This window comes from Pinus tabuliformis, chromosome 3_2 (genome assembly GCF_031772625.1).
Source record: "Pinus tabuliformis cultivar Carrire ecotype Pingquan chromosome 3_2, CPIR1, whole genome shotgun sequence".
Taxonomy (NCBI): domain Eukaryota; kingdom Viridiplantae; phylum Streptophyta; class Pinopsida; order Pinales; family Pinaceae; genus Pinus; species Pinus tabuliformis.
The window spans coordinates 219,895,453-220,183,810 of record NC_142302.1 but is presented as its reverse complement, the minus strand read 5'-3'; the positions used below and the strand labels follow the sequence as shown (position 1 = coordinate 220,183,810).

At 38.7% G+C, this 288,358-nt stretch overlaps 1 protein-coding gene and 1 pseudogene across 1 annotated transcript; one reads left to right on the top strand and one right to left on the bottom strand.

The window, feature by feature from the left end:
- Nucleotides 1-129,869: 129,869 nt before the first annotated feature.
- On the bottom strand, nt 129,870-258,101 carry LOC149180517 (Ribosomal protein L36). Its single transcript, XM_089418186.1, has 3 exons — nt 257,738-258,101; nt 176,315-176,468; nt 129,870-130,202 (listed from the first exon to the last, which is right to left on the bottom strand). Exons 2-3 carry the CDS (start codon nt 176,464-176,466, stop codon nt 130,118-130,120), a joined length of 237 nt encoding a protein of 78 aa, XP_089274312.1. The 5' UTR covers nt 176,467-176,468; nt 257,738-258,101; the 3' UTR covers nt 129,870-130,117.
- LOC149180518 (24-methylenesterol C-methyltransferase 2 pseudogene) lies at nt 145,663-159,750 on the top strand (annotated as a pseudogene).
- Nucleotides 258,102-288,358: the final 30,257 nt, after the last annotated feature.

Below are 288,358 nucleotides of genomic sequence, written 5' to 3'. Positions count from 1 at the left end.
GCCGCGTAGAATTGGTTAGGCACGTAATCGGCGTTGTAGGCTCATGCAAAAGACATGGAATCTTTGAAGAATACATGACATGCGCGTTGTTTGTCTACACGCTTCGAGGGCACCCAATGCACTGGTATGCCATGATGCCCGAAAAATACATTCATTCTCTTGCTCATCTGGTCACAGAGATAGACCGTGCTTTCAATCAATTTAACCGTAAAGTACTTGATCAAGAAATTATGAAATTACGAAAAGCACTCGATGAATCTATTGAATAGTTTTACACACGCTTTTGTAAGCTTGCATATTGATTCTCTGAAGATGAAATTGATTGGGAATTTCTTGATGGGATATTTTAGTATCTTATTCACATATCTGAGCCCCGCTCAGCACACTTTGGTGATGGAGCTGCGCAATCACAGGCAGGCATGGTTGCTGTCAAAAGTGACTGTCCGCCTTCACCTCATTAAACAACTCCACCATCATAGAGTGATGTGGGAGATCATGCACACACATATGTTGAACTGTCACATCCTCCCACCCAACCTTCTCTTGATATCTACGTAGATTTGGCTTGCAAACCTGGTCGTTTTCACGTGGATTCGTTCCCTCAACCTTCATCCCCGTGCTCTGTCGATCCTCCAGATTGTATTGTCTTGTGTTCTTCCATTCCGGACTCGACACCTACTGTGAACGAGGATCAATTTGTCAACAGAGTTGGTGTTATGCAGCCAACCTGCGCCATCATTCATGATGAGTGTGTGTGAGAATCTAAAGAAGAACCCGCGGTGAAGGATGACTCCCTTCCAGCTACACCTCATCCACTTTATCCTCACATCCCTTGTGATTCTACCACTGTTGATTTCTCCTGTGAAAAGCCATTTTCAGATGTTTCTACTTTTGATCATTCACAGGACATGTCGGATTTCAGTCTGTCATTATAGTGCGGAGAGGACACATCTTCCTCCTAAAATCCATCCAATCTGCCATCTGTCTTTTCTGAAAACACAGATGGTGAACATCTTTGCTTCTCATATACCATTCTACCCAATTCATAAAATCATGAGGATGCCAACAAACATCCTAAATTTTTTGATCTTGGTTGTCATGATCTCTCTACTTCTTCATCTAATCATGATGTTGATTCAATCATTGTTAATCTGTCTAAGACATTGGTCTATAATGATCTATCTGTCAATGAAGTAGAAACCCCGCAAACTGTCGAGGCACTTCAGCCCGAGCTAATGGTTATTTCAAGCCCTCGTTGTCCTGAGGTTGGTTTCACTTTTGATTAGGAAATTGTTAAAACACTCAAGGCTCCTCATCACTCTCTTCTTTACATTGAAGATCAACCAAACACCCAGATTTTTCTTCCTCCACTCGAACTACACGATCCCATCGCTCATGCATTGGAGGAATGTTACACAGCAAGCACACATGCACAACATAAGTGGTCTACCTTTCTCATGTTTTCTTTCATGTCACAGTCAAGAGAATGCATACACTCAACATATGCATGCAGTGTAGCACAGCACCATGGAAAGTCCACAGAGTGCATGTCATGTGCTTTCACTCATCTTTGTTCTATGGTCGCTTGTAAGCTGGGAGTGCATATGCCTTCATCGTTATATCTTTCATGCTTGCTGGTTTGCGCAACTGCGATGTTCACAAATCGTTCCTTCACCAACATGGGTCGACCAATGAGCCGATGGCTACATTGGAAATATCACTTCACGTGATCAGGCCCATGCACTGTTAGCTTAGGAGTAGGAATAGTGTTTTCTTTTGAGTTGTTTTCTTGCATGCATGTTTGCTTCATTATTTTTGTGTTTTCTTGCTTGCTTGTTTGTTTGCTTACTGTCTTTGCATACACATTTTCTTCTACTTCTTGCTTTGCTTTTTGGTATGTTTTCTTTTTTATGTTCGTAGGCTAGTTTCGCATGGACCGTGTGCGACTCTTGAAACAAGTTGGGTGAAGTACAAGAGGACTTGTACAACTATTAACATTTGGTTATTTGTTGTCCACTCTCTCATGAAGAACTTGTTACTTTCATTCCATGACATATCAATGGAAAATGTTCGAAATGAACCTTGGTGAAAACACAACGCTTGCACGCGAAATAGTATCACCTACTCTAGTCGGTTGTTTTTGGTGTAATCCTTGTCAGCTCAGTCAAGTAGAGTAAGGTGGGGGGGAAACCTTAGCAAGCACATCAAAGGTATATATAAACTACTTCTCTGAAGCAACAACCTCTTCTGCTCTCAATAAGTTGGGATCCCTCTTCTGCCTCTAAAATGAATAAGTGCTATGCACAGTTATGAAAAAGTGAAAATTTTCCAAAAAATGAAAAATGAATAAGGCGAAGGAAGAGAAATGCTTCATGCATAGAGAGGTGATGCAAGTAACTCTGTCGGGGCACTGACCAGGCTCACTAATTGTAGAGCAATGCTTGTGTTCCTGTGTGACTCCGTCGGGGTACTGTACAAGGTTGTTGGCAGCAGAGCAACACCAGAGATGAAACTAAGACTCTGACGACTATATTTCTTATGCACCAATATACCCCTCAACCCCAATCGAAAGAATTGTTTTGGCTTGGCATGGAATGTGTGTCAATCAACCAAGAGCTTGGCAAATGCTACATCTTACAATCAAGCAAGTGTGGAAACCAAGACGAACTGAGAATTGAACAATACTTCTGAAGGTGTTAGACTTGCTTTTAACGAATAAGGTCCATTCTGAGAGCTGGATTTCTACCAATGTGTTGCCAAGTGTTGTAGCGGCTACAACCACCCTCCAAAATTTTTCCTTAGCTTCATTTTGGAGCCTCCCTACCAACCATCCTCAGTAGCATGTCTTGCATTGTCTAGTACACAAGTTTTAGTGGTTTTCTAGCAGATTGCCAACCTGTGTATGATACCTCATTGCATCCCCCTCACAGGTTGTTTCTCCAGACTTGGTCCAACTGCAAGATGAGAAGCTCCCTCAAGAAATTGTGCAATTCTAGATGGGAACCAGCCTTCCCTCCAGAAACTATGCAATCCTGACTGGTAGCCTGTTGGGCTCCAGAATTGCACAATTCTGCCTGTCAATATTCACTAGAAAAACTGTATAATTTGTCCCAGTAGGACTGCTCATCAAAGAAATTGCACAATTCTAAGCAGCAGTCAGCTGCTCAGCACAGAAATTGCGCAATCCCTCTGGGACTGCTAGCCCAGCAACTAGCAGAAATTGCGCAAATCCAGTCAAGCAGCCTGTTCCTCTCAAAAATTGTGCAATGCAGTGAGACAGGCTTCCCTGAGAAAATTGTGAGGTCTGACCTAGGATAGATCCTCAGCCCATAAATTGCACAATCCTAGGAGACAGACACATGTTCCTCTCAGAAATTGGGCAATCCCTCCGTGACATCCATCTCTGCTCATCCCAGAAACTGCGCAGATTTTCATCCCAGGCTCGCAGACCAATGCATGAGCCTTTAGGTTAACCGGTTCCCTGCACGACCGATCAAAACTAGTTTGCATGCATGGACTACTCCTCCCAAGGTAGCATGCAAAGGCATCCCTTGATTCAAGGATCTATTTTTAGAAGCTAGAGGTTACATGCAAGGATCATTTCAGAAACCTCCCACCAAGTGTCGCCTTTCCTATATTTATGGCATGCACGTCCCAACCTCGATTTTTTCAAGACTCATCAACCGGATGTTGTAGAGCTCATTCCTCGCATCGACCTTGCAGCTTTGGCATCTCACATTACATCTATGATTGGTTGGCACATTCAACTCAACTGTTTCAGGGTAAGCTCACTTTTCATGTCTCACGCTGCATTTTTGTCGCTTTTTGTGTTTCGCTTTGTGTGAGTGTTGTCTGCTTGATTTCAGTGAATGTTTGTTGTCATTTTGATGTATGTTATCTTGTAGAAGCATCATTTTAGTTTTCATTCGCATCTCACTATTGTCACACGCATGACACTATTTTGCATGAACGGTCGTTATTGTGCATGATTTCCTATTTTCTAAATCCTGCACTTGTTGTTTTCATGAATGATCATTCACTCTTGTTTGCACTCATCTCACCATGCATCCAGACTTCTCATGTTTTCAGTTGCACCGTGCCCTGCCTAGCTAGCACTATGCATTTCCAGAAGGGAAGGTTCTACATTCCCTCAAAAAATTGTACAAGTCTAGCCCAGCATTGACCTCTAGACTTTCATTGCGCAATTCTTGGAGGCAGTGCCCTGGTGGCCCCAGAAAATGCGCAATGCAGTTTGCTAGTTGCATGTCACTACTGACTGAAATTGTGTATTGATCAGTTTCAATCCTCAGCAGGCCAGACTGGACTGTGCATTGCACAGTTCCAGCATCAGTCAGCCTCCTGACAGCCCAGACTATGCCTTGTGCAGTTTTGGCAGTCAGTCTCCTGACCTCTTGGTGAAAATTGTGCAACCTTCATGATCAATCACACAAGAATGTTGCAAGTCAGTCCTAAAATTTGTTTTGGCTTTTGACTAACAAATTTCTTGCCATGATTGTTGCTATGTCTCCAGGCATCATAGGAGTAGCACAAGTAAAATGTACTTCAAGGGAGAAGAGTCAAAGAACACCGTTGAGAGCCCAACAGGGTTTGCAGCCAATAAAGTTTCTATGAGCTCGCATACCTATGAAGACATCAATTTGTTCGTAGACAAGGACATCGAGATAATACAGCAGCAGCATTACAACAAGTAGCACCATCAGCAGTAGCAGAAGGAAGCACACCTACATGCAATGAATGCAAGAGGAAGTTTGCTAACAACACAGAGGTGGAACACAGTTGCAAGCTGAAGCAGATCCACTTTTGATGAAAGCAACTTTGGAGACTGATGCTATGAGGTGATGGCATGACATGAAGATTGCGTGAAGGCAGAGAATGGAATAGATAAGGAGTTTCATGTTATGAAGCAGCAACTCAAGGAAGAACAGGAGTTGCATAGACGAGAGAATAAGTTGTAGTAGGAACAGGTAGATGAGGGGGCGCAACATGCACAAACGGATGAAACTTCACCCATACAAGTTATAAATCCATCCCAGTAGTTGGCACAGAGCAGACAAGTTGAACAGTGCTATTGATTGCATGCAAGTGAATTCAGCAGCATGCATGTCATTGTGTGCACGCATGTGATCCCACCCATTTGGCACACTCACCGAGGCGAAGACAAGAAGCAAGTTCAACTGGAACTGAACATTTATTTTGATAATTTAATGTGCATGGACACTAGCACATGCTTGGAGAGAAGCGTAGACACTATCCACCAACATGTTGTTGGTCCAGCCACACCTAGGATGACCATGCACATGGTATCAGACGAGTTGGACAGAGGATCCATATCAGTACACCCGGATGCAACAAAGGCAAGAGTTTGCTTCATCAAGATGTCATCATTGAGCACACGGACACCATCATAGATGATCAAGCTTGGCATCAACTCACCACCTTCGACCATCATAATGATGTCAAAGAGTTGGTCTCACCACAACAGTCCAAGTGTTAGCTAAGTCTTGCATGGCTTGCTCAAGCCATTTTGTCTCACATGGGCACATGTGCATTGTAATGTAACGTCTTGTCAAGTGGAAGTTCAAGTGTTGATAATTGAATGTAACAGTCATAGAGTAGTTGAGGAGTCATGAGGATAGATGAACGGTCTCAAAGGGGAATGTCAAGGGTCACTCCACCCTTTACTATAAATAGTCCCTCATAACCAATTGTATATGGTTTTGGTCAGCCAAGCTTTCGATAAGACTATCTTAGAGAAATCTTGGAAAGTATTGTAATGAGCCTTGGCTTCTCCACTACGTAGAGCTAGTATATCTCTTTAGAGGAGCAGGGGGTTGTTGCTGTAACGTTCTATTGTCGGAACTAGTGGTTGGACATGGATGTATTGTATGAATGGAACTTATGCTTCTTAATATAACAGAGCCAGCACATTTCATGCATATGTTGTCTTGTATTTCCGTTGTCTTGAGTACTCTAAATGATATATGTATCTATTTTCTTATGCATGCATGTGTAGCTATTTTTGCATATGTATGTATGAATCTTTCTGAAATGTTTTGTTGGTTTAACCATCACTTTGGATTTCTAGCTAACTTTCCTTCCATGTTGTGATTCATCTTTGCTCATGTGTTCCCTTCTTAACTCAGTGCTATCATAGGTTTCCAAGGGGCACACTCACCTCACCTTCCATGTGTTAGAACCACTCATGAACCTTCCTTGAATTACCATATATGTCACACCCTTGATACCAACAGGGACATCTTACTTGCCTCTGTTCAAAACCGTGGTCAAGGAATTACCGTACGACCCACTGTTGGGACTCCTACACCAAACGGTTTGAGGTCTAATTGGGACTTCTTACCGGGGAGATCCCTTGACATGTTAGCAAGTGCAGCACCGTCAATAGGTTTAAAATGGCCCTCCTAGGAAAAATTTACAACCAAAATAAACTTTATATGAACCAATAGAATTCAAGATGATGATGTCAACCACAGGATATGATTCACCAGTTTTAGGGAAAAAGGTAAAAAGATTAAAAACTAATAAAATAATAAAACTATTTTTTCAACTCGTATTTTTAACTTATATCCCTAAGGTTTTACTCAAATTTTGAGTGGGATTACTCTTTGGATGCAAAATTTAATTCCTCATCCAAGGAGTGCCCTTGCTACATACTTTTGATGGACCTTGCTACATGAAAACTAAGAAATACATGAAAATACGTGATTGCAATAATGGTTTTTCATGTATTTCTCAATTTTCATATAGTAGGGTCCATCAACCATATAAAAAATGGGTACTCCTTGGATGAGGAATCAAATTATGCATCCAACGAGTGTTTTCGCTCGAAATTGGAGTAAACCCATAGGGAGATAAGTTGGAAATACAAGTTGAAAAATTAGTTTTTTCCTTTCTTCCCTCTAAAATTTATTGATGTAATCTAATCTTATTTTATTATTTCCACTATTATTTTATAATTTCCTTAGGAGGCCCATTTTAGACCTCAAAACTCCCCTAATGGAAAGTATCTCACTGTGATATGCCATCGGATGCCCCTGTTGAGTAAGAATTGCACTAATAGCATAGTCAAATGCATATGTCTCGATCTCAAATGGTTGTTACAGGTTTGGTAATGTGAGCACTGGTACAAAACAGAGGAAATGCTTCAACTCAACATATGCCTTTTGCTAGTATTCATACCAAAATAAATTTTCTTTCTCTCCTCCCTTGGTGGCTTGACTGAAGGGCCAAGTGATATGAGAGAACCCCAACACGAACCTGCGATAGAAGTTGGCAATACCCAGAAAGTTGCAGAGCTCTGTTAAAGTGGTTAGGGTTGCCTAATTCTAATGACTTGTATCTTGGCTGGGTCCACATGCACTCCCCACTCATCAATGATGTACCCCAGATACTGAACCTGGGTCATACCAAAAGTGCATTTCTCCAAATTGGCACACAGTTTGTGTTGCCGCAAGGTTTGGAGGACCTGTTGAATATGCTGGAGATTCCCTTCCCAACTCTGGCTTAGGATCAAAATGTCTGTTGGCATTATGATACAAGTGTTGTCCTTGATGGCAATATGACAGATTATAGTGCAGTAGGTCAGTAGCAAAGAATTGATGATTAGACTACAAAGAATGAAGAAATATGAGTATATCACAGGTTCACCATATACCAAGTCGTGTACATAGGCAGGTTATACACAAATTCACTATGTACCAAGTCGCGTATATACGCAGGTTTTCTATATACCAAGTAGGGTATACACACAAGTTATACACGCAGGTTCTCTATATACAAAGACGCGTATACACGCAGGATTGCTGATCAAAAGTCGCGCATGCGTATGCACACACTTTCATGCACGGAAAAGTGCGTACATGTGGGAAATTTTATTTCTGGATCCATGGTATTTAGACCTATGGTTTTGGTCCTTGGTATTGCATCCGAAGTGTTGAACCCAGGTATTGGGTCCCTAGTATTGGTTCTCAATGGTTTTGGACCATGGTATTGAGTAAGGCCTAAGATTATAAAAGGAGAAGAAGATCATTAGGCAAATGTATTGAGAAAGTCTTGAATATCTGATGAAGTATGAGATCCAATATGCAGGTTATGGGTTTATGATGCATTTCTTGATCTGAGCTAAGGAGGAATCTCACCGGTTGATGGAGAACAAGATCTAAGGATAGATCGGGATCGAATGGTTTGAAATGAACTATCTCTATATGGTTGATTATGCTTATTCTAGATCTGCATATTGACGCACGTAATGTTCTGAACTGGGTATAACTTAAGTTTGAAATAGTTTCAAGTCATGATAGAATATTTATATATCTGTACGCGGGTTGGCTTTCGTGAAATGCGTATATACGCGGGTTTGATTCATCGTAGTAGCGTATACATTATGAAGTATGATGTTGAAGTTGCAGTTGGGTTTGATTGTTATTGCAGAGTTCTATTGTCTGCTCTATGTTCTGGTGACTATGTTGTTGACAGGGTTTTAGTGTTTCAATGATTCAGAAATTGACGATGCTAGTATTGATTGTTTTGTGCTTCAATGATATTTATGGGTCCAGTATGAAAATTGGATGAAACGTGGCCTTCAGATTATTATGTTGTGCTTCAGGAGTATCCAGTGTGAAAATTTATGAAACGTGTACCTGGAGGAAGAAAGAGAAAGTCTTGAATATCTGATGAAGTATGAGATCCAGTATGCAGGTTATGGGTTTATGATGCATTGCTTGATCTGAGCTAAGGAGGAATCTCACCGGTTGATGGAGAACAAGATCTAAGGATAGATCGGGATCAAATGGTTTGAAATGAACTATCTCTATATGGTTGATTATGCTTATTCTAGATCTGCATACTGACACACATAATGTTCTGAACTGGGTATAACTTAAGTTTGAAATAGCTGCAAGTCATGACTCAGTATTTATAGATCTGTACGCGGGTTGGCTTTCATGAAAGTGCGTATATACACGGGTTTGATTCATCATAGTAGCATATACGTTATGAAGTATGATGTTGAAGTTACAGTTGGGTCTGATTGTTATTGCAGAATTCTATTGTCTGCTCTGTGTTCTGGTGACTGTGTTGTTGACAGGGTTTCAGTGTTTCAATGATTCACAAATTGATGATGCTAGTATTGATTGTTTTGTGCTTCAATGATATTTATGGGTCCAGTATGAAAATTGGATGAAACGTGGCCTTCAGATTATTGTGTTGTGCTTCAGGAGTATCCAGTGTGAAAATTTATGAAACGTGGTACCTGTAGGAAGAAAGAGAAGGTTGTAGCCTTCTGTAGGTCAGCACCTACGTACTAGTACATCAGCTAGTACAAGAGCTAAGGGGGTGGTAACTCCCTTCCAGTAGCAGCTGGAACACGGGTAAATATTGGAGCATTTCAGTAGGCAGACACCTACGTACTAGTAAATGGATCGGCTAGTACAAGAGCTAAGGGGGTTGCAACTCCCTTCCAGGAAAGTCTAGAGAACGAGAGAAGGTTGTAGCCTTTTGCAGGTTGTAGCCTGCGTACTGGTAAAGGACTGCACCAGTACAGAATCATTTTAAAAAGAAGTTTCTAATTGAAATAAGATGGAGACATATTGTTGCAGGTGGTTTCCACCCACATTAGGTTTCCACCTTATATCATGGTGTTCATGTGTGCTTCTTGTGTGTGATGATCTGTTCTGTTTTACTGCACTTGCTTACTGTTCATATGGATAATGAAGTTCTGATGCACTAACTAAAGATCAACATTTAATGGATTAACTCAATCATAAGTATTCTGGATATACGCTAGTTGCATTAGACACAGTTGCATATACACGCGGGTTCCATTAACTGAAGTAGCGTATATGAATCTTAATATGGAAATGGAAAAGTTTTATTGATTTGATAATACTGATTCACCCCCCCCCCTCTCAGTATTATTTCCAACAATTGGTATCAAAGCAGGTCCTTTGGTAGAAGCTTGATCGCTTGAAGGAGATCCGTGGAACAATGGGAAAGAAGCTTAAGAAGAAAGCACCTAAGAAAAAGAAGACATCTCAGAAGAGCTATGACAATGGGAGTATCGATTGAGTAATATGTGGAAGAAGCACTTCAGATTCAGAATGATGATGAACTATCAAGTATGAATTTGTTATCCTCTGGTGATACAGTTGTCTATCCATTTCAAGATAATGAAAGTGATAACGAAACAACTAAAATTTCTCTTATGAGTGAGCAAGAAAGATATCAAACAGAGGTAGAATTTAAAAGGCTTACAAACAAAATTAGAGATCAACATGATCTATTGAACAAAATGGAATGTGCTTTCAAAGAAGAAGCTACCAAAATAAAAGTTCAACGAAGGAAACAAGGTAAGGAAGGTATTCAACGACAAGGTAGTTCAATCTCAAAAGTTGCAGGATGAAGTGACATCATTAAGAAATGAAGTCAATGAAAGGAGCACAATAATCAAGAAACTCAGAGATAGATCCAGTTACTATAAAAGGCTTGAAGCTATGATCCTCTCGCTAAAGGAATATCTTGAAGAATCAAAGAAGCAGAATAAAGAACTTCTCCAAGCTCATGAAAAACAAGGAAATGAAGTTCTTGATCTAAGACATCAGTTGGAAGAAGGAAGAAATGTTGAAGAAAACATGAAGAAGAAGTATCTTGAAAAGGAAGAGCATCTCCAGGTTGAGGTAAATATTCTAAAAGAAAAATTAGAAGAAAAAGATAAGCTCTTACGATTTCAAGATATTACTAAGATCTTGGATGATATTCTTAGTAGTCAAAGGTCTCCTACTATCAAAACTGGTCTTGGTTTTTATGAATCTGTTAAAGATGAATCTAGATCACAAGGAGAGGCAAGGAACTCTAATGTAAAATCTAACATAATCAACAAGGAGATGAGAGGTCAACCCCATCAACAGCCAAGGAAAGAAATTCTTCAAAGAAAATCTTTTACTCCTCTAATGAGTAATGTTGAATGTTATGTATGTCATAATCTTGGACATGTTGCAGCCAGATGCAGAAGTAGAATGGTTCAAGACCATCACACAGAAAGAACATCACGTTCCAGGTACTTTAAGGGATATTGTTTCTCTTGCAATATGTTTGCACACAAAGCTGTTGATTGCTACAGAAGGAATATGAAACATATGAGATGTTATGCATGTAACAAGCTTGGACATATATAAAAGGAATGCAGGAACAAGGTACGGGAACCACACCAAAAGGAGAAAACATCATCACACTTGAAGATATGGAAGAAGAAGGAAGTACAGTCAGAAAGATGTGACACAGCATATAGACATAACAAACTCAGGGGGAGCTCAAATTGTAAAACTTCAGTGTCCTAAATCTCATACGCGAGTTTCAAAAAGGGAAGTCGCGTATATACGTGAGTTAGACACTGCACAGTCGTGTATATGTCACTCTCAGGGAAAGTAGAAGGGACAGGCTCAGAAAAGGGTCTGATATGTTTCAATCTATTATTTGCTCTGTTTGATAATGGTTACAATCTGCTAATGATGTGTGGAAATGTCTTGATACTCATAAGATGTTTAGAAGTGTTTTTGATCCTAACTTGATGATGATGATGTCGTGATACTAAACAGATGGCACAGGTTCAGGGGGAGATTATGTTTTGAATAATGCATTGTTGGCATTATGTTGATGTTCAGATCAGATTTGTGTGATTCTCTGATGATGCATATATGGTGTTTACATGGTGATCTTCATAAGGATAAGGAGAAGTACAAAGCTTGAATACACATCTTCTTTACTTGATGACAAGTCACTCATATGTTGCTGTTGTCATATGCATAAAGATCATATAATATAGTTATGATGCAGGATTCCTATAGTTCTCGGTGCTCACATGGATGAGGATTGTGGCTGTTGATGATATCATAAAGTCTTGAGCTCTAGAGTGCTAGATACATGGATTTGCATTGTTGGAGATATGATGATGATGAGTTCTTACCTATATGATGATAGGTTGATACTCACATATGTTGATTGATGATTATCAGATAAGGGATATTCTCGTGTAATGTTACATGGATGGTATATAAGATCATGCAGATCTTGATGATGATGAGATGACTATGGTGTTTTTCACATACGATATAATGTGAATGATTTTATGATGATGTTCAAAAGGATGGGTTGATATCTATATGCAAACATACCTTGTTACAGGACATTTACAGGTTGCTGATAGGGAGTGGTTGTACGCGAGTTTTATGTAGAACATCCGCATATATACGCTTATTTCTGTGGATACATTCGTGTATATGTTGGTTTGATTTCAGGTGGAACAGGTGCAGAAGGAGATCATGGTTGTTGATCTGAATGATGATTGACAGATGTTGCTGATGACTTTCATAGAAGTGTTTTAAATATTTCGTCTCTATGTCATGTATATCTTTTCTTATCAATGTCATGTAACGGCCTATGTTGGTTTCCCCACTATTCCTGGGATGAATAATGTAATGTACTTATTTTTCATATGTAAACTTCTGGTGTATCCCCACTTGGTTGGGTAGATGAGTCAATTCTGGTATATCCCCACTTGGTTGGGAGATGGATGTATGTATGAGCCTTTGGTGCTAGGAAGGTCACTTATGATGTATAGTGTCATGTTCTTTCTTGTAGAACATCCTTTTGTAGACCTTGCTTACAGTCAGGGGGAGCATGAACAGCGCACTTCAGCAAGAGCAGAGCTTTCATCATGTACTCAGAGGGAGCATGGATAGATTTATACACCTTGGCATATACAAAGGGGGAGCACATTCAGAGATTTCAGCAGGTACTCAGGGGGAGTTTGGACAACAGAATTTTTATCAAGGAAAGAGAATATCTTGGTCCGCCCTTTGCCCTTGATGTCAAAGGGGGAGAGTGATTTGGTGTTGTTGCCATCAAGTCCAAAGGGGGAGATTGTTGGCATTATGATGCATGTGTTGTACTTGATGGAAACCCGCTCATAGAAGAACAACTCACTTATATATAACTAGATGAATCTACAGAAGAAATATCAGATGTGACAGAATACATGGGATGCAGGACAGCTCAAAGGAATCAAATGACAGTTGTCAGTATGACAAGTTAGCTTTTCCATCAAGTCCAAAGGGGGAGATTGTTGGCATTATGATACAAGTGTTTTCCTTGATGGCAATATGACAGATTATAGTGCAGCAGGTCAGTAGCAATGAATTGATGATCAGACTACAAAGAATGAAGAAATATGAGTATATACGCAGGTTCACTATATACCAAGTCACGTACATAGGCAGGTTATACGCAACTTCACTATGTACCAAGTCGCGTATATACACAGGTTCACTATATACCAACTAAGGTATACACGCAGGCTATACACGTAGGTTCTCTATATACAAAGACGTGTATACACACGGGATTTCTGATCAAAAGTCGCGTATGCGTATGCACGCACTTTCATGCACGGAAAAGCGCGTACATGTGGGAAAGCTTATTGTTGGATTCGTGGTATTTAGGCCTATGGTTTTGGTCCTTGGTATTGCGTCTGAAGTGTTGAACCCAGGTATCGGATCCCTAGTATTGGTTCTCAATGGTTTTGGACCATGGTATTGAGTAAGGCATAAGACTATAAAAGGAGAAGAAGATCATTAGGAAAATGTATTGAGAAAGTCTTCAATATCTGATGAAGTATGAGATCCAGTGTGCAGGTTATGGGTTTATGATTCATTGCTTGATCTGAGCTAAGGAGGAATCTCACTGGTTGATGGAGAACAAGATCTAAGGTGGGAATTGGGATCAAATGGTTTGAAATGAACTATCTCTATATGGTTGATTATGTTTATTCTAGATCTGCATACTGATGCACGTAATGTTCTGAACTGGGTATAACTTAATTTTGAAATAGCTACAAGTCATGATTCAATATTTATAGATCTATACGCGGGTTGGCTTTCGTGAAAGCGCGTATATATGCGGGTTTGATTCATCGTAGTAGTGTATACATTATGACGTATGATGTTGAAGTTGCAGTTGGGTCTGATTGTTATTGCAAAGTTCTATTGCCTGCTCTGTGTTCTAGTGACTGTATTGTTGACAGGGTTTCAATGTTTCAATGATTCAGAAATTGATGATGCTAGTATTGATTGTTTTGTGCTTCAATGATATTTATGGGTCCAGTATGAAAATTGGATGAAACGTGGCCTTCAGATTATTGTGTTGTGCTTCAAGAGTATCCAGTGTGAAAATTTATGAAACGTGGTACCTGGAGGAAGAAAGAGAAGGTTGTAGCCTTCTCTAGGTCGGCACCTACGTACTAGTACATCAGCTAGTACAAGAGCTAAGGGGGTGGTAACTCCCTTCCAGTAGCAGCTGGAACACGAGTAAAGATTGGATCATTTCAGTAGGTCGGCACCTACATACTAGTAAATGGACCGGATAGTACAAGAGCTAAGGGGGTTGTAGCTCCCTTCCAGGAGTGTCTAGAGAACAAGAGAAGGTTGTAGTATTCTGCAGGTTGTAGCCTGCGTTTTGGTAAAGGACTGCACCAGTACAGAATCATTGTAAAAAGAAGTTTCTAATTGAAAGAAGATAGAGACATATTGTTGCAGGTGGCTTTCACCCACATTGGGTTTCCACCTTATATCATGGTGTTCATGTGTGCTTCTTGTGTGTGATGATCTGTTTTGTTTTACTGCACTTGCTTACTATTCATATGGATAATGAAGTTCTGATGCACTAACTGAAGATCAACATTTAATGGATTAACTGAATCATAAGTATTCTGGATATACGCTAGTTGCATTAGACATAGTTGCGTATACACGCGGGTTCCATTAACTGAAGTAGTGTATATGAATCTTAATATGGAAATGGAAAAGTTTTATTGATTTGATAATACTGATTCACCCCCCCCCCCCCCCCCTCTCAGTATTATTTCCAACAATTGGTATCAGAACAGGTCCTTTGGTAGAAGCTTGATCGCTTGAAGGAGATCCAAGGAACAATGAGAAAGAAGCTTAAGAAGAAAGAACCTAAGAAAAAGAAGACATCTCAGAAGAGCTATGATAGTGGGAGTATCGATTGGGGAATATGTGGAAGAAGCACTTCAGATTCAGAATCACTTCAGAATGATGATGAACTATCAGGTATGAATTTGTTATCCTCTGGTGATACAGTTATCTATCCATTTGAAGATGATGAAAGTGATAACGAAACAACTGAAATTGCTCTTATGGGTGAGCAAGAAAGATATCGAATGGAGGCAGAATTTAAAAGGCTTACAGACAAAAATAGATATCAACAAGATCTATTGAACAAAAGGGAATGTGCTTTCAAAGAAGAAGCTACCAAACTAAAAGTTCAACTAGAGGAAGGAAACAAGGTAAGGAAGGTATTCAAGGACAAGGTAGTTCAATGTCAAAAGTTGCAGGATGAAGTGACATCATTAAGAAATGAAGTCAATGAAAGGAGCACAATAATCCAAAAACTCAAAGATAGATCCAGTTACTATGAAAGGCTTGAAGCTACGATCTTCTCTCTAAAGGAAGATCTTGAAGAATCAAAGAAGCAGAATAAAGAACTTCTCCAAGCTCATCAAAAACAAGGAAATGAAGTTCTTGATCTAGGACATCAGTTGGAAGAAGGAAGAAATGTTGAAGAAAACATGAAGAAGAAGTATCTTGAAAAGGAAAAGCATCTCCAGGTTGAGGTAAATATTCTAAAAGAAAAATTAGAAGAAAAGGATAAGCTCTTACGATTTCAAGATAGTACTAAGATCTTGGATGATATTCTTAGTAGTCAAAGGTCTCCTGCTATCAAAACTGGTCTTGGTTTTTATGAATCTGTTAAAGATGAATCTAGCTCACAAGGAGAGGCAAGGAACTCTGATGTAAAATCTAACATAATCAACAAGGAGATGAGAGGTCAACCCCATCAACAGCCAAGGAAAGAAATTCTTCAAAGAAAATCTTTTACTCCTCTAATGAGTAATGTTGAATGTTATGTATGTCATAATCTTGGAAATGTTGCAGCCAGATGTAGAAGTAGATTGGTTCAAGACTATCACACAGAAAGAACATCATGTTCCAGGTACTTTAAGGGATATTGTTTTTCTTGCAATATGTTTGGGCACAAAGCTGGTTATTGCTACAGAAGTAATATGAAACATATGAGATGTTATGCATGTAACAAGCTTGGACATATAGCAAAGGAATGCAGGAACAAGGTACGGGCACCACACCAAAACGAGAAAACATCATCACACTTGAAGATATGGAAGAAGAAGGAAGTACAGTTAGAAAGATGTGGCACGGCACCATATATAGACATAACAGACTCAGGAGGAGCTGAAAGTGTAAAACTTCAGTGTCCTAAATCTCATACGCAAGTTAACAATGTAAACTTTGAAACAGAAACTGATACTATTACCCGTTTCGTAGAGATAGCAAAAAAGTGACTTGATTTTGAAAAGGGGTGATGCAGAACACACATGTTTTTTTTAGAGCATAGTTTTTGGCACTTTAATTTTTTTTATGTACATTATGTTTTTGAATGGTAGTGATTTTCATGCTGATTCAAAAAAGTGAGTATTCTGCATCACCCCCCTTTTTTTAAAAGCCCTGTTTTTTGGCTTTAAATTTTCTAATGTATAAAATGTAAATAATTATTTTGAAATTTGATCATTTTTGAAGTGGTCGTTTTCTTCACATTTTCTTGTTTTTTATTTTAATTTTAACTTTTTTTTTAGTGAGGTTTTTATTGTTTTGCATTTTTAAATTAGGAGGTCGATATTTAGAATTTTCGATATTTTACATATTTATACATCCTTAATTAATTTTTCATTCCACATGAAATAATTGTTTCTAAAAAACAATATTGTTTAACAATGGACATAAAAATAACCATTTTTAACATAAATATAACTAAAAAACTACACGTTTTGATCATTTTTTGCTAGAATTGACATGTCAAAATCACAATTTTTATACAATAATTTTAACTTAAAATGGTTAAATAATAGCTTTTTTTATGAATTTCATGTCAAAAAAATAATAATAATTACTTTTTTTTCAAAAAATAATGATTAACTTAAAAATCAATGCGAAAATCACATATTACAAATATTGAATGTATAACAACCCTAATTGAGTGTTTATTCTTCTCATAAAATGTCAAAGTCAAAACATTGCAAAGCTTGATTTCCAAGCATAACTTAAATTTAATCAACAATGTCACGTAATCCAAACTCTTCGTCCTCTAGAGTTTCATCATTGTCTTCTTCCACAATATTTTCGGTTTCCTTTTGCTCATTTTCTTCTTCTAATGGGTCTTTGATGTCTGTGAATCTCCCATTGTATATCTTTCCAAACATTCCATGTAATGGTGGTTGGGGTTCCTTTGCCTTTTTTGCCACACGTGATTCACCAAAGTCCCCTTTCTTCAACTCAATTTCTTGCATTGCATCTGGAAGAAATTGAAGAGCATTAATTCTTTGCTGAATGAAAGGCTAAAATGTTTAGAAATTTTCTTGAATAACTATTTCAAATACCATTTAAGAAAATATGGTAATGCAAGCACATACTCAACGCCCATGTCATCTCCTCAACGCCCACGTCACTTTTATAAAATAGAATGTATTTATCATTCTACTCAACATTCATTTTTATCAAAATTCAATATTTTCACAAACATGAAATCACTTTAAAACATTTTATATCAATTTTATACCAATTTTCAAAATTAATAAAACAAACTCAACTAATTTAATAAAGGTGAATTGTAATATATAAAAAGAACTCACTACATATCATCCACTATCAATGTTAAAAGTGAAGAAAAAAACACTATAATTCATCCAAACACCATTAAATTTATATTTATTAAAAAAAAATCAAAATACAAAGTGATACTATAATATAATGCATTTCTATGAGTGAATTAATTAATTCACAATTGTGGCAGGTCGATATCAGTATGAAAGGTCGTATTCTCACATCTTTATTGTTGCTAGTTTCATTAGATTATGCTCACTGATTCGAAGAAAATGATTACTCATGCTATCAAATGCATTGAATACATGTCTTTGACTGCGCTTTTTACTATAAAATAGTCATTGCACATATTCACTATCTTAACACCTTGGATAGTTGGTCAAAGCTTTTTACTATAAAATAGTCATTGCACATATTCACTATCTTAACACCTGGGATAGTTGGTCAAAGGATAATGATATGGTTCTCACACATTTCTTGGGGGATTTATGCCTTTACTCAGCAGTTACAACGGTCCATATACCTTTGGAACAATAAAGTACTTCGTAGGTAATGGTATTTGATAGAGAGCATGCCGTGAAATTCATTCACGTGAACAAAAATGTTTTATCATTCAATGTTCTGGCTTTAAAAAAGGTCGTTTCAAACCTCATGCATGTGAAAACCTCATTTTAGAGTGCCATGAATAGAAGTATATGACCAGGGTTGCAATATTTGATTCAAATTTGTTCATGGGAAACTCATAGAGACCATTTGAATGTTCCACTTATTGAATGATCATGTTGAATCAATGAGCATAAGAGATCTCCTAAAGGAATAGGAATGTGTGACACTGGTTGGTCTGTTTGAGACTATCAGAGTGTAACCATTTGACTCTTCTCGCGTGTTAAGTAACCTAATTTCATCGGAGAGGAGTGCGAGGCGAGATAACATATTTGTTTTCACTATATATGAAAATTTGTTTCGGTAGGTAATCTAGAACAAATATTCGCCAGAACCGGCTATGCATGGATTTTATTGTATATGTGACTTCTATAGTACAAATTAACAATGATTGGTTGGGCATAACACTTGACTGTTATCAACGTTGTTATGACACCTCAATGCTTGGCCTCAACACTGTTATCAACATTACTACCACCTTCATATGACAACCAAGAATACATCAATTTATTGTTGCATACCAAATTATTCTCCTATTCAATTTTGATGTACCGTTTCCATTTAGAATGTATCACAAACATTTTTGATATTGAATGGATGCCTAAAATAATGTGATAAAAATCCATTGCGACAGCGATAGAAATGTGATCACAATCCGTTGGGGCCTAATTTTTTTTCTTACGCCATTGTTATTGATGTTAATTATGTTTACAATAATGGGGCATGCATTATCTTATTATTCACATACATTAATAACCAATATCAATACATTATTGGTTTTGGAAAATGTGGAGAATGCCTTAGGTATTTGTGCTATTAAGATTTAAAGTTTATAATTCTAAACATGGGATACTCTTCTCAACTGCCAGTAGCGAGTAGAGTATTGCATATAACTCCCCACTGAAAATTGTCATTGGTCGAAACAAACACGTCCCTTAGTATTCAAGGTCTAAGAAAAACCTAACTACACATGCCATATGTCACATTTAATTATTATTTGCAATGTGTGCTATGGGAAGACTCGGCAAAGGCGATTCTAAGAATCGCCAGGTGGTGGGGGCGATTCTGAGAATCGCCCCGCCACCAAAAATAGCCCCGCCACCGCCCCAACACCAAAAATAGATTTAAACCCCAAGTCAAAATCAAAATCATTGAGCAGTGATCTTTGACGAGTTCTTTGGAGAAATTGATGAAGAGGAAATAGAGTTAGATGGGGCGATTCTCAGAATCGCCCCGCCACCGCCCCGCCGCTAGTGGTGGTGGGGCGGTGCGGGGCGATTCTCAGAATCGCCCCATCTGACACACCCAGGAATATTCATCTTTATAACACTCATATTTGCCACTCATAACCCAAGCCATAAATCAAACTCTTAACACGTTCTCATTATATCTCCAGAATTTCTTTCAATGAAGTGCCTCAGCGAGCTATTGCAACTGTGGATTATGTAATGCACACTCTTACGCAAATTTGCTCAGATGAAAAATTGTTTTGTCACATACAACAGTCTATATTGAATCCGTCGAAGACGAAAGTAGTAGGTCGGTGAGCCTCTTCGTCGGCCTGTGTAGAAAAAAGTGGTATGACGATGTAGCTGAAGGCTACGAAGAGGAGTCTGCGCCATGGAAGCATCGTGAACCGATCTGAGCTAAAATCTTCCCCAGAAAAAATACATGGATTTTCTTATCTGATCTTATATTCGTCGATTCTTTTACTGAGCTAAAATTGTCCGGGGCAAAAAATAAACGGATTTTTTGTTCTGGTCTTATCTTATCTAAGCCATGGGCGCTCGTTTCTGCCCCAGAAGGTCAACATCCAATTCATAATGCGACAACGTACAATTTACGGCATTATGGAGCACATGAAATGCATTTATTGACTGACTGACCATGTGACTCACCTAGCTACTCGCGTTTGTAACGCATGAAGTACACTTGACAAGTTTCCATCAGGCATGGAAAATTTGTTCTAGTCAAATACAGACAAAAAAATTCTCGGCCCGTCAAAATTCTGTGATAAAATTGAAACGACCATTAAAATTGCAAGAACAGTCAAATTTGAAAAATGCTTAGTATTTAAAATTCCTACCCTAATTGCCACGAGCTAATATTAGATACCGTCAAATTTGACAAATGCCTCTTCAGTAAGCATGCAATATTCAGGCTCATCTGATGCAGGGTTCGGCATTTCCTGGTCAACATTATTCTCAGGATCAACCTGATATTCTTCATTGTTGCTTTGATTTGATTCCTTTAAATAATCTCCTTCAATATCATATGCATTCACCACAATACGCATAACGATAGTATTTTCGACATCATCAGCAAAAGAAGGCGCCGTACAATATTGTGCATGGTCTAATTTATTCCCTTCATTCTGGAATTCAAACAGTTCGTTTTCGGGATACTCCTTTTTATACTGGCCATTTAATGTTGAGTTCCATCCATACACTGGCTCTGTACCTCTATCATTATCTCGAAAGGCATCGCTCCGACCAGGTCGAGAATTAAGGAAAAATAAGAGCCCCCATGCAACAAAAACCAGCGTAAATGAGACCTCATACAGTCGCTTCATGCCTGAAGAGGTTTCCTCTAGAGCCTGCTTTCTTTTCAATTGAGCTCTGCGTGACTTCTACATTGCTTATCGAACCATGCCCTGATTGATTTTCCACTAATTTCAAAAAATCAGCCTCCTCGACAAAGCATCGAACCGATTTTCTTCTCCAGTCCTCGAAAATAAATAAATCCTTACTCCAACTTATTTTAGACCTTCAAAAAAATGGATCGAACCATCAAAATGTAGCAAATCCAAGGCTCCAAATCAGGCAGACGACGAAAATCCAAATGGACGAAGCCCTGCGCCAAGCTTTGGCGATCCAGAGGGCGGGTTGCTGAGATCCTGGCGCGGATCCAAGCCCATCGCCGTTAAATTTGACAAATGCCTCATATTTGAAATTCCTACCTAATGACAGTAATGACAGATTCCTACTATGAGCTAAGCTAATATTCTGTTTTGATAGATTATATCAAGAATTAGATGGTAATTGAATTATAATTGTGAGATTTGTCAATTTTATCATTTTATTTTTGTGGCCCTCCAATGTTGATATAATTGTATCATCATCAAACCATTGTAATCGCATGTTATCAACGTTGTTATGACACCTCAATGTTTGGCCTCAACACTGTTATCAACATTACTACCAGCTTCATATGACAACCAGAATACATCAATTTATTGTTGCATACCAAATTATTTCTCCTATTCAATTTCGATGTACCGTTTCCATTTAGAATGTATCGCAAACATTTTTTATATTGAATGGATGCCTAAAATAATGTGAAGAAGAGGAAATAGAGTTAGATGGGGCGATTCTGAGAATCGCCCCATCTGACACACCTAGGAATATTCATCTTTATAACACTCAGATTTGCCACTCATAACCCAAGCCATAAATCAAAATCTTAACACGTTCTCATTATATCTCCAGAATTCCTTTCAATGAAGTGCCTCAGCGAGCTATTGTAACTATGGATTATGTAACGCACACTCTTACGCAAATTTGCTCAGATGAAAAATTGTTTTGTCACATGCAACATTTTATATTGAATCCGTCGAAGACGAAAGTAGTAGGTCGGTGAGCCTCTTCGTCGGCCTGTGCAGCAAAAAATGTTATGACGATGTAGCTGAAGGCTACGAAGAGGAGACTGCGCCATGGAAGCATCGTGAACCGATCTGAGCTAAAATCTTCCCGAGAAAAAATACATGGATTTTCTTATCTGATCTTATATTCGTCGATTCTTTCACTGAGCTAAAATTGTCCGGGGAAAAAAATAAACTGATTTTCTATTCTGATATTATCTTATCTAAGCCATGGGCGCTCGTTTCAGCCCCCGAATGTCAAGATCCAATTCATAATGCGACAACGTACAATTTACGACATTATGGAGCACATGAAATGCATTTATTGACTGACTGACCATCTGACTCACCTAGCTACTCGGGTTTGTAACGCATGAAGTGCACTTGACAAGTTGCCATCAGGCATGGAAAATTTGCCCGCAACAAATATGATTTTCTAGTCAAATACAGACAAAAAAATTATCGGACCGTCAAAATTCCGTGATAAAATTGAAACGACCATTAAAATTGCAAGAACAGTCAAATTTGAAAAATGCTTAGTACTTAAAATTCCTACCCTAATTGCCACGAGCTAATATTAGATACCGTCAAATTTGACAAATGCCTCTTCAGTAAGCATGCAATTACTAACTATTTCAGGCTCATATGATACAGGGTTCGGCATTTCCTGGTCAACATTATTCTCAGGATCAACCTGAGATTCTTCATTGTTGCTTTGATTTGATTCCTTTAAATAATCTCCTTCAATATCATATGCATTCACCACAATAGGCATAACGATAGTATTCTCGACATCATCAGCAGAAGAAGGCGCCGTACAATACTATGCATGGTCTAATTTATTCCCTTCATTATGGAATTCAAACAGTTCGTTTTCGGGATACTCCTTTTTATACTGACCATTTAATGTTGAGTTCCAGCCATACACTGGCTCTGTACCTCTATCATTATCTCGAAAGCCTCCTCGACAAAGCGTTGAACCGATTTTCTTCTCCAATCCGCGAAAATAAATAAATCCTTACTCCAACTTATTTTAGACCTTCAAAAAAATGGATCGAACCATCAAAATGTAGCAAATCCAAGGCTCCAAAGCAGGCAGCGGACGAAAATCTGAATGGACGAAGCCATGCGCCAAGCTTTGGCGATCCAGAGGGCGAGTTGCTGAGATCCTGACGCGGATCCGAGCCCATCGCCATTAAATTTGACAAATGCCTCATATTTGAAATTCCTACCTAATGACAGTAATGACAGATTCCTACGATGAGCTAAGCTAATATTCCGTATTGACAGATTATATCGAAAATCAGATCATAATTGAATTATAATTGTGAGATTTGTCAATTTTATCATTTTATTTTTGTGGCCCTCCAATGTTGATATAATTGTATCATCATCAAACCATTGTAATCGCATGTTATCAACGTTGTTATGACACCTCAATGCTTGGCCTCAACGCTGTTATCAACATTACTACCAGCTTCATATGACAACCAGAATACATCAATTTATTGTTGCATACCAAATTATTTCTCCTATTCAATTTCGATGTACCGTTTCCATTTAGAATGTATCGCAAATATTTTTGATATTGAATGGATGCCTAAAATAATGTGAAGAAGAGGAAATAGAGTTAGATGGGGCAGAATCGCCCGGCCACCGCCCCGCCGCCAGTGGTGGTGGGCGGTGGTGGGGCGATTCTGAGAATCGCCCCATCTGACACACCTAGGAATATTCATCTTTATAACACTCAGATTTGCCACTCATAACGCAAGCCATAAATCAAACTCTTAACACGTTCTCATTATATCTCCAAAATTTCTTTCAATGAAGTGCCTCAGCGAGCTATTGTAACTATGAATTATGTACGCAAATTTGCTCAGATGAAAAATTGTTTTGTCACATGCAACATTCTAAATTTTCTCAGATGCAAATTGTTTTGTCACATGCAAAATTGTTTTGTCACATGCAAGGTTCTATATTTGTTCCACTCTGTCTTATGATCCATTTCTCTAAGTCTTATGCCAAAGATTCGCGCATTTGCATTAGTTGAATGATATTCACTAGCTACAAGTATTCATCAACGTCCACATACCCACATATAATGCATTGAATTCTTTGTCCATATTAGTAGTAATTGAGATTGTTCCCGAATCCTTTCTCTTTTAGGTGGCTCTCCACCTGAAATAGGAGATTATCAAATAAAAGTCAGGAGAGAATATTTTGGCCGCTGGAGTTGATGAAGAGGAAATAGAGTAAGATGGGGTGATTCTCAGAATCGCCCCATCTAACTCTATTTCCTGTTCATCAACTCCAGCGGCCAAAATTTCTCCAAAGAACTCATCAAAGATCACTGCTCAATGATTTTGATTTTGACTTGGGGTTTAATTCTATTTTTAAGCTGCATGTTGTTTCTGTTGTTTTTGTTTTTACAGTGTATGCTACTTCATGTACATAATAAGGAGTTGGATTCTGATACATGCAATGGTGAGCAATACAACAAATTTGGTTGGTTTTTGGAAAATATACGAGTAACCTTTTTTTCATGCTTAAAAGAGGCGCAACGTCAACGTTATCCTCGTGGCAGAATTCCCAATTGTAATCTCAATTTCCTCATGTAGATTATGAAGGTTGGCAATACAGTTGCAATATTTTTTTCATGTAGTTTATGCAAATTGGATAGAGGTCGCAAAACATTTGGCCATCAAGTGAAATTATAGTAATGGCTTTTGGAATAAATTGATAAAAATCTTGCGCAATCTTTGAGGATGGGTAAGCTAAGGATTTTGAAATTTGCTTAAAATTTGCATATATATGGTGAAGATCTGATTAATTTTATATAAGATATTCTTAATATGGATTTTTTAGTTGCTACTTTCAAGTTGTTTTGATACTAGTTGACCGTCTCTATAAACTATAGATGTTATGTGATATCTTCCTAAAGTTGAGTTCTTCATTTTACATCTAGGTTTTAGTTAAAATTATTGGTAGTCTATCAAGTAAAGGCGTGAGTTAAATTCACTCTGGAATCTAAAATGGGCATTGTACAAAGGTCCTTTGTAGCTTATTTGGTTTCTTCAATAGTCCAACTCGCATGTGATTACATTGACTGCAACCGTCTATTTGGTTTATTCAAGAGTTCAACTCGCATGCGATTACTTTACCTTTAACGTCGGTTTCTTCAATAGTCCAACATGCAAGTGATTACATTGACTGCAACCCTATATTTGAATTAGTTTATTCAAGAGTTCAACTTGCATGCGATTACATTACCTATAACTTCATCCATTTTGTAGAAACAAGAGAAATACCTAATGTTCATACCAAAATTCACATTATAAAATGAGTTTTTTTAAGGGACTTCTTATGATTATTAATATTGAAATTCACTTTCCAAGGATCGTGATAACTTAACTTGGGTCTATAAACGTATTGTTTAAAGACAAGGAATCCAATATAAGTTGTTTTTGAACTTTAAGGGAATATAAAATGTGAATGTGATTACATTGATTGCAACCCTCTATTTGAATTGGTTTATTCAAGAGTTTAACTTGCATGCGATTACATTACCTTTAACGTCATCCATTTTGTAGAAACAAGATAAATACCTAATGTTCATACCAAAATTCACATTATAAAATGGGTTTTTTTTAAGGGACTTATTATGATTATTAATATTGAAGTTCACTTTTGAAGGATCGTGATAACTTAACTTGGGTCTGTAAACGTATTGTTTAAAGACAAGGAATCCAATATAAGTTGTTTTTGAACGTTAAGGGAATATAAAATGTGAATTTTTATTCAACTTCGCTTCGTCACATGCCCCTTCAAGATCATGCATTTAGTAGAAGCAAGAAAAACTCCCTATGTACTATTGTTGATCTTCACACCTTATAACATATTAAATAATTTTTATAAAAAAAATGCATAATCACTTTTCGTTTTGAAGGTGTTTTCGGCACAATTTTTGCACATAAAAATTTGGTGTTACTGACATTTTTTAAAAATGTTGAAAATTGACCCTCAAAAAAGGCCATCATTCCAGTATCAACACTTTTCATTTTCAGGGTGCTTTTTGCACAATTTTTGCACAAAGAATTCGTTTTCACTGCCATTTTTAAAACATGTTCAAAATTGACCCTAAAAAAAAAACCATCGTTCCAGTATACACACTTTTCATTTTTAGCACTGTTTTTCATGTTTTTTTGGGGTTTTTTGGCCAGAGTTCCCGTTTTGAGTTTATAGTTCCCATTTCAAAGTTTACATTGTTAGTTTCATAAAGGGAAGTCGCGTATATGCGTGAGTTAGACACTGCACGGTCGCGTATATGTTAGTCTAAGGAAAAGCATAAGGGACAGGCTCAGAAAAAGGGTCTAATATGATTCGGTCTATTATTTGCTCTGTTTGATAATGGTTACAATCTGCTAATGATGTGTGGAAATGTCTTGATACTCATAAGATGTTTAGAAGTGTTTTTTATCCTAACTTGATGATGATGATGTCGTGATACTAAACAGATGGCACAGGTTCAGGGAGAGCTTATGTTTTGAATAATGCATTGTTGGCATTATGTTGATGTTCAGATCAGATTTGTGGTTGATTCTCTGATAATGCATATATGGTGTTTACATGGTGATCTTCATAAGGATAAGGAGAAGTACAAAGCTTGAATACACATCTTCTTTACTTGATGATAAGTCACTCATATGCTGTTGTTGTCATATGCATAAAGATCATATAATACAGTTATGATGCAGGATTCCTATAGTTCTTGGTGCTCACATGGATGAGGATTGTGGTTGTTGATGATATCAAGAAGACTTGAGCTCTAGATACATAGTGTTGGATACATGGAGTTGCATTGTTGGAGATATGATGATGATGAGTTCTTACCTATCTGATGATAGGTTGATACTCACATATGTTGATTGATGATTATTAGATAAGGGATATTCCCGTGTAATGTTACATGGATGGTATATAAGATCATGCAGATCTTGATGATGATGAGATGACTATGGTGTTTTTCACATATGATATAATGTGAATGATTTTATGATGATGTTCAAAAGGATGGGTTGATATCTATATGCAGACATAGCTTGTTACAAGACATTTACAGGTGGATGATCTACGAGTGGTTGTACGCGAGTTTTATGAAGAACATCCACGTATATATGCATGTTTCTGTGGATACAGCCGTGTATATGTTGGTTTGATTTCAGGTGGAACAAGTGCAGAAGGAGATCATGGTTTCTGATCTGAATGATGATTGACAGATGCTGCTGATGACTTTCATAGAAGTGTTTTAAATATTTCGTCTCTATGTCATGTATATCTTTTCTTATCAAGGTCATGTAACGGCCTATATTGGTTTCCCCACTATGCCTGGGATGAATAACGTAATGTACTTATTTGTCATATGTAAACTTCTAGTGTATCCCCACTTGGTTGGGTAGATGATTCATTTCTGGTATATCCCCACTTGGTTGGGAGATGGATGTATGTATGAGTCTTTGGTGCTAGGAAGGTCACTTATGATGTATAGAGTCATGTTCTTTCTTATAGAACATCCTTTTGCAGACCTTGCTTACAATCATGGGGAGCATGAACAACACACTTCAGCAAGAGCAAAGATTTTAGCATGTACTCAGAGGGAGCATGGACAGATTGGTACACCTTGGCATATACAAAGGGGGAGCACATTCAGAGATTTCAGCAGGTACTCAGGGGGAGTATGGACAGCAGAATGTTTATCAAGGAAAGAGAATATCTTGGTCCGCCCTTTGCCCTTGATGTCAAAGGGGGAGAGTGATTTGGTGTTGTTGCCATCAAGTCCAAAGGGGGAGATTGTTGGCATTATGATGCATGTGTTGTACTTGATGGAAACCCACTCGTAGAAGAACAACTCACTTATATATAACTAGATGAATCTACAGAAGAGATATCAGATGTGATAAAATACATGGGATGCAGGATAGCTCAAAGGAATCAGATGAAAGTTATCACTATTACAAGTTAGCTTTGCCATCAAGTCCAAAGGGGGAGATTGTTTGCATTATGATACAAGTGTTGTCCTTGATGGAAATATGACAGATTATAGTGCAGCAGGTCAGTAGCAAAGAATTTATGATCAGACTACAAAGAATGAAGAAAGATGAGTATATACGCAGGTTCACTATATACAAGGTCGCGTACATAGGCAGGTTATACGCAGGTTCACTATGTACCAAGTCGCGTATATAGCAGGTTCGCTATATACCAAGTAGGGTATACACGCAGGTTCTCTATATACAAAGACACGTATACACGCAGGATTGCTAATCAAAAGTCGTGTATGCTTATGCATGCACTTTCATGCACGGAAAAGCACGTACATGTGGGAAAGATTATTTCTTGATCCGTGGTATTTAGACCTATGGTTTTGGTCCTTGGTATTGCGTCCGAAGTGTTGAACCTAGGTATTGGGTCCCTAGTATTGGTTCTCAATCGTTTTGGACCATGGTATTGAGTAAGGCCTAAGACTATAAAAGGAGAAGAAGATCATTAGGCAAATGTATTGAGAATGTCTTGAATATCTGATGAGGTATGAGATCCAGTATGTAGGTTATGGGTTTATGATGCATTGCTTTATCTGAGCTAAGGAGGAATCTCACCAGTTGATGGAGAACAGGATCTAAGGATAGATCGGGATCAAATGATTTGAAATGAACTATCTCTATATGGTTGAATATGCTTATTCTAGATCTGTATACTGACGCACGTAATGTTCTGAACTGGGTATAACTTAAGTTTGAAATAGCTGCAAGTCATGATTCAATATTTATAGATCTGTACGCGGGTTGGCTTTCGTGAAAGCGCGTATATACGTGGGTTTTATTCATTGTAGTAGCGTATACATTATGAAGTATGATGTTGAAGTTGCAGTTGGGTCTGATTGTTGTTGCAGAGTTCTATTGTCTGCTCTGTGTTCTGGTGACTGTGTTGTTGACAGGGTTTTAGTGTTTCAATGATTCAAAAATTGATGATGCTAGTATTGATTGTTTTGTGCTTCAATGATATTTATGGGTCCAGTATGAAAATTGGTTGAAACGTGGCCTTCAGATTATTGTGTTGTGCTTCAGGAGTATCCAGTGTGACAATTTATGAAACGTGGTACCTGGAGGAAGAAAGAGAAGGTTGTAGCCTTCTGTAGGTCGGCACCTACCTACTAGTACATCAGCTAGTACAAGAGCTAAGGGGTTGGTAACTCCCTTCCAGCAGCAGCTAGAACACGAGTAAAGATTGGAGCATTTCAGTAGGTCGGCACTTACATACTAGTAAATGGATCGGCTAGTACAAGAGCTAAGGGGGTTGTAGCTCCCTTCCAGGAGAGTCTAGAGAACGAGAGAAGGTTGTAGCCTTCTACAGGTTGTAGCCTACGTACTGGTAAAGGACTGCACCAGTATAGAATCATTGTAAAAAGAATTTTCAAATTGAAAGAAGATAGAGACATATTGTTGCAGGTGGTTTTCACCCACATTGGGTTTCCACCTTATATCATGGTGTTCATGTGTGCTTCTTGTGTGTGATGATCTGTTCTGTTTTACTGCACTTGCTTACTATTCATATGGATAATGAAGTTCCGATGCACTAACTAAAGATCAACATTTAATGGATTAACTGAATCATAAGTATTCTGGATATATGCTAGTTGCATTAGACACAGTTGCATATACACGCGGGTTCCATTAACTGAAGTAGCGTATATGAATCTTAATATGGAAATGGAAACGTTTTATTGATTTGATAATACTGATTCACCCCCCCCCCCCCTCTCAGTATTATTTCCAACAATTCGTATCAGAACAGGTCCTTTGGTAGAAGCTTGATCGCTTGAAGGAGATCCGTGTAACAATGGGAAGGAAGCTTAAGAAGAAAGCACCTAAGAAAAAGAAGACATCTCAGAAGAGCTATGACAGTGGGAGTATCGATTGGGGAATATGTGGAAGAAGCATTTCAGATTCAGAATCACTTCAGATTGATGATGAACTATCAGGTATGAATTTGTTATCCTCTGGTGATACAGTTATCTATCCATTTGAAGATGATGAAAGTGATAATGAAACAACTAAAATTGCTCTTATGGGTGAGCAAGAAAGATAACAAATAGAGGCAGAATTTAAAAGGCTTACAGACAAAATTAGAGATCAACATTGTTGGCATTATGATGCATGTGTTGTACTTGATGGCAGCCCACCCGTAGAAGAACAACTCACTTATATATAACTAGATGAATCTACAAAAGAGATATCAGATGTGACAAGATACATGGGATGGAGGATAGCACAAAGGAATCAGATGATAGTTCTCAGTATGACAAGTTAGCTTTGCCATCAAGTCCAAAGGGGGAGATTGTTGGCATTATGATACAAGTGTTGTCCTTGATGGCAATATGACAGATTATAGTGCAGCAAGTCGGTAGCAAAGAATTGATGATCAGACTACAAAGAATGCAGAAAGATGAGTATATACGGAGGTTCACTATATACCAAGTCACGTACATAGGCAGGTTATACGCAGGTTCACTATGTACAAAGTCGCGTATATATTCAGGTTCACTATATACCAAGTATGGTATACACGCAGGTTATACACGCAGGTTATCTATATACAAAGACACGTATACACGCGGGATTTCTGATCAAAATTCATGTATGCTTATGCACGCACTTTCATGAACGGAAAAGCGCGTACATGTGGGAAAGCTTATTTCTGGATCCGTGGTATTTAAACCTATGGTTTTGGTCCTTGGTATTGCATCCGAAGTGTTGAACCTAGGTATTGGGTCCCTAGTATTGGTTCTCAATGGTTTTGGACCATGGTATTGAGTAAGGCCTAAGACTATAAAAGGAGAAGAAGATCATTAAGCAAATGTATTGAGAAAGTCTTGAATATCTGATGAAGTATGAGATCCAGTATGCAGGTTATGGATTTATGATGCATTGCTTGATATGAGCTAAGCAGGAATCTCACCAGCTGATGGAGAACAAGATCTAACGATAGATCAGGATCAAATGGTTTGAAATGAACTATCTCTATATGGTTGATTATGCTTATTCTAGATCTGCATACTGACGCACGTAATGTTCTGAACTGGTATAACTTATGTCTGAAATAACTGCAAGTCATGATTGAATATTTATAGATCTGTACGCGGGTTGTCTTTCGTGAAAGCGCGTATATACTTGGGTTTGATTCATCGTAGTAGCATATACATTATGAAGTATGATGTTGAAGTTGCAGTTGGGTCTGATTGTTATTGCAGAGTTCTATTGTCTGCTCTGTGTTCTGGTGACTATATTGTTGACAGGGTTTCAGTGTTTCAATGACTCAGAAATTGATGATGCTAGTATTGATTGTTTTGTGCTTCAATGATATTTATGGGTCCAGTATGAAAATTGGATGAAACGTGGCCTTCAGATTATTATGTTGTGCTTCAGGAGTATCCAGTGTGAAAATTTATGAAACGTGGTACCTGGAGGAAGAAAGAGAAGGTTGTAGCCTTCTCTAGGTCAGCACCTAGGTACTAGTACCTAAGCTAGTACAAGAGCTAAGCAGGTGGTAACTCCCTTCCAGTAGCAGCTGGAACACGAGTAAATATTGGAGCATTTCAGTAGGCCGACACCTACGTACTAGTAAATGGATCGGCTAGTACAAGAGCTAAGGGGGTTGTAGCTCCCTTCCAGGAAAGTCTAGAGAACGAGAGAAGGTTGTAGCCTTTTGCAGGTTGTAGCCTGCGTACTGGTAAAGGACTGCACCAGTACAGAATCATTGTAAAAAGAAGTTTCTAATTGAAAGAAGATAGAGACATATTGTTGCAGGTGGTTTCCACCCACATTAGGTTTCCACCTTATATCATTGTGTTCATGAGTGCTTCTTGTGTGTGATGATGTGTTATGTTTTACTGCACTTGCTTACTGTTCATATGGATAATGAAGTTCTGATGCACTAACTAAAGATCAACATTTAATGGATTAACTGAATCATAAGTATTCTGGATATACGCTAGTTGCATTAGACACAGTTGCGTATACACGCGGGTTCCATTAACTGAAGTAGCGTATATGAATCTTAATATGGAAATGGAAAAGTTTTATTGATTTGATAATACTGATTCACCCCCCCCCCCCCCTCTCAGTATTATTTCCAACAATTGGTATCAGAGCAGGTCCTTTGGTAGAAGCTTGATCGCTTGAAGGAGATCTGTGGAACAAGGGGAAAGAAGCTTAAGAAGAAAGCACCTAAGAAAAAGAATACATCTCAGAAGAGCTATGACAGTGGGAGTATCGATTAAGGAATATGTGGAAGAAGCACTTCAGATTCAGAATCACTTCAGAATGATGATGAACTATCAAGTATGAATTTGTTATCCTCTGGTGATACAGTTATTTATCCATTTGAAGATGATGAAAGTGATAACGAAACAACTAAAATTTCTCTTATGGGTGAGCAAGAAAGATATCAAATAGAGGCAGAATTTAAAAGGCTTACAGACAAAATTAGAGATCAACATGATCTATTGAGCAAAAGGGAATGTGCTTTCAAAGAAGAAGCTACCGAACTAAAATTTCAACTAGAGGAAGGAAACAAGGTAAGGAAGGTATTCAAGGACAAGGTATTTCAATGTCAAAAGTTGCAGGATGAAGTGACATCATTAAGAAATGAAGTCAATGAAAGGAGCACAATAATCAAGAAATTCAGAGATAGATCCAGTTACTATGAAAGGCTTGAAGCTATGATCCTCTCGCTAAAGGAAGATCTTGAAGAATCAAAGATGCAGAATAAAGAACTTCTCCAAGCTCATGAAAAACAAGGAAATGAAGTTCTTGATCTAAGACATCAGTTGGAAGAAGGAAGAAATGTTGAAGAAAACATGAAGAAGAAGTATCTTGAAAAGGAAGAGCATCTCCAGGTTGAGGTAAATATTCTATAAGAAAAATTAGAATAAAAGGATAAGCTCTTACGATTTCAAGATATTACTAAGTTCTTGGATGATATTCTTAGTAGTTAAAGGTCTCCTGCTATCAAAACTGGTCTTGGTTTTTATGAATCTGTTAAAGATGAATCTAGCTCACAAGGAGAGGCAAGGAACTCTAATGTAAAATATAACATAATCAACAAGGAGATGAGAGGTCAACCCCATCAACAGCCAAGGAAAGAAATTCTTCAAAGAAAATCTTTTACTCCTCTAATGAGTAATGTTGAATGTTATGTATGTCATAATCTTGGACATGTTGCAGCCAGATGCAGAAGTAGAATGGTTCAAGACCATCACACAGAAAGAACATCACGTTCGAGGTACTTTAAGGGATATTGTTTTTCTTGCAATATGTTTGGGCACAAAGCTGTTGATTGCTACTGAAGGAATATGAAACATATGAGATGTTATGCATGTAACAAGCTTGGACATATATCAAAGGAATGCAGGAACAAGGTACGGGCACCACACCATAAGGAGAAAACATCATCACACTTGAAGATATGGAAGAAGAAGGAAGTACAGTCAAAAAGATGTGGCACAATGCCATATATAGACATAACAGACTCAGGGGGTGCTGAAAGTGTAAAACTTCAGTGTCCTAAATATCATATGCAAGTTTCATAAAGGGAAGTCGTGTATATACATGAGTTAGACACTGCACAGTCGTGTATATGTCAGTTTGAGGAAAAGCAGAAGGGACAAGCTCAGAAAAAGGGTCTGATATGATTCAGTCTATTATTTGCTCTGTTTGATAATGGTTACAAGCTACTAATGATGTGTGGAAATGTCTTGATACTCATAAGATGTTTAGAAGTGTTTTTTATCCTAACTTGATTATGATGATGTCGTGATACTAAACATATGGCACAGGTTCAGGGGGAGCTTATGTTTTGAATAATGCATTGTTGGCATTATGTTGATGTTCAGATCAGATTTGTGGTTGATTCTCTGATGATGCATATATGGTGTTTACATGGTGATCTTCATAAGGATAAGGAGAAGTACAAAGCTTGAATACACATCTTCTTTACTTGATGATGAGTCACTCATATGTTGTTGTTTTCATATGCATAAATATCATATAATACAGTTATGATGCAGGATTCCTATAGTTCTTGGTGCTCATGGATGAGGATTGTGGCTGTTGATGATATCAAGAAGTCTTGAGCTCTAGATACATAGTGTTGGATACATGGAGTTGCATTGTTGGAGATATGATGATGATGAGTTCTTACCTATATGATGATAGGTTGATACTCACATATGTTGATTGGTTATTATAGGATAAGGGATATTCCCGTGTAAGTTACATGGATGGCATATATGATCATGCAGATCTTGATGATGATGAGATGACTATGGTGTTTTTCACATATGATATAATGTGAATGATTTTATGATGATGTTCAAAAGGATGGGTTGATATCTATATGCAGACATACCTTGTTACAGGACATTTACAGGTTGTTGATCTGGGAGTGGTTGTACGTGAGTTTTATGAAGAACATCCACGTATATACGCCTGTTTCTGTGGATACAGTCACGTATATGTTGGTTTGATTTCAGGTGGAACAGGTGCAGAAGGAGATCATGGTTGCTGATCTGAATGATGGTTGACAGATGTTATTGATGACTTTCATAGAAGTGTTTTAAATATTTCGTCTCTATGTCATTTATATCTTTTCTTATCAAGGTCATGTAGTGTCCTATATTGGTTTCCCCACTATGCCTGGGATGAATAATGTAATGTACTTATTTGTCATATGTAAACTTCTGGTGTATCCCCACTTGGTTGGGTAGATGATTCAATTCTGGTATATCCCCACTTGTTTGGGAGATGGATGTATGTATGAGTCTTTGGTGCTAGGAAGGTCACTTATGATGTATAGAGTCATGTTCTTTCTTGTAGAACATCCTTTTGCAGACCTTGCTTACAGTCAGCGGGAGCATGAATAGCACACTTCAGCAAGAGCAGAGCTTTCAGCATGTACTCAGAGGGAGCATGGACAGATCGGTACACCTTGGCATATACAAAGGGGGAGCACATTCAGAGATTTCAGTAGGTACTCAGGGGGAGTATGGACAGCAAAATGTTTATCAAGGAAAGAGAATATCTTGGTCCGCCCTTTGCCCTTGATGTCAAAGGGGGAGAGTGATTTTGTGTTGTTGCCATCAAGTCCAAAGGGGGAGATTGTTGGAATTATGATGCATGTGTTGTACTTGATGGCAACCCACTCGTAGAAGAACAACTCACTTATATATAACTAGATGAATCTACAGAAGAGATATCAGATGTGACAGAATACATGGGATGCAGGATAGCTCAAAGGAATCAAATGAAAGTTCTCAGTATTACAAGTTAGCTTTGCCATCAAGTCCAAAGGGGGAGATTGTTGGCATGATACAAGTGTTGTCCTTGATGGCAATATGACAGATTATAGTGCAGCAGGTCAGTAGCAAAGAATTGATTATTAGACTACAAAGAATGAAGAATGATGAGTATATACGCAGGTTCACTATATACCAAGTCGCGTACATAGGCAGGTTATACGCATGTTCACTATGTACCAAGTCGCGTATATAAGCAGGTTCGCTACATACCAAGTAGGGTATACACGCAGGTTATACACGCAGGTTCTCTATATACAAAGACGTGTATACACGTGGGATTGCTGATCAAAAGTCACGTATGCGTATGCACGCACTTTCATGCACGAAAAAGCGCATACATGTGGGAAAGCTTATTTCTGGATCTGTGGTATTTAGACCTATGGTTTTGGTCCTTGGTATTGTGTCTGAAGTGTTGAACCCAGGTATTGGGTCCCTAGTATTGGTTCTCAATGGTTTTGGACCATGGTATTGAGTAAGGCCTAAGACTATAAAAGGAGAAGAAGATCACTAGGCAAATGTATTGAGAAAGTCTTGAATATCTGATAAGTATGAGATCTAGTATGCAGGTTATGGGTTTATGATGCATTGCTTGATCTGAGCTAAGGAGGAATCTCACCGGTTGATGGAGAACAAGATCTAAGGATAGATCGGGATCAAATGGTTTGAAATGAACTATCTTTATATGGTTGATTATGCTTATTCTAGATCTGCATACTGACACATGTAATGTTCTGAACTGGGTATAACTTAATTTTGAAATAGCTACAAGTCATGATTGAATATTTATAGATCTGTACGCGGGTTGGCTTTTGTGAAAGCGCGTATATACGCGGGTTTGATTCATCGTAGTAGTGTATACATTATGAAGTATGATTTTGAAGTTGCAGTTGGGTCTGATTGTTATTGAAAAGTTCTATTGTCTGCTCTGTGTTCTGGTGACTGTATTGTTGACAGGGTTTCAATGTTTCAATGATTCAGAAATTGATGATGCTAGTATTGATTGTTTTGTGCTTCAATGATATTTATGGTTCCAGTATGAAAATTGGATGAAACGTGGCCTTCAGATTATTGTGTTGTGATTTAGGAGTATCCAGTGTGAAAATTTATGAAACGTGGTACCTGGAGGAAGAAAGAGAAGGTTGTAGCCTTCTCTAGGTCGGCACCTACGTACTAGTACATCAACTAGTACAAGAGCTAAGGGGGTGGTAACTCCCTTCCAGTAGCAGCTGGAACACGAGTAAAGATTGGATCATTTCAGTAGGCCAGCACCTACGTACTAGTAAATGGATCGGCTAGTACAAGAGCTAAGGGGGTTGTGGCTCCCTTCCAGGAGAGTCTAGAGAATGAGAGAAGGTTGTAGCCTTCTGCAGGTTGTAGCGTGCGTTTTGGTAAAGGACTGCACCAGTACAGAATCATTGTAAAAATAAGTTTCTAATTGAAAGAAGATAGAGACATATTGCTACAGGTGGCTTTCACCCACATTAGGTTTCCACCTTATATCATGGTGTTCATGTGTGCTTCTTGTGTGTGATGATCTGTTTTGTTTTACTGCACTTGCTTACTATTCATATGGATAATGAAGTTCTGATGCACTAACTAAAGATCAACATTTAATGGATTAACTGAATCATAATTATTCTGGATATACGCTAGTTGCATTAGACACAGTTGCGTATACACGCGGGTTCCATTAACTGAAGTAGTGTATATGAATCTTAATATGGAAATGGAAAAGTTTTATTGATTTGATAATACTGATTCACCCCCCCTCTCAGTATTATTTCCAACAATTGGTATCAGAACCGGTCCTTTGGTAGAAGCTTGATCGCTTGAAGGAGATCCAAGGAACAATGAGAAAGAAGCTTAAGAAGAAAGAACCTAAGAAAAAGAAGACATCTCAGAAGAGCTATGACAGTGGGAGTATCGATTGGGGAATATGTGGAAGAAGCACTTTAGATTCAGAATCACTTCAGAATGATGATGAACTATCGGGTAGGAATTTGTTATCCTCTGGTGATATAGTTATCTATCCATTTGAAGATTATGAAAGTGATAACGAAACAACTGAAATTGCTCTTATGGGTGAGCAAGAAAGATATCAAATAGAGGCAAAATTTAAAAGGCTTACAGACAAAATTAGAGATCAACATTGTTGGCATTATGATGCATGTGTTGTACTTGATGGCAAACCACTCGTAGAAGAACAACTCACTTATATATAACTAGATGAATCTACAGAAGAGATATCAGATGTGACAGAATACATGGGATGCAGGACATCTCAAAGGAATCAGATGACAGTTCTCAGTATGAAAAGTTAGCTTTGCCATCAAGTCCAAAGGGGGAGATTGTTGGCATCATGATACAAGTGTTGTCCTTGATGGCAATATGACAGATTATAGTGCAGCAGGTCAGTAGCAAAGAATTGATGATCAGACTACAAAGAATGAAGAAAGATGAGTATATACGCAGGTTCACTATATACCAAGTCGCGTACATAGGCAAGTTATACACAGGTTCACTATGTACCAAGTCGCGTATATATGCAGGTTCACTACATACCAAGTAGGGTATACACGCAGGTTCTCTATATACAAAGACGCGTATACACGCGGGATTTTTGATCAAAATTCACGTATGTGTATGCATGCACTTTCATGCACAAAAAAGCGTGTACATGTGGGAAAGCTTATTTCTGGATCTGTGGTATTTATACATATGGTTTTGGTCCTTGGTATTGCGTCCGAAGTGTTGAACCTAGGTATTGGGTCCCTAATATTGGTTCTCAATGGTTTTGGACCATGGTATTGAGTAAGGCCTAAGACTATAAAAGGAGAAGAAGATCATTAGGCAAATCAAGGATAATTTTAGGGGCGAATGTTCGCCCTTTGGCGAATATTTTGTATCATAGTACATTTTTACAAATCACCTCAAATAGCCCACCTTATTTTAAGGGAGAGGGTAAAAAAGGTAAATTTAGCCATTGAAATTAGGACTTACAACCTTCTATTCGCCCATTTTCAAGAATAGGTTTTATTTAAGTGAATCCATTCGCCCATTTTCAAGAATAGGTTTTATTTAAGTGAATCCTACGGGCCAAATACCATATTTATAAAATAGGTATGGTAAATTAATAAAAATATAAATTAATGAGAGGTATGGTAAATAAATAAAACATTTTTTATATTTACTCCATAAGTCACCTTATATACATGTAAGGGTGTAAACAAATAAAAATATAAGTAAAGTGGAGGTATGGTAAATAAATAAAACGTTTTTTATATTTACTCCATAAGTCACCTTATATACATGTAAGGGTGTAAACAAATAAAAATATAAGTAAAGTGGAGGTATGGTAAATAAATAAAATGTCTTTTTGGTATGGTAAATAAATAAAAATATAAATAAACTAGACGTATCGTAAATAAATAAAACCTCTTTTTATATTTAGTCCATAACCCTTGTTCTATTTATGAAGGCTCAAGAAAGAGGTTTTATTTAAGTGAATCCTATGGGCCAAATACCATATTTGTAAAAGAGGTATCATAAATTAATAAAAATATAAATAAACGAGAGGTATGGTAAAAAAATAAAACATTTTTTTATATTTACTCCATAAGTCACCTTATATTTACGAACACTCAAAAAATGGGTTATATTTAGGTGAAACCTATGGCCAAAATACTATGGGACAAATACCATGGACTAGATTGTTATTAATACCATGCAAAAACCATTATTAACCCTAATATTAGAATTAATAAAAACAAAAATGGCACATGGTATTGACCCATGGTATTCACCAAAATGGCACATGGTATTGACCCATGGTATTCACCTGGAATGTAGCCTATTTAAATGGGGGAATTAAACCAGCATGTAGCCTATGCTAAGATTCACTAGGACTTTACAAAGTTTTATTATTTAGTGAAAGACTCGCCAAGATCTTACAAGATTTTATAATTGAGTAAAATATTCGCCATGCTTGGTGAGAGATTCGCCAAAAAATTATATATACATATTATATTATTAATAAAATCGCCTTCCATATTTCCTATATACCATGGAGATTCGCCCATTTATTATATTTATAAATTTAGGGGGGGTTCTTAAAATTTTCCCTGAGGCAAATGTATTGAGAAAGTCTTGAATATCTGATGAAGTATGAGATCCACTATGCAGGTTATGGTTTTATGACACATTGCTTGATCTGAGCTAAGGAGGAATCTCACCGGTTGATGGAGAACAAGATCTAAGGATAGATCGGGATCAAATGGTTTGAAATGAACTATCTCTATATGGTTGATTATGCTTATTCTAGATCTGCATACTGATGCACGTAATGTTCTGAACTGGCATAACTTAAGTTTGAAATAGCTGCAAGTCATGATTGAATATTTATAGATCTGTACACGGATTGGCTTTCGTGAAAGCGCTTATATATGCAGGTTTGATTCATCGTAGTAGCGTATACATTATGAAGTATGATGTTGAAGTTGCAGTTGGGTCTGATTGTTATTGCAGAGTTCTATTGTCTGCTCTATGTTCTGGTGACTGTGTTGTTGACAGGGTTTCAGTGTTTCAATGATTCAGAAATTGATGATGCTAGTATTGATTGTTTTGTGCTTCAATGATATTTATGGGTCTAGTATGAAAATTGGATGAAACGTGGCCTTCAAATTATTGTGTTGTGCTTCAGGAGTATCCAGTGTGAAAATTTATGAAACGTGGTACCTGGAGGAAGAAAGAGAAGGTTGTAGCCTTCTATAGGTCGACACCTACATACTAGTACATCAGATAGTACAAGAGCTAAGGGGGTGGTAACTCCCTTCCAGTAGCAGCTGGAACACGAGTAAAGATTGGAGCATTTTAGTAGGCTGGCACCTACGTACTAGTAAATGGATCGGCTAGTACAAGAGCTAAGGGGGTTGTAGCTCCCTTCCAGGGGAGCCTAGAGAACGAGAGAAGGTTGTAGCCTGCGTACTGGGAAAGGACTGCACCAATACAAAATCATTGTAAAAAGAAGTTTCTAATTGAAAGAAGATAGAGACATATTGCTGCAGGTGGTTTTCACCCACATTGGTTTTCCACCTTATATCATGGTGTTCATGTGTGCTTCTTGTGTGTGATGATCTGTTCTGTTTTACTGCACTTGCTTACTGTTTATATGGATAATGAAGTTTTGATGCACTAACTAAAGATCAACATTTAATGGATTAACTGAATCATAAGTATTCTGGATATGCGCTAGTTGTATTAGACATAGTTGCATATACACGCGGGTTCCATTAACTGAAGTAGCCTATATGAATCTTAATATGGGAATGGAAAAGTTGTATTGATTTTGATAATACTGATTCAACCCCCCCCCCCCCCCCCCTCTCAATATTATTTCCAACAATGTCATCCAAATAAACCACCACGAATGAGTTGGTGAAGGGTTACAAGATGTAATCCATCAACTTCATGAAGGTTGCGGAGGCATTCGTGAATTCGAAGGCATGACTAGCCATTCAAAAATGCCCTGATTGGATTTGTAGGTAGTCTTCCACACATCGGAGGGTTTGATCGATACCTAATGATAACCATACTTCAATTCAATCTTGCTGAAATATTTGGCACCCTTAAGCCAGTCTAGAAGGTCATCAATCAGTGGGATTGTATACCTGTTTTGGACAGTGATCTTGTTCAGCACCTGATAGTCAATAAAAAGTCTCCAGGTCCCGTCCTTCTTCTGTACCAACACAATCAAGCTCCCACAGGGTGATGAACTTGGCCTGATGTGTCCTTTCTACAATATCTTCTAAATCTTCCTCTTAATTTGATCATTCTACAGAATAGAGTATCAATAGATTGGTCCATTGGGTAGCAGGTTGCCTAGGGTCAGATCGATGGAGTGCTTGACCTGACAGTGTAGAGGTACCCCTGTGGGTGAGATGAGGATATCCCTGTACTCCTCCACAACTTTTACAATTTCTTTTTCCCATGTGGAGGAGACATGTCTAGAGGTCATGGCCATAATATTCTTCTTTCCCTAAGGGAGAATAATAAGGAAAACAAATTTCCCAGTTTGGGAAATGATCATACTGCATTTCTTCATATTGATCAAAGAAATGGTAGTAGGCGGTGCTACCTTTGGTATCTTATACAAATTATCAGCCAAAGTAATAATTACAGTGTGAGGCCTAGACTCATACATAGAAGGTTTCTTCCACAAGTATGGTTGGCCTAATAATACATCACAAACTTCAATAGGAGAAACATCACATAGTACCTTATCCGTGAAGGGCTTGATGTTGTAGGGAATGCGACATCGTTGGCTGACCCGGAGAGATCACCCTTAGTAAATCCACCCGATGATGTATATTTGTGGGTGTGGTGTGGTCGGTAGGCCCAACTACTTCATTACCTTTACTGAAATGAGGTTATTTTGGCTCCTGCTGTTGAGAATGAACTTCAGCGGAGAACCCTTAACCCACATCTATGAGTGGAAGATTTTATCCCCCTCCTCTAGATATTCGAGCTCATACTTCTAGATCTTGGTGGTGGAAATGGTGGCACTAGGATCCACATCAACAATTTTCTTCCATTTGTCATTCCCCTTGTCGGTTTCTGAATCAGAGTCAGAACATGCTTCTAATTTAGAAACCTTTAGCTCAGCCACCAGTGACTGCTTGGCTCAACATGCACTTGTGTTATGAGTGGGGATCTTATGGAACTCACACCATTTCCCTATGTCCTTCTTTGCCTTCATGGTTTTTTTATTCACTTACGACTTAAATGGGTTGTCCTAGGTCACCCTGCCTTGGATTTTCCCTTTGTTTTGCGGTTTGGGGGTGCATTTCCCTTACTTTGGATTCATAGATCCAAAGTCTCACTTATTTTATTTAAATTTTTGCTCAATATTGACAACATATCAATAGGTGGCGCTAAGTAAGGAGATGTCCAGAAATTCCATCTCATCTTGGATGTACTTATGTAGACAATTACAGCACTTGAGTACCATCTGTGAACTCTAGCACATATTGGTCCCTTCTCTTCCGTAGCGTGGTACACTTTATGTATTTATATTTATAGCTCCCAACATGGTAATATTATTCCTTGATGACATCTTGGAAATAATTCCAAATGGGTGCGGCTGAAAATAGTGAAGATTCCCTCTTATCCTTTTGTTCACAGTAGGTTTCCCACCAGTCCTTGATGTGTTGGGTGGCTTTGGGAAATGAAAAAATAATATTTTTCTGATTGGAAAAGTCATGAACTAAAAAATATCCTTCCAACATTTTTAACCATCTCTCTACGGCATATGCAGCTATCTAGCCCTCAAATATGGGAATATCAAAGTTAACTTGTACCTTAAAAGGAGTGGCGCCTCCAGAGTAGTTGTTGGATGAAGATGTGTCACCTATGGGTAGTCGTCGAAGGATCTGGTAAAATTTATACATCATTGCGCTCCGTTGTTGCTCAAGGGCTTCCTCAAGAAATATTTTGAAAGGATATCCTGCCCTCTCATCTTTTTTTTCTTCTTCCATGGGAGGTTGTCGGGGTTTGCGAGGCTAGTATCACAAACGTTCAACCAGTTCGAGCCCTAGCTCCTTATACCTTGACCTTGTTAGGGACATGCAAATAAAAATAGAGAAAGAGCAGGGTGCTATGATACCATTAATCCTGACTTATGCAGGAACACAACAAAATACAGAAATACACATGTACACAGAGATGTAGCAAAAATAAAACTTCATTTCATTAATATCAAAGAACTGAAATATGCTTACATACGGAAATAGAAATAAACTAGCTCGAGTGATGGTAACTTATCTTCGAGAAGAGATGTGGAAGCTACATGCCTCTAAATTGTGTTAAAATAAGGATCCAAGGCCTATTTATTATTGATAAACAATGGAAATCCCTAAACATCCAAAAACCTAACCCTGGGAGATGAATCGCTAAACCTATGGGCCCCATTTGGGTAAATTGGTACATCAACTTCCTGGTCGTAACTTTGGCATACGATATTTGTTTGACGTGCACAATACCTCGATAGAAAAAATTATCTGAGGACTAAAACTTTCGACTCCAAACATGAGTCAAAGATTCATGTTTTCCCTTTTTCCAAAAAAACATTATTTGGGGCCTCAAAACGGCTCTGGAAGTTCAAGACCTGAAAAATTTCCAAAAATAGTAAATTGTGCTACAATTAAGGAAACTGAAAAATTGAAATAAACAATGGTGAGGTTCTAAGTGGAATAGGCGGGTGGCCACCAATATCCACCTGGATCAACCCAAAATCTACAGTGCGCAAGAGGAAAGCATTTTGGGTGGAGTAGCCTGGAGTGTACCCAGGATTTACGCGTCGTTGGACAACTACAAAGCATACCACCAGGCATCTATCATTGAGATGGAAGGTAAGATATGAGAACAAGACGTTTTATTCTAGATTGATCTAAGTTTTAACTATATTTATATCAGCCCAGAGATTGTCAGGAAGTGCAAATTGAATGTTGAAGTGCACGGAGAACCGTGGTTGGTTTAGTTGGCAACAGGGATAAAGAGTAAATCAGCCACTGGTTGAGGTCATGTGTTCTAGAACTTAATGGAATGACAACTACAGCTCAACTAAAGGTGCTGCCATGAGGTGGGTATGGCATGTTGCTAGGAAAGGATTGGTTTTGTGTGCATCAAACCAAGGTAGATTGCTACAAAAAGGCAATAGAATGTCTGGATGAGCAAAGGATTAAGATAATATTGTCAGGAAAGAAGAATCATGCATCAGTAAGGTTGATCACTACCACACATGCCAAGTGTAGTGGTAAGAAGGGATGTATTTCGTTTGTAATACAGGTTTCCAAATATAGAGGAGTCGATAGAGTGACACAAGGAGAGGAGGCAGAGCTACTCCAAAGGCTCCCAGTGTTGTGATAGTATGTAGATTTCTTTCTAGTATAGGTTGCAAGATTACACAATCATAGAGAGATAGACTTCTATATCGAATTGATACCTGGGGCAGCACCAACATTGAAGGCCCCTTACAGAATGAGCACTCCAGAGTTGGTTGAGATTAAGTTGCAGCTGAAAGAAATGTTGAACAAGGGATACATAAAGCCAATTGTGTCTCCTTGGGAGCATCGATATTATTCATGAAAAATAAGGATGGAACCATGAGTTACGCAATGACTATAGAAAAATATGCAAGGTAAACATCAATAATAAGTACCCATTGCCAAGCATTGATGATCTCTTTGATCATTTAAGAGAAGCATCAATATTCTCCAAAATTGACTTGAGGTCGGGCTACCATCAAGTAAGAATCAAGGAGGAGGACATTCATAAGACTACCTTCCATACGAGATATGGGCACTACGAATTTGTGGTAGTACCCTTTGGACTTACCAATGCTCATGCCGCGTTCATGTGTTTATTGAACAGAGTGTTTTGACCATACTTGGATAAGTTTTTCATTGTATTTGTGGACGACATATTGGTCTAGTCAAGAACAGAAGGATAACATGAGCAACATCTTGTTTTTGTGTTACAATTATTGAGAGAGCACCATCTCTATGTAAAGTTAGATAAGTGTGAATTATTTTAGACATGAATACACTACTTAGGGCACATTGTATCCAAGGAATGTGTGTCGATTGATCCAGATAAGGTTAAAGCCATCAAGGAGTGGCCAACTCCAAGGAATGTAGATGAGATTACATTCTTCATGGGACTGGCATGATATTACAAGATATTTATCTGGAACTTCTCCAAAATATGCCACCCTATCTCAACCCTATAGATAAAAGGGAAGAGATTTTAACGGACTACACAATATGCAGATAACTTTGACCAGTTAAATTAATTTCTCACCAGTGTTAAGGATTGTGGATCCTAATAGAGACTTCGTAGCAAGTACCAATGCCTGCAAGAAGGGACTTGAGGGAGTCTTAATGCAGGAGGGGCAATTTGTGTGCTATGAGTCCAAAAATTTTAGTAAACATGAGGAAAATTATGTGATGCATGACCTGGAATTGGCTGTTATTATTCATGCTTTGAAAATGGGGAGGAACTACCTCCTTGGTCAAGAGTTCATGCCCATGAAAGATCCTAGTGGACTCAAATATTTTTTTGAGCAGCCCAAGCTAAACGTTAGGCAAGCCACATGGTTGACCACACTCAACGAATTTGACTTCGATATCAAGTACATCAAAGTAAAAGAAACAAAGGTTGTTGATGCTTTGAACTGAAGGATACAAGCAAATCATTTGGAAATTGTAAGTTCATGTGTGACGGATCTAAATGAAAATATTAGAAATTCTAGATTGTCAAATGAAGAATACCAACGTTGAAGTAGAAACTACAATGAGGTAGTAAGGATGGAGAATACCACCTCACTGAGGACAGTCTAATCAAATTTAAAGGAAAAATTTATGTGCCTAAAAATGACGAAATAAATGGACTGATAATGGGATAATTCCATGCTAAGCCCTACTTAGGACACCCAAGGTATCAAAATACGCTCACATCCATTAAAAGAAGCTACTACTGGAGAAATGTAAAGAAAGAAGTGACAAACTTCATGTCGCAATGCTTGGAAAGCCAACACGTGAAGGTCAAATCCAGACATACAGTGGGATTATTACCTCCTATCCCTATCCCGGAACGTAAGTGGGAAGTGATATCTATGGATTTCATCATAGGATTACCTAAAATAGAAAACCAGCATGACGTAATTATTGTAGTGGTGGACAAGCTTAGTAAGGTATCTCATTTTGTGTCGGTCAAATCCACCCATTCTTCTAGCAAAATAGCACAAATATTTATAAGAGAGATCGTGAATCTGCAAGGCATCCCCAAAAGGTTCATGTCTAATATAGATGCTAATTTCATGTCCAACTCTTAGAAATAACTATTCGCATGCTTGGGAACGAAATTAGCATTCAGTACTGCATACCATAATCAGATCAATGGGAAAACCGAAAGGACAAATCAGACTTTGAAGGATATGTTAAGAATGTATGTGATTCATTAGCCCAAAAAGTGGGAAGGGTATCTCCCATAGGTGGAATTTTCATATAATAATGGACACTAAGAATCCATAAGGTTGAGGCCCTTTGAAGCATTATATGTCTGGAAGTTTAACAACCCTATTAGCTAGAATGAACCAGTTAACATAGTCTATATAAGACTTGATATGCTCAAGGATATGCAACAGCAAGTCCAAGTCATAAGGAAAAATATGAAGGCATCACAGAATAGATAGAAGAGATGTGTAGATAATCACAGGATCCATAAGGAATTCCAAGTTGGAGAACATGTTTATCTGAGGATTAAATCCAAAATGAGTTCCCTCGGGGTGGGGACATATACTAAGTTGGAACCGCGATATTGTGTTCCATTTTAAATCTCAAGAAGATATGACTAGTAGCATATGGATTGGCCTTACCTCCATCAGTTATAGTTAATGATTTTTTTCATGTTTCCTTACTTAAAAATTATGTGCAAGGTTGTAATCATGTGATTGATTGTTCTGTGTTGTAGGTGGAACCAGACAGATAATTCCAACCATAACCAATGTGCCTACCATACTAGAGGAGTCTCATGCTCCATAACCAAGCCATAGAGAAATTCAAGGTATAGTGGAAGCCTTATGGGCTAGAGCAGGCCAAATGGGAATTGGTTGATTCCATGAAAGTCAAATATCCTTTCTCATTTGATTGTTGATCCAAATTGGATCCATAAAAATTATCAAAGTTCTATAATTGTATCAAATCAGGACAGACTTTAAAAACTTGTGAACAAAGAGCTATCAAAAAGACCTCTGGACAGTGGCAATTTATATCTAGCAAGGAACGATGAGGACCTCGGTCAAAGCGTGCTGACTGAGGCCCTTGGAGACCGCGCAGGGCGCAAACTAGCAGTTAGGAAGTCCGAATCAGAAAACGGAGGCCGTTTCTTAGCACTAATCGCGCATCACTGGGCAAAACCCCTAGAGAAGGAAAAGCCCCGAGCGCTCGGTCGCATGGGAAGCCGAGAAACCGTAGGGAAAAAACGCTAAAGCGAAAGGCGGGTCCTACGCCCCAAAACCGGCGGAATATCAGAGGCGTTTTGGGCGGTAAGTGGATTTGGCAAGAGAACGAGTGATTCCATACATTGCAGGCGGATGAGAGAGAAAACCACCTCTCATTGCAGGCTAATGGTCGAGTAAGTCAACTGCGCGATAAGAGCGAACACCGTAGGATCTGGGGGCTCCAGATCTAACGGCAGAGATTGCGCCCGATGAATGACTAGATCTGGAGGGAGAATTAAGTTGCGGCATATAAAATTCTGAAGTCCAACATGACCGCTGACTTGGTGGATGAATCATTACACAGCATAACCGAAATACCGAACCGTTTGAGGAAGATCTGGCGCAGTTCATGAGAGGACAAGTGGCCACTTCCCTGTGAGACGTTACACAGTGGCGATGACGCAGAGGTAGGGAGATCCAAGCGAAAAGCAGCAGGCGATCCGAAGGGGCAGAAGGGGAAGTGAACAGTTATGAGACAGATTGGCTTTAAGCCATGAATATACAGAGAACAGAACAAGGAGACAGAGAGAGAGAGTGAAGTGAAGAAAGTGAAAAAGAAGAAGGAGACAGTGAAGCAAGAAGCAGAAAACAGAGAGCCAAATTGACCTACAAAGTAAGGCAGCATCGAGCAGACAGAACCAGGCTTGAGAGGATCAGGCGATCCCTGTGAGGATATCTGTCGGGAATTGAGTACCAAGTTGGACTCATCCCATTAAGACCAGTGAGTTTGAGACTTGGTAAGGAAGAGCCTGTGCACTCTAGTGGCTTGGGGAATCCAAGAACCACCCTACTAAGCATTGTCTGTTTTAGGAGACTCAAATTGAGCTCCTCACTGTAAAAACTCTGCTTTAAAGACACAATAAAAGAAGGCCACCACTGAAAGTTGGACCAAAGACGTAGCCCAAGAGGATTGGGTGAACTCCTTATTAATCTGTTGTGTTCTTATATTTGCTTACTGTGATTCTCTTACTGTTTTCCATTTTCTAGTGTCGGTGTATTTTGCAATCTGATTGATCTGTTGCCTAAGATAACATAGACACACACCAGCACATGAGTCTGTAATACCTTCGTTCATTAATTAATAACTAAGATCACTCATGAGTGATTTTCAGATCAAGTGGTATCAGAGCTAAAGGTTGTTAAGGTTAGACAAGCTTGTGTTGGATTTAGTTGTTGAATGCTCACTAGATCAAAGCTCAAATTAGGAGAAGGAGAGTTGGTTGAAACTAATCCTGAAATTGGGAGAGTCTATCCTCGGAAGACAATGTCAGAGGAAGGTTCTATGGGGCCAAAACCTCAATTCATAGATAGTTTCCTAGCCATAAAGTCCATGGTAGAGGAAATGAATAGGGACTTTAGAAAACACAAGGATGAAGATTCATCAGGCTCCAAAAAAGACAAAGGAGAAGATGAGTCTCACTTCCATGACCAATCAAAAGGCAAAGGGAATGAAGAAAGCTTTCTCACACCTCCTAATAGCCCTAAACATAAAAATAAGGCATCTTTGATTAAACTAGATGTTAAATTTGATTTACCTATATATGATGGAGAGTTGAATGCAGAAAAGTTGGACAATTGGATTAGACAAATTGATGTTTATTGCACAGTGTATAATATTGATTCAGACAAGAGCAAGATTCAGCTGGCAAGCCTACGCCTTGGAGGCACTGCCATGATTTGGTGGGAAGGCAGGACCCAAGCTAACCTAAAGAGACATGGTAAGACTATCCTTGTCTGGAGTGAATTTGTTTCTGCAATCAAAAAGCAGTTCTATCCATTAGCCTACATGCAGCAAGCCATGATGAGCTAGAAAACTCTTCGACAGTTGAAAGGGCAAAGTGTACAAGGATACACTCAAGAATTTAGAAAGAGAGCATTGATTCTAGGAATCTCATTAAACTCACATGAGACTCTGTTGAAGTACATTGGTGGTCTACACAGCTACATGAGGCACACTATCCTCATGTTTAATCCTACTAGTATAGATGAGGTATCTGTACAAGCTACTCATCTAGAAGCTAGAGGAAATAATGGAAGTCCAGAAGTTGGGGGATCATCCCAACCCACTGCAAGAAAGAATAAGGAGAAAAGAAAGTAGAAATGGAAAGAAAGGAAGGCTAACACTGCACAGAAAAGAAAGGCTTCATGCACTCACTATAAAAAGGATGGGCATGATAATGGGCACTGTTGGATTCTGCATCCAGACCTGAGACCTAAGAAGTTCGAGGGCAAGAAGAAGAAGACTACTGCAGCTATTCAGAAAGATTTGGGGTCAGCCTCAGGAGATGAAACAACTATTGTAGCCACATGTATAAAAGGTAAGGATTCTGAAGCATCTGCTAGTAATTCTGCACAATCTACTATTGATGAAGAAAATGAGAGAAAAATACATGAGCTTTTCCATATTCGAGTTGTTTCCAAACATCAAAAGATTAATACTTTGTTTGATAGTGGTTCACAAGTAAATTTAATTTTTGAAGCAATTGTAAAGAAGTTGGGATTAGTAACTACACCTCACAAGAAACCATACCCATTAGGATGGTTGAATGATAAAGCACAACTATAAGTGACTAGACAATGAAAACTCAAGTTTTCTTTTGGGTCATCATTTGTAGATGAGGTTGAGTTAGACATTATTCCTTTGGATATATGTGGAATTGTTTTAGGAAGTCCTTACTTGTATGACAAAAAAGCTATTTTCTATAGAGCTGAGAACAAGTATCTACTTGTTAAAGATGGAATCGAATACTTTGTAAGAGCTCATAAGCTCAAGAATAATTACAGTCTCATAAACTCAGGGCAAATGGAAAGAATGATAAATTCATGCCAAAAATTCTTAGTGATGGTTGTAAAGGAAAAGAAACCTGATAAAACCAATGTATTTGAAGGCTATAATGCCAAACAGCACGCTAATTTAGAAAAGGTTGTTTAAAAGTATGATATCTTGTTTCAAGAACCTAAAGGTTTGCCACCCAAAAAGGAAATAGTGCATGATATTATTTTGCAGCAAGATGCTCCATTGCCTAATATTGGAATGTACAGGTTGTCCGCTTTAGAGAATGCATAAATCAAGAAGCAGGTGCAGGAGTTGCTTGAGAAGGGGTTGATCAAACCTAGCACATCACCATGTGGGTCACCAATCGTTTTGGTGAGAAAAAAGATGGCTCATGGAGAATGTTCATTGATTACCGAGAACTGAATAAGATAACAATAAAAAATCGTTATCCCCTTCCTCTCATAGATGATGTTTTAGATCAATTGAAAGAAGCTGTTTATTTTTCCAAGCTAGACCTGCATAGTGGATATCATCAGGTCAGGGTTGCAGAACAGGATGCATGGAAGACTGCTTTCAAAACAAAGCAGGGATTGTATGAGTGGATGGTTATTCCTTTTGGCTTAACTAACACTCTACTACTTTCATGAGATTAATGAATGATGTACTCAAACCTCTTCTTGATGATTTTTTCATTGTGTATCTGGATGACATTCTGATATTTAGCAAAACATGGGAAGAACACTTAAAGCATGTTAAGCAGACACTAGATGTTTTGAAAAGAGAAAAAATTTATGTTAAACTCTCAAAATGTGAATTTGGCAAAACATCTCTGAATTATTTGGGACATATAGTAGGGAATGGTGAATTGAAGATAGATCCCTCTAAGGTGGCAGTGATTGTAAACTGGCCTAAACCCAAATCTGCTACAAAAGTTAGAAGCTTCTTAGGAGTAGCACAATATTGGAGAAAGGTAATTTCTAACTTTTCCTTAATTGCAGCTCCCTTACATGCTTTAATAGGATTGAACAAGGTGTTTTAGTGGGGAGGCAAACAGCAGAAAGCCTTCGACACCTTGAAAGAAAAGATTAGTACAGCACCTGTACTAGCACTGCCTGATCTTCAAAGACCATTTGAGATCCAAACGGATGCCAATGACTATGCCATGGGAGCAGTGTTGACACAACATGGTAAACCCATATGTTATCATTCTGAGACATTTAATTTTGCAGTAGTTAACTATCCCACATATGATAAAGAATTGTATGTGTTAATATAGAGTGTAAAAAAGTGGAAACATTACTTAATGGGCAAAGAGACAGTAATACATACTAATCATCAACCACTTCAATATCTACACTCCCAAACTAAGTTGCAGCAATCAAGACACTATAGATGGATGGGTTTTCTACAACAGTTTCATTTAGTCATCAGATATAAAAAGGGCATACATAATAAAGTTGCAAACATGTTATCTAGACCCATTATAAATGCATCTGCTATACTTAAGCATAATTCTATGTTACATGAGAGCTACATTGAACAATATGCTCAAGATACAGATTTCAAAGATGTATAATAAACTTTAAATCAAGGCAAACGAGTAGAAGAATTGGATTATCATGTAAAGGACCGACTCCTATATCATTGTGGGAAGTTATGCATTCCACAAATTGAAAGGGTAAAGATAATTCGAGAAGCACACACTTCTCTAATATCCGGTCACGTTGGGGTAAGTAAAATAGTTGCACAGTTGCAAAGATTTTGTTATTGGCCAAAAATGAATGAGACAGTTTCTAGATATGTAAGAGGGTGTACTATGTGTGCAAAAAGCAAGCCCAGCAATAGAAAACTAGGCTTGTACACTCCATTACCAGTTCCTTCTCACCCTTGGGAAAGTGTTTCCATGGATTTTGTTGGAGGACTGCCTAAATCTAGGAAATGTCATGATTATATGTATGTTGTTGTGGATAGGTTCAGCAAAATGTGTATTTTGATACCTTGTAATACGCAGATTATAGCTGAAAAAACTACAAAACTATTTTTTCAACATGTATGGGTTCATTTTGGATTACCCACTTCCATTGTATCTGATCGAGACACCCGATTTGTGGGGAATTTTTGGTCAAATCTGTGGAACTGATGGACACCAAACTAAAAATAAGCACAGCTTTTCATCCACAAACTGATGGTCAGACAAAAGTAGTTAACAGGAAAGTGATCCAGTTACTCAGGGGATATTGCAGCAAGCATCCTAAGCTTTGGGATGAACATTTATGTTATGTGCAGCATGGTTACAACAAAGCAAAACATTCTTCGACACAGAGATATCCTTTTGAGACCTGTTTTGGTTTCACACCAAGGTCTCCTTTGGATTTTGTCTTTGGTAAAGACACCACAGTTGAGGGATGCAGTGATGTGGACAGGGCAACTAGGTTCATTGAACAAATCCAAGAGATCCACCGGCAGTACAGGAACAGTTGGAAAAGAGCCAAGCCAAATACAAGGCAAGGCATGACAAGCATCAGATGGAGCATAGTTTCCAAGTTGGTGACCAAGTCTGGGTGTATATCAGCAAGGACAGGATGCAAGGTGAAGGTAAAAAGCTAAAGCCTATCAGGTATGGACCCTTCAAGATACTTGAGGAGATTGGTGAGAATGCTTTTCGCCTTGACCTACCAGATTACAGGCACATCTACTCAGTCGTAAATGCAAATTGCTTGAGATTGTTTGAACCTTCTCTAATTGAGGATCCTAAAGAGCAGAGTCAATTGCCTTCTATTGATGACCTACTGCCTGAATATCTTAATGAATTGCAGGAAGACACAATTCTAGACAGGAAGGTGAGGACGACACGCAAGGGAGATGTTGAGTACCTCAAAGTTGGGCTCAAGGGTTCAAAGTCGAGCAGTGCAAAGTGGATAGAGATTGGACAAGTGAGACAATTATAACCTTATTTAGTCGATGTTTGAAAACCAAATTTTGGTGGTCCAAAAGCTTTTTTAGTGGGAAGGCCATGATCTGAATTGGATCCATAAAAATTATCAAAGTTCTATAACTGTATCAAATCAGGATAGACATAAAAACCTTGTGAACAAGGAGCTATCAGGAAGACCTCTGAACAGTGGTAGTTTCTAGCCAACAAGGAACGACGAGGACCTTGGTCAAAGCACGTTGACTGAGGCCCATGGAGACCGCGCAGGGTGCAAACTAGCAGTTAGGAAGTCCGGATCGGAAAACGGAGGTTGTTTCTGATGCGCGATTAGTGCTTAGCGCTATTCATGCATCGCTGGGAAAAACCCCTCTAGAAGGAAAAGCCCCGAGTGCTCGGTCGCATGGGAAGCCAAGAAACCGTAGGGAAAAAGTGCTAAAGTGAAAGGCGGGTCACGCACCCCAAAATCGACGGAATATCGGAGGCATTTTGGGCAGTAAGTGGATTTGGCAGGAGAACAAGCGATTCCATACATTGCACGATGCGTGTCCAGCGGATGAGAGAGAAAACCACCTCTCATCGCGGGCTAACAGTCGAGCAAGTCAACCGTGCGATAAGAGCGAACACCGTAGGGTCAAGGGGCTCCAGATCTAATGGTGGAGATTGTGCCCAATGAATGACCGGATCTAGAGGGAGAATTAAGTTGCGGCATATAAAATTCTGAAGTCTGATCTGACTGCTGAGTTGGCGGATTAATCATTACACAGCGTAACCAAAATACCGAACCGTTTGAGGAAGAGCTGGCGCAATTCATGAGAGGATAAGTTGCCACTTCCCTATGAGACGTTACATAGTGGCGATGACGCAGAGGCAGGAAGCTCCAAGTGAATAGTAGCAGGTGATCCGAAGGGGTGGAAGGGGAAGCGAACAGTCATGAAACGGATTGGCTTTAAGCCATGAACAGACAAAAAACAGAACAAGGAGACAGAGAGAGCAAGAGAAGCGAAGATAGTGAAAAAGAAGGAGGAGACAGTGAAGCAAGAAGCAAAAAACAGAGAGCCGAGTTGACCTGCAGAGTAAGGTGGCATTGAGCAGACAGAACCAATCTTGAGAGGTTCAAGTGATCCCTGTGAGGATATCTGTCAGGAACTAAGTACCAAGTTGGACTCATCCCATTAAGACCAGTGAGGTCGAGACTTGGTAAGGAAGAGTCTATGCACTCTAATGGCTTGGGGAATCCAAGAACCACCCTACTAAGCATTATTTGTTTTAGGAGACTCAAGTTGAGCTCCTCACTGTAAAAACTCTGCTTTAAAGACAAAATAAAAGAAGGCCATCACTGAAAGCTGGACCGGAGACATAGCCCAGGAGGATTGGGTGAACTCCTTATTAATATGTTGTGTTCTTGTATTTTCTTACTGTGATTCTCTTATTGTTTTCCATTTTCCAGTGTCTGTGTATTTTGCAATCTAATCGATCCGTTGCCTATGATAACATAGACACACATCCGCACATGAGTCTGTAATACCTTCGTTCATTAATTAATAACTGAGATCACTCACGAGTGATATTCAGATCAATTGTCAAAATAAGCATGTACAATTGTAAATATTATATAGAGTAGTGTGTATAAAGCTCCACAAACAGTATATGTTGCATTTTGATTTTGTGACTGTATATTGAAAATTGAACACCGAGGATGGTGTTCCCTCAAGGGGGTAGGGACTGTGATAGCCCCACCCAAGGTCCCCATAAAAAGGGCATGTATATGCACCAGAAATGTTGTACAACGAATTGAAATAAAGAATGGGGGTTGACTAAGGGACATAGATTCCATAACCGGGAAGCAATTTGGTTCTTAGGACGTTATGGGTTTCTTGTGTAAGGGTGAAACCTAGAAGCACAAGACAACCATTAAATATTGGTAAGTTCCAAAAGTAAATAAGAGAGCTCTTGAAATTAAATGATCATGGAAAGAGGTATGCAAGCCCATTATTATTGGGAAGCTACCCCAAGAAAGAAGAGATGGGAATTTATGGAAGATAAAGTGAATTGTAGATGAAATAGAGTACACAACAGTAATATAAGTTGAGGAAGAAAACTGAGAAAATAAAGGAGAATGTGGAAAGGGGGGAGACAGGCAGAGTAGGATGTGTGTGAGTAGAGAAGGAGTTCACTACAGGAGATGTCGGGAAAAGAGAAGAGAAGTGAAGGGTATTGGCTCTCTCAAACCCTGGAGGTTGTGGGTTGATACACTAGTCTCTACAGCCCTATAATAGCTTAGGGTCCTGGAAGTTTGTGGGTTGAGATGGAATCGCTAGAGCCCTATAATAGCTTTAGTCCTTCGAGGTTGTGGGTTGAGATCGAGGTCTCTAGAGCCCTGTAATAGCTTAGGTCCCTAGAGGTTGTGGGTTGGGATAGAGTCACTGGCACCCTGTAATAGCTTGGGTCCCTTGAAGTCTGTGGGTTGAGATAGAAAACATTGGAACCCTATAACAACTTGGTTAGAGACCATCTTAAAGAAAAAGTCATTTAAGACCATAATGATGACTAGTGGTTAATGCTCGGATGGCATAGTGGATTCTGGACTCCCAAGAAGGGGATGAATCATTGTGAGAACACCTGGAGTGAGGTTGGACAACTTTGGACTCCTGGTGTCAGCTAAGAAAGAAGTTGTTAGCTCGTGGGAATTGAGTAAGGAAGTCATTAGGAGTCCTGGAATTCATTAACCAATTGGTGTGTTAGTCCTTGAAACTTGCACTCTTCCCCAAATCTAGAATTTGTCTCAGTTGTGATGTGTAGAAATTCGTTGTATATTCAAAATGTCGATTGTAATATGCTAAAACAATTGACTTGAATCTACTCTACTCATCAACGGAAACAATAAACGATCGATGAAATCATGACACATAAAAGAGAATGAATTGAATCACACATAACACAATAATTTTCTGGGGAAAGACACGCCTAAAAACCCCTACTATCTATATATTGCATTAATCAGAAAATATTAGAAGATTACAATGCTTTTCTCAAGCCCGAGCAACCTCTACACTATCTCTATTTATCTCACTGCTTCCCAAACAAACTCAAGCCAATACTTACCCAATTTTGTTACCTGTCAAGCTCCTATTTCCTTACGTTTTTCCCTTGGGAATCAGCCCATATTTAATTAGGAAATCCCACAATTATGAATTTTGAAATCCTCATAGGCCTTCCTCTTATTGTGTGCACCACTTGTACAATTCGGATGATTATACAACTAATAATACAATGTCCCTGAACTCCAATCTCAATTGGGTTTTTCTCTGATCTGACATGCATGAGTTAACTATGAGTGAATATTCAATTTATAGATCAGTGTTGGTTACACCCCACTACTGCAGTTTACACCCCATTACAGTAAGTTACACCCCACTACAGTAAGTCATAACACACAACAGTAAATCACACCCCACTGCAATAAGTCACACCCCATTACAGTAAGTTACACCCCACTATAGTAAGTTACACCCCACTACAGTAAGTTACACCCCACTGATGTTGATTACACCCCACTGTTGTTGGTTACACCCCATTGATGTTGTTTACACCCCACTGTTGCTAGTTACACCCCATTGTTTCTGATCTCCCCACTAATTCCTCCATCAATTGGAACTATTTTAACTAAATTTAACTCAATTAAACTGAATTAAATAATTACAACTCAAGTAAACTCAACTAGTGCTCCTAATTGTAGGAGACACTCTACATGACTCTGGTTAGACCCCCAACTTGAATTAATTGAGCTAACTGATTCAAATTAACTTAGTTAACTATTACGTCCACATGGGGTAGCTCAAACGGCAAGGGCCATGGAAATGAAGTCTCACCGAACCGGAAGTCTTGGGTTCAAATCTTGGGCTACCCCTCCCCCGTAGAGGGGTACATAAATGGACATGTAAATTGGAGAGTCCCGCCCCAGCTTACAAAAAAAAAAACTTAGTTAACTATTACAAGTTGTCACGAGATGTGGACTTACAATTTAATTCCCAATTTAATTCAAGGAAAATTTAAATTAGGATTTTTCTTGTTGTTATTTTTAACATGTCTTCTTTTTATTTTCAACACTCCCTCTCCACAATAAAGTAATTCAACTCTATCACCATCTGGTACCTTTGGAATGTTTTGCATGCAAAAATTTTCATTGCTTTTGTTTCTACTACAACATCTGCAACCCAAAAATCATCCAAACAAAATAAATTGAATCAATTTTGTTTGCAACTCTCTACTAAGAAAATTGTGTTGTTGTTGACTTTGCTACTGAGCCTCCTGCTCAGCCGCCAACACTGATTTTCACTCCTCAGTATCTAACTGACACTAATCCTCCTGCTACTCAATATTGTGAGCCCCTTTAGCAAGGTAATGATCCATGAGACAAACACACCTCAAGGGACTTTGCCTAATTTCTAAAACTCTTAGACTAAAGTTTCATATCTCCCCACCTCACACCTGGAGGTATGGATGTATGTGCTCCTTCTACCCACTTGGCTCGGAATTTCCCCCTACTAGAGGTCTCTACTTGAGTATATGTCTCTACTCATCCTCCTCTCTACTTCTCCAATTGTGGTTTCTCCACAACTTGCTGAGGTTGCTTCTGAGTTTGTTTCTGACATTGCATCTGAGGCTGCATGTTGAGAGGTAATTCATGCTCCCTCTCAACTACCAAGTCTCTAAATTTTTCCTTTCTCCTCAAGTATTTGTATGCATCTTGTACCTCAAGTGAATATAGGTTCTTGACTCGCACACCGATCTGTTTCACCTTTCCCATGGTGATGTGTCTAAGTAAAACATTTCCTTTGCTAAAAATCACATCGTAGCCATGGGCGTCCAATACCGCGATGGAAACAAGATTATTCTTTAGTCCTGAAACATTCATCACATCTATGAGTTTGAGAGGGAAACCAGACTCCCTCTGAAAAGTAACATTATCGATGCCAGTCAAGTTATACCTCCCATCATCTCCAAAATCTATGTTCTTCTTGAGGTATTTCTCCTCCAAGACATTGAAGAGATCTCTATTCCCTATCATATGGAATGAGGTGTCGTTGTTGAGATACCACATGTTTCCCATTATAGTGATTTCCATCCATGCAATGAGAGTGAAATTAAGTTTGAATTATGAATCTAGAGCTTCACCTTTTGCTGCTACTGCAGGCTCCTTCTTGATTGCTTTCTTCTATGGGAATTTCATGGCATAGCGCCCCATTTCGTGACAGTGAAAACACTTGATGTTTGAAAATTCCTTGTTATTTTTACCCTCCTCACCTTGGAACTTCTCTCCCTTGGATTTATTTTCTTTGCTAACTAATTCAAATTCCTCTTCCACTTCCTTGGATGAGGTCCCATCTCTGGTGTTCCGCCAAATCTCTTCTTGTACCAAATTAGACCACAACCACTCCCACTCTAGTAGCTTCTCACTCCCATTAACTGAGTCTTGGTAGTTGTTCCAGCTCTTGGGAAGGCCTATAAGTGCTAGGATCACCATATCATCTTCATCAATTGTAACTCTGACACTTCCAAGATCATCTCGACATTGGGTGAACTTAGTCAAGTACTTCGGTATTGAGTCAACCTTCCCCATATTCATCTTTATGAGCTTGTCCTTCAGTGTCATCTTCATGTGGTCACTGATGTTTTGAAATAGGTCTGTCAAGGAATTCCACATTGCAAATGGAGTTTCCTTACCGTGTAGGTTCAAGACAATATGATCTCGAACTCCTAGGGTAATCCTTCTCAACTTTGCCACACACTTTCTCCACTCTACCAGATCCTAAGGATCAACGGACTTATGAATATATTTTTCATTGAATTCATTAAGCCCATTTTCTTCCAACACTGCCTCCATCTTGTCCATCCAAGCAATATAATTTGAACTACCCTCATGGGCATATTTGAGTCCCAATTTGTAGAATGACATTATGCTAGCTCTGAAGTATGATACTGAAAATTTGATTTCTCCTGCAAAAGAAAAACTCGTATTCTCCTCTTCTATAGTGATTTCAGCTCTGATACCATGTAGAAATTTATACAAATCTAGCTTTGATACCATCTAGATATTTCTACAAATCTAGCTCTGATACCATGTAAAAATTCCTTGTAGATTCAAACTACTTATGTAATTTTCTAGAACAAAATACTTGAATCTACTCTACTCATCAGTGGAAAAAATAAATGATCAATGAAATCAAGAATCATAAAAGAGAAAGAATTCAATCACACATAACACAAAAAAAAATATGGGGAAAGCCACAGCTAAAAACCCCTACTATTTGTATAGCATTAATCATAAAATATGAGAAGATTACAATGATTTTCTCAAGCCTGAGCAACCTCTGCACTATCTCTATCTATATCATTGCTTCACAGACAAGCTCAAGCCAATACTTAGCCAATTTTGTTTCTTGCCAAGCTCTTATTTCCTTGTGTTTTTCCCTTGGGAATTAGCCCATATTTAATTGGGAAATCCCACAATTATGAATTGTGCAATCCTCATAGGCCTTTCTTTCATTGCATGCACCACCTGTATAATTCGAATGATTATACAATTGATAGTACATTGTCCCTGAACTCCAATCTCAACTAGGTATGTCTTTGATCTGACATGCATGAGTTAATTATGAGTGAATATTCAGTTTATTGATCAGTTTTTGTTAAACCCCACTATTGTATGTTACACCCCACTACCACAGGTTACACCCCACTACTGCAGGTTACACCCCACTACAATAAGTTACACCCCACTACAGTAAGTCACACTCCACTACAGTAAGTCACGCACACCACTATAGTAAGTTACACCGCAATACAGTAAGTTACACCCCACTACTGCTGGTACACCCCCCTAATGCTTGTTACACCCCACTACTGCTGGTACACCCCCCTAATGCTTGTTACACCCCACTATTTCTAATCTCCCACTAATTCCTTCATTAGTTGGAACTAGTTTAACTGAATTTAACTTAGTTAGACTAAATTAAATAATTACAACTCAAAATAAACTCAACAAGTGCTCCTAATTGTAGGATACATTCTACATGACTCTAATTAGACCCGCAAATTGAATTAACTAAGCTAACTAAGTCAAATTAACTTAGTTACCTATTACAAGTTGTCATGAGATCTGGAATTACAATTTAACTCCCAATTTAATTCAAGGAAAAATTAAATTAGGATTTTTATTGATGTTATTTTTAACATTTCTTGTTGTTATTTTCAACATGATGGTTGCAAGTAATTGTGGTTATAGCTGTCTACAATTGGGCGAAGATTCCTCATTCCAAGATCAATTTCCCTATCCACTTCAAGATAATTAATTGTGCATTTTGTATAATGTATGATGAATGTTGTTACCGTCTTATAGACAATGATTTGAATGTGGGAACTACTTGGTAATGATAGAAGCATGCTTATAATTTATATTCCATCAATGATGTGTTAAATGACTGCATTTGTGAGTGTGTCTATATATAATATGTGCATGCATGCTTGATAAAGCGGGAAACAAGAATGTGTTATGAACTGCTAACCAATAGGCGTGAACCATGTGATGCATAAGTGTATGTAATCCTTATGCTAGCTAAGGTTATTTATTATTATAAGATTACAAGGAGAGAGACTTCATGCTTGGTAGGGTCCTCGTTCACTTGTGAGCCACCCATGGTCATGTTGTAAATCATTGTGTTATTTGATGAGTACATTTTTAACATCCAAGGGAGATTTCCCTGGAGTTTGTTAATCCACCCACTTTACCTAAATGGCCTTCAACCTTGCATTTTCAGCAAGACTGTATTCGTATTGTTGGTGTCGTAAAGCGACAGCCGAAGGGCCTGAAAGCCTGAAGCTTCATTGTAGAGTTGTGCGCAAGCCGGCACAAGGTCTAGAAATGTCGGCATATAGCAGGAAATGCTTGATCCCTCTCTGGAGTCTATGTCGATCATGTGGTAGTTAATCCACACAAGAGCACCTATGCCTCCCTTAGTGGCTTTCCTTCCTTGTGGAATGAGAAGACATGCAAGCCAAGGACCAATTGGAGGCTCAATCACTCAAGCTCGAGAGGGATAACATCGAAAATTGCCCTAGGTGACCAAGCACATCTCCATGGATCCGTAAATCTTGTATGGAGGTCTACTGGAGTCATGAGGGAGAGTCGCATCTAGTAAGATTCGTTTAGAAGATCCTATGGGGTAGCAGGGCCAGCAACCGGAGGGTTGCCTATTTCTCCTTCAAAGGCACTACGCAGTGTGAGGCCAAAAACCTTCGAATGAGTCATGGTGGGAAGGAACCGTAAATCTTGTTGCATCTTCACAGTAGGATGTTGTGAACTTATAGGAAATATTGGGCCAATCTTATCCACAAAACGGTTAAGACCTCAGTCAAGGAAGGCTCCTAAATGGTGTAAGGAGATTCCCTTCATGATATTGGTAAGAATGACAGTCTACTTTACGGGATTGGTGAGAATGATAGTCTCCTTCATAGGATTGGTCAAGATGACAAAGCGAAGATTGTAGAGTGGAGATCCAGAAGAGGATTTGAAGTGGCAAGTCGGGGACTTAACAGTAGTGGAGTGTCAAGGTTCTATCAAAAGGCAATGACAAAGGTTCTTCAATTAACCAGATTGCATGATGAGGGATGGTTTCCAGGAGGAGGAACCACCCCAGAAACCTAGAAGGTTAGAACCCTGTAATGCTACAAAAACATTTCTTTAATACCCCTAGGATTTTGTGTCTAACCACTTGTGGGTACCTAGTACAGAAACATTCATGAATGGGCCTTTGTTCCCTTCGCATGGAAGTAATATTGGCATGAAATCCTAGGGAAAACATGGTCAGGGGGGAAGTGCATTAGGTTTCGATGGGCCATATTATGAAGACATGTGGTATGTTGTCAGGTAAGGCCCAAGTCATGGTGGGTTCCACATGAGCAAAGTTAGATCCTAGAGGTCAGTACCCTGCAAGAGAGAGAGGAAGTGTCTGGGGAATCCTTTGGTTGCAATTAGTGCAAGGAGATGACATGGAAGCCGCTATAGGGGTATTATATCATCAACTGACAGGTCATTCCAAGGAGGACTTGAAGATCCATAGTAGAATGTGTCCTAAGGTTCCAAAGATGAGACACTTTATCTGGGCAGATCAATTCTGGGTGGGAACCTTACGTTGGGACTTGGATGTCGAAGAGTCCTGAAGCTGCCACAACCTATATTCCTATGCATAAGTATATTTATATAAATATTATGAACATGAGGAAAGGTGCATATATATATATATATATATATATATATATATATATACATACATACATACATATATACATATATATATATAGATATATGTATGCGCATACGGGGAAAAAAATCTATATATAAATATAAATATAAATATAAAATCAAATCAAATCAAATAAAAAAATCAAATAAAATCAAATAAAATAAAATAAATAAATAATAATATATGTATATATAGTGCATCATAATTCATTCTCTGGGAAGGAAGTTCACCTAGGAAGCTTACTTTATTCCCTCAAGGTAATTCGAGATTCGGATCATGTTACAATTAGGTAGAGGTGCACCAAGGGTCAAATCAATTGAATGCTTGACCTAACAGTGCAAAGGTATCCCTATGGGTGAAGAGAAGATGTCTATGTACTCTTCCACAACTTTATGCACTTGTTGTTGTTGTGCAAAGAACCCCTATGTGGAGGCCATGGATGTGATCTCGATCTTCCCTTTACTTTGAGAGTGAATTAGGAGGAAGACAAATTTCTCAGCCTGGGAGATGATATTGCTATATTTCTTAGCATAGATCAAATAAATGGTAGTAGGTGGGACTACCTTTGGTATCTTGTATATTTTTCTACATAAAGTGATAATAACAGTACGAGGTCTGGACTCATACACAACATGATGCTACCACAACTATGGTTGGTGTAACAAAACATCACAAACTTCCAGGGGAGAAATATCACATAATACCTCATTTTTGAAGGGCTTGATGCTATAGGGTAGGCAGCATTGTTGGCTAACACGGAGACCTCACCCTTGGTGGAGCCATCTGATGGTTTATGGAAACGAGTGTGGTGTTGTTGGTGGCCCAAATTCGTAACAACCTTTATTGATATGAGGTTCTTGTGACTCTCGTTGTCTATAATGAAATGAAGTGAAACAACCTTCACCCACATTTGTGAGTGGAAGAGATGCTCACCTTCCTCCCAAGATATTTGAGCTCACTTCGTTGGACCTTGGTGATAACAATGGTGGCACTAGGTTTTGCCTCAAATATATGCTTTCTCTTTTCAAGGTCGGATTTAGAGTCAAAGTCTGCATCATCCTCTATATATTTTAGCTCGGCCACTAGTGACTTATTTCACAACATTCATTTTTGTTATGAGTGGGGCTCTTGCAGAACTCACACCACTTTCCCATGTCTTTCTTTGTCTTCCCATTATTATTATTTTCTTGCAGCTTTGATAGATTGTCCTGGGGGGTTCCACCTTGACTCTGTCCTTTGTTTTGCAATTTGGAGGTGTTATTTCCTTACTTTGGATTCACATATCCAAAGTCTCGCATCTTCTATTTAAATTTTTGCTCCATTCTAGTAGCATATTAGTGTTTTGTGCCAAGCAAGATGTCCAAGAACTACATTTCTATCTAGATTTATTTGTGCACACAACCATGATACTTGAGCACTAGATGTTGCTTGTATTCCTTGATACCCAACTCCATGCACAAGGTATGAAATATATTCATAAACTATGGAACCTCTTGGTCCCTTTCCTATAGTAGTGTTGTCTATTTTATATACTTGTAGTCGTAGCTTCCCACGTGGTAGTATTATTCCTTAACAACATCCCTAAAAGATTTTCAAGAGGGTGTGATTGAAAATAGTGTGAATTATTTCATGGCTCTTTTCTCAGAGTAAGTTTCCCACTAGTCCTTGACATGGGGAGTGGCTTTAGCAGTGCAAAAGTAATCTCCTCTCTATCAGAAAAATTATGGACCAAAAAATATCCTTCCAACAAATATAAAAATTTATCTACAATAGTTGCATCTATCTACCCTTCAAACATAGGGATATCAAAATTAACTTGTACCTTAAAGAGTAGCAACACTCATGAAGTGGTTGTTAGATGAAGATGCATCACCTATTGGCATCCACCGAAGGATCTAGGAAAAGCTAACCATCATTTTATTCTTTTATCGCTCAAGGGATTCTTTGAAAAACAATTTGATAAGATATTATGCTCCCTTGTCTTTATTTTCTTCTACCATGGGAGGTCGTCAAGGTCAGAAAGGACGTTCTTACAAGGGCTCAAGCAATTCGAGTCCCAACTCTATATACCTCAACCTCGTTGGTGGCATGCATAGAAAAGCAGAGAAAGAGCATATTTCTATGATACCACTGATCTAAATTAAAGAAGGTAACGAAAATAAATGTAGATATAAAACAAAAACACAAAGTTATAATGAAACTAAACTTCAATTAATAAATAGAAAATTCCAAAAACTATTTACATGAAAAATGAATATAGAATAGCTCGAGCAGTGGTAGCTTATCTTTGAGAAGAGATGTGATGGCTATGTGCCTTCCTGAACTATCTTAAATGAGTTTCAAAGGAATTTTTATCATGAATAAATAATGAGAAACCCTAAACATCCAAAACCCTAACCCTAGGAGATGACGCACTAAAGGCTTATGTGCCCCGATGGGGTAAGTTAGAATGTCAACTTCCTGGGGTCATAGCTTTGGCATATGATCTTTTTTTGGTCTACATTATAGCCCATCATAAAATTATATCCGAGGAGAACAACTTTCAACTGCAAACATTTTCAAATACTCGCATTTTCTCATTTCCCAAAAAAAACATTGTTTAGGGCGTCAAAACGGCTCTAGAAGTTCAAGACCTAAAAATTGCGAAAAATAAAAAATTGTCAAAATAGGAAAATCATTGTTTGAGGAAATGGAACAAGTGATGACCACCAATATCCACTTGGATCACCAAGTATATTTAAGAGGTTTTTTTTTATTTCTATAACAAATTTCTTGATTCTTACCTCGTTACACTTCTCGTATCTAATTTGGTGACTTTCGAAAGAGTTTCCCTTTGTCTCTTGCTAGCTTTAACTCTTTCCTCGGAATATTTCTTGTATAGTAAAAAACAAAATATTAAAAGGTAAATAAGAAATATCACCTACTCCTATAATATTAATCACCTATGAATTCATCCCCAACACATTTTAAGAAAATTGTACTAATGGTATTTAGAGTTAATACATTTACTGGATTTTTTTAAATTATAAAAAAGACTTTCTAAATAGTCCTTTAGGATTTCATTCTCTCGTTGGGACATTCTAAATATATCTTATTTGAAGTCTCTGGGCTTATAATATGGTTGGTATTTCTTAAGAAACATTTTACACATATCATTCAAATACCTATATTATGTTCCTCCTAAACCTATAATATATTTTAGAGTAGCCCCTTTAAACTTCTAGAAACAAACAAAGTTTTATGGGTATTATTTGTATATCCTAAGTGAAACACAAAATATCAAATTCAAAAATAAAAGCATCAGGGTCCTTAATTGACATACCATAAAAATTTGAAAGGATGGATTGTGGAATATTCTTCATTTTTACCTCAATACCAAATGTTTCAAATGTATCTAAAATGGGGAATTCAAAAGTGACTTCATCTTATACTTCATGTGTTCCAACTTCTTCTCCTCTTTCTTTTCTTATTCCTTTACTTGTTATTCCTATATTATATCATCTTTCATGAGTCCTCTTTCTACATGTTCTACCATCTACTCTTCCTAGAGTACCCAAAAATATTTAGCCAAATTCTCAAGATTATCTTCTGATATTTCACTAGATGAACTTATGTGTAATTGTGAATCTCTTGATTTGTCTACAACCAATACTTGTTCTTATACTTTTTACATATCTCCTTCTCTTTATTCGTCCAAATTTTATGATTGTTTTTGTACCACTTGACTTCTTGGAGTTAAATTACTAAGGGAAGAGTTTTTTCAATCGATGTAATTCCTCATCTAACAAATTGACCTTTATTATTTCTAAGTATAACTAATTTATGCACATATAAACATAACGATGATTTATAAGGACTCACTAAAGTGAACATGTAGGGTCTCACCTCTTGTCTTATCACCTTCACTTCTCATTTCTCTAAATGTTTATACTAAAAAAGAATGCAAAAAATAAATTACCACTTTCTAAAGTTAATTCTAGTTGCACTACCTTGACAATGGCATCAAAATTATTTAATTAAGTTGAGACACTAATTTATCAACCAGGGTTAGTAAGCTTATGAAGTGAAATCATTGCATGTGAAAAATTAGTTTAGTGTTTTTACTCGGGTGTCAATTATTGGTACAAATCCTCAAAGATGTTAAAAATGAAAACAAAATTTAATCAAACACTACAATTAAAAGAAATGCAAAATATCTTCTTAAAAACTATATTATTGTAATGTAAATCTCAATCCTATACAAAAAAATTATTTTTTATTTGACAACGTAAAAGTTCAAATGAAATAAATCCTAATCCTTTAATCTAATTCTATCACAGCTTCACTGATATAAAATAAGGTTGTGATATTTCATTGCCTCTATGGGTGAATGGCTGATGCAATGGTAATTTTTTCACTATGTTAGTTATGATTGAAAGGATATTTAATAAGAATTCATCAAGTAAAGGGCTATTTAACTAAGAAAATGATAAAAATGAGGTCAAGCTTCAATATTTTAACAAGCATCCATTGTGGTCCCTACTAGTAAAATTGCAGGTTACAGTGCTTCTTCTCAGTCGTGTGGTTCAAGGGAGCTTATAACAATACTCTGAAGACCACTTCAAACCCTAGCTAAGAGATAGATTTAAGCTTTATTTAAAGAAAAACTACAATTAATACAAATCATATGAAATTTCAAATTAAAGAACAAAAAATATATGACAAACAATGATGCAAATAAAGAGTATTTACCAAGTAAAAGTTTGTACAATGGAAACATATAAATCTATGTATGACAACTCACATAAAGACAATGCACATGACCAAAGCATATGGGTCCTCAAGACTTGACACATGCACATTCAAAGTACTATTTTCTAGAACTCAAACTGATATATTAAAGAATAAAAGAAATGATATAAAGCTTGTCAAAAAAAGTGTGTATTATGATTAGGTTTATTATATTCCCTATCAGTTATTTATACAAATTAAAATCTAACAAAATATGTTATGATTCTCTCCTAGAGAGATAACATTTTGGTCTAGTCTCTATTCTTATTCGATTTGATCCCCTAAAGAGTGTGATCTGAGCCACAATCCCATGTTCTAGAGAAAACTCAAATTTGAATCATTGTTGGACGATGTAAGATAGATTCTTAAACTACTAGAAGATATTACATTGTTGAGTTAAATGGTTCTAAAAATGAATATGAATTGTTGGAGATCAAAGTTACAAACTTAATGAGAACTATAGCACAAACAATCCCTACTTTGTGCAAAAAATATGAAAATACACCCTAAAATCGAAAAGTGGGATCTTCCATTATCATTTTTTAGGGTTAAAATTCTAACAATTTTCAGCCATGGCATTAAAAAACAAAATCATGATCATGAAAAACCTTAAAATTCCAACAATTTACCACCTTGGCATTAAATATCAAATAGCATCACTCCTAAAAACCTTAAAATTATGAAATTTTTAAAGCATGGAATTAAAACCAAATATCATGAGTACAACAAAACCTTGAAATTTCAATATTTTCCAACCATAGCATTATAAAACCAATATCACAAATCACATATCAATACACCGGTATTTTGACGTGGTTAAAACCCTAAAAGAGGGAAACAGTCCACGGCCTGAGCCAACGCGGCCACTTCAGGCAATTTATTAATAAAAGAATGAAATTTTACATAAGCTTCTCTCATGAACGGTTAATCTACAAATGACCCTCCATGCTCTTTAAATAGAGATCATGGACCAATCGAGTGTTAAGCCACGGATCAAGTGTCGGTAATACCGAGGAGAGAATGAATCGTCGGATCACTACATATCGTGACCATCGGATTGTAAGTTACAAAATGTACATAGTAAAGAAACACACTTTACGTAACTCTATACTAGACCAAGTTATACTTAACTATTTCCTATGTGTCGGAATATCCTAACATCCCACCTTAAGAACAACTTGGGATAGGATTGAAGGATTTACAAATATGACACAATAGGAGAAGGAAGGAGGCACTAGAGCCTATCCCCCCTTAGTGACAACTTCTTGAACTCCAACCATAAATCGAAGTTTAGTGAACTTCGCCTCTGTGAGAGCCTTTGTAAAGATGTCTGCAACTTGATCATCTGTTGAACAATATTGTACTTCAAGAACATGGTCGTGGATGAGATTTCTGATGAAGTGCATGTGCAGTTCAATGTGTTTGTTGCGCTGATGTTGGACTGGATCTTTGCATAGTTGAATGGCACTTTGATTATCACACCAAAGTGTAATTAGATGTTGCTGCTGAAAGCCAAACTCTGACAGGATCTGACGAAGCCACAAGGCTATCTTACTAGCTTCTACGGCACCACGATACTCTGCTTCTGCTGAAGAAAGAGAAATGGCACCTTGTTTCTTGCAAGCCCATGTAATAGGTCCTGAACCAAGAGTGAACACATAACCTGCAGTAGACTTCCGATCATCAGGGTCACCAGCCCAATCAGAATCAGTGAAACCAACCAATAGAAGATCTGCTTCGGCACTGTAATGAATCCCAGACTGAACTGTACCTCGAACATAACGAAGTATTCTTTTAGCTACTTTCCAATGACTTTCATGTGGGTTTTGCATAAACCGAGCAACAAGGCCAACAGGAAAGGAAAGATCAGGACGAGTATGGGTTAGATACAAAAGTTTTGCTACAAGTTGACGGTATAAGGCAGCATCAACTTCAGGAGAAGTACAAGTGACTGAAAATTTGACTCCAGACTTAAAGGGAGAAGGGGCTGGCTTACAGTCTTCCATGTGAAAATGGCGTAGAATATCACAGGCATACTTGGACTGGGAAAGGGAAATAACTTCCTTGGATTGCAAGACTTGAAGACCAAGAAAATAATGTAAGTGTCCTAAGTCTGTCATTTCAAACTTCCTTTTAAGGCTAGACTTCACATGGTTTATAAGGTTGGGATGACTACCAGTCAGGATAAGATCATCAACATAAAGAACAAGAATGATAAGAGACTTGCCCACTTTCTTGGCGTAGACAGTATTGTCAGAATGACACCTAGAAAAGCCATTTTCTAAAAGAAAGTTCTCCATTTTGGCACACCAAGCTCGAGGAGCTTGCTTGAGACCATAAAGGGATTTCTTAAGCCGACATACAAGGCTGGAGTCTCTTTTTATAAAGCCAATAGGTTGTTCCATATAGATTTCTTCATGCAAGTCCCCATGCAAGAAGGCAGATTTAACATCCATCTGATGGACTTCCCATTTGAAAGAGGCAGCAAGGGAAAGAACAAGGCGGATAGAGTTCATTTTGACAACAAGGGAGAAGGTTTCAGTGTAGTCAATGCCTTCAACTTGTGAAAAACCCTTAGCAACAAGACGAGCTTTATGTTTATCAACTTTCCCATCTGGTCCATACTTGGTTCTGTAAACCCATTTGCATCTAACAAGTTTTCGTCCCTTTGGTAGAGGAACAAGATCCCATGTATCATTTGCCAATAATGAATGATATTCTTCATTCATAGTTGCTTCCCAATCTGGATGGCCTAAAGCTTCTGCAAAGGTGTCAAGATCATAATTCACTGAAGCTTGAGCCAGTAAAGAAGAGGCTCTATCAAACTGAGAACGTGTATGTCGTTGATCTGTAGGATCATCGGCAAGATCACCTGCTGCATCCCGAGTAGCACGGACCCATTTTGGAAGTTGAGGCACTGAAGGAGGATCCTGAGAAGGTGGGGGAGAATTTTCATCCTCGCTTTCATCATCTCAAGAAGAAATATTTTCAAAAGTAGAAGAGATAGGGAGAGGTGGCACATCCGCCAAACTAGGCTCGTAGGCCAATATATTTTCAGCAAACTTTACATCTCTTCTAATGATAAGATTTTTGGACTTAAGTGGAATAATTCCATATCCTTTGACATCTTCAAAATATCCAACAAAAATACATGGTTCTAAAGCTTTATGCTTCTCATATGGAATATGGGCCCATGCTTCACTTCCAAAAACACGAAAGTGACTTACATCTGGTTTAATTGAGCTCCATGCTTCTTCTGGAGTGATATTCTTTAAAACCTTAGTAGGAGTACGATTTGTTATGTAATTTTCACAATTAATTGCTTCTGCCCAATAATTAAGACTAAGTCCTTTAGATTGAAGCATACAATTAGCCATTTCCTTTAAGGTGCGATTCTTCCTTTCAGCTACACCATTTTGTTGTGGAGTATATGCAACAGTATGTTGCATTTGAATTCCATTCTCAGTGCAAAAGTTGATGAATTTGTTGTTAACATATTCTTCACCATTACCAGATCTTAGCTTAAGAATTTTATGTCTAGATTGTTTTTCAACAAAGGCCTTAAAGGCCAAGAACATGTTAAATACTTCACTCTTGAGTTTTAAGAAGTATACCCAAGTGCGTCTGGAGAAATCATCAATGAAAGTTAAGAAATACTTGTAGCCAGAGAATGAAACAACTGGAAGTGGACCACATAAATCACTATGCACGAGCTGTAAAGGGGCTGAGGCGTGCCAAGAGGCACATTTTTCAAAACTATCCCAATGATGTTTTCCGAGTACACATCCGGAACAAACACCATCTCTGCAAGATACCATTGGAAGACTTGTCACCATATTTTCTTTACATAGATTCTGAAGGGAGCGATAGTTTAAGTGACCAAATCACTCATGCCAAAGTTTGCTCACTTCATCATTATGAGCAACAAATACTGAGGGAAGATTTGATGACCCAAATTTTTGAAACTTATACAACCTTGTAGAATCATCCACAATGCCATTAGCTAAAATCTGTCTAGGATCTCTTAGGTCCTTAATTACAACATCGTGGGGTGAAAATTCAATGATTTTACCTTCACCTGAATGAGTTATCTGATATACAGATAGAAGGTTGCAGGATAAGGTTGGAACACATAATACATCATTAAATTGACCATTTTCTATATGAACAGTTCCAGTCCCTACAACACTAAGAGATCTATCATCACCAACATATATATTTTTGGTGTTACAATCATTTAAAGAAGAAAACATGGCTTTGTTTTTGGCCATGTGATAAGAAGCTCCAGAATCAATGAGCCACTCATGAGAATGAGAAGAAGAAGATACATTTAGTGCATAGCCAGACCGAGATGCTTAACAACCACATGCAGAAAGTGCCATTCCTGAAGATGAAGTTGAAGTTGAAGAGTGCTCCAAATGGATATTATGCTTCTTCATTGTTGCTTCCAAGGCTTCCATCTTCTTAAAGCATTTGGATTCTAAGTGGCCATCTCGATTACAAAAGTTGCAATGTCTATCAGTCTTCTTCCCTTTTTTTATTTGTCTTATCATTTTGTTGAAATGATTTTTCATTTTGAGGCTGAAATTGCTTAGGACCCTTGTTTGGTTTAGGACCATTCCTTTTAGGATACAACTTCTTAGGATTCTTTGAATTTGGTTGTTGTTGGGCGGCTAACGCTTTCTTAGAAGAGTTTCCAAGATGAAGAAGACCAAGGTGTAAGAGTTTTTCTTGTTCTCTTATTAAAGAATCACAAAAGGAATCAAAGGAAGGGGACTTGTAGGCTTGTCCTTGAGAAATGAAGGCTTCTCTTGTAGAATGGAAGGTGGAAACAAACACAGAATAGGCTGGTCCCAACTTAGTAAGAATGGAGTAGATAAGGCTACTATGTTCTTTCTTAACCTTAACACCTTCTAAGAGAAGTCTAAGGGTCTTGAACTTGGACAAAAAATCTTCAATGCAAAAAAAATTATTGAGGTCCAATGTAAGCAACTCATTTTCAAGTTGATGGGCTTTAAGTTCATTTTTAATTCCAAAAACTTTAGTGATCTATTTCATTGCTTCTTCAGGAGTATCAAGTTCTACAATATGGAACCTAAGATCTAGAGAAATAGACATCCCTATCAACCCACGTGCTTGATCTTGCCTATTTTCCCATTTAGCTGCCTTATCTTGATCTTTCGGTTTGGTTTCTTGGCCTGAGGCATTCTGTAGAGACCTTTACTTCTAAGTAAATCCACAATGTAGGACCACCATTGGAAGTAGTTGGTGCTGTCAAGAATAACTTGGCATGGACTTTCCATTTTAATAGAAACTAAAGCTATATGTGCTGAAACTAAGTGTTCCAATGGAAAGATATCGAAAAATTAGGCTGGTTCAAAAAAAAACGGCTCTGAAAACAGCTTCCGGATGAAGAATTTATGGCTTTTTGAAGAAAATTTGATGAAAATGCCGACGAAGTGCGAGAATGTGCGGAAATGAAAAATCTGCCCCCAGAAAAAGGAGACTTGAACTCAAGACCTCTACTCTCATAAATTAGCTTTGGACCAAGTGAGCTAAACAAAAAGTTTGAGAGAGAGAGGGGGGGGTTGAAGCTTTGGGTTGCGTGTTTGCTTTGAGAAAGCTCTTTTTCCCTACAAAACAAAAAACACAAAACCCAACACGGACATATAAAAAAATGAACCTTGCGGCTCAAAGTTAGCTTTAGCCGGAAACTAAATATTTTCCTCAATGTTTCTGATTTTCCGAGATCACACTAAGGCGCAGCGGAAAAGGGCATACGCATGAGAAAAATCCTTCCTTTCTATTTCTGATTTGCCCAGATCACACAGAGTCATGGGGCAAAGAGCATATGCAAAAATGAAAGGTATAGATCCAGTAATTAAAAAGGCTAAATAAACCGAAACCGAAATAGACAGAGAGAAAATAACTGTAAACTGCAAATAAACACTGTATACCTCCAGATCTTAAAAATGACGTAGCTAGGGCTACCGGAAACCTTTTCGCATGAAACGAAAGGGGTTCCTCACTGGAACAGATGCTCCCAACACAATAGAGCAGTCCTCTTGGCCCGAAAGTAGTTAGAAACAGTAGATCTAGGAAACGACAGTCGAATGCAGTTCTACTGGCTTCAGATTTGGATCACCAACAGACGCGGCCCTTAAATAGCTCTGATACCATGTAGGAATTTACAGGGTAAGTTCCTCAGAAAGAACACCAAAGGACACCGCTCCCACATAGATCACAGATCAATACACCAGTATTTTGACGTGGTTAAAATCCTCAAAGAGGGAAACAGTCCACGGCCTGAGCCAACGCGGCCACTTCAGGCAATTTATTAATAAAATAATGAAATTTTACATAAGCTTCTCTCATGAACGGTTAACCTACAAATGACCCTCCAGCTCTTTAAATAGAGATCATGGACCAATCAGGTGTTAAGCCATGGATCAAGTGTCGGTAATACCGAGGAGAGAATGAACCGTCGGATCACTAGATATCGTGACCGTCGGATATAAAGTTACAAATTGTACATAGTAAAGAAACACACTTTACCTAACTCTATACTAGACCAAGTTATACTTAAACTATTTCCTATGTGTCGGAATATCCTAACATATCATGAGTAAAAAAGGAAAAAAAAAAAATCAACACCTAAATCATATAATTATTTTACCAAGACTATTTTTAATGCTAAAAGTATAGCTCTTTTGAAATCTTAACCTAAGACAATTTGACCCCTATTTAGTGGGGCACTAAAACTACAATATTTTTTAACTATGGTCTATAAAATCAACTTTAATGTATGCAAAATCATGAAACCTGCCCTTAAAAATGACACAACACAAATAGACAAAGAAACAAAAATATTAAAAAAACAAATTAAATAATTTTTAAAAATGATTTTTTTTGTTGGACACCTAATCCTCTAAGGGTTGGTGTGAAAGCTGAATAGTATAAGAAGAGACCTTGGAATACTAAACCAAGGGTCATATGAATGTAATATAAATGTATATCTATGTCAATAGAAATTTGATTCATTGCTTGTCATTCACACTTTGTGTCTACCATGTATGTGTTTAACATGGTATCAGAGCGGGCCATATCCTGCCCTGCTCAAATTTGAGCCACTAGTTGTGGCCTCTCTCTACATGTTAGTTCTACATTCCTCCTAGTAGAATGTCATTATTGTGTGCATGCCTATTTCTTGTTGCACACTGTCCAGCTAACCTCCCTCAACTAGATTAGTGTTTGGTTCTCTATCCACTGTCTCAAATAGCCAAAAACGCACATGCACTCCTGCCTCTGTTCTCTGCCATATTCTGTCAATTCAAATCAACTATTATATAACTGTCACCTCTTTCCTGCAATAGCTCCCATGCTCCCATGATGTCCCAAGAAATAAATTGAAGGGCATGTCTGCTCCATGTTTCTCGTTCCAATGATTCTGAAGGCATGTCTACTTCATGCCACCCGTTCCAATGATTCTGGTTGCAATGCTCTTTAATATTTTTTCCACATCTCACTCATGTGCATGGTCATCTTCTTCCCTCCACTCCACCAGCGTGATCTGCAACTTCATCCTAGCCCATATACCGCCAGTGCCTTGCATTCTTCCTGATCCAGACAATGTCAATTAGATAAGCTTGTGCGACATAAATCTATGAATTCTCATAATACCCAAAGGCAAAATCGTGGGTTTTTTAGTCTCTGGTTTTCCAGATATGAGAAGCCCCTTCTACGACATGGTATCAATAGAAACAGGAAGTTGTTGAACTGGAACTCTTTCAGAATCTAGATCATGTTCGTAAGATTGAGTTTCTGCATGGTTTGAACAAAATGACGGATGAACTATAGCCTTTCCTAGGATACGTCGATGAATTCTTTCAGAATCTCAGAAAGAAGAGACCACGTCTAGTTTGAATCTGTTAAAATTCATAAATGTTCGGCACAAAACATAATTGGCTGTAGTAATATCTATATTGGTATCGGTCATCATTGAAGGTGGTAAAAGTTGCTCTTCATGTGGTATAATTGATGTGGGCCTGTGGGTTCACTATATATATTTGTATCTTCCACATTTTCAACATAGTTTGTTTCCTGAATTGTCTGGCTCTGCAAATGAAGGATATTTTGGCTAGGTGTAGGGCTTATCATGATAGATGATAGTAGCATCTAGGATGTTTAGTTGTATTGAAAACAATAAGAAAAAGTATAGACTCATACATCTGGTCTCATCGAGAATGGTCAAATCTGTATAAAAATGGTCAAATTCTCCTCCTTTACATGCAGGAACCTTTAAATATTCTTCCTAGAGGTCTGTGTTAAGTGGAAGAGTGATATGCAATGATTGTGCCATGAGTGAAGTAGGTATGTTGTTCAATATATATTGCAGCCAAACATATTATGTGTTGAATGTTTTAAAGGGTCCATATGGTATTGGTATGGTGAATGCATATGTATGTTGAACACGTTGAATGCATAAATGGTGGATCCATATGTTATGAGATATATATGAAAGATTTTCGCCTTGGTTATGTAAATCTTGGATATGCTTCACATATTTTATGAGTTCAAAATCCTTTTATATGTTGAAGTTGTGGTGTAATATGAGAGTGGGTGGAATTTTCATGATATGAGTGGTGGATAGGATATATGATATACTGTAAAGTGAAGGTTTTGAAAAAGAAAAGAAAAAGAGGTTTTGGTATATTATTTATATGGTATGAATTATGTGTATTGAATTCATTTCTTGAAGATGGCGCTGGTGTATATGTGAATATGGGCATAATATTGAAACCTTATATATATTGAAGCCATGATGCGTGCTTTGTGTTGGGAATATGTGCATTGAGTTTTCCTTATGAGAACCATCAAATATTTCACAAGAGAATTTGAATAGTTGGACGAAGGACTCAACATTATTTCTTGAACAAAATTAAGTGCCTCCACAAAAGTTCAATTCACTGGGAGGTTTGTGCAGCATTGTGAAGTCAGCCAAGGAGACCCATCTAGTGATTTAGTGCACCCCGACATTGTTGTTGTATTGTTGTAGCACAGTGAACATGTTTTGTTTAACCTCATTCTAGTTGGCTTATTTAAACATGACTTCTATCTAAAAATGGCAGACATTGAAAAATTATTAGAGTTACTGAAGACATTGATACATTCTACTATTCATAATACAGTGAAAATCAACAAAAGAACTCTTGTTGATATTCAAATAGGCCTACAAGATGCACATGAAAAGATTGAATTTTTGCAGCGAGAATCTCAGTTCCAACGAGATGAATTAAAACAGAATAGTTGTCATTCTGAACTGTTTTTTGTTCAGACAAACTCCCATCAGCAACAACAATATGAAGTTGATTCAGACCTAGTGCCCAATGAAGGAGAAGATTTTCATGTAGATGTAAATATTCAGGTTCCACTTCCTAAGCCCATCATCAGACCTTAAGAAGAGCTTGTCCATAACAAGCACATAACAGGTCTTGGATATGATAAGGATGTTTCCTTTCATATTCCAGATTACTCAAAGCCCATCCAGTTTCAAAGTGTTAGGTTTCTTCATGAAAATTCACCTTTAATTGTTCTAGATTATGCTCCTCTACCATAACAACAACAACAATATATTGTGAAATGCCAACATTGTGACTGAGTTGGCCATATGAAATGTCATTGTTTTGATCTTCATATATGTAAGAACTGTCATAAAACCAGTCATTCTTCAAACAAATGCTTCAAAAACAAGCCTCCTGCAAGAACAAAGATTCATCTTGGATGGATCACTTCTTGGCAATGGGCATCAACAACCAAGAAGATATTTCAGTCATATGTCAGAATTTTTCTAGAATATTGAACAGTCTTGCAGTTGAGTTTTCTCCATCATCTCACCTTATATCTAACAGGGGGAAATGATGGTCATCTACGAGATTCAAAGCCACATCAAGCGATCATGAGCCACAACCTGCCATACCATATTCAAAGTTGTATCTAGAGACAAAGATGCCCTTGAGCATGCCTTCAGTTGATGATGCCTCATCAAAGAATAAGTGAAACTTCCTCTAGTAGAAGACTTCAGCTTCTTGCTAGTTTTGGAAGAGTTCCAGGAATTGCATTAAGCATTCCAGAGTTGTTGGTCATCCTTAAACCATCATAGGTTGAGACCTCCCTTTTCAGGTTGAGGTTCTCCATTTTTATGTGGGGTGAGACCTCCCTTTCAAGGTTGAAGGTTTCCCTCTTCAAAAGATCAAGAGCACTTCCTCTAGCAGAATACCTCAGCTTCTTGCCAGCCCTAGAAGAGTTCCGGGAACTACACTAAGTGTTCCAGTGTTGGTGGTCATCCTTAAACCACCTCCCTTATACCAACATTTCAGAGACCACATTCATCCTAGTGCTGCCGTGCATTTTTGCACATTTTATATTACGTCTCTCTTCTTGGACTCATACATACCCCTTCGGATTAGGGGGGGAATGTTGGACACCTAATCCTCTAAGGGTTGGTGTGAAAGTTGAATATTCTAAGGAAGTCCAAGAGACCTTGGAATACGAAACCAAGCGTCATATGAATGTAATATAAATGTATATCTATGTCAATAGAAATGTGATTCATTGCTTATCATTCACACTTTGTGTCTGCCATGTATGTGTTTAACATTTTTTTCAATCAATAAAAAATTATTAAAAACCTAAAATTTAAGCAAATTTAAAAAACAAAAAAAAAATAATGAATTTGAAACAAATATTTAAATAATAATAATAGTTAAAAAATCTACATTAAAAAAGTAATAAAACAAATAAAGTATATAGATATATTCCATTATATAAAATTATATTATAATGATGATTCTTAAAGTTCACTATATAAAATTATATAATGATGATGATGATCATAAAAGTCTATTAAGACCAATATGGTCTATCAAACCTTAAGAAGGTAAGAAATTAATCGAAATTCTTTAACATATTATTTCTATGCTTGAAGAGAAGTGAGAGAAGTGTTCTCATATCACCATAGTTTTGTTGCCTTAATAGGTCAAGAAGGTTGGTAGTGTGATAAGATATTTTGAAAATTAGAATGGATTTGACTATAAGTTGGGCAATCTAAGAGAAAGTGTTTTTCATCTTCAACCCTCTTAGTATCGCATAGGTGACCAACTCTTTCTTCACATGGCGTTTTAGGAGTATATAAACACCCGATTTCACTATGAATCTCATGGGAATTAGCATTTATCTTAGCAATATTCGTTTTCCTCTTAACATTAGTCAAGCAATATAAATAATTATGGTTGTCAAGATTGGGATTGATCACCTCCTTATAATATAATTAGTTTCATTTTTTTCTATAACTCTTTATTTATCTATAACTTCTCCCTAATTTGGAAGTAATAATATTTTTAAAATTATCTTAATTCTGCAAGATAATGTCCTCCTTTATCCCCCATTGGTCTAGCCAATTTTTGGCATCCTTGTTCCATCTTCGCTTCAACAAAAGGTGGGAGTTTTGACTAGAATTAAAAGTAATTTTAGGAAACCTCTTGGCTTCCATGTTGTATAATTTCTTTTTATACATGATATACCTATTCATAAGCATGCTTTTAATAGGGGAAAGTCTAGCTTCAATTAGGAGGATAGGGTAGGGAGTGCATCCTTTAATCTTGAGGTAGTAGGTTATAAAAAAATTGGATCTGCTCAATCTTCCTCCGTGATTTTCTAGATATACTACAACCTTGAACCTCACAGCCATATAAAATAACCAGGATGACCATAGTCTCAAAGAGGAACCTTTTTTTATCCCAAATAGAAAGATTTTCTAACTTACAATTGTTATCAAGCTATAAATCAAATTGTGTTGATGATTAATGTTGATTCCCAAATATTTGTATGAAGGAATTTCCTCCATGTAATTATTATCATAATGAAACTGTCGTAAGCAATATTTTTGAATTTAATTATCATGATTTGATCTTGTCAATGTTTATAGTCATATCCATCTTACAGCGAAAATCTTGGAGAAATCTTAATTTATTTTCGAGATTGTCATGTCTCCTTGTCAAAAGAACAATATCGTCAACATAAAGAAAAAGAGTTATGCCACCAATGAGTGTGAGCCTAACACATGGGTCTTCTAAATACTTTTGAAGCTTATCAATATAAATGTCAAAATAACAAATATTAAAAAAACATCAAAACAATCTTTTAGGAAAAATACTAAAAATATGTATTTTAAAAAACAGCAACCAACCAATTTTGGGGAAAAAACAAGTTTAAAATAGTAATTATAGTTTATCTTTTAAAAATAGACATGTTTGTATTTTTTATTTATTTTTTTATCTTATAATTTTTCAAAATTTATTAATAATTTTTTAAAATTATGTTCAATTTTTTATTATTTATTTTATTTTTTGAGTTTTATTTTATTTTTTATCATTGAGAATTTTTTTGGTTATTTTTGAATTTTTAGAAGTAAAATTTATTTTATTTTTTATTTTATTTTTTTTAATTTTGTATTATAATGTTTTTTTTTCTATTTTTAAAAAAGAATATTATTTTTTCCTTGAATTAAATTAAAAAACAAATAATATATATATATATATATGTTTTTTATTTTTTTAGAATGTGTGTGTGTTTATACTTTATGCTTTTATTTTTTATGATACCAATGGTTAAGGACGTAGCATTGGTAATTTAACCCTAAAGATAAAATAAAATAAAAATATGAAAAACGTTAAAAAAACAACATTAAAAAAAGAATAGTAAGACAAACTTTAGGCCTTGACTTTTAGGGTTTTTCATAATTGGTCTTTAATGCCATCATAGAAAAATGTTTGAATTTTAACCGTAATAAAATGAGGTGATGTTACATCACCACTTTTGCATTTCAACTTATTTTTCATGTCTTTCATAATCATGATATTTGGTCTTTAATGTCATGATTGAAAAATGTTTGAATTTTAACTAGGAAAAAAAAATGGTTGGTGTTACATCACTACTTTTACTACCATTTCAATGTGATTTTTCATTTCTTTCGTAATATTGATATTTGGTTTTGAATCCAAAGGTTGAAAATGGAATTTTAACACTGAAATGAAAAAAGGGTGATGTTGCATCACTTTTCAAAATCAGCATGAAAATCACGATTTGATGTGACCTCCAAAACAATGAGAACTCGGTAAAGTTCTCATTAAGTTGGTAACTTTGTTGGGATGAGAATGAGAATAAAAAAATGCATTATGAGTGTACATGGTTAGCAAATCAAAACAAAAAATAACAATTGTAGTTCTTCCAAAAATGGAGTATTAAAAAAACACATGAAAATAAGAACTATATTTATGCTTTATGCAATAAAATAGACTTCAAATGAGACCATTTAAAATTAAAGTGATATAATTACATCATTATGTCTTGGAGATGATGAAAAATAAATTTAATGTTGGGGCACTATTGACCAAAGAAAAGGTGTAGTGAATGAAGCGTCTATTGTTATTATGGGTTGCAAATTTGGAAAGGTCAAGTTGGGTTTGGTTAAAATTGTTCCAAGAGAGAAAGAAATGATGCGTTGAAGATCAAATTGAAAAGACAACTCAAAAACAAGAGTATATAATTGTTGCCATAGTTAAATGGAACATGAGGGAAATGTAAAACAACAAAGGAAGCTACCCACAACAATGTTGAGGAATTTTTTGTAGCAACTATTACTGAACATGGCTAGCAAGGCCGGCATATTAATAGGAGGATTTACTCACCTTAAACTTTCTTTTGTTGATAACAAGTAGATTTGTATGTATATATTCGTAGAAAATATAATTGTTTGTTTGTGTTGTAAAATTGTTATTTAATAATAAAATCATGGCCAATGATCCACTTTGTGAATGAAAATTGTGAATTAGATTAGTTATGTTGTGTGGTATACATGCCATATAGATGAATTGAAAGGGATAAATGTTTGAATTTTCTCTGGCTAATTATATATATTTCTTTGAGTTTATATAAGAACAAAATTAAGGCATGAAAATTCTAAAATGCAAGAGAATAAAATAGTTGGAATGTATAGGCACTAGTGGCCATGTCAATAAATGATGCATATTGCATATATACATTGGTTAATAATATTATATTGTTATGTCGTGAATATGGCATAATGATTAAATACAAATTGTGTAATTGTGTAATCAAAAATGGTGATAGCATGGTGGAAGATGTTGATGATATCAGTGCATATGATACTTAACCTTATGAAAGAGGACAAGGATTAAAAAAAATGTTGATCAAAAGGTCGATGAAAGGAGTATGTGAACCTCCATAAGACACCAATTGATCATGGAACATCAAATATGATGATGGTAGTCATACAAGTATGGATTTATATGCTTATGTTGCATACATAATGAAAGGAATTTAGGTAAGAATTCCTTCAATAAGCACTCAATATCATAAATTAATATGTTTGTGTGATTTGAATGCATTTATGTCAATGACATTTCACCAAGTGTGGTAAAGTAGAACCCTTAAGAATATAAAATTCTTTTGACCTTTTAAATGCATTTATATTAGATAATATGATATGTCATGTATGCTAGTGATGAACTAACAACCAAAGAAATTAAAGGCTTATGATCATGCTCAAAGATTAAAATATCATGGGACATAGTCTATAGTGATGTTGGATATGGAAAAGTTATAATGTTGCAAAAGTATCCAATGGTCTCCTTGTATCAGTATCATGCAATATAACCTTATTTTCGACACTAAGACCACCATTAAAAGGTAAAGATTTTTGGGGATTGTGAAGCAAAGAAACAAAATGCCATCTAGTATGCATAGGGGATTGTTTTAGCATAAAGGGTATATACCTGTTGTTTTGTCGAGTTGAAGAGGAAGGTGTCTAGGCGGTCAAGAAAGTATTGGAGAGGTGGTTGCATAACATGTCGAAGACTTGGATAGACCCTCCAACTCAATATCGTGGAATACACTAACATAGTAATATCTTATTCTTGAATTAATGTGAGGATGCATTGAGTAGATTTGCAAAAATAAATTATGTAAATGTACAAAATGTGGTTATAATCACTTACATGTTGGAATATATACTTCAATGCATTGACTGAATACATGCTTGTGTTGTATTTCATTGCAATTAATAGAATTATAACAAAAATGATGGAATTATTGCTAAATTCATATAGTTTTGAGATCATTTCAAGAGATATTGTGGTGTTATAATGAAATAATGGTATGCCAAAGGTATCATATTTGGATACATGAAATTTTGGTTAGGAGAACATGGGTTATGGAAAATATTGGTTGGTGAAATATGGTGTAATGTCCTCGACCCCTAGTCGAGAAACACTACACTACCACACTACCGAGTGTTGAAGAATCTAGGGCAAAGTAGTGTAGTGTGATTCTTCGTTACTTGAAATCAATTTGTGGAGTCTTTTTACTTTTATTATTAGCTTAATATTTCTTCTTCTACTTATTATTGCATGTGTGTGTGCTTCATCAAACTGCTACCAAAACATAATAATAATAACACAAGATATTGGCTCTCTGCCAGGGCCAAAACCTCTCTTCTCCTCAGATGAAATCCCTTTAGTGAATTTCTCTTATTGAAGCTTCTATTGATCAATGCCAAACCCAAGACCCCTGATGAAGAGATCCTCCAAGCACAAGTCAAGTATTCACTCCTTTCTGCGCCATATACCTCGGCACTTCTTCCAGCACTTTGTTTCCCGACACTTCATCCTCCTACTTCCGGCACATCGTTCTTCTTTTCAACTTGTTAGTAAACTTGTACTTTCTCTAGAGAATATGCCTTTGATAAGAACCTTTTCATATGAAGATTCCTTTCTTGTCTTCACTAATCAATGAACTTTTAAGACTGTCATGGGAGGGTTGTTATGACAGTAGGGATAACTTCTTTACCTTAACACATGTGACTATTCTCTCTATGGTGTAGACCTCTTTCTTCTTTGCTTGTGAGAACTCCTTCTACGCTTAAGTAAGGGGCCTTATAGGCCTGCTTAGATTCCCCAACCAATGATACTATGTGACTATAATGATGGTGTTGTTGTGACTGTAGGAAGAGGTTTGTTTCTCGTGCGTGTGGTTGTTTTCTACCCTAGAAAACGGTCGCTTCAACTTCGGTCTAGATTATTCCTTGTACGTTGCACTAGAGGCTTCCTGTTCTTGTCTTTTGATCACCCTTCTTCTTCCTCATTTTTTGTGTTGATTTCAGAGTTATCCATGCATTGTATTAGAGTGGAGTATGACCCTTATATATAGGTGTTTTCTCCTTCTTTTAGACCTACTTGAGGCTAACTAGATAACTTGTTTGTAGGCCCACTTGAGGACTGCTCTTATGCTTCATATTTCTTCTTTCAAGGATGTCGTTTCTTGGAGAATTCTTGTGACTTTTCTTGGAGGTATTCTCTTGACCATAATACATATACATACAAGGTATAGCATACCCTTAAGTTCTTCAACTTATTCTTTTGACTATTTGACTCACCTATAGAACTTTAAATAGTGCTAGACCTACTTCCATGAGCAAGAAACTCATTGACATATATTATAAATATAATCTTTCTTTTATTGAATAAATACAAATATAAAATGTCCATTTATGAAGAACAAACCTAGTTACATTTCCTTCAACACTCCCTCTTAACAAGGGAGGTATTCATATACCATTCCAAGGTGTTTGGCTATTATCAATCTTGAAGAATTCACATAAGCAAAATTGGATTAGCAATCCACTGTTATAGCATCATATCCATTAGCATTGTCATAGTTCAAGGCATTGACTGACAACTCCATCTCTTCACAAGACCATGAGCTACAATGTTGGTGAGACCAATGATTTATAGATACCTTCATCATTGTCTCTAGAGGTACATACCCACATGGGTGTTCTTCGAGTATGACCTTCTAGGACTATTCTTATCTTGGGTTCCCAACCCTCAAAGAATATTGGTCCTCTTGCCTACTCTTATCTTGGATGCCCTACACACCCTCAAAGAGTATCGGATGCCAGATGATTACCTAATCCTCACATTATTTCTTCCTAAGTGAAGACAATAATGTAGTTTCTATCGTGTGTCTACATTTCCATTCATGGCCTTCATCTAGACTTATGGTTGGTACTCTTGGTCTACTGCATGACCCATGAAATGGAAAACACAATTGTCACTCCTTTGTAATCAGGGGTGATCCAAAACTCCCTCTTGGTCAGGGACTTGTCAGATCTCCCTCTTAACTAGGGACTCCTCCATTCATCATAAACTTCTTCTTTGGGGGTCCTTCAGTTGCTTGATCTCCTTTCTTTCTTTGATGTCGTGAAATCTTTGTTCGGACTTCTTCTAGGTAGAGCACCATGTATCTATCACTTTCCTTCCCGGTTTGTCATGTCATTTCCTCCTTCGAGGAAAATGGCTTTAATGTCATACATCAGGTTTTTCTTGTCATATTGGCTACTCCTTTGTCATCTTGTCCATGCTTCTGAATATTCTTCTCATGGATACTTCATTGTACTTGCTTGTTTACATGCTTTGACCTAGTAGCCCATTAAGACTTCATCCTGATATTGCTTCAACATTTCTTTTTATTTTGTTGGGTGGCTTCTTCATCACGACATATATGTAGAGTAGAATCAGTTATTTGCACCTTTTATATCATTAAGGCATTCATAGGTGTCAATGGTCCTTTCTTTCTTTATCAGATTTGTCTTGCATTCTTTCGGGAGATATCTTCAAAGTATCTTGTCAGATGGTGATTCTTGGTGATCATGGTGTTCTTCCACATGCTTGATCTCTTTCTTCATTAGCTTATTATTAGATAGGTCAACCATCTAATGCTTCTGGAGAGAGCATTCCTTCATTAGCTGCTTTCTGGACTTGTAAGCATTTCTTCTTGCTTCTTAGTCAGCAACCTTATGCTCCTTATGTGAGCATATTCTTTTGCTGGCCTTCATTGCATTGTGGTACATTCCTTCGAGCATTGTATTGGTGAAATAGATTCTTTCATGCTTGATCATGTTATAGAACTATACCCATGACTCAATAATATACAAATGATAACATGACTTAAAATTTGATGCATGCATACCTCATCTTGATTCTTATTTGATCATCCTGGGTTCATTTGATTGACCTTGTTGTGGCCCTTCTTGCTTCATCTTAGCTTGCCTATATATCATCCTTTTCTTGAATCCCATGAATGGGATTCCCAATGAGACATCTGCTTTGGTCCATGAACCTTCTTTTGAAGATTCCATCAAAGGATCTTAAAGAACCTTGTCTTGCAAATGTTTCTTTTCTTTTGATGATGGAGGTCTTCTAAGATTATTAATCATGATCAATTTTCCTTTCATCGTGTATGAGGTCCTATTCTAGGTATGCTTCTTCTACATGAATATCTTGAGCTATATCTGCCATGCTCATATATTCTAGAAGATATTTATACTTATGCTTTTTTTTTCTTATCATAAATGCTAGATCTTCGTGAGTATCTAGAATTCTATGTACATCATGCTTCTAGATTCTATATGATGTCTCTATCCATCCAATTTTAATTTATTCCTACATCCTCCTAGCTTACTCAAAACTTTGAAAGAATTCTAGAAGTAAAGAGTTTGACCTAGTCATAGTAGAGATCCGGAGGATCTTCCTTCTTTTGCTTCTTTTCTTCTTCTTTCACCTCTTGAGTTATGTGAACTTACTCCATCTTTATTTTGTTGTTATTGTCCTTCTTAAGCTTAGGACATGTCTCTATTGTTTGTTCTTTGTGGACCAAACTTGCCAAATTTACCCTTTCCCTTGGCCATGGTAGCAAATGCTTTCTCCTTTGATCCCGCATCTTCCTTTGCCTTAAGTCTGGTTTCCTTTGTTCTGCATAGAGACCACATTTCACTGAGAGTGGTTTCTTCCTTCTTGGCATATATGCTTGATGTGAAGTTTCCCCACTCCTTAGGTAGAGCATTGAGTACTACAATTGCCATCCCTCTGTCAGACATGACTTCCCCAAGCTCTTGAATTTGATCTCTCATTTCAGAGATTTTCATGAAGTAGGGAGCTATTCCTTCCTTTGTTATCTTCATCTTGTACAATTCATTCCTCATAGATATTACTTCTCTAGTTGTGGATACCGATAATAGCTCTACTAGCTTATCATAAATTTCTTTCGATGTCTCAAATTTGGAGACAAGGAATGAGAGAGTCTTTGATTGATTCTATCAGAATCCTTTGAGCTCTTGTCTCATCCTCATTGTACTTAGCTAAGGCTTGAGTTTGTTCCTTATCAAGGATATTGATATTCCCTTTGACATGTTCTAGGAGTTCATTTTCTTTGAGAAGTAGACCATTCCTCTTCTTCCATGCAAGAAATTTATTGGTACCTACCAATTTATTTCTTTCCTTGCAAAAAGACATTGATGTATGTTCAGAAGGGGACATGTACTTACTTGATAGATTTTGAGATGTAATGGATTTGCTTCCTCCTTGAAGGCGTGATGGCTTGTCTTCCCTAGATCTTGATGTTCTTCAAGTTGCCTTCTCCAATTGAACTTGCTTGGTGATGATATTTGCTTGAAGACTTGTAGCTTGATGTAGGTCCTGCTTCAATCTACTCTTCTTTGTAGGTGCCTTTATGTAAGGCTCTTCTTCTTGCTTTGTAGACCTCCTTTATGATTGATGGATTGTAGACCCTTATTATTATTGAAGTGATTGAGACTTCTAGGTTTGATGCTTCAAAATTGTAGATGCTTCCCATTGATAAGTGTTCTTGAGTTTCCCTTTCCTTGATGTGTTACCTACGCTCTGATACCGTGTTGAAGCATCTAGGGCAAAGTAGTGTAGTGTGATTCTTAATTACTTGATAACAATTTGTGGAGTATTTTTACTTTTCTTGTTAGCCTAATCTTTCTTCTTCTACTTATTAATACATGTGTGTGTGCTTCATCAAACTGCTACCAAAGCATAAGAATAAGAACACAAGATCAATCTCTCTGCTAGGGCCAAAACCTCTCTTCTCTTGAGAGGAAAACCCTTTAGTGAATTTCTCTTATTGAAGCTTCTATTGATAAATTCCAAACCCTAGACCCTTGAAAAGAGATCCTCCAAGCACAAGTCAATTCTTCACTCCTTTCTGCACCATATACCTCAGCACTTCTTCCAGTACTTTGTTTCCTAGCACTTCTTCCTCCTACTTCCGAAACTTCGTTCTTCTTTTCAACTTGTTAGTAACCTTGTTGTACTTGCTCTAGAGAAGATGCCTTTGATGAGACCCTTTTCATATGATGATTCCTTTCTTGTCTTCACCAATCAATGAACTTGTAAGACTATAATGGGAGGGTTGTTATGACAGCAGGGACAGCCTCTTTACCTTTACATGTGTGATTGTTTTCTCTATGGTGTAGACCTATTTCTTCTTTGCTTGTGAGAGATCCTTCTAAGCTTGAGTGAGGGGCCTTATAGGCCTGCTTAGATTGCCCAACCAATGATACTATGTGATTGTAATGATGGTGTTTTTGTGACTACAAGAAGAGGTATGTTTCTTGCACGTGTGACTGTTTTCTACCCTAGAAAATAGTCCCTTCAACTTATGTCTAGACTCTTCCTTATACGCTGCACTAGAGGCTCATTTTCTTATCTTTTGATCACCCTTCTTCCTCCTTATTTTTTGCGTTGATTTCAGAGCTATCCATGCGTTGTATTGGAGTGGAGTATGACCCTTATATATAGTTGTTTTCTCCTTATTTTAGGTCGACTTGAGTCCAACTAGATAACTTGTTTGTAGGCCGACTTGAGGACTGCTCTTATGCTTCAGATTTCTTCTTTCAGGGATGTCGTTGCTTGGAGGATGCTTGTGACTTTGCTTGGAGGTATTCTCTTGACCATAATACATATACATACAAGGTATAACATGCCCTTAAAGTCTTAAGCTTATTCTTTTGACTATTTGACTCACCTATAGCACTTTAAATAGTGCTAGACCTATTTCAATGAGAAAGAAACTCATTGACATATATTATAATAATAATATTTCTTTTCTTGAATAAATACAAATATCAAAATTAAAATCATGAATACCGAACCTAGTTACATTTCCTTCAATGCCGAGTACTACCATTTTTCATAGGAAGCCTAATAACCCTGGTACAATCTTCAAAACCATACCTCATTTCTAGAGCCCCTGTGACCACACCATCCCAATGTTAGTGCTTTGTAGCGATTTAATAGTATGTATAATATGTTAATTTAACTATACCATTGTTTCCAAGGTATGTACTTGTACCCGACATCAAATTATAAACTACATATATACATGCATAATACATAAATACTCAACCATTACATGTCATGCCACACATAATTATTATCCATACATTTAATCACCATTATATTCATTTCAGATAAGCATGGACAATGATATATATATATATATATATATATATATATATATATATATATATATATATACACACACACACCAAACCCCAACTAGGTTTTACAACCAAATAGCTCATATAAACAATGCATGGCACATAAATACAATAGATACCCATTTTGGGATTTTATCATCATAAAACATAATTAAATAAAAATATATACATAAAATGTATCATTGCCTAGGGAATATTTATTTTCATAAAATGTCCAGCTAGTTGTGAGCTTTGCACGTTCCACCCAACCATAGACCATGTGGTTCATAATCTAAACCGAAGTTCACCCCCAAGTTAGGACTGAAACTCTAGGAACAATTCTAACAGAACAACCAAACCTCAGCAAAGACACTAATCCCCAACATCCTTAGTCTCCAGCCACTGGCTCACGTTCCCTTTACTGACACCCAAGTGGCGCAGCCCAAGTCCCTCAGTCATGCCCACCTTCCAAGGTGATTTATGATGGGCCAAAATAATATCAACTTGAAATTCCAGGAGCTCTTTTACTCATTAGTGTCCAAGTGCCCAAAGCCAAAACTGAATAATCCCACAGTCAGTTCCTAAGTCCAATCCAGGGCTTACCTACTAACATTGAATAGAGTTCACACCAAAAATCCACAGCCACTAATCCATAATCAAAGCCACCAAGCTCTCAGGGCCACCAAACTCCCAGAGCCACTAGATCTCACAAATCCCAAGATGCATCCAATTTTATGTGATTAACTATATAACTGCATCTTAGCTAGTTCTCGAGTCCAACCTCGAGAATCACTAGCTCATTAATCACCCAGACTAAATGAATCAACGAGTGAATAATTCTCACAAGCACTTGCTCTTCTTTTATAATTGCATGGATTTACTTTGCCATGTGGCATCCTTCAAATCCATGTGGGCCCCAGGGTGCACTTTTCACCAAAAACACCCAACCATTACCTTGTTCCTATATTTTCATCCCCCATGCTCTTTTTACTTGGAATGGGATCCGTAGCCAACCTGTTTTATTAGTATGTGTTTAATTACATCTTAATTACAAATCCAATCTCTCTCACCTCATGTAATAGATCTGACCTACAAATATAAAAAAATATACATATACCCAGATATAACAAGATAGGAATATATAAATGCTTCTCTTTATTAATCAAAACCCTTGAGGTAGGGTAACACCATACAATCACTCCTTAAGGAAGGAGAACACTCCACAAGCCATATGATTGCCAATACAATAATCCTTGGCATCCCTCAATGGGGAGTCTCTAGCCTCTTTATATAATCTTAATACATACAATACCATGGGTATCTCAATACCATATATCTAATACAATGGGCTTATCACATTATTCCTAACTACTTATGGTCCCTGACATGATGCGGGTTAACCACTTTATTTATTAACTATGACCATCACATTATTACATTATTCCCTTTGGTACCTCCCTCTGCACCCCATAATATCCCCCTAGGTATACTACATTCCACCCCCCTTAACATGTTTCGTCCCCGAAACATAAGAAGAACACAAATAATAAGATCTACTCAAAAGAGTATGTTATAGACATTTTTCTGCCTTACAGCATTGAGCATGAAATGTCCATAATCCAAGGGATCCAAAGTCCCTAAAAGTGTTGTTCCTGCCCCTAAAGGAACAAGGTCAACCAATGACAGCTTCTCCCAGAAGTTCTCCACCAAAAACCACTCAGAAACAGTCAATTCAGGATCAATTCAGAAGCTCTTCTAGTTGCCTGCGTTGCAGTGCACCCCAGTACACTAGCTAGGTGCGTTGCAACGCACCTAAATGCACTACCAGGGTGCGCTGAGCGGGAAATGACAAATGGCAAGCTCATTCAACGAGGTGGAAAGACCCTGGAAGCTTCCAGAATCTTCTCCAATGACACTTGCCTCAATGAATTCGACTAGTGATGAGTAAGAGGCTCTCAACCTCCAAGTGGAAGCAAGAACTGACAGAGAGAAGCCACAAGTCAAAACATAAGCTGACTCATCCTCTCTGCTTACATCTATATATGGATCTCTCACCCAGAGGTTCAGGAGGCTGGAATTTTGTACTTTGCAGAGAATTGTTGTTGGTTTGAGATTGAGATTAGCACATTGGGTGATTTATGCTTTGTTGGAGGAGAGGAAGGGATTCCTTTGCTGGGAGGTAGATGCTGGATCGAGACTCGCTTGGTTGTATCTCCTCTTGGACTTTGTTATCATATCAATAAAGCTATTTGAGTTTCTCCTATATGCTTGTATATCAATGATGTTTTGTTATATTTGCATATTTAGTTTATATCTGATCCGAAACTAGTTATGAATGTAAATCTATGTCTTTTGTGTAGTTTTCCTCTCTTGTGATCTTGCAGGAACTTGGTGAAGCTGGACCAGTGAAGGAGCAGGCAGCGGGAAACAAGCAAAAGAGGAGAGTGATTGGATCGACAAGCTAGCGAAAGACACAGGTTAGTTACATCCTTCTTCTCCATTTACATTTCGTAAAGAAGAATACTCAGATAGTTTTCCTTGTTTTTTGCTAAGGCATTATCACACCTTAGAGTGGGATAGGGGCATTCTGAATTGGATACTTTTCCCAACAACAGAGTAGTCCACTGGTACCATGCACATGCATCTAGCCATCCAAGAGAAAGGTGAACCCTCGATCTAGCTCGTGCCTTGCTCACTTGAGATGGAAATTGATCTTGGTGGTTCCTCTGTGTTGATGTATTGTGGTTGTATCTATGCACCTCTCTATCTATCGTGCAGGGGTTGTTGTCCTTGTTGCTAATTCGTTTCCACCTTGTTGGTTGTTGTCTCGTTGGGTGATGTGGGTGGTGATATGCTGAAGCTTTAACTGATGGAATATCCTTCGTGAATTCCTCTACTATTGGTGCTTGAGTAATGTCTAGTGATTTTTTCTGGTACTTGGTTTGATATTTGTGTTTGGTTGTCGACCATCAAAGGTTCATCATCTGATGTGTCAGTGTCAATAGATCTTTGTGCTTCTGCCTCTATAGTCTCTGCTTGGGTCTTAATGGAAATATCTTGCAATGTAATTTTCTTCTTTTTATACCAGAGCTTCATGAATTTCTTCTGCACATTAATATTGACAGTACCCACAGATTCCATCCAAGGATATCCCAAAACAACATCCATATTATCCATATTTGAAGTATAAAAATCACAATGCAACACATACTTATCCATAGAAAGCTTCAAATCTTTATAAATTTGAACATCCTCATTATCAACCTGTGACTTTGCAATATGTTTTGTTGAAACTTGTAATTTTTTTGCCACATTAACATTGATTAAATTATACTTGCAACTAGGATTGATAGACACAATGATTTTCTCCTTCTGAATACATCCATCAACCTCTAATAAGGAGATACCAGCAGAAAATAACCCTTTAGGTTTCTTGGTTTCCTTCTTTCCAGTATGAGACCATTTGTCCAAAAATAGTTTTTCAATTTCGTGAGCACGACATAACTTCAAAATCTCACTGTCAAGTGATTTCCACCATATAGCAGCCTCATCTTTCAAATAATACCCTATTTTGTCCTTCCAACACCATGGGAAGTCACACTTCTAAGATTCTATAAAAATTTCAATAGTCGACCCGTCATCTTTTCCTGTAAAAAACATCTTGCTAGAAGCCATGAAGAGGGTTTTGAAAAAATCACTTACTTTGGTGAAAGTTTAAAATGGATACAACTCGCTCAATATGGCTCAGAATCCTTATTGTAACCTATTTTTGGAAATGGAACGACCATTCTGCATCTTCCCACGTGATAGAAATCTTGATCTGGGCACTCTAGAATTTCAGATTCATGATGCAACTATCCGGCCGTCACAAAAAATTCTGAAAAAAAAATAAATAAATAAATAAAATAAAATAAATAATAAATAAATAATAATAAATAAAATTAATTAATTAATTAATTAATTAAAAATTAAAAAAATTTTCTTTTAAAACAGCGATATCTCCCTCATCCAGAGTCTGATTCGACCGATTTTTTTTTCATATTGGATAATTTTTCCATAGGATCTCAGATCTGCAATTAGTTTTTCAAAATTCCCCATAAAAACTACAAAAATAGACTGGAGATCCTTCGTCCACGAATTTTCGTCAGAAACATTTCTCCAACACAACCAATTTTAAATCAACAATATCTCCCTCATCCGGACTCCGATTCGGTTGATTTTTTTTTTAATTTGGATATTTTTTCACAAAGAATCAAGGTATGCAATTTTTTCTGCAAATTTTTCCCTAGAAGTTTCATATCTGACCTACAAACTCGTCGCCCCAGAAAATTCCTGTAAAAATAAAAATAAAAATCTTTCCACTTTGCCCAAGAAAGTGCTCTGATACCACTTGTAATAGATATGACCTGAAAATATATGAAAATAGAAATATGCTTAGAAATAACAAGAGAGAAATAAAAAGTTTAGATCTTTTATTAATATCAAACCCTTTAGGTAGGTTAACACTATATAATCATTCCTTAAGGAAGGAGAAAACTCCACAAGTCATATGCTTACCAATACAATAATCCTTGACATCCATCAATGGGGAGTATCTAGCCTCTTTATATAGGCTTAATACATACAATACCATGGGTCATTACCATGGGTATCTCAATACCATATATCTAATACAATGGGTTTATCACATTGTTCCTAACTACTTGTGGTCCCTTACATGATGCAGGTTCACCACTTTATTTATTAACTATGACCCATCACATTATTACATTATTCCCTTGGATACCTCCCTCTATACCCCATAATATCCCCCCTAGGTATACTACACCTCACATCCCTTAAGGGCATATATTATAGGCATGTTAGCCCAAAAATACATTTCGCATCTTTACATGGGCACGCAAGCCACATCATATAACTCGGCTCACCAGCCTATAATCACATTCATCTCACTCACCAACATACATCTAAAAGTACACATATTTACAACATCGTAAATAAGCAAGCTTGTTACATTCTTCCCCCCACCCCCCCCCCCCCCCTTATTCTATGCATTGTACTTAGTGCATCATATGTCTATAGTTTGAATTTTCTACTGCAAAAGTAACTTGATCTCACCAACTATAGTTGCAATTCCATGTCCCTATAAATGGCTTCTTCCTGGGGCACCCTGCATGCTTTTGGCGCCATCTGCGCATCAATAGTCTTTGGAGGTCCTTGCCGCATACTAATAAGTGTACAAGCTCTACACCATCATCCTCACCCCTAGAGGACATCAAACATATGACATTAATATCTGTAACAGTTAATTCTCACATATAAGAGCATATATAAATACACATACATATCAATTTAATTGCTTTCAACAAAAGAAATCAGCAGCTAAGTGCGTACAACCATTAATAAAACAAATCATAAAGAATGAAATTTTCATGTATTGCAATAAGCCATAACCATAGTTGTCTTTCAAGTGCCTCGATCACAACATGGTCCTTGCATACAAACATATATCCATAATTGTTATTCTTGTATTTTGTATTTCCTTCATTCTTGTTGTTTTGTTTGAACTTATATGATAGTGGAGCTTGTCAAAGTTGTATCTATTTGTTACATGTGGCTATATCCTATCACAATACATGTTATTCTCATCATTCACACTTGTTATATCTTGTCATGAAACATGTCATTAGTCCTGCCATAACACCTAGTATGGCTCTATAACAATTGTGTTGTATACCTATCAAGACCTATAAGAAGACCTATCACATCCTATATACAAGATCTGTCAAAATATCTATTACAACATGTAGATAAGGCATGCCAGAAGACCTATTAGAACATATTACATCTGTATTATCATCTTGTGATAATCTAGTCACAAAACCTGTTATAAAATCTATTAGAAAACCTACCACCACCTATGTCCAATCCACCTATTGTAACCTATAATGATATTGTCTCAGACTTGTCAAGCATATTGGTCTCGGGCAGGTGACAAGTTTGTTATAACCTATAAAGAACATGTCACCTACCCGAGACCAATATTCTTGTAGTAACATGTTGTACCTATTATAATATTGTGACATGCCTATGGAATACCCTTAATACACTTGTGACTACCTATGACTAATCTAGTATAACCTATTATCAACTTGTTATTCCCTTTAGAAAATATGTTATACCACCTATATCAATACAACAAAGCTTATATACAAATTTTGCATAAAGCTCCTACATTCAATCTATTGTAGCCTCACTAGTTATTATTCCTGTATACAATTTCTATTATTAAATTGTCACATACTGTCACAATCATGTGTCATATTCTACATAAACGTTTTTTGCATCCAAATGTGCTAATTTTCCAATGTCTACCCTGTGGTATTATGTAGCTACATTAATTTTCCTTAGCCCTTACCTTCCACCTTGGAGCACCAAACATCATTCTCCAAGCATGCCCATAAAACCAATAGTGTATTTGCAAGTATTATGCTCTTAAGAACTTCAATTTATAATTCATATATTCAAAACACAAAAGCATAACATATGCTAACTAAATTGATACTTATTTATAGGAGTAAATATGATGTTTCCTTCCTAGGGCAGCTACTTGTCCATTACCAAGTACATACTCAATACCCTACACTGACCAGGGTACCAAACCTCAACAACCTCCAACTTGTTGCTTTACCAGGGCCTCTAGGGCCTCCAGGTACCCCTCAGACCCTTGAGTAATCCACTTTGCATTCAAACACATTAAATTCATATTTTCTAGTTGCACATACCCTTCCAAGCTCAAGCATCCCCTTCACTTTGTTGGAAATGAGTTGTCATTGATAGAAAAGATGATTGAAAGTATGTTGTAGATCTAACCCGGAAATATTATAGATCTGATAAGAAAATATAAGATAATGCAAAGAAACCCAGAAATAATATGAAATTATTCTTTATTGATCAAACCCTTAAGGTAGGGCAACACCATACATTCACTCCTTAAGGAAGGAGAACACTCCATAAGCCATATGCCTGTTCATACAATAATTCTTCACTCTCTCCCAAGTGGAGTCTCTAGCCTTTATATAGGCCTCATACATACAATACCATGGGTCATTACCATGGTTCCCTCATACCATCAACTAATACCATGGGCCCATTACATTATTATTAACTACTTGTGGTCCCTTACATGACATGGGTTAACCACCTTATTTATTACTATGGCCCATCCCATTATTACATTATTACCTTGGGTACCTCACTTGGTACCTCATATTATCCCCCCTAGGTATATAACATTCCATCCCCCTAAGCATGTTTCATCCCCGAAACATGGGAAGAACACAAATAATAAGATCTACTCAAAAGAGTAGTCCACTGATACCATGCACGTGCATCTAGCCATCCAAGAGAAAGGTGAACCCTCGATCTCGTTGTTGCCTCGCTCACATGAGATGGAAGTTGACCGTGGCAGCTCTTCTGTGTTGATGTGTAGTGGGTGGATCTTCTCTCCTCGCTATCCGTCATGGGACTACTTGGTTTCCATCTTGATGGTTGTCTTGCGAGGTGATGTGGGTGATGATATGTTGAAGTTTTAACCCACGATGGCTTTTTCTTTACTTCACCCTGCTGTGGTGCCTGTTGTCATGTCTTCTTGTCCAATATGACTTCAACCACTGAGCCGTCCTCTGATGTATCAGTACCTGTAGCCTTTTCTGCTTCAGCCTTTGTTTGTGTTTGATTATCTATCATTACTAGCTCATCATCAGACTCTGGAACATCTTCTGCTTCAGCCTCCTTGGACTCTACCTGCTTATTAATGGAAATATCCTGTAATGTAATTTTCTTCTTTTTATACCAAAGCTTCAGGAATTTCTTCTGCACATTAATATTTATGGTACCCACTGATTCCATCCAAGGGTATCCCAAAACAACATCCATGTTATACATATCTGAAGCATAAAAATCACCATGCAACACATATTTATCAGGGAAAATTTTAAGGACCCCCCTAAATTTACAAATATAATAAATGGGCGAATCTCCATGGTATATAGGAAAATGGAAGGCGATTTTATCAATAATATAATATGTATATATAATTTTTTGGCGAATCTCTCACCAGGCATGGCGAATATTTTACTCAATTATAAAATATTGTAAGATCTTGGCGAGTCTTTCAATAAACAATAAAACTTTGTAAAGTCTTAGTGAATCTTAGCATAGGCTACATGCTGGTTTAATTCCCCCATTTAAATAGGCTACATTCCAGGTGAATACCATGGGTCAATACCATGTGCCATTTTTATTTTTATTAATTCTAATATTAGGGTTAATAATGGTTTTTTTCATGGTATTAATAACAATCTAGTCCATGGTATTTGTCCCATAGTATTTTGGCCATAGGTTTCACCTAAATATAACCCATTTTTTGAGTGTTCATAAATATAAGGTGACTTATGGAGTAAATATAAAAAAATGTTTTATTTGTTTACCATACCTCTCATTTATTTATATTTTTATTAATTTACCATACCTCCTTTACAAATATGGTATTTGGCCCATAGGATTCACTTAAATAAAACCTATTTCTTGAGCCTTCATAAATAGAATGAGGGTTATGGACTAAATATAAAAATAGGTTTTATTTATTTACGATACGTCTAGTTTATTTATATTTTTATTTATTTACCATACCTTTTGAGTAAGTATAAAAAGACGTTTTATTTATTTACCATACCTCCACTTTACTTATATTTTTATTTGTTTACACCCTTACATGTATATAAGGTGAATTATGGAGTAAATATAAAAAATGTTTCATTTATTTACCATACCTCTCATTTATTTATATTTTTATTAATTTACCATACCTCTTTTATAAATATGGTATTTGGCCCATAGGATTCACTTAAATAAAACCTATTCTTGAAAATAGGCGAATGGATTCACTTAAATAAAACCTATTCTTGAAAATGGGCGAATGGAAGGTTGTAAGGCCTGATTTCAAGGGCTAAATTTACCTTTTTTACCCTCTCCCTTAAAATAAGGTGGGCTATTTGAGGTGATTTGTAAAAATGTACTATGATACAAAATATTCGCCCACTAAAAATTTAAAACCCATTAATTTCGCCAAAAGGCGAACATTCGCCCCTAAAATTATCCTTGATATTTATCCATAGAAATCTTCAAATCCTTGTACACTTGAACATCCTCATTATCAGCTTGTGCAGTTTCAATGAGTTTTTCTGGAACTTGCAATCTTTTTGCCAAATTAACACTTATAAGATTTTGCTTGCAACTAGGATTTATAGTCACAACGATTTTCTCCTTCTGAATCAATCCATGAACCTGCAATAAGGAGACACCCGTAGCAATTAACCTCTTATGTGTCTCATTCTCCTTTTTTCTAGCACGAGACCATTTGTCTAAAAGGACTTTTTCAAATTCTGCATCTGAGAGTTTGGTCAACTGTTTGTCATCAAGTGAGAGATACCATTTGTAAGCCTCATCTTTGAAACCCAACCACCATGAATCCCTCCAATGGTTTTTCCATACCCACTTCTGTTGTTTTATGTATTCTTCAATAGTAGGACCATCATCTTTTCCTGTAAAGTATAGAAGCTTGCTAGAAGCCATGAATAGTTTGGAAATAAAAAAATTCACTTACTTGGCGAAAATTTGAAAATGTCACAGTTTCGTCAATATTGCTCAGAATCTCTATTATAACCTGTTTTTGGAAATGGAACAACCATTCTGCATCTGCCTATGTGATAGAAATCCTAATTCAGACACTGGAATTTCAGATCTGCGCTGCAACTCTCTCGCCGTCACCCCAAAATTTCTGAAAAAAGAGCTGATTTTAAATCAGCGATATCTCCCTCATTCGGACTCCGATTCGACTGATTTTTTTTTTGAAGTTGGGTATTTTTTCCCAAAGAATTCAGATCTGCAATTAGATTTTGTAGATCTTGTACCAGGATGTCTAGATCTGCGCCGCAAAATCGTTGCCCTGAAAATTGTCTGCAACCCCACTGATTTTTAGATCAGTGATATCTCCTTCATCCGGACTCCGATTCAACTGATTTTTTTTTTTGAATTCGACTATTTTTGCACAAAGAATCCAGATATGTAATTATATTTTATAGATATTGCACCAAAATGTACAGATCTGACCTGCAAAGTCGCCACCCCCGAAACCCTGCAAAAAATAAAAAAAAAAAATCTCCACTTTTGTGCCCAGAAAAGTGCTTTGATAACAATTGTTGTAGATCTAACCCGGAAATATTATAGATCTGACAAGAAAATATAAGATAATGCAAAGAAACCCAGAAATAATATGAAATGATTCTTTATTGATCAAACCCTTAAGGTAGGGCAACACCATACATTCACTCCTTAAGGAAGGAGAACACTCCACAAGCCATATGCCTGTTCATACAATAATTCTTCACTCTCTCCCAAATGGAGTCTCTAGCCTTTATATTGACCTCATACATACAATACCATGGGTCATTACCATGGTTCCCTCATACCATCAACTAATACCATGGGACCATTACATTATTATTAACTACTTGTGGTCCCTTACATGACATGGGTTAACCACCTTATTTATTACTATGGCCCATCCCATTATTACATTATTACCTTGGGTACCTCCCTTGGTACCCCATATTATCCCCCCTAGGTATATAACAAAGTAAAGGAAATGGAAAAGATTGGAAAATGTAACTACATTGGTAATTATGTTGCCATTGGTGGCCAAGGAAAATATTTATGGCAAAGGCAATAAAATAGGTGGCACAAGGAAAAGAAAAGGAAAAGGCAATGACAAAGAGTGCAAGGTAAAGTCAATTATAATGTGCAAAGTATTTGGAGCCAATTCTGGAGTAGCAGATCAACTCAAGTGTAGGTGTAACCCACACATGGAAATAGCTCTAAGAAATATTTCCAACAGTATGTTGAAGGTTGAAAATGGCCTCCTATTTCAAAAGTTAGAGCCAGCCAAAGTTTGGTGACCCCAAGGCCTTCATAGCAAAGTTAAAGGTGAATGGAGTAGCCTTTGGTGCATAGCCAAAGTTTACTTAAATTCCAAACTCAATGGAAAGGATGGTAGAGCCTCCACGTGAAGCTCCAGGTAGACATAGTAGCAGTGGAAATGCATTTGATTGTCCACAGTTGGAGCCCACCTGGTAGTGGTAGCACGGTGGGTTCACCTCGATGCAACCCTTTTGGAAAACAAATGGAAGGTTTAGAAGATGGGCATCGTGACACGACAGCTACATGTTGTCCAATGGGGACCGAGCAGTTTGAGCCCACCCAACAGTAATACCTCGGCTGGAGCACCCCTAAGGATTCATATATGGTGCAACATCAGATGGATCAGGAGGTAAGTGTTGGGCCATGACAACAATAAATTGACTAATGAAAAGGGAGCAGGAGGAGGCCCACTTTGACATCTCAGCTCGTAGAGGGTGAGCCCGGAGGTTTATCCAAATAGTTTAGCAAAGTGACATTGCAACAAGGCACTGTCCCGGATGCTTTTGAATAAATACAAAGGAAAAGTCGGCGAGCCAAAAACGAAATAACAAAGGATTTGGCCGCAAAACAAGGACTTGGAGGACCTTTTCTCTCTCCTTTAGGAAGACAGGTGGAATCTCATAATTGATTGAGACAACGTCAGAGGATGATGTCAGCATGGACATGTGGCAAGCATATTAAAGGTTTTTGGGCACCCAAAGGGCACATTTCCGAGTGACATTTGTCACCACTCAGAGGTTGACACATGGCAGGAGTGACGTCATCCCGCTAACAAGAGACCGACAGTTTGTTAGTGGTGCGTCAGTGATATTGTTGGGAGGCAAGCACCGGGACACATCGATAGATAGCACAAAGCGAAAGCCAATCAAAGAAGAGTGGGAGGACCCCATGAGACAGCTTAGCCCGTAGGACATGAGCCCGGAAGGTTCAATGTTGTGCATTTTGCGGCGGCATTTGGCATAAGGCACCAGGCCATGGAGGCAGAGTAACAACCAACGAAATGGGCCTCGAGTGATCCCCATGGGACACATCAACCTAGAGGTTTGACCCAAGTGGGTGAGTAAAGGGGCACATAAGTGAATACGTCAGGAGATAAAGAGCTACAGGCTAAGTGCCTGCACCAAGCCCTATGCCTCAAGTAATGATCATGGGGGCGACAGTTGAAAATATTCGTTGAGGCTCTTGGAAACAGCTAAGGGTTGTTTTTTGTTTATTTCATGTAGAAACAAAGGAGCATCCAAGCACCAGCTCCTTGGCTTGTTTCGCATATAAGTGAGACAATGGATGCAGCACAAATAAAAGAGTCGAGATATAGAGAGCTTCAGCCTTTGGGTTTGTGGTTGGTTGTTTCGCGTAGAAGCAAGACCAACAACATGAAACCGTTAACACGGGGAATTGACCCGTGTAGGGCTGAAAAGGCTTAGTGCCCAAGGGCCTTAGCCAGTGGTCACGGAGACCTATTTATATAGCCCAAAATAGGTAAGGGAGACAAAGCGAAAGGTGCTAACAGCCAATTCGACATATGTGTTTTGAATTGAAATTAAAAAAGTTCGTGAAGGCCTTTTAGGCTATAGAAAAGTGTTATGCATGGGTGAATGAGTTGGCAGCACGACCAATTTGGTGGCAGCAACATAAAAGGCCTTATGGATTTGGCATGAACAGTCGACAGCTAGTTTACCAGTGGTTTTGGTAGAGATTGAAGCCTGATAGCGGCGTGAATGAGTCGGCAGCCTTGGTAAGTGATAGTTCAATGGTGTTGTTAGGCAATTAAATCCAAAAATAGTAGACAAAGGAAGAGTAGGCAGAACAGTTAGTTGTAGCAACAGATTTGGCAGTTAATCCAAATTAAACTATAGCTAAAAATAGCAAGTGCATTGTTAAATCTTGTAATAAAGACACAATTGAAGAAAACAATAGTTAAACTCATAATGTTTTGAAGTAACAAGTGAGGAGGAGAATAAGACTTGAAGAGTAGAATTCAAGGAATAACCTAAACTGGACAAAGGAAAAAAATATTAATTCATCCAGCAGATTTGAAAGCGAGATAACTAAAGTTAAATTCAAAAATATCGATGCATAATTCTATAAAATAGAGCTCGAGCATCATAGAGATGGATGAGAGTGTGGAGAGCAACAGATTGTGAGAAATTTTTTGAATGATGCATAAGCGAGAATAGTAGAGAGTTGTTGGAGTTGGGGAGTTTCATGAGAGTGTGCAGCAGATTGTGAGAGATCAACAGGGCTAGCAAGTGGTAGCTTTAATGGTGAGTAGAACATGATGTTTTATATCAGCAATCATAAATTTTTGAATGTGATGGTGATTTGTTCAGCAAGAATATATTGTTGAAGGTGTTTAAGGTGGTTTTGGTGAGCAGTTGTAATAAGAAAAAAAGTATTGGTTTATGAGGTAAGAGGCCTATTGATATGAGTTTGAAAAAGGATGAAATATGGATCAGCAAGGCTGGCAAGTGGTAGCTTTCAGATCATGGGTAGTAGCTCCTTCTAGTAGGTGCTAGTAAATCTTTGGGGGCAAGAGTCCCTTTAAGAAAAGACTAATAAACGAGCAGGGGCAAGTCTCCCTTCTAGTGGGTACTGGTAAATGAGCAGGGGAAGCAACCCCTTGTAGTGGTAGCTAATAAATGAGCAGAGATTGAAGATCCTTTTAGTAGTAACTGATAAACCTACAAGTGGTATCTTGTGAGGCCATGATGTAATCAAGTTGAAGCTTTTAATAAAATAATATTGGTGTCTTGTGTATATGTTTCTCATGTGTTTGATGTTTATGATGTTATACGTGATTGAGTTGTGTTGTTGATCCATGAATAATTGTTAAAGAGATGAAAAATGTGAAAGTTGTCAATAATTGTATAACTTGAACACACTTCTGATTCACCCCCTCCACCCTTTCGTAGTGTCGTAGTTTCCATTGTTTTTAACAATTGGTGTCAGATCTAATTTCCTTCACAATCAGTTTAACAGCTGGAAGGAAGATCAAGGATCATGGAGAACCGGGACTGGATTACCTTAGATGGAGTTCCATTTTTGGATAGCTCAAATTATACAACTTGGAAGGTATGGATGAGAATCTACTTGCAAGATATTGATTTGGATGTATGGTTATCTGTGGAGAATGGAGTAATAAATGATAAGTTTGATAAACAAGCTAGGTAGTAAATCATGAGAGGGTTGTCTAAGTCAAATATTGAAAAAGTAATATGTTTTAAAACTACCAAGGAGATATGGGACAAATTGCAATCCATCTATGAAGTAAACATGCAAATTGCATGTGGTGTCAAGAGGCTTTCCATGGAGGATGAATTAGGGAAATATTCAAAGAACATTGAAATTCATGAATCAAATGATGATTATGTATCAATAGGCCAATTCAATGATCAACACCCAGAGAAGATGCAATCTACAAGTAAGTTGTTGTTTTATTGTTTTTGTAGAACAGTAGACTATTTACCTTCATGACTGCTCAGCTACAAGTAGTGGTGAAAGTGAGAGATGTTCATCAATTTGTAGTGAGGATAGAGCTACCTAATAGAAATAGCATATTTGTAAATTGTTCAAGAAGACAATGGGTCCACCTCTGGTGAAGAAGAAGAAAGGACATCTCACGTATCAGCAAAATAATCCCTAGATCCATCAAGGGAACAAACTTTTGAGAGTGAAATAAACACTAGTGGTGAATCTAGTTAAACCTCTATTGATTTGGAAGATCTTGAAGAAAATATATATTTGAAGAGGAGATTAAGAAATTCAAAGTTATATATATGAATTTGGAAGAAGAGAATAAGACATTAAATGAGGAGGAGTTGAATCTTCAGAGGGATGCAGAGAATTAAAGTGTTTAAAGACAATCAAACCAGTGATTGTTCCTCTCAGGCCAAGATAACAAATGAAGATGATGGTGACTCAGCAACAACGTTAAAGGGACCCATGATTTTGGCTAAAAGAAGGTCCAACAACGCTACACTGGCAAAGAAATGCAGCAAAATAAATGGACTTCCAAGAGTCAAAATAAAGGTATGCAGCCCCTCAAATGCTTTTATTGTAATAACGCAGGTCACATTGTCTCCAAGTGTCCAGAAAGGAAAATGAAGGTGCAACAGCATAGGTGGAATGCGCAATTTCAGCCACAACCATGAATTCCTCAAAAGAAAAATTCAACTAGCCAAGCACAGAGAGCCTTTTCTCCTCAAAGGAAATATTTTCAATGGCCCAAGAGAAGCAAGAGAGAAAATTACAATCCAGGAAATTGGACAAGCACAAGATTTGGTAAGAAGTATAATTCTTTTTTCCCCTTCTTGAATAAAGTTGAATGCTACAAGTGTAATAATTTTGGGCATAAAGCAGCTGCATGCAAATCTAGCAAGAAATTATTTTTCTAGAATGTTGCAAATAGAGTTGAGATCCAACAAAAAGAACTGCACATGGGCTATTTCAGCACCTAGAAGAAAGGCAGATTTAATGGTGCTTGGTGGCAGCACAAAACAATGTTTGGGTTTGAAGATATTCATGAGAATATTGGCACATCATGCTCTAAAATTATTGTGGTTTATCTCTCCTATATAAACTACAATAGGAAGAGATCCCAGTTAGACAAAAGAAGCAGCATCAATCTTGATAGATCTCAAAAGGAAGACATTGAGAAAGAAGAGAAAAAGTGGTATGTATGCTCAAACAACAGAAAGAAATCACCCAGTCAGGCAAACTAGCGCAAGCAAATTCACCATGTGCAGGTGTGGAAGAAAAAGGAATATAATTTACTCAGGGGGAGTAGATTTTTTGTTCCTCTTCATTGAAAAAGGGGATGGCTTCGGGGAAGCCAAAAAATTCAGATGCAAGGAGCAGAAAGGAACATGCCAAGGAATGCATTTGAAGGATAAAGGGAAGTATGCCTTTTTCATGTTGATTTTTGAGCCGTATGGTTTATTGATTGTTGTTGTTAAATCAATTGGTAGTCTGAGCATGTGTAGTTGGTTATGATTTATTTATAAGTTTCTTTAGCAAGTTTTGTTTACATATTCCTAAAGCAAAGATGGAGCATGGCCACAGGGGGAGTATACTCAAGTCAATATTTGAGTATCAAATTATGCATTGACAATTGGTATCAGTTTTGTGTTGCATGACAGAGGCTAATGGTGTTTGCAACATGTTATCACCAAAATAGGACCCTGATAGGCTACTCATTAAGTCAATCTCAGTGTAACTATTTCAAACCAATCTTTTGGCTAAGGCTTAGCCTCCTCAGCCTAAGAGGGCTCTCTCAAAGGTTAATGATATTGATTAAAAATATAGATAGATGGCTAACTCTATGGTTTGTGATTTTATATGTTTATAGGTTGAAAGATGGAGACTTTCTACCATTGGGATACGGAATCAGTGGCAGATATAAAGATAACAAATAGCTCTTCTTATAAAACTGAGGCTTGTATATACTTAAATGAAAGAGTAACACATTTAGGAAAGTCTCAATAACCTGAAGTTCATAGGAGTCAGAGCATGTGGGCATGAATTCTGAGTAATGATACATCAAGGTATTCAAAAGGAAAGTATTTAAAGTGATTCATCAGAGTTTAATACTTAAAGGAAGTCAGAGCATGAGTAACCATGAATTCTGAGTAATAATTATTAAAACATTGAAGAAAAACATCCAAAGATAGGACCCAAGAACTCAATTCACCATAGTTTAACACTTAAAGGAAGTCAGAGCATGTTCCTCCATGAATTCTGAGTAATAAGCATTAATACTATGGAAGCAAAACATATGAAAGATAAAAGATAAAGCTCACTGAAGTACACCAAGAATCTCAGATTCAGAAAAGTTAAACTGCTTCTGTATATATCAATCCCTCCACTACATTTACAAAAGTAGTCTTTTTCTATAACATTTCCCAACCCCTAAGGAATTACATCTCTTGTCTTTTATAGAGTTATCATTATAATCACGGATTCCCTGATCCAACTTGAGGGGAATTCGAATTTCCTAGCTTGACCCCTATTCTAACCATAAAACAGACTATTAATTACGAGTAACAGTTAACTGACTGTCTTAGAGTTCTAATACAATTACAAGAAAAACTCCTTATTATGACTAAAACAACCTTATCTAGGAATTAAGCATTCTCTTTGACACCTATAACTCCATGAATTTGAATTTGATGAAACCTTTAACCTTGTTGTTAGATTCTGTTGACTCATCCCTTATCTGTCTTGAAAACCAGGAACCTGTTTCGTGCATTTAAGATTTAACCTTCATTGATGCTTTTTGAATCCATTTGCTGACCAAATTGACCTTTTGAGACAAGTGATATGTGTTATCACTTCCATATAAATTTTCTCTTCCACATCTATGAAAATAAAGCCCTTGAAGGAGTATAATGAGAGCTGATCTGGCTACTCAAAAACTGCACCTACAGCAGTTTCGTAGCGCGCTACGAAACTGTTGTGTATGTCTTTTACACAACTCTTTTCAAAAATTTCAGTCTTCAAAACTTCTTTCACTTTTTCCATGATATCTACAGGCTTTAATAATCAACATAGGTCATCTTTGAAATACTTTCAAGAAATAAAATCCTTCTCCTCAACCAAACTGCATCAAGAAATTGTAACTTATTGTTTCGTTATGGCTAAAAAATAGGTGTCGTGACAGAGCTTTTGTCTCCTCATAAAAAAAGTATTTTTAAAAATGGAAGGAGGCTTTTCGATACCACTCTGTGCTGAAAAAAACTCTCTCTTGGTTTTTTTCAATACCTCTCCTACTGCCCAAAAACTGTCTTTGAATATCAGGTGTAAACTGGAAAATTATTATTTCTGAAAATATGGCTTCAAATAAAGCCTTGTATATCCCAACTGGTAACATTTATGAAAAAAGTGAGATAGGTTATTGTAGCTAGAGATTTTATGAAAATAAACCTCCTTCATAATTCAAAAATAATTTTTCATGTAGCCAGAAACGGATTTTGAAAAAGACTACTAAAACTAGAAAGCATAATGTTTTTCTCAATGACTTTCAGCCATTTTGTAGCGCAAATGGAGTCATCAACTTCTCCCAGCTCATAATGAATTTGAAGAAGCTGAAAGAGGTTTTTGTAGATAGGTATGTTAGGAAGATGAACCTCTTTCAGTTTTCCAAAATATGCTTTCTGTTTCTCAAAACAACCCCTTGGAAGTTGACTACTTAAAACAGAAAACAGAGTTTTTTCTGCTAAAAAAGGCTACTTCAATGATTTCGTAGTGCAAAACAGGATTTTTACACTATCTACGCTACGAAAATGTGGATTCGTAGCTAAGTTAAAAAAAAATCAAAAATGACACTATTGAGACTCTATTGAAACTCTAATCCTATCACTTATCCCTTTAAGCATGCGATGACTCAAAACATATTATAAGACCATAACTAGAAACATGGCAAACCTTCCAAAGTTTAAAAAAAAAAAATTAGGGTGATAATAGTGGCTCCACTAGGGATAGTATGCCCCCTATGGTATGCTAAGAACTAGTAACTCCGGTGCTGCAATTCATTCCTTTAAAAATAAAAACTCTAAAATTTTGCCCAATCTGCTTCAAACTATACCTAGTAAAACTTGCTCAATCAACCTTGAACTTATTTGCATTTTCCTACCTACCTACCCTATCAGCTGCAATCTCCATTTGTAGCTCAAGGAACATAAAACTTCCAATGAAGCCAGTCATTGATCTGATCTGACACTTGAATCTCTTGGTTGTGCTTGAAGCAAAAATAAATATGATACTGAATAATTGAGGCAGCATGAGATATATTTGATCTTCATAATGGAAATATAGTTGGAAATTTGGACTATAGAACCTTTCCATGTAGCCAGCTATAGGATCAAAAAGCACATGGTCAGTTTGATGTTTCTTGTGATATTCCGTAGCTTTGGACAACTCACCAATACTTTGATCATCTACATAAGGCTTCAGTTGCGTGCTCTCAAACTGCTCCTCAAATTGATTTTAAAAAATAATGTATTCTTCCTCAATCTCAAAAGAGAAAGGAAGCAACACCCTCTCTTTGTATTCTACCATAGAAATCTTTTGAAAAGTATGATCATGAAGACTATATGATTGAATTTGACCTCGTAAACCTTCAATGTATTTCTCAATGTTCTTAGCAACTTCATCCAAAAATTTCATCTTATCTTCTGTCTTGCACTCAAATGATTTTAGATAAGAAGACAAGCACAAAGAAAAAATTTCATCTATTTCTTCATTAATATGATCATCATTCCATTGTTTGAAACCTTGAATTGAAGGAGAGTTTTCCACCAACTCTGTTTTGTCTATCCATTCATCCAAAAACATAAGCCAAAATTCTACAAATGACTTAATAGATTTGACAGGAAAGCTTTCAATCCACTGTTTACATTTCCCTTGAAATGAATCATAGAACAACATAATGCAAACATCCTCATGTTTGACTCTAAGAAGCTCGGTAAAATCACAGAAATCTGATATATGCTTCAAAGTTAAACTCAAATCTTCTCCATTGAATTTTGGACCATTCCTTAAAAAATATGTATCCTTGGGAAAATGATTTGGGAAACCATGAATTTCTGAAAAATTTATACATGCATACCTTGAAACAAGAATGGCAGCATCTGAGTTCTTCATAAGTTCAGTAGAATCACCATAAATCTATGAAATTTGAATTCTTCAACAATGGAGTTGCCAAGGTAGTTTTGCAGCCTCGAAAAGATTCCTGAGCTCCTGCTACCTTCAGAAGTTCAGCTTCTTGATTTCGGGAATGAGTAATCTTCAAACTCCCGGCAGACGCACCAAAATGTTATCACCAAAATAGGACCCTGATAGGCTGCTCATCAAGTCAAGGTTAGCGTAACTATTTCAAACCAATATTTTGGCTGAGGCTTAGCCTCCTCGGCCTGAGAGGGATCTCTCAAAGGTTAATGATATTGATTAAAAATATATATAGACAGTTAACTCTATGGTTTGTGATTTTATATGTTTATAGGTTGAAAGATGGAGACTTGCTACCATTGGGCTATGGAGTCAATGACAGAGATAAAGATAACAAATAGCTCTTCTTATAAAACTGAGGCTTGTATATACTTCAATGAAAGAGTAACACATTCAGGAAAGTCTCAATAACTTGAAGTTCATAGGAGTCAGAGCATGTGGGCATGAATTCTGAGTAATGATACATCAAGGTATTCAAAAGGAAAGTATTTAAAGTGATTCATCAGAGTTTAATACTTAAAGGAAGTTAGAGCATGAGTAACCATGAATTCTAAGTAATAAGTATTAAAACATTGAAGAAAAACATCCAAAGATAGGACCCAAGAACTCAATTCACCATAGTTTAACACTTAAAGGAAGTCAGAGCATGTTCCTCCATGAATTCTAAGTAATAAGCATTAAGACTATGGAAGCAAAACATATGAAAGATAAAAGATAAAGCTCACTGAAGTACACTAAGAATCTCAGATTCAGAAAAGTTAAACTGCTTCTGTATATATCAGTCCCTCCATTGCATTTACAAAAGTAGTCTTTTTCTATAACATTTTCCAACCCCTAAGGAATTCCATCTCTTGTCTTTTATAGAGTTATCATTACAATCTTGGATTCCCTGATCCAAATTGAGGGTAATTTGAATTTCCTAGCTTGACACCTATTCTAACCATAAAACAGACTATTAATTACAAGTAATAGTGAACTGATTGTCTTAGAGTCCTAATACAATTAGGAGAAAAACTATTATGACTAAAACAACCTTATCTAGGAATTAAACATTCTCTTTGACACCTATAACTCCATGAATTTGAATTTGATGAAGCCTTTAACCTTGTTTTTAGATTGTGTTGACTCGTCCCTTATTTGTCCTGAAAACCAGGAACCTGTTTCGTGCATTTAAGATTTAACCTTCATTGATGCTTTTTGAATCCATTTGCTGGCCAAATTGACCTTTTGAGACAAGTGATATGTGTTATCACTTCCATAGAACTTTTCTCTTCCACTTGTATGAAAATCAAACCCTTGAAGGAGTATAATGAGAGCTGATCTGGCTGCTCAAAAACTACACCTACAGCAGTTTCGTAGCGCGCTACAAAAATGTTGTGTATGTCTTTTACACAGCTCTTTTCAAAAATTTCAGTCTTCAAAACTTCTTTCACTTTTTCCATGATATCTACGAGCTTTAATAATCAACATATATCATCTTTGAAATACTTTCAAGAAATAAAATCCTTCTCCTCAACAAAACTGCATCAAGAAATTGTAACTTATTGTTCTGTTCTGGCTGGAAAATAGGTGTTGGGATAGAGATTTTGTCTCCTCACCAAAAATGTATTTTGCACAACTGAAGGAGGCTTTTGGAGACCACTCTGTGCTGAAACAAATATATCTCTTGGTTTTTTGCAATACCTCTCCTACTACCCAGAAACTATCTTTGAATATCAAGTGTAAACTAGAAAATTCTAATTTCTAAAAATATGTCTTCAAAGAAATCCTTTTATCTCCCAATTGGTAACACTTATGAAACAAGTGAGATAGGTTATTGTATCTGGATATTTTATGAAGAGAAACCTATTTCAGAATTCCAAAATACTTTTGCATGTAGCCAGAAACGGATCTTGAAAAAGACTACTAAAACCAAAAAGCGGAATGTTTTTGTCAATGACTTTCAGCCATTTTGTAGCGCAAATTGAGTCATCAACTTCTCCCAGCTCATAATTAATTTGAAGAAACTGAAAGAGGTTTTTGTAGATAGGTATGTAATGAAGATGAACCTCTTTCAGTTTTCCAAAATATTCTTTCAGTTGCTCAAAAAACCCCTTGGAAGTTGACTACTTAAAACAAAAAACAGAGTTTTTTCTGCTGAAAAAGGCTGCTTCAGTGATTTCGTAGCGCAAAACAGGTTTTTTACACTGTCTGCACTATGAAAACATGGATTCGTAGCTAATTTCAAAAAAAATTCAAAATGACTTGAGATATGACTTCTAAACACAAGGTGAGACTTCTAAGACATGGAATAAGGTTGTCAAACTTTGTTTGGAAATGAAATATGACCTTAAAGACTTCTAACCATATGATGTAACCCTTTAAGCATGAAATGACCTAGAGACCCTTTAACACCATGACTAGAAAAAGGGTTTGGAAATGAGAATGACATCGTTGAGACTCTAATCCTATCACTTATCCCTTTAAGCATGCGATGACTCAAAACTTATTATAACACCATAACTAAAAACAAGGCAAACTTTCCAAAGTTTAAAAAAAAAAATTAGGGTGATAACACAACATATGTGAGTAATCAAACAGATTGGTTGCCATGATTTTGTTCTAATTGGTATCACATGGTATCAAAGGTATTTTAACTGGTATTTATAGTTAGAGTATGCTACTCATGTTGTCTAATGTTGATAGGAAAATATTAGTTTATATGATTTTCATTCATGGTGAGTTTGTTTTCATTAGAAGTTTTCCAGGTAAAGCATAAGTTGAGTTGTTGGTCTCAGCATGCATTGGTGAGAGTTCCTCTATGTCTGTCAAAGTGGTGTACTTTATTGACAAGTGATGGTGTCATGCATAGAAACGGTTGTTCTTGTTTCTAAACGATAGGTTTATGTTTCTAGGTAGGCATTGCTATCCTAGTTGAGACTCAAACTAACAGGAGTTATTTTTCATTTCTCAGTTGCACGAGCATGTGTTGTTTCAGCAAGAGATCCCTCTTGTTTGCTTGAGGCAAATATTGGGGGTAAATACTCCTTTCCCTTCAACTAAATCTTCTTCATAGGAAATAAAGGAAGTTTCTTAGATCAGATTAGAGGCACTTGATTTTTTCATCTTAAGAAGAAGAAATTGACAGGTCCACAAGATCAGAAGACAAAGGGATATTGTTGACAATGGGAGCATTTTTGTATCTTTGACATTGATGTCAAAGGGGGAGAAGTATTACTGATCAAACACAAGATGGTCAGTGGAAAAGAAAAGGAAGAAGTGTCAAGTGGTAGTGATCATTGAGAATGATGTGTTGTTTGATCTAGGTGTTTTCATCAATGCCAAAGGGGGAGATTGTTGTAAATGTGTTGTCATTGATGGAAAATATGATTGATAGTAAAGGAAATGGAAAATATTGGCAAAGGAAATTTCATTGGTAAATATGTTGTCATCAGTGGCCAAGGCAAAGATTGATGGAAAAGGGAATAGCAGAGGTGGCATAGGCAAAAGCAAAGGCAAAGGTAATGGAAAAGAGTGCAAGGTAAAGGAAAATATAATGTGCAGAGGATTTGGAGAAAATTATGGACCAGAAAATCAACTCAGGTGCAGGTGTAACCCCCACAGATGGAAAGAGCTTTGAAAAAGCTTTCTAGTAGTATGTGGAAGGTCCAAATTGGCCTCTCGGTTCAAAAGTCAGAGCCAGTCAAAGTTTGGTGACCCCAAGGCCTTCATAGCAGAGTTAAAGGTGAATGGAGGAGCCTTTGGTGCATAGCCAAAGTTGCCTTAAATTCCAAACTCAACGGAAAGGATGTCAGAGCCTCTACACGAAGTTCTGGGCAGATATGGCAGCAGCAAGAACGCATTTGATTGGACACAGGTGGAGCCCACCTTGTAGTGGTAACCTCGTGGGTTCACCGCAATACAACCCTTTTGGCACACAAAGGTAAGGTCCGGGAGATGGGCGTCGGAACACGACAGCTACATGTGTTCCAATCGGGACCAAGTGAGCGAAGCCCACCCCGCAGGAGCACCCCGGAGGATTCATATATGGCACAATATCAGATGGACCTGGAGGTAAGTGTCAGGCCATGGAAACAGTAAACCGACTAATGAAAAGGGAGCAAGTGGAGGACCACTCTGACAACTCATCCCACGAAAGAAAAGCCAAGAGGTTTATCCAATCAATTTAACAAAGTGTCAGTGCAACAAGGTGCTAACCTGGAGGTTTTTGAAGAAATACAAAGGAAAAGTTCGGCGAGCCAAAAATGAAATAAAAAAGGATTTGGTCCCAAAAAAAGGCCTTGGTGGACCTTTTCTCTCTCCTCTAGGAAGATCGGTGCTAGATCGTAATTTTCCGACATAGCGTTAGAGGATGATGTCAACATGTACACGTGGCAGGGAGATTTGAGGTTTTTAGGCACCCAAAGGGCCCATTCTCGAGTGACATGTGTCACCACTCAGAGGTCGACACATGGAAACAGTAATGTCATTGTGACATCAACCCACTAGCAAGAGCCCAACAGTTTGTTAGTGGTGCATAAGAGGTATTGCAGGGAGACAAGTGTCGGGACATGTTGAAACAACATAGAGTGGAAACTAGTCAAAGAAGAGCAGGAGGATCCCACGAGACAACTCACCTCGCGAGACATGAGCTTGGAAGATTTAATGTTGTGCATTTAATGGCATCATTGGGCAGAAAGCACCCAGCCAGGCGGAGCAATAGCCAATGAAATGGGTGTCAAGCGGTCCCCATAGGACACGTCAACTTGAAGGTTAGACCCCAACGTATGAGTAAAGGGGTACATAGGTGAATATGCTGAGAGATAAGGAGTTATGGGCTAAGTGTTTGCGTCAGGCCCTATGCCTCACGTAGTGATCATCGACGCAGTAGTTGAGAATATCTGTGGAGGATCTTGGAAACCGTTAAGCATTGTCTGTTGTTTGTTTCACGTAGAAAAAAAAGGAGTGGCTAAGCACCAGCTCCTTGGCTTGTCTTGCGTAGAAACGAGACCAGGGGCGTGACACAAATAAAAGAGTTGGGATATAGAGAGCTCTAGCCTTTGGGCTTTTGGTTGGTCGCTCCGCGTAGAAGCAGGACCAACGTCGTGAAACCATTAACACAGGGAATTGCCCCGTGTAGGGTTGAAAAGTCTTAGCGCCCAGGGGCCTTAGCTAGTGGTCGCGGAGACCTGGTTATATGGCATAAAACATGTAAGGGAGCCAAAGTGAAAGGTGTTAAAATCCAATTCGACATATGTGTTTTATATTGAAATAAAAAAGGGTCATGAAGGCCTTTTGGGCTATAGCAAAGTGTTGTGCATGAGTGAATAAGTTGGCAGCATAACCAGTTTGTTAGCAACAACATAAAAGGCCTTGTGGCTTTGGTATGAACAGTCAGTAGCCATTTTAACAATAGTATTGGTGGAGATTGAAGCCCGATAGCGGCATGAATAAGTCGGCAGATTTGCTAAGTGAAAGTTCAGTGGTGTTGTTTGGCAGTGAAAACCAAACATAACAGATAGAGGCATATTTGGCAAAACAATCAGTTATAACAGTAGATTTGGCAGTTAAGCCAAATTAAACTGAAGCTAAAAATAGTAGGTGCACTGCTAAACCCACAAGTGGTAGCTTGTGGGGCCATGATGTAATCAAGTTGAAGCTTGTAATAAAATAAGATTGGTGTCTTGTGTATATGTTGCTCATGTGCTTGATGTTTATGATGTTATGTGTTATTGAGTTGTGTTGTTGATCCATGAATAATTGTTAAAGAGATGAAAAAAGTGAAAGTTGTGAAGAATTGTATAATTTGGCCACACCACTGATTCACCCCCCCCCCTCCACACCCCCCTTTAAGTAGTGTCATGGTTTCTATTGTTTTTAACACACTTATTAAAAACCCCTCAAGCAATCCATCTTTCCAAGGCTTTCATGTGAATCGAGAGCGTAGACACACAACGCCTGTGCTTTGTATGGTTGTTGTCCTGAAAAATGGGGAACTTAGTCATTATAGTTGCCATGTTTCAATTAACCACTGGACTCAAATCAAGCCCATGCTTGAATGATTATAATCATTTTAAAAGTTATCATATCCTTGTTGCAATCTTATTACAACCTATTTCAACACCTGTTATGGCTTTCCGTAAGAATTGTTCAGTCTGCCATGATCCTGTCAAAACATTCACCATGGCCAGGCTATAATCCTAGAGCTTTCCAAGAAATTTTCGTCAAAATTCCCACCCATATTTGAATTATGGGTTTACAACATGTTTTATGGTCAATAGCTTTCTATTGGATGTTAATTTATCAAATTTTGATAACTAGGCTAAAATTTATTCCCTTCAGAAGTTTTAACTGAACTCAAATAATTATTTTCCAAACACCTCTAGCTTTCTTGTAATTCTTCACAAACCTTGTCTAATTTCAAATAATGGGTTTGCCAAAATGTTCTCCTTGTCAATACCTTTATGTTAACTATTTATTTGCATCATTCTGATATTTGGGTCTAAAGTTATGCCCTTCATAATTCTATAGCCTCTTGGGCCATTTTTACATCTTGAAAAATCCTATATGTTTCTTCTGAAATTTCTCGAAAATTTTAGCCCCAATTCAAATTTCCAGGTAGATGGTTCTACTCTACTAAAAAATAGTTTTATTTTGATTGGTTATTATTGAATCCCAACTTCTAGGTTGAATGTTATAGGCCTATGAAGTTTAGTTTGATTTTCTTAATTCCTTCAGTTGAGTTCTGAGCCCCTCTCAAATTTGGCACTCTACCTCCTTAAATTTATCACGTGAACCTGCCCATGTCACTTATAACAACATAGGATGCTCGTTTGATGTGGCCCTCCACCTCATCAACCACCTTATCACTTGTCCATGTTACCTGGTGCTCTCGTGGGTGGTTACTTTAGCCCTACATGGCATACTTACATATGCCTCTTGTTCGTGCTACCATAGTACCTTGGCATCCACCGCGCCCTTTATACACTCCTGGAACATTTAATTAAAATATAAAATATGTTATATGTGTGTGTGTGTGATAGTCTAAAAGGAGGTACTTGAGGGAATTCGTGATGGAATTGAGAGCTAGGGTTGTTGAAAAACTAGGGTTTCTAAGGAGCATTGTTAGGCCTCGCCTAAGAGCCAATGGGGTTGCATTGGCAGTTGGAGGCGTTGTGATGCTCACATGAAAATCCGTTGTCGCTCTACACTCCATGCTACAGGTAGACGTAGTTGTCAGCAGACAAATCCATACCTCAAAGGGTGAAAATCCCGCAAAGTCTACGTGGGGGCAGAAAATATTACCTGGAATGCCCAACTTCCAAAAAGAAAATTAGTGAGGAGAAAGGACAGATCCTCCAATCGAAGGACCAAAAATTTCATCAAGTTCAAAATCTTTGAAAAAAACATGGCCACCTGTGGATTTTTTCATGAGATCACGTTCATCGATGCCCAAAAGAGATTGCATGGTTGTCTCCTCGACCCCATCAAGACTTTGGAGTCATTGGCCATTATCTTGTATAGCTCAAATCTGCAAGGAGAATCCCCTTGTTTTCTCTTATTTGGGTGGGACAGAAGAACGGAAGAGTGTGAAAAATAAAACTTCCAAATCTTCATCAAAAAACTAAATGGGAAGCCCTCCCTTATTCTAGGTCACAAATTTGAACTAAATAATAAATCTAAAGCATTATATTGAAAATAGACTGGGCATTCTTGCAAATTCCTAGTGCCTTATTTTTTAAGGAAAGTTGCTTCAAGATTCTTCTTAGATGAAGTATTACTACATCTCTAGAAACTCCACTATATTCTTGAAGTTGAGGTTGCATGGAGGTGCTTCAAGGTCTAGGAACCCTAGAGGTCATGTCTCCTATAAGGATGCAATGCAAGGGAAAGGCTCCAATCCAGTGAATCTAGCTCAATACAACTCAGGACCCTGCATTATTGAATGAATGAAACAAGTGTCTTCCACGGAAGTTAATCTATCAGAGGTAAATCATCTTTTCTATGTTCTCCAATCTAGGGTTGTGATTTGTAGATTCAATGGTTTTTGGCCTTGATTTGATGTGTTGCACTAGTGGGTCTTTTCAACTTGGACCCCCAACTATGATATTTATATATGTTCCAATGGTTTCTTTATTGTTCAATTTGATACTCAGGAAGATCTAAAGGGAGTAATCAAAGATGGGCCTTGGTTATGGGGAAGAGTTGAGCTCTTCATTACCCCTTGGTTCCCATATTTTGATGCCACAAAAATGGTGGTCTCAAGAATGCCAAACTGGGTGAGACTTCCAAACCTTCCCCTTCCTTTTTGGCACCACAAGGTCCTAGAGGAAATGGGGAACACCCTAGGAACATTCAGAAAGATGGACCTCGAAAGAATGGAGAAAGGTCTATTCACCTTCGCCACAATATGTGTTGAAGTACACCTTACTAAAGGTCTATCGGATCGCATTCAGCTAAAACGCAAAAATGTACAGTGGACTTAATTTTTAGATTATGGAAATAAAGCATTCATATGTCATATATGTTACCAAATAAGAAATCTATAGAACGAAAAGAGATATCAAAAAATAAAAAGGGGCAAAGTTAGAGGATGACAACCTTTTGATCCCTACCTCTTTGAGGAGGAATAAGAAGAAACCACAAAGAACCATACAAACCAAGAAAAAGGGGGTGCAACAGTTCAGAATGTCAACACAAACCATATGTAGAAGGGCTCCAAATCAGAAGAGATCATAGCACAGAACAATAGAAAAAGGAGGCACGCAACGAAAATGAGATAGGGGGTGTTAAGAGAGATCATGTTTCTTAGAGCTTATATTCAAACAAAGATACCCCACTACAAATATCAAGAAATGAATTTGCAATGGTCACTGTTGACCCCAACTTAAATGGTTGGCAAAAGGTCCAGAAAAAAAAAGGAAAAAAAGAAGTTAAATAATTACTCACACTTACTTCAGAATTTTTAATGCAAATTCTACAGTTTTCCCTTCTTATTGCTCATAAGCTGAAAAACTTATCTTATGGAATACTTTTAACATCTACAAAAAGATACTGACAAGGCCTGCTACCCTGCAAGTGTTCCACCAACAACGCCCGCTACGCCTTCCTCGAGCGCCAGGTATTCCACGATACCATATTACAAAGGTTTACTTTAATGATAAACTGACCCCGACTGAAACTAGCAAATTGAGTTACCATATTACAAAGGTTTACTTTAATGATAAACTGACAGCGACTGAAACTAGCAAATTGAGTCGTCATGAGCCCATCGAATCCCAAACTTATGCAGAGCTATACTCCGATGAGATCCAAAGATATGGATCACCTCAAAGCAATAGTCGAACTCACCATCAGATCTCAATGTGTTTGTGCTTTAACGAGCCTCCCACAATGTGATGAGATCCTAGTTCCATTTCTTCGTCAAGGTTTTGATTCCATCTTGGCCCTCTCATAGCTCAGCAAGCAGCTCGAGCTCAAACTCTTTGTGGCTTTCCCCTCTGTGGCTCACGCTCATGGAAGCCAAAGTTCATGGTTGGTGGCTGCACATTAACCATCACACAACACTCCCAATGACTCGTTGCACTGATAACTTTATACATTTGACGAGGTTGGCAGGGGTTCCACCCTGGAGCTCAAATCGCATGCACTTTTATATGTATACCAACTGATAAGCCTTACATTGGCTCCTGATTCAACATTTGAATAAGCATATGCACCACCATATTGCGGACACCACCTTGTGACACATTCAACTGTGGAAAAGAAAAGAGGAGGTTATGCTCCCAAACCTTGCCCTTCAATGCATGTAAAACACTTCATAATTTCAATAATTCTTGTATTGACCCACTTTTAACCTTTCACTTGGTTATGTATAAATGTGCATTCCATCGGAAAACATTTCAGTCCTTTCTTTGTCAACAAGTATAGCAAGTAATCTTTCAACGTCCCAACCATGATGAATTAAGAGTATCTGAGCATGTTGGTCCTTTAAACCAAGTATTTCCTTCCATCAGTTTATGCAAGTCCTCTCTCCGTGTGACCAATATTGATGCTTTTGTGATGACCTTGACAGTTAGCAGAGAAGGGGAGACCAAACGGCTTCAATAACATCTTGCCCAATTCCTTCAAGCCTATTACACTCGTCGTTGTTGCTCATCAAACCCGCCATGGCAGCGTGCTATTTTTAGTATAGCCCTAACATTAAACATGTAATAATTAAATGTTTAATAATTAAAAATTATAATGCTCATTCGGGTGCATATTTATATGTCATATAAGGGTTGAATTGAGAAGACATCCCCAGCCCCCACATTTTTTGTTCTTTTATTTCCACGTTTTGAGAACATCAATTTCATTACATGATGCAACATGAAGTATTGAAAGATATTTTGTTGGAAATAGATATTCCTAACAACCATATACAACCACTCATTTTCAAAGCCCAATGTCCAACATGTGCATGAGCACCAAAATATTGTAGTACGATAGAAATATTTACATAGAATAATATGTGTTTCTAAAATAACTTTAGCATGTTAATGTGCCGAATAAAAAATTTTGAATCATTTTGTAGTTTTGGTGTATAATATTGTTTGGAACCCCCGAACACAGTGACATGACCCATCGAGACATCGTACTGGAACTCATATGTTGAATAATGAAACACCACAAATTATGCAATTGTGTATATATGACCTAAAGTCCCTTTGGCCTTCCAAGACCATTGCAAGGTTATCAAAAGAGAAACCCACATATTTCCATAACAAATAGAATTGCATTCACATTTCTCACCTGAAAAAATATCAAGACATATGCTAATGAGCTAAAATAAATTGGGGTGATGTTCAGGTTTTTAGTTTTATGAATTAAAGTGTAATTAACCCAATACTTTGTGTTCCTTTTTTGATATGTTCAGGTTTTTAGTTTTATGAATTAAAGTGTAATTAACCCAATACTTTGTGTTCCTTTTTTGACATATTATCAAAGAGTTGACAACTATATTTCAAACGTGTCCTTATGCATAATTTTGGTTTTTTGAGGCCAAAATTAACCAATTTTCTTCAACTTTCACCTTGTAATTGACCCAATTTAATTCCTTATGAGCCTTTCCTGGCACCTACAACTTGTTCTAGGATGAATTTTAATCATTCTGACCACTGTGACCTTCGTCAAACAGTTGGTGAGAAACTTGCAACCTGTAATTTCCGCATCCTACTCCAAATCTAGCCAAATTCAAACCCAATGTTGCAATTTGAGCTCTAATACCATTTTGTAATGTCCTCGGACCCTAGTCAGACAATGCTACACTACCACATTGTCAAGTACTACCACTTTATAACATAAGCCTCACAACCCTTGTAAAGTATTCAAAACCCTGTATCATTTCCAGAGCCCTTGTGACCACACCAACCCATGGTTAGTGCTCTGTAGCAATTTAATATTCTATATAATTTGTCAATTTAACTATACCAACAATTGCAATGTATGTACACGTACTTGGCATTAAGTTATAAACTGCATATCTACATGCATAATACGACAATACTCCATGATTTCGTGTTGTGCCACACTTAACCATTATCCATACATCTAATCACAATTATTTCCATTTGAGATAAGCATGCACAGTGGAATTGATACATATATATACCAAACCCCAGCAAAGGTTTATAGCCAAATAGCTAATATAAACAAAGCATGGCACATAAATACAACATATACACATTTTAGGGTTTTATCAGTGAAAACCATAATTACAGAAAAATATACACAAAATATATCATTGCCCAAGAAATATTTATTTGCATAAAATGTTCGACTAGTTATGGGCTCTCCACATTCCACCTAGTGATAGAACATGTGGTTTATAATCTCAACCACAGGTCACCCCCGAGTTGGCACTACAACTCTAAATAACAATTGTAACAAAACAACCAAACCTTTGCCAAGACACTAACCCCCAGTAGCCTCAGTCTCGAGCCATAGGCTCACGTTTTCTTGACAGGCACCTAAGTGGCATAGCCTAAGTCCCTTGGTGGTGCCCACCTTCCAGGGAAACTTACGAACAACCAAAATAGTCTCAGTCTGTAGCTCCATGAACTTTGTCGCTCGTCGGTGTCCAAGTGTCAATAGCCAAAACTGAATAATCCCGCAGTCGATCCCTGAGTGAAAACTAGGACTCACCGACTAACATCGAACCAAGTTCACACCAGAACTCCACGGCCACCAGAGCTTACAAAACCCAGGATGCATCCAATTTGGTGTGATTAACTAAATAAATGCATAAGAGCCAGTTCCAAAGTCCAATGATTCATGGAGTTGGGGTCACCCAGACTAAATGAATCATCGAATGATTAATTCTCACAAGTACATACACTTATTTTATAACTGTATGGCTTTACTTCGCAATGTGGAACCTCCAAAGCCACGTGGACTCCAGGGTGTACTTTTCACCAAAAACACCCAATTATTGCCTTCTTCCTGGAGTTGCGCCCCACATACTCTTTTCTGTGGAGTGGGCTCCACAACGAACCTATTTTATTAATATATGTTTAATTGCAACTTAGTTACAAATCTAGGGTTTTCGACCTCATAGCCCTTAGAGGCATATATATATGGGTGTACTCGCCCCAAAATACATTTAGCATCTTTACATGGGAATGCAGACCACATCATATAACTCGTCTCACCAGCCTATAATCACATTCATCTAACTCACCATCCTACATATCAATTTACATATATTTACAGCATTGTAAACGAGCAAGGGTATTACATATGGAAAGCTTTGAAAGAAGGTCACTATGATGACACCGGAACCTTGTGTTTGTCTCAAGTCATTCACTGATTAGGGATTGTTAGTGGATGTCTAATAATAAGTTGATACTCTTCTTACACATAAAAATGTTGGCAAAACGAATCATGTGGGAGATTGTTAGTAGACAAGTGGATGTTTGAACCTATAAGAGTAAGTGTAGAAAGGAAGAAACAACTTAAATGAATCTACGATGAGAGATTCATGTGACATGATGACCAGAATTAAGGAGGGTGTGTCAAAAATGATGGTGAGCTAAAGTTTTTCCCATGGCCTTGTGAAGCAAAAAATATCCCCATAAAGTAATATTGGGTTAAAATTTCATACTTATTTCGTGTTATGAACATACCTGCTTACAATGTGGGTTGAAATTCCAATGGAGGGAATGAGTGTTGCATAGAAATGGCTATAATAATGTTTATCTTCATAATTAACATGTGTACATACCAATATGTTAAGTACTAGGAGGTTACCCAAGGTAATGAAAAGCCAATACAAATGCATTATGTACAAGATAGCGAACAACTATGCAACTTTGTAAAAAAGAGGATGCCATTGCAAATGCAAATAAAGAATGAAGAAAAGACATGGGAGCCAAAAGATGCAAAGCTTATAGGCATATGCATAGTTGTTTTGAGATTTTTATATAAAAATATTATTTATATAATGAGGATGTGCATTGAAGATAGTGCAAAATTTAGGAGGGAAATGTAATAATTAGTTTTAATATTTACTTCAATATTGTATTTGTATACAATGAATGGTTAAAATTCAATGATGTAATATATAAAATTGCACATAGAAAATAATAATAAATATAATTAAAATGTCACTCGATACAAAATAAAAGGATAAAAGAATGGGGGACTATGACTCCACAAGAGGGGAAAGGCAAGGGATTATAAGCAGGTTAAGTTGAACGAACTTTAGCTAGTTATTAACTCAAAGTCTTTACAACCTTAATTGTGTTCCTTGATTTTTATTTAATCTATATTTTATTAAGGACTAGAGTTTGGTACCCATGAGAACAATTGGTGACAAGGTGTTCCTTTAAGGCACTCTTTGTGTTAAGGTCACTAATTTGAAAGCTTGTGGGTAGAAAAAATCCAATCATTTTACATGCTAGTGTGGCCCAGGCTGGGTGCAGTTCTTAAATGAGTTTGATGGCTTAGATGCCCTTGGGTGACAAATTCCTAGCCAAGGCTAGTTCTGTAAATCACATGCAAAGTAGCAAACAAATTAAAAAATGTTTGGATTTTGTATATGACCATTTTAAGCCATGCAAATTTATGCTAGACATTTTTTCCATGCAAGCCAACTACCATTTGGTTGAATATTTGAGAGAAGTTCGAATGTTGTTTTCAACACTGCTTAAATTAACAAAGTTCAAACTATTTGGAGTTCGAATTACCCTATGAACTATCATTCAATTGGGGGACATTAGGAAGCTTATCCTTGAGAAAATTTCCATCAATAGACTATAAATGAATACCTACAACCATGATTTATGAAAGAAACATGGATGTATGGATGAGCATCTTTGCTATCGAGTAAATTTGAGTACAATTGGTAATTACCTTAAATCCCAATAGTGAAATTTTTTTTCAAACTACGTTGGAGCTCTAGAGGTAAGTGTGAGATTTTGAGGGGTTGTTAAGTAAAGGTGGTCTCATTCCTTGGGTTGTGTAAACTAATTGGGAAAACAAAGTTACCAACTCAACAAGAAATCTTTAGAGTTCTCATTTTTTTTACAGATAACATTTAATGGCTTTTTTATCCCAATTTAAAAAGTGGTGTTATTGGTAGCACCTTTTTAAGAAATTGTGGCCTTGAAAATCAATACCATTATAATAAAAAGTGATGCTACCAATGACACCCTTTATATTTTTGAAGCTAAAATTATGACTTAATTGAAAATGTGGCATTGATTGTCAATGTCATTTCAAATTAAAATTTTCAATTTGGTAAAATTACAACTTAATTGAAATTGTGATCTTATCAACAATATCATCACTAATAAAAATTTCAAACTGATCCATAAATTGGAAAAAATGTTTATTTAATAAATATTTTTTTTAACTTTACATTAAAAAAATTAATTTGGAAAATTCTTCATAAGAAAAAAAAAACACATTTTATTTTATATTTCTTTGGAAAAAACACCTTCATGTATATATATATATATATATATATATATGAGGTCTTGGATAGACAGTGATCAGGTGCTCTGTTAAGGCACTCCTTAAGACACTCCTTGATGTGAAGTCACCGATTCAATTCCCCGCCCCAATCGAGGTGATATATTAGACATGTTGAAAATGTACTCCTGCCAAGTATATATATATATATATGCATATGCATATACATACGTAAATTTAAAAAATAAATAAACAAAATAAAATAAACAACAAAGCAAATTTTAAAAATAAAAATAAATAAATGAAACAAACATAAATTTTAAAAATAAAAATAAATAAATAAAACAAACATTGTAAAACAAATGTTGATTAAAAAAAATAAAATAAATATATAGATATAAAACAAACCCAAAAATTTTAAATAGTAACAATAAGAAATAAATAAATTAAATGGAAATTTTAAAAAATATGAAATAAAGGTGTTAAATAATTCCAAGAATCACCCTCTTCTCTTTCCCAACCACCACATCTACACAAACCCTATGCTCATCCTCCCTATCCCTACCACCCCAATCCTCCCCTCTTCCCTTCGTACACAACCCATGGACCCCCTAAATTCGTAGACCCTCTCCCCTACCATCTCATCGCTCGCTCCCACACTACATCCCTCCTATCCTTTCTCCCCTCCACACACAACCCATAGACCACCGTAATTAGTGGGTTCCAAACTTGCCAATGTTGTTGGTTTGCACCTACCATCTCATCGCTCGCTCCCACACTACATCCCTCCTATCCTTTCTCCCCTCCACACACAACCCATAGACCACCGTAATTAGTGGGTTCCAAACTTGCCAATGTTGCTGGTTTGCACGCCATGTGTGGAGAAGAGGTAGGGAAGGGGGAGGGTAGAGGAAGGGGAGGGGGTAGTGGGAAAGGGGGAGTGCAGTAAAAGGCATTGCTTGGGTGTAGGGTGTGGAAAGGAAGGGCAATTCCAATAACCACCTCCCACCCACTTTGACTCATTTCTTTCTTCTTTTTCTATTTTAAGTCATTTATCTTTTAAAAAAATTGCATTTCTTTTAATGGTTCTTAGAGATTTTTTTTTTTTTTTTTTTAATGTTTTAGTTTCTTCCTCCTCTCCTTTTCTTTTTTTTGGGGAGGATGGAGGGAGGAGGGGTTAAGGGAGGTAAATAATTCATTTTCTTTTTTTTTCCAATTTTGCATTATGTCATGTTTTTTTAGGTGGCTTTTTTCCTTTTTTAAAAAAACTCAAGGAAAAAATCCCCAAATAAAACCAAGTTTACAAAGTTTTTATTAATTTATTTTTTAATATATATATATATATATATAATCACACTTTTCAATTTTCGAGTTAATTTGAAGATTTTTATTTACGAGTGATCAAGGCCATAGTTTCAATTAAGTGATAATTTTACCAATTTGATGTTTTTTAATTTACAAAAATACGGATGTGATTGGTTACCTAAGAAAAAAACACTACTAACATGCAACTATATACCTTATGTCTATAACATCCCATTTTCCTTAACAATACAGCTATTTGACTTTGCATAGTCCATCACCCAATAGGCTATATCACTAATGGCTCACATAACACTTTCAAGCATTAATCCATCATTATACAGTAATGTTTAATCTAGCAGTATATCCATCATCCTACATCACACATTGCATCTATGTGAGTACATAACATAAATCTAAACTAAAACCCACTGATGGGAAATCTAATCACATGATCCAAATGGAATTATAAACTATCATTTTCAAAAATAATGTAATAACAAAAATCATAGGTTGTCAACACAAAGATAAGTCAAGAGGTACACATATTAAATGTCTTCCAAACATTTACTAAAGAAATGAAATACTTACAAAAGTTAAAATAGAGTTTCAGTGCCATAATGTTATGCATTGCAATCCCCATTTTATAACCAATCGACCTGAGATTTATAAAATGAAGGGGAAGAAGTTCATGCATTTCCTAAATGGGATAATGTTATGCATTGCAATCCCCATTTTATAACCAATCGACCTGAGATTTATAAAATGAAGGGGAAGAAGTTCATGCATTTCCTGAATGGGATTTTTGAACAAGTACAAGACAAATATCCTTTAAATGTTAATCCTTTGTTGGAAACATTAGGAATTGTGCCATCGATGGCTAATTTGCAAAAGCTAAGTTTGGTTGTCAATGTGAGCAATCTCTTAATGAAATTTCAGAATTGTGAACTCAAGGGATTTGCCCTAGATAATTTTAACTAAAAGTTAATATATCATCTCCATTTCAAAAAGTAACCCATTCTTTGAAGGAGAGAGTTGGTAATTTTACGAGTATTAAGAGGTTGGTTCCATCCATGAAAGTTTCACACCATTATTGCTTCCATTACATTGCAAGGATGAACTTTAGAATTGGCATAATTTTGTGTTTGGAGCCATTAGAAAATAAGTAGAATGCTCCATAACAATTTCAAAAATACCCAACCCAAAAGGTTAGCTCAACTAATGGTCACCAATGTTGTTGGGCATTTCACTAATTCCATGCCAATAAATGTGCAATTAAAATCCCCCTATGTTTGGTACAGTAGCCTATGTTTATCAATTCACTAGAGATATCATTCACAAATGGAAGAAACAATCTTTTGGTTTACTAGAGATCTCATTCACAAATGGAAGAAAAAAGTTTACTCCGTTGGTCAAAATCTACATGGATCATATTACGGTAATTCTAAAACTTCAAGTCATACATTAAAATAAGTAATCGATAATGATAACATCCCCTTGAAAACTATAGGATGTGCTTCAAGCTTGACCTTTTGGCAAGATTCTACCTAAAGGTAGAAGAGGGGGCATTGGAAAACAAATGGATTTCAAAAAAGAGAAAGAGACAAGTTGTCCACAAAAAATCTGAAACTTCAAGTCATATATGAAAATAAGTACTCGATAATGATAACATCCCCTTCAAAACTATAGGATGAGCTTCAAGCTTGACCTTTTGGCAAGATCCTACCCAAAGGTAGAAGAAGGGGCATTGGAAAACAGAGGGATTTCAATATGAAAAAGAGAAAGAGACAAGTTGTCCACAAAAAATCTAAAACTTCAAGTTATACATGAAAATAAGTAATCAATAATGACAACATCCCCTTCAAAACTATAAGATGAGCTTCAAGCTTGAACTTTTGGCAAGATCCTACCTAAAGGTAGAAGAGGGGGCATTGGAAAACAGATGTTTTTCAATATGAAAAAGAGGAAGAGACAAGTTGTCCACAAAAAATCTAAATAAATCCGACAAGAACTAAAGCATAACAATTCCTCCGCAATTTTTCAAGGATACCCACGGTCAAGTAAAGCGACGAAGGATCTATGTGATTTTATAGATGATCCACCTGAAATTTCAAAACCAAGAAAGCAACTCAAAACGACATCGGTGGAACTTCCAATGAAATGCATTCAAGCTTGCCTTAGAGAGATGGTTAATATGATTCTAGAAGAGGCATTCAAGCTAGCCATGGAAAATTCTCCAATATTATAAAAAGTTTAGAAAGTAGGGAAAAAGGAAAAAGGCAAAAGGCAAAGCTCTTTGTAATATATATGAAATAAAAATGTGGCATTATAGCATAAAACAAAAATGTTTCTCAAGAGAATAGCAACTGGTGTGGTGATTCTAAAACTTCACGTCATACATGAAACAAGACTGCATAGCTAGCGTTCCTTGCCGCTTAGTTTAATATAATATTTTAATGTTATGATGTGTTGTATGTACTCCAAACAATAATAAAATTGTAAAATTTCTATGAATATTTGTTTAACCTTTTTTTTAATATAATTAAACATGTTTTTGGTAGATAAAAGTTATATATATATATATATATATATATATATATATATATATATATTGAATGATTACAAATTTTTTTATATAATGTTCATATTATAGTACACATGTCATGTCATTAGAATACAGATTGATATAATGAGAGTTGTATAAATTGTACACGTTATTTTTACATATTTTTTTCAAAATTATATTTTTTAATTATTTTTTGTAAATTAAAAAGTAAAACCCATAAAAATTATCTATTCAATACTCTACACCAAATAAAAAATTGAATTTTTGAATTTAATTACAAACCATTTGTGTTTATGGTACATAGTAATTAATATATAATGTTATTTTTCAAATTATTTATATTTATTATACATAGTAATTAGTGATATAGCACATAGTAATTAATAATAAAGTATAAAAAATTGATTCTTGCCATTATTACACAATAAGAGTACATAATAAGAGGGGAGACATTTCGACCAATCATATTTGAAATAAATAATTTTATTTCATAATGTTAAACTTTAGATAGATTTTAAAAAAATTTAATAAAAAAAAGTTTATAGCAAGTCAATAAAAAAAAAACTGACTACTCATGTTGATTATAATCACATCCCATTAAAACTGCAGGGTGCATTTCACGCGTGACCATTTGGCAAGATCCTGCCTAAAACTAAAAAAAGTTGGACCATTGGAAGAGAGATGGATCACAATGGGGAAAAGAGAGGGACTAACGTTAGCCACAAAAAAATCTAAATAAGTCGAGCAACAAGAATTAAGGCGTGACAATTCCTTCAGAGTGTTTGTGGATATCCACGGTCAAGTAAAGCAACAGAGGACCTGTAGGACTCTGCAGATGATCCAACCGAATTTTTAAATCCAGAGAGAACTGAAAACCACAGCAGAGGATCTAAGAAAACCTTTGTATGAAGACAATTTCCTTAGAAGTGTGTAGGAAGTTCAGAAAATGTCTAAGGGCCGATGGTGAAGAAGAGGAAGTTAATATACTTGTAGAAGAAGAGGTATTCAAAGTAGGCATGGAAATTTTTGTAATACCCTAAAAGAGGCCTGAAAAAAGGGGGAAAGACAAAAAACAGAGTTCTTTGTAATACATGAGAAATAAAACAGCTTCATAGTATAGTCTAAAGCGAAAAAGTTTCTCCAAGAACAATTGGCAGCGGTGACAGTTAGTAATTTGTTAATGAAGATGTAAAGCAACTTCCTGTCAAGTGACAAAGCTCTAGAAGCCGTGTTATGAAAGGGTCTAGTGGACATTCTGTTTTGTTAAAGAAGTTCCTCTCAAAACTGAAAATTTATATTAGAAGCGCCCCAAGTAGCAGTCATTCGACAGAGTCAGACTAGCAAATCCAGAATGCTGATGAGATTTTAAGAACCAACATATTGAAAAGCTAAACCATTGAGAGGAAGACGAGTTTTTAAGAACCAACATAGTGAAAAGCCGAATTATTGTAGATGATCTAGCCACCTGCAATAGCAACATATAATGATACTACTTGTTAAAATCACCCCGAAAATATTCTTATCATTAATTTAATCTTAGAAGAGTAGACGTATCAAATAAGCATCCACTGCAGGGAATTCTTTCAAGGAAAGGCAAGAAAGCACTTCCTGAATTGCCTGTCAAACAAGTTAACTATTCATTCACAAATATTCTGTTAATGTTTTCTATCAACCCCTCTGATCCACAACGTATGGCCATTATTCTGAAAGAATATATATATATGACCAGATTTCAATTAAGAACAATGGCTTAGCACTTTACTATAAAATTAAAATATACCAGTACAGAACCTCCAACCAACACTAGCAAATCATCTATATATATATATATATATCCTAAAAACTGCTATCCTCTTTTACCTTTTGTTCACTAGATACGCCAATGTTTCCTCACCCAAGCAAATCAAATAATTCTCATGTAAAAACAACATTAAAAGGACCAAGAGGGTCAAAGAAAAAATTGAATGTTCACATATTTGCCCAGACATTTCTCATCTTATTGAAAAATCTCTGTAAACCACACCAAATTCCGCTGATGAAGCAAGCTTGAATAAACGTATGAATGTTCACTCTAACAGGACTGAATCTGCGTGCCATCTAAATGCAATATTGGATTGCTTAATCCAGTTATTAGGATCCAAATGCACCATAGGTGGAGAGTCATATCAAGCAACAATAATAAAATAAATCAATTAGCAACGCTGTGAAACCCAACCACTAATCATGTCACTAGATCAGCTCATTGTGTGCAAGTCACCAAAGATGTCAGATATCAGCAAGATCCTGACATTGTCATATTTCACTGACTTTTCATTGTTGCATGGATAAATCTGGGTGTGATATGGGTCCAATAAGGACGAGAAATTTCTAAACTACGGCCTACAGGTATGGGGGTATGCCAATTCTTCATTGTATAGGAGGTCAATAGGGACGCAGTTATGATAGGCATGGGTTAAGGCCGGAGGGTATATAAGTACCCAAGCAACCATGCTTGCTTCTATTGTCCAAGATCATCGTATCACAAATGTAAGTACAGGGCAGTTTAGAATATGTAATAACCCCCAAATCATCATTTTGAAGAAAGTGCACCTGTATATGAGTTATAGATAAAAATGAAACATTCACTTACATGACAACCATGTAAAAAGAGATCATATATAGTTCAATCAACAGTAGGAAGTTGTCTTACGAGAACATGCCGGCACAAACAATTATTTGGTTCCTATTAAAAGCCTTTTTCTAAATGGGACCATAATTATAACAATTTCGTTAAAGAATAAGTGAATTCTTGAAAACTTTCATGAATTTGAAAGAATTGAAGCTAGACCTATGCCACCACTTTCAGCACCAGAAATTTCTTTCTTACAGCTACTCTCCAAAGACCTGCAGAAACCAAAGCCAATTTTAAGCAAGCAACAAAATTGAGGTTCATTTTCAATATGAGAAATCACTAAAGAATCAAGCAGAGCAATAAAAATGGAAGAATGGACATTGCCACATGATGAATTATATGTTAGTGTAATTAATGTTTATGGTCATTCTTTAGTATATGGGAATCTATATTTTGTAAATAAAAGTACATTAAAGTACTTTAGTATAATAAATAAAATAATGGAAAGACGTTATGTAACTTCTTTCTCTTTTCACTTGTATAAACGTAGGAAGACCTATTTTGATTTTAACAAGAAAGAACTTGACGGTTTTCTCTTCTAACTGTAAAGTTCCCTCTCTTCTATTCTAGTTTATTTTTCTGATATGGTATCACAACCAGGTTGGAAGCACAGTTATTGAGAAAAAAGATAAGAAAACTAATTCTTGCAATTAGGCTTTACTTGCTAACAATCAACTTTCTTTTGAATTTTAGAATTATGATGAAGCCAAAGGATGCCATCAATGGGAGAAAGCTATGTAAGTTGAATATGATGCCCTCATTAAAAATCAGAGTTGGATGTTGGAAGATGTCTCTGCTAACAAAAAAGCCTCTTGGTTTGAAGTGGATTTACAAGGTCTAGTACAAGGCAGATGGTACACTTACAAGCACAAGCAAGGCTAATCGCCAAGGGTTTTGCTCAATAGGAAGGGATCAATAATAAGGAGACATTTGTTCCCCTTGTCAATAAGATTACATTCCAGCTAGTTTTTGTTAGAATATTCCGACACATAGGAAATAGTTAAGTACAACTTGCTCTAGTATAGAGTTAGGCATAGAGTTAGGTAAAGTGTGTTTCTTTACTATGTACATTTTGTAACTTACAATCCGACGGTCACGATATGTAGTGATCTGACGGTTCATTCTCTCCTCGGTATTACCGACACTTGATCCGTGGCTTAACACCCGATTGGTCCATGATCTCTATTTAAAGAGCATGGAGGGTCATTTGTAGGTTAACCGTTCATGAGAGAAGCTTATGTAAATTTTCATTCTTTTATTAATAAATTGCCTGAAGTGGCTGCGTTGGCTCAGGCCGTGCACTGTTTCCCTCTTTGAGGGTTTTAACCACATCAAAAGTACTGGTGTATTGATCTGCGATCAGTTTGTGAGCGGTGTCCTTTGGTGTTCTGTCTGAGGAACTTACCCTGTAAATTCCTACATGGTATCAGAGCTATTTGAGGGCCGCGTCCGTTGGTGATCCAAATCTAAAGCCGGTAGAACTGCATCCAACTACCGTTTCCTAGATCTACTGTTTATGACTGCTTTCGGGCCGACAGGACTGCTCTGTTGTGTTGGGAGCATCTGTTCCAGTGAGGAACCCCTTTCGTTTCACACGAAAAGGTTTCCGGTAGCCCTAGCTGCGTCATTTTTAAGATCTGGAGGTATACAGTGTTTATTTGCAGTTTACAGTTATTTTCTCTCTGTTTATTTTGGTTTTTGGTTTATTTAGCTTTTTTTATTACCGGATCTATACCTTTCATTTCTGCGTATGCTCTTTGCCCTGCGACTCTGTGCGATCTGGGCAAATCAGAAACAGAAAGGAAGGATTTTTCTCATGCGTATGCTGTTTTCCGCTGCGCCTTAGTGTGATCTCGGAAAATCAGAAACATTGAGGAAAATATTTAGTTTCCGGCTAAAGCTAACTTCGAGCCGCAAAGTTCGTTTTTGAAAATATTTAGTTTCCAGCTAAAGCTAACTTCTAGCCGCAAGGTTCGTTCTTTTTTGTATGTCCGTGTTGGGTTTTGTGTTTTTTTGTTTTGTAGGGAAAAAGAGCTTTCTCAAAGCAAGCACGCAACCCAACGCATCAACCTCTCTCTCTCTCTCTCTCTCTCTCTCAAACTTTTTGTATAGTTCACTTGGTGCAAAACTAATTTATGAGAGTAGAGGTCTTGGGTTCAAGTCTCCATTTTGTAGGGGCGGATTTTTCATTTCCGCACATTCTCGCACTTCGTCGGCGACTTCATCAAATTTTCTTCAAAAAGCCATAACTTCTTCATCCGAAAGCCGTTTTCAGAACCGTTTTTTTTTAAACAGCCTAATTTTTCGAGATCTTTCCATTGAAACACTTAGTTTCAGCATCTATAGCTTCAGTTTTTTTTTAAATGGAAAGTCCATGCCAAGTTATTCTTGACAGCACCAACTACTTCCAATGGTGGTCCTACATTGTGGATTTACTTAGAAGTAAAAGTCTTTACAGAATAGCCACAGGCCAAGAGACCAAACCGAAAGATGAAGACAAGGCAGCTAAATGGGAAAATAGGCAAGACCAAGCACGTGGGTTGATAGGGATGTCTATTTCTCCAGATCTTAGATTCCATATTGCAGAACTTGATATTCCTGATGAAGCAATGAAACAGAGTACTAAAGTCTTTGGAATTAAAAATGAACTTAAAGCCCATCAACTTGAAAATGAATTGCTTACATTTGACCCCAATAATTTTTCTTGCATTGAAGATTTTTTGTCCAAGTTCAAGACCCTTAGACTTCTCTTGGAAGGTGTTAAGGTTAAGAAAGAAGATAGTAGCCTTATCTACTCCATTCTTACTAAGTTGGGACCAGCCTATTCTGTGTTTGTTTCCACCTTCCATTCTACAAGAGAAGCCTTCATTTCTCAAGGACAAGCCTACAAGTCTCCTTCCTTTGATTCCTTTTGTGATTCTTTAATAAGAGAACAAGAAAAACTCTTACACCTTAGTCTTCTTCATCTTGGAAACTCTTCTAAGAAAGCGTTAACCGCCCAGCAGCAACCAAATTCAAAGAATCCTAAGAAGTCGTATCCTAAAAGGAATGGTCCTAAACCAAACAAGGGTCCTAAGCAACTTCCGCCTCAAAATGATAAATCATTTCAACAAAATGATAAGACAAATAAAAACAAATGGAAGAAGACTGATAGACATTGCAACTTTTGTAATCGAGATGGCCACTTAGAATCCAAATGCTTTAAGAAGATGGAAGCCTTGGAAGCAGCAATGAAGAAGCATAACATCCATTTGGAGCAATCTTCAACTTCAACTTCATCTTCAGGAATGGCACTTTCTGCATGTGGTTGTCAAGCATCTCGGTCTGGCTATGCACTAAATGTATCTTCTTCTTCTCATTCTCATGAGTGGCTCATTGACTCTGGAGCTTCTTATCACATGGCCAAAAACAAAGCCATGTTTTCTTCTTTAAATGATTGTAACACCAAAAATATATATGTTGGGGATAATAGATCTCTTAGTGTTGTAGGGATTGGAACTGTTCATTTAGACAATGGTCAGTTTAATGATGTATTATGTGTTCCAACCTTATCCTGCAACCTTCTATCTGTATATCAGATAACCCATTCAGGTGAAGGTAAAATCGTTGAATTTTCACCTCACGATGTTGTAATTAAGGACCTAAGAGATCCTAGACAGATTTTAGCTACTGGCATTGCTGATGATTCTACAAAGTTGTATAAGTTTCACAACTTTGGGTCATCAAATCTTCCCTCAGTATTTGTTGCTCATAATGATGAAGTGAGCAAACTTTGGCATGAGCGATTTGGTCACTTAAACTATCGCTCTCTTCAAAATCTATGTAAAGAAAATATGGTGACAGGTCTTCCAATGGTATCTTGCAGAGATGGTGTTTGTTTCGGATGTCTACTCGGAAAACATCATCGGGACAGTTTTGAAAAACGTGCCTCTTGGCACACCTCAGCCCCTTTACAGCTCGTGCATAGTGATTTATGTGGTCCACTTCCAGTTGCTTCATTCTCTGGCTACAAGTATTTCTTAACTTTCATTGATGATTTCTCCAGACGCACTTGGGTATACTTCTTAAAACTCAAGAGTGAAGTATTTAACATGTTCTTGGCCTTTAAGGCCTTTGTTGAAAAACAATTTGAACATCAAATTCTTAAGCTAAGATTTGATAATGGCGGAGAATATGTTAAAAACACATTCATCAACTTTTGCACTGAGAATGGAATTCAAATGCAACATACTGTTCCATATACTCCACAACAAAATGGTGTAGCTGAAAGGAAGAATCGCACCTTAAAGGAAATGGCTAATTGTATGCTTCAATCTAAAGGACTTAGTCTTAATTATTGGGCAGAAGCAATTAACTGTGCAAATTACATAATAAATCGCACTCCTACTAAGGTTTTAAAGAATATCACTCCAGAAGAAGCATGGAGCTCAATCAAACAAGATGTAAGTCACTTTCATGTTTTTGGAAGTGAAGCATGGGCCCATATTCCAGATGAGAAACATAAAGCTTTAGAACCTAAGAGTGAAAAATGTATTTTTGTTGGATATTCTGAAGATGTCAAAGGATATAGATTTATTCCACTTAAGTCCAAAAATGTTATCATTAGAAGAGACGTAAAGTTTGCTGAAAATATATCGGCATGCGAGCCTAGTTCGGCGGATGTGCCACCTCTCCCTATCTCTTCTACTTTTGAAAATATTTCCTCAGATGATGAAAGCGAGGATGAAAATCCTCCCCCACCTTCTCAGGATCCTCCTTCAACTCCTCAGCTTCCAAAATGGGTCCGTGCTACTCGGGATGCAGCAGGTGATCTTGCCGGTGACCCTAAAGATCAGCGACGTACACGTTCTCAGTTCAAGAGAGCCTCTTCTTTACTGGCTCAAGCTTCAGTGAATTATGATCCTGACACCTTTGCAGAAGCTTCAGGCCATCCAGATTGGGAAGCAGCTATGAATGAAGAATATCATTCATTATTGGCAAACGATACATGGGATCTTGTTCCTCTACCAAAGGGACGAAAACTTGTTAGATGCAAATGGGTTTACAGAACCAAGTATAGACCAGATGGGAAAGTTGATAAACATAAAGCTTGTCTTGTTGCTAAGGGTTTTTCACAAGTTGAAGGCATTGACTATACTGAAACCTTCTCCCCTGTTGCCAAAATGAACTCTATCTGTCTTGTTCTTTCCCTTGCTGCTTCTTTCAAATGGGAAGTCCATCAGATGGATGTTAAATCCGCCTTCTTGCATGGGGACTTGCATGAAGAAATCTATATGGAACAACCTATTGGCTTTATACAAACAAACTCCAGCCTTGTATGTCGGCTTAAGAAATCCCTTTATGGTCTCAAGCAAGCTCCTCGAGCTTGGTATGCCAAAATGGATAACTTTCTTTTAGAAAATGGCTTTTCTAGGTGTCATTCTGACAATACTGTCTACACCAAGAAAGTGGGCAAGTCTCTTATCATTTTTGTTCTTTATGTTGATGATCTTATCCTGACTGGTAGTGATCCCAACCTTATAAACCATGTGAAGTCTAGCCTTAAAAGGAAGTTTGAAATGACAGACTTAGGACACTTACATTATTTTCTTGGTCTTCAAGTCTTGCAATCCAAGGAAGGTATTTCCCTTTCCCAATCCAAGTATGCATGTGATATTCTACGCCATTTTCACATGGAAGACTGTAAGCCAACCCCTTCTCCCTTTCAGTCTGGAGTCAAACTTTCAGTCACTTGTACTTCTCCTGAAGTTGATGCTACCTTATACCGTCAACTTGTAGGAAAACTTTTGTATCTAACCCATACTCGTCCTGACCTTTCCTTTGTTGTTGGCCTTGTTGCTCGGTTTATGCAAAACCCACGTGAAAGTCATTGGAAAGCAGCTAAAAGAATACTTCGTTATGTTCGAGGTACAGTTCAGTTTGGGATTCATTACAGTGTCGAAGCATCTCCTTTATTGGTTGGTTTCACTGATTCCGATTGGGCTGGTGACCCTGATGATCGGAAGTCTACTGCAGGTTATGTGTTCACTCTTGATTCAGGACCTATTACATGGGCTTGCAAGAAACAAGGTGCCATTTCTCTTTCTTCAGCAGAAGCAGAGTATCATGGTGCCGTAGAAGCTAGTAAGGAAGCCTTGTGGCTTTGTCAGATCCTGTCAGAGTTTGGCTTTCAGCAGCAGCATTCGACTACACTTTGGTGTGATAATCAAAGTGCCATTCAACTATGCAAAGATCCAGTCCAACATCAGCGCAGCAAACACATTGAACTGCAAATGCACTTCATCAGAAAGTTCATTCATGACCATGTTCTTGAAGTGCAATATTGTTCAACAGATGATCAAGTTGCAGACATCTTTAAAAAAGCTCTCACAGAGGCGAAGTTCACTAAACTTCGATTTATGGTTGGAGTTCAGGAAGTTGTCACTAAGGGGGGATAGACTCTAGTGCCTCCTTCCTTCTCCTATTGTGTCATATTTGTAAATCCTTCAATCCTATCCCAAGTTGTTCTTAAGGGGGGATGTTAGGATATTCCGACACATAGGAAATAGTTAAGTACAACTTGGTCTAGTATAGAGTTAGGTAAAGTGTGTTTCTTTACTATGTACATTTTGTAACTTACAATCCGACGGTCACGATATGTAGTGATCCGACGGTTCATTCTCTCCTCGGTATTACCGACACTTGATCTGTGGCTTAACACCCAATTGGTCCATGATCTCTATTTAAAGAGCATGGAGGGTCATTTGTAGGTTAACCGTTCATGAGAGAAGCTTATGTAAATTTTCATTCTTTTATTAATAAATTGCCTGAAGTGGCCGCGTTGGCTCAGGTCGTGGACTGTTTCCTTCTTTGAGGGTTTTAACCACGTCAAAAGTACTGGTGTATTGATCTGCGATCTATTTGTGAGCGGTGTCCTTTGGTGTTCTGTCTGAGGAACTTACCTTGTAAATTCCTACAGTTTTGGCTCTTGCTGCCCATTTTGGTTGGACTATTTTTTCAATGGATGTTGAAACTTGAAAGTGTCTTCCTCAATTAATCATTTGGAGGAAGAAGTATATATGCATCAACCTCAAGGTTTTGAGGTTTCTAAGAAGGAAGATATGAACATATGGTATGCAAATCAGTTATGGTCTTAGACAGGCACCAAGAGATTGGTACGTCAAAATTGACAAACAATTCAAACAAAGTTTTTCTGATTCCAATATATACAACAAAAGCAAGGATGGTGATGCGGTAATATTGATGATATATGTGGATGGCATCATCATCACAGAAAGTGAGGTCAAAGCAATTACTAAGGTAAAATATGAATTATATTCTGCTTTTGATATGATAGATTTAGGCCTTGAAGATTATTGTTCAGGTGTACAAGTAACAGATGTATCTTTGCTTCAGAAGTTAAGTATGTGTAATGTTCCCTATGGATTAATTGCCCAAGGGAGGAAGTAGCCTATCCAACCCCGTAGGCTATAGTAATAAATAAAGGGGGAAACCCATTATCCAATGTCTGTTATGAAGAATGTTGTATGCGATGTTGTTCCGAGACCTAACGGAAAATATGTTGTGACTTTGAAATGGCTATACAATATCAAGCATGGAGTTGATGGAAACATTGAGAAATATAAAGTGAGGTTCGTGGCTAGAGGTTTCTCCCAGAAAGAGGGTGAAGACTATGATAACATATTTGCACCAATTGCTCGATACACTACTATCCATTTTTTTGTTTCCTTTGTTGCTAGTCAAGGATGGACCCTTCACCAGATGGATGTGAAGACTGCATTTCTTCATGGCATACTACAGGAAGAAGTATATGTTGAGAAACCTCAAGGATTTGAAGTGAAGGACAGCAAGACTCATGTTTGCAGGTTGAAGAAAGCTCTATATAGCTTGAAGCAATCCCCCAAAGCCTGGTATGCTTGCAATGATAGTTATATGGTGAATCTTGGATTCATAAGAAGCGGTGTTGACCCGAACCTCTACTTTAAAGTTGTCCAAGGTAGGCCTTTGATTTTGGTTTTATATGTGACATAGAAGCTGACTTCAATCCAGCGAAGAGATCTCCTTAAAATATCAGTATTTGAAAGGCGTATTAGGCCTATTTACAAGGTCTCTTTCAGTGGATGTCAAAAGCTCTAATCAAAGAGACATAGCCACAGACCTATATCAGTCATTATCAAGGCTTACAATAGTCCTATCATTCATCTAGTGGTGGCACGTTGAAGACGAACCAAATCCACAATTTTTTAGAAGCAGTTCAAGATCATTTGTGACTATTGAAAATCTTGTCTTAAGGATTGAAGTAAACAGTGAAAGGCTACAAGTATCTCAGAAATCAAGTGACCAGAAATACATATCAATGCTTCTAAGGGCAGTTAAAAGTCATTCAAGGACCTGCGGTATCTCCTACAGTATTCTCTAAGAAGAGTAGAAAAAAGCAACTTGGAAGAACACTCCTATTTGACATCGCTTGAAGGCAGCTCTTTAGAAGAGTATCTAGCACCTTGAAATCAAGGAAAGTTGCAGCTACAATTAATTACTTTGTGTAGAGCATTGTTCTGGAGAAGATCTTGACATCAATGAAATTTACAGTGCCTTAAAGGCAGTCCTTAACCTCGGCATCTTTGGAAAGTCCATTCTTGAAAGCGACAAGAAGATCATGGCATCTTGAAGAAACCTTGGCAGCAGACTTCTTGTGATCTTGGAGAACTAAGGTATGTAGTTCTTGAGGTACGTATAATTGTTTTATCCATATAAGATCCAACCTAAATTGGATTAGGATTTTGGGATTTCTTTTAGGGTTTGTAGTCTTCATATTGTTGAAGGGTATTGGCATTTAAGTTTTTTTTGTAAATCCTAGAGGGCATTTTGGAAACCCTGGTTGGTGTTGGCATTTAAGTTTTTTTGTAAACCCTAGTTGGTATTTTTGTTGAAGAAGATTGTCATGGTGAGAGGGAGCTCTTCAAGGTTTGTAGTAAAAGCAACTCTGGGTATGTTTAAAATTATAAAATTTGTAGCATGGCTCCATCATATAAGAAGGTATGATCATTTTGTCCTTAAATTTTGCTTTATATTAATAACTCTCTCATATCTAGGGTTTTGCTAAAGAATCATAAAGATTCTTATATTAGCGTGTTTTGATTGAATTTTGATATTTGTTCACTTTGGTAAAACCCTAGCTTTTTAGGGTTTGATAATAATATCTAGGGTTTATGACAAAACCCTGGTAAAGATTGATATAAGAGCTTAGGGCATGAAAGTAAAACCCTAGGTGTAAATGCTTCCGCTATGGTTGAAACCCTAACATGGTTTAGTTGTTGGATATCTAAGGTTTAATATTAAAGTTTTGAAAACCCTAGATGCTCTCATTATAACCCTGGGTTGGTAAAGTTAACTCCATACTCTTGTACATATATATTTCTGCTTGGTTGTAGTTGTTGATTGTAATGTCCCAAATATAAATTTTGCTAAAAATTGCTTTTGAAAATTATGTCGTCAATTTAAATAACAAATTGCACAAATTCAACCATCAATTTAACGGAAAAACTGGAAAATATAATCTACAACTTAGCTTTGATACCACTGTAAAATTCCAAATATAAATTTAGCAGCAAATTGCTTCAAAAAAATTAGTCATTTGTTTCATAAACAATTTGCACAAATTGAACCACAAATTTAAAAATGGAAATAGAATCTGCAACTGAATACAAGAAATGCTTAGATACCACTATAATATCCCAAATAAAGATTTGGCAGATAATTGCTTCAGAAAATTTGTCGTTAATTTAAATAAATAATGTGCACCACCATGAACTAGAAAATCAATAGCGAAGTGGAAATATATTTTGCAACTGAATAATAGACAAGACAAATATGCAAAAGAACTCGACCTTATTTAATTAAATAAAGAATACATATAATGCTAGAAAATGGCTAAGAGAATGGCCACCAAAAGAAATTTGCTCCAATACTGCGCTGGGGCTCCAAAACTAAAACCACCAGTCAATATGCTGCAACCTGTGAATTTTGAGTGGATTAACCAACGGAGAGAACTAGGTTCTCACCTACTCTCACTGAATCACCCAAGTGTTTTTGTCCCAGGGCTACTATAGAAGAGAACTAAATTCTCCAATCTATACCAAATACAAAGCTCCAAATCAAGATGTCTCCAAATGATCTCCTCCTCTTTTATAGATCTAATGGATAGATCTCCAAGCCTCTAGAAGCAACTTATTTTATTATTTTATTATTATTGATTATTCTAGAAGCTCCTACATTGACTTTATCTTAAGTGACTTTTTAATTTTATTTTATTTCACTTAAGTCATTTTTGGGCCTTTTCCCCCTGTTACCCACCATTTTGTGGGTGATATCCCTAGGAGAAAAAATTTCTCCAAGATGGTCCTCGGCTAGCAGCCCCTTGGAGCCACCAACTAGCTCGCTATGCCACTTCTCCGCCACTTGAGCTAGCCATGTGGTCCCTCACCCATCTGCCATGATATTATGTTTGAAGGTGGGCCTCCCAAACCTAAAAGTATGCCTTGTCATCTGGTAATTGAGTATTGTAGTTTGTTTATCATGGACACTTTTGGGCATGGATTAATGGGGGGATTTGGCAGAAAGAATGGGCTAGCTCTGTGCTCTTGTCCCCTAGACCCCTTTTGGATGTTGACCTTGGACCCTAGTCCCGTGAGATCTCTTTTACTGACCCTTGGGCTTTAGGGATGGTATTACATGGAAAACCTTGATTTTGGTTGTGTGGTCCCACTCCCTCATCCATATATATTACTCCCCTTCCATTCATTATAACTCCATTCATCATTTCTCCCATTTGGGTCCACATAGGGTTAGTTTTCCCCTTTCTCTTGCCCATACCTTGGGTCAGGCCTGGAATGATGCCCTAGAGGTTGATGCAGCCGAAAAGAAAAGTAAAAACATAATTGGCCACATTCAACAAGAAAATGTACCACAAAATGCAAAAGATGGTTGGGACAAGCACATTTAGCACATGGGAAAAATCCAATACATGAGCTCTACCCCATTCATCATGGCCATCACCATGGTTCCTACAGGCCCTAGATGAGCCTCTTTTATCATTTAGGAAACCATGATTGTCCCAACCCCTGGTGGGCAATGAACCGCCCTACCTTCAAGGGGGTATCCACTACTATATCTCACACATCATGCTCTTACCCCTTGAGCCCCAAGCTGTTAATTAAAGAAAAATCATAAAAGAAAAATGGCATATAAAGAAGGGTGATAAAATCAAGGTTGGGGCACCTTATGTACCACGATTGCTCCTTCCTATACAATATATACCCAAGTGTGGGTTTCCCTTTTTCTAGCTACCATTGTACCCCAGAATGTGGCCAAGGGTTGCCCCTTTTCATTCCCAACTCCATTTATCTCTTTATCACATGCCACCACCTTTTAAAGGATGTACCTTGGACATACTATCCCCTTTAAAAGTAGAAACCACCTAATAAAATACTTGGTTAACCACATTTGGAGCTTGGAGACATTGGCACATGCTAGAGCCCATTATGGAAGGGCATGCCATTATGAAGTCTCCACCTGTTGTCCATGGTTTGTAAGCTCTTTTACTCAATTTCCTTGATGACTTGTTGTACCGGAAGGCTAGCAGACACATTGGATCTTATGCAAGATTGTAGGTGGTCTCCATCTTGAGTTTGGTCTCCCTATACACAGTCCTAACCCTCCAAAGGGCTACATAGGCACATTTAGGGTGTGTGTTGAGATCCATGGGCCTCCACAGTAGTATAAAGCACTCCATGGATCCCCATAGATGTTCAAAGATTGCTTGAGATTCACCTATTGGACGAGGAAGATGCACCTGGTTCACCTTTGCCCAACCAACCCCATAGTTGTACCATGCACTTGGCAGATGACCCAGGACTTGTATGCTAATGTGGCATCACTTAAACCATCACCTGAGCCCTTACAGATGGTCTACAGGCATCTTCAACTTACTTGGAGACCCATGAGCTCACTTGTGTGCCCTCACACACATTGGGAGCACCGTGGGCTTATTATGTGGAGAACAAGGGGCCAACCCCTTGTCCATTACTTTTGGGAGTCCTATTCATCATTATGGCACTTATGGACTTCATCAGGCTTCTTAGAGAGCCCAACAACATGTATTATTGATCATTCGACCTCTTGAAAGGCTTGTTATTTTGTTTATGAACTAGTTTGGTGGGCTTATCACCAAAAGTTAGTTATTTGCACATTATTTTTATTTTAGGGGTTAATGTAGGCTCAAATAGCTAAATCGAACTCATTAGGAGTGCATAAATACAAATAATGAGAGTTCATTTCTCATCATCACTTGGTTCGGACTTATATCTCTCTTGAGAGTTTCGTTGTTCCTTCTTGGTGGATGAAATTTTGGAGCATGGATGAATTTTGATGTATCCATTGTCTTTTCTTATCTTGGAGCTTCATGATTGGCAAGTTTATTGATGGTTGGATATATTCTCTGACATGTAAGTACAAATTTAATGCGCTGGAATTATGTTTCTATATAGCATATCTCTATGTATGGGCCATGTACGAATTCTCCTAGGGATAATTCTATGGTTGAATTTATCTTGACAAGCCACCTTACCTTGCAAAACAAAGTATAAAAATTTTTAAGGTCACTCTCCTTTGCCCTAATGAAAAGTGAAGTTGATCTTAGAGCCTCCTTGACCTAGAAACGAAGTCCATTTTCATATTCATCTTGACTCCAATCTCCCCAAAGGATTAGGCACTGGTCTACCATAAGGTGATCACTTAAAGAATTATTGTTCTTCACCTCCTTTTCTTTATTCGATAGGTCTAGCCACATTAGGGTGACTAGGGTTGAGAAATGCAAAGTGTGGCAATGAAACAATTTCTCTTATTATAACATTATCTTATGATGTTTTTCATTATTATTATTTGTTATTTCTGTTAAAATTTGGGTACCAAAGGACAAGTGGTTCTCTAAAGTTTTGATCTTTGGCCTAGGGAAAAGTGTCCAAATTTATTTTTTACTTTTCTCCTAAAGTGATTTTATAAGTGGTAAAGTCAATTTAATTTAAAAGTGACTTTACAAGTAGTAAAGTTACATTCTAATTTAAAAGTGACTTTATAAGTGGTAAAGTTACATTCTAATTTAAAAGTGACTTTATTAAAGTCAATGAAGAATTAGAAAGTGAAAAAGTGACTATGGAAATAAAAGGCTAAGTGCGTCTTCATTTAAGTGGGTGAGTTAAAAAATAGAAAGTGAGAATTAAATGCACATTTATTCTCATCCCTAGATCTAAATGAATCTCGACCATTAGATCTTAGGGTAACCCAAAAGGTCATTTAGAGAACAAAAGGAGAAGAGGAGGAAAAGATCAATTCATTCTTTCATGAGCATTTGCGAGAAAGAGGAGAGAGCAAGGAGAAAATTTCTGAGCAGTGAGGAAGTGAAAGAAAGCAACAATAAGACATTTCAGCAAATCTGGGCAGCAGCATTTATTAGCATGCATCCCAAGGCGAAACCATACTACAGGAGAAAGGCACAGAAATCGAAGAAGAAAAAGCAGAAAGGGCACGAATTTCGAGGCAGATTTGAGCACGGATTTTTAAGTAGTTGTACTGCTGAAATCTATACGGTCCATACAAGTCTTACAAGCTCTGGGCACATTTTTCGAGGCTGGCCATACAGCATTTAATGATGTTTTATTGCTAGAAAATTTTTGTTTTGGTTGTTTGCTGATTGGCACGATTTTCAAGGCGGAGTTCAAGCACGAAATCGAGATAAGTTGTAATTTGTGGTTGCTGGAATTTTTACTGTGTATTTCAGTTTCTCTGTAAAAGCATTTTCAGAAATAAAGAAGAGCTCCCAAACTGGTTTTCCCCAAGAGTTGTAGGGGGGTTTTCCAGAGTCACATTGACCAAAAATCACTGTGTTATTTTCTGTGTGTGGCTGTGTTTTATTTCTGCAATTTCGGCAGTTGTAAAATCTCTAAATTGTGCTTTCAAAAAATTATTGTCATTTCCAGATTTTAGAATTTTTACCATGCTTGGATTTAAAACTAAATGCATGGAGTGATAAGGAAAACGAATAACCAGAGTGGAGGTTGAAATTTCTTCATGGTATCAGAGGTTGGTTGGCTGAAAAGTGCAGTTTGGGACAGCAAAGTGAAAATTACAGCGAGCTGATTTTTACACAGAAAACAAAAACCTTTACCACAGATTTGAAAATTTCAGTTTGGTAGGACAGTGAAACATGTCTTTGGGTTTGAGAGTTGAAGACAAGTTGGATGGGCAGAACAACTACAGTGCATGAAAGGAGAGAATCCAGAGCATCTTTGAAGAAGCAAAGTCTGGGGCATTGTGGTAAATACCACACAAAACCCAGTAGTAGTACCTGTTGACCCTGTACAGTTGGCAGAGTTTAACAAAAAGAATGCTAAGGCAAAAAGATTGATTCTGGAAGGAATCAAAGATCATGTCATTCCTCATGTGAGAGGAAAGACTTATGCACATGAGATGTGGACAGCCTTGACTAGTCTTTACCAGAGCTCAAATGAAAACAGAAAAATTGTTCTAAAGGAGAAACTGAAGGCCATTAAAATGGATAAGACTAACAATGCTACAACATACCTCACAAAGATCACTTCAGTGAGAGATGAGTTGGCAGCCGTAGGTGAGATCATTGCACCCACTGAGTTGGTGAGAATTGCTTTGAATGGTCTTCCCAAGACTTGGGAGAATTTTGTAGATGGCACTGTTGCACAGGAAAACCTTCCCGATTGGGAGAGGTTGTGGAATGATTGCATTCAGAATGAAATCAGAAAGAACCATCTTGGAGCAGCCAAACAAGTGAAGGAGGAGGATGACAATGTGGCATTGTTAGCAAGAGACAAGAAGGGCATAGCAAAGAAGCAAGCTTCCAACAGTGGAGGCAAAGGCAAAGTTAAAGGCAAGTGGCAAAACAAGGAGAAGGACTATTCCAAAGTCAAATGTTGGAATTGTCAAAAGTTGGGACACTATGCTGTTGTGTGTCCAGAGAAGAAGAACAAGAAAGGGAAAGACAAACCCATGGTAGCTTCTGCAAAGATAGAGAGCTTCTCAGAGAGCTTTGACCGAGAGTTTGGTTTCATAGCTTGTGAGGCCACTAGTGCAGGATGACAAGCCATACAGTTTCAGAGCGAGTTTGCATTCCCCACTACTAGCAGAGCATCTTCTAGCATTTGGTATGTTGACAGAGGCGCTTCCCGCCACATGAAAGGAATCATAGAGTACCTCTCAGAGCTTTCAGAGGGTGATACTGATATGGAGGTAGTACTTGGTGATGACAGCATTGTTAGAGCAGTCGGTGTGGGAACATTGACATTTCATAGGGGACCCAAACCTCCCTTGAAAGTGTCAAATGTTCTATATGTGCCTGGAATGAAGAAGAACCTAATATCCGTCTCAACACTTTAGGATAGAGGGTATGATGTGTTGTTCAGGAGAGGGCAGGTGCTTATTTATCCTAGGGGAACTCCAGCTTCTTCAGCTAGAGAGATTGGTGTGTGCCATGCCAAGGTGTACAAGTTCTCATTCCAGCCCCTAATGGCATTGAGTAGCAGCACCCGAGACAAGACCGACAGCAGATCTAGCAATTCAGAGTTATGTGAGATTTAGCACCACAAGATGGGGCACATGTATCATGGGGCCTTGAGTACATTGCAAGAGATCACCACTGGTGTCCCAGATTTCAATTCTGATCACCTTGATGTATGCAGAGGATCTGCTATGGGGAAGTTTGCCAGATCCCCTTTTCCCAGCAATGACAGCAGAGCGACTGGGATCCCTGGCTTGATATATACCGATGTGAGTGGTCGGATGTCTCATGTATCATTGAGTGGCTATGAGTACTATGTTTTATTCATTGATGACCACTCCAGGAAGACCTGGATTTATTTCTTGAAGACCAAGAGTGAGGTCTTCAAGCGGTTCCAATAGTTCAAAGCTCTTGTGGAGACCCAGACAGATAGGAAGATCAAGGTCCTCATGTCGGACAATGGAGGGGAGTATACCCTTGGTGAGTTTGTTGATTTTTGTGATGAGGCAGGCATTAGAAGGAAGTTCACAGTTCCTTACAACCCCCAACAGAATGGGGTTACAGAGAGGAAGAACAGATCCATTGCAGGGGCTACCAAAGCCATGCTTCATGATCAGGGGTTACCTTTATTTTTGTGGGCAGAGGCCTGCAACACTGTTGTGTACTTGCAGAACAGGAGTCCACATCGTGCCTTGGGGAATATGACTCTGGAGGAGGTTTTTTCTGGGAAGAAGCCTGATGTTGGGCACTTTCGTATCTTTGGGTGCCTTACATATTCCTATGTCCCCAAGGAGAATAGGACCAAGCTAGAGCCCACTGAAGACAAGGGCGTCTTTGTGGGTTATAGCGACACCTCGAAAGCTTATCAGATTTATATTCCTGCGCAGAGGAAAGTGGTTGCCAGGCGGGATGTGAAGTTCGAGGAGGAGAGAGCTTTCAGGAGGTCAAGGGAGTTAGAGTATCCAGAGTCACCAGATCCTCACGAGCAGTTGAGTCAGTCACAGGGATCCAGTGGTCAGGGATCAAGAGGTACATCAATTACAGTGTCAGGCCCATCAGTGAGCAGTGGCTCTCAGAGTCAGGTGTGTGGTTCCTCGGGCAGCTTGCAAGGCAGTGCGCAGAGCAATTCACAGGGTAGTCCACTAATGGACAGTTCGCACGGTACTTCAGCGTCTACAGGCACAGATTCAAGCATGAGGTCAATTGGCAGGTCTTCAGGAGTTCAGGCTTCTGATGATGATGAGGATTCTTTCACTCCAATGGGAGAAGTATGTTCAGGGAAGAGGAAGCCCAAGAGGCTTCAAGATACCTTGCGCGAGACCACATCAGTTGCTGGGCCAAAGAGATAGGTTAGAGAGAGTAAACCACCTGAGCAGATCTGTAGTTACATGTCATTGGTAACAAGCATTGTTGACTCTGAGGCTTCTAGTTATGAGGAGGCAGGCAGCCAGCAGGTCTGGAGAGAGGCCATGATGGAGGAGCATTCTTCTATTATGAAGATCGATGTTTGGAAGGTAGTGCCTAGGCCTGAAGGTAAATCAATTCTTACTTCAAGATGGCTCTACAAGATAAAGCATGCTGAAAATGTCAGCATCAAGAAGTTCAAGGCTCAATTTGTGGCGAGAGGGTTCTCACAAGTAGAGGGAGTTTACTATGAGAAGACCTTCGCTCTCGTAGCTTGGTATACATCTATTCGCTCCATTATATCGATTGCAGCAGAGATGGGTTGGAAGATCCACCAGATGGATGTGAAGACCGCATTTCTCAATGGCTTCATTCAGGAGGAGGTTTATATTGAGCAGCCGCAGGGCTTTGAGGTGCATGGGAAGGAGTCCCATGTATGCAGATTGAAAAAGGCACTCTATGGCCTGAAGCAAGCTCCTAGAGCTTGGTACTCTAGGATTGATACATACTTGCAGCAGTTGGGTTTCACAAAGAGTGAGGCTAATCCGAACCTATACTTCATTGTGGTGGGTGAGGAGCCTCTCATTCTGGTGTTGTATGTTGATGACTTGATCATCACTGGTGCAGAGAGACTCATTGAGGGCTGCAAGAGAGATCTTGCTTCAGAGTTTGAGATGAAGGATATCGGCTTGATGCATTATTTTCTGGGATTGGAGGTGTGGCAGGAGGAGGGGCATTTCTTCCTGGGACAAGGGAAGTACATTGTGGATATTCTTAGCAGATTTCACATGGAGGACTGCAAACCCATGTCTACACCTATGATCACTAACTGGAAGAAGCTTCACGCTTCTGATTCCGAGTTGGTGGATCCTACTCTATACAGACAGTTGATTGGTTGTTTGATGTATTTGGTCAACACTTGACCAGATATATGTTTTGCAGTTAACACTATGAATCAATTCATTTGTGAGCCCAGGAGAGTGCACTGGGTGGCTGCAAAACACATTCTTCGTTACTTGCAGGGGACAGTGGATTTTGGTCTGGATTATAGACAGGGTGATGGAGTGAGACTGGCAGGGTACACGGATTCAGATTGGGCAGGTTGTGCTTCAGATAGGAAGAGACTTTCGGATGTTGTTTTGGGTTGGGCTCGGCAGTTGTGTCGTGGATCAGCCGAAAACAATAGTCAGCTGCATTGAGATCAACTAAGGCAGAGTATATGGTTGCTAGTTTGGCTAGTTGTGAGGCCATATGGCTTCGCAAGATGTTGTTTGGTCTATCTCGTCAGGGATTGAGACCTTCAGTAATTTATTGTGATAATCAGAGTTGCATAAAACTCACGGAGAATCCAGTTTTTCATGACAGGTTAAAGCATATTGAGATCAAGTATCACTTCATTAGAGACTATGTCCAAAAGGGAGTTGTCAAGCTTGAGTACATTTCCACAAATGAGCAGGTAGCGGACATTTTCACCAAAGCCTTACCACGGGGCAAGCATGTCTACTTCAGAGACAAGATGGGAGTGGTGAGAAACACTTTCCTCTGTAAGAGGGAGTGTTAAAATTTGGGTACAAGAGGACAAGTGGTTCTCTAAGGCTTTGATCTTTGGCCCAAGGAAAACTGTCCAAATTTATTTTTTACTTTTCTCCTAAAGTGACTTTATAAGTGGTAAAGTCAATTTAATTTAAAAGTGACTTTATAAGTAGTAAAGTTACATTCTAATTTAAAAGTGACTTTATTAGTGGTAAAGTTACATTCTAATTTAAAGGTGACTTTATTAAAGTCAATGAAGAATTAGAAAGTGAAAAAGCGACTATGGAAATAAAAGGCTAAGTGGGTCTTTATTTGAGTGGGTGAGTTAAAAAATAGAAAGTGAGAATTAAATGCACATTTATTCTCATCCCTAGATCTAAATGAATCTCAGCGATTAGATCTTAGGGTAACCCAAAAGGTCATTTAGAGAATAAAAGGAGAAGAGAAGAGGAAAAAATCAATTCATTCTTTCATAAGCATTTGAGAGAAAGAGAAGAGGGAGCAAGGAGAAAATTTCTGAGCAGTGAGGAAGTGAAGGAGAGTAGCAAGAAGACATTTCAGCAAATCTGGGCAGCAGCATTTATTGGCACACATCCCAAGGCAAACCGTACAGCAGGAGAAAGGCACAGAAATCGAGGAAGAGAGACAGAAGAAAAGGCATGAATTTTGAGGTAGATTTGGGCACGGATTTCTTCTTGGCACAAGGGAAAATTTCTGTTTTGGTTGTTTGCTGATTGGCACGATTTTCGAGACGGAGTTCAAACACTTAAATCGAGATAAGTTGTAATTTGTGGTTGTTGGAATTTTTACTGTGTATTTCAGTTTCTCTGTAAAAGCATTTTCAGAAATAAAGAAGAGCTCTCAAACTGGTTTTCCCCAAAGAGTTGTAGAGAGTTTTTCCAGGGTCACATTGACCAAAAATAACTGTGTTATTTTTTGTGTGTGGCTGTCATAATTTTGTTGTGTTTTATTTCTACAATTTCAGCAGTTGTGAAATCTCTAAATTTGTGTTTTCAGAAAATTATTGTCATTTCCAGATTTTAGAATTTTTATCATGCTTGGATTTAAAACTAAATGCATGGAGTGATAAGGAAAACTAATAACCAGAGTGGAGGTTGAAATTTGTTCAATTTCAAATTATAGTTTCTTATCATCAAGACTAATGCCAAGCAACAAATATAAGAGAACACAAGATATAGGCACGCTGTCAGGGCAAAACCCCACTTTAGGGGAAAACCCGATCAAATTCTTCCTTCAATAGATTCAAGATGAGATGACCAAGACCCTTACAAACTAGATTAGAGACTCCCTCCATCAAGTCAACCTTGTGAATAGCATTGCATTCTTCAAAGTGATAACATAGTCCAGTAGTAGGCTTCATACTTTGGTTTTGTATGAGTAGTAGTCATTTGATAACTTGGTCACATAACAAGGTTATGTCTTTGTTCAACATTGTAACCAACACTATAATATATGCTTCGGTCCAACAATGATCAACATTGTAATATACTCCTATCCTCGGTCCTGTGATGACTGCCCTAAACTCATATCTCAGTTCTGTAATGATCTGAGTTTTCCTTACTGCAATATACCAAGATTTCATCACTAAGGTAGAACTGAACTCAATCACTGCGATGTAACTAAACTGTAATAGGACCGAACTTTTGTGGTAGCATTGAAAAGCATCTAACTGTAATAACACATGACTGCAATAGCACTAAACTTATGTGATAGCACCGAAACTACAATCCGTGCCTACTTCAAAGCTATTACGAATTCTTCTCTGCACTTGAACCAAAATTCTATCTCTTGTCTCCACCGAAAAACTTCTTTGAAATCCGCACTTGCATCACAAAAAGATATGCCAAAATTGTCTTTGTGTTTTGAGCGAAGTGGACATGCCTATTTATAGTAGTTCCCTTTTGAAATAGGCCGACATGAGTTCGTTGAAGAGTTGTGTCTCCATATATGGTGAGGCCAACTTGAGTTCATTTGAATGTAGCTGACTTGACGATGATTTATTTGAGGCCGACAGCAAGGAGACTTGATGGAGGAGTCTTTGACCAAAGAATAAATTGATTTTGACTCAAATAAACAATCTTAAAGCCTACAATGGAGGCTTGACCTATGATAATTGACCCAAACATGAAACCAATGCTTTAACAAGTCAATTCAATAATAATAAAAATTCATTTTGCTTTTCTTTTGAAAAATATATTACAATTTGACTTCAAATAGAATGAACACTGAACGTAGTTACATACTTCAACACTCCCTCTTAACTAGGGAGGTATTCATATTTACATATAATCAAAGAAGTACATGGAAGATCTCAAACACATCATCTATGAAGAATTTTAGGCACCGCAATGCCATGCACTAGATTCTTGACTAGCGCAATCTATCCAACGTCTCTCAACAGTTTAGGCACCGCAATGCCATGGACTAGATTCCTGACCAGGGAAATCTATCCAAGTGGGACTAAAATGGACTCAAGCTTTCAGCCTCTCTAGGTACCATCAGGGTTACTTGCTAACCATCAACCCAGGGATCTAGGTGTGTATTCGAGTTTAGAGCTTTATGACCAACACCACCCTCCCAACTTCGAGACCTAGGCATCAACACAAAATGTTGGCCATATGTCCTCCTAGGCAATGCTTTACTCACAAAGTCTTAACACTCCTTAATCCAGCAGATCAAGGACAACAAATCTCTCCCGATTACACTGATCGGTAACCAGAATGCTATCAAAACTTCGAGAGATTTACCTGTACAAACACAACCCCAATCATTAATATACTTTGACATGTACATAATTAAGTACAAACCTTCGGGGTCTTTCAAACAACTAGATGTTGCTTCTCAATTTTTCACAGTAGGACTAACAACTGAATCTTTGACAGAAGACTCCTCAATCATACACTTTCCTTTCCTACTTCTCATGCAACAACATATCCTTCAAAATGCATTCTCCAATCAAAACTATGTTATGCCCTTCCTCTCAACCAGGGAGATTTCTTCTATCCAGGCTCCCTCTTAATCTCAAGGAGATCTCTTCTATTTAGGCCCCCACTTAACCCAAGGAGATCAGCTTCTTCTTATTGGAGAACTTTTCATGGCTTCCATCCTTCTTATCAGAGTCATTCATATATCATGCTTATCACATAAAGTTTACTTACGATCATCTTCTCCATCTTGAAGATGATGTACTTACACAACATACAACCAAAACTATAGTAGCATGAAGTTAGCCATATCAAAATCTTATAATAGCAAAAGCATTAGACTTTACAAACATAATCAGCAAGAGACTATATTTCAACACTTCAACTTCTTGCTCAGGTTTTGTTACAAACCCTAAATCACATCTGCAGCTCATCAAGATATCAAACTCATTATGTCTAGAATATGACAAAATATTCTTTTATGAAACAATTCAGATCAATGCATCTAACAACTTTCAGAATTCATATGTTAGACTACCTACTACGATTTTAAACAAACCCTAGATTTCATACATGAGCTCCAATAATCATTCATAGCTTATCAACATGACTAGCTTCTACTAGGGTTTGACATAAACCCTAGATATCTTATTTACGAATTCTCAACAATCACTATATAGATTCACAGATTCCATATTGTTATGCATACTAGAGAATTTAACTACTACTAGGGTTTAGCTGCAAAACCCTAGATTTTCAAACAACATTATCCTAGAATATCAAACTCAGACAAAGGCTTCGATTAAACCCTAAGACTTATGACCAACAATAATTAGGCCAACACACATATCTAGGAATTCATTATCATGCATAAGCATATCATATGTCAGACAATATTCATTAGACATATACCAATCTAGACCAGGCTAAAGATTCAATCAATGGACACATTTCATTCCTTACCTTAAATACATAACAAGGGTTTTTCTTTTAGACCCAACCAAACCCTAAAGATCTAGGGTTCCATACCATAGCAAAGCAAACCCTACTATATCAAAAACTCCAAAGGTTTGGGATCTTAGACAGCATCGTCCAACACTAACAAGTTAGGGTTTTCATGATCATAACAAAACCCCAAACATGACATCATCAAAAAAACTTCAAATAGCATTTCCCAATAACCCTAAGCAGGCTAGGGTTTCAGACATCATCATTAGCATACCCTTAAGTTAGGGTTTTCTCGAGAACCTGTCTAGGGTTCTAAAAGAGAAATCAAGGTTGTAAGGAGGGTAGATTTATCAAATGATGAATCACCCTTAAACAAGAATCTTTATGATTCAAGACAGCTAGACATAATGATGTTAGTAATGTAACGTAAGTTTCAAAAATAGGATGAACGTACTTTTAAGAGAATTTTATAAGGTGTATAGTCTAAGACATACCTGCAGATGTTCCTTAACAAACCTTGTAAGGATTCCTTGAAGTGTTCTCCTTGTATTCAACCATGATCTTTTATACCTGTGATACATACTTTCAAGCAAAACATGTGATACCAAGAACATGATTTAATTTCTTGAGTTAGATCTTCTATGTAACCATGGAGGATAATATCGAAGATCAAGTTATTCACTCTTTCAATCAACATTGAGACTTTTTCTTGAAATCATAGACTACTTGTAAACCCTAGAAGATAAGGATTAAGATTCTATTATGATATTTTAGTATGTTATCCAGGGAGTACAATATTTATCCTAGACTAGCTATAAACAAGGATTATATGAACCATGTAAGATTAGATACTTTGAAAATTTAAAAGCTTATGAACATACGTACCTTGAGTTTAGACATGTTGCAAGTGCATTTTATTAAGTGACAATACTTAATTGATTTCCTTGAGCTGGTACCTTGGATTCAGACTATCAATTCAGATCCTCAAGGCTTGAATCTCCATAGGACAGACTTCAGATTCCTTTCATAGTCTTCAAATGTTTTAGATCTCGGATTAAACTCATAATAGAGCTCGAAATTTTAAACCAGACTTTATATATGTAATTTGGACTTCAAATTGTTCTTTGTAGCAAGTCCTTAATTGTTTCTCAATGTTTCGTTCTTCAGTCAGTCCTTGCTTCTTTGCTCTACCAGCAATATGATGCTCTTGACATATTTTAATATGATGTTATAGTTCTTGAGGCGGCTTTCTTTCATTATTGTTTTTGATTGAACTATAGATGTCTAAACTCTTCTCTGTACATTTGAACTTGTCCAATCCTCATTCTAAAGATGATCTAAACTGCTTTCACTGTGGCATATTGGAACCCATCATTGAGACATCTAAACCTTCTCCTTCTTCTTCAAGGTGTCTTTAATATGGTGAATAAAGACTGAACTAGCTCACTGTAATCTTAGTTCCATTAGCTCATAAATGTCCATTTTGATTTTGATCTAACTAACATGTTCTTCAAGACAAATGCAAACATAAACTTTCACTGAGAATGCTTCAAAGATGTTTAAGTGGTCTTCAAACTGCCTTTGACCTTGACCATAGCTTTGATGCCATGTTGAGAAATCCAAAGTGTGGTAATTAAACGATTTCTCTTATTATGACATTATCTTGTGATGTTTTTCATTATTATTATTTGTTCTTTTGAATGATCTTATCATCAAGACTAATGCCAAGCAACAAATAGAAGAGAACACAAGATATAAGCACACTGTCGGGATAAAACCCCACTTTAGGGGAAACCCAGGTCAAATTCTTCCTTTAGTAGATTCAAGATGAGACAACCAAGATCCTTACAGACTAGACTAGACACTCCCTCCATCAAGTCAACCTTGTGAATGGCATTGCATTCTTCAAGTGATAACATAGTCCAATAGTAGGCTTCATACTTCGGTTATGTATGAGTAGTAGTCATTTGATAACTTGGTCACATAACAAGGTTATATCTCTATTCAACACTATAACCAACACTGTAATATATGCTTTGATCCAGCAATGATCAACACTATATATACTCCTGTCCTCGGTCCTGTGATGACTACCCTAAACTCATAACTCAGTTCGGTAATGCGCTGAGTTTTCCTTACTGCAATATACCAATATTTCATCACTAAGGTAGCACCGAACTATGATAGTACCAAACTTTTGTGGTAGCACCAAATAACATCTAACCAGTGTAGATAATATCGGCGAAATATCGCCGAATAGCATAAATATCGCGATATTTTCAGCGAGCTGAAATATCGCGATATTTTCGGCTCCTGAAAATATCGCGATATTTCCGAAATATCGGCGATATTTCAGCAAAATATCGCGCGACGATATAAAATATCGTCGGGTGTGTTTTTCCGCGGCTACAAAAAGGAAAAGTTGGTTTTTTTTCTTCATTTTTGTTTCTGAGTGTTGGAGAAGGAAAGGAAAGAGTTTTGTGGTGCTTGTCAAGGAGGGTTTGAGGATCAAACAATGATTATCACCACCAATTAAGATTTTTTTGTGGATCAAAGATTGAAGAATAGTGAGACAAACTTCATTTCTTCCATTAACAGGTATGTTCTTAAAAACCCTTTGTTAATGATTTTTTCATAGATTTAGGGTTATGCTTGCTTGCCTCTTTGCCTACCAACATTTTGTTTCTTTGTTTTTTTCCATTTGCTATGATTTTCATGCCCATGAACCAATGCAAGGGTTTTCTCCATATTTGGACAGCAAGCTTCATTTTTTTTTTCAACTTTCTTATGCACCCTCTTATTGCCATTTTTCATTCACATTGCAAAATGCAAATAATGTAGTAATTTTTTTTGAAGGAGGTGGTTATTACTTATTATTTTTTCATTTTGTGTTGGGGGGTTTAATGCCAATTTTTTGTTTTTCTTGTGCCCTAGGTTTGAATTAGTTCACTACAAGTCTATAAATGTCAAATATGCCAAAAGCCTTGGACCCATTTGGGAGTATGGGGAGGCTGTTGATGGGGCAAATCAGGCATATATATCATGCAACTTGTGTGGGAACAAGATGTCAGGAGGGGTTACACGATTGAAATGCCATCTCGCTAGACTCTATACATATGATGCAGATGTAATGCCTTGTATGGTTTCTAGTGCAGAGGTTATACAAAAAGCTCGTGAAGCAATTGTTGAACAAGACAGAAAGAAAGCTGCTAGGGAAAGGCCAATGATCTCAGTTAGATAGCTGCTAGTTTTATTTGTTTTGCAACTTTTGCTACATATAATTTTATAACTCATGACGATGAAATACTTTTAAAGTTTTATATGTGATGTTATTTTGTTTGAGTCCTTGATTGGACAATTATCAATATCAGGGATCAGCAAGATATGTGATGTTATTTTGTTTGAGTCCTTGATTGGACAATTATCAGGGATCAGCAGGATTTGGTATCGCCTTTGAAGTTTGATGTATCATTTCTATTTGACATCATATATATCAATGCCTTCTTCATATTTATGTGCCAATGTGTTTAGTTCATGTTGTTATTGCTTTATATGTTTAGAAATCTGAAAAATAAAAAAATAATAAATAAAAATTAAAAATTAAATAAATAAATAAATAATGAATATATTATGCATTTTTTATGCTTGCCGATATTTGCCGATATTTTCGCCGATATTGCCGATAATATATTTTCTGGACCCTCGCCGATATTTTCCCAATACCGATATTATCAACACTGCATCTAACTATAATAGCACATCACTGCAATAGCACTGAACTTTTGTGATAGCACCGAACCTGCAATCATCACCTACTTCAGAGATATGACGAATTCTTCTTTGCATTTGAACTGAAATCCTGTCTCATCTCCACCGAAAAACTTCTCTGGAACTGCATTTGCATCACAGAAAGATATGCTGAAATTGTCTATGCTTTTTGAGCGAAGTGGACATGCCTATTTATAGTAGTTTCCTTTTGAAATAGGCCAACATGAGTTCGTTGAAGAGTTGTGTCTCTATATATGGTGAGGTCGACTTGAGTTCATTTGAATGTAGCTGACTTGATGATGACTTATTTGAGGCCGACGGCAAGGAGACTTGATGTAGGAGTCTTTGACCAAACAAAAAATTGATTTTGACTCAAATAAACAATCCTAAATCCTACAATGGAGGCTTGACCTATGACAATTGGCCCAAGCATGAAACCCATCCTTTAACAAGTCAATTCAATAATAACAAAAATTATTTTTTCTTTTCTTTTGACAAATATATTACATTTTGACATCAAGTAAAATGAAGACCGAACCTAGTTACATTCTTCAACACCTAGAGCATCATTTTCCCGACAAACCACCCATAAAAAAACTTCAATCTCTTGGTCTCAACTGCGTTGGTGTCTCTCCTAGGCCTCCTACAAATCTGAGGAAATTCTGACGGTGGGGTTGTGACATATCCCAAGCCCTAGCCTCAAGATTGGTTTTGCCCTAAGTTTCCCTAGGCTAGTTCCTCATAGGGATCATTTTGCACCTTGAGTGTAAATCACTTCTTTGATCCCTCTCTCCTCCTTGTTTAGGTCAAATCTATCATTGGTTGCTAGACTCCTTCCTCTTGACCTCACATGGGTCCACTTGGTCCCACGTGGTCCCATACCTTTGAAAAGTCAACTCTTCAAAAACTACTTGGGAAACCAAGTTCAACAAGGATTTCAGGTTTTTGAAAGCTCCTTTACAATTCACACTGATTTCAAGGTTTTGAAAGCTCCTTTACAATTCACACTCCTTAAACCTAGCCCTTAAATCCTCATCCCCTTCTCCTAGAAAGCCTTGTACCTTGCTTAAGAAGCAAGCAAGTCCCATTCTTGAGCCTCCCTTAGGAAAGGGTCCCCGAGATCACTCCACACCCATCTTAGTTGATCTATCCTTCATAAGTGATTCTCCATATATCGGGCCTCCTCCCATCGGTGAAAGTCCATAAAGAGTAGAAAGCTTTAGATGTGTTGACAATGGGCTTTAGCTTCATTGTTGCTCTTGACCTAGCAAGTGCCCCTCTAGGACCCCCTACTAGTTTGAGCAGTAACATTTTGGCGTTGTTGTCGAGGAGGAAGAAGGTCTACCTCCCTAGTGAATCATTGAGGAATTGATTCATTAACGACATCTATAAGCATTCCTCTAGCGACTCCATTCATTGTCCAAACCCCTAGTTTACTTGAAGGCAACAACATTCCTCCTTTAACTAGGGCTGCTACAAGAAGGGGAGAACGAACTCCATCACTTGTTAGAACCGCCCTTCTCCCTGAATTTGAGAAAGTCAATGATCCTTCCCCAAAGATGGCATCTAGTTCTAACACTGACCCAAAACAAGACCAACCCAAGATGACCAAAAGTGAAAGACACTTGGTTAGTGTCTTTGCCCCTTTGAACTTGAGTGATGATCCCAAACCATTACGTGAAAATTATAACCGATGGTTACCCAAGTTCAAAGGGGATGCTACTTGGGCTGTCTGTGACTTTGTCGAGGAATTCTATTGGCAGATATCCCCTAGGATGATCTTCGATGAAGAAAGGCTCGTGATGCTTTTTGTTCTATCGCTTGAAGCAATGTTGCACGTAGCAGGGACGTTTTTTGGAAGCGAGGACGCAGAAGCGTCATTTCCCAAAAATCTAGGAAGCGAAGCATCTCGGAAGCGTATACTATATATATATATTAAAAAAAAACATCCAAAATACCAAATTAGTTGTAGAAGACATGAAAACATGCATATTTTTACATAAATCAAGATAGATATGGCATTCATTGTACATCAATGATTAATTATTCCAACATCAACCATCTAGAATTTAGATTCTTCTTCTCTTGTGTAGCCTTTGCCTCTACTTCAATTCTATAGGGATATTAGTCAACATTGCCTAATTTTGATCAAAAAGCTTAATCCAAGCCTTATAATATGTATAGAAAGCTTAACATGCCTAATCAATGATTTTGACTTGAGTGAAGGGTACATAGTTGTTAAGGCCATGACAAAGGAGTTCAACAATCAACAACATCGACACTAGGGTACATATAGGGCTTAATGCTCTTGATTAAAGTTAGAAATAATTAATTCCTACTTGTCTATGGTTGTAATTTTCTATTTGAGGAGTTTGTTCCTACATAATAGGAATTAGCTAGAATATAGTTTCTCCTAGTTTAGTGTGTGGTTGAGAGAATCTCTCAACCACACTACTGTACGTCTAAGATAGCATTCCTATCTTGAGACTATTGATTGTATAAATATGTGTGTAATTTCCTCATTCAATATTAATAGAATATATTTTTGAGTGTCTGCAATTTTATCTTGGTATCAGAGCCTGAGGGCCTAGCCCCTCGTGGGCTTGGCTGCTCCTGGGCTGAAGAGAATAAAAGTTTTGTGAATGTTTTTTGTCCATCACCCTCCGTTGGCCAGCGCAGTTGTGGTTGTGGCGATTCACCCCTGAGATCTGCTTCATTGGGAGAATTATGGACTGAGCCTGCCGACTGGTATCATGTTGATGGATGTGTTGTGTGTGCATGTTCTCTAGAGTAAAGTTGATCAGCGCAGCGCTGGTAGTGTGGCCTGCTATGTCTGCTTCAACACATTGTTGTATGGACTTATGTACCTATGGTGTTTGGCGCTAGAGTTTTGTTAGCCATGTTTGTTTATATGAACTAGCATATGCGCTAGTGTGAGACAATGTAAACCAGGTGGAGCGCGCCCGCAGCCACAACAAGAAGGCGGGGCTCGACCGCCTCTGCGAGGTCGTCTGAGGCAACTTTCTCAACATGCCCTTTGCAGACAACAGCTTCGACGCTGTCTATTCCATCGAGGCCACCTGCCATGCCCCTGAGCTCCAGGATGTGTATGCCGAGATCTACCGGGTTTTGAAACCGGGTCGCCTCTATGTTACCTATGAATGGGTGACCACGCCCAAGTTTCGGGCTGACAATCCCGAGCATGTTGAGATTATTCACGGAATCGAGCACGGCGATGCGTTGCCTGGGCTCCGGAACTACAAGCAGATTGTCGAAATAACAAACAGCGTCGGCTTTGAGGTCTTGGAGGAGAGGGACCTGGCGCTCCCGCCGGCTCAGCCCTGGTGGAAGAGGCTTAAGATGGGCAGGATTGCTTATTACAGAAACCACATTGTGATTGCTATTTTGTCTTTCTTGGGCATTGCTCCCCAGGGAGTTGTGGATGTGCATGAAATGTTGTTTAAGACTGCAGATTATCTTACCAGAGGTGGTGAAACCGGCATCTTTACCCCCATGCATCTCATGATCTGCCGAAAGTTGTTGCAGCAGCAGCAAAATTCTGCTGAAGGCGATGAATAAGGCAATCTTCAATTGTCAACACCAGATGTTCCTTGAAAGGCTCTGCGGCGACGAAAAGCAGATCTTCGTTCCAGAATGTGTTGTGTGCTATTTTATCTGTGTGTTTGATCTGGTGGACTGTCTGCGAGGCTGCCTAACCTGTGGAGGGCAAAATCAGATCATGGTGAAGTTGAATCATGGTGGAAAATCAGAGAATTGTGGTAGAGTAGGAGAGGTTGTGGTTTTTTGTGCATACTTGGGTAAACGTTTTTTTTTCGAGAAGTATTTTTTTTTTTTTGGAATTTAAATTGATATACATATTGAGATTAGCCACCTCAATATGAAGTTATTTTGTTAGAATTGGCTATTCTAACAAATGACTGGTTCATGGAGTTCCAAGAATTTATTTGACAAAGATGCCCAAGATGTCAACTATGAAATGATGGGATAAAGGAGCAATAACAACGTTTATGGTGGACAGCAACATAAATGTTTGTTTGAGTTAGTGTGGAATAAACTCCCTAATATGTTATAAGCAAGTCCAGTTGTGGTAATGGTCATTGTATGTACCCAAAAACTCCAAAATGTTGAATGAAATGTAAGCCTTTTAAAGGTATTTGAAAGTTCGTGGTGATCTCAAAACCACTTTGTAATGGTTTATGGTCAGCCTGAAACCATCTTTTGTCACTGTAATGTGATGGTTGGTGGTGAGCCAGAAACCATCTATAGAGTCTTAGTGGCTACAGGATTTGCCCAGTGGTGGCACATTTAAGTTCCGGATTTGCCCGGTGGTGGCAGATCGGACTTGCCTGGTGGTGGCATATTGAAGTTGGCGGATTTGCCTGGTGGTGGTAGAACGGACTTGCCCGGTGGTGGCATATTGAAGTTGGCAGATTTGCCCGGTGGTGGCAGATCGGACTTGCCCGGTGGTGGCATATTGAAGTTGGCAGATTTGCCCGGTGGTGGCAGATTGGACTTGCCCGATGGTGGCATATTGCCTGAGTGGCTAACGTGTACATGAGAGCTTTGTGCTCGTAGGAGTAGGTGGACTGCAGTAACACCTGGCTCACGGTCTCAGATATTGGTGTGTCTGAGCACAAGAGGGTCAGCGCACTTTTCTATCTGATAGTTGCATCGAAAGGCGCAATCAACGCAACTGTTTGCAATTGGTATTTGGACATGAATATTTAGCTTAGAAAGGCACTGATCTCTCTTTGTTTTTGGAGGTTCTGTATATGCAATTCGCCTGATGGTGGTGGATTTGACTATCATGACAAGTAGTCATTAAGGGGGGGAGTTAGAAATAATTAATTCCTACTTGTCTATGGTTGTAATTTTCTATTTGAGGAGTTTGTTCCTACATAATAGGAATTAGCTAGAATATAGTTTCTCCTAGTTTAGTGTGTGGTTGAGAGAATCTCTCAACCACACTACTGTACGTCTAAGATAGCATTCCTATCTTGAGACTATTGATTGTATAAATATGTGTGTAATTTCCTCATTCAATATTAATAGAATATATTTTTAAGTGTTTGCAATTTTATCTATTAAATGCCAATCACATGCCCTCATACATGATATAATCCAATGAAATGCCACAATCCCATTAACCCTGAAAATTGTTAAGTCTACTGAATTTTGAATGGGATATGAAATTCTATTTTCTCCATATGAAATCTAATGAGGTTGGAACCACTCTCAAACATCCTAAGTCATTTCATGGTAATGTTAAAAATTTAAGTAAAAGGATGGAAATGAAAGATAAAGGAGAATCTCACTTTAACTTTAAGAATTTAACATTACCATTAGGGAGCATCTAGGAAGCGTCTAAGGAGCATCAAGGGGCACCTTGGGAGTCTTTAGAAAGTGTAGTTCCTCACATAACAGTTCGAAATTTCCAAAAACAAAAAAACAAAAAAAGCCCCATGGAATAGTGTGAACTATCCACCTTCTCTCGGATCCGCTCGCAATCCGTGGTGGATACACGCCCGAACCTCCACAAATCTGCACCTCATCCTTTCCAGATCCGCAGATCAAGCAAAAGGAACCGCGGATCCGATTTTCCAATCCGCGTTCTGCCAAAGGATTGGTGGCGGATTTGTATGGGACGCGGATCTGCCTCCAGATCCTTGGGGAGGGGACGGTTCCTGCGACACTGGCTTGAAGGACAAACAAGAGAATGGTACCTTACCCTTCCCCCAACATGCATAGAAGACTTTGATGACTTTGAAGGCCTATTCATGAAGAGATGGTCATGCAATGCCCAAGGAACCTTTAACATTGAAAATTCTATCAAATAACCAAGGGAAGGGAAGACATACAGGAATTCATTCAAAAATTTGATAGGGTAGTCAAGGATATCCCCGATCATTTGAAACCCTTTGAAGCTAATATCCTTGATAAATTCATAAAAGTTGTGGGTGGCCACTTGACCTATGCACTAAGGGACAAGAAACCTTCCACATTGGTTGAAGCCAAAGAGATAGCAATGGAAGTTGAGGAAAACTTACAAATCTCAAAGGTAGATGCCACTAACCACCCTAGAGCTAAAGGCGAGGTTAAGAAGGAGAAATCCAAAGATCAACATGAAGAAACCCTCTTAGCCATCCTCAAGAAAATGGAGAAGTTTACTGAAGAAGCCAACTCACTTGACAAGGTTATCATGAATAAAATCACTGCCTTGGAAAGGGCCCAAAAATCTAGTTATATTTTGTAATGCCCCCATTTTTATTTTCCTCCATAGTACAGCCAGGGTGGATTTCCAAGGCAGGAGGTGGCTAGGTCAGTGGAGCAGGTTTATGTCGTCAGGTGTTCTGATGGAGTTTTGAGGAGTCTTTATGGGATCTGATGGCATTCGCTTGGCATATTTCAGCATGCGCACAGTTTGCCTTTCGTTCCGTCGCATTCCGACAACTTTCAAAAATTAGCATTATTATGGGGTATAACTTAATTAATTATGCTCGAGGTGGCATTCCATGGAGATTACTTAATGGAACACCTCAGTGTAATAGCTCATTGGAACTGGAACAAAAAGATCTACAGGATGGGATGCTGAGAAGTGATTTCCAATGGCTGAAGAGAGTATGGTAGTGGGTGATTTACCATTTTCCTTAATTAAAAATTACTTTAATTAGTCATTTAATTAAGGAAAAATAATTAATTGGAGGAAATGGGCCAAAAGTGACTTAAGTGAAATAAAATAAAATTAAAAGGTCACTTAAGATAAAGTCAATGGAAGAGCTTCTAGAATAATAATAAAATAATAAAATAAGATGCTTCTAGAGGCTTGGAGATCTATCCATCAGTTCTATAAAAGAGGAGGAGGTCATTTGGAGACATCTTGGATTTGTATTTTCTTCTTGTGGATAGGTTTGAGAACCCAGTTCTCTACTTCAACAGTAGCCCTAGGAGGGAAACTCTCGAGTGAATTCATCCAGAATTCACAGGAGAGCTTAGTAGTGGCAGTTCAGTTCAGTTTTGGTGGAGGGCAAGGGCAGCATTGGATTAGATTCTTAAGGCCGGTTCTATCTCAACTATATCAGTTGTTTTGACATGTAAAGCCCCAGTTTATATATATTATAAATAAATTGAGATTTCCTTCTACTCATTATTGTTATTTACATGTTCTATGTTGTTAAATTTTTCGTAGCAATCTTCTATTTATGAATGGAAATTTTATCTGAATTATTTCTGAGTTGGAATTTCAAGAAAACCCCAAATTGTTCCATTTGGGACATTACATATTCCAAAAGGAAAACCCTTTTCCAAAAAGAAAAATGAAGAAGATAGGCCAAGCTCGTCTCAATTCCCAAACACTTTTGCTCCAACCAATGTTGTTAATTCGAACTCATCTTCTGAAGATGAGGGAAGTTAAGAGGGAGAGAGTGAGGATGAAGAAATTGATGAGCAAGATAACCTTGTGGAATCCGACATCTTCAACATTTTGCTGGGAGGCTCGTACACACACTCTCCCATTAGTGAGGTTACCCTTAAAGAAGAAAAGGAAGAGTCCATTCTTAACTCTGATAGCAAGGGAAGATTCAAAGGTGTCCAATATTCACGAAAGGAAAATAACAAAGACTCTGCAACCGCTAAGGAACCATCTAAAGAAGACTCATTGCCTAAGCAAACCCCTCCCAATGAGTCTCCCCCTGAAATTCCTCCCAAGAAGGATCCCCAAACCAAAGCCAATTCAAAAGAGGATCCTCCAAGAAAGGAAAAAATCAAGAAGAAAGAGAATGGAAAAGAGGCTAAGTTTGACATTGACATAGGGGTTTCCATAAGGAAAATAACCATCCCTACTCCTTTGACAAAAATTGCAAAACTTCCTGAGCAACAACAACTAATCAAGAAGTTCCTATGTATCCAGGAAAAAGAATTACCCGAAGACTTACAAAACATTCATATTCCTGACCGAAACCCTGGGTATGAACCATTTATGCTCACTTTGGCTATCAATGACCTCTTCTTACACAATTGTATGTTAGACTCAGGGGCTTCCGCAAACATCATGCCTCTAAAAGTTATGAAGCAATTGGGTCTTAACATCACTCGCCCATACAAAAAGGTATGTGGTTTTAACTCTAAGCCCGTAGAGGTGGAAGGTCTCATAAAAGACCTAGAGGTCTCTTTGGCTAGGAACCCTGATATCTCGCTTCTCATGGATGTTGTGGTCATGGATGTCCCTGATGTATGGGGGATGCTCTTATCTAGGAAGTGGGGAGCCACGATTGGAGGCTATCTCCAAATGGACCTATCATATGCAACTATCCCGCAAACTAATGGTACCCCCTTTGTCCTCTATAGAGAGCCCACCTACCTTTCTTATGTGATCAAGCCTGGACCAATCCCATACTATGAAACTCATGAAACCGAGACGCCTTCTCCTATCCTCCAATCATAAGAAGTCTGCATTCTCAAATGACCAAATCCCAAAACAAGAAGAAAGTAGAAGCCTAAAAAGGAATATAAGGTCGGGGACTTGGTCTTGGTTGATAGAGACCCAATGCTTGTCAAGATTCATGAAAGGTTGAGCAGGACTACTATTCCATAGCTAAACTCAACGACGAACTTTGGCCCGAGCCGGTCAAATTAAGTCGTATCACCCCTTTCCTTGAGATTTGATATTATATCATATGCATGGTAGAGAAGGATGCATTATATGTTGTTTTTGCATTAGAACTAATGTCATATGATATTTCTCATGATAGATTAGCTGCTTTTAGATTTTAAAACTGCATTTTATACTTCTATGAGTCGATTTTATGGGCCTAATTCAAGCATGTACAATCATGAGACGTCGCAAAAGCATGTTGCCCCATGTTTTTCATCTATTATATGTACAGGTAACATGTCTACGGTAACCAAGAGAGTGTTGGAGTACTTGTGACCTCCCGTTCGAGTAGCTTCATCCACTTCTTTGAGAGATCGCATCCAAGTTGAAGCCAGATGTTACCCAACATTTTGTGGGTGATATCCCTAGGAAAAAAAAAATCTCCAAGATGGTCCTCAACCGACAGCCACTAACTAGCTCGTTGTGCCACTTCTCTGCCACCTGAGCCAGCCATGTGGTCCCTCACCCATCTGCCATGATCGTATGTTTGAAGGTGGGCCTCCCGAACCTAAAGCTATGCCTTGTCATATGGTATTTGAGTATTGTAGTTTTCTTATCATGGACACTCTTGGGCACGGATTAATGGGGGGATTCGGCAGAAAGAATGGGCTAGGTTTGTGCTCTTGTCCCCTAGACATCTTTTGGATGTTAACCTTGGAACCTAGTCCCGTGGGATCTCTTTTACTAACCCTTGGGCTTGAGGAATGGTATTACATGGGAAACCCTGATTTTGGTTGTGTGGTCCATCTCCCTCATCGATATATATTACTCCCTTTCCACTCATTATAACCCCATTTATCATTTCTCCCACTCGGGTCCACATTCCTCCACTAGGTCCACATAAGTTAGCTTTCCCCTTCCCCTTGCCCACACCTTCGGTCAGACCTAGAATGATGCCCTAGAGGTTGATGCAGCTGAAAAGAAAATTGGTCACATTCAACAAGAAAATGTACCACAAAATGCAAAAGATGGTCGGGACAAACACATTTAACACGTGGACAAAAGCCAATACATGAGCTCTACCCATCATCATGGCCATCACCCTGGTTCCTACAGGCCCTAGATGAGCCTCCTTTATCATTTAGGGACCCATGATTGTCCCAAACCCTGGTGGGCAATAAACCGCCCTACCTTAAAAGGGGTATCCACAACTATATCTCACACATCATGCTTGTTAAGTTATGGTATGTTCTATGCTTATAACAGTTTACTTCTTTTTCTTATTATATTCCACAGATTAGCAATCACATGTACATAAAGTAAAGTGCAGATAGAACATTAAACGATCGACAGAAAACAAGCCAAGACAAGAGACACAAGATGTGGCGGCTAGCCAGGGACAAACCCCATAATGTGTGGGGAAACCCTTTGATCAAATCTTCTTTTATCTTCAATAATTCAGCAGAGAGAAATAGTACAATAAATCTGATTCATATCAGCAGTAGCAAACCCTAGATCAGCAGCATCAGCATTAGCGGCTTTATCATCAAACTAGGGCATACGATATCTCACAAACCGACCGTTGGATCGGCTTGATTCCACCACCAAAAGTTGCGGCTTCCAGAGGAGGTTCAGATGAACCTACAGCGCAGTTCAAATGAGGAGATCTTCTAGTCCACGCAGGTCAAACTGTACTCTTCATCTTGTCCCGAGGAAGAACCACATTGGCTGGCTCGAAACGCGTCGACCAAATATTGGAAATGTGATTTTTTTTTCCGAAAATCTTCATAAATTAATAAGTTATTCATCATTAAAATCTCATAGAGTCTGTGTTTCACAGACTATCATCACCCATTTACCTTACGAACTACCCCCCTTGACTTGCCTAGGAGAGAGTCTAAACAAAGTGAGTAAGGATCAAGAGTGACAGCTATTACTCTGAGCATTGTCACGATGCCTAGACACTTTGTGCAACAACATTTTTTGGCACTGTTGTTGTCTTGGCTTTACGACATTCATCTTTCATCTTTCTCATCTCTCATTTTAGCCGACAATGCCAACATTTTTTGGCGTCGTTGCCGGGGATAGATTTTTTTCTGTCCTTGGTTTCTTCGACATCATTTTAATCATCTCATCTTTTCCGCCATTCATTAAACTGTCAAACGGCACAACATTTCCTGGCGTCATTTGATCTTTTCATCGCCTTACCTTTCGTCATCTCATTAATCATTTCATCTGCACCTTTAGCACCTGGACATATCAGTTTGTTTCTTGTTTGGGTGGCGACTCCACTTATTCATCCATTATTTCTCAAACAAGAAACCCTCCCTTATATCCAGTTGTTTGCCTTTTGGATCTTAGAGCTAGACTCACATTCAAGTGGCGACTCCACTTCTTTCCTTTCTTACAAGAATTTCTAATAGAAGCTCAGTTCTTGTTGATCTCTTGATTTTCTTGAGCAGGGGTCTCTCTCTAGCATCCATTTGGTCTCTCCTTATCCCTTCAAGCAAGTCATCATGGATGATTCGTTTACCCCATGTCATTTTACTGATTTTCTCCATGATATACCAGAAGCGGCCATTCATAAATTGCCTTTGTTCTCAGGTGGTGATTCAGTCGTTGTTAGAAAGCATCTATGCAGGTTTACTCATACAATAATCAAATATTGTAGTTCTCCCCAATATAAACATGAAGATGTCAAAATGCGTCTATTTTCCTTTTCTTTAGAGGGTGATGCTTTGAATTGGTTTAATAATTGTCTTGAAGATTCTTTCGCTTCTTTACAAGACATCGTCAATGCTTTTACAGATAGATATGGTAATCAAGGTAGCTCGCCTTGTGCCCCTAAAATTATGCAACAAAATGAAAGTGATCTTGTAAAGGATCCAACTGTCAATGAAAGATTTCAAGACAATTCTCCATATCAGAATGTGCCATCCACTTGTACCGTTGCTAGACAAATCCATGATAGTGGAAAAGCAGGAACAAGTTATCAAATCAGTGTCGACAATGAAAGGGAAAATGATAAGAAAATTATAGAAGAACTAAAGCAGTTGGTTAAAGACATGCAGTTCAGTCAAACGCATTTGGTAAAAAATATGGAGCTTAATCAAGAAAAATTTGTAATCGATTACGTCAAGGATATGAGAACTTTCAACACGCACCTGGAAAAACGTGATAAGGAGATGCAAATCATGAAAATTAAACACTTTGATCACGTAACCGACATGCAGAGTCAGCATGCTAAGGAAATGGAAACCATGAAAGCTAATCATGACAGGGATATTAATTCTATGCAAAGCAAGTTATTAGTCCTAGAGGAAAAGATGACGATCATGGAATTCAATCATTCAAATCAAGTGACTGCCATGGAAGCAAGGTATCAAGAAGAAATAAGTCTGATTCAGAACAAATTGTCAACTATGAATAAAGAAATGACCATCATGAGATTCGATTATAATAATCAGTTAGCTTCCACGCAAGCAAATCATAAGAAAGAGATAAATATATGCAAAATTGTTTCATGGGCATGAAAGCAAAGAATGATAAAATTATAAAGGACATGGAAGTTGGTCAAATATCTCTCCAAAATAGATTATTAACATAGAAGAAAAACAGGTACCATGTGTCATAAATACAGATGGAATACATATCATCTAAAACAGATTAAAAATAATGGAAGTTAATTTTTCTAATCAGATGTCCATTATTCAGAATCAAATAAAGGCTATGCAAGCTAATCATGTCACTCTGCAAGAAAGATTCATGAAAACTGAACTCAATCAAGCGAAGTTAATAGTAAGACATGCCAGAGAAATGGGTTCATTACATAAGAGGCTGGAAGAGAGGAAATCACAGGTCCCTTCTTGTTGTGAATATCCCGAGAAAGAGGCTAACTCCATTAACAAAGATTTAACTAAGAATGACATGATCAAAGAAGAAATTAAAAAAGGTCAAGTTATTACACATGACACTTGTGCGAATTATCCATCATTCTTGACAGAGCAGATGCAAAATGAAGAAAGACATGTCACACATATCTTACATACTTCACCTGAGAGTTTTGAAGTAGAATGTTCCACATCATCAAAGATGCAGCCTGCGACAAAGAAAAAGCGCAAGAGAAAGAGAATGAGAAAACGATTTGATGCATCAGATGGTCGCGAACAGCTTGATTTTCGGATAGGAAAAAGTCCTACCGTATGCAGGATTGGACATGGAACATCCGAGAAACAGCCGACAGATTTGCCTGAAAGCAGGCAAATGCTCAGTATGCACTGTATTGAACACATCTGATGCCATGGGGCATCTTTGTATTGTATTTCTAACCTTATGCCCTGTTATTTCAGTGTTTCATTTTATGTTGTTAGACTAGTTAATAAATGAAGAGCTTATATCTTTCCTGTGCTTAATGTTATATGATGATTTTTGGATGGACGCTACTTATGTTATGTTGTGTATTTCATGGATGCAGATTCTGGGTTCTCACATTCCTCCAGTGCAGCAAAGTGTCCCCAAGTAGAGCCAGATGTTGACCACTACGTGTCAACAACCCATAGCAGTACACCCCCTTTTTTCGCAAAAGGGATAGTGCCTGATCGATGTGTTCGTGTTGTCCAGCTATCATCATCAGCTTGATCATCATCTTATAATGTAAACCCATTCTGCATGTGTATAATGTAAATAATCTCAGCAGATTCGTGTCGTGTATGTAATTACCTAGGTAAACCTACTTTTTTGGTGACGATCTACATTCCGGGAGGTTTTTTGTCTCACCGATCCATTCTCGGATGGTCAGCAGAGTTTTCCTTCAGCCTTACCCCAAAGCCGAAATGGATTTTGTCACTGGGATCTTAGGGGAGTCCTAATGTTCTAGATCGAATTTATGTAAAAGAGATTTGGGAATAGTCCTAACTATTTGGTTGGGTTATTTTATTACAAATTGCTTGGTCTGCTAGATTATATTTGTGTCGCAGAATTGGGTAGTCTGTGAGGGTCTTTTGCAAATGGGTTCCCCCCCTTGAGATGTAAAAAATGTAAAAATCATGATGTAAAGTGTCTTCAGGGTTGAAAAAATAATTTATCCCCTCATAGGTTGATTAATTAAATTTTCTTGCCAAAATTAATTAAAATCCTAAGCCAGAAATTTAATTAATTCTAGTTCCTAGGTAAATTTAAATTCTCCGAAGGCAAAATTCGTTGGTCCTTAAAAAATTAAATTTTAAGAGGTCCAAGGACTAAGGTAAATTAATTATTTTGATAAATTTTAAGCCTTTGGTCCCTGACTTAATTCAAAGTCAAAATTTTGAGGAAATTAATCCAAAATTTAATTTTTGAATTAATTAAAATTCATTTAATTGAAAATTTTGAATTTCCTCAAGAATTTAAAATTTCGATAAATGAGATTAAAAGAAATTTTGATCCTCATCGACGGTCGAGATTGCTTTGAAGAGGATCACTCGAACTAGTCGTTGGAAGATTTATCTTTAAATAGGAGGTCATTTGTCAGTCAATTCATCCGACCTCTGGATCGTGTACTAAGCGAAAAGCTCTTGTGTAAATATTTTTCGGATAATAAAGGAAGACTTGGGGGTTAATTTTCATCGGTGTTACTCTTCGTGGAAATACTGTAAGATGTGTCATTTTCATGCGTAAATTTTTTTAGCCATTGATAATAGCTTCTGAAGAGTGATTTGAGTACAAGTATCTTGCTCAGTTGCTGGGGTTTGAATAATAATCTAAATTCTTAACGTAATAGTAAGTATCTCTATTTGTCTGACTTTTACTATTGTTTTCTCACTCTATGTTGATGGCTGAATTGAGTTTTGCAGGAAAGTCTTGATTTTTATATCATCGGGCGTTCGGGGAAGTTTTCACTTGGACCAGCTGGTGAGCTCCAGTATTGTAGCAATAACGCTACAACTCCTGGAACTCCCTTCTTTAATTTTATCAACCCGGTAGTTCGTAACAAACTTGGAAGCGACGGTGTTGTATGCACAAGTACTAGCTCTTGCCGCAGCTGTCACTTAGTCAGCTGGCACAAGTCCACTAGGAGCTTAAGCCAACTTCTATGAGCTCTTAGAAGAAGCTTTTTAATTGATGGATGAAAGCTAACTCGAAGGAAGCTAATCTAATTGCAAAAAGAAACTGAAAGCCAAAAAGAAACGCAAACCCTAGCAAACCCTAATTCTACTAGCTAGTCCTACTGACGCAAAGGAGAGCATGCAAACTACTGAAAGAGATGCCATTACTTCTATGAAGGTAAAATACATGTGCCTAGACTACCACTATCTGAAGAAAACATCTTTTTGTATTTTTGATTAAGTTGTTAGAATTATCATGCATGTGCTTTTAACTGGCTTTTCACTGTGCAGGGGTGGATCAAGGAGGAGAAATGCTTGGAAAAGGTTGGGATGGTACAGAGAGGGCCTAAGGGGTCCCTAACACCCTTCCAGAGAGTTTCACAGAGTTTGGCTATCAAAAAACCTCGTTCGTGAGCTTCTAGAGGAAGTCTGCAGGGGTTCTACAGGATGTTTAGGATTTCTACAGGATGTTCTGTAATTTTTCTACAGGATGTTTAAAAATTGGATTTTGGAGGATGGGTGAGTGAGGTAAGGTGCATGAATGGATAGGGAGGCAGAGTAGGGGCCTGAAATGACCCAAGGACTGATGGTTGGAGTGGTGAGAGGGTGTGGAAAGCTGGCTTGACTTAAAGAAGGCTAAGACAATGGAGGAGCAATAAGGTAGGGTTACGTGGGCAGAAAGACAGTTGTGAGACGAGGAACCTAACTAGGAGATGGAGCAGCTGGCCTGGATGAAGCTTGGGTGAATGAGAGAGAGATGGAGATGCCCTGCACGGTGTACACTTAACTGAATCAACTAAGTCCTGCACACAATCGAAATCTTAGCTAATCTAGTCTAACTGTCAATGAAACAAATGAACAGCAGCTTTATTCATAAAGAGAACCATGTACAGCACTTAAGAAAAGAAGAATTTCAAAAGGCCTGAACACATGATTAACTCCTACAAATGAAAACATTACACCAAAGATTGCATGGACAAGCAAACTCGTGTTTTTGTTGGGCAGCAAGGTCACCTTTGTCCCAACTCACGATCCCACTAAGGGAGAGGTAAGATCAGAGGTGCTTGAGCCCTTTTTCCAAGGATCTTTTATGTTATTAACCTATCAAATCAATCTGAATATGAAAATCTACTTTAATCGTCAAAAGCAACCTAAATAACAAAACAAGATTTAGATCCAAATGGCAGATTTTATTCTAAGAATGCAGCGAAGACACATAAAGGTAAACAAAGGAGGTACTGGGCGCTTGAGATGGGCCCAACCCCAAGAACTACAGCCTCCTAAGAGAGATTTAGAGCTGGTACAAAGCTGGATTCATCTTTATTGATCAAGAAATGAAGAGTTACATCAAAACTGTCCACAAGGAGAACTTGAAAAATGAGCTGACAGCAAAACTAATCTATTGCCTAAAAATCGAACTACAAAATGACTACAACAAGACTATGAAATGACTAACTACCAGCTACAAAATGACTAACCACTAGCTAACCAAAATGAGGCCCTAAGCCTTCTTATTTATACAAATTGAGGACCCCAACAGTCCTCCTAAAATTTAGGGACTCGGCTGCCCAAAACTTATAGTTAACAGCAGTCCTACTTGACTTGCTTGGCTGCCCTTGTGCTAATTGATTTGGTGGCCTTTGAACTCCGAGCTGATGGTGGAGAATTCGAGGTAAGGGCCCATAAATGAAGGGGACACCTTCCTACAAATCCTCTCCCTTGTTCTCCCACGAATTTGGCTGCCAAGTGCTCATTAATACCTTCAATTTTGTCTCCAAATTGACCAAAAAGGCTACACAAAGCACCCATCAGACTTGTTGGCATAATGACTAACCAAATTCACTCTATTAACATAAATATAATCAAAAACATGCAATAAACTAATGAGAATGGTGGATTAAGTCAAATTAGGAGGTTGAATGAGCCCAAATAATTATCCATTTTTGGGGCTCATCACCAGCCAACCCCCGATCCGTATTTTCTGAAGAGCCCAGCTTAATTTGATCCCAAGCTTATCATAATATTTTTTTTTTATGGGTGATGCATGAAGGGTTTTGAGCTCAGCACCTCCTTTAAACTTTAAATTTTTTAAATTTTTTTGTGTTAAATCGATAGATCTGGTTGTTGAGAGCCTCAGATTATCAGATTTGGGAGCGGAGTTGGACTCACTCCCTAGATCTGATAAATCTGCCATTCATGTACATATATCTGTAATTATTTTCAGTTTTCTGACTTGGGTTTTTCTGGGTTTTTGCATATATCGTTTGGGTGTTCTATTGTTGTCTTGCAACTACAGATCTAGGCCCTAGAGGGTAAGATCTGGATCTATGGGATTCATCAACATCATTTTGCAAGAATATTAATCAGCCTTTGGAAGTCCAAGGGTTTAAATTTAAAAAATAAAAATAGATCTGGAAAAATTCATAAGGGTTCCAAAAAAAAAAAATTAGATCTGGATATTTTCTTGGGTTTCAAGGTTAAATTTAAAGCTGAAGTATAACATTTTAATCTGGAAATTTCTGGGTTACTGTTGGGATATCATTTTAAATTTTTGGGTTTTATTGGAAAAATTTGATTTTTAACCATCCTCTATGTTGTTTGCGTTTTTTTTTGTTATTGTTTTTTATTTGCTTGCTGCCATCGTCCTCCTCAAAAAACCTGCGCTGCCTGCAAGCCTGAGTTACCTTGTATTTGCGACCCTCCTCAATTTGCATCGTGACTTTTCCATTAACTTGCAAAAGAACCCTCTTCTCCTTCCACTGCTCGAACCTACTTTCCCTCATCTCCCTCCACTGCTCGAACCTACTTTCCTTCATCTCCTACATTAACCCTCGTTGCTTGTCGTCGCCGTCGGATCAAACGCGTCGAGCCCATTCATTCATTCGTTGCGCCTTACCTCTCTGACGTGGAACTACTCTCGAACCTTCAACCTGCGCCCTGCAGCGTGTAGCCATACACCCGTAGCCTCCATCTTATCCTTCTGTTGCCTCCTTGCCTACTCAACGAACTCATTGATCCATTGCCAATCCCTCCGCGTAGCAATATCCATCCCCCATCGTAAACTCCATTCCTCTGTCGTCGTTGTCCAAGCCTCCCGTAAACCTACAAACAACAACAAGCTCAAGCTATTCAACTTTTATTTTTCATTGTGATATATGTGTTTGCTTAGGGTTAGTTTCTTTTATTCTGTTTCATTTTTATTTTTTCATTCGATTTCGTTTTATTATTTGGTTTGTATATGCATTAGGTTTTAGGCATGATCTTTTTTAGAGTTTAGATTTTAATCCAAACGATTTTATTTCGTTTATTCTTTTTATGATTTCTTTTTTTTATTTCCCCTTTTTTCGATTTGAATTTTAAATAAAAATTTAAAATTTAAAAAACTAAAAATCTAAAATGTTTAGAAAATCATTTAAATTTTTAAAATTTTCAAAATATACAAAATCATAAAAATCAAAAAATCCTTCAAGTTAAAAATCTAAAAACATTAAAAAATTTCTAAAATTAAAAATCATAAAAAAAAAAAATTCTAAAAATTAAAAAATTCTAAAACATTTGTAAAACATTTAAAAATCTAAAAATTTTAAAAAGTTTTTTTGTGACTTTAGAATTTGGAATAAAATAAATTGAAGGATTTACGCTTTCACATTAAGTATTTTTAATGTGGCCTATGGCCCATTAAAAATCTATTTTATTGACCCTTTGATTTATTTTCCTCATCTTTCACATTAAATTAAGTTCCTAAGGAATAATTAAATTGTTTATCTAAAGTTCCTTAGTGTTATTTGGTGATTAAATGCATTCTCATATTTTTCTATGGTCAAAGTGCGATAAATTTTTTGAAGTCATATTGACTATTGGAGAAAGTTAATTGAATCTAGATTTGGGCAGTAAATGAAAATCATTTTAAATCTGAAATCTCTTGCATGTTAAAGTTTTGGGCGTTTGTATTGATCATACCTGATTGTCACTATTCGTCACATATTGGAAATTTATTCTGGATAGCTTGTTTTCTTACTTAATCTACGGTTAATTGAGCATAAAGGCACTGATCTATAATTGTTTCTATCTTGTGGTAGTGTCTTGGTTACATTAGCATTTAATCTATCCATCTATCGTAAATCGACCAAGACTTGCTCTAAATTCATAAGTTATTCATCATTAAAATCTCCTAGAGTCTGTCTTTCACAAACTAACATCACCCATTTACCTTAGGGACTACCCCCCATTGACTTACCTAGGAGAGTCTAAACAGAGTAAGGATCAAGAGTGACAGCGCTTACTCTGAGCGTTGTCGCGGTGCCTAGACACTTTGTGCGACAACAGAAGTAATAAAGAATCACAAGTAATTGTCAAGAAAAGAGAAATCAATTTAATAAAAAAACCCTAACTGCTGCCCTAATGATTTCTCGACATCATCTACATCGCTAGAAACATTACCTACTTGAATCATGAGTAAAGCAATATTATAAAATGCATTAGGTGTGCAATGGAACGCTGCAATCTTGGGTAGATTTATCTAGGTCAACATAACTTGCTCAACTTTATTTCTCACAGTAATTTCTCCAGATCTACCATATGAACTCATTACCAACAAATATTACAGGTCTTCATAAGGTACTGCATAATTCTTCACGGCATGTCGGTAATCTTTAATGCATGGAATAGCCCTGGGCACTCTTACAGATGTTTTTGTTGAATGTACTTATTTTCTGTCCCTTTACCTATTTGGTCAGTTGCTGCACATTAAAAAAATATCTTACCTTATCTAAGAATATTTGGGCCATCAGTGATCAATTTCACAGATTTATGAAAGCAGTAATATTTTAAAAGTGAAAAAAAAAGTCTAACTTCATCCCCAGATCTTCAAGAAATGAAATAAATGACAATGGAAGCTCCACATCATACCGATCATACACCCTAGATCACAATTATCAAATGGAAAAATTTAAATTTCCAATGCTTCTTGTAGAAAGATAAAATTTGTGCCATGCAGGAACAACTGCCAAAGCACTCATGTTTCTTACTAAATCAAATGTCTAGTTAAGAACGAACTCAACAACCAAAGGAATATTAGCATAGCAGCATATTAACCTAAAGCCTGCGCACTAGACAAGTCAACTGTGATGAGTAAAGAAGAATCCTGCCAGAGCAGCAGCTGCCACAAATTCATGTCACTCTGAAATGATCCAAATATGAATCACAACATAACAAACGTGTTGTGAAAAATGAAAAATTATAGACTGCCAAGATAATAAGAGGAAAATACTTTCCAATTCCAAAATTTGTATTTCATTTGACGTCAGAGTCCTGACTTCTGAGTCAACAACATCCATGTATTATATCCAATTTTAACACTTGAACAACTGGAAAGACAAAACCAAGGAAAAGGGACTTATGAATCATGATTCATAAAGTAGCATTGCAGGAAGAAGGGTAGGAAGCTTACATAGGAGACAATGGACCTTGATATGCAAGTGTTGAAAATCCTTGGCGCTGCTTGTGTTTGGGATTGGAGGTGCACAAGATATAAACCTTTCCACGACGTTTCACAGATCTGCAGAACTCGCACAGCTTCTTCACTGATGACCTCACCTTCATGACTATAAAAGAAAATATTTTAGGTCATACAAAAGTGACCATTTCAAGGTTCAGTAGCTTTGTAAGAATGAATGTCCCTCACCTATATTGAACTATCAAAATAACCAAATGCCAAAACAACTATTTTATTTCTTGGCTTTCATTGTCGTTGCCTTTTCTTAACAAAGAATTACTCTCATTTGGGAACAAATTCAAAAACGGTTACTTCTTAACATTTCCACATACAGTGACAAATCTATTGCTGATTGATAGGTGTCAGTGACATTAAACGGCCATGTCCCAGTCCTCCATTCACAAATAAGGATGGGACAGTATGTTTTTCTTTAAAAGGCTGAATAAAATATCATAATGGGATTTTGATCTATAGTTAAAAAAAAAATAGAACAGCTACTGGAAAATCCATGACTATAGTGTGAGAATAGATTATATATGCAATGTGTATATCTTTGCCTGTTTATTCAGATAACACCATTATTTACAGCCAAGCCAGTCACCAAATTGATGCATGAGACATCCTTGTTTGTGGGACAAGGGACCTGCCTCCACACAGCGATTTGACTGATAAAGCCTATGGAGGTGTACATACTATACCCTCCTCTGGATTTGAACATGTGACCTCTTACAAGGAAACACTTGTTCTCAACCATTAGGCCCACTGTTTCTTAAGAAAATAACATATGTTTGAACCCAATGGCCTGAGAAATAATAAAATGCCATTGGAATTTCTTTACAGCCACAAACATGTTATAGTTGATTTAATGATTTTATCATATGTAACAACAACAACCTACACCTTCATAATCACACCTTACCCTATTTGGTTAGGTCCTAGGATTAAGGATAATAATAGGTTGAAGTCTTCTAAACTAATGGATAATAAGAATAACTGGATGCTCATTAAAGTCACATGGAAACCAACTCTTACATATATACATGATTGATAACCAAGACTGTGACTGTAGCCCACTGATTATGCCTTGTACTATACACAGGTTAGACCATCTTTCAGTCATCCTGAAGAACATTTGAGTTGTACCCTTATAGGTTTAAATAACAGGACAAGAGTACCAAGTGAGCTATACCCTTCAGTATTAGGAACACCTTGCATTAGTTTTAGGGTCTCCACCCTCAACCACCAAAGCAATAGCTGCACAATTTATTCCACAGCAGTAACTAACCTCAACTAGAACCATCCAACATCCTATACAAGTCCATATATGAACTTTCATTATCCTTGAATTCTTGCAAATTAAATTCACTTAGCGATAAAGCACACAAAACCACCTAATCCAATGTGGTTGGTGTTGAAGACTTGCAATGGGACTATGGGTTGACAACATGGCAGTGTTGACATCAAAGGGTACCAGTGACATCAGTTTGTGCAGAGGCACCAACATGGAAGGGCATCCTGTGAATGAGTTTGCTTCTTGTGTTTCAGCAAGTGGAAAGTGAGCAACTGTCCATTTTGCTCTACCAATCAGCATCAAAGCTCATGTCTAGTGGATTCTCTAGGTGTTGATGATTGTTGCCCGAGTAGGACACTTATGCACAGGCCTAAGTATCTAGGCATGCAGAACTACCCAAAATTTCTTTAAGAAACTTGCTCGAGTATTGAGTAAGTTGCGCTTCTAACTTATAGCCTAAATCTAACTTAGGAAAAGCACATAGTTATTTATGTTGGCTATTGAGCTAAAGAAACTTAGGAAAAATAAAGTATTTAATTTGGTGAGTATCTTTTAATTACAATTGTTGATTTCAAGTGAGGAGAGATCTAATCTTGACCATCCATCACTTTGGAGATTAAGGATAGGGATTTAGCTCAATGAGAAGTTATAAAAGCAAGGCTAAGGAAGGAAGAAAGACACACCATATCGCAGCGCAAGACATTAAGAAACAGATTTTCTCTAGTGAGAAGTGAGATACTCAAGTGTGGCAAATCGGTTTAAGGTGCATGGGTGTAGCATAGGAGATCCAAATCAGCCAAGTGTATCAAGCAAAAATCTAGGGCTTGATCAATTGGATCAGATCCAAGGTGGGTTGTATATGTATTTTCTTCAGTTGAGCCTATTACCCACCACATGTGGGTGATACCCATAGGAGAATTTTTCTCCTAGATGGTCCTCAGCCGGCACCCAACAGGCCATCTCCACCACCTGAGCCAGCCATTATGCTCCCTCGCCCATCTGTTATGATCGTATGTTTGAAGGTGGGCCTTCCAACCCCAAAAGTATGGCTTTCATTATGTAGTTGGGTATTTTTCCTTACTTATCATGGACACTTCTGAGCATGAATTACTGAGGGGATTCAGCGGAAAAAATGGGCTCGGTTTGTACTCTTGTCCCCTTGTCCAACTTGGTAGTTGACCTTGTATCATATTCCCGTGGGATCTCCTTTATTGGCTACTAGCTTTAGGAGTGGCATTACATGGGAAATGTCAATTTTGGTTGCGTGGTCCTGCTTCCTGACACCACATACATCTCTCCCCTCTACTCATTATAACCCCTTTTTCACATATTTCCCATCCGGGACCACATTTGTCCATTGGGTCCATAAGGAGTTAGCCTCCCCATCCCGTTGTCCACACTCTAGGTCAGGCCTAAAATGATGCCCCGAAGGTTGATGCAGCTAAAAAGAAAGTAAAAAGCATAATTTGGCTACTCTCAACAGGAAACGTACCATAAAATACAAAATATGGTCGGGACATCCAAATTTAGCATGTGGGAAAAAGCCAAATGAGCTCTACCCGTTGTCATTATGGCCATCACCCTGGTTCCTAGGGGCCCTATATTGACTCACTACATCATTAAGGAACCCATGATTGTCCCAGCCCCTGATAGGCGATGAACCACCTAACCTTGAAGGGGGTATTCATTGTTATATCATTCACATCATGCTATCATCCTCTGGAGCCCCGAGTAGTTATTAAAAGATAAAAAGGCATATGAAGAAGGGTGGAAAAACAAAGGTCGAGGTAACTCATGTACCACAATTGCTCCCTCCAACATCTATGCACCCAAGTGTGGGCTTCCCTCATCATAGCTACCCTTGTACCATGGCATGTGGCATGGAGCCTTCCCCTAATACCCCACTGCATTCCATCATTATTTCACATGACACTAGCCATATGACGGATATGCCATGGACCTATCACTCACTTAGAGATTGAAACCACCTAATAGGGTCCTCGATTAACCTCTTTCTTGACTTGGAGACACCTGTACACTCTAAAGCCCTTTATGGAAGGGCACACCACTATGAAGTACCCACTTGGTTCCACGATTTGTAAGCTCATTTGCTCAATTGCACTAATGAATAGTTTTATTAGAAGGTGAGGGGATGCATTGAATCTTATACAGGATTACATGTGGGTCTTCATCTTGGGATTTGGTTTCCCTATACGGGATTCAAGCCCTTCAAAGGGTCTTAATGGCATTTGTAGGGTGTGCCTTTCAATGGCCCTCCTAGCTATTGTATTACCATTTCAGCCAATCTTGAGAGGCTTATTTTTCCTATTACGGAGCTATTTGGTGGGCTTGTCACCAAAGGGTTGTTATCTGTACATTATTTTATTATTAGGGGCAACATTAGGCCTAATTAGAAAAATAAAATCCCTTAAGGATCATATAAATTGATGAGGGGTTCATTTCATTCCTCATCATCATTTGGATTTGTATCTCTTTGGAGAAAAAGATTTCGAACCTGCTACTGTTGGATGAATTGGAGATCAATTGATGCATTTTAATGTTTGGATATTTGTTATTTGTCTTGGAGCTTCATTTTTTGCAAGTATAATGGGTGGATATAATATTCATGTCATGTAAGTGCTTTCTTTTATGTGAAATTTTACATGCTTATTGTCTAATGTATGGAACACTATTGCTATGGTTATTTTTTTCCCTAATTGTGATGTGAAATCCTTAAACACTTGGTAATCTTGTTTCATTGCATATGTTATTCATTTTGGCAAGAAGATCGAAACATTCCTAGGGTTGGGTTGACTCTTTAAACCTTGAAACTCCATTACTTGGCAAGTCGAAGTATAAATCTTTCTTGTCACCTTGTAGTTGCTTCTCTAGGGCATGCAAAGTTGTAGGAAGGCTCCTTGGTAGAGAAAAAATCCTTAATCAATTTCACTTTTCTTATTCTCCACAATTGGCTAGACACTGGTCTCAAGTCCTTGATGATCACCCTTAAATTTTCCCTTTTTCAAAATCTTTTGCCCTAACCTAGACGGCCTAGCTAGGGAATCCAACGAAATCCATTCTAGCCATCACTTTGTTGAGTGAGTTGGCAAGGAACTGCATTGAGGTGTCCTCCACTAACCCTCCAAATTTGAAACAAATCTCACGGTTGGTTTGTGAGATACACAAACCCCTAGCTCCAAAATCACCTGGATTTGGGTCTTTCTAGGTTAGTGGCTTTCTAAGGGATCTCCTATGCTTGAAAACACAAGAGAAGTTCATCTATTACTGATCCTTTCTTCCCCCTTGCTTGACCTAGGCCCCTTGTTTGAAGATTCACCTGAAACCCTAGGTCTTATTTGGGTCCCCTTGAATTTCTTTGTGGTCCCACATCTCTACCATTTCTTATTTCACAAGGCCACTTAAAAACCTATTCTCTTTAGGAATCTTGGGTCTAGGGCATCCCTTGTCAAGAGATATTTCTAAATCCCTAGGTCTAGGCCTCCTTTGAGCCTTTCTTGGAGAGCCCCACACCTTGCTTGTAAAGCAAGCAAACCATATTATTTGAGTCTCTCTTGTGAATGGGCTCTAGAAATCACTACCCATCATATCATTAACTCATCATTCCTAGTGATTTCCTTATATTGGGACTCCTCCCATTAGTGAAAGTCTGTAAAGTGCAGGGAACATCGACTAAGGTGATAGTGGGTCCTTGTCCCATTGTTGTCACTTGATCTAATAGTTGTCAATTAGGAACCCCTCCTAGGACCCCTGCTAAATTGAGCGGTAACATTTTTTAAATTGTTGTCGGGGACACGAGACGTGTGTCTTGTTCCCCATATGACAATATTGACATATCATTCTTGGCGACTCTGTTGGAAGAACAAAGCCCTAGTTCTTCATTGAACTTTAAGGTCAATGCTTATAGGGTGAAGCAAGCAGCTCTCTAGGCATTTCAAATTCACCCTGGCGACTCCATATCTAGGATCTTACCAAATTTGCATGATAATAAATGGCTCATTGGAAAGGCCTATTTTATATGTTTCAAGATGATGATCCTCAACCCAATGATCATGATGTCATTAGTGGCCAAGAGGAGTTTGATACCCCTCTTAATGAATCTCTTGGGAGCTAAGTTGCATGAAACGGGGAAACGGGTACGAGTTTCTGAAACGAGCATGTCCTAATATATATATATATATATATATATAGAACATTTAAGAAATATGTGCAATCATAAAGCATATATGACACATTCTAATTTATTACATTATGATTAAATTGTCAATTGTCAATGCATAAACTATAAGTCTCTAAATTTACATCATATTTACTCATGAATGATCACATAATGAAAATAGCAATATCCAAAATCAGCCATGAGAAATTTCTAATTTCTTGTCTCGTGGTTGATTGGGAGTCTCCTCCTACATAGTCGAACGACCTTAGTGCTCTTGATTAAATACAAGTTCCATACCCTAGTACCCTACGTGCTCTTGATTATTGGGAGTCTCCCCTGCATAGAGGGCTTGGTTCTCTTGATTGAATACAAGTTCCATACCCTAGTACATGACAAAATCCAATGGAAACATTGCAATCTCCCATCCTGAAAACAGATAAGTCTGCTAGATTTTGAGTGAGATCTAAAATTCTATTTTCTCTATATGAAATCTAATGAGGGCGAAACCACTCTCAAACATCCTGAGTCATTTCATGGTAATGTTAAAAATTTAAGTAAAAGGATGAACCATAGGCTTGAACATTAGGCTGCCCCACTCAAAAAAATCCTATCTTTTATAACTTGAGAGGCATCTAGAAGCATCCAAAAGATATTTTAGTCGCCCAATAAAAAAATAGAAGCGATAAAATTAAAAGAAAAATACAAGAAAAAGTCAAGTTAGAAGAGAAAACTCCGCCATACAACCTGGAAACTCGTTTCTGGTCGTACTGGCCACGTTTCCTCCTCAAGAAACGAGCCCATACGGCCGGAATGATTTTCCAGGCTGTAAGGTACGAGTTTCCTCGTTTCCGGCTGGAAACAGACCCTTCTCCAACGTTTCCTGCAACTTAGCTTAGGAGCCATGAAATTGAGGAGCCTTCCCAAAGCCCTGAAAGGGGGTTGTGGTTCTTCCCAAGATATGATGATTCTAATCCACCTTGTTCCTTCTTTGATAATCAAGATGATGTGATTGTGGATGTGTATGAGCCTTATATCTCTTCATGCCATGAGGAGGATATGCTCGAGCTTGCTATTCATCAAAAGTTTATGAGCTTGGTTGGTGAGTTCTCCATATTCTCATTGCAAGAAAGGTTGCACGAGCTGGATTCCTCTTTTCCCTCCTCGTCGATGGCCCTTGATGCATGTTCCTCGAATGTTCCGACCCCCCACCCTCACCATTCATCAAGCAATTTTGAAATGGAAAATGTGATATTTGGGTCCTCTACCCCATAATGGTTCATAAGGGAAAGTACTTTTATATTGACCTAATGATATGTAGGTTGCATTGGTTGTCTGAATATACTTAGCATTTGCACATTTTAACCATGCCTATTAGAATTTAGAGTAGGATGCATTGCATATTGATTTTTGCATCAGAACTAACATCATATTCTTTTATCATGCTAGAGTAGGTGCATTTACATTAGAATTGCATCTAGAATAAATTTTATTTCTTGTTGATTTTTATGGCCTAACATAAGCATGGGCGATCATGAGACGTCGAAAAAACAAGTCGCCCGTGTGCTTAGTCTTTGATGTGCAGGTAACAGGTCTACGGTCCTAAAAGATTGTTGTTGTTCTCATGACCTCCCCACTCGAGTATGTCTGTGCACTCTACTGAGAGATCATGTCCCAATTGGGGCCAGATGTTACCCACCATCTAATGGATGACACCCATAGGAGAATTTTTTCTCCTAGATGATCCCCAGTTGGCAACCAACAGCCCCTTGCAGCCACCAGATAGCTCAATGTGCCATCATCTCCTCCACCTGAGCCAGCCTTTTTCTCCCTCGCCCATCTATTATGATCATATGTTTGAAAGTGGGCCTTCCAACCCCGAAGGTATGGCTTTCATTACGTAGTTGGGTATTTTTGCTTACTTATCATGGACACTTCTAAGCATGGATTAGTGGGGGGATTTGGCAGAAAGAATGGGCTTGGTTTGTACTCTTGTCCCCTTGTCCAAGTTGGTGGTTAGCCTTCTATCCTAACCCCATGGGATCTCCTCTATTGGCATCTAGCTTTAGGAGTTGCATTACATGGGAAAACCCGATTTTAGTTGCGTGGTCCCGCTTCACAACACCACATACATCTCTCCCCTCCACTCGTTATAAATCCTTTCTCCAAAATTTCCCATCGGGACCACATTTTTCCATTGGGTCTACGAGTTAGCCTCCCCCTCCCCTTGACCACACTCTAAGTCTGGCCTGGAATGATGCCCCAGAGGTTGATGCAGCTAAAAAGAAAGTAAAAAACATATTTTGGCCACTCTCAACAGGAAATGTTACCATAAAATGCAAAAGATGGTAGGGACATCCAAATTTAGCACATGGGAAAAAACCAACATGAGCTCTATCCCCTACCATTATGGCCATCACCTTGGTTCCTAGGGCCCCTATATTGACCCCCTACATCATTAAGGAATCCATGATTGTCCCAAGCCTTGGTGGGCAATGAACTAACCGAACTTAAAGGGGGTATTCACTATTATATCATTCGCATCATGCTCTCATCCTTTGGAGGCCCGAACAGTTTTAAAAGAAAAATCAATAAAAAGGCAAAAGGCACATGAAGAAGGGTGGAAAAACAAGGGTCGGGGTAACTCATGTACCACGATTGCTCCCTCCTACATCTATGCACCCAAGTGTGGGCTTCCCTCATCATAGCTACCCTTGTGCCATGGCATGTGGCTTGGAGCCTTCCCTTGATGCCCCACTCCATTCCATCATTATTTCACATGACACTAGCCATATGACGGATGTACCATGGACCTATCATTCCCTTAGCCATTGAAACCACCTAATAGGGTCCTTGATTAACCTCTTTCTTGATCTTGGAGACACTCTAAAGCCCATTATGGAAGAGCATGACACTATGAAGTTCCCACTTGGTTCCATGATTTGTAAGCTCATTTGCTCAATTGCACTAATGAATTGTTGTACTAGAAGGTGAGGAGACACATTGGATCTTATACAGGATTGTAGGTGGGTCTTCATCTTGGGGCTTGATCTCACTATACGAGGTCCAAGCGCTTCAGAGTATCTTAATGGAATTTGTAGGGTGTGTGTTGAGAGCCATGGGCCTCCATTATAGCAGAGAGAAGATTAGCATGCCATGGGATCCTTCAGTACCATTCATTGCTCACTCGTGTTCCACTTGTTTGATGATGATGATGCACCTAGACCACCTTGCCCAACCGACTACACACTTGGCAGTTGATCCAACGCCCAGATGGGGTTTTGTCTCACCATGGGAGACAAAGGGAGGGCTTGTATCATTGTTCTAGCCCTTGTAGATGGGATACATACTTGTGTGATTCGATTGGAGACCCATGAGGATGTTTTCATGCCCCTAGAGCCACTTGGGACAGGTCATTTGCTTGGAGATCAAGGGGTCATCCCCTTCATCACTATTTTTGGAGCCCTTCCACTCATTTTGGCACATGAGGGACATCATTAGGCCTCTCAATGGCACTCCTAGCTATTGTATTACCATTTTGAGCCACTTGAGAGGCTTATTTTTCCTATTACGGGGCTATTTGGTGGCCTCGTCACCAAAGGGTTGTTATTTGTACAGTATTTTATTATTAGGGGCACCATTAAGGCTTAATTAGGCAAATCAAATCCCTTAGAGGATCATATAAATTGATGAGAGATTCATTTCATTCTTCATCATCACTTGGATTTAGATATCTTTGGAGAAAAAGATTTTGGACCTACTATTGTTGGATGAATTGGAGATCAATTGATGCATTTTGATGTTTGGATATTTGTTATTTGTCTTGAAGCTTCATTTTTTACAAGTATAATGGATGGATATAATCTTTATGTCATGTAAGTGTTTTCTTTTATGCGAAATTTTACATGCTTATTGTCTAATGTATCGAACATTATTGCTATGGTTATTTTTTGCCCTAATTGTGATGCAAAATCCTTGAACACTTGGTAATCTTGGCTCATTGCATATGTTATTCATTTTGGCAAGAAGATTGAAACATTCCTAGGGGTGGGTTGATTCTTTGCACCTTGAAACACCATTACTTGGCAAGTCAAAGTATAAATCTTTCTTGTGACCTTGTAGTTGCTTCTCTAGGGCATGCGAAGTTGTGGGAAGGCTCCTTGGCAGAGCAAAAATCCTTAATCAATTTCACTTTGACTCCATTCTCCACAATTGGCTAGGCACAGATCTCAAGTCCTTGATGATCACCCTTAGATTTTCCCTTTTTCAAAAAAAATTCCCTAGCCCTAGACGGCCTAGCTAGGGCATCCAACGAATTCCATTCTAGCCATCAGTTTGTTGAGCGAGCTGGGAAGGAACTGTGTTGGGGTCTCCTCCACTAGCCCTCCAAATTTGAAGTAAATCCCACAATCGATTTGTGAGATACACCAAGCCATAACTCCAAAATCACTTGGATTTGGGTCTTTCTAGGTTAGTGGCTTTCTAAGGGATCTCCTATGCTTGAAAAATCAAAGGAAGTTCATCTATTACTGTGATCCGGATTTAAACAGGAACGCAACAAATTACAGAGATAACCATATACACAAAGATGCAGCGGAAATAATACTTCATTTCATTAATGGAAAATACTGAAATATGCTTACAAACAGAAATGGCAATAAACTAGCTAGGGCGATGGTAGCTTATCTCTGAGAAGAGATGTGATGGCTACATGCCTCTGAACTGTTCTGAACTGTATTACAATGAGGCTCGAAGGCCTATTTATTGTTGAGAAACAATGGAAAACCCTTCACATCCCGAAACCTAACCCTAGAAGATGAAACGCCAAATTGTGGGCCCCGTTTGGGTAAATTGGTACATCAATTTCCCGGGGTCGTAACTTTGGCATACGATCTCCGTTTGACGCGTACGATAGCTCGTTAGAAAGATCTATCCGAGTACTACCACTTCATGGACCCATGTTGCCCCAGAATCCCAAAAAAACGTCGTTTAGGGCCTCAAAACGGCTCCGGAAGTTCAGGACCCGAAAAACTGCTAAAAATAGTAAACTGTGCTACAATTAAGGAAACTGAAAATGCTGAGAAAGACAATGGTGGGGGTCCAGGTGGACCTGGCAGGTGGCCACCAATATCCACCTGGATCATTCCTCCCCCCTTAGGAAGCAATGGTCCCCATTGCGTTGAGCTCCTCCATGAGATGAGGAAACCTCTGCTGAACTTGTTCCCTGGTGAGCCACTTGCCCTGCTGAAGGAGTTGGCCTGCTTTGACAACTCGATACAGTTGGATATGCTGTTGGCGAGTGTTCTTGATCTGTGTGTCCATGATCCGATCAGTTGCAGCTTGTTCCATGCAATCTGGATTTAATTCTGTGGGTTTGAGCTGTTCTGCAATGTCGGATGTGTCTAGCAATGGTGGAAAGTATGGCCGAAGGCGGTCCACATTGAACACTGGGTGCAGGCCAAGGAATGGGGGAATGCTGAGCTCAAATGCATTGTCTCCCATAGCCTTAGTAATGGTGTAAGGACCATATCGGAGTGGTCTCAATTTCCGATAGGCTCCAGTAAGGCGTTCCTTTTGCAAATGCAACCAGACTTTGTCGCCCACCTGAAACTTGTGTGGCACCCGGTGTTGATCATGTCGCTGCTTGTACTTGGCATTTGATTTCTCAAGAATGTCATGGACCTGCTGGCGAATATGTTGGATGCGCTCAATGAAGCTGGTGGCCTTATCTGTTTCAGACTGGACATGAGCTGAATTCATGTGAGTAGCTGCAAGTGGCATGGCCACATCAATGGGGCATAGTGGCTGGAATCCTAAACCCACCTGAAAAGGGCTATGGCCAGTGGAGCTGTGAAGAGCTCGGTTGTAGCTGTGCTGAACATAGGGGAGGCTCTCGTCCCATGTGCGTGGATGCTTTGAGTTATACATGCGCAGAATGTGCACAATCATCCTGTTGACAACCTCTGTCTGGCCATCAGTTTGAGGATGGAAGGCTGTGGACTTCGTGAGTTTGGTGTCCAGCATTGACCAGAGACTGGACCAAAATGTGCTGAGAAACCGACTGTCCCGATCTGAGATGATAGACTGTGGGATCCCAAAGTGCACCCACACTCGTTCAAAGAAGAGTTTAGCAGTCGCTTCTGCTGTGATATTCTTCTTGCAGGCCATCATAATGGCCATCTTTGAGAACCTGTCGACGACCACAAAAACACAGTCATTTCCATGCTTAGTGGAAGGAAGGCCTGACATGTAATCCATGGAGATGGATTCCCAAGGTCGACTAGGGGTAGGCAACGGGGTATAGAGGCCTTGCTTCTTAATGGTCGGTTTGGCAATGGCACAGGCAGTTCATGATCGGATGTACTTCCCAACATCCTGTCGAAGATTCGGCCAATAGAAATAGTTTTGCAGTACTGCCACTGTTTTCTCGACCCCGAAATGCCCAGCAGCCCGACTGTAGTGTGCTTCCCAAATCATCTTGGCACGCTCGCTTGAAGGAACACAGAGGTGACCGAGGTGGCATAATAGGGCATCCTGGAGGTGAAAATCTGCAACCTGCCGACCCTCCAAGAGTGTCTGGTATGTGTGGCCGAATTCTGGGTCACTTTTGTAGAGAAGTGGCCAATCAGAAGTCTCGTGCCCGCAAGAGTTGAGCACGGTGGTTAGCGCCATGATCGGTGGTCGACTGAGGCAATCTGCAACATTATTGGTGCTGCCCTTTTTATACTTGATATTCAAGTGAAACTGTTGCAGGTATGTAGACCACTTCTGATGGCGATCATTCTGCAATTTCCCTTGGGTCTGTATGAATTGCAGAGGTCGGTGGTCTGTGTGGATGACCGTTTCCTTCCCCAAAATGTAATGCTTCCATTGTCGGCAGGCCTGTACAATGGAATACATCTCTTTATCATAAGTGGGGTACTTCCGGACTGTGTCTGAAAGTGTTTCACTGTGATATGCCATTGGATGTCCATGTTGAGTAAGGACTGCCCCAATAGCATAGTCAGAGGCATCTGTCTCGACCTCAAATGGTTGTTGTAAATCTGGTAACGCGAGCACTGGTGCCGTGCAGAGGCGATCCTTCAACTCCCTGAATGCCTTCTGTTGAGATTCAGACCAAAAGAATTTTGCTTTCGCCCCGCCCTTGGTGACTTGACTCAAGGGCCAAGAAATATGAGAAAATCCCAACACAAACCTGCGGTAGAAGTTGGCAAGACCTAGAAAGCTGCGAAGCTCTGTTAGAGTGGTTGGAGAGGGCCAATCCCGAATGACTTGGACCTTGGCTGGATCGACATGCACCCCCTGTTCATCAATGATGTATCCCAGATACTGAACCTCGGTCATGCCAAAAGTGCATTTCTCCAAATTGGCACATAGCTTGTGTTGCCGCAGTGTTTGGAGAACCTGTCGGATGTGGTGGAGGTGCTCTTCCCAACTCTGGCTGAAGATCAGAATGTCATCCAAGTATACTACTACAAAGGAGTTGGTGAATGGCCGCAAGATGTCATCCATTAGCCTCATAAAGGTTGCAGGAGCATTCGTCAATCCGAAAGGCATGACCAACCATTCGAAGAGGCCCTCCTTGGATTTGAAGGCAGTCTTCCACACATCTGAGGGTTCAATTGGTACCTGGTGATATCCTGACTTCAGATCGATCTTGCTGAAATATTTCGCCCCCTTTAGTTGGTCTAGGAGGTCATCAATCCGCGGGATCGGGTACCTATTACGGACAGTGATCTTGTTCAGCGCCCGATAGTCAATACAGAGTCTCCACGTCCCATCCTTCTTCTGTACCAACACTATCGGGCTCCCACAGGGCGAAGAACTCGGACGGATGTGACCTTTCTGCAGGAGCTCCTGAATCTGCCTCTTGATTTCATTGTTCTCCAGAACGGAGCGCCGATAAATTGGTCCATTGGGTAGCGGCGCACCTGGGGTCAGATCGATGGAGTGCTTGACTTGACAGTGCAGAGGAACCCCTGCCGGGGAGGTGAAGATGTCTTTGTACTCCTCCACAATCTTGTCCATCTGTAGCTGCCGTGCAGAGGGACCCCGTTTGGAGGCCGCGGCCACTGTCTTCTTCTTCCCTTGAGGGCGTATCATCAGGAAAACAAATTTCCTGGTTTTGGAAATGATCTTACTGCATTGTTTTGCAGTAATCAAAGAGATGGCGGCAGGTGGTGCTACCTCTGGTATCCTGAACAACTTATTTCCCAATGTAATAATAACAGCACGGGGCCTTGATTCATACACAGCATGTCGCTTCCACAAGTATGGTTGTCCTAGTAATACATCACAAACTTCAAGGGGAGCAATGTCACACAATACCTCATCCGTGAAGGGCTTGATGTTGTATGGAAGGCGACACTGCTGGCTCACGCGAAGATCTCGCCCTTGGTGAAGCCACCCAATGGTGTATGGTTGTGGATGTGCTGTGGTCGGTAAGCCCAACCGCTTCACGACCTCTGCCGAAATGAGGTTCTTTTGACTCCCGCTATCAACAATGAACTGTATCGGGGAGCCCTTGACCCACATCTGGGAGTGGAAGAGACGCTCCTCCTCCTCTGGATCTTCGGGTTCATTTTTCTGGATCTTTGCGGTAGCAACAGTGGCGCTGGGATCCGCATCAATGATCTGCTTCCTTTTTCATACCCCTTATCGGGTTCTGACTCAGAGTCGGAACATGCATCTGATTCTGAAACCTTTAGCTCAGCCACCAGTGACTGCTTGGCCCGACACTCACTTGTGTTGTGAGTGGAGCTCTTATGGAACTCGCACCATTTTCCAGTATCCTTTCTCGGCTTCGCGGCGTTGCTCTTTGCTTGCAGCTTCGGCTGGTTGTCTTGGGCTGTCCCGCCTTGGCTTTGTCCTTTGTTCTGTGGTTTAGGGGCACCTTTCCCCTGCTTTGGATTCACAGATCCAAAGTCTCGCTTCTTTTGTTTAAACTTCTGCTCGACTTTGACGGCATACCGGTATGCTGCGCCGAGCGAGGGGATGTTTAGGAACTGTATTTCTTCCTGGATGTACTTGTGCAGGCAGCCACGGTATTTGAGTATCAAATGTTGCTCCGAATCCTTGATACCCAACTTTGTGCGAAGGGTATGGAAAAGATTGGTGAACTCCGGCACGTCTTGGTCCCTTCCCTGCCGCAGCGTGGTCCACTTTATGTATTCATCCTCATAGCTTCCGACAAGGTAGTACTGCTCCTTGATGGCATCCCGGAACGAATCCCAGGTGGGTGCGGCTGAAAATAGTGAGCCAGTACTTTCATCCTTCTGCTCGCAGTAGGTTTCCCACCAGTCCTTGACGTGGGGGGCTGCTTTGAGAAGAGCAAAAACAATCTTTTCCCGACTCGAAAATTCATGAACAGAAAAATAACCCTCTAGCAGATTTAACCATTTATCTACGGCATCGGCGTCTATCTGACCCTCGAATATGGGGATTTCAAAATTAACTTGTACCTTAAAGGGTGTGGCGTTTCCAGAGGAGCTGCTGGAAGCCGATGCGCCGCTTCTGGGTAGCCGCTGAAGGATCTGCGCAAAGCTGTCCATCATCGCGTTCCGTTGTCGCTCGAGCGCTTCTTCGAGCAAGATTTTGATGGGATCTCCTGCCCCCTCGTCTTTCTTCTCGTCCGCCATGGGAGGCCGTCGGGATTTGCGAGGCTGGTCTTGCAAAGGTTCAACCAGTTCAAGCCCTAACTCCTTATATCCCGACCTTGTTGGGGACATGCAAAGAAAAACAGAGAAAAAGCAGACCGCTCTGATACCACTGATCCGGATTTAAACAGGAACGCAACAAATTACAGAGATAACCATATACACAAAGATGCAGCGGAAATAATACTTCATTTCATTAATGGAAAATACTGAAATATGCTTACAAACAGAAATGGCAATAAACTAGCTAGGGCGATGGTAGCTTATCTCTGAGAAGAGATGTGATGGCTACATGCCTCTGAACTGTTCTGAACTGTATTACAATGAGGCTCGAAGGCCTATTTATTGTTGAGAAACAATGGAAAACCCTTCACATCCCGAAACCTAACCCTAGAAGATGAAACGCCAAATTGTGGGCCCCGTTTGGATAAATTGGTACATCAATTTCCCGGGGTCGTAACTTTGGCATACGATCTCCGTTTGACGCGTACGATAGCTCGTTAGAAAGATCTATCCGAGTACTACCACTTTGGGAGGCAACATGGGTCCATGGACCCATGTTGCCCCAGAATCCCAAAAAAACGTCGTTTAGGGCCTCAAAACGGCTCCGGAAGTTCGGGACCCGAAAAACTGCTAAAAATAGTAAACTGTGCTACAATTAAGGAAACTGAAAATGCTGAGAAAGACAATGGTGGGGGTCCAGGTGGACCTGGCAGGTGGCTACCAATATCCACCTGGATCATACTGATCCCTTCTTCCCCCTTGCTTGACCTAGGCCCTTTGTTTGAAGATTCACCCAAAACCCTAGGTCTTATTTGGGTCACCTTGAATTTCTTTGTGGGCCCACATCTCTACCATTTCTTATTTCACAAGACCACTTAGAAACCTCTTCTCTTTAGGAATCTTGGGTCTAGGGCATCCCTTGTCAAGAGACATTTCTAAATCCCTAGGTCTAGTCCTCCTTTGAGCCTTTCTTGGAGAGCCCCACTCATTGCTTCTAAAGCAAGCAAACCCTATTATTTGAGTCTCTCTTGTAAATAGGCTCTAGAAATCACTACCTGTCCTATCATTGACTCATCATTCCTAGTGATTTCCTTATACCGGGACTCTTCCCATCAGTGAAAGTCCATAAAGAGCAGGGGACGTCGACTAAGGTGACAGTGGGTCCTTGTCCCATTGTTGCCACTTGATCTAGTAGTTTTCCCATAGGATCCTAGGTGTTGAGAGATCTAGGGGCAGCTAGATTAGGTTATTTCTCTTACTTTGATAATTGCTTGTGATGTTCTTTTAGCTTAACTTGAGGTGCTTGTCATTAATTTCTTCTTCCACTTGATTATTATTTTGTTTTTTATCATCAAACAGCTATCATACAATGAAGGTCAAAGAGACAAGAAGACACAAAATGTAGGTTGCTAGCCAAGGCCAAAACCTCTCCTCTTGAGAGGAAAACCCACAAGAATTCTTCTCTTCTTATAAAATCTTCAAATGATGAATTCCAAGACCTAAGACCCTTGACAAAGACCCCTTCAAGACCAAGTTGTAAGAACTGTAAATAATTTAAACAACTATTCCCTGTAAACAGAATATGAAATAACAGAATATTACAGCCATTGCAGAAACAGTAAAGGCTTCTAAAATTAAACATCATGAGCCTATGATAAAAATTCCTGAGTTTTATAAATTTAACTGACAAAACCAATGAGAGTACTTACCTGTAATCCTATGGTTGATGATGCCTCAAACTGCTCCTGCTTCGGTTACCAAAAGACCGAAACCACCCAGCCAAACTGAGCAGAACCTCGCTTACTCAGTCCAATAAGCTTCTCAGTTGAAGCAGACTGTTCCCCCGTGCCCAAAAACCTCAGAACAAGCAAGGCTCAATTGTTTCTCATGAACTCTGTGTGCCAATTTTTCCTCCTGTCTCCCCCTCCTCAAAATTGTTCCCTGCTCCTTATATGCTGTTTCTTGGCGGTGGTCGCTCCCTCCACCTGCAACCCACCGCTTCACCTTCTCGTGACACCCTTCCCATGTCATGTGATATAAATATATATTTCTTTTTTTTAAAGTATATTGATTTTTTTTTATTTAATATCCTTTTGTTTGTTTTTAATATAATACTTTATCTTTAATTTATTTTTATTATTTTATTAACTAATTAATATAATTTATTAATATTAATATAATTTATTTTTATTTATTTTATAGATAGGTCGTTACACAAGTCAACCTTCCTTAATGAGCTTTCATTACACAGCTTACAACAACAAACTTTGACCTTCCACCAACGACTTCAACCCCAACAACTTCAACTCTAGCAACTTCAACCCCAGCAACTTCGACCCCAGCAACTTCTGCAATTTTTACTTTCCCAGCAATTTCTGCAATTTCGACTTGCCCAGCATCTTCTGCAATTTCGACTTTCCCAGCAACTCTAGAAACCCTCACAGAAGAGAAAGAGAGAGATAGAGGTCCAAAAACTTTGATCTTGCTCTTCTTATCCTTGATTTTCGTCCTTTTTCCAACATCTTTCTTGAGGAGATCCAAATTGCTTGACTTATCCTCAAATGAGGTCGAGTTCCTTCTTATATATAGGCTATCCAGCGGTACAAATTGCCTCCAGGGGGCTGACTTGATCTTTCATGTAGGCCGACTTGTTGTAGCTCGTTGAAAAGTTCTTGAAGGGTCTTTTATGACTCAAATAAATTTCTTTTACATAGTACAACAAGCCCAAAGGGGTCTTACAGGTATGACAATGACTCTTTTGACTTCATAATTCTTTAACAAACCTAGAAGCACTCAATGGGTGTTTGACCTATAAATAAATTTATCTTGAGCATGAAACCCATGCATCAAGAATGACAATAATAAATTTATTTTTCTCTTTTCATCAAATACATAAAATCATGATTACAATAAACATTATAAGACCGAACCTAGTTACATATTTCAACACTAGGACCCCTGCTAAATTGAGGGTTAACATGACCATTATCCCATGATAGGAGCCCACATAAATTTACATCATTAATTTAATGAAGAACTGATTTGATTGGGCAAAATTTGTGTGTCATATGTGACTGGGATTGGTTGTGTAATTGTGCTTCCATTGAATATTTTGTTAAGAACTTGGTTGTTCTTTTGTTCAGCAAATCTATAATAATATGTTGGAATTAATTGCGAGGTGTTGGGTTCAAAATTTAACATGGTATCAGAGCGATAAACTCTGAGAAATCCAATCTCAGATTCACAGAACCCAGGTTTGTATAGGTGTCATTGGGGCCAAGTTCAACCAGTGATCATACGAGGTAGCAAGGGTTGAGATCATACAAGGCCAAGATCTAGCCATATGGCAGAAAAATAAAGCAAATGAGTTAAAGTTCTTTAAAAAATTAAAAATAAAGAAAAAGGGTGGTTGAGTGGCCCACAAAGGGACCCATTGACCCAACCACACACTGCAGCATAGCATAGTAGCCCATATTCATTGGCTGCCAAACCCAACCAACAAGGGATAGAGCTCACGCTGATTTGTCGAGACCAAGCGTGGATGGAGGCCAGCAACAGACAAAGGTCAATCATCACCAAGGCCAACCATCAGCGAGACTGGAACGGCAGTGCACAGGGAGATCATGGTGGAAACAAACTGGTTAAGGAGTTGGGTCACTTGATCCTTCACTTGTTGAGAGTACTCAACGAAAGAGATGTTCGATGCTTTGGCGGGTATGTATCGAGCAAGACTGTTGAAAGGAAAATGGTGTTGAGGAGCAAGCTCCAATCTAAGCAAATGACTAAGATTTGACTTAGTGACGAATTACCTAATGAAGACCACTCAGCTTTGTGATTAGCTTGAAGCAATGGGAGAAATGGCGAATGACACAAAGCTAGTGAACGTGGCGCTAAACAAATTCCTAGAGACGTGGGATTAGTTCATCGAAGGAATATGTGCTTGGAAGAACTAGCCCTCATTTGATAGGCTATGGAATGAATCTAGGATGCGATGAGGGAGAAATCAAAGGCCAAGGCCAACAAGAAAGAAGGTGATGAGGACCTAGGTCTTGTTGCTAAGACAAAGAAGAGCAAAGGAATAGGTTCAAGTGAGAGTGAGGAATCAGCCTCATAGCCGAAGAAGAATAAGGACTTGACTAAGGTCAAGTGTTTTGCATGTCATAAGACAAGACACTATGCATCATAGTGTCCAAAGAGGAAGAAGGGCAGAAAGGGTAAACAATAAGTTGCAGTTGCGTCAACAAAAGCTCAGGTGGAAGAGTTTGTCGGGAAGTTTGAGATAGAATTCACACTTCTTTTCTATCTTTCCTCGAGCACCATACCAGCTGGTGTGTGGTTACTAGATATTGGAGCCATGTGTCACATGACAGGAGAACGAGAGTTGTTTGACAACTTGACAAATTGGGTCTTAGAGATGCATGTGGAGTTTGGTGTTGATACCAAACATGCAATGAAGGGAGTTGGGATAGTGTCATTCCAACTTGAGTCAAGAGAAGTGTTGAAAGTGAAAGATGTGTTAGGGGTGTCTAAACTTAAGAGAAGTTTGCTCTCAGTCTCTATGATAGAGAAGAAGGGGTTTGTTGCAGCAATCCAGGATGGACAAGCATTGATCAGACCCATGGGATCTAGCTCAAACGATGGTTGTGCCATTGGAGTTAGAGAGGGCAACTTGTATAAGCTAAAGGGTCACCCTATTTGAGCCATGGCAAGCAAAAAGATAGTGACAAAGAACAAGGAGTTGGAAGCATCAAAGGTTGAGTAGCGGAAAGGGAGTCAGACTTCAAGTTCAAGTACGAAAGACTAATTAGCAAATTCTTCCAAGTCTATAGAGAAGGCCTTATAGTATGAGATGACTTTACAAGATGTTTAGGAGCAAGAGTTTTCTAGGAACAAGTCCAAAGGGAGTAAGTCTTCGAGAATGATTTTGAACTAGGTGGTAGTGAAGGCTTCTAGTTTAGAGGGAGCAGCCATGGTAGCAAATACGTTCCAAGATCAGAGCCAGTTCTAGGCGGCAGAGGTACCTTCCTCGCTAAGAGGAAGTGTTGATGATTGTAGCTCAGGCATGTACTTCTACTTAGGCCTAAGTGTCTAAACATGCGTAAGTCACCCAAAGTCTCTTTAAGATACTTGGTATCATATTGAGTAAGTTGCTTTTGTAACTTAGCCCAAGACTAATTTAGGAAAAGCACATAATTAATTATTTTGACTATTAAGCTAACGAAACTTAGAAAAAGTAAAATATTTACTTTAGTGATTATGTTTTAATCTCAAATGTTGATATCAAGTGAGGCAAGATTTAATCTCGACCATCCATCACTTTGGATATTAGGGTTACAGATTTTGCTCAAAGAGAATTTATAAAAACAAGGTTAAATAGAGGAGAAGAACACACCATACAATGACACAAGATATTGAGAAATAGATTTTCTCAAGTGAGGAGTGAGATACTCAAGTGTGCCAAGTCTGAGGAAGGTGCATGGGTGTAGCATAGGAGATGCAGATCGGCCAGGGAGATCAAAGATAGATCTAGGGCTTGATCAACTAGATTAGATCCATGGGATGTTGTGTATGTATTTTCCTCAATTGGGCCATTATCCTAGGGTGGGAGCCCAAGCAGGTTCATATTATTGATTTAATGAAGAACTAATTTGATAAATTTTCTGTGTGTCATATGTGATTGAGATTAGTTTTGTAATTGTGCTTCCACTAAATATTTTGTTAAGAACCTAGTGGTGCTTTTATTCATTGGATCTGTGATAATCTGTTAGGAATTAATTGCCAAGTGTTGGGTTCATAATTTGACGGTAGGTGATCTAGGTGTTAAGATTGGATAACTAAAACTCAATGGAAGTTATAAATTTCAGTTGGGGTTAAGCAATTAAAACCCAACGAAATGGCAATATAATAGAAATCAAAGCAATTGAGTAGTTCCAAGGAGATAATTATAACACCTAGAGGATCACAATGAAATCATATCTTTCAAAGACTCTTTTAGAGAAGAAAATGCAGGTGATGGTTACAAATGAGAAACATCCCAACACAAGCGCAAATGATTGTATGCAGAAGGATGAGAGGGTTAGGTTGGAAATCATCCTGAACCTTTGCATTGTTGTATTACATCATGTGCATAAGTGTGAAAAGCACTTGCTAAAATATAAAAGAGGAAAAATCACAACAAATAGTTAGTTTTTCATGCACGAATAAATCATGGCAAATAGGTAGTTCTTCAAATATCAATAAGGAAGATCATGCCAAGATGGTTGAAGTCACACTGGTTAGTGGATCCCTGAGCCCCTAGAACAAATTGGTAGAGCAGTTGGCATGATTTTGACTTTAAGATAGTGAAGCTCAAGGCTTAAACATCAATCCTAGGAACCTACATTTTCACTGTGGCTTGAGACATTTACATTTGGCACTCAAGAAAATTTAATCATCACAATTTGTCCAAATATGATTTCTCTCAGCTAATCCTAGTGACAAGGCACTCCCCAAATCACAGTCCCGACAAGGATCCAATAAGGTTGCTTAAAGGGAGGGAGGAATGGTAAATTCCATTAGTTTGGCTTTGTGTTCCGTAAAGATGGCCAGTGGTTTCCATAAGCACATTGTAATGTTCCTTTTTTTGGTGTTCCTCACGACACGGTTAGGATGGATTTTCGGGGCTAGCACAGACAGGTCACAGGTGCAAGTTCACTTCATTAGTGGGCCCAGGGGCTTCTGGAGGTGTTTCATGGGGTTTTGAAGAGTTTTTATGAGGTCTGGTGGCATTTTGGTATATTCCATCATCCGCACAATTTGCCTTTCGTTCCGTTGCATTCCAACAACTTTCAAAAAACTGAGTCATTAATGGGCCTGACCCAATTTATTACGCTTAAGGTGGCATTTCGGGAGGAATACTTGGCAGAACACCTTAATGTAATAGCTCGTTGGAATCGAAACAAAACTATCTACACGATGGGATGGAGAGAAATGATTTTCGGAGGCTTGAGGAGGCATGGTGGCCAATTTACCATTTGCCCACATTAAAAAGAACATTTTAATTAAGGTAAATGTGCTCAATGATTAAAATAATAATAAAATAGGAGCTTCTAGAGGGGTCCATTAGATCTATAAAAAGAGGAGGAGGAGGCCATTGGAAGACGTATTGGATTTGATATTTCTCCTTGTATGAGAGGTTGGGAACCCAGTTCTCTACTTCCTTAGTAACCCCAAGACAAAAACCCTCGAGTGATTTAGTGAGATTGGGCGAGTACCCATCTCCCCTTGGTGAATTCATCCATAATTCACAAGAGAGCTTAGCAGTGGTAGTTCAATTCAATTTTGTTGGAGGGCCCGTACAGCATTAGAGCAGATCCTTGAGGCCGGTTCTATTTCATCTATATCAGCGATTTGTTATTTCAGCATGTAAAATCCCAGTTTATATATTATAATAAAAGCTGAGATTATTTCTGCTCATTGTATCATTGAATTGCATGCATTCTCTTGTTCTATTTTACATGGCAATTTTTCGTAAATTGAATGGAAATTTTATGGTGAAATTGGATTGAGTTAAATTTCCGTAAATTTGGCAAAATATCCAATTTGGAATATAACAGTGGTATCAGAGTTGTGCATCTTGCCAGCGTGCGAGTTAATTGCACATCAATTTCAGGAAGATCAAGGGTTTTAGTTGCGGTTACTATTGCTAGGGGGTTTTACCAGAGATGTCGAAGACCCGAATTCCTGTAGCGGAACGAAGAGTGAGAAAAAAGAGGCTCGACAATTTTTGTTTTTATTAAATATGGCGCAACATGTTGGACAAATTGTTTAGAGTCTAATAAAATTGGATGAATTGGGTCATTATATTTGTGAAAGCCATTATATTTCAAAAAGGGGTTTATACTCAAATTTATTAATTTCAAGGACGCACAGGGTCCTTGAAAGGTTGTACAAATTGATTGTTAAGAAGCCGACCCTTCAAATTTAAATGTACCAGCTGGTTCGTATTGGTCTATGAAGAGCCGAATCTGTCGTTTTGTGCAATTTTCATTTTGCCCAAGAGATCAAATGCTTCCAGTTCATTCCAATGGCTATGAGCGCGGTTCCTAATTTTCTCATCCAGATATAGCTATCATGATGGAACCCGCAACTGAGTTGGCTGTGAATCAGAAGGGAGGCTGAGAACTTTGAGATCAGAAGCCCCGCTTATTGGGTCGGTATTCCAAGGTATTTGAACTAGGGGAATCATCGTACAACGAATGACTAATTCGAGTGCCAAGTCCCAATAGAGTTAGGCAGTGTCATTACTTAACACAGAAGCCAGGCAATCGATCTCAAGGCGCCTGTGATTATCGTTGTTAGGGTTGCTGGTGGCCGAGACAAGGTGAAATGGAATTCCAAGCCGCCAGTGGGAAAATTTGTGGGTGCAAAGGCCAAGACATTTTCCTAAAGGAAAGATCAAAATCGTGGACACATTTATCAAAATGTGGAAGCCGCATGATTGAAACCGAAGCTGTCACACGAAGATGTGGATAGATTTTGCAAACAGTTGATCAGGATTTCGTAGAAAAAGCTTAGTGGATGACAGAACAATGCAACTATATGAGTATGGAATTTATCTATGATCGGTTAACGTGGAGAGATGCCAGTTGTCAAGTAGGTTTACATCTGGAGCATGGCGTTACAGATCAGTAAATCATATGAGGGATACGGATGCATTCTTCATATTCATAGTAGCATGCTGGAGGACGAATCGAGTCTAATCTAGTGTAGGCCCGATATACAACTTCAGTTACCTGTGCGAAAGTTGTAAATTTCTAATGGACTAAGTGTAATTGTTGGACAGCACATGGAGACCCCAGTGCATCAGTTGGATCAGGATCGTCCTTGGCGATAACTTTCAATCAGTTCGTAGCATCTTCGTCATTCAAAAGTTGTGGAAAATGGGACGAGGCCATTGAAAGGGCCGAGTCCCAACTGTGTTCATAATTTCGTGCTACAGAGGTACGGGTAGATTCATGTGGGGCCATCTCAGTTGTATTCACTATTAGAAGACCTATCAACTCTGCTGGACCTAAATTTTTGGCATTCTGGAGTTAAGCTCCCAAGAGACGAGAAGGGCGTTATATTGTTTCCATTGTCTATGTGCATGAGCCACTGGTAATGGGTTGTCGTTGAGTGGATTATGTTGTTGATGCCTGCATGATGTGTTGTGAGAAAAGAATATATCACTAGGATATGCCAAGGAATTGTTAGGATATTGGGTTTGCATGTCAGAGTAGCACGCCATATCTACAAGGAGTGTTGGACCAAAGCTAGGTCATTCAATTACCACTGATGATATAAATATTTCAGACCTACGTTGCGCTGAGGTTTCACTACAACATATGCAACCAGGCTATAAATTTGGCTGTTTTTTTGGTGTTTATAAATGTTCAAGCAATGGGTAGAAGTTGATATATGCTTAGAGCCTTCATTTTAATATTGCAACAACAACGAAAATATATATACATGCAAAAACCTTTGTTTGTATAATTTGAGACCAACGATAAAAATACACCTACAATAATTTATCATCAGGTTCAACAAACTGCGACAACAGTGGTCACATTATCGCCTTGTACTTGTTATCGTGGCTAAAACCTTCACAAATTCCCTTTATAAACTAGCAGCAGAAATCAATAGATCCCTTTCTAAGGGGATACTTTATGTGCTACAGCAAGAACAGCCAAATGATTTGTAGGAAGGACATGAGATGAGACACAAACTCTTCACACTTGGGACAAATTTAAAATCCATGAGGTTTTCAGTAAAATCCCTTCTCAAACTAGAAGAACTTGCTTCACTCATTTCCAAGGTGGATCAGTCAGATGGGAGGAGCTTGATTTGGGCTCTAAAACCAACCATGCTTGCCTTAGAACAGCCCAAGTATTTGGAGCACCCTTGTCTAGGAGTCAAACTTCCAGTTGCCTCCTGTCTCAACAGTATCATAATGTTGACCGCACCTATACCTCCTTTCAGTAATGGCATAATGAGGAGAGTCTTCAGTATGATAGTAGAGACCTTTTAGGATTTGGATAATAGTGAGGGTCCTACTTTTGGGAAGAAGCTTGAGATTCTAGAAGCCATGGCCTTGGTTAGATCTCATGACCTCATGTTTGACCTAGAGTGTGACGATTTGATCCTGTAGATGTTCCAATGCTTCTTCAGCATTAGGAAACATCATCCTGATACAGTGATAACACACATGCACTCCATTTTGTCCTCGTGTATGGGAGGCCATGATGCCATTTGCAGGAGGTTGCAGTCTAAGTTGTTGGCTATTTGGAGGGAGGAACAATTGGTTTCACCTATTGCTTATGAACTAGCCGAAAGGTTAATTGAGCAAAACATTGGACTATTTAAGAGACAGTTGGAGTTGCAATGGATTTATGGTGACCAACCATGTAGTAGGAATGAGTTGAGGAGGAAGGGTCTTTGCTTCATCTCTAAAGAAACTTGGAAACCAAACCACTCATGCTTGGGAGATGCAGAGGAGATGGCAGAGGTAATGTAGGAGGATATTCCTTCTGTATTTCAAGATGTGGACCCTTCTTTGGATGAGTCCATGGGGTCATACGAGGATGCCTTTGGGGAGCATGAGCAGTTATATGGAGTCACTGACAGCGGGCCAAATTTCTATTTCGGTGTGTATGGTGAGCAGTGAGTGGACCATATGGGAGACATTTAGGATGATGAGTCACCCGTGATGATTCATCATGAGCATCATATGGTGGAGCATGAGTCAGCTGAGGAGGATGATATGCATAGTATGCGTGATGAGCCTTTTTGGGAAAGCCAGTTGGAGGATCTTATTGAGGACGTGATGGAGGAGGATGAGCAGCCACCCTTGGGGTCATCCATTGATGAGAAGCAGACAGATGTATAAACAGCTAGCAAGGTGGCAGTATTTATAGACACTTGCCCTCAGGAGGTGTTGGAGTTTGGAAGGAGATTTTTGCAGGAGATTAGTGGGTTGGAGGAGCGTGGAGTTTCCTATCAGGCGAGGGAGATGACAGTGCATCCATCTTTGGGTCTACCCATTGATGAGGTGCAAACAAATGTAGTGGCAGCCAACAAAGCTGCAACATTTTCAGACAACAGCCCTCTCCGGGAGTACATACACAAGGCTTGCAGCATAGATTGTGTTGAGTCTCCAAAATGTCATCCATTTTCACCTTTATTTCCATCATTTTACCCTCATTCCGTAACTTTGCAACTCCATAACCCTACATTAGTAACCATTTTCATAAATCATATGGGTTTATTATTATTATTTTCCAACTCATTAATTTTAATTATTTTAAGTGAATTTGTGATTAAATATTAGGAAATTAACATGTTTTCATATATATCTAAAAGTGTTATGAGTTTTGTGATACTGTAGGCCTACTTGGAGATTCTAGAAGGGTCCTACTTAGCCACCCAACCACAAATTCGAATTTCAAATTCCAACTCATGAAGATTTGTTGAATAATTGTAGGAGATGTGGATCATTAACTATTGTTAATTTTAGGATAACAATGCTATGTTCTATGCTTAGAGCAATTTTACTTCAATTTTCTTTATTAGCCCAATATCATATCCAGTGTGGCAATCACATCAACATGATAGTAAAATGCAGATAGTGTTGATTTTTGGGTAGCATCGGATGTGCTCTAGCTCCGAAATTTTGTGGAGGGGCTAGTACACATGAGATCTCCAAGACCCAAAAATCATTTGGCGAAATTCCACCCGGATTGTATTTTATTAAAATAATTAATATTTTTAATGTGGTTACTAATAAGTCTAAACTTAGAAAAATTAAAAATATTAATGGGTATTAATGAAAATATGGTTGAGAAGCTTCTAAGGGACAAGGATCAAATCTATTTTAATCTTAGTCGTTGATTAGAGATTAGATCACGGGCGTTGATTTCTCAACAGGAAAAGTATAAATAGAGGCTTGGGGTCACTTGGAGAACACACACACAGAGCAGCACTTTAGCTAGATCAAAATTTTGGGGCGTGGTTTGCTGAGAATTTCAGAGTGAGCTTCTAGTGTGAGGGGCAGTTTAGCAGTGGGACTTTCATCCAAGGCCGAAAATACATAACAGAGAGGCAGTGCAGCAATAGAGAGAGACAACACAGCTCCAGGAGGGTGACACAGAGGCTGGAGGGCTGACGTAGTCACTTAGAGGCAGCGTTGGGGTCTCCGTGAGGCAGATCAGGTATCAGTTCAGCAAATCGATTTCTGAGCCGGAAGGCTCACTGGGAGGATGACGCAGCTCCTAGAGGAGGTCACACAGTTCCAGCGCAGAGTTGGGAGCAGCCATCGTTGCACAGCACTGGGGACAATGTTGTCACCTGTGGGGTTTGTTCATCTAGTTGTTGGATCTGCCAAAATATCTATCTCCGGATAGAGCTACTTCTGCCGGGTTTATTCTCTATTGGGTGAGCCGAATTTGGCACCCTAGTTGTATTCAAAAATCTGCTTAATAATAAAACCCTCATATCTGTTATACCGGTTTTCCTACACTGGGTTATTCCAGAGACGTTTAGTCCAAAAATAAGTGTCCTTTGTGTGGTTGTCTCGTTTATTTTTTAGTACTTGATCTGTATATTGGTGTAAGCTGCAGTGTATTTGCATTAATATTTTCTAAATATTTCTTAAATAACTTGTTAAATGAAGAACACAAGAAGGTAATGCAAATCACTTTACTGCAATAGGATTTCTGATTTGTTCGATTCAGAAATTTTCACATGGTATCAGAGTGATTGCAGATCAAGGAGGACTGAAGCCATCAGCGAAAGGACAGAGGAAAATATATGATGAAGACAGTTGTCCCGTGAGACAACACAGTTTCTGGCCGAGAAAGCAGAGGGGTGACGCAGTCACCAAGGGAGGCTCACACGGAGCCTGCGTCAGCTTGATTGGATGGCGTTGTTGTTGCAAAGGGCAGCACAGTGATTGTTGGGCCAGCGTAGAGACTGTTGAGTCTCATTTTTCCAGTTGTCGTGGCTAGAGGTGCAACGCAAATTTCATCTAGAGTTGTTGGTGGGGTGTTGATTCTGTTTGTGCAGAACAATACCTAGTGAGGCAAAACCAAAGTAGAGGGAATCAATTCCTCAGAAGATTTCTTGCCAAGAAATCTAGATCTAGTGTTGAGCAGTAGCAAAAGAGATCAGAGAGGGGTGGTTCGACAGTGGTTGGCAGAAGGATTTCAATGAAGGAAATAGAAATTCAAAGGGAGCTTGTTCCTTGGAGGATTTCTAGCGCCAAAGAAATCCAAATCCGAGTTTTGTTGGGGCAGCAGCAAAAGAGGGAGAAAAGAACCAGTTCGACATTTGACATTTGGCAGAGATGGCAGCCGCATCTCTAGGAGGGAGGTGGGGAGATTTAGAGTTGTAGTTCGAAAGAGCTACAAGGGAGCAAGATCCTTGAGGTGCCCAAACTCTTGGATCACATATGGCTACGAGGGCCCTTAATGACTGTAGCAGAATGATGGGAGTCGGTGCGAGGGATGATGTAGCAATAGTGGCAGAGCTAGAGTGCCAAAGTCTGAAGCAGCACAGTGGAGTGTTGCAGTAGTGTGGGAGGCACAAAGCAGATACAACAATAGTGCAGTAGCATCAAAGGGTTAGCACAGATTAGCAGCAAAAGGTAGCTTCAGCGTCAAGGGGCATCCAGACTGACCAGCATATCAGCTTTTGGATGGCTTGTTTCAGTTGCTTACTTCTCAGCAACTGAGTTGCAGTGTAGCAGTTAGCAGTGGTAGTGTTATGGGCAGCATGATCCAGCATATTGAGAGGGAGCTACAATACAAATGCAGCAGTGACAGTGACAGTTGCAGTGTCAGTGGCAGTGTCATGGGTAGAAGTACAAATTGCAGCAGCGCAGTGGATGAGGGACAGCAGGCCAAGCATCAGCAGCGCAAAGGACCGATGTCTTGGATCAGTGTGATACTTCCGCTGCGAAGTATTGCTAGAGCACATTCCTCGCTAAGAGGGAGTGTTGATTTTTGTGAAGCATCAGATGTGTTCTAGCTCCGAAATTTTGTGGAGGGGCTAGAACACATTACATCTCCAAGACCCAGAAATCATTTGGTGAAATTCCACCTAGATTGTATTTTATTAAAATAATTAATATTTTTAATGTGGTTCCTAAGTCTAAACTTAGTAAAATTAAAATATTAATGGGTATTAATGAAATTATGGGTGAGAAGCTTCCAAAGGACAAGGATCAAGTCTAATTTAATCTTAACCGTTGATTAGAGATTAGATCACGGGCGTTGATTTCTCAACACGAAAAGTATAAATGGAGGCTTGGGTCAGTTGGAGAACACACACAAAGAGAGCAGCACTTGAGCTAGATCGACATTCTGGAGCATGGTTTGCTGAGAATTTCGGAGTGAGCCTCTAGTGTAGAGAGGGGCAGTTCGGCAGTGCGACTTCCGTCCAAGGCTGAGAATACATAACAGAGAGGCAATGCAACACCACAGAGAAAGACATCGCAGCTCCAGGAGGGTGACGCAGAGGTTGTAGGGTTGACGAAGTCACTTAGAGGCAGTGTTGGGGTTTTTGTGAGGAAGATCGGGCATTAGTTCAACAGATCGATTTCTAAGCTGGGAAGGCTCACTGGGAGGGTGATGCAGCTCCTAGACGAGGTGACGCAGTTCCAGCACAGAGCTTGGAGCGGTCATCACTACACAGCACTGTCACCTGTGGGGTTTGTTCATCCAGTTACTGGATCCGCCAAAATATATGTCTCCGAATAAAGGTAGCTCTGTCGGGTTTATCCTTTGTTGGGTGAGCTGGATTTGGCACCCTAGTTGTATTCAAAAATCTGCTTAATAATAAAACCCGCATATCTGTTGCACCGGTTTTCCCACACTGGGTTTTTCAGGGGACGTTTAGTCCAAAAATAAGTGTCCTTTGTGTGGTTGTCTCATTTATTTTTTAGTACTTGATCTGTATATTGGTGTAGGCTACAGTGTATATTTGTATCAGATTTGAAAGAGCTTCCTTGTACTCGGTGAAGTGCCTTGAGGCACCACTATCAATCAACCAATTTCCCAAAGTATCCGAAGGAGAGGCAGTAGAGAGGGCAGATATAAGATAAAATTCCTTTTGCTTAGAATTTACAACAGTAGACTCATCATGCCTAGAGTTTCTTGTTCTTTTAGAAGCTCGATCATTTCCAAGTTGAGTAGCGGAAGCATTTCCTTTCCCTTTGTTGTTGAACCTGCCATTCCTTTGATTGTTGATGTTGCCCCCGGAATGATTGTGATCGTCATCGTGAGATGTGTCCGTTCTATTTGGACACTCCTTGGCATAGTGACCAAACTTGTTGCAAACGAAGCATCTTCCCTTCCATTTTTGAATCCTGGTCTTCCTTGACTTTGCTTCTTTGAACCTCCATTGTTCTTCTTCTTGGCATGAGCAGAGAATGCGGTAGGATTATCCCTATTTGAAGGCATCTCCAATTCCATCATCCTTGTTTCTTCTTGAGAACATTGTTAGGATCATGAGGCACAATACTTGCTAAGGTTTTGCAAATGGGGTAGCAAGCTAAGTGGGCTTGATTGTGGGGAAAACTCCACAGTTAAGCACACTTGAGCCAAAGGCGATTTGGGATGGGTGACCTCCCGGGAAGTCCTAGTTAGCGAGTGCAAGCCCTGGAAGTGATGATTGACGCTATGTGATTCATTTCACTAGTTTCAATCCCACTTCTTCACCCCTGTGAGCATCACCCAATGTAATGAGTGCTAAGTGGACTATTCAAAAATCATGAGAAATTAGTCAGTTACGACTAACTCTCATGAAAATGGTCATACATGCATGACTTACTTAACACAGTTGAATCCCAAAATGATATCTAATATAATGCACTGCGAAAACCCCTTAATACTTAAATTCAAAAGAGTGAAGGGAACTCTACTTGAATGGTTCACGAGGCACAATACTTGCTAAGGTTTTACAAATGGGTTAGCAAGCTAAATGGGCTTGATTGTGGGGAAAACTCCACAGTTAAGCGCGTTTGAGCCAGAGGTGATCTGGGATGGGTGACCTCCCGGGAAGTCCTAGTTACTAGGTGCAAGCCCCGGAAGTGATGATTGACGCTATGTGATTCATTTCACTAGTTTCAATCCCACTTCTTCACCCCTGTGAGCATCACCCAATGCAATGAGTGCTAAGTGGACTATTCAAAAATCATGAGAAATTAGTCAGTTACGACTAACTCTCATGAAAATGGTCATACATGCATGACTTACTTAACGCAATTGAATCCCAAAATGATATCTAATATAATGCACTGTGAAAACCCCTTAATACTTAAAAACATAGAAATAGTTAAGTATAACTTGGTCTAGTGTATACTTAGGTAAAGTTTGTTTCTTTAATATGTCCTTTTTGTAACTTACAATCTGACGGTCACGATATGTTCTAGACATGTAGTGATCTGACAATTCATTCTCTCATCAGTATTACCAACACTCGATCCATGGCTTAACACCCGATTGGTCCATGATCCATATTTAAAGAGCATGGAGGATCATTTGTAAGGTGACCATTCATGAGAGAAGCTTATGTAAATTTTCATTCTTTTACATTAATAAATTGCCTGAAGTGGCCACGTTGGCTCAGGCCGTGGACTGTTTCCCTCTTTGAGGGTTTTAACCACGTCAAGAACATTGTTGTACTGATCTGTGATCTGTTTGTGAGCGGTGTCCTTTGGTGTTCTATCTGAGGAACTTACCCTGTAAATTCCTACATGGTATCAGAGCTATTTGAGGGTCGCATCCATTGGTGATCCAAATCCGAAGCCGGTACAACTGCATCTGACTGTCGTTTCCTAGATCTACTGTTTCTGACCGCTTTCGGGCCGAGAGGACTGCTCTATTGTGTTAGGAGCATCTGTTCCAGTGAGGAACCCCTTTCGTTTCACGCGAAAAGGTTTCTGGTAGCCCTAGCTACGTCATTTTTAAGATCTGGAGGTATACAGTGTTTATTTGCAGTTTTAGTTATTTATCTCTCTGTTTATTTCGGTTTATTTATGTCTCTTTTTTTAATTACGGGATCCATACCTTTCATTTCTACGTATGCTCTTTGGCCCGCGTGTCTATGCGATCTAGGCAAATCAGAAACAAAAAGGAAGGATTTTTCTCATGCGTATGCTCTTTTCCACCACGCCTTAGTGTGATCTCGGAAAATTAAAAACATTGAGGAAAATATTTAGTTTTTGGCAAAATCTAACTTCAAACCATAAGGTTTGGTTTTTTTTGCATGTTCGTTTTGGGTTGTGTGGTTTTTTTTTGTTTTGTAGGCAAAAAGGGCATTCTCAAGTATGCACGCACTCCAAAGCTTCAGTGACAAAAAAAACCCTTCCTCTTTTCTACAAATTACTAACCTTTTAAACTAGCTCACTTGGTCCAAAGTTACTTTATGAGAATAGAGGTTTTGGGTTCAAGTCTTTCTTTTTGTTGAGTTACATTTTCAAAAGCACATATAACTTGTGTTTTAAACAGGGAAAATTTTAAGAACCCCCCCTAAATTTATAAATATAATAAATAGGCGAATCTCCATGGTATATAGGAAAAATGGAAGGCGATTTTATCAATAATATAATATGTATATATAATTTTTTGGCGAATCTCTCACCAAGCATGGCGAATATTTTACTCAATTATAAAATCTTGTAAGATCTTGGCGAGTCTTTCACTAAATAATAAAAATTTGTAAAGTCCTAATGAATCTTAGCATAGGCTACATGTTGGTTTAATTCCCCCATTTAAATAGGCTACATTCTAGGTGAATACCATGGGTCAATACCATGTGCCATTTTGGTGAATACCATGGGTCAATACCATGTGCCATTTTTATTTTTATTAATTCTAATATTAGGGTTAATAATGGTTTTTTGCATGGTATTAATAACAATCTAGTCCATGGCATTTGTCCCATAGTATTTTGGCCATAGGTTTCACCTAAATATAACCCATTTTTTGAGTGTTCGTAAATATAAGGTGACTTATGGAGTAAATATAAAAAAATGTTTTATTTGTTTACCATACCTCTCGTTTATTTATATTTTTATTAATTTACCATACCTCTTTTACAAATATGGTATTTGGCCCATAGGATTCACTTAAATAAAACCTATTTCTTGAGCCTTCATAAATAGAACGAGGGTTATGGACTAAATATAAAAAGAGGTTTTATTTATTTACGATACGTCTAGTTTATTTATATTTTTATTTATTTATCATACCTTTTGATTAAGTATAAAAAGACGTTTTATTTATTTACCATACCTCCACTTTACTTATATTTTTATTTGTTTACACCCTTACATGTATATAAGGTGACTTATGGAGTAAATATAAAAAATGTTTTATTTATTTACCATACCTCTCATTTATTTATATTTTTATTAATTTACCATACCTCTTTTATAAATATGGTATTTGGCCCATAGGATTCACTTAAATAAAACCTATTCTTGAAAATGGGCGAATGGATTCACTTAAATAAAACCTATTCTTGAAAATGGGCGAATGGAAGGTTGTAAGTCCTAATTTCAAGGGCTAAATTTACATTTTTTACCCTCTCCCTTAAAATAAGGTGGGCTATTTGAGGTAATTTGTAAAAATGTACTATGATACAAAATATTCGCCCACTAAAAATTTAAAACCCCTTAATTTCGCCAAAGGGCGAACATTCGCCCCTAAAATTATCCTTGGTTTTAAAGTTACTTTATGTAAAAGTGTTTTCACCAATTCTAAAAATTGAGTCACTTATAATTCTAAAGTCTCTTTATCTTTTATTTAAGTTACAATTTAGTGAGTAGTTCATAAAGTACCATTGTAAAAGTGACTTTCACTTATTTATAAAAGTGGGTCACATAAAAAAAAAAATTACAGTGAGCTAATTAGATTAAGATTGGAAGGCGGGTGGGGTTTAAATATAATATTATCATTCACTTCCGCACATTCACATACTTCGTCGGCATCTTCAACAACTTTTCTTCATAAAGCCATAACTTCTTCATCCGGAAGCCATTTTTTTTATCGGCCTAATTTTTTAGAGATCTTTCCATTGGAACACTTAGTTTCAGCATCGACAGCTTCAGTTTCTGTTAAAATGGAAAGTCCACATCTACAGCTTCAGTTTCTATTAAAATGGAAAGTACATGCCAAATTATTCTTGACAGCACCAACTACTTCCAATAGTTGTTCTACATTGAGGATTTATTTAGGAGTAAAGGTCTTTATAGAATCGCCTCAGGCCAAAAGGCTAAACCTAAAGATGAAGATAAGCAAGCCAAATGGGAAAATAGGAAAGATCAAGCACGTGGGTTGATAGGGATGTATATTTCTCCAAACCTTAGATTCCATATCGCAGAACTTGATACCCCTGATGAAGCAATGAAATAGCTCAATAAAGTTTTTGGAATTAAAATGAAATTAGAGCCCATCAATTCAAAAATGAGTTGCTTACGTTGGACCCCAATAATTTTTCTTCCATTGAAGATTTATTGTCCAAGTTCAAGACCCTTAGACTTCTCTTGGAAGGTGTTAAGGTTAAGAAAGAAGATGGTAGCATTATTTATTCCATTCTTACTAAGTTGGGACTAGCCTACTCTGTGTTTGTTTCCACCTTCCATTCTACAAGAGAAGCCTTTATTTCTCAAGGAAAAGACTATAGGTCCCCCTCTTTTGATGCCTTTTGTGGTTCTTTAATAAGAGAACAAGAAAAACTCTTACATCTTGGTCTTCTTAATATTGGAAACTCTTCTAAGAAAGCTTAGCAACCCAACAGCAACCAAATTCAAAGAATCATAAGAAGCGGCGTCCTAAAAAGAATGGTCCTAAACCAAACATGGTTCCTAAGCAATTTCAGTCTCAAAATGAAAAATCAATTCAACAAAATGATAAGGCAAATAAAAACAAAGGGAAGAAGACTGATAGTCATTGCGACTTTTGTAATCGTTATGGCCACTTAGAATCCAAAAGCTTTAAAAAGATGGAAGCCTTGGAAGCAGCAATGAAGAAGCATAACATCCATTTGGAGCACTCTTCAACTTCAACTTCATCTTCAGGAATAGCACTTTCTGCATGTGGTTGTCAAGCATCTCGGTCTGGTTATGTTAAAATTGGCAACTAGGGCCAAACTCCATGTGGGTCAGCTTATTTATGGCAGCTGATATTTTTATTGGATCCCTCTTGTCGAGAGGTGTAGGATTGATCCAAAGATCATCCGATTCCGATAAGTATTTATGGAGATATGAATTTATTTTGATTATGTAATTATTATCAAGCCGACAGCTCTTATGTAGGCTCAAGAAGCCCAAAACGTCATGTCTATTCAACCTATTCGTTTTTGGTATAAATAGATGAGGATTTGATGTCATTTTATACACATTCTCCATGTGAACTCCTCCTCTCCACGTCTTGGGTTTTTGGAGAAGGAGAAGACACATAAAGAGAATATGTTGGATGCCCTAGCTGCAGATATAGCTGTAGTAGAAAGAGCTGCAGTCCATACGCTATGATGAGGGCACATCCACGCAGCAGATGAGGTCTTATCTAAGCTAGCAAATCTACACGACGTAATAGAGATATATACACACTGTACAAAGCAAATGTAATACGTTGTTCTTAGTGGATGCAGACACGTTGTTCAAAGCAAATGTTATATGCTCATGCAGTCAAGGGTGAAGGTCGCAGTCAATGTGAAGGCCGTGGTAAAGGGAGCCGCAGGACATGAGGCCACAGTCAAGCCGCAATGATGAAGAGTCCCACAGAAAGCCACTATGATGGAGAAGGAAGCCGCAGTGTAAGGGTGCCACTGTCATGGTAAATCGTTGTAGCAATTAGAGATAAGGACGTTGTATTTATGTGTGATCTGGGCACATATATAACATAGTCATGGTCAGCAGCATGATGTGTGATCTGGACATATATAACACAGTCATGGGCAGCAGCATGATGTTTGATCTAGGCATATATAACGCAGTCATGGGCAATAGTATTTATGTGTGATCTGGGCACATATATAACACAGTCATGGGCAGCAGCATGATGTGTGATCTGGGCATATATAACGCAATCATGGGCAGCAGTATTTATGTGTAATCTGGGCACATATATAACACAGTCATGGGCAACAGCATGATGTGTGATTTGGGCACATATAACGCAGTCATGGACAACAGTATTTATGTGTGACCTGGGCACATATATAACACAGTGATGGGCAGCAGCATGATGTGTGATCTGGGCATATATAACAGAGTCATGGGCAGCAGTGTTTATGTGTGATCTAGGCACATATATAACGCAGTCATGGGCAGCAGCATGATGTGTGATCTAGGCATGAATATACGCTGTCATCCTTGAGGGGCAGCAATGTTGATATAACAGTCAATGGTATGACTGTAATGACATGGCATGGCATGGCATGAAAGACACCCTATGATGAACATGGACATCATCATGAGATATATGGGCAGCATGATCTATGAAATCATGTGCATGGGCAGCACAATGACACATGAATCATGGGCAGCATCAAGAAGAATGTAATCATAAGCATGGGCGAGACCATGGAAGATGCAGCATGAAGATGAGAGCAGCTCAGTCATCTAGGTCCAGCACTGTGATGGGGCAGCATAGTGCTACACTGTACGGTGCGGCAAATGGACAAGATGCTGCACTAAAGATAGGTGAAGGAGTCACCTCAGAAAATCAATTGGAGCATATGTCTTCAACTGATCTCATGCAATATCAAAAGTCAAAGTGTTGACTCTATTGTAAATGTACTATCTCTCTCTCTTTCTCTGCTGAACTTTGAAGAACATAAAAGAAGAATTGATCAAGGGTTTCCCCACATTGGGGTTTATCCCTGGCTAGCGCCACATCTTGTGTCCTCTTGTCTTGGCTTGTCTTCTGCGATTTATATTCATGTTCTATCTGCAGTTTACTTTATGTTGATGTGATTGCTAATATGGAAAAGAAATTAAATAAATTGCTCTAGCATAGAACATAATTAAAATTAACATGGTATCAGAGCTTAGGCGAAGACAATGCCCAAGCAAGAGTGAAAGAGCAATCACCAAAGACAGTGGGGACAAGGACGAAAGGATCAATGGGTTCCTCATAATTCACCCAGGGAGAAGTCGAAGCAGAGAATGTTATCAGAATGGCGCAGCGGAAGTTTCTGATGGCCCATCTAAAGATCACTTCATTGGGAAGTTTGGATCTAAGGGTGGAAGGAAAGGCAGATGTCTTGGTTATAAGTTCGGCCCTTATGCGAAGGAGTGTCCGAATGGCAGAGATGCAGGTCATCAAGGACACGGCCGACTCTTCAAGGAAGCAAGGAACCCCAGGAATGGAAGTCGAAGGTTTTAAGGTGGCATTCGTCGATGGTAAGGTACATGTTTGAAAATAGAATTTTCTAAGATGCTTTTGAGTGTTATAGGAAGTCTACTGGGGACCATGTCCATTGACACATAGCACTGGAGGTCTATGAGCCAGATGGTGATAGGGAAGCCTGAATTCAAAAAGAGCATGAAAGTACATGTCTGAGATGTACCGAAGGAAAATCTTACAAGGGGACCATTCCCCTCATGTAGCAGGTCCACAGGTTTGAAACAACCCGTGGAGTTTTTGAGATTCATGAACGGGAATCTCATGTATACAGGTGGAAGAAATCCCTCTATGGCTTGAAGCAAAACACCCCGAGCGTAGTATGAGAGGACTGATAGTTGTTTGATGAAGTTGAGATTCACTAGGAGTGAAACCGATCCAAACCATTATCCGAAGGTTGTGGATGATAGACCTCTCATACCGACACCTTATGCGGATGAACTATTTCTGACAAGTGCAGACCCTCTCATTTGCAGAAGTAAGAGGGAGTTGGATTCCAGACATATGTTTTGCAGTTAGCACGGGGAGCTCATATTTGGTTGAGCCTCACTAGATTGGTGCCAAGAATCTTCTGAGATATTTTCGGGGCACAATCTCTCATGGATTGAGATACACTGCCAGAAATATGAAAACTGCATGATTATTCGAATGCTGACTGGGCAGGCAGTGTGGAGGATCACTAGAGCACTTTTCAGTGTTGGTTCTCTTTGGATTCTGTTTCGATATCATGGATGAGCAGGAAGCAAAAGTCGGTTGTTATAAGTACCGCCGAGACCAGATATATAACTACGAGTATGACCTCGTATGAAGTTGCCTGGTTGTGGAAACTCTTCAATGAGTACACATGATGAATACCACTGTGATTCTCTGTAACAACCAGAGGTGGGATTCGATTATTGAGGAATCTCGTATTCGATGATTGCTCTAGCAGATAGACATCAGATACTACCTTATCTGGGATATGGTAAGTCGCTGAGAAAGGAGGCTCCATCGCATTAACACTGATGTACACGCCGCTGACATTTTGACAAAGCCCTGGGGAAAGATCAAATCTGTGATTTTCCTTTACAACTTGAAGTCGTTGAAAGACCCTTGTAAAAGCGTCCTGCATGTTGCATACATTGAGCTCTGAGAGCTCTAGGGGCTTGCAATTCTTACTGGAGCAACATACAACCACAGGGTGACTCACCCTCCCCTGGTGGTGCGCACCGGGACAGGATGATTCGCTCTCTTGTGGGACAGGATGATTCGCTCTCTTATGGAACAAGATGATTCGCTCTCCTGTCTAGCAGGATGATTAGTTCTCCTGTGAGGTCTGGATGATGTGTTCTCCATGACAATTGTAGCAGGATGATTAGTTCTCCTGTGAGAACGGGATTGATTAAGTTCTCCTGTCGAGGCATCCTACCCATGCAGTCTGGGACTCATGGGAAGTACCTCTCATCTAAATGCATCGTTGTATCTACCGTACTCCCTACGCTAGGATGACCTTCATTGATCTAGGATCAATGATACTAGTCTGGGACCAGTGGTAGGAGTTGTACCTACTATGATGTTGACTTCGGGTTGGTTGAGGTTGGTCTGGGACTAGCGGTACATACTCTAAGACTAACTTCATGTCAGTACAGTACTGGTCTAGGACCAGTGAGAGTGGTACATACTATGACGCTGACTTCGGGTCGGTTGAGACTGGTCTGAGACCAGTGGTACACTCTCTGAGACTGCAATACTGGTCTGGCACCAGTGGTAGGAGTTGTACCTACTATGACATTGACTTCGGGTCGGTTGAGGCTGGTTTGGGACCAGTGGTACATACTTTGAGACTGACTTCGTGTCAGTGCAGTACTAGTCTGGGACCAGTGAAAGTGGTACATACTATGACGCTGACTTCGAGTCAGTTGAGATTGATCTGGGACCAGTGGTACACTCTCTGAGACTGCGATACTGGTCTGGGACCAGTGGTAGGAGTGGTACCCACTATGACACTGACTTTGGGTCAGTAGAGACTGCTCTGGGACCAGTGGTAGACACTCTGAGACTGACTTTGGGTCAATGGAGAATGGTATGAGACATTCTCGATCAATTCTTCTTCTTCATAGTTCAGCAGAGCTAAGTTGAGCAGAGCCAGCAGACCTGAGTAGAGCTAGCAAAGCTAAGCAGAGCAGAGCCAGCAGAACTAAGCAGAGCTGAGCAGAGCTGGGCAGAGCAATGCAGGGCACTGATGGCAGGGACAGTACAGTCAGTCATATAGATCAGCGGATGGAGTTCTCCCTAGTTGAGAGGGAGTGTTAAAATTGGCAACTAGGGCCAAACTCCATGTGGGTCAGCTTATTTATGGCAGCTGATATTTTTATTGGATCCCTCTTGTCGAGAGGTGTAGTATTGATCCAATGTTACTTGGGAGCTGGAGCGGGGAGCGGGAGCGACCATTTTCAGAAGCTCCCGGTTTGGGAGCGAATCCGAGAGCGATTTTTTAAAAATATATATATATATTTTATATTTTTTTATTTTTGATACATATATGTCAACAAAAACATGTAGAATGATGAAATAGACATAAAAAAACATAAAAAAAACATAAATTGATCATTGAACCATATCACATCAATCATCTAGAAATTATAATCGTCATCAACCATGTCCACAAGTTAGTAAAATACATATTACAACTGCAACATATTGAGTCTTATAAATCATGATTCATCAAATTCAATATTAAAGTTTCAACTTCAAGCTTTCAGAATTGAAAATTCAATAACATTTATCATCATTGATCACCAAAGTTGTACTTGTAAGCTAAGTTTAACCATTACAAGAAGTAATATCGAAGATATTTCTAAGTCCTAACTTCTAACTGTTAACAAGATATGAAATGTTAAAAATTTATAAAATGAAACATGAATAATGAGATGAAATGAAACAACTTTAGTCTTTCACAAAGCATCATATTCATAATTCACAATCATTACCAATGAGTTATAATTGCCAAGGCCCAACTTCAAACTTCAAATTTTCATTGTCACAGTGATATAATGTTTACAAAAAATATCATAATGATATGAAAGAGTCAAGAGTCAAGAGTCAAGGACTCAAAACTCAACAGTTATGAAAACTAAAGTCTAATAGAAACTAAAAAAGACAAGTAAACTGTAAATCTACATGTGGCCCTTGCCACGAGAGTCTCCAGGAGTATAAGCAGGTCGTGGTGGTCTTCTAGGAGTCTCCCGCACAGACCGACGACCAGAACTAGAACCTCCACGCGAGGGTGTAGATGGAGGTGGCGACAGCAAAGGAACAAGACTCGGACCTCGAGCACTGCTACTGGATGGTGGAGGTGGAGGTGGAGGTGGCATGGCTGCTGCTTCATTTTCATCCCTTACAAGTTCCTCTTCTAGTTCTTCAATATGTACAATGCCATCCTCCAAATTGTCGTCCTCTGGGTGATTGTCCCAAATTTTATATGTGGGATCCTCATTAGCCCGATCACAGTAATGACTCAACAACCTCAAGTTGTAGTGCACATAAACCAAGCTTTCTACTCGGTTTTCGTTGAGTCTGTTTCTTTTCACATTATGTATATAACTGTAGGTGCTCCAACACCTCTCTGCAGAAGAAGAATTTACTACCTGTGAAAGAACTTTTTTCGCCAATTTTGGCAAAAGTCCGTGGCCGCCATATGTTTCCCACCATGTGAGAGAATCAAATTTATCTTTGTCGTCCATTGCATGGAAGTTACCATACAAACCAGTGCCACTGAAGTATCTGCCTATTTCAAGGGCACAGCTGCACATTCCTCCCTGTCAGGCACCAACTTTTCTAATGCTTCCAGATATCCTTTAGTTACCTCTTGATCTAAATGGGGTTTGGTCCTAACCCCACCCCCTGCTGCAGGTTGGCCCAACCAAGATGTAGAGTAGTATTTTGGCGTAAGGATATACGCCAAGCAATGTAGTGGAAGGTTAAGCCTATTCCACCGTTCACACACACAATCATGAATCAGTTTGTACAAGTTGGGATCTCTATTATGAACAATGTCTTTTATTTCCCCCAACATGGTATCCATTTGCTCATACACTTCGCCAATCACTGGTTTGTCTGTATCTGCAAACCGAATCATGTGATAAATTGGCTTGGTGAAATCCAAACCCTGCCTCCCAGTTGTCCAAAACTGCCCATCAAGAGCGGCCTCCTCCACCATTTCAAAACCTGCCATGTCAGCTACATTTGTAGCCCTTTCCTTTAACACCTGCCAATGTGGACTTGATACCATGCTAGCTAATGCCTCTCTTACCTTCAAAAGGCGCCTGAAGGTGAGGTAATAGCTACCAAATCTAGTCCTCGCAATCTTCAGCAACTCCAATCTCGAGTGACTGCGGAAAAGGCCATGGGTATTGCTATGATTTGTAATAAATTTTATCATTTGTTTTCCTTTCTTGTAGAAATTACCAAACCATTGGTATTGTTCATTTTTGTTTTTGACAATATCATGCAACAAAAGGTTCAATGTGTGAACCAAACATCAGACCAAAATATGTTCGGGTATTTATCCTCAATAATTGCTCCCGCTGCCTTACAATTAGGAACATTATCAGTGATGACTTGGATGACATTGTATGGGCCAATACGCTCAATTGTTTCAAGTAATGCTTCTGCAATGTTGATGGCGGTCTTGAACTTGTCTGAGTAATCATGTGCAGCTAGAAAGATGGGACCACTATCAGACACAGCAAGAACACTTATCAATGGCTTGCCTTTTACATTTGTCCATCCATCAGATACAATGGACACCCCATTGTCAGTCCAAGAACTTGTCATTTTATTCAAAGAATGTGATATTTTTGCTTTTTCATGATCAAGGCCAACAGTTCTTGCCTTGTCATACCCAGGGCTCTTGTATCCTTTAGGGGCATCATTTATGGCAGAAACCATTTCGTGCCAATAAGGTGAGCGTAGAACATTGAATGGTATCCCACATGCATAGAGGAACCTGTAAACTTTTGAATCCACATCATTCCTACACCCCTCATCAAGGAAATCTGATATGGTTCTACGCCTTATAGATGATGACCCTGTGCCTCCATGTCCATATCCACTGCCTTGGGAGGATGCTGAAGGAGTTCTTTGTGATTGTGAGCTTGGTTCAAAGAAACCCCTTGATCTTTTTGTTCTGTATTGGGCTTCCTCCTCTTCCTTTATGTATTTGGCTCTATCTGCTGTTGACACCGCTGCACAAGTTTTGATTCCTATTTGTTTCTCTCCATCCCATGGCCTTTTCCCGCAGAGGTGTCTTCTAGCACGGGTGTATGAACCTGTGTAATCAGTGTTGCAATGGGGGCAATGAAATTTAGTGGTTCCACCCCCTCTCCCTGTTTCAGCCCTGTGAACATATTTCCACAATGGAGTTTGGTCTGGTTTAGTTTTTTGAGGGTCATGTTCACCCTCCTCCACCTCCTCCTCACTGGGGTTTTCACCCATTTGACTTTCTCCGGCTTCTTCATCCCCCTATTCAGTTTGGGGCCCCCTCCGTTTCCTACTCTCCAGCACCATAATAACCATAAAAGGGACCAGCAAGAGGAAAATGCCAATAAATATCGCCAGGTCCATGGTGTTTGATGTTTGTAGGGTTTTGAGTCTTGAATCTGCAAATTAATTTAATTTATTGGGATTAATTAATTTAAATTATTAATTAAATTTAAATACATGATTTTTAAACAATTAAACTCAAACAACTAAATTAAATCAACTAAATTAACTACCTAACCAGCTAAACTAACTAGATTACTAAGTTACTTACCTCTGCAGGCTTGATCCTCGCTCCTTGGCACTTGCTCCTCGCTCCTCAGCACTTGCTCTTCGCTCCAATGCTCTTGCTCCAGCTCCAAACTTGCTCAATGAAGTTATAATGAATGTTTTTTGGCCCATTGGCCTTATAAAACAAAAAAAAAAATCTAAATTTTTTCGGGTCCGGCGGATTTTTTTTCCGCCGAACCGCTCCCGGCCCGGCTCGAATCGCTCCCGGAGCGATTTTTAATGTCCGGGAGCGATCAGGGAGCGATCGCTCCCCGATCGCTCCCGGGCATTAAAAATCGCTCCGGGAGCGCGGGAGCGATCGCTCCCTGTGTCGCTCCCTAACAGACCAGGCAGCGCAAATTTTTTTAAGGGAGCGCGCTCCCGAGCCGCTCCCGCCCGGAGCGCGCTTCGGGAGCGGGTTCGAAGGGGGGGGGGGCGCTCCCCCGCAACATGGGATTGATCCAAAGATCATTCGATTCCGATAAATATTTATGGAGATATGAATTTATTTTGATTATGTAATTATTATCAAGCCGACAAGCTCTTGCGTAGGCTCAAGAAGCCCAAAACGTCATGTCTATTCAACCTATTCGTTTTTGGTATAAATAGATGAGGATTTGATGTCATTTTATACACATTCTCCATGTGAACTCCTCTCCACGTCTTGGGTTTTTGGAGAAGGAGAAGACACATAAAGAGAATACGTTGGAAGCCCTAGCTGCAAATATAGTTGTAGTAGAAAGAGCCGCAGTCCATACGTTATGATGAGGGCACATCCACGCAGCAGATGAGGTCTTATCTACACTGGCAAATCTACACGCCGTAATAGAGATATATACACATTGTACAAAGCAAATGTAATATGTTTTTCTTAGTGGATGCAGACACGTTGTTCAAAGCAAATGTTATACGCTCATGCAGTCAAGGGTGAAGGCCGCAGTCAACATGAAGGTCGTGGTAAAGGGAGCCGCAGTCAAGCCGCAGTGATGAAGAGTCCCACAGAAAGCCACCATGATGGAGAAGGAAGCCACAGTGTAAGGGTGCCACTGTCATGGTAAATCGTTGTAGCAATTAGAGATAAGGACGTTGTATTTATGTGTGATCTGGACACATATATAACACAGACATGGGCAGCAGCATGATGTGTGATTTGGACATATATAACACAGTCATGGGCAGCAGCATGATGTGTGATCTGGGCATATATAATGCAGTCATGGGCAATAGTATTTATGTGTGATCTGGGCACATATATAACATAGTCATGGGCAGCAGCATGATGTGTGATCTGGGCATATATAACGCAGTCATGGGCAACCGTATTTATGTGTGATCTGGGCACATATATAACACAATCATGGGCAGCAGCATGATGTGTGATCTGGGCATATATAACGCAGTCATGGGCAGCAGTATTTATGTGTGATCTGGGCACATATATAACACAATCATGGGCAGCAACATGATGTGTGATCTGGGCATATATAACGCAGTCATGGGCAGCAGTATTTGTGTGATCTGGGCACATATATAACGCAGTCATGGGCAACAGCATGATGTGTGATCTGGGCATACATATACGCTGTCATCCTTGAGGGGCGGCAATGTTGATATAACAGTCAATGGTATGACTGTAATGACATGGCATGGCATGGCATGAAAGACACCCTATAATGAACATGGACATCATGAGATATATGGGTAGCATGATGAACAAGGACATCATAAGATATATGGGTAGCATGATGAACATGGACAACATCATGAGATATATGGGTAGCATGATCTATGAGATCATGTGCATGGGCAGCACAATGACACATGGATCATGGGCAGCATCAAGAAGAATGTAATCATAAGCATGGGCAAGACCATGGAAGATGCAGCATGATGAGCAGCATGAAGATGAGAGCAGCTCAGTCATCTAGGTCCAACACTGTGATGGGGCAGCATGGTGCTACACCGTAAGGTGCGGCAAATGGACGAGATGCTGCACTAAAGATAGGTGAAAGAGTCACCTCAGAAAATCAGTTGAAGCATATGTCTTCAACTGATATCATGCGATATCAAAAGTCAAAGAAGAATTGATCAAGGGTTTCCCCACATTGGGGTTTGTCCCTGGCTAGCGCCACATCGTGTATCCTCTTGTCTTGGCTTGTCTTCTGCGATTTATATTCATGTTCTATCTACAGTTTACTTTTATGCTGATGTGATTACTAATATGGAAAAGAAATTAAATAAATTTCTCTAGCATAGAACATACTTAAAATTAACAGGTTATGCACTAAATGTATCTTCTTCTTCTCATTCTCATGAGTGGCTCATTGATTTTGGAGCTTCTTATCACATGGCCAAAAACAAAGCCATGTTTTCTTCTTTAAATGATTGTAACACCAAAAATATATATGTTGGTGATGATAGATCTCTTAGTGTTGTAGGGATTGGAACTATTCATCTAGACAATGGTCAATTTAATAATGTATTATGTGTTCCTACCTTATCCTACAACCTTCTATCTGTATATCAGATAACTCATTCAAGTGAAGGTAACACCGTTGAATTTTCACCTCATGATGTTGTAATTAAGGACCTAAGAGATCCTAGATAGATTTTAGCTACTGGCATTGCTGATGATACTACAAGGTTGTATAAGTTAACAATTTTGGGTCATCAACTCTTCCCTCGATATTTGTTGCTCATAATGATGAAGTGAGCAAACTTTGGCATGAGCGATTTGGTCACTTAAACTATCGCTCCCTTCAAAATCTATGTAAGGAAAATATGGTGACAGGTCTCCCTATGGTATCTTGCAGAGATGGTGTTTGTTCCTGATGTGCACTCAGAAAACATCATTGAGATAGTTTTGAAAAATGTGCCTCTTGGTACGCCTCAACCCCTTTACAGCTCGTGCACAATGATTTATGTGGTCCACTTCTAGTTGTTTCATTCTCCAACTACAAGTATTTCTTAACTCCCATTGATGATTTCTCCAGACGCACTTGGGTATACTTTTTAAAACTCAAGAGTGAAGTCTTTAACATGTTCTTGGCCTTTAAGGCTTTTGTTGAGAAACAATTTGGACATCAAAATCTTAAGCTAAGATCTATTAATGGAGGAGAATATGTTAACAACAAATTCATGAACTTTTGCATTGAGCATGGAATTCAATTGCAACATATTGTTGCATATACTCCACAACAAAATAGTGTAGCTGAAAGGAAGAATCACACGTTAAAGTAAATGGCTAATTGTATGCTTCAATCTAATGGGCTTAGTCTTAATTTTTGGGCAAAAACAATTAACTGTGCAAATTACAAGGTAAATCGCACTCCTACTAAGGTTTTAAAGAATATCACTCCAGAAGAAGCATGGAGCTCAATTAAACCAAATGTAAGTCACTTTCATGTTTTTGGAAGTGAAGAATGGGCCCATATTCCCGATGAGAAACATAGAGCCTTAGAACCTAAGAGTGAAAAATGTATTTTTGTTGGATATTATGAAGATGTTAAAGGATATAGACTTCTTCCACCTAAATCCAAAAATGTTAACATTAGAAGAGATGTAAAGTTTGTTGAAAATATATCGGCCTACGAGCTTAGTTCGGTGGATGTGCCACCCTCTCTCTATCCCTTCTACTTCTGAAAATATTTCTTCTTCAAATGATGACAGCGAAGATGACAATCCTCCCCCACCTTCTCGGGATCCTCCTTCAGCTCCTCAGCTTCCAAAATGGGTCTGTGCTACTCGGGATGCAGCAGGTGATCCTACAGATCAGCGACGTACGCGTTCTCAGTTTGATAGAGCCTCTTCTTTACTAGCTTAAGCTTCAACGAATTATGATCCTGACACCTTTGCAGAAGCTTCAGGCCATCCAGATTGGGACACAACTATGAATGAAGAATATCATTCATTATTGGCAAATGATACATGGGATCTTGTTCCTCTTCCAAAGGGATGAAAACTTGTTAGATGCAAATGGGTTTACAGAACCAAGTTTGGACCAAATGGAAAAGTTGGTAAACATAAAGCTCGTCTTGTTGCTAAGGGTTTTTCACAAGTTGAAGGAATTGACTATACTGAAACCTTCTCCCCTGTTGCCAAAATGAACTCTATCCGCCTTGTTCTTTCCCTTGATGCCTCTTTCAAATGGGAGGTCCATCAAATGGATGTTAAATCTGCCTTCTTGCATGGGGACCTGCATGAAGAAATCTATATGGAACAACCTCCAGGCTTTATACAAACAGACTTCAGCCTTGTATGTCGGCTTAAGAAATCCCTTTATGGTCTCAAGCAAGCCCCTCGAGCTTGGTATGACAAAATAGAGAGCTTTCTTTTAGACACTGACTTTTCTAGGTGTCATTCTGACAATACTGTCTACACCAAGAAAGTGGGTAAGTCTCTTATCATTCTTGTTCTTTATGTTGATGATCTTATCCTTACTAGTAGTGATCCCAACCTTATAAACCATGTGAAGTCCAGCCTTAAAAAGCAGTTTGAAATGACACACTTAGGACACTTGCATTATTTTCTTGGTCTTCAAGTCTTGCAATCCAAGGAAGGTATTTCCCTTTCCTAGTCCAAGTATGCCTGTGATCTTCTAGGTCACTTTCACATGGAACACTGTAAGCTAGCCCCTTCTCCCTTTGAGTCTGGAGCCAAACTTTCAGTCACTTGTACTTCCCCCGAAATTGATGCTACCTTATACCATTAAACTCTTGTATCTGACCCATACCCATCCTGACCTTTCCTTTGTTGTTGGCCTTATTGCTTGGTTTATGCAAAAACCACATGAAAGTCATTGGAAAGTAGCTAAAAGAATACTTCGTTATGTTCGAGGTACAGTTCAGTTTGGGATTCATTACAGTGCATAAGCATCTCCTCTATTGGTTGGTTTCACTGAATCCGATTGGGCTGGTGACCCTGATGATCGGAAGTCTACTGTAGGTTATGTCTTCACTCTTTGTTCTGGACCTATTACATGGGCTTGCAAGAAACAAAGTGTCATTTCTCTTTCTTCAGCAGAAGCAGAGTATCGTGGCGCCATAGAAGCTAGTAAGGAAGCCTTGTGGCTTCATCAAACCTGTCGGAGTTTGGCTTTCAACAACAGCATCTGACTACACTTTGGTGTGATAATCAAAGTGCCATTCAACTATGCAAAAATCTAGTCCAACATCAGCGCAACAAACACATTGAACTACACATGCACTTCATCAGAAAGCTCATTCATGACCATGTTCTTGAAGTGCAATATTGTTCAATCGATGATCAAGTTGCAGACATCTTTACAAAGGCTTTCACAGAGGCGAAGTTTACTAAACATTGATTTATGGTTGGAGTTCAGGAAGTTGTCACTAAGGGCGGATAAGCTCTAATGCCTTCTTCCTTCTCCTATTGTGCCATATTTGTAATCCTTCAATCCTATCCCAAGTTGTTCTTAAGGGGGGATGTTAGGATATTCCGACACATAGGAAATAGTTAAGTATAACTTGGTCTAGTGTATAGTTAGGTAAAGTGCGTTTCTTTGGTGTGTACTTTTTGTAACTTACAATCCAATGGTCACGATATGTTCTAGACATGAAGTGATCTGACGGTTCATTCTCTCCTCGTTATTACTGACACTTGATCTGTGGCTTAACACCCGATTGGTCCATGATCTCTATTTAAAGAGCATGGCAGGTCATTTGTAAGGTGACCATTCATGAGAGAAGCTTATGTAAATTTTCTTTCTTTTACATTAATAAATTGCTTGAAGTGGTCGCGTTGGCTCAGGCCGTGGACTGTTTCCCTCTTTGAGGGTTTTTACCCACGTCAAGAATATTGGTGTGATGATCTGTGATTTGTTTGTGAGCGGTGTCCTTTGGTGTTCTATCTGAGGAACTGTTAAGTTATGGTATGTTCTATGCTTATAACAGTTTACTTCTTTTCCTTATTATATTCCAAAGGTTAGCAATCACACATACATAAAGTAAAGTGCAGATAGAACATTAAACGATCGACAGAAAACAAGCCAAGACAAGAGACACAAGATGTGGCGGCTAGCCAGGGACAAACCCCACAATGTGTGGGGAAACCCTTTGATCAAATCTTCTTTTATCTTCAATAATTCAGCAGAGAAAAATAGTACAATAAATCTGATTCATATCAGCAGTAGCAAATCCTAGATCAATAGCATCAGCATTAGCGGCTTCATTATCAAACTAGGGCAGACGATATCATGCAAACCGTTCGTCGGATTGACTTCATTCCACCACCAAAAGTTGCGGATTTCAGAGGAGGTTTAGAGGAACCTACAGCGCAGTTCCAAAGAGGAGATCTTCTAGGCAAGTCAATCTTTACTTCTGCAGTTGCAGCTTCAAATTCAACAACTTCTGGCTTCACATGTGTGAGAGAGAGACCCATTTCAGCACAGTAGAGAAAAAACTCATTTCTGCATAGTAGAGAGAGAGAGAGATGTGATGAGATGAGTGAGTCCAAATGAGGAAAAGTCCTCTTATATTTATACACAACGTTGGTGGGTGAATAGATGCGACTGTTGGGCTTCTGAGCCTACATGAGTTGTAGGTCGGCTTGATAATAATTCCATAATCAAAATAAATTCATATCTCCATGAATACTTATCGGAATCGGATGATCTTTATATCAATCCTACACCTCTCGACGAGAGGAATCTAATAAAAATATTATCAACCATGAATAAGATGACCAACATGAAGTTTTGCGCTGGTTGCCAATTTTAACACTCCCTCTCAACCATGGAGAACTGCATCTGCAATCTGTCTATCAGTCGTTACTATTCATCCATCAAATGCACTGCCCTGTATAGCCTGACCCTTGCCCTGCTCTGCTCTATTCTGCCTGTTCTGCTTTGTCTTGTTCTGCCCTGCACTAATCTGTACTGTTTTGCTCTGTTCTGCTCTGCTCTTGCATTGTTCTGTTCTGCTCTGCTTTTGTCCGAATTATGAAGAAGAAGAAATGATCGAGGATGTATCATACTGACTCAAAGTCAGTCTCAGAGTATGTACCACTGGTCCCAGACCAGTCTCAACCAACCCGAAGTCAGTGTCATAGTGAGTACAACTCCACTGGTCCTAGACCAGTATCATCCTCCACTGACTCAAAGTCAGTCTCGGAGTATGTACCACTGGTCCCAGACCAGTCTCAACCGACCCGAAGTCAACGTCATAGTATGGTACAACTCCTACCACTGGTCCCAGACCAGTATCGCAGTCTCAGAGAGTGTACCACTGGTCCCAGACCAGTCTCAACCGGCCCGAAGTCAGCGTCATAGTATGTACCTCTCACTGGTCCCAGACCAGTACTGCACTGACACGAAGTCAGTCTCGGAGTATGTACCACTGGTCCCAGACCAGTCTCAACCGACCCGAAGTCAGCGTCATAGTATGGTACAACTCTCACTGATCCCAGACCAGTACTGCACTAACACGAAGTCAGTCTCGGAGTATGTACCACTGGTCCCAGACCAGTCTCAACCGACCCGAAGTCAGCGTCATAGTATGGTACAACTCCTATCACTAGTCCCAGACCAGTATCATTGATCCCAGATCAATGGAGGTCATCCTAGCGTAGGGAGTACGGTAAATACAACGATGCGTCCATCGGCACTACCATGGTCCCTAACTTCATTTCCCTGCTCATTGATCAGATGAGAGGTACTTCCCATGAGTCCCAGACTGCATGGGTAGGATGCCTCGACAGGAGAACTAATCAATCCTGTCCTCACAGGAGAACACATCTATCCTGCTACAATTGCCGTGGAGAACACATCAATCCAAGCTGCCATGGAGAACACATCAATCCAGGCCTCATAGGAGAACTAATCATCCTGCTACACAGGAGAGCGAATCATCCTGTTCCACAAGAGAGCGAATCATCTTGTCCCACAAGAGAGCGAATCATCTTGTTCCAGTGTGCACCACCAGGGGAGGGTGAGTCACCCTGTGGTCATATGTTGCTCCAGTAGGAACCGCAAGCCCTCAGAGCTCCCAGAGCTCAATGTATGCAACATGCAGGACCCTTGTACAAAGGTTTCTTGCCAACTCCAAGTCGTTTGGGAAAATCACAGATTAGATCTTTCGTTGGGGCTTTGACAAGGTGTATCAACTTGTACATCATCTTAATGTGATGGAGCTTCCTTGCTCATCGACTTACCATATCCCAGATGATGTCTATCTGCTAGAGCAATTGACGAATATGGGATTCCTCAATAATCGAATCCCACCTCTGGTTGTTACAGAGAATCACAGTGGTATCCAATGTAAATCCAAACAGCTCACTGAAGAGCTTTCGCAACTAGACTGCCTCACACGAGGTTATGCTAGCAACAATATATCTTGCTTCGGCGGTGCTCAAAGCCACCGACTTCTGCTTCCTGCTCATCCAGGATATCGAAGCAGATCCCAAGGTGAAACAACACCCGAAAGTGCTCTTACAGTCCACCACACTGCTTGCCCAATCAACATAAGTATATCCAAGTAGTCTCACATCTCCGATAGTGTATCTTAATCCATGAGAGATTGTGTCCTGAAGACATCTCAGAAGATTCCTGGCATCAATGCAGTGAGGCTCAACCAAATATGAGCTCACAATGCTAACTGCAAAACATATGTTCGGACGGAGGTTCACCAAGAACATCAATGTGAATGAGTTTTTGAAACTCAGAGGCATTTCCCAAGTCTGGTCCGACATCACTACCATATAACTTCTAAAAGTTAAGATCCTCGAGGTAGTCACAGGCTTACAGTCCGTCATATCAAATCTTTCCAATATCTTTACCACATATTTTCCTTGAGATTGGAAAATTTCCCTTGGCTTCTGCCACACTTCAAGTCCTTGGTCCTTCATTTCAAATTCAGAAGCCAACTCCCTCTTACATTTTTGAATGAGAGGGTGTGCACCTGTTAGAAAAAGGTCATCCACATACAACACCAGTATGAGAGGTTCATCATCTTCAACCTTAAAGTAAAGGTTAGGATCGGCTTCACTCCTAGTGAATCCCAGCTTCATCAAGTAGTTGTCGATCCTCTCATACCATGCTTGGGGTGCTTGCTTCAGCCCATAGAGAGCCTTCTTCAACCTGCATACATGAGATTTTCAATCATAAATTTCAAATCCTTTGGGTTGCTCCACGTAGACCTCTTCTTTGATCGAGCCGTGTAAGAACGCACTCTTGACATCCATCTGATGTAGGTTCCATCCTTGTGAAGTGGCAAGGGCTATGATTGAGCGAATGGTTGTATATCTGGCAACAGGTGCAAATATCATAGTCTATACCTCCCTTCTGGTATAAACCACGAGCAACAAAATGAACCTTATACTTTTCCATACTTCCATTTGCTGCATGCTTTATCTTGTAAAGCCATTTTGAAGTAACAATTGTCTTGTCCAGGGTCTGGGAACTACTTCCCAGACATCATTCTCCATAATAGACTCATATTCTATGGTCATAGCATCCTTCCATAGTTAATGCTTGATGACATCTGAGAATGATGAAGGTTCATTTTGTATGATCGTGCTCTTGATGGTCAGGTATCCCTGATACCTGTTAAGTTTCTTACTTTGATGGAAGGTTCCTCAGGGTGCAGCATGTCCTTCAGCATCATCAAGTATCCCCCTAAGCCATGAAGGCCTCTTCCTAGAAGAGGAAGGCTCATGTGGATGAGGATCAATCGAATCCATGGTTCTTCTACATCAGGCATTGATTCATCATCCCTTTCTTTCGGTTCCCTGGTGTCGGCTTCTTGAGAGCTACTCAAAGTCAGCAAATTGTCCACCTTGCTGAGAGCCATATCTTTGTCAAAGGTGACATCATGACTAATCACGACTTCCCTTTGGTCGGTGGTGAACATTTCTTCAGGAGTTTAGGAACCCAATGATTGATGAGGGCATCGATTTTGTACATATACGGCGGTGATTGTAGTTTCAACCCATAGAAACTTTGGAAGTCTTTGATCATGTAGCATGGCCCGGACAGCTTCCATCATCGTGCAGTTCTTCCTGCCCACCACACCATTCTGCTCAGGAGTATGTGGTGTAGTAGTCTCCCTCTTAATGCCAACCTCAGGTATGCCTAAGTGAACCAACTGTAATATATCGAAGGTCTTGCTTTGGCTGGAGGGTAATGATCCCCTTTTGAGCTTTCCTTTGGCACATCCCGGACATACACCTTCTTTCTCTACTTGGAATTCGGGCATCCCTGTTACCATCTGTCTTACATCGGGTAGAGCTTTGTAATGAAGGTGGGCAAACCTCCGATGCCAAAGTTCGGACTAAAGAGTTGTGTCACAAGACATGACACCTAGCGGACTTCCATCAACCTGATATAATATATCAACACTAAACCCAAGAGTAAAGGCATCTTTAACATTATTTTTCCATATACATACCTTGCATTGTTGAAGGTTACCTTGTAGCCTCTGTCTTCCATTGCCAAGATGGAGACTAGGTTCCTTTTGAGGTCAGGTGCATTTAATACATCCTAGAATTTCTAGCCTTCTTGAATGCTTGTCCTCTTCCTTGATTCCCAGCTCTCCTCTTACCTTTGTTGTTGAATTTGTCATTCCTTTGATTGCCATCAGAGGGATTTCGAGTTGCACCACTGCACACTGTACCATGGTTCTCTAATCATGATTATCATCATGCTGCCCATGTCCATGATTTTATCCATCATAATGCTGCTCAAACTAGTGTGCATCATCATCATGCTATCCTATATGTCCATGATCTCATGTTGCCCTTTATGTCCACGATCTCATTCATCATGATGCTCATGATCTCATACATAGTGACTTGCTTTATCGCAAATGTAACATCGTCATTTTCTTCTAGCCTTAGGTCCAGCCTTTCCTTTTGATTTAGTCCCAGAATTATTTCTTTTCTTTGCATGAGAAGAAAAGGCAGCAGGAGGACCTTTAGGCATGGGCATTTCTTGCCTTCTTCCCTTGTTTCTTCTTGAATGCATCTAGCCATTAATTCCTCGAAACCAGGAATTACATTATAGTTCAAAAGAGTAGTCCTGAACACATACCATTCAAATGGCAATCCTCCAAGAGTTGTGAGTGCCATTTCTTTGTCAGTAATAGTTTCCCCAATAGATAGGAGATCGTTCTTGATCTCGGTGATTCTTAAGAAGTATGCTTGCATACTTTCATCTTTACCCTTCTTGATTTCCCTCAACTTATTTCTAAGAAACAAAACTTGATTTGCATCATTAACTTTAAATAAACTCACCAGTCTATCGTAGATTTCCTTAGAGGTGTCCAGTTCAGAGATGTAGGCCACCAAGTGCTTGTCGATAGAGTCCCAGATGATCTTCTATTGTTTTGACAACTCCATTTTTTTTCATTTGTTCCAGGCAACAGCGGATGCATTTGATGGAGGCTCAACAATATTGCCTCTCACATGATCCAACACTCCTTGATTCTCAAGGGTTAGATCGATAGACATCTTCCATCCGTGATAGTCAGCTTTCTCACGGAGCTTGTCTTCAGCAGGAAAGAGTGTTGAGGACCCCATAGTTCTTTTAGGATAGCCTTGCCAATATTCTCTTCGATGATTGCTCTTGCTCTTGCTCGGGCTTTGTCTTCACCTCAGCTCTGATTCCATGTTAAGTTATGGTATGTTCTATGCTTATAACAGTTTACTTCTTTTCCTTATTATATTCCAAAGATTAGCAATCACACGTACATAAAGTAAAGTGTAGATAGAACATTAAACGATCGACAGAAAACAAGCCAAGACAAGAGACACAAGATGTGGCGGCTAGCTAGGGACAAACCCCACAATGTGTGGGGAAACCCTTTGATCAAATCTTCTTTTATCTTCAATAATTCAGCAGAGAGAAATAGTACAATAAATCTGATTCATATCAGCAGTAGCAAACCCTAGATCAATAACATCAGCATTAGCGACTTCATTATCAAACTAGGGCGGACGATATCTTGCAAACCGTTCGTCGGATTGACTTCATTCCACCACCAAAAGTTGCGGCTTTCAGAGGAGGTTCAAATGAACCTACAGCGCAGTTCCAAAGAGGAGATCTTCTAGGCCACGCAGGTCAATCTTTACTTCTGCAGTTGCAACTTCAGTTCCAGCAGTTTCCGGCTTGAAATGTGTGAGAGAGAGACCCATTTCAGCGCAGTAGAGAAGAGACTCATTTCTGCGTAGTAGAGAGAGAGAGATGTGATGAGATGAGTGAGTCCAAATGAGGAAAAGTCCTCTTATATTTATACACAACATTGGTGGGTGAATAGATGCGACTATTGGGCTTCTGAGCCTACATGAGTTGTAGGTCGGCTTGAAAATAATTCCATAATCAAAATAAATTCATATCTCCATGAATACTTATCGGAATCGGATGATCTTTATATCAATCCTACACCTCTCGACGAGAGGAATCTAATAAAAATATTATCAGCCGTGAATAAGATGACCCACATGAAGTTTTGCCCTGGTTGCCAATTTTAACAAGAACTTACCCTGTAAATTCCTACAAACATCTAGTCAGCAATTCTTCAAAACCTAGAATTTTGTCGTTATTAAGAATAGTAGTGTTGAACACATGCCATTCCGGAGGAAGACTTCCAAGGACAATGACAATGAGCTCCCATGTCAGCAATAGCTTCACCAATCGAAAGATCATTTTTTATCTCGGTAATCCTCATGAAGTAGGATTGAATATCCTCACCTTTTCCCTTTTTTATATCCTTAAGCTTGTTTTTGAAGAAAAGAATTTGATTTGCATTGCTAGATTTGAACATGCTAACCAACATGTCATATATCTCTTTTGATGTGTTCAAATCGGAAATGTAAGCAACTAAATCCTTATGAATAGAATCCCTGATGATCTTCTTGGCTTTGAATTCACCTTTCTTGTATTTGGTTTTAGCGGCTGTCGGTGCATTAGAAGGAGGTTCTGAAATCTTTCCCTGCACATAATCCATCACATCTTGTTCTTCTAATGTCAAACCAAGAGACGTCTTCCATGCATGATAATCAGACTTATCATGGAGCTTATCATCAGACTTAAAGTAGGATGTGGAAGCCATTGAATCTTGTCTTTGATCAGTGATTGCTCTTCTCACTCTTGCTTGGGCTTTGTTTTCACCTCAACTATGATACCATGTTAATTTTACGATAACAATGGTATGTTATATGCTTAGAGTAATTTTACTTCGATTTTCTTTATTAGCCCAATATCATATCCAGTATAGCAATCACATCAACATGATAGTAAAATGCAGATAAAACATAAATAATAACAGTAGAAGACAAGCCAACACAAGAGGACACAAGATATGGCACTAGCCAGGGACAAACCCCAATGTGGGGAAACCCTTGATCAATTCTTCTTATAATTCTTCAAAAGTTCAGCAGAGAGAGAGAGAGAGTATAATTTACAATATTCACTTGCCCAAACTGATCAGTCAAAACAGCAAAAACAGAAAGCCCTAACCAGAAAGTCAACACTGGTCAATAGGGTTGAAATTGACCTCCAAAACAACGTGGTCAACCTTGGTCAACTCAGCCTCCAACAGCAAGATAATGCAGCCCAAAACAATCTGAAAATAACCAATCAAATTTGGTCAACAAAAGTCAACGCAGCAACCTGAATTAGGGCAATCAACGTTGGTCAACGCAGGGGTCAAACTGCCTCAATTTTGTTCCCATAATAGTGCCCTGCCCAAACAAATGTCTCCCTCACAAAACCGAAGTCAAACAGGGTCAACGCTAGTCAAAGTCAACCTCCTGAAATTTCGATCAAATCTGGTCAATGCAACAGCTAGAAAAGACAGTCTTCCTTTCGCATGTGTGGAGAAAGAGAGAAGCCCAGAAATTTGTACCCAATCAAGATGAGAGAGAGAAAGATGAATGAGAGTGATGCCAAAATGAGGAGGAGGCGCCTTGTATTTATATGCAACGTTGAAGGCTGGAAGAGGCTAATTTGATCGCTAGCCAACCTTGACAATTTGTGCATAATCAAAAAAAATTCATAACTTCATTTGTACATGTCAGAATGGGATGATCTTTAGATCAATTCTACACCTCTCGGAAAGAGGAATCCAAGAAAAATATCAGTTGCCTCATAAGAGCTATCCAAAGTGATGTTTGGCCCCAGTTGCCAAATTTAACAACTATGCACATTCAAAGGAAAAGAATCATGGATGAGAGAATTTTGAGAGGATTTGTATTTTATATTTTTAGGAGATTGGTTGTAACCACAAGAGATAAATGTGGATTTAGGAGAGATCTAAGGATCTATATTTATTGTATAGTTATCCTCAATTTTTGTATAAATAGGAGTGCACCCTTCATACAAAGGGTTATTAGATGCAAGTTAGAGGTTGTGAGAGTTAGTGTTAGTTGCTAGTTGCTAGTTGGAGGTTCCAAGTTCTAGATGTAATTTGTAAAGTGAGGATAAATAATTCTTGTAATATCTTGTAACTTCATTTTTATGAAATTCATACTGCCGCTTTGATCTTCAAGATGTGATAGTTGTTCATTGTGTTTGTTGTGGAATGGAGGGCCCCCATCAACCACAGTTTGCACACCTTTGTACATATTGGTAACATAGTGTAGTTGTTTTATTTCATTTATTTTCAGCAAGTGTGTTTTCATTTTATGCAAGTGTGTTTTTCCTTTCAGCAAGTGTGATTTCATTTCAGCATGTGTGAGTGTGATTTGAATTCAGCAAGTGTGATTTCAATTACTCAAGTGTTGTGTGATTTCAATTCTGCAAGTGTGATTTCATTTATGCAAGTGTGGTGTGATTTCAATTCTACAAGTGTGATTTCATTTATTGAAGTGGTCTGATTTCCTTTATGCAAGTGTGATTTCAATTTCTTTATGTTTAGTTTGATTTGGATTAGATTGATTTAATTAACTTTGTAATTAGTTTTAATTGCACTAGAACTAATCTATTCTGATAAATAACCACCTAGTACATATAGTACAAGTATACCTCGTCAGTTCTATGAACCCTGGCTTGACAATTAATGACAGGGATTTAATTCACAATTAAATCACCCAACAGCTTGCCCACTTTTTCCCATTAGTGGGAGAAAGGCAGGATTTCTTGGACAAGTTTTGATTGATCAGGTAGAGCATCAGGAGTTGAGCATGAACCAATATCAGCCTAGTAGACATGTTCCTTGCACAGGTGTCCATACAATAGATTGGCGGGAGATCATGAGTTGGTATCCTATTGATGGAGTATCATTCTTAGTTCGGGGCACAGTACAACATGAACCCTTAGACGAGAGGGTTATTGCATGTTCCAGCGAACAGTGGGTTGTGGATCAACAGTTTATCAGTATTTCAGTAGCACTAGCCCAGCATCAACAAAGTAAGGTTGACCTCACTCTATGCCAAAGGTTGGATTGGAGAGAGGTAATGAGTTGGTATGTAATCGATGGGGCAACATTCACAGCCGGAGCTATAGCCTTGCAGGACCCATGGAGCATTGATGCTTAGTGGCATTGGGATCTAGAAGGGTTTATTGATGACAAGTTCAGTCAAAGATTGGTCTGGGATCCAGGCATTGAGGGATCCGTTCTTGGTGGGTCGACACAGAGGCAAAACCTCACCCAGAGGTTTGTATGGGATCTGAGCATTGGGTCTTAGCTGCATAAGGCCACCAAATTGGTCCACAGGTTTGGATTGCTTGAGGGCAAGCAATCTTGGGGCGGGAGGACTTGTAATGTCCTTTTTTCTGGTGTTCCTCACGACGCGGTTAGGATGGACTTTCAGGGCTGGTGCAGACAGGTCACAAGTGCAAGTTCACTTCATCAGCGGGCCCAGAGTCTTCTGGAGGTGTTTCATGATGTTTTGAGGAGTTTTTATGAGGTTTGATGGCATTTGCTTGGTATATTCCATCATCTGCATAGTTTGTCTTTCGTTTTGTTGCATTCCAACAACTTTCATTCTGTTGCATTCCGACAACTTTCAAAAAACTGAGTCATTAATGGGCCTGACTCAATTTATTATGCGTAAGGTGGCATTTCGGGAGGAATACTTGGCAGACACCTTAATGTAATAGCTCGTTGGAACCGGAACGAAAATATCTACAGGATGGGAAGGATAGAAGTGATTTTCAATGGCTTGAGGAGGCATGGTGGCCAATTTACCATTTTCCCACATTAAAAATAATATTTTAATCAAGGGAAATGTGCTCAATGATTAAAATAATAATAAAATAGGAGCTTCTAGAAGGGTCCATTAGATCTATAAAAAGAGGAGGAGGAGGCCATTCGAGAACATCTTGGATTTGATATTTCTCCTTGTATGAGAGGTTGGGAACCCAGTTCTCTACTTCCTTGGTATCGCCAAGACAGAAACCCTCGAGTGATTTAGTGAGATTGGGCGAGTACCCATCTCCCCTTTGTGCATTCATCCAAAATTCACAGGAGAGCTTAGCAGTGGTAGTTCAGTTCAGTTTTGTTGGAGTTCCCATGCAGCATTGGAGAAGATCCTTGAGGCCAGTTCTATCTCAGCTATATCAGCGATTTGTTATTTCAGCATGTAAAACCCCAGTTTATATATTATAATAAAGTTGAGATTATTTCTGCTCATTGTATGATTGAATTGCATACATTCTCTTGTTCTATTTTACTTGGCAATTTTCTGTAAGTTGAATGGAAATTTTATGGTGAAATTAGGTTGAGTTAAATTTCTGTAAATTTGGCAAAATATCCAGTTTGGAATATTATACGCATTGATTCATTTGTCGTTAAGATCTCATCAAGGTCAAGGTTAACAAGCGCACATTGATGTACCCCCTCCAGCTTGTTCTGAAAAGAAAACCTAAAATGTAGAAGTGTCTGGGTTAGGAGTTTCACTAGGCACCCAAAGTGTTCAACTCCCCTCCCTTAATCATCCAACCAATATGGTAAAAAGACACTACCATGCTCCCCATCTAGAAGTATCACAACCTAGTTGTCATCTTTAGTGTTCACATTGGTATGCCACAACTTTATCTCCAAATCAAGTAAGATAACCATTTTCGTCACATGAACAGTGAACCAAGCATGGTTATCTAACTAAAATGTGGGACAAGAACCCCACCTTCATTGTAGAGTGGATACCTAAGAGTAAGTGTAAAGATCTCGGAGGAAGAGGTAGCCAACAACATATTTGACAATTTGACCAAGTCCAAAAAAAATTGGTCACTTCTCTATAAAACATGTTCCATTGTCTAAACATCACTACAACAATAGGAAGATTAATAAGCAAAGTGAGTAAGCGCCATACAAAGAACGACTCGATCGAAGAGTCTGTGCAATAGTCACAAAGGTCCCATTTTGCTATGTCAAGAAAATCAGCGCATAGCAAGACAAAAGAGACCGTTTGCTATGGGTGTTGGGAAGGGACATCTTAAAAACTAATGCCAAAATTGAAAAACAAAGTCAAAGGGAGAAGACCACTCATCCAAATACATATAGAATGGAGGTGATTGACCACAGTATGTTTTCATAGTTGCAACATTTACTTTTGCAAGGGATGTCTAAGACTAATAATGAATCGACTATGGGTAATTCCAAAACATGACTTCAAATGGGAATGGTTTTCCAAACATCAGAAGTTGGAGAAAAGAGGAATGAGTGGACGCAGACAGCAAAGCCAATGTAGATGTCAAAGACGTTAGACTGTAAGTCCCTAGACAATCACAAAGTCCAAGACCACATTGTCATACTTATCTTTGATGAGGAGTTGTCATGATCCACTAATGAGTTTTCAATGAGATCTAGATCTAAAATGGTCAAATTCATGTACTATAAATTAAGACCATGAGATAATACAATGTATTGAAGAATGGCTTAAAGCCTTTTCCGCTAGTTCTAGCGTTTTGCTTGCTTGTGCTAATTCTTAACATGGTACAAGAGCCATGGTGAAGAAATGGTTATGGAAGGCATTGTTACCGCTCAAACTAGCATGGGTTCTAGTAGGGGATCTTATAGAGCAACTACTAGGTTAAGGGGCAACAATGGAGCAATAGCTGATTGTCACCTTAGCTAAGGCTCCCTACTCTTTACGGGTCTTCATCGATGGGAGGAGTCCCAGTATGAGAGGAATCACAAGAATGGACGAGTCAATGATAAGATATGAGGTGATCCCTAAAGCCTATTCACAAGAGAGGCTCAATTAGATGGTTTGCTTGCCTTGGAAGCAAGGTGATTGGCTCTCTAAGAACGACTATAAGGATGCTTGGGCCTAGGACTGGAGGATATGCCCTATCAAGGAGCTTCCTAGGCTTAAGGATCCCTAAGAAGAAATGGATTATATGTAATCCTTGTGGAATTTGAGCTGTAGAGTTGTGGGATCACAAAGAACCCATGTGGGCCTGGATTAGGTCAAGGATATGGAGTTGATCAATAAACGAGAGGCCTGACCTAATCAGGGAAGAGAATAGGATCAAAGGACTAATCTTCTTTTGAGTTTTGAATGTAATGATCCAAGTGAGGACATTAACCCAAATCAACCTAGGGCAAGAATTGGCCTTATGGCTAGGGCTTGTTATATCTCGGGATTCCACTGTTGGATTTGCTTGAAACTTGGAAGACCTCTAGATAACCCCAGTGTCGTAGTGGACCAAAAATCGAGGTGTTTAGATGGCTGTAAAGGAATTTCACTGATGCCCTAAATGACCTGTTAGAGTTTGGCCTAGAAGGAAAGGAAAAATGCGAGAAAAATAATCATTTAAGTGACCACCAATGGTTGGATCAGTGCCTTGCCTTTGGGAGAGATGGAGTCAAGGTGAATTTGTGATTTGGAGAGACTATACCCAATCAAGGAGACTTCTAGTCAACTTCACATGGCAATAAAGGCATGAGAGCACCTACCAAAAGATTTTATACTTCGGTGTGCAATAATTGACGACATATCAAGGTGTATTTAATGGAAATTAACCTCTAGGAACATTCATTCATTATACATGACACATGTAACATATGCAGCACTATAATAGATCAAAAATTCCACAATTTTGCATAAATTAGAGGCAATTTCAGACCTAGATAGCGAAAATCCCAACAACATTCATGTGACAAGATAAAAGTAAAGAATAGACATGAAAAGAGCACTTACATGTACAACGAGTATATCCAATCATCAAATCAAGACAAATTTGAAGCTCCAAGATCAAGAGAATAGTATCCAAACATCAAAATTCATCCATGAAACCAAACTCGTCCTCCAAAAGGGAATGTGAAATTCTCACAAGAGCTACTAAACCCAAACAAGTGATGATGAGAGGAATGAATGAGTCTCTCATCAATTTATATCCTCTCTAAAGAGTTCGATTTGCCTAATTAGGCCTAATTAAGCCCCAAATAATAAAATAATGTGCAATAATAACATCCCTTGGTGACAAACCCACCAAGATAGCTCAATAACATAAAAAGAAGCCTCTCAAGAGGGTAGAATAATCAACATAATGAGTCGTTGGGCCATTGAGAAGGCCTAATGAAGTCCAAAGCGTGCCATGGTGAGAAAATGGACTCCAAACATAGTGGACAAGGGATTGGCCCCTTGATATCTAAGCAAGTCACATGTGGTGTCCCCAAGTGGGTGTGGGGGCACTATAACATTCTCATGGGTCTCCAAGTGGATGATAATGCTTGTAAATCGTCTGTAAAGCTAGGATGATGACATAATCCCTCCCTTTGTCTCTTGCACTAAGACACATCCTCATCCGGACCCTAGAACATCTACCAAGTGTGCAGTACAAGTGTGGAGTCGGCTAGGCATGGTGGTCGAGATGCATCATCCTCATCCAAAAGGTGGAACACGAGCAATCATTAAATGATGTTGGGGATCCATGAAGTACTCTCTGCTATGGTGGAGGCCCATGGCTCTCAACACTCACCCTACAAGTGCCAATGTGGTCCTCTGGAGGGCTTGGACCCTATATAGAGAGACCAAACCCCAAATGGAGACCCACCTGCAATCCTGCATAAGATCCAATGTGTCCCCTTGCCCTCTCATACAATAAATCATTAGAGTAATCAAGTAAAAGAAATTACAAATCATGGAATCAAGTGGGCAATTCATGGTGGCATGCCTTTTCATAGTGGGCTTAAGCATGTACAAGTGTTTCCAAGCTCAATAAGGGGGTTAACCAAGGACCCTATTAGATGGTTTCAGCCTTTAAAAGGGGGTGACATGTCTATGGTACATCCATCAAATTTATGTCCTAAGTAAATTTAAATTCTCTAAAAGCAAAATTCGTGGGCCTTAAAAAAAAAAAAATTTAAAGGTCCCGGGCGAAAGGAATATTGAAAATTTTAAGATATCTTGGACCGTTGGACCTTGGTAGTTAAGTCAAAGTCAATTTTTTGAAGTAATTAAGTCAAAATTATTATTTTTGAGTTAATTAAAAAGGAATAATATGAAAAATTCGAAATTACTCGAAAAATAAATAATTTCGACAGACGAGATTACTTTGACGGGAATCAAGCGAACTACCCATTGGAGAATTTATCTATAAATTAGAGGTCAGTGTTAGTCTATTTTTCATCTGATCTTTGAATCGTGTAATAAGCTCTCAAGGTCTCTCGTATATTTTTTGGAATAAATGCAAAAATCTTTGGGGTTTCAACGTGCGTTGGTGTTCCTCTTCATGAATCTATGGTAACATTGTTCTAATTTCTGCTTAATATTATGTGAAAACTATCAATCAATAGCTCTCTTAGAATAATCTGAATACAAGTATCTTATTCAATTTGTTGGATCTAGGGTAACATTTTTAATTTTGATTGAAGTAGCAGGTATCTCTAGTTCTTCATAATTTTATTGTTGTTCTATTTCTCTACTTGGTTTGATGGTTGATCTAATGTTTGCAAAAGATCTCTCAGTTTTCATTGAGCGCTTGGGGATGGTCCTCGGTTGGACCATCCAACTCTCGGCATGTATTTTCTAAAGAGTCTACCTCACATAAGCTCTAAGATTTATCTAACGATAAAAAAAATTTGCAGGATGTTTTTGGGCTAGTACCTCTCTAAAATTTCAAAATCTTTTAAATATTTTGTGGAAAATTTGATGGATCTAGCTATTAAGAGCCTTAGATTATCAGATCTGGGAGCGGAGTTGAACTCATACTCCTCAGATCTGATAGATCTATAAGTTATTTGTATAGATTTGTTATTTACTTATGTAGATCTGAAATGTTATAACATAATTTTGAATTTTAACACTTGGGTTTTTGGGATTTTCCCTATTTTTGTACAAATTGGATATTGGGTTTTTTGGGATTTTCTCTATTTTTTGTACAAATTGGGTATTGGGTTTTTTCTTTTCACATGTGCAGGAATAGATTTGAGAAATCAACCAAGGAAATCTTCAGATATGAGTCAGATCTAGACCCTAGAGGGCAAGATCTAGGCTCAAAGATTGTATGCATGAATAGATCTGAGAAATCAACCAAGGAAATCTTCAGATATGAGTCAAATCTAGACCCTAGAGGGCAAGATCTAGGATCAAAGATTGTATGCATGAATAGATCTGAGAAATCAACCAAGGAAATCTTCAGATCTGAGATTTTTTCAAGGAGATCTAGGGATTTTGAGACAAATATAGGTCCTGGAGGGCAAGATCTTGTCCTAAGTATTTTTGCAGGGCCAGCCATTAAAGATTTTGCAACAAATCTGAAGATCTGAAGCAAAATAATTTTTTCAGAACAAGGGTTTCAAGTTTTGGGGCTCCTAAGTCCAGATCTGCCTTCTCCTAGCCCAACGCCAGTCCTATTGGGCCTAGTGTTAGCTCTCATTGGCCCTAGATGGGAGCTTCATTTCTGATCTGAATATTTAATTTTCTGAAGCTGATCATTGGTGGGTTTTGCAAAAAAAATGGTAAAAATTTGTGTTTCAGGGATTGAAAAAAAAAAATTGCAACTTGGGCACGTGATCTTCAAGGCCTAGGGCCTATGGGTTTGATCTCTAAACCCTATTTTTCTTCTCTGTTTGCTACAGCAGTCATATACCTTTCTAATAGTGGTGAAAAACACATCTAAGTGGTTTGAAAAGAATTGAAAAAATTGCTAAATACATTAATAAGTGATTTATGTTTGATGGATATCAAAACTTTGGCTTAGATCTACATTTTTGGGTGACCGTTATCTCTGAATAATTCTGTTTTTGAAGTCTGAAATATAACAGTGGCAAAATTTCATGTGAGTTAGCCCAAAATCAATTCTTAAGTTATCTAATACATTAAGAAATTAATTTCTTGAGTTGGGCATCCATCATTAAGTCTATTTTATGTTTTAATTGCTGGCTGAAATAAGTATACCAGATTTGATATAATTCTGGAAACCACATCATAACAGGGTGAAAAAATTTTATAATTCATGTGGGCAAGTTTGGAAAATTTTTGGCATAAAGATAGCATTGAAAGCTCACTGTTTTCATTGTCATATTGTTGTTGTCATAAAGTTTTTCTTACTACTGTCCTAAAAACCAATTTCTGACAATTAAGTACTCTGTCATGGAATTGTGATAAATTGCATATCTTTTGTTTCATAAACTGAGTATTTTTTGAGCATCTAATATTAATTTGTGAAGTAGCTTTTGTTCTCTTTGAGCTATAATTGGATTTGAAATAATCTAGAAGATTTGAAGTAAGCTTGTGGTCTAATTGTGATATTCTAAGAAGTTTATCTTTAAATCTTTGTTTAGTGAAGTGAACATTTCATTTTGGTGATTAAGAGCTTTGATAGATTGTGACATAAACGCTTCTAATCCTCGAATCTAACTTCATCTCATCTTCTAATCATCTCATGCATTTGCATATTAAGTTAGTTCTGCATAATTAAAATTTATTTCCAAGCATAAACTTAGTCGATAGAGAGATAGGTACCCATCCATCTTTGCTTGAGAAGCCTGCTTTTAATAGTACTTAAAACGGTGTCCTTGCAATCGTCAGAGCCACAGCTCTCAACAGAGCCAGAGGCACCAAGTATGTTAGATTTTCAGGAGAGGTATCATTAATCACACCTTAGTGTGCTTCACCTTATCTTCTCTCTGCCAATTACTACAAAATCAAGCTCAATATAGAAAGGATTGAAGGGTTTAAACTTAGATAGGCATTTAACTAAAATTGACCAAGATTCCTGCATCTCACATTAGTTTTAGGATCTGCATTTCATATAAGATAGTCATTCATCCAAGCAGCAGTTGCTAATCAATTACTTGGTCCTAAATTTCCTAGCAAGATTGTTGACTCCATAAGGCATTGGTATCAGTCATTTAAATCTAATCAAATCCTAAAAGTCTTGTTAAATCTTAATCAAGTACTTGGTCGCTTCACTATGTCTCCCGAACTGGTTGGTTCCCAACTAGTTCTCCTTCATTCCATTTTCGTAGGGTCTACCCCCCTTAGCCTGTTGTAGGGAGATAGCTAAATAAAGAGATTGGGGATCAGGGTGACAGCCCCCGATCTGACCCATTGTCGCAAAGCCTAGACATTTTGTGCAACAACAGGTACTACTACAGTTCGGTCCCACTACAGTGATGAAGTTTCGTTGACACCACAGGGAGAAGGTTTCACAGTAAGAATATCAAAGTGGTACTGCAGTAATGAAGTTTCGATGTAGCAAGTATTTAGTGCTAACACATTGATATGAACCTCGGTATGCAAACACAGGGAAAGAAGGATGTCTTGATGGAGGTAGTCTCAAGTCTAAGTTGTAAGGGTCTTGGTCGTCTCATCTTGAATTTATTGAAAGCAGAATTTTGACTGGGTTTTCCCCTAGAGTGGGGTTTTTCCCTGGCAGTGTGCCTACATCTTGTGTACTCTTTTATTTGTTGCTTGGCATTAGTCTTGATGATAAGAAAAGATAAATCAAAAGAACTAATAATAATAATGAAACATCACAAGATAATGTCATTAATAAGGGAACTCATTTAACTGCCACCTCTATGGATTTCCCAACAAAGGGCATGTTGAAGATTTAGCATACATTGATTGGACTTGACAAAGGATACAAGTAATATTCATAAGGAGGCATCTTTATATGTGATGAATGGTCAATAATGTCTTTGGCTAAGAGGGAGAGAGGATCAAGAGGGAGTTGATCTCTTCCTTCAACCCTCATTGAAGATAAGTATCTTCTAAACCTATTTCTCTATGACACCGCCCTTGCTTAGGTTTATCATTTTGTTTGTTTTTCTTGCATGAACACTTGAGTAGTTGTATACTTCTAACTTCTTGATGAAGGTGTGATAAGCAGAGCCTTCTTAAGGATCATTTGGATGTTCGCTGGTGTAGGAAAAAGAAGTTGGTGCAAGAAAGATGAAGCTAGAGCAATATGAAAGCTCTACTACTGCCAATGACAAAACATATATGAATAATACAAGTTGATAAAGGTATCTGAATATTACGAGGTATGTATAGTATGGTTGCAATGTTGGATGGCAAGTTAAGCCTTGAGGTATGACAAGAATATCACCCTCATAGATGACTTGATTCATGCATGTCAGTCACATGCATATGAAAGTAAGTTTGATTTCCAATACATGTGATATATTGGTGCATTTCATAGTAACAGCAAATATGATCTCTCTAATATTTGGCAAACATCTAACCTGTCATGTGACCTTGTTGGATATCATGATTTTGTCCTAGATAAAGCAAGGCCAGAAACATTGATTTTTCATATACGACAAAGTGTGGTAACCCTAATAGTAATAGGTGGTTATAAGATGGATACTCAACATCCTCTTCTTGTTATTATTGATAAGATTTTGGTAAGCTATAACTGCTATAATGATTTATCAACATTTTGACAATGTTACAAATGGATGCCCTAACTTGATGGTGTTAGTACTCTAATAAAAGATGATTTGTGTAAATGTTGTGATACACTTGTCAACTGCCCTAATTGTATGACACTAACACTTGATGAATGTTTGATGACATGCTCATATGTGATAGTGAGACAGCGGATGGTGACTTGCAATGACTGTGACATATATACATATATGTATATATGAGAACCTGATATAGTTTGACTTTGCGATCTGACAATTTTGTTTATACATATGTTAGACAGGTTGATGTCTTGATTGATGATGAGTGAAGAAGCTTCCCATTTAGAGGGCGAGATCCTCGATGAGATCCCAGCACCTACTATTTATTTGTGGTGGATGATTAGAAATCACATGATTGCAAAATGAAACAATGAACATTTGATGTTATTTTTTTATTGAGCTAACAATTCTTTGCTAACAGGATTGACTTATCCCATGCAGCACCAGGATCCACCCCTTGTATAGAAGCGTTTTTATGGCATGCTAGAGCATTGATGGATTATTATTATTAGATCCTTGTATGCACTCTGAGTCAGACAGAGTCAAACCGTATATAGCTAGAATAGAGACATCTTCATGGAATGAGAGAATGTTGTTGTGTGAGACAAGCTTAAGCTTGTGATTGTTGCCTTCCTGTATGAGAAGAAATAATGAACAAGGTATTCTTTTCTTTATGATATATATTTGCTCTAACGTTTGATGTCCTATATGAACAGGATAATAGAGAACTGTTGCTCTAGGTAATGTATGAGGCAATGTAATTGAACTCTTCAGTAAGTTGTTTGAGTTGGTACCAGATACGATCACTTTGATATGTTTTTTATCTTCATAGAGCAGCATGGATTGATGGATGTGACCCTCCTGGGAAAGGGTCCGGGCTGATCGAGGATATTGAGCTAGCTCTTCTCCCTTGCCTGAGCTCCCAAGGTGAGGAATTGAGCCAAAGATTACCTGGGGATGGGAGACCTCCGACCGATAGGGTGTGTAGAGATTTGGGATCTCCCCTAGTCAGAGTATGCCCCAGTTAGCATCCTGCCCACTTTGTGGGATAACCTCCCCATCTAGCCAATGGGATGAGGGACTTGGGATAGAGTGTGATCCCTACCCCTTGCAATAGGTGGATCTCACCCAAGTTGGTGGATGCAAGTGTTCTACCATCTGACTCTCGAAGGTCAAGATGGGAAGATCAGGGACAATAGGGTAGAGTGTGATCCTTACCTTCGATAAGTTGATCTCACCTATTGTCAGGGACTTTGGGATAGAGTGTGATCCCTACGCATTGGGGTAGGTCTGATCTCGCCCATTGTCTTTGGATACAGGGTGGAAGCAGAGGGCTCCCCTGTGGTGATTCTTCTTCTTTGGATTCAAAGGTGTTCAACACGAGATGAGCAGAGATGGCGATGAGACATTTGATCAATAGAGGTAATAGAATAGGCGTGATGCTTACCATTTATGGTAAGTGGTATCCCTCTTATTATCGTCAGGCAGTAGGATAGGAGTGATCCTTACCTCATAAGGTAAGTGGCATCCCTTCTATTTTTTGTAGATTTTGGGTGGTAGCATTGGCTCCCCGATGACGAGGTTCCCGGGTTGTAGCATTGGCTCCCCGCTGGCAGAGATTCCCGGGTTGTAGCATTGGGCTCCCTGATGTGGTTTTTGGTTGAGCAGGGCTCCCTGATGTTGTTCCAAATTGAGCTAAGCTCTCCTATATTGTTATGGGTTGAGTTGGGCTCCCCTATGATGTCAAATTATTCTTCTTCTTCAGAATCGAGATTATTCAACAAATGGAGATGAGCAAGGTGAGTCGATATGAGATATGACTTGGTAACGATGATGATTCTACTTCAAATGACCATATGGATTATTGGTATGATATGGGTTGAGTTGGGCTCCCCGATTATGATATAGGTTGAGATGAACTGCCCTATGATGATGATTCTTCTTCTATTGGATCGAGATTGTTCAGCTGATGATCAAAGGAACTGAGTTACGTTGAAACTTGAGATATGATGAGATGGATGTCTTTAAGACAAGTAGGGTTTGGAGGGTTGATCTCCACCACCATTAATTAGGGATTCCTCTTCATTATGAGACGATATGAGATGATATAAGCCAGGTCTTATCGATGATACAACTGTTAAAGGTGCAACATCCTTGATGGTCATTAGCTCAGTTGATGGAATTCCTCCCTAGCTGAGAGGGAGTGTTAATTTTTGGCAGCTAAGGAGAAATCCCTTAGTCCTCCCTCCTAACTGAGCAAGCAAAGAAACAAATATATATAGTTATTGAGACGAATCAATTATGATCTCACTTCAAGTCGGCCTTAAACCTTGGAGGGAAAAATATTTAATAAAATTCAAAATTTCAAATTCAAGTCGGCTTGGCAAAAAGTCGTGTCCTTTCAAACCCTCAAACAACTATAAATAATCTATTGTGTTAGTCTCTTTGAGACAAGAAATTCGGACTTCTCTGCAATTTTTGTTTGTTCTGCAATTTTTCAGATAGTGATAGGTGTCTCACTTATCTACAGGACTCTCGCTCTTGGGATAGGATCACTGTAATGATTCAGATATCTTGCATTCTTATTGATTACAGGACTTTGCACCGCCTACAGATGTTCCACATATGCCACAAGTCTCACACATCCGCTAAAAGGTTTTTGATGCATGTCTATACCTTCGCATATGGTCTATACTCTCCCGTATTTTGCTACAGGACTACTCTCACTGTATATATATTATATATATATATAATCTCACATGACAATTCAGTATGGTGATTAGATGACTCTCGCATGGCATTTCTGTTTGGTAACTCTCGCATCGTATTAAAGTATGATGGTTCACAGCACATCACAATAAGGGGTATGCTATTGGTAAGATATGTGATATATCGCATGCCAGATATATGTTATCTTGCATTTCAGTATGGTATGCTATTGTATTACAATGGTATCACCGTTCTATGGTATCTGTTTACAGTGCCTCCATTCAATGTTATTTCCATGATGTGTATCATCAGTGGCATTGCTCTACTATATCTTTATGGATTAATCTATACTCTCCGTAATAACATATTCAACCCTGTGGTGGTATGGAAATATATATATATCTGGTATGGTAGACAGTGTTTATAGATGACATGATAGAACCTTGGTATGGCAGATAGTATGGCATTGCAGACATTGTTTTGATATGGCAGAACATATATTTCACATGGCAGACATTGTTTTAATATGGCAGAACATATATTTCACATGGCAGACATTGTTTTCATATGGCAGAACATATATTTCACATGGCAGATATCGTTTTGATATGGCAGAACATATATTTCACAATGGCAGACATTGTTTTGACATGGCTGACATTGTTTTGGTATGGCAGACAGTACGTATATATGTGAAATGGCAGACAGTGTATCCATGGCATGGTAGACTCCCCAGGTATATAAGGACATGGCAGAACATATATTTGTATGGCAGACATCATATATTTAACATGGCAAACACCACCTATGGTTTTGTATCTCTGTATAGTCTCATATCTCCGTTGCATATTTATTGTGATACTTTGGATACTTTGCATAATGACAAAGATGTCTGTACTATGTCCCATGTGATATAAGACTTCTACTAATATATGATCTTACTGCTCATGATATAATGTTATCTTGATAGCAGAAGATATAATACGTAGTGTCAAAGGTGGATCAGTAAAGGTATACAGTGACAGGGACAACATTGTTATGCAGTGACAAGGAGAACGAAGCTATGCAATAGCATGAACAATATGCTTGGTGGCAGCAAACCATGATATGGCAGCACAACTCCTGATGTCATGATAACAGTAACCTCGATCTTCATGTGACAGTGATTTTGTTATCAATATCAGTATTTGAATATTGTTCACAAACGAAGTTGTGAACAAGATTTGTTTAGGCCTTAAGTAGCCCGATGTTAAGGATTATGTCTCATGACATTGTACTTTGTATATCCGTTGAACAATTGATGAATATCTAATAGAAGAAGAAGAATTCAATTATGGGTTTTCCCCCTTTTTGGGGTTTTTCCATGGTTTCCGGCCAAATCTTGGTGTCTCTATTTGTGCATGTTTTTCTTCAGATGTTCCTTTAAGTTCTGCTGGCATTACTGATGTTATTGTTCTTTCTACATTATTGCATATAATAAAATAATGTTATAATGTTGTGGGGTGAATTCCATATGTAAATGGTGTAATGCAATTATCAACGCAAAGAACAACGAAGCACTAGAAAAATTGTCTTCATTATAGTAACAAAGGCAGAAGTGGGCAGACCAAAGAGCTATTCACAAATGGAGTTGTGAACAGCTAATAAAAAACCCTATGTGTTGATGACTTGAAGGACAAAGGAGCAGCTAGAGGGCAACATTGTTTGGAATTGTGTTCGGTGACCTAAAGGACTTGTGATCATTTGATAGAGGCAGATTGGTGGAGCTGCAGATTGGAAGCTAAAGGACCAGCGGATGTGTTCAGAGTAAGTGGACTGAATGGCGCAGAGGAGTCGGTTATTGTATCTGTCCATGGTAGATTGGTTGGCAAAGGACTAACACCAAGCCCTAGTTGTATTCTTGTATCAATGATTGTATGAGGGCCATGATCCCTGGTACGGGAGCCCTAGACAGTTGTATTAAAGATTGAATAATATAACGCAGTTGGGATGAAAAGTTAAAAATTGTCTATTGTGCACGTGTTGATTTACTATTGTGTTAATTCCATTGTGCAAAGTACAATTGTTGTGGCATTTGAGCTGGTTGTGTAGAAGATTGTAAGACCCAAACCTAGATTCTCTAGTGTCGTGGAAAAGCAACATGGTATCAAAGCTACTTTGAAGGGGTAGTGAATTAGAGTGTGCACGGCATAGCATACAACTCAAGAGGAAGTTGGTTCCATTATTGTTGAAGAACTAATAGCAATGGCAAAGTTGTTGATTAGTCTGTGATATAAGGACAGGTTGGATGGGCTGTCTAACTATAGTCCATGGAAGGAAAGGATCAAGTGGTCTTGATGATCAACAAGATCTATGACTGCCAACAAGGAGATCAAGAAACCAACTGACCCTAACGAGTTGGAAGTGTATGAAGAGTTGGATATGAAGGCAAAGTTGATTATCCTACATGGTGTCAAAGATCACTTGATACCCCACATGTCCAGGAAGAACATTGCCTGTGAGATGTGGAAAGCTTTTCAGAATCTGTTCTAGAATAAGAACAAGAATCGACGGTTGGTATTAAGGGGTAAGTTGAAGATGACCAGGATGATGGATGGAGAAGCAGTGACATTGTATCTGACGAGATTGTCTCAGGTTCGAGATGAGCTTGCCACCATCGATGAGACTGTTACAAATTCTAAGATGGTAAGGATTGCTTTGAAAGGGTTCACCAAGGAATGGAAGGCTTTCATCAAAGGGATTATTGCTAGAGAGAAGTTGCCAGACTAGAACAGGTTGTGGGATGACTTCATTCAGGAGGAATTGCGAGACGAGGATCTTTATAAGAAGAAGAAGTCTTATGATTATGGCATGGCTCTTGCAGCGAGAATGAAGGGCTGGCAAAAGAAGGACTTTAGTAAGTTGAACTGTTTCAGTTGTGGCGAGTATGGTCATTATTCGACGAAGTGTCTGAAGAAGAAGGGAGATGATGAAAATAAGGGGAAGGCACTAGCAGGTGTGGCCACTTCTTTAGAGATAGATGAACTCTCCAAGGGACTGGAGAGCGAGGATTTTGCTCTAGTATCTCACTTCTCCGAGGGTGCCATCGACGAGAATGCATAGTACATGGGTAGTGGTGCGTCGAAGCATATGACAGGTTCGCGGGATGTGTTTGAAACTCTACTTGGGTGGGACTCGAAGTTGCACATGATGGTGGGTAACATGAGTCAGAAGGAGATCAGAGGATCTGGTGTCATGCCATTCAGGATGGAGTCAAGTCAGTTGATGCAAATTCAGGATGTATTGTTTGTACCAAAACTCAAATATAATGTGATGTCTATCTCAGTGATTGAGCAAAAGGGGTTTGACGTGATTTTCTAGGATGGGAAAGCGAACCTCAGGCCTAAAGGCTCTAACTCTGGTGGAGTGGTCATTGGAGTTAGGAAGCATGGCCTATATAGAATGTCAGGCAAGCCTATAGATAATGAGAAGCGGAAGCAGAAGCAGTTGTAGGTTCCAAAAGTTCAGAGCGACCCAAGTTCCAAGGGAGAAGGTGCAGCGCAAGAAGAGCATGTGGTCAGTGGGGAGCAAGGGTGCTTCTACAACTAGCAAGAAAGAATTGTGGGATGGCCTGAAAGCGTTTCAGGAGAAGAAGAAGCAGGAGGCTTCTTGTGGTAGTGACACTTCCGAGAAGGACGTAGTTCATGCTATAGGGTATGTTGGAGTTGTGAGCGGCAGGAGTTGGGCTAGTGTTGCTAGCAGTGACAACAATGACGAGTTACTTCCTAGTGCTGTTGGAAGTAACTCCCTCGATAAGAGGGAATGTTAAGATTCATAGCTTGGGAGGTAGTCCAAACCCTGTTGTGGAGGAATTTGTCCCACATTGGCTTTGTGGGCAAGAGTACCCAAGCTGTGGGCTTTGCGCCCAAAGTTGTGGGTGTGAATCCATGAGATATTTTGGAGGTTTGACTCTTGAAGTATGTGTGGCACCCTTAGTGGAGCAAGGTGCTACAAAGAAATCCAAGAGAGGTTTTGCCAAATGAGCAAAAAGAACTTTTATTTATGTGGCATGGACTTGTGGCAAAAGTTTAGGGTCGGTTGGACTTTAGGATAGCCCTAGAAGAGGGCTAGACGTTGCCATAAAGAAGCATATAAATAAGAAGGTTGGAGACCTCATTTGGCATCCAATCCAAGTGCAAGAACTCATCTAAGTGGAGAGCATCTGAACTCTGAGGTAGCCAAATCCAAGGAAGGATTGGCCGAAGTGAAGGAGAAGGATTTTTGTGTCCCTCTTTGTGACAGGTCAAGGCCGAGTAGGAGCAGAAGGTTGTCGATTTTTCTAAGGGCAGATCTGGACATGTGTTGGGCTGGTTTATCTTAGAAAACAAGGTCAAAAGTTCTTTGTGTTGTTGCAGGTGGGATTGAGCCCTAGATTAGGGTTGGTCTGTGATTAAAGGTTCTGGAACAGCAAGACCCTTAGAAGCCTTGTGATAGCGTGGTAAGAAAGGATCCTTGAAAGTGGACTAGCGCAGAAGTTGCAGGTGGTTTTAAGGCCTGGACGTGGGCTGGTATGGTGCCCTAACCAGGCCAAAAAAATTCACAGTGGCTGCATGTACAGGACCAGGCTTGGTGGCAAATGATAACGCCTTTTTCAGAGGTATGTGTTCTCCTTGTTGATGGTTTTTGCTAGGCGGTTGGTGGTCTAGTTTGGGCAGAGTTAAGTGGTCATTTCTATACTGTTTGGAGGGCAATTAGAAGGTGTTCTTTGTGTCCTAAGTTCAATCATTGATAAGGACTTCAAGACTGATAGGAGAGGCAGAAGTTTGGAACTCAAGGGAGTTTGTTCTTTGAAGGGATAAAAGGCAACCAAGAGAGCAATTGTATCAACCCTAGTTCACAGTTGTAGAGAAGAACTTCTTTAGTGAGAGTGGGCAGCCTCCAAGCCCTTGACTTGTCTTCATTATAGCAGCAAAGGATGGCAGAAGTAGGTAGACGTAAGAGTTGTTCACAAACGGAGTTGTGAAAAGCTAATCGAAAACCCTATGTGTTGATGACTTGAAGGACAAAGGAGCAGCTAGAGGGCAGCATTGTTTGGAACCATGTTCAGTGACCTAAAGGGCTTGTGATCATCTATAGAGGCAGATTGGTGGAGCTACAGATTGGAAGTTAAAGTACCAGCAAATGTGTTCAGGTTACATGAACTTAAAGGAGCTGAGGAGCCGATTACATCCGAAAGTCAGTTGTATCTTGTTCAGGGTAGACTGTTGTCAAAGGACTAACACCAAGCCCTAGTTGTATTCTTGTATCAATGGTTGTATGAGGGCCATGATCCCTAGAACGAAAGCCCTAGACAATTGTATTAAAGATTGATTAATATAACAAAGTTGGGTTGAAAGGTTAAAAATTGTCTATTGTGCAAGTGTTGATTTACTGTCTTGTTAATTCCACTGTGCAAAGTATGATGGTTGTGACATTTGAATTGGTTGTGCCAGAGATTGTAAGACCCAAACCTAGATTCTCTAGTGTCGTGGAAAAACAACACAATAGACCAACAAGGTTGCGATGTCAATCCAAGGAAAGGATCATACAACTTGTACAAGTGCCCAAAAACTTTATGAATTTACTATAGCTTGCTATTTTATCAGTGGACCATTTTCCTAGTAAGGGAGCCCTTGTATGCTTGAATATCATTTCTAATGAGAAACAGATTTTGAAGGGCAGTTAAATTTCTGTGTATGTGTAGAAATTGGTTAATTTTGCTTCCATTGTAATATTTTATTTTTACTAATTAAAAATCTCAATAGTGCATTTTATTTAGCAAGCTACAATTTAATTTAATTTAATTAACAACAAGGAAATTACTAGGAAGTAATTTTCCAATCTATCGAGGTTAGAGAATTTAACAAATCTTTGATTTCCAGCTTAAAGATGATCTCTTGTACTAGAAGCCTTTACTAGGTTCCATATCTCATCAATGATTTTCATACTAGATGGAGTTCATTATTCCATGTGGCATCAATGATTTGCCAAATAGGGATATGCTTTTGTTTTTTTATCTCGATATGCTTGCTTCATTTTTTCTTTGGCCTAATCCATGGCCTCATAAATATAAACCATGGAGTGTTTATTCCCATCAGCCATTTACAAAACTCAAACAAGGGGCTCAGTGACTTTAACAATACTTTCCTACAAATGTCTGACCCATCAAACTTGCAAATCCATTAAGATGAATTCCATTCATCACAAGAACACAACTCCCTCGACTTACTTTTGGGGGCAATGAGAGATGGCAACGTTAGGAAGTTCATTGCACATTGGGTGATGGTTGGTCTAACAAGCTCCTCGCCCCATATTTCTTCTCATAAGGTTCAATACCCATTTGTGGTTATGGATGTATTTTGTTCGTGATTTTGGTTTGTTCTGCAGCTCTCTTTGCCCAATCAAGTTTGCATATATCCTCAAGCATAAGGGTTAAGTAGAATGCAGTTCACATAGTCCAAAACTGGTGGGGTGGTTATGTTAAAATTGACAACTAGGGCCAAACTTCATGTGGGTCATCTTATTAATGGCAGCTGATATTTTCTTGGATCCCTCTCATCGAGAGGTGTAGGATTGATCTAAAGATCATCTGATTTCGATAAGTATTCATGGAGATATGAATGTATTTGTGTTATGGGACAATTCGTCAAGGTCGGCCAGCAACCAAATAAACCCATGTGCTCAACGTTTTAGTATAAATAGAGGTGCCTTGAAAGTCATTTGGACACACACACAACTTTCTCGTGATCTCTTCCTCTCCATTCGTTTGGGTTTTAATCGAAGGAAGAATCCCTAAGAGAATATACTGATCTAGGAGGTTTGCCCTAACCAATGTTGCACGAAGCGAAGGCGAAGCAGAAGCATTTTTTTGGAAGCGGGGACGCGGAAGCGTCATTTTCCAAAAATCTAGGAAGCGAAGCGTCTACTATATATATATATATATATATATATATATATATATTTTTTTTTTTTTTTTTTTTTGCATTTATACTCAAAACAAACATCCCAAATACCAAATTAGTTGTAGAAGACATGAAAACATGCATATTTTTGCATAAATCAAGATAGATATAACATCCATTGTACATTAATGATTAATTATTCGAGCATCAACCATCTAGAATCTAGATTCTACTCCTCTTGTCTAGCCTTTGCCTCTACCTCGATTGTCTAGGGATATTAGTCAACATTGCCCAATTTTGATCAAACTACCTAATTCAGGACTTAAAATATGGTAGAAAAAGCTTAACATGCTTGATCAATGATTTTGACTTGATTGAAAGGTAATTTTTTGCTAAGGGCGTGCCGCGTGACAAAGGAGTTCAACAATTAACACCACCAACACTAGGGTACATATAGGGCTTGGTGCTCTTGATTAACTGCTAATCGCATACCTTCATACTTGATATAATCTAATGAAATGCCACAATCCCATTGATCCTGAATTCCTGAAAACTGTTAAGTCTGTTGAATTTTGAATAGGATATGAAATTCTATTTTCTCCATATGAAGTCCAATGAGGCTGGAACCACTCTCAAACATCCTGAGTCATTTCATGGTAATGTTAAAAATTTAATTAAAAAGATGAAAATGAAAAATAAAGGAGAATGTCACTTTTACTTTAAGAATTTAACATTACCATGAGGGAGCATCTGCTATATTTATATTTTTTTTGCCTTCATTCGTCACCCTAACCCAAGGTGGACCCACCCCCAACAAGCAAACTCACCTAAAATTAAAAAAAAAAAATGAAAATAAATGATTTTCTAAACGCTTTTCCGGAAGCGTACGCTTCCTCCTCCGAAGCGACGCGCTTCTGACGCCTGAAGCGCCGTACGAAGTGCGCTTCGGTGCTTCCGTACCACGCTTCCGAATTTCCAGGAAGCGGCAAAAAGTTAGGAAGCGGCGCTTCCGAATTTCAGAAGCGCGCTTCCGACCAAGCTTCCTAGGCGCTTCCGTATGGGACGCGCTTCGGGGCTTGGAATCGTGGGGGGGGGGGGCGCTTCGTGCAACATTGGCCCTAACCCTATACAAAGAGATCTATACGCTGCCCTCATCTACATTCATGGAGAAGAATCTTCGTTGTCCAAAAAGGGAGGTTCTTATATTGCAGCAAGGATAGGGTTCAACGCTGCCCTAACGCTGCCATAAAGAGCCCTAGACATGGAGAAGGAAAAGGTCTTCTAAGAAGAACCTACGTTGCCCTATTACAGTCAATGAAGCCAGCCCTATGGACGTTGTCCTAGAGGAGAATTATCTCATCAAAGAGAAGCACCTTCATTGCCCTAAAGGAGGCTCCTAGCCGCATAGGAAGAAGGGTTATATTCATAGCAAGTCGCAGTCCCTATCACACCTATAGGTCTACATTAGGAGGGCATAAGGCATGCTGGGGTATGACAAAGCCAACGTGGGATGTAGGAGTGCTGAAAAAGGGTAACCATAGCCTTGGTAGGGATGTTGCAATCGATGTGTGAAGGCTGGTAGGACTATCAGTTGCCCTAACTAGTCCATGACGACATTGTGAAGGTTGTCCTAAGTGTTGTCTAGCAATGTCGCAAACTGCTGCATGATATGATATAATGTGACAACATTGTGGTGAATGTTGTAGCATGATGATGGGTATAAAGATGAAGTGTATCACAGTACAATGGTGAGGTACAGCAGTATGATATATTACAGCAGTTTGATACATTACAGAGTAAGATATATTGCAGCAGTATGATATATTACACGAAGCATGAAAGGGACAGCAAGCTAACATTGGGACAGCTATATGGTACTTATCAGCAAGCACACGAAGCATGAAAGGGCTAGCAAGCTAACATTGGGACAGTTGTATGGTACTTAGCAGCAAGTACACGAAGCATGAAAGGGACAACAAGCTCACATTGGGACAATTGTATGGTACTTGGTGCAGCAAGTACACAAAGTAGCTATGGTGCACCAAGCACATGGGTGACAGCCTGGTGCAGTAGTGGCACAAGGTACAATAGTGCCAAACACTGAGATAGCAATGCAGCAGTATGATGTGTACAGCATGGTCATAAGGTCTAGCATTGTGATGATGCGTGCAGCATGGTGCAACACGGTGAGGTGCAGCATGATGGCGAGATGCAGCGCAATGATAAGTGAAGGAGTCACCTTGGAGAATCAGTTGAAGCGGCATGTCTTCAACTATCTCACGTATCATCTTCTTAGAGATGATCTATGCTCTTATCTAGATAAGTCAAAGTGTTGACTTCTGTTTTAAATGTACTATCTCTCTCTGCTGAACTATTGAAGAACATATAAGAAGAATTGATCAAGGGTTTCCCAACATTGGGGTTTGTCCCTGGCTAGCGCCACATCTTGTGTCCTCTTGTCTTGGCTTGTCTTCTGTGATTTATGTTTATGTTCTATCTGCAGTTTACTTTAATGCTGATGTGATTGCTAATCTGGAAAAGATATTGAGCTAACTATGAAAATTGAAATAAATTGCTCTAGCATATAACGTACCTAAAATTAACAGTTTCATCCAACAACTCACTAACTAGTAACAACATAGTCAAAAGCATTGTCAATGATGACTTGTACAACAATTGACAACCACACCTCCAAACTTATTTTATCCAAAAATTGAACTAATAAATATGCATAGTTCACATGAATGCATCTACTGATTTCAAAAACATAGTTCCTTATGGGCAAGAAATGAAGAAATAAATTATGGCCCAGGACTTTCATCAAATCCATCAATTGAACATGAAGGTACATCCCGATTTCGTTCATGATTTTCTAAATTTATTCAAGTCATATTTATGTGTTTGAATTTGTTTCCCAAACCTTAAGGTCAAACCAAAAGTCGTTGAAGTCCAAATTACATGCATCATAACACCATCTAGCCACGTATTGGAATTTTGTCCTTTTATTGCTTCCTCCATTTGCTATCAAGGTTAGACAAAGAAGCTGGGGTGGAGCAGGTGCAAAAAAGCACCAATCTTCTTGCTCTTTGATGCGGGTGTGTCATCAAGAAGAGAGGGACACATATACAGGGATCCCTAGAAGGTAAGTGGAGGAGGCCTCATAACTAGGATTTGCACTTCCACTTTCGTGTAATTTAATCTCCCAACTTCTTTCGTGTAATTTAATCTCTCAACTTCTCTCGATCTTAGCATTCATCCCCTTTACCTTTACTTAATCTATATGAATGGCTTCAACAGAAGCTTGCATTTGGAATATATATCACTGCGGTATTTTATACAACGGCTTAACTTGCCCTTGTATCCCTGTTAAGAGGCCTTTCAACCCGTGTAACCCTTGATCTATATACAATTTTCCCATTAACCTCTTGACAATGATTTCACGTAAGGCCTCTGACATTCTTGGGAGACATGAAAATTTATTTAACAATGAGAGCAAATCTGCTATTAAAACACTAACTTTATTTATTTGCTCATAAGAAATCATTAAATTTTTATAGAGTGTGTGATGGTTTTAAACTTTTTTAACATACCTTCAAATGGCACAAGAATCCGATCTTACAATCTTGTAGATAGTATGTAGACCGCTGATGTAAATCAGCCCAAGAAATATCTCCAAATCAACTCTCTTTGCGAAAGTGCTAAATCTTCCAACGCTCGCAAACGCTCAGTGAGAAGAGTGTGGGGCAAATGGAGAGGGGCTCTGTTTAAATAGGTTAGGAAGGAGTAGGGATTGTGGGGGTTCCTTTTTGGGCTTCCAATAGTTTTGTGTTTTTTCCATGGTCGAGGCCACGAGTTGAGCTAGTCCTAAACAGGTCACTTTTTGATAACCAGTTCAGCGTTAAAACCTGATGGTAAGTGATTTACTTGGCCTGAACCCGAACCGGCCGATTCAGATAACTACGTTACTGTACATGTGCCTTTAGGTATTGTTTGATTGAATAAATTATTCCATAGCTATGAATTTAAAAATGCATGATCATGCGGAAGGGTTGACTATTTTACCATGAATTTTATAACTTGACCAAAATGTATAGTAACAATTTAGATTATCATATATGTTTTATTTAATAGTATGCTAATATTTCATTTATAATATACGCGAATTAAGTTTTATTGACATTGATTAGTTGTGGAACACTTTTGAGAATAGTTATTAGCTAACCTTTTATTGACATTCATTGGTTGTGTAGCATTTTTTTTTAGTGAGAATAGTTATTAGCCAAATATTTAGAAGTAGATAGGTTTTAATTTATCATTTTTTGGTTAATTTTAACTAAAATTTGGCAAAGATTTTTAAAAAATTGAGTTTAAGTTATTTAGTCTATAGAATTTGAGTGTCAAATTGGTTTTTCATGGTGTTAAATCTATTTCTACATTCAAAATCGTATTTTAAACAACAAAAAATCAAATTCTTGTTTTAAATTGTATCACCAGATTCTAGTGAAAAAGGTTATTTCGTCTATAAGTTAGACTAAGTCTTTAGCAGTATGGTTTTTTCCATTTGGAATTTAGGAGTATTTTCTCTAATTTATTAAAAAGTGCACTTCTTCTTCTTCTTTCTTCTTCTTTTTCTCTTCTTTTTTTGTCAATGGGTGCTTAGCTCGAGTGGTAGGGATGGTGGTTTGTCATCCCATCCACCCGGGTTCAAGTCCCTGGAGATGTGGCTTGTCATAGTAAGGCTGGAGGGATAGGCATCCCATTGGAGTCTGGGATACCAACGCTAGTACTGGTGGTCTCTGGACGTCTCGGTCCTAGGCTGAACTACGAGTTCTTGATATATGTGACTTGCGGATTGTTGCATATATCTAGGGAAGTTGTTAGTTCCCTATCAAAATTGCAAGCATTTTTTTTAATATGTTTATATTTATTTTTAATTGTTAGAGGTTTAGTTTGTTTGATTTATTTATTTTTTAATTTGAGCTTCTATTTAGTTTATATTTAAGGTTATATGGTACTACTTTGCCTCTACCATAGTGACTTGGTTACTATGTGCCTACTACAACCAAATTGCACCTCTTCACTTAACGTTTCCCCATAATTTCACTTTAAGTTATAATTTGATAACCACAACTAAGTCTTACTCAACGAAGTTCATTTAACAGTGAGCACACAACCAATTATCATTGTAAAAACATCCTAGTAATATTGTTACTTAGCCAACACAATCCATTGCAAGGAACATAGCATTCATCCAAATAAAGAAACCATAATGCACGTGTATAGGCAACATCAAAGATACATGCCTAACTATATCATGAATACTGTTACAAAAATACAAGAAAGGAGTTGTGGCATTTTGCCGACAACTCTATTGTGTATGTACAATGTGTCTAAGGTAATATTGTCTTCTACTTATTGTCCAACGGACTTACACAATCCAACCCTTGAAGCAAACATAGCTTTGCCTATTGTGGGTTTTTGTTGGGTTGTGTTATATTCTTTCCACGACTACCTCCCCTAGTTAATCGGGGGATTAGAGGGGGGCCGGAGGCCCCCCTTCGTTGCGCCGATTGCGCAGCGGAGGGGTCACAGGGGGGACGGCAACCCCCCCTGTCCAGGGGGTTTGAGGGGTGCGAGTAGCTCCCCTCTACGGGGTCTGGGGCAGCGACCCAGGGGGGAAAAATTTGGACCCTATATTAGGTTGGGCAGACCTACCTATGGTTTTCGCACATGGTTTTGGACACGATGGTTTTCGGTCCATGGTTTTGTGCATGGTTTTCGCACATGGTTTTGGATGCAATGGTTTTCAGTCCATGGTTTTTGGTTTTCAGTCCATGGTTTTGGATGCAATGGTTTTCGGTCCATGACATTGGATGCTTCGGCATGTATAAATATGTATTGTAACATTGAAAGGAACATGTTGAAAAATCAATCTGGTAGTCTCGGTTTTGGGATCCAGGGGAAATCTTTGTGTATATGTGTTTTATGTGTTATGCTCTCTCATTGTTTATTTTCTATGTTTTAGAATTCGTATGCAGGTAAATTCTGTACGGGGTTAAAACCTACATTTGGTAACAAAGTTGTTCTGGCTTCAAGGGGACGCCTTTGTTACTGAGGGGTTTCGCTCGACCCTGTGGTAGAACCTGTTTAGTGGGAGATCTGCGGGATTGATTCTGGTGGTGAAAGAATATGGCGAGCAGTGGTAAGATAAAGATCGAGAAATTTAATGGTCAGAGTTTTGAGTTGTGTAAACTCAAGATGGAGGATCTGTTGGTGGATAAAGATCAGTGGATCGCGGTAGATCTGGGTACTAAACCAACAAGAGTATCCGATGAAGAATGGAAGAAGTTGGATCAGAAGGCAAAGAGCACAATACGATTATGTGTCACAGATTCAGTGTTGTTGAATGTATCAGGGGAAGCTACGGCTAAGGCTTTGTGGGACAAGTTAGGGACTTTGTACCAATCTAAGTCTCTGGTGAATAAATTGTTCCTACGGAAAAAAGTTGTATAACCTGAGGATGAAAGATGGAGACTCGGTGAAAGAGCATCTGAACCCATTTAATACTGTGTTAAGTCAGTTATTATTTGTTGATATTAAAATTTCAAATGAAGATAAGTGCATCAGTTTGTTGTTTTCTCTACCAGATTCATGGGATAGTTTGGTTATTGCAATAGGTAGCAATGCAACTGCCTTGCAATTTGATGAAATAGTCTCATCCTTGTTGATGGAGGAGATGAGACGGGAAAATATGGAGAGCCAGAATGGCAATGCCTTATCTGTACGAGGACAGTCCCAGAACATAAACAAAAGTAAGTCATCGAGTGGGAGATCTAAATCTCCAGGAAAACCTATAAAGGTAGTTTGTTGGAAATGCGGAAAGGAAGGGCACTACAAAAGGGACTGTAAATCTAAAGCTCCTTACAAAGGAAAGGGATCTAATGATGCTCCTTCTGCAGAGGCAAAAACCACCTCAGATGAAGGTTGGGATGTGTACTTGGCTTCTTCAAGTACACATGTAGATCATGAGGCATGGTTGATTGACTCAGGTGCATCCTTTCACTTCACTCCCCATAGAGAGTGGTTCTGCGAGTATGAGAAATACGATGGTGGTGATGTCTTCTTAGGGGATGATAGGAAGGCTAGAATCATTGGTCACGGAAAAGTAAAGTTGAAGTTGCAAGGTGGAAGGGTTAGAACACTTTCGGGTGTTCTGCATATTCCTGCATTGGCCAGAAGTTTGATTTCCATAAGCAAGCTCGATGATGTAGCTATAAAAACAGTGTTCAAGAAGGATACCTGCAAGATGGTTCTGGGAGCACTATTATTGATGCGAGGAGTTCGGATTGGAACTCTGTACAAGCTACAAGGTATCATTGTTGTTGATGGGTGCAACAGTTCTATGGTTCCTGAATGTGGAGCGGAAAATCTAGTGGTCTTTGGAGAGAAGACCATGCTGTGGCATCAAAGGCTGGGACATATTGGAGAGAAGGGCCTTCAAATACTCCATGGTAAAGGTATGGTAAAAAGTATGAGTAATAGCTCTCTAGATTTTGATTTCTGTGAAAATTGTGTATATGGGAAGTAGAATCGGGTGAGTTTCCCCTCTGGTGGTTGTTGGGTTGTGTTATATTCTTTCCACGTAGTTAACAGGGGATTTGAAGGGCACCCGTAACCCCACTTTATGGGGTCTGGGGCAGCGCCCCGGAAAATTTTGGTTTTGAACCGTATGTTAGGTTGGGCATACCCACCTATGGTTTTGTGCATGATTTTCGCACCATTTTTTTTGGACGCGATGGTTTTCGGTCCATGGTATTGGACATGATGGTTTTTAGTCCATGGTATTGGACGCGATGGTTTTCGGTCCATGGTATTGGATGCTTCGGCATGTATAAATATGTATTGTAACATTGAAAATAACATAATAAAAAAAACAAGTTGGTAGTCCCGGTTTTGGGATCCAATGGGAAAATCTCTGTGTATATGTGTTTTATGTGTTATGCTCTTGCATTGTTTATTTTTCTGTGTTTTAGAATTCGTATGCAGGTAATTTATGTACGAGGTTAAAACCTACATTTGGTATCAGAGCTATTTTGGCTTCAAGGGGATGCCTTTGTTGTTGAGGGGTTTTGCTCGGGCCTATGGTAGACCCTGTTCAATGGGAGATCTGCGAGATCAATTCTAGTGGTGAAAGAAGATGGCGAGCAGTGGAAAGATAGAGATCAAGAAATTTAATGGTCAGAGTTTTGAGTTGTGGAAACTCAAGATGGAGGATTTGTTGGTGGATAAAGATCAATGGATCGTGGTAGATCTGGGTACTAAACCAACAGGAGTGTTCGATGAAGAATGGAAGAAGTTGGATCAGAAGGCAAAGAGCACAATACGGTTGTGTGTCTCAGAATCAATATTGCTGAATGTATCAGGGGAAGCTACGGTGAAGGCTTTGTGGGACAAGTTAGGGACTTTGTACCAATCTAAGTCTCTCGTGAATAAACTGTTCCTTGCGGAAAAAGCTGTATAACCTGAGGATGAAAGGTGGAGACTTGGTGACAGAGCATCTGAACGCATTTAATACTGTGGTAAGTCAATTAGCATCTGTTGAAATTAAAATTTCATATGAAGATAAGTGCATCAGTTTGTTGTGTTCTCCACCGATTCGTGGGATAGTCTGGTTATTGCAATAGGTAGCAATGCAACTGCCTTGCAGTTTGATGAAATAGTCTCAGCCTTGCTGACGGAGGAGATGAGACGAAAAAATATGGAGAGCCAAAATGGTGATGCCTTGTCTGTACGAGGACGGTCCCAAAACAGAAACAAAAATAAGTCATCGAGTGGGAGATCTAAATCTCCAGGAAAACCTGTAAAGGTGGTGTGCTGGAAATGCGGAAAGGAAGGCCACTTCAAAAGGGACTGTAAATCTAAAGCTCCTGACAAAGGAAAGGAATCTGATGAGGCTCCTTCTGCAGAGGCGAAAACCACCTCAGATGAAGGTGGGGATGTGTACTTTGCTTCTTCAAGTACACATGTAGATCATGAGGCATGGTTGATTGACTCAGGTGCATCCTTTCACTTCACTCTCCATAGAGAGTGGTTCTGTGAGAATGAGAAATATGATGGTGGTGATGTCTTCTTGGGGGATGACAGGAAGGCTAGAATCATTGGTCGTGGAAAAGTAAAGTTGAAGCTGCACGGTGGAAGGGTTAGAACACTTTCGGGTGTTCTGCATATTCCTGCATTAGCCAGAAATCTAATTTCTGTTAGTAAGTTGGATGATGCAGGTGTAAAAACAGTGTTCGAGAAGGATACCTACAAGATGGTTTGGGGAGCACTGGTATTGATGCGGGGAGTTCGGATTGGAACTCTATACAAGCTATAAGGTAGCACTATTGTTGATGGGTGCAACAGTTCCGTGGTTCCTGAAAGTGGAGCAGAAAATCTAGTGGTCTCTGGAAAAAAGACCATGTTGTGGCATCAAAGGCTTGGACATATTGGAGAGAAGGACCTTCGAATACTTCATGGTAAAGGTATGGTAGAAGGTATGAGTAATAACTCTCTGGATTTTGATTTCTGTGAAAATTGTGTATATGGAAAGCAGAATCGGGTGAGTTTCCCCTTTGGTAGTAAGAGGGCGAAACAGATATTAGAACTTGTGCACAGTGATGTGTTTGGACCTGTGAAGGTTCCATCACTGGGTAAGTCTGTGTACTATGTATCATTTATAGATGACTTCTCAAGGAATACATGGATATATTTCCTTAAGAAGAAATCTGAAGTCTTTGACAGGTTTAAAGAATTTAAAGCTCTGGTGGAAAACCAAACAGAGAAGAAGATAAAGGTGTTGAGGATAGATAACGGTGGAGAGTTTTGCAGTAAGGAATTTGAAGAATATTATAGGAAGTGTGGTATAGCACGACAGAAGACTACTCCACATACACCTCAGCAAAATGGAGTTGCAGAAAGAATGAATAAGACGTTGATGGAAAGGGCAAGAAGCATGCTCAGTGATGCCGGGTTAAGACAAGAATTCTGGGCAGAGGCGGTGGATACTGCATGTTACCTGGTTAACAGGTCACCTTCATCAGTGTTGGAGGATAAAACTCCACAAGAGGTATGGACTGGTAAGAAACCCTCTATTTCACATCTGAGGGTATTTGGATGCGATGCATATGTACATGTTCCAAAGGAGAAACGAACCAAGTTGGATAGTAAATCTGAAAAGTGCATCTTTATTGGGTATAAGGATGGTTTAAAGGGTTATAAGCTTTGGAACCCAGTCATACGGAAGGTTGTGTACAACTGAGATGTGGTGTTCAGAGAGGTGAAAGATGTTATTAAACATGAAGTCCAACCAAAGGAACCTGAGAAGATAGAGTTTGAGCTAAAAGGAGGAAGAGTCAGACTCTACAACAAAGGAGGAATCAGAAGATGAAGAGCCACAAACTCCAGCTGTGAGAAAATCAGTTCGAGAAAGAAGGCAACCAGAAAGGTATAGTCCATCTGCTTTTTGTTCAAATTTTTCTTTGTTTGTCACTGATGATGATGCCAGAACTGTGAAGGAAGCAGTGGATTTAGAGGATGGAAAACTCTGGAAAGAGGCCATGGTTGATGAAATGGAATTTTTCCACATAAATGATGCTTGGGATCTGGTGGAGTTGTCGGCTGGAAGGAAACCAGTTGGCAGCAAATGGGTGTTCAAAAAGAAGACAAAAGCAGAAGAAAAAGTGGAGAAATACAAAGCTCGGTTGGTAGAAAAAGGTTATTCCCAGGTGCCGGGAATTGATTTTGGTGATATTTTTTCTCCTATTGCCAAGGTAACTTCTATTAGACTACTTTTATCTGTTGTTGCTACTTTTGATTTTGAGGTAGAACGGATGGATGTGAAGACAACATTTCTTCATGGGGATCTGGAAGAGGAAATATACATGAAGCAACCTGAAGGCTTTGTGGTGAAGGGTAAGAAAGAACTGGTATGCAAGTTAAAGAAGTCTCTATATGGGTTAAAACAGTCACCAAGGATGTGGTATCAGAAATTTGATACATTTATACGGGGACTTGGCTTCACTAGAAGCAAAGCAGATCACTGTGTGTATTTTATATTAATTGGTGACCATGTTATTTATCTAGTCTTGTATGTGGATGATATGTTGCTGGTTGGAAATGATAAAGAAATTATCCAGGACTTGAAGACCCAATTGTCCTCCAAATTCGACATGGAAGATCTTGGTGCTGCAAACTATATTTTGGGCATGGAAATTAAAAGACACTGGGAAAAGAGGAAGCTCTGGTTAAACCAGAGGAAGTATGTCGAGATAATATTGTAGAGGTTTAATATGCAGGATAGTAAACCGGTAAAGGTTCCTTTTCCTGTAGGTGTGAGGTTGTCTGTTGAACAGTGTCCCAAGACACAAGAAGAGGAAGAGGACATGTCCCGTGTTCCATATGCAAGTGCAGTCGGTAGCCTGATGTATGCAATGGTCTGTACTAGACCAGACATTGCACATGCAGTGGGAGTATTGAGCAGGTTTATGTCAAAACCAGGGAAGGAGCATTGGACAACAGTGAAGCGGGTTTTCAGGTATTTGCGTGGAACTAGTGATTATGTTTTGTGTTACCAAGGAAGACTAGGATTCGACAGAGTGTTGGATATTCGTGGCCTTGTTGATGCAGACTAGGCTGGAGATCTAGATCAGAGAAGATCTACAAGTGCGTATGTGTTTAACCTATTTGGAGGTGCAGTCAATTGGATGAGTAAGAAACAATCTGTAGTGGCACTATCAACTACAGAGGCAGAATACATGGCAGCCACTCATGCAAGCAAGGAAGCAGTTTGGTTGCAAATATTGTGTTCAAGTATGGGGTTAGTACAGGAAGCTATAAGGATAGACTGTGACAGCCAAAGTGCAATTTTCTTGGAAAAGAACCCCGCATATCATTCAAAGACAAAGCACATTGATGTTCAGTATCACTTTGTGAGGGATATGATAGAAGACAAAAAGGTGTTGCTGGTAAAGGTGGACACTTTGAAGAATACTATAGATGCATTGACAAAATCTGTGAGCTCTGAGAAGTTCTCTTGGTGTAGAGAGACTATGGGCATTTCAGGGTTGGGAAAATGACTAAGCTCTCTTGTGGCCCCTTGTGGAAAGAAAACAACAAGTGGGAGAATGTTGGGTTGTGTTATATTCTTTCCACGTAGTTAATAGGGGGTTTGAAGGGCACCCGTAACCCCACTTTATGGGGTCTGGGGCAGCGTGCCGGAAAATTTTAGTTTTGGACCCTATGTTAGGTTGGGCGGACCCACCTATGGTTTTGTGCATGATTTTCGCACATGTTTTTTGGACGCGATGGTTTTCGGTCCATGGTATTGGATGCTTCGGCTTGTATAAATATGTATTGTAACATTGAAAGGAACATAATAAAAAAATCAAGCTTGTAGTCCCGGTTTTGGGATCCAGTGGGAAAATCTCTGTGTATATGTGTTTTATGTGTTATGCTCTCGCATTGTTTATTTTTTTGTGTTTTAGAATTCGCATGCAGGTAATTTCTGTACGGGGTTAAAACCTACAGTGGTAAGAGGGAAAAACAGATATTAGAGCTTGTGCACAGTGATGTGTTTGGACCTGTGAAGGTTCCATCACTGGGTAAGTCTATGTAATATGTATCATTTATAGATGACTTCTCAAGGAATACATGGATATATTTCCTTAAGAAGAAACCTGAAGTCTTTGACAGGTTTAAAGAATTTAAGACTCTGGTGGAAAACCAGACAGAGAAGAAGATAAAGGTGTTGAGGTAAGATAATAGTGGAGAGTTTTGCAGCAAGGAATTTGAAGAATTATGTAAGAAGTGTGGTATAGCACGGCAGAAGAGAACTCCATACACACCTGAGCAAAATGGAGTTGCATAAAGAATGAACAAGACGTTGATGGAAAGGGCAAGAAGCATGTTCAGTGGTGTCGGGTTAGGACAGGAATTCTGCACAGAGGTGGTGGTGTTATGGGCAAATTTAGTGTCTTTTCGAACGACTAACCCCTAGATCTAGTAGCAAGTCTAGAACAACAGTTAAAGTAATTCCATTGCTTTTCCTATAGCTAACAGATAAAAGAAAGAGGAGCAAAAGTACTAACTTGCATCTCTCGCTCGATCCCTCTTCCCTTTGACCGCTTTCACCACTCCCTTCCGTACATAACTCGCTTGAAAGGTACCTGCACACAAGCCGAGATAGAAAACCATCAAAGCATACATATTGATATGTTAACTAAACATATTATAGAATCGAAAGCACAATATACATCACATGAACACATGAATGGAAAAAGCATAGAACTCTTTATTTATAGAAGGAAAGATTACAACCCATGTAGATGCATGTCCGATTCAGTGTCATCTTTCCAGCTTCAAACCCTTCTCTCCTCATGAAAACAACAATTTGACATGATAACATTACTCTCTCTACTAATCTCATCCAAGCAGCATTTAGCTTAAGAAGTTTCAACCTTTACCAGCCAATGAGAGCTTGGTCCGTTTATAGCTGAAAAGAGGAGATTTGGCCATTAATGGCCCTTATGAATGCTTTGCCATATTTGGGAAGTGGTTCCATGGAGGAAGGGATAATGGATTAAGGTTCATTCATCTCCTTCCTCATCCAAAAGCGAGCCCAATCCTTCTAGAAACCCCTAGAAGCATCCATTGGATGAGGAATCCAATGGATTCATTTGAAAAATTCATTGGATCTCACCCATCGCAAGTGATACAAAGGCCAGGTGCTATGCATAGCACCCTGACAGTGTAGTGCCTGCCATTCATTGCCAGCCAGATAGAAGGCTACCTGCGATGGTCTCTTTAGGGACATTTTTTGGATGAATGGTGTCATGAAACTCTTGGGAAGCAAGCATGATGTAGGTTAACTTCATTAGGGAATGACAACAACTGAATTAGGGGTTGATGGACCCTAATATCACTGATCCGGAAGTTGGGGTTGATGTGCCCAAATTTTCCTATAACAGATGCCCCCTAAAGCATGAAGTCAAAAATAACCATGTCGAGTGAGGTGCTTTACCACTTGGAGAGAAGGTTTCGAAGCGGAAGGTGACCTGCATCAGTTACAATACAAATATCATGATACTTTGATTTTTTCTCATAATTAGCTAAGGGAAGGCATACCCATGCTCAACTTTATAAACTTTCATTACATGTACATATATAGTCGTCTACAGATGTAGACCCATGAATGGATGACCATGAATGTAAGGCCATTGTACATTTGATATAGTACTCCTGAATATATCGCAGCCCAGATGGATGAAACTAGATCCGGGGTCTTCAATCTCGTCCAATCTTTCACTCAAGTACAAGTCTAACCATGTGAATAGATGTTCTGAAGTCGAATATGGAGAGACGTCATCTAATTACTAGCCAATGATGTAAGCTGTTAACAAACGCGAGAGGAATCACCGATAATGATAATGACCCTCAAGGTACGACAATACATTTCGCATGGTGTGAATAAATGATTTGATGTCGAACACCATACAAAGTTTTTCGGTCAAAGGCCATTGATGTCATCCTATCACTGGAAGCGAGAAACCTGCCATTGATGTATACAAGCCTCAAGGTACTAAAGGGGTGTTTCTAAGTCAACTTCCTGGATGATGTGCTGATGTTGACAAGAAGCGACTCATCGCAGGTGGGCCTTGATGTATCCCACATCAACGACACGAAACGAGGTAAATGATTTTGGAGATGAAACATTGACTGACGACACAAGGTTCAGGAATGGCGGGCATGAAAATGAAGGTTTACTATATTGCAAAGGATGAAGTTTTGAATTGAATGACTTCTCTTGAACATATCGACGACACTGAGGTGAATTGGTAGCATTGACCCAAAAAAAGTGATGGATGGTATGATAGACCAACAGTGTGATAACCATCAAGCTGAATGGCCCAACCCACATAGTCACGGTGATGAGGTGAAAGTGTCATGTTCAAGAGGGACCTGCTACCATAAATTGTTCCCATCTTTTTTTCGTTTTCCCCAGTCATTTCTGAACAGTACCTCTTTATTTTTAATCAAGCTTGAGGAGGATAACATATGCTTGTTGTATAATTTCACCCTTCGGGTGAATGCATCGCTATTTGATGTTTTAACGAGTCTAGCAAAGGTGAAACTCGGTCTTGTCTAGATGGACAAGTTTGTCACTATTAAATGTTTTTAACGAGTTTAACGACAAAGATAACTCGGTCCTTTTCACATTTAGAGAGTCTAAAAAGGGACGAAAAGGAAACTCCAAAAGTTCTTTTTCGTACATTTGTCTCTCAAGCCCGAAAAAGTATAAAACAATACAAGAGGGAACCTATTGATCATGTTTGACCAACGAGTACCTTTTTCGTAGTTAATCTATCTCAGCCTAAAGAAGGGGTAAAACTATACTTAGTAGATATCGATTCTAATCCATTAACGAGCTAGAATTGACAAGTGCTCGGCAATCTTTTCATGTTTAGAGAGTCTGAAAAGAGCTTAAAGAGGACTCCATTTTGAGGAACGAGTGGTGTCTAGGAGAGCAACTGGTTCCAGTGATGTGGGAACTTCTCAAAACATGTTGATTTATGTGAAGAGGCTAGCTAATAAGACCACTCATTGCAATTGTTCCTCAAAAAAGGTAAAACAACCAAGTGAAAGTGTATGATCGGCCAAAGAGATGGCGGTGATGGGATGAAAAAAACCAAGGCTCATCTGATAGAAAGGTTGACAAAATGGCAATCATGAGGGTTAAACTAGAAATGGGTTCATTTTTACACAAGCTTGAACCATAGGGAACTATACTTGGATTCAGTTTCATGTTTACACAAGCTTGAAATGAAAAACTATGCTTGAATTCAGTTTCATTTTTACACAAGCTTGAAACAAAAAACTATGCTTGAATTGGTTTACATGCCCCCAGCATGATGAAAATGAGAGTCTCTTGTAACAAGATGGAAGTCGCTGCGGTGAAGCAGGACGATCATCCAACACCTTTTTGGCTTTGTCCAGATAGACAAAGGTGAATGGAGTGATTCCCTTCACATAACCTATAGGGAAACTGAACTTTACCATTAGGTGCATGCCCCCCAAGCTTCATTATATTCACCTAAGTAGACGATTCATGGCTATCAGGTGGATGGAATGAAGGTTCACTTATGAGATCAAGTGAAAGACTCGACTGGGATTTTACGAGTCTACTCAAAGACTCGACTTGGAACTTTGCTCTAGGGGACCTTGTTTCATTTTAAAAAGAGCTTGACACAAGACAAGGAACTCTGCTCTAATTCCTTGTTTCATTTTTTAATGAGGTTAACACAAGACCGGGAACTATCCTCATGGGTATGTTTCATTTTTTAATGAGGTTGACATAGTAAAAGAACTATCCTCGTACTCCTTGGTTTCATTTTTTTAACGAGGTTGACACAAGACAACGAACTATCCTCGAAGACCCTTGTTTCATTTTTTAATGAGGTTGACACAAGGCCAGGAACTGTCCTTGAACCCCTTGTTTCATTTTTTAACGAGGTTGACACAAGACAACAAACTATCCTCAAGCCCTTGTTTCATTTTTTAACGAGGTTGACATAAGACAACGAACTATCCTCGGACCTGTTTCATTTTTAAACAAGGTTGAAATAGTAAAAGAACCATCCTCATATTCCTTGTTTCATTTTTTAACGAGGTTGACACAAGACAACGAACTATCCTCATAGGAGCTATTTCATTTTTTAATGAGGTTGACACAGTAAAAGAATTATCCTCATATCCTCTGTTTCATTTTTTAACGAGGTTGACACAAGACAAGGGACTATCCTCGTAGACCCTTGTTTCATTTTTTAACGAGGTTTACACAAGACAATGAACCATCCTCAGACCCCTTGTTTCATTTTTTAACGAGGTTGACACAAGACAACAAACTATCCTCAGACCCTTATTTCATTTTTTAACGAGGTTGACACAAGACAACGAACTATCCTCGGACCCTTGTTTCGATCACAACCCATAAATGGTCATGAAGGAGAGATCTGGTTCCAATGCCCCCAGTAGATGATGTACAACATCATTGAATTGATCATCAGTCAATGTAGGTATGGAACAGGTTGCCACATAATTAACCCATGGCGGGGATGATACCATTGGTATAAATGGACCAATCAGGGAAGATGGTTGACTAGGAACCATATTTGGACTGGGAAATGAAAGCTGGTCAACAATGACAATTCTGCCTTCACGCGGGAAACAAATCACTCGAAAGAGTGTTGAAACAATAGCTCCCATGCTATAAACATAGTCGCACCCAAGAAGTAAATTATAATCTAAAGGTCATGGGACTACCATCACGTTTAGATAAACGGTTTTTCCTCCCAAAGTAATAGGTAATTGAGGAAGGATCCCTAATGGTTGACTGGTTCCTCTATTAAAACCCAACAGATTCTATGTAACAGGCACACACGGTGGCGAACCAAGCGCTTGCCAAGCAGTCGAGGAAAAGATACACATTGATGCACCTTCGTCTATAATAGTGCCCGATACAATCATATTACAAACATGTACTATGATTTGGAAAGGCACATAAGAAGGAAGGCGGAATGCTGCCAGTCGATTCCAATCAAAGGAAGTGACTAGACTACTTGGAGGGGGGACCGTAGAAACGGGAGGATTAACCCCTTGAGTTATGAGAACTCGAGGATTTTCCTCCTGTCTTGATGGAATAGGCGGATTGCCCCCAAGCTCATTAGAATATGAAGAAACAAAAAGAACTTGAGTGGTATCATTTTCACTCTCTTCAGGAAGGGTACGATTTACTGAAGGTGAAATCGGGTCAACTATTACCTTGACCTGTTGATTTGGGTCGGGTATAGACTCACAGGATTCACTTTCAGAGAGAGTGGTTTCGACCGACTGTTGATTTTGGTTATTCAATTCATCAACCAGTGAAGGATTTAGGGATAGTTTCCTGTAACCAGATGGAAGTCGATGCGGTGAAGCAAGACGGTTATCCAACACTCTTTTGGCTTCGTCCAAATAGGGACAAAGGTGAATGGGGTGATTCCCTTCACATAACCTACATGGAAACTTAACTTTTCCCTTCTTTCCATGATCTTTACTACCACTAGTTGATGGTGTGTCACCAACACGGTCTCCAGAAGTTGATGACACAGGATGATGTGAACGAGAAGATCATTCTTCTAAGATCTAAGGAATATCAGGACAATTTCGAAGAAGATGGTCTCCTGCACAAATTTTGCATGGTTATCGAACTTTGTGATGCTTGACGAACGATTTCTCATTAGATGTTGCATTCAAAGCAATGGTTGCTTGGTTGTCCCTCTACTGAATTTGCTTCTTCTTCTTCTTCTTCCCTTTCTTCTTCTTCTTAGCCACCTGGTTACTAGTACCAATACTTTCACCAAGCGAAGAGGAAGAGGGGGAGGAAGAAACAAACGAGGAAGAAGGCAAAGGGTCAACTTTAGGATCAACTGGAGGTTGATTTTGTTCAGTTGGAGGTGTACTCGATTGCGGAGAAATCATGACATTTTGAACCAAAGAGGTTGAAAAAAACCATACTGGCAAGCCAATGGTAAATCCCAGAAGGGACAATGTAGCCATATAAGGAGCATCGATATTTCCGAAAGGGGGAAAAATACTAGGATTCCCATCAAAATGAATTCCTTGATTGGTGGATCCGGATTTGTCGCCATATGTTTCAACCTAAGATCAACTAAAACACAAGCATGGAGGATGTTATCCGCGGTCAATTAATTTTTACGACACTAGAACTTAACTTTTCTTTTCCATTTTTTAAGGGTCGAGAAAAAGCAAAAGATGACTCTAGTCGCTTTCGTTGTTTAATGAGCTTGAAACGACAAGCGCTCAGATGAACCTTTTCTTTTAAGGAGTCGAAAAGGAGAAAAAGTGACTACTCTGGATATACTAAGCAAGAGGGTTTACCAAACTAATCACAAAACTGCAATATACACCTTGGTGGTAAATTAAAGAGAAATTACCAAGGATTTATCGTACGACAGTCAGTCTTCCAGAATGTTGTTTTCGGTGCATTGTGATTGGTAAGGCGACATACTCGGCTTCCTAGGGATAAAGGATTTAAACCTATTGGGGTATCCCACTATATAAACGACGGTATAGGGAGCACAAGTCCGTACTAGTACTTACCAGTTTATAGAGGAGAAATCACCCAACCTCAATGAAACGACAACCACTAGGTTTTAAGACGCCGGAACACATCTCTAGCCTAGACACCTCTAGATGTTTGCATTAAATTCCAATGCATTTTTAGGTTAATTGAGGTTAATTTTAGGTTGATCTTGCTTAAAATTTGCCTTTGGGTTTCACCACGTGATATTTTCCAAGATTCCTAAGAATGCAACTAAAATGAGAAGCACTCTTTCCATTTTGACAATGAAAATCCTAGCTACAAGGGAAAGAGCAAACAAGTACTTTTTGGATCAAACAACAAAGAGCACTCACTAATGCATTTCCCTAACCATTCCGTTTAAGGACACACAATCAAACTCTAAGATGCAATTATATGTATTCCTTTTTTTCCCGTTCTCCTTAATGTGAATTATGCACTAAGAAAAACAAATGAACAAATGATTCAAAAGCTCTTTTCACACAAATGTTAATTTATGACAATTTCACTTAAAGATAAAGGAAGACTAAACGACACTTTCAACTTTAAGGAAACGAAGATTTTTGACACTTAAACGAAAATATGAATCAGATGCACAAAATAGATCAATCGATTATTCAATAAAGGAAGATTTTATGACACTTCAAAACAATCGACTGAAACTACTTTCGACTAAGGACTGCAAATGATAAACAAATACATAAACAAACATTTAACAATCCAGTCTAAAATGGGTCGAAACAAGGAAACAAAGATTGCTTTCAGAGACAAGAAATCATCAAAATCCAACAAACAATTCAAACAACTGAAAATTGACTTAAGGATTCAGCTCCTAGATGGGAAAACTGCTCCAAAAGGAACCATCGCAGGCCACAGTGAGGGACAGTGCGATGCATAGCACTGTCTCTGTGCAGAGGGTGCAATGCATAGCACCCTGTCAGTTACAAAGGTGCTATGATTCCAGAATGACAATTTTATGCTCAAAATTGACTCAATTTCAGTGAATTGGACTTAAATTCGATGAAAAACAAAGGGTAAAGTATGTCAAAGTGTTTCAAGAGATGGATTAGCTACTATAAGGGATAAAATCGATCCCCAGTGGAGTCGCCATTTTGTTATGGGCAAATTTAGTGTCTTTTCGAACGACTAACCCCTAGACCTAATAGTGATTCTAGAACAACAGTTAAAGTAATTCCATTGCTTTTCCTATAGCTAACAGATAAAAGAAAGAGGAGCAAAAGTAATAACCTGCATCTCTTGCTCGATCCCTCTTCCCTTTGACCGCTTTCGCCACTCCCTTCCGTACTTAACTCGCTTGAAAGGTACCTGCACACAAGCCGAGATAGAAAACCATCAAAGCATACATATCGATCTATTAACTAAACATATTATAGAATCGAAAGTACAATACACATCACTTGAACACATGAATGGAAAAAACATAGAACTCTTTATTTATAGAAGGAAAGATTACAACCCATGTAGATGCATGTCTGATTCAGTGTCATCCTTCTAGATTCAAACCCTTCTCTCCTCATGAAAACAACAATTTGACATGATAACATTACTCTCTCTACTAATCTCATCCAAGCAGTATTTCCTTAGCTTAAGAAGTTTCAACCTTTACCAGCCAATGAGAGCTTAGTCCTTTTATAGCTGAAAAGAGGAGGTTTGGCCATTAATGACCCTTATGAATGCTTTGCCATATTTGGGAAGTGGTTCCATGGAGGAAGGGATAATGGATTAAGGTTCATTCGTCTCCTTCCTCATCCAAAAGCAAGCCCGATCCTTTTAGAAACCCCTAGAAGCATCCATTAGATGAAGAACCCAATGGATTCATTTGAAAAAATCGTTGGATCTCGCCCATCGCAAGTGATACAAAGGTCAGGTGCTATGCATAACACCCTGACAGTGTAGTGCCTGTCATTCATTGCCAGCCAGATAGAAGGCTACATGCGATGGTCTCTTTAGGGACATTTTTTGGATGAATGGTGTCATGAAACTCTTGGGAAGCAAGCATGATGTAGGTTAACTTCATTAGAGAATGACAACAATTGAATTAGGGGTTGATGGACCCTAATATCATTGATCCAGAAGTTGGGGTTGATGTGCCCAAATTTTCCTATAATAGGTGGAGACAACATGTTACATGGTCAACAGATCACCTTCATCAGCGTTTGAGAATAAGACTCCACAAGAGGTATGGACTGGTAAGAAATCTTCTCTTTCACATCTGAGGGTATTTGGATGTGATGCATATGTACATGTTCCAAAGGAGAAAAGAATCAAGTTGGATAGTAAATCTTAAAAGTGCACCTTTATTGGGTATAAGGATGTTTTAAAGGGTTATAAGCTTTGGAACCCAGTAACAAGGAAGGTTGTGTACAACCAAGATGTGGTGTTCATAGAGGTGAAAGATGTTATTAAACATGAAGTCCAACCAAAGGAACCTGAGAAGATAGAGTTTGAGCTTAAGGAGGAAGAATCATACTTTAGAGCAGAGGAGGAACCAGAAGATGAAGAGCCACAAACTCTGGGTGTGAGAAGGTCAGTTCGAGAAAGAAGGCAACCAGAAAGGTATAGTCCATCTACTTTCTGTTCAAATTTTGCTTTATCTGTTATTGATGATGATCCCGGAACTATGAAGGAAGCAGTAGATTCAGGGGATGGCAAACTCTTGAAAGAGGCCATGGTTGATGAAATGGCATCTTTGCACAAAAATGAGGCTTGGGATCTGGTGGAGTTGTCGGCTGGAAGGAAACTCACTGGCAACAAATGGGTGTTTAAGAAAAAGACAAATGCAGAAGGAAAGGTGGAGAAATACAAAGCTCGGTTGGTAGCAAAAGGTTATTCCCAGGTGTCGGGAATTGATTTTGGTGATATTTTTTCTCCTGTTTCCAAGGTAGTTTCTATTAGATCACTTTTATCTGTTGTTGCTGCTTTTGATTTTGAGGTAGAACAGATGGATGTGAAGACAACATTTCTTCACGGGGATCTGGAAGAGGAGATCTACATGAAGCAACTTGAAGGTTTTGCGGTGAAGGGTAAGAAAGAATTGGTATGAAAGTTAAAGAAGTCTTTGTATGGGTTACAACAACCACCAAGGATGTGGTATCATAAATTTGATACATTTATACGGGGACTTGGCTTCACTAGAACAAAGCAGATCACTGTGTGTATTTTATAAAAATTGGTGACTGTGTTATTTATCTAGTCTTGTATGTGGATGATATGTTGCTGGTTGGAAATGACAAAGAAATTATCCAGGACTTGAAGACCCAATTGTCCTCCAAATTCGACATGAAAGATCTTGGTGCTGCAAACTATATTTTGGGCATGGAAATTAAAAGACACTGGGAAAAGAGGAAGCTCTGGTTAAACTAGAGGAAGTATGTCGAGACAATATTGTAGATGTTTAATATGCAGGATAGTAAACCGGTGAAGGTTCCTTTTCCTGTAGGTGTGAGGTTGTCTGTTGAACAGTGTCCCAAGACACAAGAAGAGGAAGAGGACATGTCCCGTGTTCCATATGCAAGTGCAGTCGATAGCCTGATGTATGCAATGGTCTGTACTAGACCAGACATTGCACATGCAGTGGGAGTATTGAGTAGGTTTATGTCAAAACCAGGGAAGGAGCATTGGACAGCAGTGAAGTGGGTTTTCAGGTATTTGCGTGGCACTAGTGATTATGGTTTGTGCTACCAAGGAAGACCAGGATTGGACAGAGTGTTGGATATTCATGGCTTTGTTGATGCAAATTTGGCTGGAGATTTGGATTAGAGAAGATCTACAAGTGGGTATGTGTTTAACCTATTTGGAGGTGCAGTCAGTTGGATGAGTAAGAAACAATATGCAGTGGCACTATCAACTACAGAGGCAGAATACATGGCAGCCACTCATGCAAGCAAGGAAGCAGTTTGGTTGTATAGATTGTGTTCAAGTATGGGGTTAGTACAGGGAGCTATAAGGATAGACTGTGACAGCCAAAGTGCAATTTTCTTGGCAAAGAACCTTGCTTATCATTCAAATACAAAGCACATTGATGTCTAGTATCACTTTGTGAGGGATATGATAGAATACAAAAAGGTGTTGCTGGTAAAGGTGGACATTTTGAAGAATATTGCAAATGCATTGACAAAATATGTGAGCTCTAATAAGTTCTATTGGTGTAGAGAAACAATGGGCATTGCAGGGCTAGATAAATGACTAAGCTCTCCTGTGGTCCCCTGTGGAAAGAAAACAAGAAGTGGGAGAATGTTGCGTTGTGTTATGTTCTTTCCATGACTAGCTCCCCTAGTTGACTGGGGGGTTAGAAAGGGGGGGGGGGGGGGGGGGGGGGGGGGGGGCGCGGCCGGCAACCTCCCCAGTCCAGGGGGTGTAAGGGGGGTGAGTAGGCCCCCGCTATAGTGTTCGAGGCAGCGCCCTGGGGACATTTTTTTTGGACCCTATATTAGGTTGGGCGGACCTACCTATGGCTTTGTGCATGGTTTTTGCACATGGTTTTGGACGCGATGGTTTTCAGTCCATGGTTTTGGACGCAATGGATTTCGGTCCATGGTATTGGATGCTTCGGCATGTAAAAATATGTATTGTAACACTAAAAGGAACATAATGAAAAATCAATATGGTAGTCTTGGTTTTGGGATCCAGGGGAAAATATCTATGTATGTGTGCTTTATGTGTTATGCACTTGCATTGTTTATTTTCTATGTTTTACAATTCGTATGCAGGTAATTTTTGTATGGGGTTAAAACCTATAGTCTCATCTTCTTCTTCTTCTTCTCAGTCAACTAGTGCAATTTTTCCTACTATGTCAACCCTGGACTTAGCATAATTACAAAGTTTCTTTATGCTCTTGGTAAATGGACCATGAATGGTAAATCCTTTATGTCTTAACACTTTCAGGGTGTTCTCCTTTTATATAAGAATTGCCTTGCCTTACAAGACCTTTCACTCTAAGGTGGACACAAGTGCCCACATCACCAACTTTATTATGCCTAATGGTATTTTTGCTCCCTTCAGGACTTGTTCATTGACAATCCAATGTCCAATGGTGTTGCACTGAACTACCATGTGCCCAATAAGTGTTCCCAAGGCACCCACCAATGAATGTGTTCTCGATGGATATATGTCCAATGAGTACATCTCACAATAGAGCTCTACATATGTTTGTGCCCAAAGGCACTTCTATCATTTATTGCAACCCCGAAGTGTTGAAGGCCCAACCCCTTGAGTTTGCATGTAGCCTAAACAATTTATAAAAGCTAGTGGGATTCTTTATGTCAATCTTAGCCATCATGCATCATACTTTGTAACAGCCCTGGTGAAAAGTTCATATAATAAAAGTTAATAAAGGAAAAAAATAAGACCATTGTTAAGGGAAAATTATTCCAAGTTGAATGTTGGGCAAAGACATCCTAATGGGAATCACTATATGTGTGTTTTGGCTAAGGAAAATTGGCAAAGGCTAAGGCAAAAAGGCATTTTTGGCACATTTATTTACGAAAATAAAGGAAATTAGGAGAAAAGTAAGGTGAAAGGTCACAGGTTGCATGTGAGGAGGCCTCATTCATAAAAAGGCTTATGAGGGTCAGTTGGTAACCTTTTGTTAGTTCGAGTTTGGAGGTCTCTCATTATTCACTCTCTCTCTCTCTCTCACTCTGGGTCACTTAAAGTTTTCTTGGAGCACTCTACTTTGGAGAAAGAAAAGGAAAAGCAAACAAGGATCAAGGAAGGAAAGCAGGATCAAGCAGCTTCAGCAGGAATACTTGCAGACAACCTTTTGAATTTGTGATCTCATAGCTGGTTTGGACATGCATGGATTGCATGTTGGTATATGGTTCTCTTGTTGTTGATGGCATGGTTTTGTCGGGTTATGGCAGTAGATTTCAGCTTAGCCTAGTCTTTTTTCGGATGCCATGTTATGTTGGGATGTTTATTTTGGTTTTTTGAACTTTGGAATTTCCAGATGGATTTTGGAATCCAGGGTGGAGTGGTCTTAAGTTCCATTCCCAAAGGCCTAGGAATCCCTTGACTAGTTTTGGTGGGATACATGGTAAAAATTGAGGGAGCAGTCTCGCTTTAAGACCTAGTGATCTGGGTTTGGATTGCGGTAAAGCCTGAGAGACAAGGAGACGAAAAATTCCTCAAGGATAGTGATGGATTCCGAATGGTATTTTGATTTCTGTTCGGTTGTGATCGGAGCATCGATTTTGGTGTGATCACAGTTTGATGAGGGTGGAGGTGGTTTAACCTCTTGATCCCCTTGGTTGTTATTGGATTGGTTGTTCTATGAGATCCCACATTCATGATTGGAATATGTCATAGGGTTGACTGGTTGAAAGAGAGATTTGGTTCATCCATGTCTATGGTCAGTTGGTACGTGGAAGTCCCGAACCGGGTCGAATTTTCCTATGATTAATAAGAGCTAAGTTATATTATGTTTGCACTGATTTATACATGGATTTAATGGTTGTCATATCTCTGATATTTATATGGTTTTATGTTGGTTATAAGTGTGGTTAAATGACTGGTTCATGTCATGGTTATTTCATATATTTACTTGTAACTATTAAATGGATGGATGCAAGACCTAATTGATGATTTAGTAGTTCAATGGAGAAGGAGGTGATTCTTCTGGTTATGTTTCATAAGTTGCTTTAGTCATTTAGGCGTTGTCTTGTATCCTAAACCTGTAGATTGCATTGATGCCAAGTGTTCAACAGAATATTAGTCCCGGTTGGGGATGCTTAGGCCTAGTCCTGAGGTTGATTTTTGATTGATCAACATTGTTATCATGTCTTTAATGAATTCTGGAAGTTACAACAAGTTCTTGGCAGAGGCCAAAACTTTGGGGTAGAAAAGTGGCTTAAATGTTGGGGTCGCTAGCACAGAACTAGCAATTTTGGTCCACATTCGCTGGAAAGCAGGCATGTGAGAACGACTTTAGGTTATTGGTCACTCTGTTGCCCTTATCACGAGAGTGACTATGGCCTAAGAGGTCCAAAACAATAGTGGGACCCAAGGACAGGCTGTCACAGTGGTTGACTTGTCTCCTGAGGGTTTTGTTGATGATGTTGGATGATTGTATGTGATGTTCCATCGATTCCACTTCCTTAAGGTGACATAGGAGGTCGAATATGATCATAGTAGCCTCTCTTCTCATGTTTACCCTGGTTGGCATGGTTACTTTGGGTAGACCTAGGAGGGGGTGTTACAGATTGGTATCAGAGCATGGTTGTGCTCTCTTTGGGTCATATCTGGTGCTACAAATATGGGTGAATGTGTTGGTCATGCATGCATGTCAGTTGTGTGTGTGTCTCTTACACTTGCATTCCATGTGCTTGTTGCACTGCATCATATTGATCATGGTAGAAGTAAGGTTATCATGAGGAACTTGATGTCGGTTTTATGGAATGCATCGTCATGAGTATATGACTAGTTATACAATTATATGCAGCTTGATTACATTCTTATATGTTGGGTTGCATTCTTGATTATTTGATTACATGCACCAGTCTTGTAGGTTGATTACAAGAACTGATTGCTTATGCTTGACTACATGTGGTTATGCGTATGTGTACTTGATTAGGCATTGCTAATGCAGGTTGATAGTTGCATGAGGCAATGTGTATATTGGAGTAATGGTTGTTGTCATGAATGAGGTCATAGCATGCATTGTTGATATGGTCTTGCATTGATGACTAGACCTAGCTAGAATGAAGGTTATGTATTGATGCACTTATTGATATATGTTTATATGTTAGTATGGTTATGTTGTACATGCATCACGTTGATTTGATGATCTTTCAGACAAGGTATCCTCCCCGAATTATGCTAAGGTACGTTGATTTATGGTGATTTGGTTTAGATGACATAGTATGCCTTGTAGGAAAGAGATCAGATGGTTAGCAAGGTGGTAGACTACATAGAATCTCCCTATGAATAAGAGGGGAGGCGTGGTGCGGGGCATTCTTCTGATTTGGTAGACACATTGAGAAGCTTGAGGGAAGAAATAAGGAGTTGCAAAGTAGACAATGACAAAATCATGTAGGCACAAGAGAAACAAGCAGAGGTGAATGCGATACTACTTCAAAGTTTATCAAATTTGCAGCGACAAGGACCACTTCGGATCAGCCATGGACAGGAGGACATAACTAATGGGGCATATGGCAGCAGGTCTCATAATAGACATAGTTTGGATAGGTCTGACACGATCAGAGATGGAAGGATGTTGGACACTCCGGATAGGAGAGGTGACAAACATAGGTATTACTCTAGTTCTGGTTCTAATAGACATCATGATCGTCATCGTAATCATCCTTACAGAAGGAATGATAAGGGATACTTGCAAGATCAGTTTAAGAAATCAAAGGCACCTACCTTTGATGGGGAAATGAAGAAATCATAAGATGCATAGGTTTGGTTGATTGGTATGAAGAAATTCTTCTGATTGCATGATTATTCAGAAAACATGAAAGCAAGGATAGCCCTTTTCAATCTCAAAGGTAAAGCGGATATTTGGTGGGAAGATGTAAAGAATTTCAAGGACATACATGAGGATGATTTGACTTTGCATGCATTTGAAAGGCTTTTCAATAAGAAGTACTTGTCTGAGAGGTATCATGATGATAAAGCTAAGGAGTTTTATGAGTTGCAGATGGGTTCTATGATAAATGAGGAGTATACTAGCCGATTTCTGGAGCTGTTGAGATATGTGACTTACCTCAAGGAGGAGAAGGCCATGGTTCAGAGATTCATCAATGGTATGCTAGTTGCATACAGAGACCGGATTGAGTTTGATGAGCCTAGATCATTGGAGGAGGCCATCCGAAAGTTGAAGCATTGTTATGAGCAATCAAAGTGCAAAATTGAGTCGAAGCTTGACTTGAAAAGAAATGACAAAGCTAAAGGAAAATGGCCATCAAAGCGAGGAAGACCTCAAGATGCAAGTGGGAAAGAGAATGCAGTTCCTTACAAGAGATTCGATACATATGAGAAGGGACATGGAGAGAAACATGCTAGAGGTGGTGGTAAGGAAACATTGCAGTGTTGGATATGTGGTAAGGATCATCGTAAGAGGGTTTGTTTGCAGTATCAGAGTGGTGGTAGACCCCAGATCTACAGTGCTCAGGAGGCACATAGAGTTGGTGATGTTGGTCATAGAATTCCTTGGATCTATGCAGTTGTTGACAATGGGGACGCAGATCATCAGGCATCAATCATTGAGATGGATGATAATCTTTGTGATCAAGTTGCTTCTATTTTGATTGATCCTAGAACTGACTGTATTTATATGAATCCTTACCTGGTGGATAAGTGTGGTTTGCGAAAAGAAGTGCATGCAAAATCTTGGTTGGTACAATTGGATATAGGTACAAAGAAGTGAGTTCACCATTAGGTAAGAGCTTGTGCATTTGACTTCAATGGTATGCCTACAACAACACATTTGAATGTATTGTCATTTGGATCATATAGTATGCTTTTGGGTATGTATTGGCAATACCTTCACATAACCAAAGTGGATTTCTTCTACAAGGTCATTAAGTGTGTGGATGATAGTGGTGAAAAGAGGACTTTGTAAGGAAAGAAGAAGCCTACATCAGTGATGATGGTAGGTTAAGCATAGTTGCACAAAAGGTTGTCTGATGTTTGCAATACAAATTTCTAGTGACAAGGGTTAGGAGGTTGAGGATGCAAATGTGTTGAGAAGGTACCCAGTTTGGTAGCAGTTTCAGATGTATTCCCTGAGGACATTACACAGTTGCCACCACATAGGGAGGTAAACTTTTCTATTAAGTTAGTGTCAGGGACAACTCCAACATCGAAATCACCTTATAGGATGAGCACACCTGAGTTGGTAGAGTTGAAGTTGAATCTAAAGGAAATGTTGGACAAAGGATACATCATACCCAATGTATTGCCTTGGGTGAACCAGTGTTGTTCGTAAAGAAAAAAGATGGTACTCTTAGATTGTGCATTGACTACAGGAAATTGAACAAGCTAACGATCAAGAACATGTACCATTTTCTGAGGATTGATGATTTGTTTGATCAACTAAAGGGATCAGTGGCGTTCTCTAAGATCGACTTGAGATCAGGATACCATTAGGTACACATCAAGGAAGAGGATATCTTCGAGACTGCGTTCAGGACCAGGTGTGGCCATTATGAGTTTCTTGTTGTTCCATTCAGTTTGACTAATGCTCTAGCTACATTTATGTGTTTGATGAATAGTGTGTTGCATCCATATTTGAATAAGTTTGTTATTGTGTTCATTGATGATATATTGGTATATTCTAAAAGCAAGGAAGAGCATGTAACAACCCTGGTGAAAATTCCATGTAATAAAAGTTAAAAACAATAATGATGGTCAATGGGACACTTATTCCAAGTTGAATGTTGGGAAAAACATCCTAGGGGGTGTTCATTTGGTTGTTTATGGCCAAGGAAATTGGCAAAGGCAATGGCTAAGGCTTTGGAAAGGTAAAACGACATTTTTGGCACATTTATTTATGAAAATAATGGAAATTAGGAGAAAAAGGAGGTGAAAGGTCACAAGTTGCATGTGAGGAGGAAAATAATGGAAAATGAAGAAAATAGAGGCCTCACTCATAAAAAGGCTTCTGAGGGCCGGTTGGTAATCTTTTTTTAGTTTAGTGTTGGATTTCTCTCTCATTATTCTCTCTCTCATACTCTTGGATACTTAGGGTTTTCTTGGAGCACTCTTGGAGGGCGTGTCATACTTGGATTCTTGGAGTAAGAAAGCAAAGGAAAAGGAGGCATCGGGATCAGTAGCTACATCATATTTGCTTGCAGGTACCTAGTTTCATGTATGATTTCTTCACTAGTTTTGGCATGCATGGCATATGCATGTGGAATTTTGGTCACGATCTGTCATTGGCATAGAGGATTGCCTAGATTAACAGTGGATTGCCTAGCCTTGCCATTTCCTGGATGGCCATGGAGTTTGTGGGTTTATATTCTTGATTGTGTCTTCGGTTGGTTCTCATGTTTACTTAGCTTGGGTTGAGTTACTAGTTCTTGGAGACTTGATTGGACAAACGCTTTGGAGCCTTGTAACAGCTTGGGTTGAATTAATAGTCCTGTAGCCTTGGTTGGACAAATGCTCTTGAGCCCTCAGTGGGTTCAGTTACTAGTCCCGGAGCCTTGGTTGGACAAATTCTCTAGAGCTCAGCGGCAACTGTGGGTTGAGTTACTAGTACTAGAGCCTTGTTTGGAACAAATGATTTGGAGCCTTGGATGGCTAGGATAGAGACTGATTTGGTGATGGTTTTGGTGATGTCCAACCGTGAGGTGGAATCACTGTTTGATGGGTTGAGGTGGATGGCCTGTGGAAGCCTTGGATGAGTTTTGATCCCACATTCATGCTTGGAATATGGCACGTGGGTGAATGGTTGAGAGACATGGCTCAACCATTCTACGGTCAGGTGGAACGTGGAAGTCCCATCCGGGGTTTGGATTTTGCATCATTAATGAAAGCTTATTTCTCCTTGTATTTCTATGAGCATTTCAGTGGATTATATGTGGTCTATATGGTTGTACTTTCATGAGCATTTTATGTTGCTATTATGTTGGTTATGTATGTGTTTTATGTCAGCAGCCATGTGTGGCTTTCATCATGTTTTTACTTATAATTGAATGATCAATGTATATATGACCTAATGGATGGAATGGAAGTTGATGTGGTGAGGCATCAATGGTTCTTAGTGATTCTTAGTGCAAGGCCCTCTTTCCTATTATGAGAGCCTCAACCTATTATACACTAACAGATCTATTTTCCCGCTGGTTTAAAAGTTAAAATTAAAATAACTTGTTGGTATTCTCACATAGCTTTAAACATTTTACATCTTATCATTTTATCATAAACAACATAAGTTAAGGTGAGCATTCCATTGATATCAACTTGACAAGAGTAGTCCATGGAAAAATACCTGTTCCGGCGGTTGATGATGATACCTTTGTCTTATAGCTCTAGCTGAACACTCCTTCTGACCGACCCAACCGGATTTGTCTCCCAGCTAACTAGGAAACATATTCCTAGCCCAGGAAACCTCCACAGGTTCCCTAGCCCTCCGTGCCCAAGTCCAACCAGATATAGTGTGTCCTCAAGAAGAATGTGCAAAACTAGATAATGATACTTTCCTCCACTCAAACCCAAGAAACCTCCACAGGTTTCCAAGGTCTCCCAAAATCATAACAAGGCCAAACAATCACAACCAACCCCCACAATCCTAAGCAAGACTCCAAAACCCCCCCCCCTTTTCTTCCTTCCCCCTTCCCTTTTTATACCCTCTTTCTTTTCTCCATCTCAAACACCTCTCATTAATGTCATTAACTTCTCATCCATCCTTAGTTGACTTCTCTTCTCCCAAGTAAGCTAGGAGTACATTTGGAATTGTGACATGAATATAAAATTGAGAATTTAATGGGAAAGGATCATGTATTCTCCCAAGTAAATCTGAAAAGTACATTTGGGAATGTGAAGTGTAATTACATGGAGAGGACCATGTCTTCTCCTTAGTAAATGTGAGGGTACATTGGGGAATGTGAAATGAATAAATATATATTGATGATAAGATGGAGAGGACTATGTGTTCTCACAAGTAAATGTGAGGGTACATTGGGGAATGTGAAATGAATAAATACATATTGATGATAAGATGGAGAGGACTATGTCTTCTCACAAGTAAATGTGAGGGTACATTGGGGAATGTGACATGAATACATATATTTTGAAATAATGGAAGGAGACCATATCCTACATAATATTCAATTTGAGAAGGTAAGTGGGGAATTTGAATAATGGAAATCATAAATTTATATTAGACCAATATTTCTCAATATTTTCAGATAATGTAAATATTAACAAAATTTGTAGGATAAGATTTAAGTGGGGCATTACATACACCCCTCCTTCAGAAAACTTCGTCCCAAAGTTAGAATGAAAAGATACAAGGAGTTTGAAAGCATAGCAAACCAGAGAGAGTTATAGCATTAAAATTCGATAAGTCAGACAATGACATTACTTCCCATCAAGAGTCTCCAACTGATCTATATCTTCCTATCCACCCTGGCCTACTTCCGTTCCCACCCTATCCGTCCTCTGCTGCTTTATTAGTGGCAACGGCCATACTAACCACTGATAAAACCGACATGGTGGGAGCGTCGAATACATCGACCTAACTTCCCCAACAGGCAACTGGCAATCGTCATCGCACGTCTAGGGGGAGCGTTCAGCTGTCCTCCCCACAATTCCAGGTTTCGGAGGATACACGGTGGGAAACACCTCCACCCCTCCTTCAAAGCACGGACCACACTACAGAGCTGGTTGGACTTGTCATCGAATAATCCAGTCAGGTCGTCTTGCCACCTGTCATTTGCATTTTACTCGTGTCATAAGAGTGTATATCAAGTAGATACCAAATGCAATAGAACAATGTACATCGTACCTTTCCTCATTGGTTGTCTCGACCTTCCCCAATGGAATAGTAGATCTTGGCTATCATATGGTTCTTTCCAATCTGTAGTTTAGTTCTCATCCATGCATATATATAACCACAAAATAGATATAGATACATGATCTTAAACATCATGTTTATTAAGCCCAGTGTCCACTTGTCAATTTTTGTTGTTCATACTGGAATTAAATCTTACATCAGATAAATCATAATTTCACTAAGTCATCGATTAGATAAATCATATCTATATAAGCCTATATGATGCAATAATAACTTTGACAAGTCATGCACTAGATAAATTGATTTTCAAGTGTCCAATCAAATGTATATAATGTTCATAAATAACAACATGGAACTGCACAATAGAACCTTAACATATGTGGCTATCTATGTTAAAATGGGCATCATAAACGCTCATGTGTCATCCTCGTGGAACCCCTCAATAACAATTAGAGTTGAAACAGATTCAACTGTCCATCATGGAAAATAGAATTTGAACCCGTATATGCTATAAGGTGGTACCAAAACCAAGATAATAGCAAGCAACAAATTAGTGCACTATCAATTCCACTAGGAGGTGTTAGTATAAGTTTTATGCATATAATTTCTTTAAAACCTTAGTGAATAGATAAGTCCCAATCTTCCAAACCCATTTAATTAATCTTGAAAATAAAATAAAAACTCCAAACTTCAGAACTGTTTCCAACATGATTTTCATACTTTATTTTTTTTTGTAAATTGAGAGGAATGTCCTGTAAATGTCAAAAGGTTCAAATTTATTATATATTTAATCATTGTTTACTAGTACTAAAACAATCTTGTGATATATATTGCAGCTCACAATATGACCAGACAATTGAAAAATAATTAAATGAACGGAATAATTTCCTTTTCCCTGTTGCTATTAGTATTTCCTCTAAATGGCACCGCATTTCTAAAGATGCCTACTCCTTTCATAAGTGGCCAGTGACCACAAAGTTGCGAAGAAAGTTGAGGGTCTTTTTATCCAAAACTAGCAACACATTACTTTTCACGATATTTTTATTCAACACTAGAATAAGGGTAAAAGTGTATCCTAATATTTTCACTAGTCTTTTATTGACTAAATAAGCTTCCATTCTAAAATCCCAAATTCTCTACGAATTGATCTTCTCATTCAATTTAAGATCATTAAAAACAACTGTCAAAGTAAGCCTTACACAAGCCCATAGTATTCAATCTATATTTTCACTAGAAAATTCTACCCCACTAGACCATCTTTGTAAGGCCTCCATCTGTTATGCACCATGCAATAATTGTTGGCATCCTCTTTTCCTCAACCTTAGATTACATCATGTCAGACCATTTTTCTTTGGATTGTTTGCTTGCTGGTTTTATTGTTTTTCCTTGTTACCTGTACCTATTCATTATTAACTAATTTCTTGATTACTTTCTAGATTTCTTCGTCTTAATAACAAATAACATGACAAAGCATACTTAGTTACAAGACTAGGCTTAATATGTATGGATTAGAAGCAACCGTTACATTGAATCTCACCATGCTAGATTGATGCA

What these genes read in the sequence shown, in the direction of transcription:
- LOC149180517 (XM_089418186.1), bottom strand. Translation starts at nt 176,466, where the DNA reads ATGAAGGTGAGGTCATCAGTGAAGAAGCTGTGCGAGTTCTGCAGATCT. An exon ending in CAAGGTCCATTGTCTCCTAT is followed by an intron (nt 130,203 to 176,314) that starts GTAAGCTTCCTA and finishes TGGTTTCTGCAG; the next exon opens with GTCTTTGGAGAGTAGCTGTA.